Source organism: Lampris incognitus, chromosome 6 (genome assembly GCF_029633865.1).
Source record: "Lampris incognitus isolate fLamInc1 chromosome 6, fLamInc1.hap2, whole genome shotgun sequence".
Taxonomy (NCBI): Eukaryota; Metazoa; Chordata; class Actinopteri; order Lampriformes; family Lampridae; genus Lampris; species Lampris incognitus.
Genome location: NC_079216.1, coordinates 17420185 through 17707036, shown reverse-complemented (window position 1 = coordinate 17707036; position 286852 = coordinate 17420185). Strand labels below are relative to the sequence as shown.

The 286852-nt window shown below is 46.3% G+C and overlaps 1 protein-coding gene and 58 non-coding genes across 59 annotated transcripts; 13 read left to right on the top strand and 46 right to left on the bottom strand.

Moving 5' to 3' along the window:
- Positions 1-7326: 7326 nt before the first annotated feature.
- trnaa-agc (transfer RNA alanine (anticodon AGC)) lies at positions 7327-7399 on the bottom strand. The gene has a single exon. It is a non-coding gene; the product is annotated as a tRNA-Ala (tRNA).
- Positions 7400-114478: 107079 nt separating this feature from the next.
- LOC130114469 (uncharacterized protein K02A2.6-like) lies at positions 114479-125164 on the top strand. The gene is given in 5 exon segments (XM_056282349.1): positions 114479-114759; positions 115034-115247; positions 115804-117099; positions 117274-118093; positions 125127-125164. Coding segments are annotated over 5 exon segments (2649 nt in total).
- Positions 125165-127963: 2799 nt separating this feature from the next.
- Positions 127964-128036, top strand: trnak-uuu (transfer RNA lysine (anticodon UUU)). Its single transcript has one exon. It is a non-coding gene; the product is annotated as a tRNA-Lys (tRNA).
- Positions 128037-128461: 425 nt separating this feature from the next.
- trnam-cau (transfer RNA methionine (anticodon CAU)) lies at positions 128462-128534 on the top strand. Its single transcript has one exon. It is a non-coding gene; the product is annotated as a tRNA-Met (tRNA).
- Positions 128535-133672: 5138 nt separating this feature from the next.
- Positions 133673-133745, top strand: trnak-uuu (transfer RNA lysine (anticodon UUU)). The gene has a single exon. It is a non-coding gene; the product is annotated as a tRNA-Lys (tRNA).
- A 1304-nt stretch (positions 133746-135049) lies between these two features.
- On the top strand, positions 135050-135122 carry trnai-uau (transfer RNA isoleucine (anticodon UAU)). The gene has a single exon. It is a non-coding gene; the product is annotated as a tRNA-Ile (tRNA).
- Positions 135123-135595: 473 nt separating this feature from the next.
- On the bottom strand, positions 135596-135668 carry trnaa-agc (transfer RNA alanine (anticodon AGC)). The gene has a single exon. It is a non-coding gene; the product is annotated as a tRNA-Ala (tRNA).
- Positions 135669-137416: 1748 nt separating this feature from the next.
- On the top strand, positions 137417-137489 carry trnak-uuu (transfer RNA lysine (anticodon UUU)). Its single transcript has one exon. It is a non-coding gene; the product is annotated as a tRNA-Lys (tRNA).
- Positions 137490-137914: 425 nt separating this feature from the next.
- Positions 137915-137987, top strand: trnam-cau (transfer RNA methionine (anticodon CAU)). Its single transcript has one exon. It is a non-coding gene; the product is annotated as a tRNA-Met (tRNA).
- Positions 137988-154756: 16769 nt separating this feature from the next.
- Positions 154757-154829, top strand: trnak-uuu (transfer RNA lysine (anticodon UUU)). The gene has a single exon. It is a non-coding gene; the product is annotated as a tRNA-Lys (tRNA).
- Positions 154830-155255: 426 nt separating this feature from the next.
- Positions 155256-155328, top strand: trnam-cau (transfer RNA methionine (anticodon CAU)). Its single transcript has one exon. It is a non-coding gene; the product is annotated as a tRNA-Met (tRNA).
- Positions 155329-167043: 11715 nt separating this feature from the next.
- trnaa-agc (transfer RNA alanine (anticodon AGC)) lies at positions 167044-167116 on the bottom strand. Its single transcript has one exon. It is a non-coding gene; the product is annotated as a tRNA-Ala (tRNA).
- A 9353-nt stretch (positions 167117-176469) lies between these two features.
- trnam-cau (transfer RNA methionine (anticodon CAU)) lies at positions 176470-176542 on the bottom strand. The gene has a single exon. It is a non-coding gene; the product is annotated as a tRNA-Met (tRNA).
- A 2314-nt stretch (positions 176543-178856) lies between these two features.
- On the top strand, positions 178857-178929 carry trnaa-agc (transfer RNA alanine (anticodon AGC)). Its single transcript has one exon. It is a non-coding gene; the product is annotated as a tRNA-Ala (tRNA).
- Positions 178930-179902: 973 nt separating this feature from the next.
- Positions 179903-179975, bottom strand: trnak-uuu (transfer RNA lysine (anticodon UUU)). Its single transcript has one exon. It is a non-coding gene; the product is annotated as a tRNA-Lys (tRNA).
- Positions 179976-182239: 2264 nt separating this feature from the next.
- Positions 182240-182312, top strand: trnaa-agc (transfer RNA alanine (anticodon AGC)). Its single transcript has one exon. It is a non-coding gene; the product is annotated as a tRNA-Ala (tRNA).
- Positions 182313-182785: 473 nt separating this feature from the next.
- On the bottom strand, positions 182786-182858 carry trnam-cau (transfer RNA methionine (anticodon CAU)). The gene has a single exon. It is a non-coding gene; the product is annotated as a tRNA-Met (tRNA).
- A 425-nt stretch (positions 182859-183283) lies between these two features.
- trnak-uuu (transfer RNA lysine (anticodon UUU)) lies at positions 183284-183356 on the bottom strand. The gene has a single exon. It is a non-coding gene; the product is annotated as a tRNA-Lys (tRNA).
- A 1756-nt stretch (positions 183357-185112) lies between these two features.
- trnaa-agc (transfer RNA alanine (anticodon AGC)) lies at positions 185113-185185 on the top strand. Its single transcript has one exon. It is a non-coding gene; the product is annotated as a tRNA-Ala (tRNA).
- A 473-nt stretch (positions 185186-185658) lies between these two features.
- On the bottom strand, positions 185659-185731 carry trnam-cau (transfer RNA methionine (anticodon CAU)). The gene has a single exon. It is a non-coding gene; the product is annotated as a tRNA-Met (tRNA).
- A 425-nt stretch (positions 185732-186156) lies between these two features.
- trnak-uuu (transfer RNA lysine (anticodon UUU)) lies at positions 186157-186229 on the bottom strand. Its single transcript has one exon. It is a non-coding gene; the product is annotated as a tRNA-Lys (tRNA).
- Positions 186230-187663: 1434 nt separating this feature from the next.
- On the top strand, positions 187664-187736 carry trnaa-agc (transfer RNA alanine (anticodon AGC)). Its single transcript has one exon. It is a non-coding gene; the product is annotated as a tRNA-Ala (tRNA).
- An 8272-nt stretch (positions 187737-196008) lies between these two features.
- Positions 196009-196081, bottom strand: trnam-cau (transfer RNA methionine (anticodon CAU)). The gene has a single exon. It is a non-coding gene; the product is annotated as a tRNA-Met (tRNA).
- Positions 196082-196506: 425 nt separating this feature from the next.
- trnak-uuu (transfer RNA lysine (anticodon UUU)) lies at positions 196507-196579 on the bottom strand. Its single transcript has one exon. It is a non-coding gene; the product is annotated as a tRNA-Lys (tRNA).
- Positions 196580-198607: 2028 nt separating this feature from the next.
- trnam-cau (transfer RNA methionine (anticodon CAU)) lies at positions 198608-198680 on the bottom strand. The gene has a single exon. It is a non-coding gene; the product is annotated as a tRNA-Met (tRNA).
- A 425-nt stretch (positions 198681-199105) lies between these two features.
- Positions 199106-199178, bottom strand: trnak-uuu (transfer RNA lysine (anticodon UUU)). The gene has a single exon. It is a non-coding gene; the product is annotated as a tRNA-Lys (tRNA).
- A 2021-nt stretch (positions 199179-201199) lies between these two features.
- trnam-cau (transfer RNA methionine (anticodon CAU)) lies at positions 201200-201272 on the bottom strand. The gene has a single exon. It is a non-coding gene; the product is annotated as a tRNA-Met (tRNA).
- A 425-nt stretch (positions 201273-201697) lies between these two features.
- On the bottom strand, positions 201698-201770 carry trnak-uuu (transfer RNA lysine (anticodon UUU)). Its single transcript has one exon. It is a non-coding gene; the product is annotated as a tRNA-Lys (tRNA).
- A 2022-nt stretch (positions 201771-203792) lies between these two features.
- On the bottom strand, positions 203793-203865 carry trnam-cau (transfer RNA methionine (anticodon CAU)). The gene has a single exon. It is a non-coding gene; the product is annotated as a tRNA-Met (tRNA).
- A 425-nt stretch (positions 203866-204290) lies between these two features.
- trnak-uuu (transfer RNA lysine (anticodon UUU)) lies at positions 204291-204363 on the bottom strand. The gene has a single exon. It is a non-coding gene; the product is annotated as a tRNA-Lys (tRNA).
- A 2021-nt stretch (positions 204364-206384) lies between these two features.
- trnam-cau (transfer RNA methionine (anticodon CAU)) lies at positions 206385-206457 on the bottom strand. Its single transcript has one exon. It is a non-coding gene; the product is annotated as a tRNA-Met (tRNA).
- Positions 206458-206882: 425 nt separating this feature from the next.
- Positions 206883-206955, bottom strand: trnak-uuu (transfer RNA lysine (anticodon UUU)). Its single transcript has one exon. It is a non-coding gene; the product is annotated as a tRNA-Lys (tRNA).
- Positions 206956-208976: 2021 nt separating this feature from the next.
- On the bottom strand, positions 208977-209049 carry trnam-cau (transfer RNA methionine (anticodon CAU)). Its single transcript has one exon. It is a non-coding gene; the product is annotated as a tRNA-Met (tRNA).
- A 425-nt stretch (positions 209050-209474) lies between these two features.
- On the bottom strand, positions 209475-209547 carry trnak-uuu (transfer RNA lysine (anticodon UUU)). Its single transcript has one exon. It is a non-coding gene; the product is annotated as a tRNA-Lys (tRNA).
- A 2021-nt stretch (positions 209548-211568) lies between these two features.
- On the bottom strand, positions 211569-211641 carry trnam-cau (transfer RNA methionine (anticodon CAU)). The gene has a single exon. It is a non-coding gene; the product is annotated as a tRNA-Met (tRNA).
- A 425-nt stretch (positions 211642-212066) lies between these two features.
- On the bottom strand, positions 212067-212139 carry trnak-uuu (transfer RNA lysine (anticodon UUU)). The gene has a single exon. It is a non-coding gene; the product is annotated as a tRNA-Lys (tRNA).
- A 2020-nt stretch (positions 212140-214159) lies between these two features.
- Positions 214160-214232, bottom strand: trnam-cau (transfer RNA methionine (anticodon CAU)). The gene has a single exon. It is a non-coding gene; the product is annotated as a tRNA-Met (tRNA).
- A 425-nt stretch (positions 214233-214657) lies between these two features.
- trnak-uuu (transfer RNA lysine (anticodon UUU)) lies at positions 214658-214730 on the bottom strand. The gene has a single exon. It is a non-coding gene; the product is annotated as a tRNA-Lys (tRNA).
- Positions 214731-216751: 2021 nt separating this feature from the next.
- trnam-cau (transfer RNA methionine (anticodon CAU)) lies at positions 216752-216824 on the bottom strand. Its single transcript has one exon. It is a non-coding gene; the product is annotated as a tRNA-Met (tRNA).
- Positions 216825-217247: 423 nt separating this feature from the next.
- On the bottom strand, positions 217248-217320 carry trnak-uuu (transfer RNA lysine (anticodon UUU)). The gene has a single exon. It is a non-coding gene; the product is annotated as a tRNA-Lys (tRNA).
- Positions 217321-219348: 2028 nt separating this feature from the next.
- On the bottom strand, positions 219349-219421 carry trnam-cau (transfer RNA methionine (anticodon CAU)). Its single transcript has one exon. It is a non-coding gene; the product is annotated as a tRNA-Met (tRNA).
- A 425-nt stretch (positions 219422-219846) lies between these two features.
- Positions 219847-219919, bottom strand: trnak-uuu (transfer RNA lysine (anticodon UUU)). Its single transcript has one exon. It is a non-coding gene; the product is annotated as a tRNA-Lys (tRNA).
- Positions 219920-221947: 2028 nt separating this feature from the next.
- On the bottom strand, positions 221948-222020 carry trnam-cau (transfer RNA methionine (anticodon CAU)). Its single transcript has one exon. It is a non-coding gene; the product is annotated as a tRNA-Met (tRNA).
- A 425-nt stretch (positions 222021-222445) lies between these two features.
- trnak-uuu (transfer RNA lysine (anticodon UUU)) lies at positions 222446-222518 on the bottom strand. Its single transcript has one exon. It is a non-coding gene; the product is annotated as a tRNA-Lys (tRNA).
- Positions 222519-224539: 2021 nt separating this feature from the next.
- trnam-cau (transfer RNA methionine (anticodon CAU)) lies at positions 224540-224612 on the bottom strand. Its single transcript has one exon. It is a non-coding gene; the product is annotated as a tRNA-Met (tRNA).
- A 425-nt stretch (positions 224613-225037) lies between these two features.
- trnak-uuu (transfer RNA lysine (anticodon UUU)) lies at positions 225038-225110 on the bottom strand. Its single transcript has one exon. It is a non-coding gene; the product is annotated as a tRNA-Lys (tRNA).
- A 2028-nt stretch (positions 225111-227138) lies between these two features.
- Positions 227139-227211, bottom strand: trnam-cau (transfer RNA methionine (anticodon CAU)). The gene has a single exon. It is a non-coding gene; the product is annotated as a tRNA-Met (tRNA).
- Positions 227212-227634: 423 nt separating this feature from the next.
- Positions 227635-227707, bottom strand: trnak-uuu (transfer RNA lysine (anticodon UUU)). Its single transcript has one exon. It is a non-coding gene; the product is annotated as a tRNA-Lys (tRNA).
- Positions 227708-237412: 9705 nt separating this feature from the next.
- Positions 237413-237485, bottom strand: trnam-cau (transfer RNA methionine (anticodon CAU)). Its single transcript has one exon. It is a non-coding gene; the product is annotated as a tRNA-Met (tRNA).
- Positions 237486-237910: 425 nt separating this feature from the next.
- trnak-uuu (transfer RNA lysine (anticodon UUU)) lies at positions 237911-237983 on the bottom strand. The gene has a single exon. It is a non-coding gene; the product is annotated as a tRNA-Lys (tRNA).
- A 2016-nt stretch (positions 237984-239999) lies between these two features.
- Positions 240000-240072, bottom strand: trnam-cau (transfer RNA methionine (anticodon CAU)). Its single transcript has one exon. It is a non-coding gene; the product is annotated as a tRNA-Met (tRNA).
- Positions 240073-240497: 425 nt separating this feature from the next.
- On the bottom strand, positions 240498-240570 carry trnak-uuu (transfer RNA lysine (anticodon UUU)). The gene has a single exon. It is a non-coding gene; the product is annotated as a tRNA-Lys (tRNA).
- Positions 240571-242598: 2028 nt separating this feature from the next.
- Positions 242599-242671, bottom strand: trnam-cau (transfer RNA methionine (anticodon CAU)). Its single transcript has one exon. It is a non-coding gene; the product is annotated as a tRNA-Met (tRNA).
- Positions 242672-243096: 425 nt separating this feature from the next.
- On the bottom strand, positions 243097-243169 carry trnak-uuu (transfer RNA lysine (anticodon UUU)). The gene has a single exon. It is a non-coding gene; the product is annotated as a tRNA-Lys (tRNA).
- A 2030-nt stretch (positions 243170-245199) lies between these two features.
- On the bottom strand, positions 245200-245272 carry trnam-cau (transfer RNA methionine (anticodon CAU)). The gene has a single exon. It is a non-coding gene; the product is annotated as a tRNA-Met (tRNA).
- A 425-nt stretch (positions 245273-245697) lies between these two features.
- On the bottom strand, positions 245698-245770 carry trnak-uuu (transfer RNA lysine (anticodon UUU)). Its single transcript has one exon. It is a non-coding gene; the product is annotated as a tRNA-Lys (tRNA).
- A 1161-nt stretch (positions 245771-246931) lies between these two features.
- trnam-cau (transfer RNA methionine (anticodon CAU)) lies at positions 246932-247004 on the bottom strand. The gene has a single exon. It is a non-coding gene; the product is annotated as a tRNA-Met (tRNA).
- A 1441-nt stretch (positions 247005-248445) lies between these two features.
- trnam-cau (transfer RNA methionine (anticodon CAU)) lies at positions 248446-248518 on the bottom strand. Its single transcript has one exon. It is a non-coding gene; the product is annotated as a tRNA-Met (tRNA).
- A 424-nt stretch (positions 248519-248942) lies between these two features.
- trnak-uuu (transfer RNA lysine (anticodon UUU)) lies at positions 248943-249015 on the bottom strand. The gene has a single exon. It is a non-coding gene; the product is annotated as a tRNA-Lys (tRNA).
- Positions 249016-286852: the final 37837 nt, after the last annotated feature.

Here is a 286852-nt window from a genome sequence, read left to right as displayed (position 1 = left end):
TCTATCATCTTTTTTTCCAGGCTACTATGTTTTGCCCTTATTGTGGACAAGGTCTGGGAACAATTCACATGTTCTGTGGCTCTGATGTGCAATTTTTGGCAGAGGCAGACAACAGTAAGTGGACTCATATCCAGTTTGTTAATAACATTGATGTAGTTCACACCACGTCCTTATGTAAAATGCATTATATTTGACTTTTAACAGCTTGTGTTGTGTAATAAAGTTACAGTGCTTGGTGATATAGTTAACCAAATCTTGAGGTGATCAGCTGTGTGTCATTGAGATGCAGATAGTGAGTTTCACTGCCATAGGGTAGAAAATTAGCATTTATGCAGGTTCTGATGTTAAAGGACCTCCACCGTCCGTCAGAGGAAAAGTGTTATAATTCTAATAAAATTAAATCTCTGTCTTTATCTCACTTTATGTTTGGCAGGGTCAGCATCAGATAGCCCCACAAAAGAGGATCTAATACAAAGATATTTTAATCACAGCTACAGCAATGCAGAAATTTTGGATTTTTTGGCTTCAAAACACAATGTTCATATGAGCCTTTGCTCCCTGAAGAGGAAGCTGAAAAGTTTGTCTTTATCCAGGCAAAAAGACTACTCTCCTCTTGCCACCGTTCGTGCTGCCATACAGGAAGAGTTAAAGGGTCCGGGTCAACACTATGGCTACCGTTCAATGTGGCAGACACTGCGCCTAAAGTACTCTCTGACTGTTAAGAGGGATGATGTTATGGCCCTGATGAGAGAACTTGATCCACAAGGAATTCAACTTCGTGCTAGCAAAAAATTTGTAAAAAGAGTTTACAGTTCTGATGGATCAAACCATGTCTGGCACGTGGATGGATATGATAAGTTAAAGCCGTACGGTTTTGGAATAAGTGGCTGCATAGATGGATACTCTCGAAAAGTACTGTGGTTGAGATGTGGAGCAAGCAACAATGACCCAGTGATCATTGCCCAGAATTAACTGAACTGTCTGTCAGAATGTGGAATCATTCCAATGCAACTACGCACTGACTGTGGTACTGAAAATGGCACAATGGCGGCAATTCATTGTACCTTAAGATCATCTCACACTGACAACTATGCCGGGGCTGCCAGTCATTTGTATGGCTCTTCAACAGCAAATCAAAGGATTGAAAGCTGGTGGTCATATTTTCACAAACAGAGGTGTCATTATTATATGTATTTTTTGCTTTACAAGCTAGAAACACATTTTTCAAATGGACTTTAAAACAGACAATAGAACATTGTGATCCTTGCATGTTTATTGCTTTTTGATGAACAACAAATTATATTTATCATTAAATTCTAACATTTTAGATTGAATCACAATCCAAAAACATAACATGAAATGCATCACCCTAATTCCAGTTTGTGTCTTCAGGTCGCAATTTTGGATGGACCTTCTGAATGATCTGAGAGAGAGAAATCTCTTCAATAATAGTCATGAGCACACATGCCTCCTGTGATTTGTGTTTATGGATGTGCTACAAAGTGACCTTGATGAATGCAGAGAAAAGTGGGACACTCATACAATCAGACCTGTTAAACAGTCTCGTTGTCCATCTGGTAAACCAGAGGTCATGTACAACCTACCTCACAGGTTAGTTCTCAGTGTTTAACTTTTTATCTTCCCTGAAATAACAGTATAAAACATAACAACAATGAACATCATCAAAAGATGTGAAAAATTCTTGCACTAACATAATACTAGAAAAGGTAATAGTCTTAGTCTCAGCTCGGTAGTCCAAGCAACACATAACACTAAGACTATGAATATATTTTCACTCCCAGGTTTGGTGGAACTGACTGGGTTTCCAGTTTCACTGGAGGAACTGCGGCCATTTGAGAGTGAGGCTACACACTGTCCATGTGGAGATCGCCATCTCCAGTCACACTTTGAGGATCTACAGAGACAAAGTGGTCTAATGCAGCCAATGACTTGGGAGACCTGTGTGGAACTCTATATCACATTGAAGAACATGGCTGATTTGTAGCAGAACTGAAAATACAGGTAATAACTGTTGAACTTTAGACACTAAAGGTCAACCTAACAGTTTGTTATACAATAATAAAAAAAATTAGTACAGTCCAAAACCAGGTGAGTTTTGTATTCCAAAGTCCATGTCTTTTCGAAACTCTTCATAAGTCATTGACAGTGGAATTTCCATTGTGTTTGCTCAGGTTCTGCTGTATGGGAAGCGAGACACCCTTTGAAACACCAGCTTTGGTCTTGGGTTAATCCCAGATGGGGGTAGGGAACTGAGTCCTGTGGCGAACATCAGGATGTCAGAGAGGGAAAGTCCTGTTTGTTTATCTGAAAAAGAAATGTTATAAAAATGTGTTTTATTAAACCTGTCATTCATAAAAGATGGGAGAAATGGGAACAATTGTATGAAATGCTACTGTAATAAACCTTCTGTATCGAGGAGATAGTCTCTCCAGAATGCTAGTACTCTGGTTTCCTCTTGGCGTCTTGTGGTGCCTTGTTCACTGAGTTGAACCTCGAAAAGGTCATCCAGTGTTGTGGATGTCAGCTGTTCCACACTTGAGCACATAAATGCCTTGAATATGGATGCATGCTGCTCCAAAGCATGAATCACATTAAGTGCTGAAAGCCCATCCTTGAACCTACAAAATATTCACAGAGAAAAAAAAACTCTAAAATGCTTAGAACAATAGCAGTATCAGAGAAGACTGGTAACATTTAAGAGGTATTTCAACAGTTTGGCAAATTGGCCTATTGCTATAATCCCTATAGTCATATGAGTAGGTACCTTCTACTATCTGTGCCTGTTATGGCAATAGGCCAGTTTGCCAAAATGTTGAATTATCGCTTTAACATGTATGCACTTACCACAGTCAGAGAGATCACTTTCCACAGATGGCAAGTTCACATGGACAACACTGTCATCTTCACTTGAAGACTGTCCAGTACAACCTTTGAAAAAATGCATTTAGACAAAAATTACTATAATGTTTTGAGTAATTGGCAGAATTTATCTTCCACAGCACAGATAAGATAAGATATAGATAGATATAATATAAGTGGAAAGAAATCAAACCATGAATGAAATATGAAATGGAACACCTACAACTGGTTTCAAAATCCTCTGCAGTGCAAATGTATGGTGTTATCTTCTGGTAGGCCTTCCCTATTGCCTCCTTGTACTTCCTGGCAGTGAAAGGGTCATCTGTTCCTGGGATCTTTATCACTTGTCTGTCATCAGGGTACAACAAAACATGGACAACATCCTGCATGTCCTGGTTAAAATCCATTTGTTTTTTAACAGCAGCAGCCAATAGCTGCTCTGATGACCAGTGAGGCTGAATGTCAGGAGAGAGTGACTTCCCTCTTACAGGTTTTAGGGAGTCACCTGTCAACCTCATAACTCCAACATAAATCTGCAAAATAACAAATAACATAGTAAATAAAATGGAAATTGATACAACATGACAAATCGATATGATAGGTCACTTGACAAGGTGTGGGTCTACACTGACAGCTAAATCTATGCAACAACCTATGTAATGTAAACAACAGTTCATACCTTCACTGGTTTCTGTTTCTTTTCGCACTGAGAGGCCTGACGTTTCTTTGAAAAGAAAGACTTTCTCTCCCTTTCTTTAACTGCCCTAAACTTAAAAAATGTCTCTATGCTTGAGTTTCCCTCTGGGAAAAAAAAACACACAGGAATTACATATTGATGCAATGCTCTTATTCAGTTTACATTTAATTATGTTCCTATAAAATTACTTTCTGCAGGACATTTTAGTACACCTTAAATGCCAGTTACTGAACCTGGGTAGTGATAGAGAGAAGTGATTTTGTATATACAAGAACACGATCTGAACCTTTCAAGCCCCCTTCTAATCATTTCATGTTACAAAATCATGAATCTGTTTACCTGCACTGGTGCTAGGTTGTGCAACATCAACTTGTGTACGAGTGGCAGGTGTCTCCTCATTGACATGCTTTAAAAAAGTTATGTTTTTGCCACATGCACAGCAAAAGGCAAGGAAAGCTGTAAGTGCAGATCCACAGAATGGACAGTACATCTGCAAAAGGAAAAAAAGGACAGGGTTTAGGTATGGAAGACCGTGATAAGAGGGCTTTTTAATGTACTATTATAACGGGTGCTTTATATCAATCTCTAATCATCATCTTATCTTATTAAGCAGGCTAATCTACGTGCAAATATGTGTGATGTTCAGTATTAGGGGAATACACCTTTAAGGACACAGGGAATTATGGGGTAGTAAACAGAGCAGCCACGGGAGCGGGAAGGTAGACGAGAGTCAGTCGGATTACGTGCACGTTATGCATGGAGCGAAATAAACATGCCGAAGTTCCACGGCTAATTCAGAAACGGTGTTATCATCTGTGAGAGTGAAAGTAGGTCATTACAATATACAGCCTTGTATCGTCTGGTGTAAAATACAATAAAAAAAACGTCACGTAATGTGCAGCGTTGTACAGTGATGTAAACATAGTATATGAAAATAATCAAATAAAAGTCACATTACTGTTCCCGCTGAATGTTGAAACAGTCAGCTGTTCCAGAGACGGCTGTTCTGTCTCTCTCCATCCCGTGTGTCTTTCCATTGAGCTGTTACGCTGAGAGCGCCCCCTGCAGGTTTGGAGCGTTACGAAGCGTTTTTCTTTTGAAGATCGTTTCTTGGTTTGTATCGTTTTGTGCTTTGCATCGTTTCTCTATTTGCAGCGCGTTTGATGGTGCTGCATTTGTCTTTGTTTTTTGCAGCACGTTTTTTCATTTGCACCACGTTCCTCTTTTTGTACCTCGTTTAGACTTGTGTTTGAGTTTGTGAATTTGCATCGTTTCTGTACCTGAAGCTGTTTTCCTTAACTGAGACGCATTAGGCCGTTGCAGTGCGTTTGGCCCTTGTCGGCCACCGTACGTTAGTGTAGTCAAAGAGAAAAGTTGTTCGTCTATGCTTTTTTTCAACTTTCACACTGGTAACCCCGACGTTTGTCTGCCGGACGTTTCCAGAGAAAGCTCTTCATGAACATGACGGCTAGTGCAGTTTCTCTCAAGCTGCCGGAAATCTGGGAGTCGCCAACCTTGCCCCCCCCCCGACAGACGCGTTGCTGGAAATCACTGCGGATGCCACAAAATACTGTAACGTGATTGGATAAGTAGACACGTTGGTCCCTTTAGTCGGACCCTTTAGTCGACTGGTTAACGTTGTCGCTTGCGGAGTGGGAGACGTGGGTTCGCGACCCGGGTGTGGCGGTTCCCGGACTGCCCCCCGAATTCGCTACATTGGTGTCAGAAGTGGGATGGTGAGACCGTGAGATCATCGGAGCTGATATGCTGAAGCGTGGGGACGCGCTTCCCGGGTAACGTGCATGGATAAGTAGACACGTTAGTCCTTAACTAACTGGTCGGACCCTTTAGTCGACTGGTTAACGTTGTCGCTTGCGGAGCGGGAGATACGGGTTCGCGTCCCGGTTGTGGCGGTTCCCGGACTGCCCCCCGAATTCGCTAATACAATCATGTGGTGTCGCCCCTCGGGAGTTCAGGCTCACCTGTCGAAAACTTGAGCTTTCTGACGCTGAGCGGGCCAGCCTGCTTTCCTCTCTACAAGGCCTTGGCGACAGTAAGCAGTCTGAACTCATGAACAGGACGTACAACAGGGAGAGCACAAGCCCGACTTCCTCTTTGTCCAACTGTTTCTGCGACAGCTGTCTTCTCAGGTACAGGCTGCTTTGGCCATCACTGATTGCCGTGCTCTGGCCAAGGAGGCTGATAAAATTTTCCTGAATGGTCAACAGCACTGTGCAGCCGCGCTTTTTCCTGCCCAAGCATTTTCACCACTGCTGAGAGACACAACAGTCACCGCCCCAGCAGCACATCAACGGTGTTGGAACCGTGGCCTGTGTTTTTACCATGTGACGTTTGGACCCAAGGCCAAGTGGTGCCGATCTCCATGCAGTTTTCAGCATGGTGGGAAACGCAGGTGTGTCGGCTTAACTGGCGGCCAGTTTTACACTGTTTTACATTGTACAAAATGACTTTAAGTGCCAGTAAAGCAACTGGCAGCCAGCCTCACGGTCTCCCCAACTGTGGGGAAGCCTGGCCTGAGTGGCTAAAATGTAGGAAGCAGACTCAGAACCGTTTCCATTTAACCAGCGTGATTTATTTACAGGGTATAGCTACATGTGAAACAACAACAAATATTGATCCCACTGCCTCTTGCATGCTAAAGGAGCGATCTACCACTTGAGCTAATTCCCCTAGCTCAAAACTGAAGAACCTCACACAGTAAGATGTATTTCACCAGATAGTTGTGTGGAAGAGAGCCTAAACTAGTGTTTGGCATGCCTTGGCAATAAGCCTTCATTAAAATAGCATACTCACCAAATGAAGCAGAGGTTAGCTTAGCTCTTTACTGTTTACTGCTAACTTAACTGTGTTCAAATGTCTGTTTCTAGCTGTGCTCTCCACTTAGGATAGGAGTGCTCACCTGCCCCAGCTGCCGGCTGTATGGTCTGGCAAGCATCCATTTTATGCTTCAGAAAAATCCTAATCAACTGGAGTGCAGCTGCTCATGAGTTTATTTATAAAAGTATGCACAGGTGCCAGTGTCCTGATGAACTGCTGTTCAAGCAACTCCAATCAATATGGAGGTGCTGCTGTCCTGATGAACTGCTACTCGAGTAACTCCAATTGAATGTGGTGCACACAGAGGAGCAGCAGAAACAACGTGACTTGATTGTCTCGTGAAGTCTGCTGAAAAAGACACCTTTCATACGAGACTTGCCCATCACACCCTTAATGTGAGATATGATATGAGTGCATTCCCCCCCCCACTGCTACAACAGTTGGGAAATTCCTGGCTTTAAGCTGCATTAATAAAATGGCGCTTGGAGAGGTTGGTTAATTAGCACACAGTTTTTCACTTGTTGAGAGGCTGTACATGAATATCTGGCCCTAGCCTCGGTGGCACAGTAGGCAGCGCGTCAGTCTCATAATCTGAAGGTTGTGAGTTCATCCCTCACAGAGGGTACAAGGTTTTGATATTCCCTGTAGATTTGTGTCATGAACTCTTATCTTCAGATTGCCAATCAAGCCAAATGTTCAAACCCCTTTGTCGTTGTTTATTTCAGTGTTGTAGAAATACAATAACTATGCTTGCTTAACATATAGCTATGTGACACCCTTCTAGAAAATACCAACTGGATCGGCAGCACTATGTAGTAGTTAAGTCTCACAGTTAAAGTGAAGATAATTGCTATGCCTTAAGAGGCCTTTCTAAACGGATTGCAGACAATACTCTGGCTAGAATTCCTGGCTGGAGAATGCGGGCATCGATCCCGCTGCCTCTCGCATGCTAAGCGAGCGCTCTACCACTTGAGCTAATTCCCCTAGCTCGCAACTTAAGAACCTCACACGGTATTTCAACAGACAGTTGTGTGGTAGAGAGCCTAAACTCGTGTTTGGTATGCCTTGGCTTTAAGCTTTCATTAAATAGCATACTCACCAAGTGAAGCAGAGGTTAGCTTAGCTCTTTACCGTTTACTGCTAACTTATGTAAGTGTGTTCAATTGTCTTTTTCTAGCTGTGCTCTCCACTTAGGTATGTTGCCTCTCTTAGAGAGACTTGTCCACACGTCAGCAAGAGGGGTTTCATTCCATTAGGTTAGAAGCGATTGGCACTCGAGATACCTTACAGACTCGGCCTCATAGTCATCTCATTAGCGTCTGCGACAGTGCTAGCAATAGCTTTGCCACATCAGCAAATGAAGCTTGGTTTATCTCGGTCTCGCAGGATAGGAGTGCTCACCTGCACCAGCTGCCGGCTGTGTGGTCTGGTTTGCAGTCACCCCTCCTCAGTGCACAGTGTTTTTCTGGTTTGCATGTCCTCTCAGCCACCACTAAGCAAACACGTTAGTAATTGACAATTCTATCATCTGCTACGTTTAACCTAGCTTGGCCTACTAATGTTTGCTTTTACCTGGGGCAAGATCTACGGACGCTGAAGGTAATCTTAGGGTGCTGGCATCACATAGGCAGAAGCAATAGATCGAGGCGCAAACCCAGAGATCAGAAACTGCAGCGTTTTTTTTTCCATGTCAGCACCAATGATGATAATGTAGCCGGGTGGTAAATCTGTTAAATATGTTAAATGATTTTCCACTTAAATTTAGTATAGTTTAACTGTTAATATATGTAATTGTTACACTGTCAAGCCATGTAAAATGTCATTTGATGTAGTTAAATTGTGAAGCAGATTGTGAGTGTATTTTTATAGTTTTGGTTGTCATTGCATGTTTTGACCAGTAAGTGGCAGTGTTGCGGACTTTTATTGTAACTCCGTGCAAGTCATCCAAGTGCATCTTGGGTATTCTTTCTTTTTTTCTTGTGTGGAGCACCTGAAGATTGCGGTGTGACGGTGCTCTGACTCCGCAACGCTACTGGAGTTGATGTTCGGTGATTTTGGGCGCGAGCCGTCGACCACTGTTCGCCATTGCAGGCATGACAAGGTAACTGACAGAGTGAGAAGTTGCGCGATCTTCAGGAAGTTCCACATAACTTTGTTAAACCCTGTTTAACATACATAGTCCACTGCCGTATTTTGCACCGTATGTTGTATGTTGTATTTATTTTCCTTTTAAAATCTTTTCTGTTAAACTTGCCACATCTGTGAACATTTATGAGCTGTTTGCTCGAAAGACACAGGAATTTATGCACTCAGTAAAACGATCTGCATTCGACGGTTCAAACAATAAAATTAAAGCTACAAGAACCCCGGAAGTAATTGTGTCCTGTGTGGTATCTAATTCCACGGGCTACAATAAGATGAAACAATCTTATGTTACAAAGAAAAACACAGCCAAAACGTATTATCTTGCCAGAGAGATGAGTCAACATGGATTCATTGTATCTTTGAGGGATAACGATGACTCCTATGATAGGTTACTTATTCTGAACTTCTTGCTTGCTCCGTTTTATACTGAGAAAGGATTCTTGGTTTTAGATAAATGGTTTTCTTTCTGGGATCCAGAGTGGAAATCTATGGGGTGTCTTGATTGGGGTGAATGGTGAGATTTATCTATGTCTCTTTTTTGGTTTTCTGAATTTGTTTGTGCAAGTTCCCTGTTGAGGTGTTTTTCTTCAGCGGATTATACTTTGCGTACTTAAAAATAAACAGACTTGTTTTCAGCAACGATGGTGAATTTATTTTCTTTCTTCACAATGCATTTGCATTCACTTTTATACAGAGCTCACATTAGATGTGACCACCGCGCATTTTTTGAATCTCATGAACACACTGTACAAGTGCACACGCCAGACTGCGTGATTACATCACCGCTGAACCTACGGTGGCTCATAAGGTACAAAAAGTACAATATACAAAACACCCGTAAGGGAAATTCGCACCACAGAGTACAGTTTTTATACATTTCAACACCCCCACTCGAATTTGGCTTACTGGGGTTCACCTGGAAATAAACAACAAAAATAAGGTCCCTTCTTTGCCTTAATAATGTAAACAAAAACACCGTGCTCTGTGCACTAACCGCAGTCTAAGTGCCAATTATGTCCTGACTAAACTTTCTCAGTTTCAGCTTGGTTGTTGGTTTAGTCATCAGATCTGCCACCATCAGTTCTGTAGGGCAGTACTCCAAAATCACTCTACCACTGTTCACAATTTCTCTAATGAAGTGGTATTTAATATCGATATTGTAACCTATTTTTCTGGACTTGCCTGTTAGTGATTTTAAGTTCCTGTTATAAGCTGTTGCCACAGTATATGCCTTGAGCTCTTATTTTGAAGGCGGAGGAGAGAGCGGAAGTGCTGTACGCAGCGTTGTTGCTGTGGGGTTCGGTTGGGGGAAGAATCCAAATAAAGTGGTCCTCGTATTTCCACATGTTGCTCCTCAATTATCTCAGAAGACAGCAGCAAGATGAGTGAAGTCTTCGTGCACACACCACGCCGGGTTTCCGACACGACGAAGCTCCGCCGTTGCTAGCTGAGGCTAACTGAGAAGCTAACTGACTCTCCGAACCTTTCTTTTCGGTAATTTAAACGTCTTTCTTTTGCGGGACGTTGGCACAAGCATCCCACCGCTGCCACCAATGTAACCGAGGGTTTGTAGATGTCGCCTATACTGTATGTATGAAACTATAAAATAACAAATACGGAGGTTCCACTTTAACACGAGGACCACTTTATTTGGATTCTTCCCCCAACCGAACGCCACAGCAACAGCACTGCGTACAGCACTTCCGCTCTCTCTTCGGCCTTCAAAATAAGAGCTCAAGGCATATACTGTGGCAACAGCTTATAACAGGAACTTAAAATCACTAACAAGCAAGTCCAGAAAAATAGGTTACAATATGTTTACACCTTTGTCGATGTACTGGGTTTTTAGCGATTGCTATAGTGCCCTGATTGTCTTCGTAGATTTTGATCTGACCATATTTGTAGTTGTCCAGGTTCTCTAGTAACTGCTCCAAATAAAGGCACTCCTGCATTCCAAACCTCTCCAAAATTTTGTTGGCATATCTCGTTTGAGACATTTTGACTTGCCCTTCTGTCTGGGTGAACTCTATGCCTAAGAAATGCTTTAATTTACCCAGATCCTTCATTTCAAACCTCTCTGTGAGCATTTTCTTTACATTTTGCAATATGGCCTCATTGCTAGCTGCTATAATGAGGTCATCAACCCAGATCAGTAAGATCACTTTGTCATTTTGGCTCACTTTTGAATACACACAGTGATCTGCGGGATTTTGTTTGAAACAGTTGTCACATAGACAAGCATGTAACAGTGCATCCCAGTTTCTACCAGATTGCTTAAGACCATAAAGTGACTTGTTAAGTTTGCATACAAGTGTTTCACCTGAGGTCGACTTTTTCACAAACCCTTCCGGCTGCTCTATATACAATTCACAATCAATCGGCGCGTGTAAATACGCTGTTTTTACATCCATTTGGTGCAAAATTAAACTTTCTCGTGCAGCCTTCTGCATAATGACCCTTACACTGGACATATCAGCAGTTGGTGAGAATGTTTCATCGTAATCAGTCCCTTGTTTTTGACTGTAGCCTTTAGCTACGTACCTCGCTTTGTATTTTTCAGAACCATCACAGTCCCGTTTCAAAGCAAAAACCCCTTTTCCCCCCACTGCACTTTTACCTGGGGGCAATGCTGTGAGGCTATAAGTTTCATTTGCTTCAAGTGATTTCATTTCCTTCCTCATTGCGTTTTTCCATTGTTTGGATTTTGTGGACGCAATGGCATCCTGGTATGACTGAGGGGTATCGCATACCGCTCTGTAACAAGAGTCAATGCAAATGTTCAAACTTTCCTCAGAGTCCTCCATTTCGAATTCCTGGAAATGAGCAGGTTTTCTCCTGTCTCTAGGTGGGTACCTTTTGTTAACAGTTTCATCAACAGTCTGTTCAGTTAACGATTCAGTACCACCACAATTCATTTCAATTACATTTCCATTTACAACATTGACATCGCGGTCACCAGTTGTAACCTCTGGTACCCCTACTGGTACCAGCACACTGTAGTCAACTCCTGTGTGTGACTCTGATGTCTGAGTTCCCTTCTCTCTATCTGCTTTGTTTGAGAATTAGTCTGTGTTTTTGGACCTTTTCCCTTTCAGGGTAATAGACCAGGTAGGCTGGACTATTTTTGTCGTAGCCGATGAAAATTCCCTGTTCACATCGGGACTTAAATTTTCCCTTTTCCTGTTTGGAAAACACACAGATCCAAACTTTTGTGGCTTTGATACATTTGGTACTTTTCCTGTGAACATTTCATATGGTGTTTTCTTAGTTCTCCTATTGTAACACCTGTTTCTTATGTATGCTGCCGTCTGCATAGCATAATTCCATAAGTAATTTGGCAAACCACTTTCAATAAGTAGGCAACTTGTTAGGGTTTGTGGAAGACCCCAACCGCACGACACCAGACAGAGATGGGGTTAGCCGAAAACTGGCGTACTTTATTCCAATCCTTACGCGTACAAATAGTCAAACACAGGGAGGCAATGAGTGACAAGAAAAACGGAAAGTCCAAGGGGAAAAACTCGCGGGTAATCCAAAAACGGGAACACGGCAGGATACTAAATAGGATACTAAAACATAAACCAAGGGCTGGGGTGAGTTCGGAGAGAAAAGGGCCGTGAGGGAAGAGTAGCCATTAGTGCGAGGAAGGTTACAACACGAACTGACAACGGGCGCGTGGGAGGCCACCAAACTTAAGCCCAGCCCTGACCGCTAAGCCCGGCCCTGACGAGCTGATAGGCTGCCGGCGCGGGGTGGGCGGGCCACGGCGCGGGGTGGGCGAGCCGTAACAGTACCCCCCCCCCCTCCACGGGAGCCACCAGGCGACTTGCCCGGCTTGTCGGGATGGGAATGATGGAACTCAGTGAGCAGCCCAGGGTCCAGGATGAGCTGGCGGGAGACCCAGCTACGTTCCTCCGGACCATAGCCCTCCCAGTCCACCAAATATTGGAACCCCCGACCTCGGCGCCGGACGTCCAGCAGCCGGCGGACCTTCCACTTGGGGTGCCCATCCATGATCTCAGGGGGAGGCGGAGCCGGGGCCGGAGGCATCAGAGGACTGTGGGAGACAGGCTTAACCCGAGACACACGAAACACGGGATGGGTCTTCAAGGAAGCCGGAAGCTTCAGACTCACCGCCGCGGGGCTGAGAACCTTCCTGATCTCAAAGGGCCCGACAAACCGGGGGTTCAGCTTCTTCGCGGTGGACTGAAGCGGGAGATCCTTCGAGGACAGCCACACCCTTTGGCCTGGTTGGTACGTAGGCGCTTGGGACCGGCGTTGGCTCCCTGACTGGCGCGTTCAGCTGCCCGGAGCAGAGCAGCTCTGGTCACCTCCCAGATGCGACGACACCAGTTCAGATGGGCCTGCACGGAGGGAACCGCCACTTCCGACTCCTGCACAGCAAAGAGAGGCGGCTGGTAGCCCAGGGACACCTCAAACGGTGAGAGGCCGGTGGCAGAGCTGACCAGGGAGTTGATGGCATACTCGACCCAGGGGAGGAACCGGCTCCAGGAGCTGGGCTTCTTGGCGGCCACGCACCGGAGGGCAGACTCCACGCTCTGGTTCATCCTCTCCGTCTGCCCGTTAGTCTGTGGGTGATAGCCAGAGGAGAGACTAACAGAGGTACCCAACCCCTTACAAAAGGCCCGTGTAACCCAGTCACACAATGGGTTATTAATATCTGGTTAGATGTGATCCAGTTATCCCAGCAAAGGGTTAATATTGTGTTTTGATTGATTTGTGTAGAGCTATGCTTTCTAGCCAATGAGAAGCGTCTGCCTATCTGGAAGTCCCGCCTCCACTGCAGTAAGCTGCTGTGTGCGCGAGATTGTTGGAACGCTCCACAAAAAACACACACGCGATCTCTCGAGCTAAAAGTGAGAGGAAAAAAAGTGAACGAAAGAATTCGTCATTGTCCGTCAGCGGGGAGACAATCGTCCTGTCTTCTCGTGTCTTTTGAATGATTGCTTGTTCCTGACGAGGAACTGGCGAGCCACCGCTCGGAACCAAGAAAAAAGAAGAATCTAGCCCCACAAATCTCCCACACGCCTGGTGTGGTAGGACTCTGAAAAACACACACTTTTATTTTTATTGTCTTTATTGAACTAAAAGCGCTTACTGTATTAGGACCCGGGTCATTGAGGGATTATTGTATATTTCATTGTATAATTGTATGTGTACCTTTGAGTGTTGCAACTACAACACTAAATACTTCTACTTACCATTTTATCCTGGTTGTCCGGCTCCTATCATTTCTCAGTCCAGTTAATCACGACTCCTACGAACCTAGTAAAGACGTGTACTTACCCTATGGTTACTACTACTACTACTTACCTTAGATGGTTATTAATCATCCTTGCAGGTTATTCCTTATCCAAGTGGGTTACACGGTAAAAATTTGGCGAGCCAGCCAGGAGTTGTGTGTACTGTACTGTGAAATATATGAGCCGCAGACATGGAAATCGTTGCAACTGAAAATATCAAAGTGCCTAACTCTCTCATCGTCAGTGGGTTGTCTAACACTGTGGTAGATGAGGAAGTTTTTGACTATCTTAAGACAGTAGGGTCAATCTCTAGGATAGTTAAGATCAGAGATGCAGAGTCTGAGTTTAATGACCATGTGATAGTTGAATTCGTATCCGGCGCTGCAATAGAGGAACTTGCTCTTTTCTTGCCAGATACCAGATCATGTTCCGCTGATCCCAAGGTTGAGTTTCGTATCCAAGCCCTGTCTAGTGTTTACAGTAGCCAGATAGATACCACAGCGACTGATACGTTTCTGACACAGCTTAAGGGTGTAGCCAAACTGAGTGGGAAACCGGTTGCTGAGGTTTTGCGAAAGGAGTTGGCTAAGATTTCTGAATCCATTGGTATTGAGGGTATTAGTGGTAACACTGCGCCAGCTGATGAACCAGCTTCGATCGTTTCGCCTAGCAAACAGATGAGTGACATTCAGCACAGCTTCACCCCAGCTTCGGTAGAAGTAAACCTGACCTCCGGTGAAACACCGTTTCATGTGGATTTTGCAACCACAGCTTCTCCTAGTAATAAGGGGAGAACAAACCCGTTTCACTTACCTCCTGATCAGTTGAGCACGCCTGACGTTCAGCGCGTAGTAGTGGAGCACATCGTAAAGAGCGGGGAAAGCGGTTCCCAATTTCATTCCACGTTCAAACTGAGATCCTTCTCCGGGAAGTCACCTCTCCCTAACCTCGAGCTTGACTATGAAACCTGGCGTAGCAGTGTAGAATTCCACTTGTCAGATCCTAATGTATCTGACGTTCAGCTAGCAAGAAAAATTGTTGACAGTCTGCTACCGCCAGCCTCCAATGTGGTCAAACCATTAGGTCCACGAGACTCCCCAAGAGCTTACCTGGATTTACTTGACTCCGCTTATGCGACCGTCGAAGATGGAGATGAGCTGTTTGCGAAGTTTCTCACCACTCAACAAAACGCCGGAGAGAAACCTTCCAACTACCTACACAGGCTCCAGACATCCTTGAACACTGTCGCGAAGAAGAAGGCAATTGCCGCAAGTGACGCAGATGCACAGCTTCTCAAACAATTCTGCAGAGGGTGCTGGAACAACCACCTGATCTCAACACTCCAGCTAGAGCAGAAAAAACTGATACCGCCCACCTTCGCAGAGCTGTTGCTCTTATTGCATACTGAGGAGGACAAGCAAGCCGCCAAGTCCACTCGTATGAAGCAGCATCTGGGGCTCACAAAGACCAAAGCTCAGTCTAACGTGCAAGCTGCATGTTCCCCTGTGGATGATGAGTATCAAGATCCTTCCCTTGCTGATGGAAGTTCGTCGGACATGGATGAAATCAAGAAGCAGCTCGCTGTCCTACAAACCCAGCTTGCCAACCTAACCACTTCCAAGGGAGGCAACAAAAAGAAAAACAAGAAATCCAAGCCAAAACAAGAGAAGTCTGAGAAGCAGTCACCAACACCGCATACTCAAGCAGTAGCCAAAAAGCCAAGACCGTGGTACTGTTTCCAATGTGGCGAAGACGGTCACATTGCTACTGGATGCAGCAATGTTGCAAACCCGACACTGGTCACAGCAAAAAAGAGAGAGCTCAAAGAAAAGCGACAGGCTTGGGAAACAAAATATGGAACAGAGGGTTCTTCTTTAAACGAGAAGTGTGTTCTGTTGAGGGACAAACAGAAACTCAAAGTCAAACGAACTGTCCCGAATCCAATAAAAAGAGCAAAGCAAGCCTTAACTCACATAGTGTAGGCCAGAAAGTGAAACTCCCCCAAAATCTGGTTGGTGATGTATGCACAGCCAATGTCATTGTGTCTGGTATAGAGTGTAACTGTTTATTAGATACAGGTTCTCAGGTTACCACGATATCACAGTCATTTTACGAGAAACATCTTTCAGAGCAACCTATTAATCCTGTGAACCATATTCTTGAGGTAGAGGGGGCAAATGGTGAGCTTATCCCATATGTGGGCTATGTAGAGATCAGTGTTAAGTTTCCTAAAGAGTTTATCGACACAGAACCAGAAGTACAAACATTAGCTTTGGTTGTACCCGGCATCCGCTTTAACATTGATATGCCCTTACTCATAGGAACAAACACACTTGACACCCTTTATGAGCAATATTGCCACCACAAGAACCTCACCACATCTCTCTCTGGGTACTGTCAGGTCCTCAAAACACTTCAGTTGAGACAGAAGCAGACCACTACTGGTCGACTTGGTTTAGTAAAGCTTAAGGGTCTTACACCAGAAGTACTCCCAGCTGGTCAGAAGGTTATTTTAGAGGGTTTTGTCTGCTGTAAAGCAACGAGTAACGACAGCTGGGCTTTACTAGAGCAGCCATCTATTTCATCTCTGCCAGGTGGGGTATTTGCAGACAGCTGTCTAGTCACTCTGCCGACTAAGTATCCTTACAAACTCCCTGTACTGCTAAGGAACGAAACTGACCATGACATTAGTCTGCCAACAAACTGTGTTATTGCAGAGTTAAATGTACCAGAGCAGCTTATGAAAAATACTGATGGTCAAGCTGCCACAGCCAAGTGTTCTAGTCAGCAGTCTAGTACAAACTTGTCATTTGATTTTGGTGCTTCTCCACTTCCAGAAGAATGGAAGACTAGGGTGACTCAGAAGCTGAACACTTTCTCTGATGTCTTTGCCCATCATGACCTAGACTTTGGTCATGCAACGAAAGTAAAGCATCACATCAAACTTCAAGATGAAACACCGTTCAAACAACGGGCACGCCCGTTACACCCGCAAGACTACGAAGCCGTTCGAAAGCATCTCCAAACCCTCTTCGATGCAGGTGTCATCAGAGAATCCGAGTCTCCATTTTCATCGCCCATCGTTGTAATCAAAAAGAAAAATGGTGATGTAAGATTGTGTGTGGACTACAGAAAACTCATTACCCAAACGATCAAGGACAACTACCCACTTCCCAATCTAGAGGAGTCATTTTCTGCACTCCATGGATCCCAGTGGTTTTCAGTTATGGATCTCAAGTCTGGTTATTATCAGATAGAAATGGAGGAGAGCGACAAAGCGAAAACGGCCTTCATCTGCCCATTAGGTTTTTGGGAATGGAATCGCATACCGCAAGGTATCACGAACGCACCGAGCACTTTCCAGCGCTTAATGGAAAAGTGCATGGGAGACATCAACTTAAAAGAAGTGCTGGTTTTCCTGGATGACCTTATCGTGTTTTCCAACACCTTGGAAGAGCATGAGGAAAGGCTTTCACATGTTCTCACACGTCTCCGAGAGCATGGTCTCAAGTTGTCTCCAGAGAAGTGTAGTTTCTACCAAACTTCAGTTAAGTATCTGGGACACATAGTGTCAAGAGAAGGAGTTGAGACAGATCCAGCCAAAGTTCAAGCATTAAAGACCTGGCCAAGACCCCAAACCTTGAAAGACCTCAAGTCTTTCCTTGGTTTCTCTGGTTATTATCGTAGGTTTGTGCAGAACTACTCAAGAATCGTGAAGCCTCTCACCAATCTCACCGCTGGCTATCCACCATCTCGAAAAGGATTCAGGGCAACACCGAGTGATGGCTACTACAATCCCAAGGAGCCGTTTGCTGAGCGCTGGACGACCGCCTGTCAGCAAGCCTTTGAACTTATCATCGATAAGCTAACTTCACCTCCTTTTCTGGGATTTGCCAACCCAAAGTTACCTTACATTCTTCATACGGATGCCAGTACTACGGGTTTTGGAGCAGCGTTGTACCAAGAACAAGATGGACAAAGTCGCGTCATCGCCTATGCAAGTCGAGGATTGTCCCGTAGTGAAGCTCGATACCGCGCTCACAAGTTGAAGTTTTTAGCTTTAAAATGGGCCGTAACAGAAAAATGCCAAGACTACTTATACGGAAACACTTTCACAACCGTGACCGACAACAATCTATTGAGATATGTCTTGACAACCGCAAAACTGGATGCCGCCAGCTATCGGTGGTTAGCTGCCCTTTCTACATTCAGTTTTGACATCAAGTACCGAGCTGGTAAACAAAACCAGGATGCAGACGGTCTTTCAAGACGACCCCATGGTGCCCTAGCAAATGACAGCGTCTCACAGGAGGAAGATGCTAGGATCCATCATTTCGCTTCTCATCACCTCATACCACCAGAAGACAGTCCTTTTACTACGGACGTAGTTAAAGCTACCTGTCAAAAGCACACTGTAAGTCAAGTGTCTGAGAAACTCCCTTCTTTCTGCTATGTCGAGTCTATAGCCATACATCCCGGGGCTATCCCTGCTGTATTTGAGGAAGAGGAGTATCAAGAAGGTCTCATCACCGTCCCAAAGTATAGTTATGAAGATCTAGTCAACTTCCAGAGAACAGATCCTGTCATCAGTCGAGTCATTAACCTGTTAGAGTCAGGAGAAAAGCCAGATGCCAGTCTCAAGGCCGAGTCATATGAGCTAAGCTTAATGCTCAAGGAGTGGAGCTGTCTAGAACTAACCGACCGCCTGTTGTACACGAAACGTCAATGTGACAGTCGAGCAGTGTGTCAGTTAGTCCTTCCCCAAGAACTGAGACAGCCCGTTCTTCAAACTCTTCATAATAACATGGGGCATATGGGGATAGAACGCACCCTTGAGCTGGTCAGATCGAGGTTCTATTGGCCAAAGATGGCCGCAGACGTAGAAAACAAGGTGAAAACCTGTGGAAGATGTGTACGCCGAAAGAAGCAACCAGAGAAAGCAGCTCCTTTGGTTAACATCCAGACCAGCAGACCGATGGAATTGGTCTGTATGGACTTCTTGTCTCTCGAGCCAGATAGCCATAACACAAAAGATATTCTAGAACTGGGCCTCGTCCAGCGCAAAGGCCTCCATGGGCTTCTCCAGCGTCTCTAGCAGGATGTTAGCCTGGGCAGCAAACTCTGAGTCCAGGAAACACTCATCAGCCCCCGAGTCGAGGAGTGCACCCACCGTGAGCCGCTGGTCAGCCCGGGCCAGGGTAACGCTAACTAGATGGTTCTGTGGGGCAGAACGGCGGGAACAGGAAAGGCAGCTTGCTAGGATCTCCCGGGGCCCCAGTGAGCCTAGTCTTTTGGCCAAGTGGGGTAGCCACTGATCAGATGTCCCTTCTGGCCACAGTAGAGGCATTGACCCGCCTTGAACCGGGCCTCCCGTTCGGCCGGACTAAGGCGCGTGCGCCCCAGCTGCATAGGTTCCTCCCCCGTCGTGGTCTGGGGCGTGGGGGGAGAAACGGCCACAGGGAAAGTGGGGCGAGCAGGAGTAGGGGTCCTGTTAGGAGTGCTGGACAACTGGGGAATGGACGGGGATCCACGCAGGGCTCGCTTGCGCCTCCTCTCCCGGAGGCGTCCGTCGATGCGGATGGCGAGCTTGATCAGGTCCTCGAGGGAGGTGGGCTCCTCCCGGGTGGCTAGCTGGTCCTTGACAGCCTCGCTGAGACCTCTCCGGAAGGTGACCCGAAGTGACCGGTCGTTCCAGCCGCTCTCAGCTGCGGCCAGCCTGAACTCCACCGAGTAGTCTGTGACACTGCCACTGCCCTGCTGGATACTGCTCAGCCGCGCACCAAGGTCCTGGCCACCGACTGGATGGTGGAAAACCTTCCGTAGTTCCGCCTCAAAGGCCTCGTAGGTGAGGCAGAAACTGGCCTTCATGGACCAGGAAGCAGTGGCCCACTGAGCTGCTCGGCCTGTGAGCAGGTTGGTCACGTAAGCGACGTGAACATGCTGGGTTGGTGCAGGAAGACCAGCTCACACTGCATGATGAACGTGGCACAGGTCTCAAAGTCACCATCAAATGGTCGTGGGCTGGAGAGGCAGGGCTCCCGGGGAACTGGGTTGAGCCCAACAGGGTTAACCGGGGCAGCGGGCCCAGGGGGCGGGTTACCCACCACTCCAGGAGCAGGCAGGCCCGGCGGCTGGATGGTGAGATGGTTTGCAACTGCCGCAGGATCTCTGCTTGGTGGCTCGCCAACGCCGCCTGCTGGCTCGTTAGGTTACCCACACAGGCCTGGAGGGGCTGGACCCGAGTCTGAAGATCTCTCACCGCGGCGGAGGCCGCCTCTAGCTGCTTGGTGTGGGAGTTAGTCAGTTGGATCTGTCCGATTAGAGCCGCTCGAAGCGGACTGGTCGGTACGCGTCATCATGGTCAGTTCGTACTGTTAGGGTTTGTGGAAGACCCCAAGCGCACGACACCAGACAGAGATGGGGTTTGCCGAAAACTGGCGTACTTTATTCCTTACGCGTACAAATAGTCAAACACAGGGAGACAATGAGCGACAGGAAAAACGGAAAGTCCAAGGGGAAAAACTCGCGGGTAATCCAAAAACGGGAACACGGCAGGATACTAAATAGGATACTAGAAATAAACCAAGGGCTGGGGTGAGTTCGGAGAGAAAAGGACCGTGAGGGAAGATTGGCGTTACTGCGAGGAGGTTACAACACGAACTGACAACGGGCGGGAGGCCACCAAACTTAAACCCAGCTCTGACGGCTAAACCCGGCCCTGACGAGCTGATTGGCTGCCGGCGCGGGGGTGGGCGGGCCACGGCGCGGGCTGGGCGAGCCGTAACACAACTGCTCATATCACCGAGGGTTCTCCACCCTCGCTCCTCTGTGCCGTTCTGGTGAGGGGAGTACGGCGCGGATGTTTCGTGCCTGATCTTATTTTTGGTCATTAACCCTCTGAAGTCCTTACTGGTAAATTCAGTACCATTGTCTGACCGAATACATTTGATTTCACCGTAATCAGCCAGAAACCGTTCTGTAGCTTGCACAGTGTCACATTTTGACTTCAGAAAGTACACCATCATTGTACCAGAATAATCATCAGTAAAAGATTGGGCATATTTAAATCCTTCAATGCTTGGTGTTTGCACTGGGCCTGTTAGGTCAGTATGAACCAATTCTAATGGCTTTTTAGCTCTAGTGTCGGGTTCCCGATTTCTTGTCTGCACAAATTTTCCTTTTATGCACACTTCACACACCTGTTTTGGCCCTGCAGTACCACCCTTTATCTCCATACCTTTTACCACACTTTGCAATTTTTGCACATCGTCATGATTATAATGACCCAATATCGCATGCCATGTTTGTACATCATAACATGCTTTACAATGGTCTGCGTTTTCATCAAAGGTAGGTAAGTAGTACAGGTTACCATGTTCATATATGTTGAAAGTGTTACCGTTTTTGTGACCATGTAGCTGTCCACCTTTCCGAGTGTGATCGTCGCTCCTCCATTTGTAGCCCTGGCGACAGAAAAGATGTCAGAGGGGTAAGACGGCATGTACAGAGCGTCTCGCAGCTGCGCTCTGTGTCGTTTCCCCTCGCTGCCTCGTAGGTAGATCAACGCCGTTCCTCTGCGTTGGGCCATCCCGCTGCATTTTGTTCCATCAGCTAACTCGACCGAATGGCTGCCCGGCTTGAATGAGCTGTCGAAGCTGATGAACTTCTTTATGTCGTTAATAATGTGCGACGTTGCGCCGCCGTCCACCATGATGCCTTTCATCTTCACCTTGTTCGGGGGCTTCCGTTGAGGGATGTCGTTTCTCTCCTCTTTGCGATGCTTTGCTTTAAAGACGTGGTCCTGGTCGTCGACCTCCTCATCCTCGTCGAACACTTTTCAGGCATCGTCTTGTCCTTTTCTTCTGCACATGGACTCGGCGTGGTTGCCCCTCTTGCAGTAATTGCGCCACACTTTTGCTTTGCAGCCCTTCGCTTTGTGTCCTTTTCTTCCGCACCTGTGACATGTGACGCTCGCTGTTCCTTCCCTTTTGTTATTCCCTGCACTTTTGGTAGAAGGTCGGCCTTGTCGTGTCGCCGTCTTCATCACGTTGTCCGTGCTGCCAGCTGCGCTCCTTCTTTCAGCCTCTAAGTAGTTTCTCAGCCTTCTCTTGAAACCTGTGAAGGTTACGCTGTCTTCATTCTGCGTGACATGAACTACAAGCCGCTTGAAAAAGTCAGGGAGCCCTTCTAGGATCCTGGCTATGCACAGTCCCTCACTCATGGCTTCTCCCGCGTCCCTTAAAGCTGAAATAGCGTCCTCTGCCCTTATAAGGTAATCGGTGACCGTTTCGTTGTTACCCATGCGGAGTCTCGACAGCGTAGCATACAAGCTAATTATCCGCGGCTTGCTTCCACCTGAATAATGTTCTTTTAATATTTTTAAGGCTTTTCTGCCATCATCTGGCGCATCATGGCGGATCAGGGAAAGGCTTTTATCATCTATGCATCTCACTAATTCAGCATAGCAATCCTCATTCCTTTTTAAATCTTCCGCTAACTTAACAGCGTCTCCCTCTGCGCCAGGCTCATGCAAGATAGTGTCTTTTAATTTTAACGAATGCAAATGACTAAGGAATCTTATTTCCCAAATGTCATACTTATCTTCCTTTCCATCGAAGATGAGTTGCGATGACATGCTTTGAGATGCTCCGTTAGCCATCTTGCTAGCGTGTCGTCTCCACCGTTACTCACCGCCGGTAGCCCGCTTGCTGCGTGCCCTTATTAGCCGAACTTCTTCCTGCTAAGCTAGGTGCCGTACTGTATGGCTATTAGCTGAACTTTTCCCGCTAATATAGCCACCGTGCTATTTTGCTAACCCGTTAACTTTTTCCGAAATAAACGTTAGCCTTTTAGCACCGTCCATTCATTTAAGCTACGCGGTAAACTTCTTCCGAATTTTGTCTGCTTACTTGAAATCCCTGGGCCCATAACCTGTTGAGGTGTTTTTCTTCAGCGGATTATACTTTGCATACTTACAAATAAACAGACTTGTTTTCAGCAACGATGGTTAATTTATTTTCTTTCTTCGCAATGCATTTGCATTCACTTTTATACAGAGCTCACATTAGATGTGACCACCAAGCTTTTTTTTAAAAATCTCATGCACACACTGTACAAGTGCACACGCCAGACTGCGTGATTACATCACCGCTGACACTACGGTGGTTCATAAAGTACAAACAGTACAATATACAAAACACCCGCAAGGGAAATTCGCACCACAGAGTACACAGTTTATATACATGTCAACACCGTCTCCCCGTTGAACCTTGAAGCGTCGGATCTGTACACGGAATATAAAATGTGGAAACAATCGCACACAATTTCTGAAATAGCCAGCGGATCTGTGGATGCAGAGGGTGCAGCAGGGAGAGCTACACTATTGCATTGTAACGGTGCACCCACTCTCATCATAGCCCTTTTCCAGCAACAGGGAATGGGTTCGGTGCCGGTTCACAAACACTTTTTTGAACGGTTCAGAGCATTTCGGCCAAAAATAAATGGTTGCGAACCCGAATAGTTCGTTCCGAACCGGCACCAATAAAATAGGTTTTTGGTGTTTTTTTAGCGCGAGCCGTGACGACATCAATGGGCGCGTGACATTCCAGAGGAAGAAGGTAGGAGATAGCCTGACGGTAGATAATGAAGAAGAGAAGAAGAGAGGAGATAGCCTAACGGTAGATAATGAGGAACAGAAGAAGAGAGGAGATAGCCTAACGGTAGATAATGGCGAAATCGGCAGATAACAAGGGTGCGCAGTGGTCAGCTGAGGAAACGGTGTTTTGCTGTTATCTGGGCATCTCCGAGTTTCGGGAAAAACTAGAGAGTAGCGCGAGAAAGAGTAAAGCTGTACGGCGAATTAGTAGAAGAGATGGCCAAGAACGGTTCACTCGAACGCAAGAACAAATTATCAACAAGTAAAAAAAAAAAACTTAAGGACTACCGAGACAATAAAAAAAGAGTTGTCCAAAAGTGGAGCTGGGCGACGTAATAATATGATGCCATATTATGACGTCCTCGACGGCGTGATGGGTCACAGACCAGCAAACCAGATGAATGGGGTGTTATGTCTGCACACATCGACAGTGCTGCATTTGATTTGGTGCTGTTCTATTGTGCTGGGATTGATTGGTGATGCCTGCGGGCTCTGGGTTGTTTGATCGGGTCTGCCTGTGATGCTGTGTCAGGCTAAATAAAGAATGCAACGTAGCGGTTGTGTCGAGCGACAGCGCTGTGTCCTGACGTGATTTCTAAATACAATATTGGCGACGAGGATGGCTGATATCTCTCTCCCACCACCTGCCCCCTCCCTGGCATTACCTGGCGAGCCTCCGGTACCATGGACTCGCTGGCTACATAGTTTTGAAAATTACATCATCGCCTCAGGGCTCGACGACGTGAGCCAGGCTAGGAAGACGGCTCTTTTGCTACACTGCTTGGGAGCAGAGGGTCATCGTGTGCTCGGGACTCTGGGGAACGTCACAAACTTTGACGAAGCTGTGGGACTTATGAGCACCCATTTCGCTGCTCCACAGAGTGCCCTCCTTCGGCGATTTATATTCCGTCAGCGACACCAACTGTCTGGTGAGTCTGTGCGGCAGTACGTAGCTAATTTGCGAGGGCTAGCTAGCTCATGCAAGTTTGGCGCGCTTCAGGACGAGATGGTTCGCGACCAGCTAATCGAACACACCAACAAGGCAAAGGTGCGTGAGACTCTCCTGCTGGAAAAAGACGATCTGCTGCTGTCCAGAGCAATTACCATCGCACTACAGGTTGAGGGAGCAGCTGAGTGTGCTGCTATGCTAAATACACAGCAAGTGGCCACCTCCAGTCAAGCTGCCAACGACTCCTCCCTCTACTCACGGCTGCCCCTCGGGACGCAACCCAGCCAGACCGAGGCGGGCGCCGACTCCACTGGGGACGTCTTGCAACTGCAACGACGGCGTTCTCGGCCCCGCCCTCAACAATCCTGTGGTAACTGTGGGTCTCGGTCTCATGTTTCAAGGGCTCAGAACTGCCCTGCCCGCGGCCAGACATGCCGTAGCTGCGGTAGCAAAATCACTTTGCCAACGTCTGTCGATCTTCCCCGGCTGGGTCAGAGGGCCACACCCCCCAGTCTTCAACGTCATTCACAAGGTGAGCTCTGGGCCAGTGTCATTCAAATCATTCACAGTCAACATTAATGATGTGTGCATCCCCCTGCTGTTGGACACCGGTGCAGGTGTGTCTCTCCTGAATGTTGATACCTACAGTCAATTTTTCGGTTCACTGCCACTGTCCGCACCCTCAGCTGTCCTCTGTGGGTATGGTGACTCCAAAATCGATCTGGTTGGCTCTCTCCAAGTGACTGTCCGCTATGGAACCAAGCTGGTGCCCAATGCAGTTTTTCGTGTGGCACGCCGTGGGGCCAACCTGATGGGCCTGGACCTGTTCTCCGCTCTGGGGTTCTCCCTCTTAGACACAAGGGGGGCAGCAATCCTGACTGTTGCCACACCTTGGCAGCAGAAGTGGCCATCGCTGTTTATGGGGCTGGGCTGCCTCTCCGCCTTCGCCCATCAACCTCTCCTCAACCCTGCTGTGAAATCTGTCATCCAACCACTGTGCCGCATCCCGTTGGCTCTCCGTGATGGGGTCTCCGCCGAGCTGAAACAACTGCTGGAAGCTGGCATCATTGTACCGGTGGACGCGTCACCTTGGGTCTCAAACCTCGTGGTGGCTAAGAAGAAGTCGGGGGGCCTGCGTGTCTGCGTCGATCTACGTGCAGTAAATAAGGCAGTGGTCCCTGATAAGTATCCACTGCCCACCTCAGAAGAACTCACTGCTCAGTTCTATGGCTCTGAGGTGTTCTCCAAGCTCGACCTCAGACAGGGGTAGTTACAGGTGCCCCTCCACCCCAGCAGCCGAAACCTCACAGCCTTTGTGACACATGCAGGAGTGTTTCGCTACCCCAGGATGCATTTCGGTCTCAGCTCCGCCCCTAGCTGCTTCCAGAAAATCATAGTCTCCCTGCTGGCTGGCATACTAGGCGTGGCCATTTATCTGGACGATATAGTGGTACACGGGCCCACCAGTGAAATCCACGACAAGCGCCTCAACATGGTCTTCGCAGCCCTGTCCAAGCACAAGCTAACTCTCAATGCTGAGAAATGTGTCCTCTCTGTGCCAGCCATCGAGTTTGTGGGGTTCCGGCTGTCAGCGAGCGGTGTAACTCCACTACAATCCAACGTGGACGCCATTCAGGCCATCCCTGAGCCCAGCTCGGCCGCCCAGGTCGCCTCCTTCCTGGGTATGACAAGTTACTACCTGAGGTTTCTTCCCCAGTAATCTGCGACCACAGCCCCCCTGTGCCAGCTGCTGCGTAAGGACGAGCCATGGGTGTGGTCAAAGGCATGCAGTGACGCTGTGCGTGATCTCAAGACTCAACTGACTTCACCACCAGTGTTGGCTCACTTCGACATCTCCAGCTCCACCTTTGTGACCTGTGACGGATCAGCCACAGCGATAGGGGCTGTGCTGTCTCAAACCCAGAACGGTGTGGAGAAGCCCATCGCCTTCGCCTCCCGTGCCCTCAACCTGACCGAGCAGCGGTACTCCGTGGGTGAGCGTGAGGCGTTAGCCTGTATCTGGGCTTGTGAAAGGTGGCACCTCTACCTCTATGGCTGTTCCTTCACCCTCAGGACAGATCACCAGGCCCTGACAGCGCTGCTGTCCACATCTGTGACAGGCCACAAACCCCTGAGGTTGCACCGCTGGTCTGACCGCCTCCGCCAGTACAACTTCAGCCTGCAGTTCACCCCAGGCAGAGACAATGTTGTCGCCGACCTGCTCTCTCGCTCTGTCTCCACCCCAGCTCCACAGACGGACACTGACTGTGTGGAAAAGGACATTGTCCAAATGCTACACACACCCCTTCAGGCCACTGTCTCTCTGCAGAAGCTGAGGGCAGCGTCCGAACAGGACCCTGTCCTCTCCCAGCTCCGCACCTACATCCAGAACGGCTGGCCTCACAAGGTCCCAGAGGAGCTGGCTGCGTTCGCCCGAGTCAGACAGGAGCTCTCCTGCTGGAACGACACCTGCGTGGCACGTGGGTTTTGCACAGTGGTCCCAGCTGCTCTCCGTGCACGTGTTTTGAATATGGCGCATGAAGGCCACCTGGGCATTGTGAAACTGAAACAGCGCTGCCGAGACCTGGTGTGGTGGCCGGGGATAGACAGAGATATTGAGGCTCTGGTGAAGGACTGTTCTGCCTGCCTTGTGAGTGGCAAGACTGGCCACCAGGCTCCCCCACCCCTGCAACCTCTCGCCTGGCCCTCTCAGCCCTGGGAACACCTGCAGTTGGACATTTGTGGTGAGATCCATGGAGTTCTCCACCACCAACGATTCATGGTGGTCGCCTACGATCTACACTCAAAATGGCCTGAACTCACCACTTCCGGCACTGTGACCTCACAGATCATCATCGACTTCCTGGACTCTCTTTTCTCTCGCTGGGGCCTCCCAAAGACCATCACCACTGACAACGGCCCTCAGCTGGTCTCTGCTGAGTTCACTGCTTATCTCGAAAGCAAGGGCATCCGTCATATACGCACTGCGTACTACCACCCCCAGGCCAATGGCGGCGTTGAACGTTTTCACCAGTCACTGAAGAACGGCCTCAGAGCACACATGGCCCAAGGGTGCTCTTTCACGCAGACCATCCGTCACACTCTGCTGCACTATCGGGCCATACAGCACTCGACCACAGGCGTCTCCCCAGCCTCTCTCATGCTAGGCCGGGAACTGTGCATGCCTCTTGACAGGCTCCGCCCCTCCACACCCCAGGCACCTCCCTCTGGGGTCAAAGCCTCAGTCACTTGTCAGCAGACGCGGATGAAGCAACGGTTTGACCAGTCAAAACGAACCAGGGTGCCAGACATCAATGTGTCAGACTGGGTCAGGGTCCGCAGGCCCCACAAGGACAATAAAATGGCTTCATACTGGTCCTCTCCTCTCCAAGTCACCCGTCAGCTGAGCCCAGCCACTTACCTCCTCAGCGATGGCACTCGGTGGCACTCCAGTTGTCTACGGAAGGTGTCAGCTCCGCCACGCACAGCTGGTGACACAACCTTAGCCATTCCCTCAGCATAGCGAGATGCCCCGGGGCTTCATGCAGCTCCTACACGGGCCCCAGACATTCCTGGGCCTCAGCTTCCCCTGCCTTCTCCCTCCCCACCTCGGCCTGCCCAGCCTCAGGCCGCCCCGCGACCTGTTCGCACACGTTTACGCCCTGGCCACCTAGAGGACTTTGTGTCAACCTTTCATGTTTGAAATCCTGCCGGGGGGGGGGGGAATGTTATGTCTGCACACATCGACAGTGCTGCATTTGATTTGGTGCTGTTCTATTGTTCTGGGATCGATTGGTGATGCCTGCGGGCTCTGGGTTGTTTGATCGGGTCTGCCTGTGATGCTGTGTCAGGCTAAATAAAGAATGCAACGTAGCGGTTGTGTCGAGCGACAGCGCTGTGTCCTGACGTGATTTCTAAATACAATATGGGGCGCTGAATTCAGCCGCATTAGCAACAGCGGAGTCCACGGAACCTCGTCCGTCCACGCCGGAATCTGATGGTCGGTTTACTGCATTAATATTATAGTCTTACAGTTTGTCTTTTAAATACGTAATGCAAAGTTCATATTGGGACACACGGAAAGGCAGACAGGAAGACAAGTGGACAGTCTACTCTCAATTCACTTTTATAGCCTAATAAGCCTATAATTAAAACCAAGCAAATGCTGGGGATATGCTATTGACTTTATTGTCAACTTTACGCATGCCTACATTTCCAAGCTGTTTTACATACATTCTCCTCATGTCTGACGTGCAAGTAACTATCACGTTTTTGTGATTTTATATTGCCTTTAGAATTGTCCTTCAGCGAAGACACCCACGCCGATACTGAGCCCTCTGCCAGTAGGCCAACACCTAATAGGCGTACCAGGGCTGCTTCTGATGATGGAGAAATTCCAGAAGAACACGAGGAGCAACCAAAGACAAGAGAGAGTATGTTTGTTGGGTAGGACATCCTGGTTTTAACACACAATTATTTCTGTATTGATTACAAGTTGTCTTTAAAACCAATGCTGTTACTTCAGTCAGGAAAGAAGAAGAAACAGGCATTAAGGATATCCTTGAATATATGGAGAGAGCAGATGACAGGGCTGAGGAGAGAGAGGAGAGGAAGATGCAAGCCTCTAGGTCCACTTAAACCAGGTTGTCAGGTGATACGTTTATAAACCTCTATTACATACTTTATGTCTTCAGTGTTCAGTTTCTGTTTTAAAGAAATTCTCGTTTTTAAAGAAACTGTTTGACAGCAAAATGTCATTTTTTTCATAGAAAACTTTAATACAGACTGTTTATACGACATTGTGTACAGTCAGTGCCACTGAACTCTCAACTGTGCAACACTGCACTATAACTACATATATACAAATGCATTTGCTGAATGCAGTTAAAAATAAAAAATGAAAATATGCAAAGCAAAGCAATACAAGTAGAAATAACTAAATAAAAACAATTGCGTGTCTGCTACAAAAAAAAATGCATTGGAACAGCTGTTTTTATAGCATGTGTGTGCAGGAGAGTGTACAGTACAATTCTGGACAGTCCATCAGTCAGAGTTGAAGTACTCTATCAATGCAGCTCTCACATCAGTTCCTTCCTGCTGTTCATCTTCTTGCAACGTGCGAACAGGAGGCTCCATGTTCACATGGCTCACTGGACCGTGTCCAATGTACTGATCCCCATGCTCTTCACAAATATTGTGCAACACACAACAGGTCAGAACCATCTTCTTCGTAAGATCCAATTGGCAGTCATTCCTCTTTAGAAGACACCTTCATCTACCTTTGAGTCTCCCGAAGGTAGCCTCCACAATAGCCCTTGCACTGGCTTAATCTGGCATTGTACATCAGCTGCCGTGGGGTCAGTCTGCCTGTATCTGAAAAAGGCTTTGTCAGCCAAGATTTTAATGGGTATGCAGGGTCTCCAATTAAGTAGTGTCCTACTTCATGACCACAGATATTGATAGTGTGTTGGCTAAAAAACTGTCCATCCATTGCCATTTCCCACAAACGTGACTGTTGCAGCACTCGTGAATCATGCACACTCCCGGGATAACTGACACACATGTCCCAGAACAGACCGTTTCCATCAACAACAGTCTGTAGTATGAAGAAATGCCATCCTTTTCTATTGTGATAGTCGCGCGGGTACAGTTCTGGTGCTATTATGGGTATGTGGCTGCCGTCTATTGCTCCAAAACATTGCGGTGCTCTCCATCTGTTGTTGAAAAACGTTGTCATCTCCATCAACTTCCTAGCATCAGGGGTCTTGATGTGCTCAGGAAGCAGTATTTTTATTACAGCATCACAGAAGTCCTGCACACAATTGCAAACAGTCGCAATACCAACGCCAAAAATGTGACTCACGCTCCGGTATTCAATGTTTGTGGCCAGTCTCCACAGGGCTATGGCAATCCGTTTATTCACTGGTATGCACAGACTGTAGTTGGTCTTTTCCTTTTGCAGAATGGAGCCAAGAAGTTGACATAGGTAATTAAAGGACGCCCGTGACACACGAAAGTTGCTCACGAACTGCTCGTTGTTGAAGCCAGGTACAACAGTGTTCCACCATAGCTGCGCGCGCGGATGTGTCCACACAACAGCCGTCCGTCTTCTCGGGGCGTTTACCAAAGCCTGTTGTTTCAGTAGGCTATCTTATAAAGAATGACACACACACGAGTTGCTCAGTGCAGCCAAGTATATTCAAAGTGATGTAACATGTTCCTGAGCGCGGGTCATGTGTATCTAAGGTAAACTAGTGGATAGCCGATGGCATCGATCTATCTAGACCCGTAACATCCTCCTTTTCCAAGTATAAACACATACACATGAAGTTAGTGCAAAATAAAATTACTTTCATATACGAACAACCAATAACAGTGCAACAGCAGTAAATCTCTTCATATCCCATACCAGTGTAATAACCACAGTAGCGTATGATAACATTTCTCCTCTTTTCCCCCTCTCTCCCACATAGCAACCATCAACATTATTCAGATTACATAGTGAGTTTCAGTGGAGGTTTAGACAGCCGTCCAACCCTTGTGTAAGTGTGTCCATCCGAACGCGGAGCGCCAACAGGAGTAGATGGCGCCTTGGGCATGGACCTGATGGGGCTCGGCTCGAACACAGCCCGAGGGGTCTCAATGACAGTTTCTGTAGCTGGATCCCCGTCCGGTGTGTGTGCCGCAGCGGGTTCAACAGGATCGTGCGCGGCTCGTGCAGCTGGCTCAGCCACTCTGAGATCGATCCTGTTACGACGGTACAGGGAGCCATCAATGTTCACAAGATAAGACCTCGGCGCAACCCTGCGGAGACAAGTTCCGACTCTCCAGCGGCCAGTGTTATCACCTGGCAGGGGCTTCATCCGTACGACTTCCCCAATTTCAAGTGCCGGCAATTCACGGGCAGATCTGTCATAGAAGGATTTGGCGAGTTGCTTCCTGTGGCGCAGCTTTTCAGTGACGCCCACGACAACAGCTGGTTCCAGGAGCTTGCTTGCCGCCGGGATGGACGTCTTCAACCGGCGGGACATGAGGCGTTGTGCTGGGCTGCTGCCCATGTTTTCCGTAGGTGTATTCCTCCAGTGAAGCACGGCTTTCCAGGGGTCTTCACCATCATGCGCGGCCTTACGCAGAAGATTTTTTACAATCTTCACGGCCGACTCGGCCTTGCCATTCGCTTTTGGGGTGTCTGGGAGAGGAGGTCACGTGCTCAAATTCCCACTCAGAAGCGAACCGTGTGAACTGAGCTGTGAACTGAGGGCCGTTGTCTGTAATAACCTTCTCTGGCTGACCATGTCGGGCGAACTGTGCCTTACATCGCTTGATGACTGTCTCTGCAGACATGTCGGGTAGAAGCTCAATCTCCCAAAAATCGGAATAGTGGTCGACTATTAGGAGATAGTCTTTCTGTCTGAAGCTGAATAGGTCCATGTGTAGCACACTTGATAAGAATGACACTTACAAGGGCTGGTGTTTTTGTTGTTTTACTCCATCTGTCAAATAGACATTACAGAGGACACGTTTTCAGAGCATGGCTAACTATACGAACGGCAACACTCATCTCCAATTTATACACAATAAGAGCACCAAATATATTCTTCCATAAATTCACATTAGTCTAGCCTACCGCTAGCAAAGCTAAACAGTATATAACGTTACGGAACATGGGGGGATCAAAATAGCAACACACATAGGCCTACCTTCATATTTACACAGTGTGGAGACACTAAACATAGTAAAGGGAGACTAATCACACATACAGACAATGTCAAAGCCAAGCTACAGAACAATGGGTTCAGACCGCGGGAGCTATGGCTATGCTAACGTTAGCAACTCGCTAGCAATCTAGCTAACGTTAGCCAGTGATATGACGTTATCAAAATAAATATGAAAGTCCCTTCGTGGGTATTTCTAATAGGCATCCATATCCCACCTACACATCATATTTAATCACCATCCTAATTCTATATGTCTAACTAGCCTGCTTACCTGTCAAATAGACATTACAGAGGACACGTTTTCAGAGCATGGCTAACTATACGAACGGCAACACTCATCTGACGACTCTACCCGAATGCCCCAGAGTGCACCGCGGGAGCCAGCACTACGTCACACAGGCTAGAAGCAATTAACCTGCAGTGCCCTCCTGTGGCGAGAACCGGCTATCACAACAACACAGCAGACAATTCTCTTTACTAGTAGTGAGTGGTCAATGAAGGTAAGTATATAAAATAAAAAATAGATGGGGGGCTACTAAATCCCAAGTACCCCACACATGCTCAAGACCTGCCATGGCCTGGTTGGTACTTCGTGAGAGAGCATGGTCTCCTTTTGCTGATTGTGGGCGTACACATTGCAGGTCGAGCAGCTGCTTACAAAGTCCTTTATCTCTGACTGCATGTTGGGCCAGTACAATGTCTCTTGAGCGTGTCGGTAGCATGCATCACCCCCTATGTGACTTGAATGTATGCGCGTCAACATTTCTGGGCGGAGTGACTTTGGGATGATGACTTTTTGCCCCCGGAACAGAACTCCGTTCTGCACACTGATTTCATCCCTGAAGGGCCAGTACTCCCTAGCGATGAGGGGCGCTTCCTCCTTTACATCTGGCCAGCCCACGAGAACAGTGTTCTTCAGTGCCTGTAAGCATTCATCTCTGTCGGTGTGTCGTCTGATCTGTTCCAGCCGCTGGTTAGTCACATTCAGGTACTCTGCCTGGTTCACGTGCTGTATGTCTTCCTGCTCTTGTTGCAGAGAGCAGATAGCGTGTCGCTGATATGCAGTCCCTCTGCCGGAGCATCCAGCCGTAGCTCTGCTGAGCGTGTCGCTTATGAACATCTCTGGGCCTGGTTTGTAGCTTACCCTCAGGTCGTAGTTCTGCAGAGTCATGAGCATGCTCTGGAGTCTCTTGGGCGCATTGAGAAGTGGCTTGCTGAAAATAGAGATCAGAGGCTTATGGTCCGTCTCTGCTGTGATTGGGTCGCGGCCATATAGGTAATGGTGAAACCTCTGGCAGGCGAAGACGATACTGAGACACTCCTTCTCAATTTGTGCATATTTTTTTTCGGTGGGGGTAAGAGCCCTCGAGGCAAATGCGATGGGCTGACCTTCCTGCATGAGACAACAACCGAGACCGCTCTGGCTGGCGTCGCTCTGGATTGCGATTGGCTTAGTTACATCATAGTAGCGCAGGACGGGCATGGCTGTCGCCAGCGCCTTAAGCTCATGAACCGCCGCCTCGTGCTTAGGCAGCCAGTGCCAGGGTGTGTCCTTGTCCAACAGGCGTCGCAACGGCTCGCAGACAGTAGATAGATGAGGCATGAACTTGGCTAAATAGTTAGCGAAGCCAATGAGACGCTGCACGCCCTTGGCATCTGTTGGGTTCGGCATGTCAATAATGGCTCTCACCTTCTCTGGATCGGGCTTCAGTCCAGCAGATGAGAGAATGTGGCCATGAAACTGCACCTCAGCCACCTTGAACTGCAACTTCTTCAGGCCGAGGCGAAGCTTGACCTCGCGGCAGCGTTCCATCAACGCCGCAAGCTTGACGTCGTGGTCGTCCCCAGCCTCCTTGTCTGTGTCCCCGCAGCCGACGACCAGGATATCGTCTGCAATGGGCTCAACGCCCTTCAGACCGGCGAGGAGCTCGTGCTGCTTGCGCTGATATACCTCGGGCGCCACCGATACTCCAAATGGTAGCTTGAGCCACCGCTTCCTCCCCCAGGGGGTCCAGAACGTGGTCATGAGGCTACTCTCATAGTCCAGTTTGCATTGCAGGAATGCATCCCGAGCGTCCACTAACGTGAAGACTCTGGCCTTGGGCAATTTATACAAAATGTCCTCCAAGGTAGGCATGATGTAGTGAGAGCGCTTTAGGGCTTTGTTCAATGGTTTAGGGTCAATGCATATTCTCAGCTTCTCCGGTTTTTTAACAATCACCATGTTGCTGATCCAATCTGTAGGATCTGTGACAGGCGCAAGGTGGCCGTCAGCCTCGTACTTGTCCAGCTGGGCTTTGACTGCTGCTTTCATTGCGATTGGGACATTGGAGGGGCACTCTGTACTGCAGCAACACTAGGATCAAGGTCAAAATGGACCTCCCCAGGCACGGATTCCACAGGGGAGTTGAACACGTCACTGTATCTGTTGATAAGCTGTTCTTTTGTTAGGGCTCCTGGTTGTGTGTGTTCCATTTTGAGCACATCCTCTGGAATTGTGAAATGCATGAGCCCTAAGCGTTCACAGGTGGAGCCTGACAGAAGAGGATGTTGGCTGGTCCTCACTATTTCGAATGAGAGCTTGTGTGTTTGGCCTCTCACAGTACAGTCAGTCTCAAAGGTGCCCATAGAGCTCAGTGTTTACCCCGAATACAGCTTCAGTCTGGTGTCACTCGGGCGGAGAGGTGTGTTTGGGGCCAGCCTTTTCTTGTCTTGAAAGCCCATTACATTGCAGGTGGCTCCAGAGTCCAGCTGACATTGTTGTGGCTTGTCGTGGAGTTTCAGAGTCACAAACCACTTCTTTCCTTTGGTGTGCACTGCGCCGATTGACTCAAACATGTACAGATCATCTGCATCATTACTATGCTCTGGGGGTTCTTCTGTGTATTCCACACAGTTTACCTTGCCCTCAGCATGCCCCTTTTTGCTCTTTAAGCACACTTTAGAAAAGTGATTAAGTGTCCCACATGACCTACATTGTTTCCCGAAGGCCGGGCAATGCTCTCTGCCCCTTGAATGCGAGCTGCCACAATATTTGCAATTGCCTGCATCTCCTGCTGTTCTGGGTGGATTGCTCTGTTTCCATTGGTTTTGTCTGGGTTGCCTAGCAACGGCATGCACTGCCTCCGGCTGCGGTGTTGTTGCAAACTCCATTGCTCTCATACGGATGTCAGTTTGCTCTGCTGCGCGACACATGTCAATAGCTGTGACCATGTTCAAATCCTTCTCTCTCAACAGCCTGCGCCTAACGGCCTCGCTTGCAACTCCCAGGACTATCTTATCACGGATCATTTCATCTTTCAACTGTCCATACTCACAGGTTGCTGCCCTCTCTCTCAGTCTCGTCACAAAGGTATCAAACGATTCTCCTTCCTCCTGCTTGCAACTCCCGAAAATGTACCTCTCGTATATTGTGTTTTTTGCTGGCTTGAAGTATTTCCCCAACTCTCTCAGTATGGCGTCAGGATCCCCTTGATCATCTTCTGAGAGGTTCAGATTGTGGCGGTAAATATGCCTGCATTCACTTCCCATCACACTTCTTAGAGTAGCCGCTTGTATTTTCTTGTCCTTGCCAAGTATGCCCGTGACGAGGACGTAGTCTTCATATTCGGCCCGAAAAATGTCCCAATTGACACTCCAATCGCCTGTGAAGCTCATCGGGGACGGTGGTGGAATATTCACGTTAGCTGCCATTGTATGTGATGCTATCGGCGCCGGTAATGCTAGCGTTAGCTCCTCTGTGACAACGTCTTCAGCAGAAGTACTTTGCTCTGAATCGGAATCCTCCGACATGTGACCTACTCAGGCCTACAAACTTAAACATGCGAGCTAGTAAAATAAGAAATAAGTTCTCCGACTTCTGACACCATGTTTCAGTAGGCTATCTTATAAAGAATGACACACACACGAGTTGCTCAGTGCAGCCAAGTATCTTCAAAGTGATGTAACATGTTCCTGAGCGCGGGTCATGTGTCTCTAAGGTAAACTAGTGGATAGCCGATGGCATCGATCTATCTAGACCCGTAACACCTGTAAAGTTGAAATGTAGATTAACGTCACATTTCACTTAACATGCTTTGTTATATACGGTACATATGACACATTAAAACCAATTTGCTGACTAGTTTTCCTTATACTCGCGTGTAGGCTAATGTTCACGTTAGTTTCCTAGTTGGCCTACTACTGCAAATAGATATTACATACCATTCGTCTTGCACGTAAGAATCTTCTATGTCTTCTCATAATCAGTAGAAAGTCCATGTTTTTTTTCTTTTGGAGGAAAGTAAATATTTGAATCAACACAACAAAAGTTTGCAAGTATTCGATGCGCTCCATCTTGCTAGCTGGTGGGTTTCAGTGGGATGTAGCTAATGTTTATATCCGGTGTGCAACGCACAAAGTCCCCCGTTAATGACGTACAACGATTCCGCTAAAAACTGTTCGAAGCGCGGGCCCGTTCGCCACACAACACCAAAGTTCTCAGAATCCTGAACGGAACCGGTGCCTGAAACAGAGCTACTTTGGTCGAAAAGGAGCGGATCTTTGCTAATCTTCCGGGAGTAAAAGGTACGTTTTCTCAGACAGTAGCTTCTCTGGGCACATATTTCACGCCACGGAGAAATGTGGTTTTGGAAAGACACGAGTTTAGCCAGAGAGCTCAGTACCCTGAGGAATCTATTGATGCATTTGTTGATGCTTTGAGAGAACTGACAATAAGAATGAATGATCAAATGATTAAGACGGTAATAGACACAGGAAGTGGAAGAAACCTCATAAGAGAACATCTACATAAGAAAGTGTTTTTGCACAAAACTGAACTGAAACAGAGTAAGAAGAGTTTCTATCCTTATGACCAGAAGACTCTACTAAAGTGCCTAGGTTACTTAAAAGCACAACTGGCATGGCAAGACAGTGTCATAACATAAAAGGTTTACGTTATTAAAGGAAACGTCGAAACACTGATGGGCAGAAAATCATGCTTTGCATTAAAGCAATTGACCCCTGGAGGAAATGTAAATATAAATGCAGTCGACCAGACAGATAGATTCAGTCAATTACCACAAGAATATGAGTCACCTTTTAAAGGACTAGGACAGATGAGAAAGTCTCACCTGTAGCTCAGGGTTTGAGGAGAGTCCCTTATCCAATGATAGAAGCTGTAAACCAAAAACTAGACAAAATCTTTGAGGATGGTATGATCGAATAGGTGAATGAAGGATCTGAATGGATTTGTAATATTCTACTTACACCAAAAAAGACACAAGAGAAGTCACACTATGTGTAGCTCTCCGGGAAGTAAATAAAGCTGTAATCTGAGAGAGACATCCAGTACCAACTTTGGACAGTATACTGCAAGCCGTGCAAGGAGCAAAATATTTGCTAAACTAGATGCAAGAAAAGGATTCTGGCAAGTAGAGTTAGCCCCAGAGTCAAGATACCTGACTACTTTCATCACACACAGAGGGTGCTACTGTTTCAGGAAGGTTCCCTTTGGACTGTCAAGTGCACCTGAGGCCCATCAGAAGGCTATGGACTCAATGCTATGCTAAAAATGAGAAAGTACTGGAAAAAAGACCACGACAAGTATTGCAGAAATGCAAAGACAGAGGTCTAACCCTGAATAGAGACAAATGTGTTTTTGGGTTACAACAGATTGAGATGTTAGAAAGTGTGATTTCAGCTGAAGGAATAAAGCCAGACCCCCCCAAAATAGAGGCTGTTTGTAATGCCCCGAGACCTGATAATGTGCAGCAACTGCGCTTCTTCTTAGGCACATGTGGCTTTCTGATGAAATTCATTCTCAACTATGCAAACATATCAGTACCACTCAGGAGTCTAACACGGAAAGGACAAGAGTGGAAGTGGGTGTCAGAGACCGAAAAGTCATTCAATAAAATGAAAAGAGCGCTTGTAAGTGAACCATGCCCAGCGTACTACAAAATCAATGCATCAACTGTAGTCATAAGTGACACAAGCCCAGTAGGACTTGGAGCAGTCTTGCTATAGGAACAAACAGATGGACAGAATAAACCAATCACTTAAGCAAGCTGCTCACTGACTCCTACCGAAAGACGCTATTCCCAGATAGAGTGAGAAGCTCTAGGATGTGTATGGGCAGTCCAACACTTCAGAACATACTTATGGGGAGGCAAGTTTACACTCCAAACGGACCACAAACCTCTCATATACATGTTCAACCCCAAGAATTCAACACTTTTACCACCCAGAATTCAAAGACTGGGATTAAGATTACAACTATATGACTACAAAATAGAACACATTGTGGGAAAGTCTAATGTAGCAGACTCCCTGTCAAGACCCTTACTAGAAACTGAAGAAAATGGGTATGTTGAACCATATGTGGACAAAGTGCTTTCTGTAACTATGTATGATTTGCAAGCTATGACACTTGAGGACATTAAACACGCAATGACAGAGGATCAAACGCTAAAACAGCTGACAACAATAGTGGAAGCAAGAAAATGGCTGAACCCAATTCCAGAAGAACTACAGCCATACGACAGATGCTCAGGTGAGTTGTCGACATATGATGGATTGATACTAAGAGGACACAGGATTGTGTTACCGAAACAGAAAATGAAACAAGCGCTGAAAATCGCACACGAGACCCACCAGGGAGTGGTCCGCACAAAACAGTGTCTGAAGAGCAAATTTTATTGGCCCAATTTGGACTTAGATGTTGAAAGACTGATCAGAAACTGCTCCGCTTGTGTGCTCAACCAACCACTGCATGACGATCAACCTCTTCGACCACTTGAACTGCCACCCAGGCCCTGGATTAAGTCAGGCGTTGACCTAGTGGGTCCTATATAGAGAACAACTACATATTGACTCTAACTGACTATTATACTTCATACCCAGAGGCAATTGTCATAAATAACATATCTTCAGCCACAGTCATTCAGGAGATGACGAAAATATTTGCTCAGTTTAGATATCCTTTAGAGGTTGTCACAGACAATGGCAAACAGTTTTTTTGGACTGCTATTTGAATCTTTCCTTATAATGTGTGGAATCAAGCACATACGCGCATCACCGTATTATCCAAAATCAAATGGTAAAATAGAACGGTTTCACAGATATCTGAAGAATGCCTTTAGAGCAGATAACAGTGAAGGAAAGAAATGGAGAGAGGAACTCCCAAAGGTTCTCCTAGCATATCGCTAAACAAGACACATAGCATCAGGAGAAACATCAGCCAAGCTCATGTTTGGATGAGACATTCGTACGAAGTTACCAAACCTGGTGGAAGAAGAGGAAAAGACAAAGGACATGCAAAAACACCAACGAGAATACACAGACAAAATGAAAGTCTATGCTGACAAGACAAACAGAGCAAAGGAGCACAACTTCAAAGTTGGGGACTTGGTGTACCTTGCCAGTACAGATAATGGTAAACTGGATTCTAATTTCAGAGACATTCGTTATGTACTCCTGAAAAACCCCTCAGACTATTCCTTTGAACTCATAAATACCGAAGATGGATCCAGGATCACAAGGAATGTTAAACATCTTCACCACACTCTTGTGGTAATGGACCTTGATGCTGCTGTGACAGCAGAAGCACGTGGAGACATTGGAGTTCCAGCAGATGCACGTGAGGATGCCAGAGTTTTGGACATGCAGGACGTTCTGGGCGCTCCAGCAGAGTGCCCACAGGAAGCTGTATCGGTGCCCGATAATCAAAGTGTTACCAGGAGTGGCAGAATTATCAACAAGGCAGCCCGGTACAGAGACACTTAATAGAGATACATAGGAGAAAGAAACCGAATCTGTTTAAGTTAGCTTTAAAAAAAAAAGGGTTTTATTGAATATTGATATTTTAGATTAATTTGGAACATGTTTGAAACATGTTGGTTTAGGAATATAGAAATTAGTTTAACAGAAATTATCAAATATGTCTATATTTATGTTTGAGAATGAAGAAAAAAACCAAACCAATACATTTCCTTTATGATTAGTTTTATTATATGATGTTAAAGTGAGGACTACTGTAACTCTAATGAACGGAAAGATGTTGTACATTTCGTACACCTCGGAGTCGGCGTAGGGGCTGCTCATGAAACAGACCTCGGACGCGGCGTGGCAGCCGCTTGTGGAGCAGAACTCGGAGGCGGCATGGCGGCTGCTCGTGGACCAGATCTCAGAGGTGGAGTGGCAGCCGCTCGGAAAACAGACTTGGAGGCGGCGTCGCGGCCGCTCAGCAAACAGACCTCGGCGGCGGGGCAGCTGCTCGGGAAACAGACCTTGGAGGCGGAGTGGCAGCCGTGCGGGAAACAGAGCTCGCAGGCAATGGGACGGCCGCTGGGCAAACAGAACTCGGAGGCGGCGTGACGGCCCTGGCGTAAACAGACTCCAGAGGTGGCAGGACGGCCGCTTGGGAAACAGATCTTTGACGCGGCATGACGTCCGCTGGGGAAACAGCCACGGGGCAAACAGAATTCGTAGGCGGCGGGATGGCCACGGGGGAAACAGAACTTGGAGGCGGCGGGACGGAACGGGAGAAACAGAACTCGGAGGCAGCAGGATGGCTACGGGGCAAACAGACCTCGGCATGACAGCTGCTTGGGAAACAGACCTCGGAGGCAGCGTAATGGCCACTTGAGAAACAGAACTTGGGAGGCGTCGGGACGGCCGCTCAGGAAACAGAACTTGGAGGTGGCGGGACAGCCATGGGGCAAACAGAACTCAGAGGCCGAGGGACGGCCGTATGGGAAACAGAACTCGGAGCTGGCTTGGCGGCGGCTGGGGAAACCGACCTCGAAGGAGGCGTGGCGGCCGCTCGGAAAACAGACCTCGGAGGCGGCGTCGCGGCCGCTCAACAAACAGACCTCGGCAGCGGCGGGGCAGCTGCTCGGGAAACAGACCTCGGAGGCGGCGTCGCGGCCGCTCAGCAAACAGACCTCGGCGGCGGCGTCGCGGCCGCTCAGCAAACAGACCTCGGCGGCGGCAGGGCAGCCACTTGGGAAACAGACCTCTGAGGCGATGTGTCAGCCACTCAAGAAACAGACCCCAGAAGCGGCGAGACAGCCAAGGGGCAAATAGACCTCGGAGGTGGCGGAACGGCCACAAGGAAAACAAAACTCGGAGGTGTGGGAAATCAGAACTCGTAGGAGGTGGGGCGGCCGCTCGGGAAACAGAACTCGGAGGTGGTGTTGCGGCCACTCGGGAAACAGAACTCGGAGTCGGCATGGCGGCCCACTCGGGGAAACAGAACTTGGAGGTGGCATGACGGCCGCTGCGCAAACAGACTTCGGAGGCGGATGCACGGCCGCTGGGCAAACAGACTCCGGAGGCGGCGGGATGGCCACTGGGCAAGAATTCGAAGGCGGCGTGGTGGCTGCTCAGGAAACAGACCTCGGAGGCGGCGTGGCAACCTCTCGTGGAGCAGACCTCGGAGGCAGTGGGGCAGCTGCTTGGGAAACAGACCTCGGAGGCGGCGGGATAGCCACTCGGGAAACAGACCTTGGAGGCAGCGGGATGGCCACTTGGGAGACAGAACTTGGGAGGCGGTGGGACTGCCGCTCAGGAAAATGAACTCTGGGGTGGCGGGACAGCCGCTCGGGAAACAGACCTCGGAGGGGTTGGGGGAACCACTCGGGAAACAGACTTCTGAGGCAGCGTGACAGCTGCTCAAGAAACAGACCCCAGAAGCGTCGGTACAGCCAATCGGCAAACAGACCTCAGAGGTGGCGGGACGGCCATGAGGAAAACAAAAGTCGGAGGCGGCGAGACGGCCATGGGTCAAACAGAACTCAGAGGCGGTTGAACGGCCACTTGGGAAATCAGAACTCATAGGTGACGGGACGGCCTCTCGGGAAAACAGAATTCGGAGGCAGTGGGACGGCTGCTCGGGAAACAGAACTCGGAGGCGGCGTTGTGGTCGCCCGGGAAACAGAACCCAGAGGCAGCGTAACGGCCACTGGGCAAACAGGCTTCGGAGGCAGCGGCACGGCCGCTGGGCAAACAGACTCGAGGGGCGGCGGGACGGCCGCTGGGCAAGAATTTGGAGGCATCGTGGTGACTGTTCATGACAGAGACCTCGGAGGCGGCTTGGCAACTTCTCATGGAGCAGACCTCGGAGGCGGCGTGGCAGCCGCCCGGGAAACAGACGTCGGATACTTTGGGGCAGCCGCTCAGGAAACAGACCTGGAGGCGGCAGGGCAGCCGCCCAAGGAGCAGTCCTGGCAGCCGCCTGTGGAACAGGCTTCAGGGGTACCCTGGCAGCCGCTGGGAAGCTGAGATTCGGGGACGCTGGGCAGCTGAGACTAAGGGATGCCGGGCAGCTGAGGCTTGGGGATGCTGGGCAGCTGAGCCCAACAGGTCAACTGAGGTGGCCGGCGACTGGTTGTCGGATTGGACATCGGGAAAACAGAACTTGGAGGCGGCGGGCCAGCCACTGGGCAAATGGATTCCGGAGGCGGCAAGACGGCCATGGGGCAAAAAAAAACTCGGGGGCGGCGGGACGGCCGCGGGGCAAACAGAACTCAGAGGCAGCAGGATGGCTACTGGACAAAAAGACTCCGGAGGCGGCGGGATGGCCACTGGGCAAACAGAACTCAGAGGCGGTGGGACGGCTGCAGGGCAAACAGAACTCAAAGGCGGCAGGACAGCTGCAGGGCAAACAGAACTTGGAGGCAGCGGGACGGCCGCTCAGCAAAAAGGACTAGGTGCCGGCGTGCCCGTAGCTCAGAAAACAGAACTCGGAGGCGGCGTGGCGGCAGCTCAGGAAAGAGAACTGCATGCTGTCCCCACCAATACACTGTCTCCACCCACTGGCACTCCCCCTGCATTATCTGTCAGCCTATCAGTTGCTCATTCTGCCACACTCGTGGCTTTGTCTGTTTCATTACCCCAGTATATATTCTAGTCAGTTGACCCTTGTTTGCCAGATCGTAGTTTGTGCCAACTGCCTGCTTCGTATCCCGCCTGATTGGAAGTATTGCCTTTTTTTCTGGATTTTGACCTGGACTGTACTTTGCCCTGCCAGTAATATCAGTAAAGCCACTCTTTTGCCTAACCCCTGCCTCTGCTCAGCTATTCTGCATGTGGGTCGCCTCTGATCTGTGACACTAATCTTCATCTGTGCTGGAACAGCAGCCGCACAGAGCCTTCATCACCCTGTCAAAGAAGCGTCTGACATGGCCCTTGATGACAACCTCTGAAAATCATAAAAACAATGTTGGTCAGCATTGTGATTCAGGTAAACACAAGGAGACTGTAATCCTTTACATATCTTACTGACCAGGCTGGATGTCTCTTGCTCTCGTGACCTCCTCCTCATCTTCATCAGCGGAGGCTGTTGCTCCCTTGCCTTCGTCTGTGACGTTTTTGGCGTCACATGATGAATGTGGTACAACCTTTCCCTCAGAGGAGGTTGAAGAGTCAACACTGCAAAGTCCAAAATTCTTGTCATCCTACTGTTTATTAACTACAACACATCCTATTGTTAATATAAGAGGGTTCTCTGACATTACTAGACACTTTTTTGATCTCTTTAATGGACACACATATCTATAATATGCATTGTTTCTTCCATCTTCGTGATAAATGAAAGCATCCACCCACATCTACCCACAGATACAAGGAGCACTGTAACACACTTACTGGGAGTTGTTGGGGAAGTTGTCCTGAGAGCAGTCCATGCTGACAAATGGGTGTTGCAGAACCTGACTGGGTGTTATTCTCAGGCTCGCATCCATTTCCAACATTTGCTTCACCAAGTCCACAAAATGTTCTATCTCAGTGCCTGTTGTGACAGAAGGCCTTTTCCACTGAAGTTTATGTTGAATGCGCTGCAAGTTCATTAGGCAACAAGAGTCAAGAATATTTCAAATCACTCTTCTGGGTAAAAAACGACACTGGTTATACATAATGAGAAATACATGAGGTTCTTCAGATTGATTTTAACACATCCTTGGAAAATGTCCTTATGTTAAGATCCTAAATGTTGAATGTTCAAAAGAGATCACTTACATCCTTAAGCTCATCAAGGGAGTTCAGGCTGAACTGTCTGGCCTTAGACACATCACCCATCTCCTTTGCATACTCCTCTGGAGTCTACAGAGAGATAATTTTCTACATATTATATCTTTCCTAACTATAGTAAAGCAGGCAGACCAACAGACAGTTTGACTGACACACAGGCAGATAGCATGCTAGGTGTGAGACCAGCTCCATCAGTGTAGAAAGGTAAGTGATGGTACCTTGAATCTCCATGCTTGCTGGGAGGAGGGGGGGGTTTTCACAAAAAACCATAAGGATCTTGTTCCAGCGTTTAGGAGCCTGTCAGGTGGCTGCCCCTGTGTCTCCACCATGTATCTTATCTATACACGAAACACAACAATGCATTTGGAACACACTAGCACACTATAACAGTTGTCAAGAAGAACACAACAGATGATATTAAAAAAATATATATATTGGACACCCATTGCAAACAAAAAGATTATTTCTCTACAATGTATGAAATGCAACATGAACAACTGATGCTAATCTGGCAGTTTATCATATATCATCTTTAAATAAGACAAGTGATATCTCTGACTTGATGCCATTGCCACTTTCTTCAAAATATATCTGAATCTTCAGTAAAAACAAGTATAAACATTTCTACTTAGGAGTTTTGTTTGTTATAAACACACAATATATAGATTAAATGTCTTTTTAGAAATGGACTTATTGCATTGTTTAACTGAGATACTGACCATGTCATACCCGTTTCCCCCAGGATACAGTAGCTCCCCAAGGGCCAGTTCCACAGCCATACAACCGAGAGACCAGATGTCAGTGCACTCATCATAGAGGACGCCAAGCAGCACCTCTGTAGAGCTGAGAGTAGAGAAACAGGAGAACATTACAGCACATCAGTACATCAGTCATGAAAACTAAAACCACACCTCCCTTCCTCATGTTGTCTGTCACTCACCAGTACCCCAGGGTACCACCACACTTGTCCACATCCACCTCTGTCACATGGCGGGAAAGACCAAAATCTATGAGTTTCACGTTCAGCGGCTCTTGTAAATGGTCTACCAACATTACATTATCAGTCTTGATATCATTATGAATGACTCCAATGCCTTTCAAATAGTGACACGCTGTGGCCAGCTGAAAAGATATGCAGAATTCACATTCAGTTCATGAGTCAGATATGTTATATGTGACATTTGTATTCCGTTTTTAGCCATTTGTATGCATAATGTTGAACGCGATTCATTATTGAATCTTAAAAAACAGATTAGAAACAGTGAAGTGAAATTTCATTTGAATAATGAAATGCAAAACTCTTCTTCTAAAAAGAAAATTTTGATTTTTTCAAGTTTTCCCTTCTGGATGAAAACCAAAGTTTAGCGGTCCTACAATGCTCCGTCTGTATCAATATGTTAGCAGAACAGCTAACCTGATGCAGGATGTTACTAATCTCCTTCATGGGCAAAGGTTTATATTTTCTCTTCCTCATGAGGTCCTCAAGACTCATGTCCAGCAGTTCAAATTCTAGACAAGCGAAGCTCAGGTGGAGGAAACAGCCACCCCATCTCGCGATGTTACATTTCTCCGCATCCAAAGACCTGAGTCTTGTTAACATGGCCACCTGAGGAATACAGTACAGGTCGAAGAGAGATTCTTACAGTTGTAAATCCAGATTAAAAACAGGGCTTGTACTTTTAAAACAAATTCTGTTTCACCTCTTGCTTTTCTGGAGCGGTTGAGCGCGGGTTCTTCTTCATCATTTTCACAGCCACAATTTCGTCTGTGTCTGTCTTTAAACACTTGACAACCATTCCGTAGGCGCCTTCTCCCAGGAAGTCCTGTACCAGATAATTTGAGGAACTGCCACACAGCACATCACCTCTTGCTATCTGAGAGGGGTCTGATGGAAGAATGCTGGTGAGCTGCCCACCAGATGAGTACTGCATCGGTGAACTCATCTGGAAAAGAAAAAAATGGATATGGACATGTTTCACCTTACATCATAAAAACACAACGTACACAGCACCCGTATGAACACAACTTTAACTTCATATGCAGGGCTAAGATTTTCTACACTTTGTTGAGCCCCCCCTTTTTGGACACGGCACTTTTATTGATTTCTGAGATTAGCTTGTTATGTCTCCTCACTCTTGTGTTGTTTTTTTTTTTATTGCAGCCCCTCACATGTCAGTGGAATTTTAAAATCCTGTTATGATTTATGTGTGGTAAAGGACACAAAATATGTCCGTCCATCTGATCCCCCTTCCACTGCTGTTCACACTGGTTCTAAGATGAATGATAGGGAACTAATGTTAGGGTTAGATAAAAAAAGGTTCTCTCTTTTCTATATAATTCATAAGAATATCATTTAGCATATCAAATAAATACCATGTGTCACTTGATGTCCCTTGATATCTGATAGTTTCTTAATACAACAAAAAGCAGGCTCAATTAAAAGGCACATTTCAAACATGTTAAAATGCCTAATGTCCACTTGAGGGTTCAGTTAGGCTCGGTGACATCATCGCGTTATGACACGTGAGTTCTGAGCGTTCCAAGTTCCAAACTCCTCATTGCTACTGAAAGCTGACCGGTAGAGGGAGCTCCTCATCCAGACGGCAGAGAGGGTTTAGGTTTTACAACAGCAAATGCAGCTACAAGCCATAATAACAGTAGTCATAACGTCATACAATTGTAAAGAAAATTTGTGAGTTGTTTTGTCAGGCGATTGATGAGATTGATTAATTTCTGTGTTTTCATACCATGTATTAAGGTACAGATACACTCGTGTAGCGTTCAAATACCTTTTTGTGAAGGACTAGTGTAACGTCTATTTAGCACTGACTCCAAAAACAATGCAGGTTGCGCTCTTCAGATCTCTAACGCTGCTCCTTAAAACGCGATTTTGCTCTCTCACAGTCTTGAAGCATAATGAGGGCGAGCGCCGAGCGTCCGCCTTTTATACACTGCCACGCCCAAGCAGTTAAAGAGACAGTACACATATTTTTCCAACCTCTATGTCTGTCATTCGATTTTCTTGTTTTCTCGACAACCACTCATCCAAACAACTACACACTACATGATTTATTTATTTTTTTAATTTCTCAGGCCTCAGCTATGTGTTGTCTGTGACAGCCACAAGCCACCGACAATGACGGTTCGTTTAATTCTGCCACAGCCATCAGTGAATCCATCTTCACCTCCTCCATAACAGCGTGTTTGGGTCAGTCACCTCACGGGACAGAACAAGACTATGGAGCATTAGCTGGTTAGTTGAAATGTAGTATATATCGGCGTTTGAGTTTGTTTTGTTTTTTAAATTTCTGCGTTGGAGACTATTTCTCATGGCAAAAGGAGGACGCCCCCTCAATGACTTGGTGTAATTCACACACTGAGTGTTGTCCGGGACTCCGGGAGATACTCTGTGTAGGCAGTGGACGGTATAAAAGGATGGCCAGGATTAACATGAATACTCTAGCCTGGAAAAGATGATTGTTCTTGTTAGCAAACTCTGCTAAAAATTTAAATTTCCCGTTTCACAACCAGTGACACCCAATCTACCAGTGAACCCCTGAGATTCGGGAAAAAAGGACTTTAGTACTGGCAAACCACTTTCACATTTTCTGGAGTTGTCCCTCTGTGGCTCCATTTTGGAGAAACGTCCACGGTGTCCTGGAGAGTTTTTAAGATGAAGATCAATTTAAAACCATATACCTTGGTGATCTGGAAGAGCTCCACTGTGCAGAGTGATAAATACTTGTGGCTTGCAAGAAGGTCTTGACCAAAAAATGGTTTAGGAAAGACACACCAACCATAAATGGGTGGAATGACTTAGTGTTCAAGATATTCACAATGGAGAGAACTACATTTAAACTAAGAACTCAAATTGAAATCTTAAATGAGAACTGGTCAAAATGGCTTACCCATGTGTCAACTATAAGAGCTGGTTTTATACAGGTGTGAATATGTTTATACAGCTTTGTGCAGATATGTGTGTGTGTGTGTGTGTGTGTGTGTGTGTGTATATACATATATATATATATACACACACACACACACACACATATATAATTATACACACACACACACACACATATATATATATAAAATCCTGTTAGTCAAGTACATTCTCTGAGACAGTACAAGCCTGTTTCATGCTATAAGCAATCATCGGCTGGGTTCTTTTTTTCTTTTTTGCTCATTTGTTGAGCACTATCCCTACCGTTGAGCGTTTCTTTTAACAAAGTTATATATATATATATATATATATATATATATATATATATATATATATATATATATATATATATATATATATATATATATCCATCCATCATCTGAACTGCTTGTCCTACTCTTGGGGTCATGGGGATGCTGGAACCTATTCCAGCAGTCATTGGGCGGCAGGCGGGGAGACACCCTGGACAGGCCGCCAGGCCACCACAGGGCCAACACACACACACACACACACACACACACACACACACACACACACACACACACACACACACACACACACACACACACACACACACACACACACACACACACATTCATTCCTAGGGACAATTTAGCACAGCCAGTTCACCTGACTAACGTCTTTGGACTGTGGGAGGAAAGCGGAGCCCCCAGAGGAAACCCAAGGGGAGAACATGCAAACGCCACACAGAGGACAACCCGGGATGACCCACCAAGGTTGGACTACCCCGGGGCTCAAACTCAGGACCTTCTTGCTGTGAGGTGACTGCGCTAACCACTGCGCCACCATGATATATATATATATATATATATATATATATATATATATATATATATATATATATAAAACTTTGTTAAAAGAAATGCTCAACGGTAGGGAAAGTGCTCAACAAATAAGCAAAATAATCGAATTTACTTGACTCACTGGACTTTATATAGCCATCTATCCATCCATCCATCCATCCATCCATCCATCCATCCATCCATCCATCATCTTAACCGCTTATCCTGCTCTCAGGGATACTGGAGCCTATTCCAGCAGTCATTGGACAGCAGGCGGGGAGACACCCTGGAAAGGCCGCCAGGCCACCACAGGGCCAACACACACACACACACACACACACACACACACACACACACACACACACACACACACACACACGAACATTCATTCCTAGGGACAATTTAGTACGGCCAATTCACCTGACCTACATGTCTTTGGACTGTGGGAGGAAACCAGAGCCCCCGGACAACATCCACGCAGACAAGGGGAGAACATGCAAACCCCACACAGAGGACGACCTGGGATGACCCACCAAGGTTGGACTACCCTGGGGCTCGAACCCAGGACCTTCTTGCTGTGAGGTGACCATGCTAACCACCGTGCCACCTGATTGTATATATATATATGTGTGTGTGTGTGTGTGTGTGTGTGTGTGTGTGTGTGTGTGTGTGTGTGTGTGTGTGTGTGTAAATCGGTACCAGTCGGCTTCTTCTCCACTCCTCAGGCATCCTCTCACTTTCCAAGATTGTGTTAAACAATCTAGTTAAAAATTCCACTGCCATCTCTCCTAAACATCTCCATGCCTCCACAGGTATGTCATCAGGACCAACTGCCTTTCCACTCTTCATCCTCTTCATAGCTGCCCTCACTTCCCCCTTGTTAATCCATGGAACTTCCTGATTCCCTATCCCTACATCATCCAACCTTCACTCTCTCTCATTTTCTTCATTTATCAACCCCTCAAAGTATTCCTTCCACCTTCTTAGCTCACTCTCCTCGCTTGTCAGCACATTTCCATCTCTATCCTTGATCGCCCTAACTTGCTGCACATCCTTTGCAGCTTGGTCCCTCTGTCTAGCCAATCGGTACAAGTCCTTTTCTCTTTCCTTAGTGTCTAAGCTGTCATACAACTCACCATACGCCTTTTCCTTTGCCTTTACCACCTCTCTCTTTGCTTTACGCTGCATCTCCTTGTACTCCTGTCTACTTTCTTCATCTCTCTTACTATCCCACTTCTTCTTTGCCCACCTCTTCCTCTGTATACTTTGCTGTACTTCCTCATTCCACCACCAAGTCTCCTTGTCTTCCTTCCTCTGTCCTGATGACACACCAAGTACCTTCCTAGCTGTCTCCCTCACTATTTCTGCAGTGGTTGCCCAGCCATCTGGCAACTCTTCACTACCACCCAGTGCCTGTCTTAACTCCTGTCTGAACTCCACACAACAGTCTTCCTTCTTCAACTTCCACCATTTGATCTTCAGCTGTGTCTTCACTCGCTTCCTCTTCTTGGTCTCCAAAGTCATCCTACAGACCACCATCCGATGCTGCCTAGCTACATTCTCCCCTGTCACCACCTTGCAATCTCCAATCCCTTTTAGATGGCACCTTCTACATAAGATATAGTCCACCTGTGTGCACTTTCCTCCACTCTTGTATGTCACCCTGTGTTCCTCCCTCTTCTTGAAATATGTATTCACCACATCCATTTCCATCCTTTTCACAAAATCGACCACCATCTGTCCTTCCATATTTCTCTTCTTGACTCCATACCTTCCCATCACCTCCTCATCACCTCTGTTCCCTTCACCAACATGTCCATTGAAGTCCGCTCCAATCACCACTCTCTCCTCCTTGGGTACCCTCTCCACCACATTGTCCAACTCACTCCAGAATTCTTCTTTTTCGTCCATCTCACACCCAACTTGAAGGGCACATGCGCTGATAACATTCAGCAATACAGCTTCAATTTCCAGCTTCATACTAATCACTCTGTCTGACACTCTCTTCACCTCCAGCACGCTCTTGACATACTCTTCCTTCAGAATTACCCCTACCCCATTTCTCCTCCCATTCGCACCATGGTAGAGAGTTTGAACCCACCTCCGATACTCCTGGCCTTACTCCCCTTCCACCTGGTCTCTTGCACACACAGTATGCCTACCTTTCTTCTTTCCATCATGTCAGCCAGCTCTCTCCCTTTACCCATCATAGTGCCAACATTCAAAGTTCCAACTCCCATCTCCACACGCCTACCCTTCCTCCTCTCTAGCTGCCTCTGGACATGCCTTCCCCCTCTCCTTCTCCTTCGCCCAACAGTAGTATAGTTTCCACCGGCACCCTGCTGGTTAACAGTACCGGTGACGGTCGTTGGTTACCCGGGCCTCGACCGATCCTGTATGGAAATCTTATTTATGATCCGCATATTTGATTTGGCAAAGATTTTATGCCGGATGCCCTTCCTGACGCAACCCTCCCCATTTTCCGGGCTTGGGACCGGCACTAAGAATGCACTGGCTTGTGCATCCTCAGTGGCTGGGTTAAACAAATAAATAAATAAACAGATAAATAAATAAATAACATATTTCAGTGGTTCATTGTGATTTTGCTAGTTAAATCATTAATGGTTGACAATGCCACAGATCTGACGTTCATCCGCGGTTCATGACATGTTCCATTCAATTTAGGCAACATTAAAAAGAAAAATACTTATTTCTGTGCAGACACTGTATTACGCTAAATAAGGTGACATAAACACACCTGCATTCCTTAAAAATAAAACTTAGGACAAGGAATTGCTTTGGTTTTAAGTGCTTCTTACAGCTAAAATGTAATTCATTAAGTAGAGTTGTGAAATATGTGTTCCAGTTGCTCTACCCATGGACGGATTAGTGCACGGGCAGACGGGGCCCGGGCCCCAGGGCCCTGCCCTTCTGGGGGCCCCCAAGATTAGCGAAATTACATCCTCTGAAATCCGCCCAATGATTACCCCTTCTATAAATAATCATTACAAGAGGTAATGTCGATTACCAGAGTTTATATGTAGCCCGTGGAATTAGATACCACACAGGACACAATTACTTCCGGGGTTCTTGTAGCTTTAATTTTATTGTTTGAACCTTCGAATGCAGATCGTTTTACTGAGTGCATAAATTCCTGTGTCTTTCGAGCAAACAGCTCATAAATGTTCACAGATGTGGCAAGTTTAACAGAAAAGATTTTAAAAGGAAAATAAATACAACATACAACATACGGTGCAAAATACGGCAGTGGACTATGTATGTTAAACAGGGTTTAACAAAGACACGTGGAACTTCCTGAAGATCGCGCAACTTCTCACTCTGTCAGTTACCTTTAAACAGAATTAAAATGCATATAAAACCTTTACATCCCAAATACAATGGCATGGTGTGGCTTTATTCACGCCAACATTACCTTGTCATGCCTGCAATGGCGAACAGTGGTCGACGGCTCGCGCCCAAAATCACCGAACATCAACTCCAGTAGCATCTAAATCAAACCATCTTGTCAAATTACCGACATACAATATTGTTTGGAATAATGTTACAGGTATATTTCACAAGATATTTACCCTTACTTACTACGGAGTCAGAGCACCGTCACACCGCAATCTTCAGGTGCTCCACACAAGAAAAAAAGAAAGAATACCCAAGATGCACTTGGATAACTTGCACGGAATTACAATAAAAGTCCGCAACACTGCCACTTACTGGTCAAAACATGCAGTGACAACCAAAACTATAAAAATACACTCACAATCTGCTTCACAATTTAACTACATCAAATGACATTTTACATGGCTTGACAGTGTAACAATTACATATATTAACAGTTAAACTATACTAAATTTAAGTGGAAAATCATTTAAAATATTTAACAGATTTACCACCTGGCTACATATATAAGACATGATTTCACTAGAATTCTCAATCACGGTGGCAAAATATTTTTTTTCCAGTTGTATGCCAAAAATATTCCTGTATTATTTCAAATATGGATTCATTAGCACCAATGTACAATTAAATGTTATAGGGTACACATACAAACAAAAACAAAAATCATTAAAAAATTAAAATAAATTGCATCATGGGCCAATAGATTTGCTCTTGAAGATCATGATTCACGCTCAAGTACGTAGCTACGTCAGCGTCAACGGTGTTTCTAAACAGTTTCTAAACTGATGACTCGAGCGAACCTGCAGCATCACTGGAAAAAAGCCAGAAGTTCAGAGTCGAAACTTTTAATGTTATCACTGATCGATTACTGACTTGTCTGGATCACCGACTGCAGGCCTATATGCAGGTGAACAATCTTTTTGGGGTGTTGTTCGAAAAGAACCCTGCTGATTTGAGTGACGCTCGCAAGCGAGCCATGGAATTGGCTGCTGCTTGTCCAAATGACTTGGAAAAAGATTTGGCCGACGAACTTTTACAGTTCGTTTTTTTTGTGAAAGATGAGCCTGGTCAACAATCCCCCACACAACTGCTGCAGATGTTGATCAAACATGGGCTCAACTCGACCTTCCCAAACGTTTTTATCGCACTGAAACTGTTCCTGACTTTACCCGTCACGAATTGTGAAGGTGAAAGATCCTTTTCGCGATGAGCACGTATAAAAAACCAACTAAGATCAAAAGTGGGCCAAAAGAGGCTGAAAGCATTGTCAGTTATGGCTATTGTTACCGGCCTAGACCTAGGGGAATCTGGGCGGTAGCAAGGATCCACAGACAGTGGGTACTGTGGACCGGTGAGGTGAGCTGGGTGGATAAACTGTGGATCATAGAAGAGAAACGCATGAGTCCATGTTCACTCCAGCTCGAACCAGTTTATTCTGCTTAACATAAAACATTCAGTTCGTTTTAATAAATCATTTCCATGTATTTTACTGTAGCACTCGCTATACAGTACCAAGCAAACAATCACATCTCAAATAATAAACAATAACCCTCTTTGGCAATTTCGATAATATCCAAACGTCAACATTATAATATCAGTGACAAATAATACATCCATTTACAATGCACAATTTAATAAACATACAATTGAATAAACATACTGAAGAACACTATCTTTACTATAGAAACTTTCATGACTACTGAACTCTCCTGCCGTAATCTGCACCCGCTCCCCTTTCTCTCTCTCTCTCCCTCTCTGCACGGCTCCATGCGCGCGCGCACGCTGCCACGGTGCACGTGCACATCTCACTCCCAGAGCGCGAGATATACAATCTCAATGGGAATCGCGGGAGCTAAACATTTCTCAAAATGTACACTTATCACATAGTACTACCCTTAACTTAGTAACACATTCCTACAAACTTGCATCTCGCTATGTCTCCTGACATTATTATGAGATTGCCTTTCACGTTTCACGACTTCGTTGCTAGCGACGAACCTAGACTGGCTAACCACCATCATAGAGTTCGTCACATCCAAATCAACACATAAATCAATTCCCAAAACATTGGACACTACCAGCACTTGCTATCACCTATCTAGTTAACTTTTTCATGAACCAACCAAGTGCTTAATGTATTGGTGCAGTGTACCTGTGGATCATAGAAGGGAAACGCATGAGTCCATGTTCACTCCAGCTCGAACCAGTTTATTCTGGGCTGGTTAGGAAGCTGGGAGTAGCTTGACTCCGGGGATCCACAGATGCGCTACAGCGCCCTCTACTGGCTTGGTGGAGAAACACCCTTACTGCATTGCAATCACGTATCTAAGTTAGATACATGCATGACCAAATTACACATTGAATTGCCAATTGAAAAATACATTTCCATATGAATAAAGAGGCCAAAACAACTTCTATATTTTTTAAGGTAAAGAGTAAATAACAAATAGCAAATCACTAACATCAAGCAGCAGCACGGTGGCACGGTCACCTCACAGAAAGAACATCCTGGGTTCAAGATCCAGGGTAGTCCAACCTTGGTGGGTCATCCCGGGTCTTCCTCTATGTGGAGTTTGCATGTTCTCCCTGTGTCTGCGTGGGCTTCCTCTTGAAGCTCCAGTTTCCCCCCACAGCCCAAAGACATGAAGGTCAGGTGAATCAGCCATACTAAAATTGTCCCGATAAATGAATGTGTGTGTGTGTGTGTGTGTGTGTGTGTGTGTGTGTGTGTGTGTGTGTGTGTGTGTGTGGGCCCTGTGATGGCCTAGCGGCCTGTCCAGGGTGTCTCCTCGCCTGCCGCCCAATGACTGCTGGAATAGGCTCCAGCATCCCCGCGACCCTGAGAGCAGGATAAGCAGTTCAGATAATGGATGGATGAGTGGATAATATCAAGCAACACACCATTAAAACACATTATTTCATTCACAATGGAGCGCCACTCAAACTAATTGTGTCATGTAGTACTGATTAGATGTAAAACAAAAAACTTTTAAAATTACTTTCTATGGTGACAAATGTCAAACCTTTAAAATCAAATAACAAACCACATCAAACCAATTAAACATTTCATTCATCTGGGTTGCCCACTAACCAAATAAACCAATTATGTAGCCTCTTATAATGGAACTAGGCTACACTGGTTTTTATTCTTACTGGCTTTTTTTAGAGACTCTCAAACTCTTGGTAGTTCTTCAAGTAGAAGGGTCCTGCACCCTCTAGTCTGGTCTTGCACAGAATGAATTGTTTCTCAGCAAAAGTTAATGGGGGGTAAACAATAACTGAATAAGTAAATAAAGATTGTTTTAACATTGGCTCAATTCACCCCCAAACCCAACCCATCTTACTCTAAAGTACAATGTCACTTAAGAATTAAGCTGTGTCGCCTCACCTCGAGGGTGGCAAATCTATCAACCACTTTTTGGTGACTGACTCTCTCAAGCACCTCCTTCTCAACTGACATCACAGCCAAGTGCTGGAGTCTACTTTGCCCCATGGTCCTCCTGAGCCAGGTATGGAGCCGATGCAAGGCACTAAAAGCCCTTTCACAGCTGCAGCTACTAACTGGTATAGCTTGTTTGCAGTCACGTGATTCTGATGACGCGCCGGATTCAGATGGAGGGCAGGAAGTGAAAAGCAGAACGGACGAGATGGAGGAAAGCCCGAACTGTGCTAGTTTAGACGATATTATGAGAGAAAGGTATAAACAGTAAGATATGTTGGACATGATGCTTTGCACTAGAGACATTGACTAGATACGACACAAGTTGAATGTGGAGGGATATTTGAGTTTACATGAGGGACGACCCTTCACTCTACCTCTAAAGGAAAGTAAAAAAAAAAACAAAGCTTAAGTTACTGGGTTTTTTTTGTTATTTGTTATTGCTTGGTTCACCCAGCAGTTTTTATGTTGTTGTTAAACACAGATCTAGCCTTTATTTCGTTAAACGCAAGGGGTCTGGAAGACAATGCTTAGTGAAAAGCTATTTTCTTATTTTGTAAAGGGCAAAAGGCCCACTGCACTTTTCTACAAGAGACTCACTCATGTGATGCTGCTGCCCCCTGCTGGTCAAACCAGTGGGGAAAGAAAATACTGTTCAGTCATGGCTCTAACCGTGCTGGAGCTGTAGCCATATGTTTCAACCGATGTCCTGGGAAGGTAGTCACGTTCAAAGCTGATGTGGACAGACATTGGCTGGCTGTTGTGTTGAATGGGAAAGGTACATTTTGTATTTTGACTAATGTTTATGGATAATACAATAGTAACCAAAATAAGCTGTTGTTATCGCGGGTGACAGATATTATTTCTGAATATAAGGACCGTTGTCATACAGAAATTATTTTGACGGGTGGGGATTTTAATTTGACGCCCGCTGAATTGCAAGAGAGATGCCCCTCTACATATAATATTAACCAATATAATACTACAATTCTTGATTTCACTAATACCAATTCGCTAATAGATGTTTGGAGGGACAGATACCCAGATGTTAGTCAATTTTCATGGATTAAACCCAATGGTAGCTGTAAATCCAGAATAGATCTTTGGTTAGCTGCACCTGAAATTATGAAGTATGTATCTGATGTGTCAATCTCTAGCGCTCCTTTAACAGATCACTGTCTAATACATCTTGTCTTGAACCCAGGCGTTAGGACAAAGCATAAAAAAAGATTATTGGAAGTTTAATGCCGACCTGTTAAAAGATGAGGATTACACTAAAGCTGTTAAAGATTTAATGCTGAAGATTAAGAATAATATGACTATAAACAGCTATAGTAGTAGATGGGAGTATTTTGAATTTAAATTTAGGGAGCTTTCAATACAATTCAGTAAAGCTAAATGTAGGCAACAAAGAGAGTATGAGGTTAAATTACTACAGGATGTTAGCGAATGCTGCAATAGGACATTGGTATCTGATGAGGAGAATAAACAGATTTATAAGCTTACAGTCCAAGTTCGATGAGCTATATCGCCAAAGAGCGCAAGGTGCCTATGTAAGATCCCGAGCAAAATGGAGGAAGGGGAAAAGAGCACTTCCTACTTTAGTGGGCTAGGAACGAAGAGACAAGAGAGGAAGACAGTTAATGTATTAATGATTAATTATGTTGAATGCACAGATCCTAGTCATACGTATATCTGAAGAAGTTTATAGATTCTGTACTGTGTTATATTCTCCCTCCTATTGTAAGAGTGATTCGTTTGCGTTTATGAAGAGTATTAGACAGCGTATCCCAAGATAGACATAGCCTTTAAAGAGATTTGTGACTCTGATATCAGTATGGAAGAACTGGATAGTGCTGTTAAGAGAATATCATTAGGGAAAGCCCCGGGACAAGATGGTCTGTCCTCAAATTCTTACAAATTTGTTTGGGAAGATTTGAGAGAATTGTTATTTGATGCTATAAGTGAATCTATAGAGAATGGTATTTTAATGACTACAATGAAACAAGGGTTGATAACTCTTATACCTAAACCTGGTAAAGACAAAAGATATATTGATAATTTACATCCTGTGACACTATTGAATGTAGATTACAAGCTGTTTACTCACGTAATTGCTGACAGGATGAAGCAATTACATAATGGATGTAATTGCCTCATTCAATTACGTGATGGACGTAATTGCTTCATTCATTATGGACACACAATCGTATGACACAGATAATAAGTGACACTCAATCGGGTTTTCTTAGAAACAGGTCTATACATAATAACATAAGGCTGGTCTTAGATTTATTAGATTGTAGACATTTGATTGAAGACGAGGGTTTTATTTTGTTTTTGGATTTTTACAAGGCCTTTAATATGGTCGAACACTCACTCATGCTTAAAACATTAGAATATTTTGGATTTGGTAATAAATTTGTAAGGGTAATTGAAATGTTATGATATCAATAGTTTGGTATCTCTCCCACATGGAACATCTAGTAGGTTAAGAATAAAAAGAGGAATTCATCAAGGTTGTCCGAGCTCTCCATCACTCTTTAATCTTGTGGTTGAGTTGTTAGCTGTCTTTATGAAACGCTCTAGTCTAGCAATAGGGACTCACTGATCTAATCTGGTTCGACTAAGGAACGTATTACAAAAAAGTATCACTTTTTTTGGGAACAACGTATACACTATTTGCTCAAAACCTGTATGTAATTGTCTCTTTGAATAAATTGAAATTAGAGCTCTGTTAAAAGAAAAGTAGGAAAAGTTCAAACAAAAGTCTACTCGGGTGGTGTATTTCTGAAAATGAAAGTGGAGATCTCCAAAAAAACGTATCTGTCCTTATCTGTCTATTGTACCTCCTCAACTGAAGAAGCAGAAGTTGATTGGCAGCTCGAACGGCCGATCACGTCCTCCACGTACTGTCCACTGGCTCGTTGCGACTAAACTCCCCAGCTTGCTGCTCTCCCTCCCAGTTAGAAAGGAATCGTGCACCAAAAAAAAAAAAAAAACAACCTGCATACCGCAGGGAATAATCAGTAAAATGCAACTCAAAAAAGCCCCAGATCTGGTATATTTAACTCTATATACAATATTTTACATTCCCAAAGCATAGAATTAGGAAATAAATCGACAGCCAAAAGAAAAGAATTGGGCCACTGAAAACACACATGGGCTACAAAATGTAGCCAATTACGTCTGTGTGGCTAACCAGCACTTGTTACGGGTCTAGATAGATCGATGCCATCTGCTATCCACTAGTTTACCTTAGATACACATGACCCGCGCTCAGGAACATGTGACAACACTTTGATTATACTTGGCTGCACTGAGCAACTCGTGTGTGTGTCATTCTTTATAAGATAGCCTACTGAAACATGGTGCCAGAAGTCGGAGAACTTATTTCTTATTTTAATAGCTCGCATGTTTAAGTTTGTAGGCCTGAGTAGGTCACATGTCGGAGGATTCCGATTCAGAGCAAAGTACTTCTGCTGAAGACGTTGTCACAGAGGAGCTAACGCTAGCATTACCGGCGCCGATAGCATCACATACAATGGCAGCTAACGTGAATATTTCACCAACGTCCCCGATGAGCTTCACAGGCGATTGGAGTGTCAATTGGGACATTTTTCGGGCCGAATATGAAGACTACGTCCTCGTCACGGGCATACTTGGCAAGGACAAGAAAATACAAGCGGCTACTCTAAGGAGTGTGATGGGAAGTGAATGCAGGCATATTTACCGCCACAATCTGAACCTCTCAGAAGATGATCAAGGGGATCCTGACGCCATACTGAGAGAGTTGGGGAAATACTTCAAGCCAGCAAAAAACACAATATACAAGAGATACATTTTCGGGAGTTGCAAGCAGGAGGAAGGAGAATCGTTTGATACCTTTGTGACGAGACTGAGAGAGAGGGCAGCAACCTGTGAGTATGGACAGTTGAAAGATGAAATGATCCGTGATAAGATAGTCCTGGGAGTTGCAAGCGAGGCCGTTAGGCGCAGGCTGTTGAGAGAGAAGGATTTGAACATGGTCACAGCTATTGACATGTGTCACGCAGCAGAGCAAACTGACATCCGTATGAGAGCAATGGAGTTTGCAACAACACCGCAGCCGGAGGCAGTGCATGCCGTTGCTAGGCAACCCAGACAAAACCAATGGAAACAGAGCAATCCACCCAGAACAGCAGGAGATGCAGGCAATTGCAAATATTGTGGCAGCTCGCATTCAAGGGGCAGAGAGCATTGCCCGGCCTTCGGGAAACAATGTAGGTCATGTGGGACACTTAATCACTTTTCTAAAGTGTGCTTAAAGAGCAAAAAGGGGCATGCTGAGGGCAAGGTAAACTGTGTGGAATACACAGAAGAACCCCCAGAGCATAGTAATGATGCGGATGATCTGTACATGTTTGAGTCAATCGGCGCAGTGCACACCAAAGGAAAGAAGTGGTTTGTGATTCTGAAACTCCACGACAAGCCACAACAATGTCAGCTGGACTCTGGAGCCACCTGCAATGTAATGGGCTTTCAAGACAAGAAAAGGCTGGCCCCAAACACACCTCTCCGCCCGAGTGACACCAGACTGAAGCTGTATTCGGGGGAAACACTGAGCTCTATGGGCACCTTTGAGACTGACTGTACTGTGAGAGGCCAAACACACAAGCTCTCATTCGAAATAGTGAGGACCAGCCAACATCCTCTTCTGTCAGGCTCCACCTGTGAACGCTTAGGGCTCATGCATTTCACAATTCCAGAGGATGTGCTCAAAATGGAACACACACAACCAGGAGCCCTAACTAAAGAACAGCTTATCAACAGATACAGTGACGTGTTCAACTCCCCTGTGGAATCCGTGCCTGGGGAGGTCCATTTTGACCTTGACAGATCCTACAGATTGGATCAGCAACATGGTGATTGTTAAAAAACCGGAGAAGCTGAGAATATGCATTGACCCTAAACCATTGAACAAAGCCCTAAAGCGCTCTCACTACATCATGCCTACCTTGGAGGACATTTTGTATAAATTGCCCAAGGCCAGAGTCTTCACGTTAGTGGACACTCGGGATGCATTCCTGCAATGCAAACTGGACTATGAGAGTAGCCTCAAGACCACGTTCTGGACCCCCTGGGGGAGGAAGCGGTGGCTCAAGTTACCATTTGGAGTATCGGTGGCGCCCGAGGTATATCAGCGCAAGCAGCACGAGCTCCTCGCCGGTCTGAAGGGCATTGAGCCCATTGCAGACGATATCCTGGTCGTCGGCTGCGGAGACACAGACAAGGAGGCTGGGGACGACCACGACGTCAAGCTTGCAGCGTTGATGGAACGCTGCCGCGAGGTCAAGCTTCGCCTCGGCCTGAAGAAGTTGCAGTTCAAGGTGGCTGAGGTGCAGTTTCATGGCCACATTCTCTCATCTGCTGGACTGAAGCCCGATCCAGAGAAGGTGAGAGCCATTATTGACATGCCGAACCCAACAGATGCCAAGGGCGTGCAGCATCTCATTGGCTTCGCTAACTATTTAGCCAAGTTCATGCCTCATCTATCTACTGTCTGCGAGCCGTTTCGACGCCTGTTGGACAAGAACACAGCCTGAGGGGTCTCAATGACAGTTTCTGTAGCTGGATCCCCGTCCGGTGTGTGTGCCGCAGCGGGTTCAACAGGATCGTGCGCGGCTCGTGCAGCTGGCTCAGCCACTCTGAGATCGATCCTGTTACGACGGTACAGGGAGCCAGCTATCCACTAGTTTACCTTAGATACACATGACCCGCGCTCAGGAACATGTGACAACACTTTGATTATACTTGGCTGCACTGAGCAACTCGTGCGTGTGTCATTCTTTATAAGATAGCCTACTGAAACAGCACTAACCACGGCCAAATCACAAGCTATTATCACATCATCACTTTAAAGGAAATAGTAGGCTACATAACATATCTGAAAATCCTCCGATTGTTTTTTTATGAAATACTTTAGGTTCTCTATCAACCACAAAAATACTACAGTGCATAATTCAAAAGACAGCCAACTTGGCTGAGCTAGCATATGGTTAGCTAACCTCTGTAGAATCTCACCAGAGAATCTGGGTAAAAGAACAAGTAATCTTCAAGCAACCTTCAATATTTGAAAATAGTGGTAATGAACTTCAATTGGGAATGTGTAGGTTTCCAACATAAAGTGTCAGCTAATGTATTTCTTTTTTTCCAATTTCTGAGTTGCTATGTCGTCCTCGTTATATCATCTGGTGGACGTAGCATAGTTTTTTTTCCTTTTAAAAAACTACTAGCGCCCTCTACTGGGGACTGTGGAACACGTTAAACTATAAATTAATCCTTTCCAGGGCAGCTAAAATTATGGGGGTTATATCCTCCCCTCCTGAATCATAATGCATCCTTGCATATGGTAAACTACTCACTAGACAATTACTGAGGACATTGGTTCTAACTGACTTATATAAGGAGTAGTTTCAAAGTCAAGGGCTTGGATGAATGCTTGGTCTAAACCATTTAAAATAGACTGCATGACTAAGACTAGGGGGTTTCCTAAAGTAGGGTAAGTCAACTTCTTAGGGGCTGTTCTGTGTGTGGAGGATCTCCTGAATTCCATTTCATCATCTTGGACAGAGTCATCACCTTCTGGGGCTTGAAGCCTTTTGTCATCCTTTGATTCCTCTTCTCCTTCAGATTCAAGATCCTTTACAGTTTCTTCTACAAACTGATCATCTTGACTTGTATCCGGAGGTTCGTCTCGGATATCCTCAGCGTCCACATTCTAATCCAGAGGTAAGTATTGTACTTGATTTCTTTCCAGGATATCATCCACCTGAACTTCTCGGGACTGGAATACCGCAGCATCAGGATTAAGTGCGGACACTTCCTATATTGGTTCAGCTCCTTCTCCTTCTTGGGGAAATCCAACCTCCAATTGGACTTCCTCTTCTGCTTGCTCTTCTAGATCAGCAGATCGTCCCCCGAACTGAACTCCTCTGGCTCCTCTTCGTATGTCTGACCATTCTCTATTTCAATAACGACTGTATCCCTCAAAGTCTGGGATTGGGGAAAATAATAATCAACATCATCATCGTTATCGATCATCTGCTCATATTCAGGAGTACCATCATCCACTTCAGCAGCTGGGTTATGCTGGGAGATATATTTGCGAGGCTTCCGCTGATGGAGTTCCTCTCTTTCAGCAGTGGATGCTAGGAATCTGCAAGGCAAGAGCAAGTCTCGGTGCAACACCCGCTCAGGCCCTTCTGTGTTCTTTGGCACCACAACATAAACTGGGCAGTCCTTGATCTGCTTCACAACAGTGTAGATGGTTTGACTCCAGCGGTCAGCAATTTTACGCTTCCTGTGAACTTCGACGTTCCTCACTAGGACATGGTCTCCAGTTTCCAAGGCAGATTCTCTGACTTTGTTGTCAAACCTTGATTTATTCTGATGAGCATTATTTGCACTACATTCTGTAGCAAGCTTGTAACTTTCTTGCAGGGTTTCTCTAATTTTTTTCACAAGGTCCGCGTGAGACATTTTGCTGTTTCCTTCAGGGTTCAACCCAAAGGCGAGATCAAGTGGCAGGCTTGGTTGTCTCCCAAACATCAACTGGTATGGGGAGAATCCGGTTGTGTCGTTTTTGGTGCAATTATATGCATGAACCAAGGGCTGCATGAAATCCCTCCACCTCACCTTGTCTTCCTCCTCAAGTGTTCCCAACATCTCAAAAAGGGTCCTGTTAAATCTCTCCACGGGATTCCAACGTGGATGATACGGAGTTGTCCTTGTCTTCTTGATTCCAAGCAGGGAGCACAGTTCTTTGATTAGAGTGGACTCAAAGTCACGTCCTTGATCGCTGTGCAAGCACTCTGGAAATCCATAATGAACGAAGAACGTTTTTTGGTTTGATCTTCCTTCTAACATATTTAAGAATTTTGGTGGTATAGCTTTTTTGTTAAGATGTGACTTTGAGATTTCTAAACTACCCATTAAGTTGTCTGCATTTCATCAGCAAGTCCTTCGTTATTGGAAGCTAGTATACAAACATAACTTTATCCCGCACAATATGCCAATTTGGAAAAATAGATGCATCTTAATTAAAAGAAAATCTTTTTTTATAAAGATTGGATGGAGAAGGGTATCTGGTCGATTCAAGATTTAATGGACGATAATTGAAATCTCCTACGATATGATGTTTTCATTCAAAAATATGATATGATTTGTACTAATAGACAATATAATAATGTAATGAAAGCAATCACACAGGCATTGATCCTTTTAATCAAAGGCGTGTTGATGTATTCTACTGTTATAACAAAGATTTCCCCATTAGTTATCGCCGGATTATTTTTTTAGATATAAAATGCAGTAATAGATTTTAAGAACTAGCTTTACTAGAGTCTGTTTTCCCTCGCCCTTGAAGAGGGAAAGAAGCTCTATAATCAAGCTAAGGACCAGATATCTTTCTTTTCCCACCCAAAGCAAAAGAAGTGCATTTCAAGACAATTAATGACATCTACCCATGTAATGATTTCCTGCATCATAGATTCATTTTGATTCGAACAGTTGTGGTTTCTGTGGATCAGACACTGAAACAGCAGAACACCAGTTCTTTGACTGCGAGGTCACGAGTACCTTTTGGGACGCAATCCAAACTTGCATAGCAAATAATAATCTAATTATGCTGCAGTTAAGATATGAAAATATAAAACTTTGTCTTTTAATTGGGGACAGAAACACTGATTTTATGTACAATAACCTAATTATCTTAGCTAAGTTCTTTATACACAAATGTCGCTTCTTGAAAACAAAACCCCTGTTTAATGGATTTGTTAATGACATGAAAATATAGAAGAGATGTGCGAGACGGTAGATAATGGCAAAATCGGCAGATAACAAGGGTGCGCAGTGGTCAGCTGAGGAAACGGTGTTTGGCTGTTATCTGGGCATCTCCCGAGTTTCAGGAAAAACTAGAGAGTAGCGCGAGAAAGAGTAAAGCTGTACGGCGAATTAGTAGAAGAGATGGCCAAGAATGGTTCACTCGAACGCAAGAACAAATTATCAACAAGTTAAAAAAAAAACTTAAGAAGGACTACCGAGACGATAAAAAAGGAGTTGTCCAAAAGTGGAGCTGGACGACGTAATAATATCATGCCATATTATGACGTCCTCGACGGCGTGATGGGTCACAGACCAGCAAACCAGATGAATGGGGCGCTGAATTCAGCCGCATTAGCAACAGCGGAGTCCACGGAACCTCGTCCGTCCACGCCGGAATCTGATGGTCGGTTGACTGCATTAATATTATAGTCTTACATTTTGTCTTTTATGCAAAGTTCATATTGGGTGTTGAATTAACGTTAGCCATCCTACAGCGAATTAATTGTCTTGCCAAGACATAAACATCAAGTGTGCCATTCAGGCGGAAAATGACACACACCCACATCGTGTTCTTGCGTTCGAACAAGAGAAGAAGAATATTCATTTGACACATGCGCAGATCTACACTCACCGGCCACTTTATTAGGCACACCTGTCCAACTGCTCGTTAACGCAAATTTCTAATCAGCCAATCACATGGCAGCAACTCAACGCATTTAGGCATGTAGACATGGTCAAGACGATCTGCTGCAGTTCAAACCGAGCATCAGAATGGGGAAGAAAGGTGATTTAAGTGACTTTGAACGTGGCATGGTTGTTGGTGCCAGACGGGCTGGTCTGAGCATTTCAGAAACTGCTGATCTACTGGGATTTTCACGCACAACCATCTCTAGGGTTTACAGAGAATGGTCCGAAAAAGAGAAAATATCCAGTGAGCGGCAGTTCTGCGGGCGAAAATGCCTTGTTGATGCCAGAGGAGAATGGCCAGACTGGTTCGAGCTGATAGAAAGGCAACAGTAACTCAAATAACCACTCATTACAACCGAGGTATGCAGAAGAGCATCTCTGAACGCACAACACGTCGAACCTTGAGGCAGATGGGCTACAGCAGCAGAAGACCACACCGGGTGCCACTCCTGTCAGCTAAGAACAGGAAACTGAGGCTACAATTCGCACAGGCTCACCAAAATTGGACAATAGAAGATTGGAAAAACGTTGCCTGGTCTGATGAGTCTCGATTTCTGCTGCGACATTCGGATGGTAGGGTCAGAATTTGGCGTCAACAACATGAAAGCATGGATCCATCCTGTCTTGTATCAACGGTTCAGGCTGGTGGTGGTGGTGTAATGGTGTGGGGGATATTTTCTTGGCACACTTTGGGCCCCTTAGTACCAATTGAGCATCGTGTCAACGCCACAGCCTACCTGAGTATTGTTGCTGACCATGTCCATCCCTTTATGACCACAGTGTTCCCATCTTCTGATGGCTACTTCCAGCAGGATAACGTGCCATGTCATAAAGCTCGAATCATCTCAGACTGGTTTCTTGAACATGACAATGAGTTCACTGTACTCAAATGGCCTCCACAGTCACCAGATCTCAATCCAATAGAGCACCTTTGGGATGTGGTGGACCGGGAGATTCGCATCATGGATGTGCAGCCGACAAATCTGCAGCAACTGCGTGATGCTATCATGTCAATATGGACCAAACTCTCTGAGGAATGTTTCAAGTACGTTGTTGAATCTATGCCACGAAGGATTAAGGCAGTTGTGAAGGCAAAAGGGGGTCCAACCCGGTACTAGCAAGGTGTACCTAATAAAGTGGCCAGTGAGTGTATATATACAATACGGGTCCTCACAGGATCAAACAGCTGGTCATTGACAATGCGTGGATGAGACTGCATTAGATCACATGTTCAACACCCCCACTCAGGCTCATCTTCACAGCAGTGTCAAAATAACAAAAAACAAAAACAAAATAATGTCACCCATGTTCCCATACACCAGTAGAATGTTTTTCATAGACACAATTGTCTGCTGCGTTCTGTTCAAAACCATTTTCTACCAGGTGATCATGAAATAGCTTATTCCAATTACATCCAGATTGCTTTAGACCATACAACGATTTGTTGAGTTTACATACTAAATGTTCATTAGTTTTAGACTTTACTTCAAATCCCTCAGGTTGCTCGATGTAAACCTCACAATCTATTGGAGCGTGTAAATAAGCTGTTTTGACATCCATTTGGTGGAGCACAAGGTCATCCTGTGCGGCTTTCTGCATGAGAATGTGGGGTACTTGGGATTTAGTAGCCCCCCATCTATTTTCTATTTCATATACTTACCTTCATTGACCACTCACTACTAGTAAAGAGGAGAATTGTCTGCTGTGTTGTTGTGATATCCGGTTCTCGCCACAGGAGGGCACTGCAGGTTAATTTCTTCTAGCCTGTGTGACGTAGTGCTGGCTCCCGCGGTGCACTCTGGGGCATTCGGGTAGAGTCGTCAGATGAGTGTTGCCGTTCATATAGTTAGCCATGCTCTGAAAACGTGTCCTCTGTAATGTCTATTTGACAGGTAAGCAGACTAGTTAGACATATGGAACTAGGATGGTGATTAAATATGATGTGTAGGTGGGATATGGATGCCTATTAGAAATACCCACGAAGGGACTTTCATATTTATTTTGATAACGTCATATCACTGGCTAACGTTAGCTAGATTGCTAGCGAGTTGCTAACGTTAGCATAGCCATAGCTCCCGCGGTCTGAACCCATTGTTCTGTAGCTTGGCTTTGACATTGTCTGTATGTGTGATTAGTCTCCCTTTACTATGTTTAGTGTCTCCACACTGTGTAAATATGAAGGTAGGCCTATGTGTGTTGCTATTTTGATCCCCCCATGTTCCGTAACGTTATATACTGTTTAGCTTTGCTAGCGGTAGGCTAGACTAATGTGAATTTATGGAAGAATATATTTGGTGCTCTTATTGTGTATAAATTGGAGATGGGTGTTGCCGTTCGTATAGTTAGCCATGCTCTGAAAACGTGTCCTCTGTAATGTCTATTTGACAGATGGAGTAAAACAACAAAAACACCAGCCCTTGTAAGTGTCATTCTTATCAAGTGTGCTACAAATATTGGTGCCGAAACCCGGGATCAGCGCCATTGCCACCATTGTCAGGAGAAGAAGTGGGGAGCGGAGTGAGAACACGTGACCAACAATGGAACTGGAGCTTGAGCAACTGCAAGACAGGCTGAGTGAGACCCTCCTGCAGTTAGGGCTGGACCAGTTAAAAGAGGTGTGTGTTATTGCTAAAGTCCCCACTGAAAACCAGACAAAGAGGCATGTGCTGATCAGACTTATTAGTGAAACTGTGGATGAAGCAATTGAGAAGGAGGATGAAGAGGTAGCACGTCAGTTTCTGTCCAGACTAGTGGACCTCTCTAGTGAAATGAAGCAGAGAGGGGCGGAGTCACATACTGGTGCAGGTGCAGACAGTACTAACAAGGATGCTGCTGAATTGGCAAGCTTACATGAACAATATCAGGCCTTACAGTCCAGCTTTACTGCATCCACAAAAGCGCTTGAGGAAGAGATATCACGCCTCAGTGAGAAACTAAGTCTTAAAGAACCCAGTAGACCTTGTCAACCTTCAAACCCAATCCCGTCAGTAATCCAACCCCCTGAAGTGACCATACGCAGAGACTTTAAGATAAATGGCCAAATAGGAGAACGGGGGCAGATAGACAAGTTGTCTTATATAAATCTTACGCATCAGATTGATATGGGGGTGAGAAAAGGCCACAGCGAGTTGGAGCTAATAGAGGCTGTAATCCGAGCCATCAGCCCTGGGCTGACTCTCCGTGACTTGTTAGAGATCAAAACCGAACTCACCCTCCCTCAGCTGAGGACCATTCTGAAAGGCCATTTCAAAGAGGATAGCTCTGTGGACCTATATCACCGACTAATCAACATCACACAGGACAGTCAGGAGTCACCACAGAACTTCCTGTTCCGAGCCATAGCATGTAAAGAGAGACTCTTAGCAGCAGCGAGAGAGCCTGGCTCTGATGAACAATACAGCCCTGAACTGATACAGAAGAAGTTCCTAAGAGCTGTGGGAACTGGGCTAGTGAATGACCAGGTAAAATATCAGCTCAAGAGCTATCTCGATGATCAAGCAACTACTGATGATGTTCTCATTGTTAAGATGATAGAGGCCGCAAGTTTCGAGTCAGAGAGACAGCGGAAATTCAAGAAGAGCTCCCACAGTAAGGAAACCAGAGTGCGGGAAGTGCGAGCTGAGGCACATCAGTATCTAGGAGCGGAAGCTGCAGTGGTCGGGGGTCAGGAGTCGTCGCCATCAACATCCGCGAGTGTGAAAGCCCTTAAGACACAGGCAGGGAACCAAAAGGAGTCTGCGTTCTACGAGATAATCCAACAGCTGAAAGGAGAAATGGAACAGATGAGAAAAGCCATGAACCACTCCTCTGGCCAAAGACCTTCTCGTCAGCAGCAGCCTGTGAGGAAGCGCGGATGCAAAGCCTGTCAAGACAGTGAAAGGGGTGACCAGTGCAACCACTGTTTCAAATGCGGACAGAGTGGCCATCTTTCAAGAGGGTGTAGAGCTCAGAGGCCTGAAAAATCGGAGCAGGTAGACACATCTAGCTGTACTGTCACCAGCAAGCTCATCGACGACAGTATTCAGCTACTAGAAGCCAGAGTGTCTGTCCGACAGCGAGACGAGGCAGGGCGGGAACAGCAAGCACCCACAGTGAGTCATATCTCCTCAAAACGCCAGTCACAGCTGCTGAACCTAATTGGAAAGAAATACATGATAAACTGTTACATTGATGGTGTAGCCACACAGGCATTGTGTGATACCGGGTCGCAGGTCTGCCTAATCAGTGAAGAATGGAGGAGAAAACATCTCCCACACACCAAGGTGAGAAGCACAGAAGAGATCCTTGGCCCTGGCACCCTGACTGGTAAAGTAGCAAACCAGACAACCATTCCTTTCTCTGGATGGGTGGAAGTGACTGTCCAGTTAGCACCGAATAGCACCACTCAGACCCCACCAATGGAACTCACTGTGCCAATACTAGTAACCACACACCAGGGCACCGCAGAAGAACCGATCATCGGTTACAATGTAATTGAACACCTGTTAGAGTCTGGAGCTGGACAGCCATCAAGTGTAATCACAAAGGCACAAAGCATTGCGTTCGCGGTTGACTACAAGAAGGCCGAAGTCCTCGTGAAGCTGATAAAGAGCCGAGATGATATGGAAGGTGAGGGGATGGTTAAAGTGGGCCGAGAAAGCATGACTATTCCGGCGGGCCAGACAAAGACTGTTAAGTGTGGTGTTAGAGCAGGGCCCCTCCAAGCAGACCAGAACGTCCTCTTTGAGCCTAATGTGAACCCAAAGTGGCCAGAGGGCCTGAAGGTGGATGAAAACATTGTATGTTTACAGAAGGGAACCTGGTCACGCATCGCTGTCCCAGTGACTAACGTCACAGCTCATGACATCACACTGCCGCCACGGACTCCCCTGGGGCAGACCCAAAGAACTAGAGCCATCTACCCTGCCGCCGTGAAGCCGTTGGATGTGGATGGGACTAGTACAGTGAACCCAGTCATCCCAGGGACCTCCACAACAGGTACAGAACGAAGACCTGTGATTAGAGACACAACAAAGCTGAAAGGGCCAGGTGATGTCAAGACGGAACACCAGGAGGAAGATCTATGGGACCCGCCTGTCCCTCTGAACCACCTGACACCTGAACAACAACTGCAGGTGAGAGAGCTACTGCGGGAGGAGAGTAGTGTGTTCGCACGCGATGACCATGATGTGGGGACTATTCCATCACTCCAGCTCAAGATCCGCCTGAGTGACACCACACCGGTGAAGCGGACATACACATCAGTCCCAAAGCCTCTTCATGAAGAAGTGAAGGAATACCTCGAGGATTTACTGAACAGAGGCTGGATAACTAAGTCAAAATCACCCTACTCAAGCCCAATCGTGTGTGTGCGGAAAAAGGATGGGAGCCTCCGCCTCTGCTGTGACTACCGTGAGTTGAACAAGAGGTCCATCCCAGACCGCCATCCAATACCACGCATCCAGGATATGCTCGACAGCCTGAAGGGGAGAGCCTGGTTTTCTGTCTTGGATCAGGGGAAGGCATATCACCAGGGGTTTCTTGAGGAGTCCAGCCGCCCACTGACTGCATTCATCACCCCGTGGGGATTATATGAATGGGTGAGAATTCCCTTCGGACTGTCCTCAGCACCAGCAGAGTTCCAGAGGTCCATGGAGGAATGTTTGATTGGGCTGAGGGACGACATTTGTCAGCCGTATTTAGATGACAACCTGGTCCACTCAACCACATTCGACGAACACCTCCAGCACCTGAGAAGAGTACTGCACCGCTACAGAAGCCATGGAATCAAGCTGACGGCAAGAAAATGTGAACTCTTCAAAAACCAAGTAAGGTTCCTGGGAAGGCTTGTGACCAAGGATGGATACACAATGGACCCCGCTGATGTGGCCCCGGTCCAGGCACTGAAGGAGAGAGAACCTACGACCATCGGAGAGCTCAGGAAGATGCTGGGATTCATCTCGTATTACCGGCCCTACATACCTAACTTCTCCCGAATCGCAAGGCCTCTCTATGACCTCCTCACCCCAGAGAAGACAGCAGCGGGGAAGCTCAAACAAAAGAGAAAGGACAAGGGGAGGAAGGGCTCCCGAGACCATCTGCCCTCCTCTCACCCAGTTAAGTGGACAGCTGAACACCAACAGGTCCTCTGTCAGTTGATTGAATTCCTCATCCAGCCACCAGTGTTGGGCTACCCAGACTTTGAACAGCCCTTTATCCTTCACTGCGACGCGTCACGAGAGGGCCTCGGGGCAGTATTGTATCAAAGACAGTCACAGGGTGGGCTGGCAGTCATCGCGTACGGGTCGAGGACACTGACAACTCCTGAGAAGAACTACCATCTCCACTCAGGGAAGTTGGAGTTCCTCGCGATGAAATGGGCCATATGTGAGAGATTTAGAGATCACCTCTACCACGCTCCATCATTCACTGTCTACACAGACAATAATCCCCTCACCTATGTGCTCACGACAGCCAAACTGAATGCGACCACCCACAGGTGGGTAGCAGAGTTAGCCGATTTCCAGTTCTCTATCAAGTACCGGCCTGGACGAGCCAATGGGGACGCAGATGGCCTCTCACGCATGCCGATGGAGCAGTACATGCAGACCTGTTCACAAGAAGTACACCCCGAGGTCATGAACAGTGTGACCCAGGCGCTGTCAGTACAGCTGGAGAGAGCTGAGCCTTGGATGTGTCCGGTAACCATAGCCACAGCACTAGCCGAGTTTGAGAAGGAACATACATCACCTGTGGCAGAGATACCCAGTCAGACGGTGAGAGACGCCCAGAGGGAGGATGCTGTCATTGGTGAGGTACTGAAGTACATAACCTCCAATCAGTGGCCTCGGGGAAAAACACAGTGTGCGAGCAGGGGTGTTGCGACACTCATGAGAGAGAAGCATCGGCTGTGCCTTGATGATGATGGCATCCTGCGCCGGAAAACAGCTACCCGAACTCAGCTAGTCCTGCCGAAAAAGTTCCATGAGCTGGTGTATAAAGAACTGCACAGAGACCTGGGCCATCTAGGCGTGGAGAGGGTGTTGCACCTGTTGAGGGACCGTTTCTATTGGCCTCACATGCAGAAAGATGTGGAACATTACATCACACAGGTGTGTAGCTGCCTGAAGACCAAGCGCCCCAACAAACCAACCAGAGCCCCTCTCACCAACATCGTGACCACACACCCATTTGAGATGGTCTCCATTGACTTCTTACACTTAGAGAGGTGTAAGGGAGGGTACGAGTATATACTGGTGGTTATGGACCACTTTACCCGTTTCGTTCAAGCCTATGCATGCAGAAACAAAGCTGCCAAGACCGCCGCAGAGAAGGTATTCGGGGACTTTGTGCTGAGATTTGGTTTCCCGGCGACGCTGCACCATGACCAAGGGAAGGAGTTTGACAATAAGCTCTTCGCCAAGCTGCAGGAGTACAGTGGAGTCAGGGGTTCTCACACAACACCGTATCACCCGCAAGGAAATGGTCAGGTCGAGCGTTTCAACAGAACGGTTCTGGCGATGCTGAGAAACCTGCCAGCGGTTGCGAAAACGGATTGGAAAGCGTCACTCCCAAAGGTGATACATGCATACAACTGCACCCGAAATGAAGCGACCGGATTTGCACCTTACTATCTGTTGTTCGGCAGAAATCCAAGACTTCCCATTGACCTGATGTTTGGCCTTAGAGCAAAGGACCAGGCACTATCCCATCAAGAATATGCAGAGAAGTGGAAGGCCCGCATGAATGACGCCTATCGCCTAGCATCAGAGACAGCACGGAAGGAGGGGGCCAGAAACAAAACACTATACGACAAAAAGGCCCACGGGACAGAGCTGTATCCCGGATGCAGGGTTCTCATCCGCAACCTGAACGAGAAAGGAGGACCGGGGAAATTAAGACCATTCTGGGAGGACCAGGTGCATGTAGTAACACATAGGAAGCACGCCGACAGCCCTGTGTATGAGCTGAAGCCGGAGAATGGAAAAGGACGAACCAGAATCATGCATAGGAACCTTCTTCTGCCATGCGACTTCCTGCCGGTGGAACCAAGAGAAGAGGACTTACCTGTGAAACCTAGACGGGAGAGAAAGAAGACAGACAGACAAATGCAGTGGAACCAGGAACAGGACAGTGACTCAGATGATGAGGATAACTGGAGATGCATCGTGGGACGACCAACAGTCAGAGCCAGTGAGCGGATCCAGAGTCAGCTGAGCCCAGACGCCTTGGAGTTCTATCCGGAGGAAAGAGACGGTCAAGAGGAAGAGGATTTTGCGGAGCAGCCTGCAACAATAGAGGACAATGGGACAGTGTCAGAGAATGGCGAGACATCTGGAGCTGAAGAAGAGGATGAGCCCGATGACGACAAGAGCCCGGAAGATGCCTTGCAGCCTCCACCAGAAGATGCCTTGCAGCCTCCTCCAGGGGAAGCTGTGCAGCCTGCCAGAGAAAAAGCATATCCTTTGAGAAATAGAAAACCTACACCAGTGTTTACTTATCACAGACTAGGGCAGCCTAGTGTGTCTGGTAGATAAGCAAATCAGACAAGTCAGTATAAATAAATAAATGAAAAAAAATTTTTTTTTTTAAAAAACCAAAAAAAAAAAAAAACTTTTGACATGTTACAATTGTTATAGCTATGTGATTTTAGTTGTCCTGTGATCACCAGACATAGAGTTACTGTAGCATTGGTGTTTTAGAACACACCTGTTACCACCAGGGATATTACTATTACAAAGTTATTTGCTTTTAGTCAGATACTATAGCTCCCCGGCCTCAAGACGGATGAAGCAGTGGATTCAAGTGCACATTATTTACTGCAAGCATATACCATTAATAGGATATGTGTGTTACATGTTATGACTGATTACAGTACAGTATCCAGATTGACTCCTGCTTAGTAATAACCTATCTTTTCAATGAAAAGTTATGCAATGTGGACTGGTAGATTTGTTATGTCGGGACGCCATTATCTTTTTGAGGGGAGAGTGTGGGGTACTTGGGATTTAGTAGCCCCCCATCTATTTTCTATTTCATATACTTACCTTCATTGACCACTCACTACTAGTACAGAGGAGAATTGTCTGCTGTGTTGTTGTGATAGCCGGTTCTCGCCACAGGAGGGCACTGCATGTTAATTGCTTCTAGCCTGTGTGACGTAGTGCTGGCTCCCGCGGTGCACTCTGGGGCATTCGGGTAGAGTCGTCAGATGAGTGTTGCCGTTCGTATAGTTAGCCATGCTCTGAAAACGTGTCCTCTGTAATGTCTATTTGACAGGTAAGCAGACTAGTTAGACATATGGAATTAGGATGGTGATTAAATATGATGTGTAGGTGGGATATGGATGCCTATTAGAAATACCCACGAAGGGACTTTCATATTTATTTTGATAACGTCATATCACTGGCTAACGTTAGCTAGATTGCTAGCGAGTTGCTAACGTTAGCATAGCCATAGCTCCCGCGGTCTGAACCCATTGTTCTGTAGCTTGGCTTTGACATTGTCTGTATGTGTGATTAGTCTCCCTTTACTATGTTTAGTGTCTCCACACTGTGTAAATATGAAGGTAGGCCTATGTGTGTTGCTATTTTGATCCCCCCATGTTCCGTAACGTTATATACTGTTTAGCTTTGCTAGCGGTAGGCTAAACTAATGTGAATTTATGGAAGAATATATTTGGTGCTCTTATTGAGTATAAATTGGAGATGAGTGTTGCCGTTCGTATAGTTAGCCATGCTCTGAAAACGTGTCCTCTGTAATGTCTATTTGACAGATGGAGTAAAACAACAAAAACACCAGCCCTTGTAAGTGTCATTCTTATCAAGTGTGCTACAAGAATCCTCACTGAGGTCATGCTAGCGGTCGGAGAGAAGGTCTCCTTGTATTCTATACCTTCTACCTGGCTGTACCCCTTTGCTACATATCTAGCTTTGAAAGTCTCAGGTTGGTCAGGGCTTTCTTTGACAGCAAAAACCCAGTGCCCCCCCCCCCCCACTGCTCCTTTTCCCTTTGGCAGTGGACACAGGGTGAAGGTGTCATTCTCCTTTTTGAGGTGAATTCGTCCTCCATTGCTTTGACCCACTTCTGAGATCTTTCAGAGCTAATAGCCTCTGTATATGTTTTGGGTACATCATAGACAGCTCTATAGAAATAATCCACCTCCTGTTCATCTTCAATATGTTCAGTCTTGCACTGATAGTCCCTAAGATATGCTGGTGGTCTTCTACTTCTGTCTGGGTAGCGGCATGTGCCCCCACTATCACCTTGAACCCTAGGTGATGTGCCACTTTCACCCCTTGCCTCTGTAGGCGCTGTCTGACTAGCCTGGGGCTGTTCACCCATCCTAGTTGGTGCTCCATTCAGCTCAGTGTCATCATAACAATCATCATCAGAATAGTCATGTGGACCTGTCTGGATCTGGCTGCCCTTCAATATGGGCTTGACTTGTCTGTGCTTTGACACTCTCCCTGTCTCTGGGAAGTACACGTTGTATGCAGGGCTATATTTGTCATACCCTGTGAAAAGGCCCTTTTCACACCTTGGATCAAGTTTCTTTTTGTCTTGCTTATAAGCATAACACTCAGTACCAAATACCATCATGTGAGCAATATTGGGAGTTTTACCTGTGAAAGCACTATATGGAGTTTGCCCAAGTCGCTTGCAATAGCATCTGTTGCGTATCTGTGCAGCCGTTTGCACTGCAAACCTCCATAGCTTTTTTGGTAATTTACTCTCAATAAGCATGCACCGGCCCATGTCAAATAATGTTCTCCAATTTCTCTCTGCTGTGCCGTTTTGATGCGGCGAATAAGGAGCACTAGTCTGATGACTGATCCTGTTCTCCCTAAGAAGGTCTTGGAACTCTCTCCCAGTGAATTCTGTACCATTGTCAGAGCGTATAGTCTTGACTTTCCCGTATGGGGCAGTATCAGCTAGGAATTTCTCTGTGGCTCTGGATGTGTCGCTTTTTGTCTTAAGGAAATAGGTCCAAGTCATACCACTATAGTCATCTGTGAAGGCTACTGTGTATCTATACCCGTCTCTGTCGGTTGGGTCCATAGTCCACACAGGTCAGTGTGAACTAGTTCTAGTATCTCTGTAGCTTTGCTATCAGCCTGTCTGTTCCTCATCTCAACAGTTTTGCCCTCTATACATATGTCACAGTTGAGAGTGGACTTATCACACTTTCCCTTGATTTTCATGCCATCAACCACATTCTCCAATCGGGAGACATCATCAAAGTTACAGTGTCCAAGTATTCTGTGCCACGTTTGAATATCATGACACACCTTGACCTTGTCATTGTTTTCATCAGTAACCGTGGGCAGATAATACAGTTTACCACATACCTCAATGTTAAACCTTGTAGCATCATTGACACCCATCCAGTTATCACCATCTTTGAAATGCGATTCTGCCCCGTTGCCTGTAGCTGCCCTCACAGAGAAAATATCTTGTGGAAAGGTTGGTATATACAAAGCATTTTTCAGTAGTGCTGTCACCTTGTGACCCTTACTGTCTACAAGTGAGATTTCTGCTTCTCCTCTGGCATTGGCAACCCCAGTAACTTTAGTACCATCAGCTAGGTCAATCACATGGTTCTCAGGTCTGAAAGCTTTATCGATAGTCTTAAACTTCTTAAAGTCACTTATCATGTGCGATGTCGCACCACAGTCGACCATTAAGCCTTTAGTGTTAACCGTCCTCTTCACTGGACTACCGCTACCGATCAGCTTAAAACAATACGACCTGTTATCGCTGCAGTCCCCATCGTCTGCGTCTCGTCTTCGCCCATGCTGGTCTGCGGCTCTTCGTTGTGGCTTTTCTCCCATCGCCCGCGACATGGAGTCCCGCTGTCTTCCCCGGCGTGGCGTGTCACTCCTGCGGTCTCGTCTCCTCTCGTCAGGTAGGTTGTTGTTGGGACACGTCCTGGAAATGTGTCCTATACGGTGGCATCTCCAGCATTCAACGTTGGTCGAATCTGGTCCTCTGTCCTCCGGTCCTCCGGTCCTCTGCCTCGTCCCCGTGGCTGGTAGCTGGCTGTCCCCGCGGCTCGCATCACGTTGTCCTCGGTCAGGTCACTCGGCTTGAATCTTTCGGTGTCCTCGAAGTTCCTCAGCTTTGCCTTGAAGTCGCTGAACGTCAGATTCTCGCCCGTCTGAGTAATATGGACCACAAACGGTTTAAATAAGTCCAGCAGGCCTTTCACTACCATCGCAACTTTCAACCCGTCACTGATATTCTCGTCGGCCTCGCCAACCAAGCGAGTCTTGTCTCAGCGCGAGCAACATATTCTGTGACAGTCTCGTTGCTTTGCACGTGGAGGGCCGCGAGCTCGCAGTATAAACTTACTACACGCGGCTTTCCTTTGCCTGCGTAATGCCCCCGTAGTATCGTCAACGCCTTGCGTCCGTCTCCTGCCGCCTCTCTCATAACAAGCGACAAACTCTTGTTGTTTAAAACGTGCAGCAGTTCCGCGTGTGCCTGTGCGTTCTTCGCAACGTCGGCTGCTCGTACAGCGTCGGCGTCCTCATCTCCGCCAACCTGCGGCTCGGCTTGGATTGTTGCCGAAAGCTCGCGCAGTTCCAAATGTGCGAGGAATCTCGTTTCCCACAGTTCGTACGACCTTTCATCGCCGTCAAAATCGTTGGCTAGCCATAGCGCTGGGCCCATAACCTGTTGAATTAACGTTAGCCATCCTACAGCGAATTAATTGTCTTGCCAAGACATAAACATAAAGTGTGCCATTCAGGCGGAAAATGACACACACCCACACCGTGCTCTTGCGTTCGAACAAGAGAAGAAGAATATTTATTTGATACATGCGCAGATCTATATATACAATACGGGTCCTCCAGGCACGTAGCCAGGTAGGTGGTTTTCGTGTCTGAACCCCCCCCCCCGAAACCCCATGGCCCGTCTGAAATGGCACCAATAATTATTTAGTTATCGTTTTGATTATTTGTCACCGCCCCTCTAGCCTACTCATACACTGCATCTATCGTGACTGACAGGCGTTAAACCTGTCAGTTAATTTGTTTCCAAACATGATGTATCTTATTGGTCTGTTTTGTTTTCACACGCTTTTGATTGGCTCAGGGGTCTGATGAGTCAGCTAAGCAACCTGCCACTGGTTATGCTAGCTAAATGGTCGATCTATAGTTTGCTTTTCAAAAGCAATGGAGCCGCCGAAAGCTACCTGTAAATCAGGCAAGAGCAGTAAAGTTAATATTCGTAAAATCAGTGATTTTTTTGTTTCAACGTGTCCCGACTCAAAAAAGAAAAAAAAGAACATTACAGATGATCTGGTCACTAACGTTACCGATTTCCCGGAGCAAGTGTTAGCAGACCCACTGCCCTCCTCCTCGGAAACGGAGCCAGAGTTAGCAGACCCGCCGTCCTCTACCTCGGAAACGTTTTCACACGACTTTGTGGATTATATTGGTGGGAAAATATCAGACGAACAGAGAAGAGAAATATACTCACTGGACTGGACGGCCAAGATCGGACAAACATTCCCTACAAAACTAGGAGGTAAACTACATTTCCAACGCCATTGGATTGACCAGTTTAGCTGGCTAGTATACTCAACAAGGTCCGGCGGTTGTTTTTGTAAGCACTGTGTTGCGTTTGCAGTCGAGCATGTGGGCAAGGGAGGGCACAGAAAAGCTGGCAAGCTAATTAATGTCCACTTCTCAGACTGGAAACATGCTTTAGAGACGTTCAAAGACCATGCACAAAAGGCATATCACAAGGATGCATGTTTGAAAGCGGACAATTTCCGAATGGTTCTCAACAATAAAATGGATGCAATTTCACTGAGGTTAGATTCTGAGAGAAAAAAGCGAGTCCAAGAAAACAGAGAAAAACTCAAAAGCATCATTGCAACGTTGATTTTTTGCGGTCGCCAAGAACTCGCCCTGAGAGGTGGTATTGATTCAGGACCAGTGACACTGAATGAGCCAACTCACAATGACGGAAATTTCAGGGCTTTACTCAGGTTTAGGGCTACATCTGGCGACACAGTACTGTTGCAACACTTGAGTAAATGTGCAGCAAACGCTAGCTACTGCAGTCCTGATGTACAAAATGAAATAATCAGCATAATTGGAGATGTGATAACAAACAAACTGGTGCAGAAAGTAAACTCCGCGCAGTGTTTCGCTGTGTTGGCAGATGAAATGAAAGATGTTTCAGGGCGGGAGCAGCTTTCTGTCTGTGTCAGATACGTGAACCAGCATGACAGCCAATATAGCATCAGAGAGGATTTGTTGTCCTTTGTTGATATCGAGAAGTTAACCGGGGAGGCAATCGCCAATTCAATCGAAAGTCAGTTGACAAATGCAGGCGTTGATTTACAGTTTTTACGTGGCCAGGGATACGACGGCGCATCTGCCATGAGTGGCCGTTTAAATGGTGCCCAAGCTAAAATCAAAGAGAAGCACAAGCAAGCAGTTTATGTGCACTGTGCCAGCCACAGTTTGAATTTGGTCCTACAGTGCTGCACTGTACAAATGGTGCGAAATTGCTTTGGAATTGTCTCGGAAATCTGCACTTTTTTCCATGATTCGGCTTTGCGGTCTGCATGCAGTCTGCGACACGAGACGGAACGTCTTTTACCCGACTGCAAGAAAACGCGACTGACGAAGTTGTGTGAAACGAGATGGGTCGAACGCCACGACGCAATATTTACATTCAACGAGCTTTTAGACCCTGTGCGATCCAGCCTGCAGAAAATCAGTGAAACCTTCACAGGAGACACATCTGTCAAAGCCACTCAGCTCTTTAATTCAATTGACAATGCAGAATTAATGCTGTCCATGAATGTGAGTGAGACGATGCTTGCAAAAGCCTACCACCTGTCCACCTTCCTTCAGAAGGAAAATTGTGACTTGGTGAGTTGCGTTTCAGCTGCTGATGCTGTTATTAAGCAGGTAGATGAGATGAGGGCTAACTCTGAGATGGAGTTCAGGCAGATTTTCCAAAAGACCTCTTCCCAAGCAGCCAAGTATGGGGTTGAATTTCGACCACGAAGAGGCATGGACTGCAATGAGGATCCATTGAAGGCCTGTGAAAATCACTACCGGCAAAGCTTTTCATAGTCATGCTTGACTTTTATTCATCACAGATGAAGGAACGCTTCAGCAAACACAGAAATGTGATGATCTCCAACCTCTGCTCCTTACTGCCATCTCAGGTCAGCATGCTGAACGACAGCTCAGCTCAAGCGCTCTCCAACCTGTATCCTGATGAAGTGTCACCGCATCTGGAAGTTGTAAAGTCAGAAATTGACACCTGGCGGGATAAATGGAAAGATGCAACTTATGTTCCACAAAATGCCATTGAGGCATTAAATGCCTGTAACAGTGAGTTGTTTCCAAGCATCTTCAAGCTTCTCCGCGTTTTGACCACGCTTCCTGTCACCAGTGCCCATGTCGAGAGAAGTTTTTCCCGTCTGGGGAGGATCAAGGACAAAATGCGCAGTACAATGACGGAAAGGCGGCTTAATGGACTGACATTGGTCTCGGAGCACAGAGACATTGTGGTGACGCCGGAAGAGGTACTGGACATCTTTTGCAGACAAAAAAGACGATTGGACCTGATTTTATAAGGTAAGACCCACTTTTATTTATCAATGCATTGATGATTATCTATGGGCCATTAATACGTTGACATTTACCGTACGGTTGGGTATTAGGCTATAGTATACAGTGTGGGAATTTTATTTACCGGTAGCTTTCGGCAGTGTTGCCTGACCCCCCCCCCCCCAAAATATGTTTCTGGCTACGGGCCTGGGGTCCTCACAGGATCAAACAGCTGGTCATTGACAATGCGTGGATGAGACTGCATTAGATCACATGTTCAACATTGGGACACACGGAAAGGCAGGCAGGAAGACAAGTGGACAGTCTACTCGCAATCCACTTTTATAGCTTAATAATTAAAACCAAGCAAATGCTGGGGATATGCTATTGACTTTACTGTCAACTTTACGCATGCCTACATTTCCAAGCTGTTTTACATACATTCTCCTCATGTCTGACATGCAAGTAACCATCATGTTTTTGTGATTTTATATTGCCTTTAGAATTGTCCTTCAGCGAAGACACCCACGCCGATACTGAGCCCTCTGCCAGTAGGCCAACACCTAATAGGCGTATCAGGGCTGCTTCTGATGATGGAGAAATTCCAGAAGAACACGAGGAGCAACCAAAGACAAGAGAGAGTATGTTTGTTGGGTAGCACATCCTGGTTTTAACACACAATTATTTCTGTATTGATTACAAGTTGTCTTTACAACCAATGCTGTTACTTCACTCAGGAAAGAAGAAGAAACAAGCATTAAGGATGTCCTTGAATATATGGAGAGAGCAGATGACAGGGCTGAGGAGAGAGAGGAGAGGAAGATGCAGGCCTCTAACAATGCTATGCTTGGGCTGGTTGAGAGGATGGTGTCTGCAATCGAGGCAGTCAGCAGCAATCAGAAATAGTATCATAGTAGACCTACTTCAACCAGGTTGTCAGGTTGTAATTTTTTGGTTTCAAGTTTGTAAACCTGACTGTTGTTGTTTTTTTATACGTAGCCTATGTCTTCATTGTTCATAGGTCCACTTAAACCAGGTTGTCAGGTGGTACGTTTATAAACCTCTATTACATACTTTGTCTTCAGTGTTCAGTTTCTGTTTTAAAGAAATTATTGTTTTAAAGAAACTGCTTGAAAGCAAAATGTCATTGTTTTCATAGAAAACTTTAATAAAGACTGTTTATACGACACTGTGTCCAGTCAGTGCCACTGAACTCTCAACTGTGCAACACTGCACTATAACTACATATATACAAATGCATTTGCACAATGCAGTTAAAAATAAAAAATGAAAATATGCAAAGCAAAGCAAAACAAGTAGAAATAACTAAATTAAAACAATTGCGTGTCTGCTACAAGAAAAAATGCATTGGAACAGCTGTTTTTATAGCATGTGTGTGCAGGAGAGTGTACAGTACAATTCTGGACAGTCCATCAGTCAGAGTTGAAGTACTCTATCAATGCAGCTCTCACATCAGCTCCTTCCTGCTGTTCACCTTCTTGCAACAGGCGAACAGGAGGCTCCATGTTCACATGGCTCACTGGACCGTGTTAAATGTACTAATCCCCATGCTCTTCACAAATATTGTGCAACACACAACAGGTCAGAACCATCTTCTTTGTAAGGTCCAATTGGCAGTCATTCCTCTTTAGAAGACACCTTCATCTACCTTTGAGTCTCCCGAAGGTAGTCTGCACGATAGCCCTTGCACTGGTTTAATCTGGCATTGTACCTCAGCTGCCGTGGGGTCAGTCTGCCTGTATCTGAAAAAGGCTTCGTCAGCCAAGTTTTTAATGGGTATGCAGGGTCTCCAATTAAGTAGTGTCCTACTTCATGACCACAGATATTGATAGTGTGTTGGCTAAAAAACTGTCCATCCATTGCCATTTCCCACAAACGTGACTGTTGCAGCACTCGTGAATCATTCACACTCCCGGGATAACTGACAAACACATCCCAGAACAGACCGTTCCCATCAACAACAGTCTGTAGTATGAAGGAATGCCATCCTTTTCTATTGTGGTAGTCGCGCGGGTACAGTTCTGGTGCTATTATGGGTATGTGGCTGCCGTCTATTGCTCCAAAACATTGCGGTGCTCTCCATCTGTTGTTGAAAAACATTGCCATCTCCATCAACTTCCTAGCATCAGGGGTCTTCATGTGCTCAGGAAGTAGCATTTTTATTATAGCATCACAGAAGTCCTGCACACAATTGCAAACAGTTGCAATACCAATGCCAAAAATGTGACTCACGCTCCGGTATTCATTGTTTGTGGCCAGTCTCCACAGGGCTATGGCAATCCGTTTATTCACTGGTATGCAGAGACTGTAGTTGGTCTTTTCCTTTTGCAGAATGGGGCCAAGACGTTGACATAGGTAATTAAAGGACGCCCGTGACACACGAAAGTTGCTCGTGAACTGCTCGTTGTTGAAGCCAGGTACAACAGTGTTCCACCATAGCTGCGCACGCGGATGTGTCCACACAACAGCCGTCCGTCTTCTCGGGGCGTTTACCAAAGCCTGTAAAGTTGAAATGGAGGTTAACGTCACATTTCACTTAACATGCTTTGTTATATACGGTACATATGACACATTAAAACCAACTTGCTGACTAGTTTTCCTTATACCCGCGTGTAGGCTAATGTTCACGTTAGTTTCCTAGTTGGCCTACTACTGCAAATAAATATTACATACCATTCATCTTGCACGTAAGAATCTTCTATGTCTTCTCATAATCAGTAGAAAGTCCATGTTTTTTTTTCTTTTGAAGGAAAGTAAATATTTGAATCAACACAACAAAAGTTTGCAAGTATTCGATGCGCTCCATCTTGCTAGCTGGTGGGTTTCAGTGGGATGTAGCTAATGTTTATATCCGGTGTGCAACGCACAAAGTCCCCCGTTAGTGACGTACAACGATTCCGCTAAAAACTGTTCGAAGCGCGGGCCCGTTCGCCACACAACACCAAGGTTCTCAGAATCCTGAACGGAACCAGTGACTGAACCACAGCTACTTTGGTCGAAAAGGAGCGGATCTTTGCTAATCTTCCAGGAGTAAAAGGTACGTTTTCTCAGACAGTAGCTTCTCTGGACACATATTTCACGCCACGGAGAAATGTGGTTTTGGAAAGACACAAGTTTAGCCAGAGAGCTCAGTACCCTGAGGAATCTATTGATGCATTTGTTGATGCTTTGAGAGAACTAAAAATAAGAATGAATGATCAAATGATTAAGACGGTAATAGACACAGGAAGTGGAAGAAACCTCATAGGAGAACATCTATATAAGAAAGTGTTTTTGCACAAAACTGAACTGAAACAGAGTAAGAAGAGTTTCTATCCTTATGACCAGAAGACTCCACTAAAGTGCCTAGTGTAATGATCTGTGCCCTCTGGCTATGTTAACTTATAACATTAATAAAGCAAGGACGACTTCTCTCGTGCTGGGTGTTTATTCACCGACCGGATTCCCACTGACGTTGTTACGTACATCACGTGACTTTGTTGTGGCGCTACGGAAAGCCGTAAGGGACATTAGCAAATCAAATATTACTAGCAAATATTACATCTCCCTTTTTCTGAAAAGTGCTGCTTTCTCTGCAGAGATACAGACCACGTTGAGCATGTTTATAAGCGAATACAATCTTAATAAGAAAGAATATGAAAGTGGAACTCTTATATAACTGGACTGCAACAAAGTAGTGTAAAACATTTCCTTCACTGTCTAAATGTGACACCGTAATAACATTTCATCTTTTTTTTTTCATTTCATTACTGGTAACTGCAAACAGCAGGTAGGTACACAAGGTAAGTGAACGCTGTAAATATTTCTTTTCAAAACATAGCAGGTATAGTACAGGTTGGTGTAAAATTCTCTTTTTTAACATTCATAAGTCAAGGATTTGTCTTGGTTTGATCGTGCGACCTGACCTCGTGGTGTAACCAGGCTGTGTGTCTGGTTGTCGCTGATTGTTCGTGTCTGGAGGTTCAGCATGCTCTTGCTGATGGGCTTGTGTGTTGTTGTTAGCGCTGGTAACAGTCTGCTGTGAAGTGTGTGTGTGTGTAGTGTGAGTGTTCACTCTGCTTTGTCGCAGGTGTTGACGGTTGCGTTGGTAGATCTGACCTTCTTTGGTTTGGATGTGGTAGCTCCTGTCTGTGTTCGCTGGTCTTTCCACAGTTGCAGGTCTCCAGGATCCATCCTCCTGCCGGAAGCGGATTGGTGTGCCTGCGGGCAGGTGGGGCAGAGGTTTGGCTGTTCGGTTGTAGTATGCCTGCTGGCGCTGTTGACATACCTCTCTCCTTTTGTGAACATCCTCCTGACTGGCGATCTGTGGCTGCAGGTGTTTTGCTGTTGATGGGAGAATGGACCGCAGCCTCCGACTCATCAGTAGCTGTGCCGGTGATTTCAGGTTGTCCACCGGTGTGTTGCGATACTCCAGTAAGCTCATGTAGGGGTCTTTGTTCTCAGCTTTGGCTTTGTCCAGGATGCGTTTGGCCGTCTGGACAGTCTTCTCGGAGAGGCCGTTGCTCTGTGGGTAGTGGGGGCTTGTGGTGGTGTGTGAGAAACCCCATGTCTGTGAGAAGTTGCGGAACTCACCAGAGCTGTAGCATGGACCGTTGTCGCTGATGATAGTCTCGGGAATTCCGTGTCGAGCCATTGCTGCTTTCAGCTTCATGATGACGGCAGATGAGGTGCAGCTGTAAAGTCTCTCTAGCTCGAAGAATCTGGAGTAGTAGTCCACAGTGACTATGAAGTCCTGTGAGTTCCATGTGAATAGGTCTGTGCCTATGACTTGCCACGGCCGCTCAGGTATGGCGTGTGACCTCATTGGTTCCTTTGCATTTGCGCTGCGCCGTTCTTGGCATATGCTGCAGTCTGCTACCGCATCCTCGATCTGTTTCCCCATGCCAGGCCAGAACAGTAAGTCTCTTGCTCGGCATTTGCTTTTTTCCACGCCAAGGTGGCCGGCATGGATGCGCTGTATCATGTCCTTGCGAAGCTTTTGGGGGACAATGATTCTCTCACCTTTGAACAGGATACCGTCCATTTCTGAGATTTCTGCTCTGTGGTTCCAGTATTCCTGGATGCTGGGCGGGCACTTTTTCTTTGTGTCTGGCCAGCCAGTGAGTGTGGCTCGTCTGAGTGCGGTGAGCTGTGGATCTTGCGCTGTTTCCTGCTTGATTTCTGTGAGTCTTGTGTCGCTCACAGGGATGTTGCTGAGGACTGTGTGCACTTGGGCCTCCATCCCTTCCTGTAGGTCACTGTCGTGGTGTTCTATTGACTTGCGTGACAGTGTGTCGGCCACCGGTATGTCCTTACCGGGGCGGTGGATGATTTGGATGTCGTATTTTTGGAGCGCCAGGATCATCCGTTGCAGCCGGGGTGGTGCTGCTGCCAGTGGCTTTTTTAGTATTGCCTCCAGAGGCTTGTGGTCTGACTCCACAATCACTTTTCGTCCGTACATGTACTCGTGGAACCTCTTGCAGCCGAAGACCACAGCGTAGAGCTCCTTCTCTATCTGTGCGTAGTTTTCTTCAGTGCTGTTGAGTGACTTGGACGCATAGGCAATTGGTTTGCCATCTTGGAGCATGACAGCCCCAAGGCCACTTTTGGATGCATCCACTTGGAGTCGCAGCTCTTTCTGCGGGTCGAAATATGAGAGTACTGGACCTGGGTGCTGTGTAATGAGATTCTTCATCTCTTGGAACGCCTTGTCGTGGACTGCATCCCACACAAACTCACTGTCCTGTTTCAGAAGCTGTCTGAGGGGTGAGTTTATCTGTGAGAGGTGTGGAGCAAATCTGGCGAGGTAGTTGATCATGCCGAGGACTGTCTCCAGCTCTGCTTTGTTCTGTGGGGGTTGCATGTCCTTGACCGCCTTCACCTTGTGTGGGTCTGGTTTGATGCCTTCGTGTGAGAGCGTGTGGCCGAAGTAGCTTACCTCGGACACGCATATGTGACACTTGTCGGGGTTGAGCCGCACCCCTCGCTCCCTTGTGCGCTTCAGCATCGCTCTGAGACGCTGGTCATGTTCCTCTTTAGTCTTGCCGAACACTAGTATGTCGTCCACTATGGCCGTCACACCGTCCAATCCTTCATATGTTTCATCCACGCGTCTCTGGAACTCGTCTTGAGCGGACACGATTCCGAATGGCAGTCTGAGGAAACGATACCTGCCAAACACTGTGTTAAATGTCGTCAACATTGAGGATTCAGTGCTCAGTTTGATGGCCCAATAGCCTGACCGCGCATCTAACACGCTAAAGTACTCAGCTCCAGCGAGCTTTGTGGTGGCGTCCTCCAGCGTGGGGAGGGGGTAGTGAGGTCGTTGTATCACTTTGTTAAGAGCTCTGGGGTCTAAACACACTCTAAGTTTGCCTGTCTTTGGCTTCTCAACAATGACGAGTGCGTTCACCCATTCTGTGGGTTCTGTTACCTTACAGATTATGCCGCCTTTCTCCATGCTGTCAAGCTCGTCCCTCAGTTTGCTGCGTAGGGCGATGGGGATTCTGCGTGGCGGGCAGACGACCGGCGTTGCATCTGGTGTGACGCGGAAGGTGCACTCACCTGGGAACTCTCCTATTCCCTGGAAAACATCTGCATACTCATCCATTATGCTCTGTGATGTGACATTGTTTTCCTCGCTCACAGCCATCACTATTTTTACCAAGTTTAGGTCACGGCATGTTTTCATTGCCATGACTGGTGGGGCGTTTGTGTCAATGACGTAAAAGTCCAGCATCATTGCATTGTCTCTGTACTTACATTTGAGTTTGCATGTGCCTTTCACGCTCAGCGCGCCTCCTCCATATTCAGTGAGTCTGTGTATTGCTGGTTTCAGTGTCACATTTTTGAACAGCGCCTGGAACAGGTTGGTGGGAATAGTATTGGCCTGTGCCCCAGTGTCTAGTTTAAACTTTACCTTCTGTGGAGGTGTGCCAATTCCAACCTCTACGTAAGCCTGCTCGTTGCTTTTTCCGTTGTTCTCTATTGAGATGCAGTCTATGTACAGCTCTGTCTGTTCTCCCACAGCGGTGCTCTCCACTGTAATGTTGTCGAAGTACAGTTCTTCCTGCTCTCTGTCAGTGGTGTACTCTTCTGGGTTCTCTCCGACGGCATGTACTGTGCCGCGGTAGTACTTTGTCTGTCCCTGGGAGCTAGACTTGCATACTTTAGCAAAATGATTGAGCTTCTTGCATTTAATGCATTGTTTACCCTTAGCTGGGCAAGTGGCTTTAGCGCCGTGTAGCCCTCCACAATAGCTACACGCCCTAGCGGCGGTGCTAACGTTACCCTCCCTTTGTCTGAAGTTAGCGTTAGCTGCTTTGGGTGCGTTCGGTTTGTAAGTCTTTCTGCCTATTGCGTGCACCGTTTCATGTGTGCTGCCCTGGCCCATAGACTTTAGCTGTTGCTTTGCTAGCTCGTGTGAGCGGGCTACATCTATGGCCTTTTCTAGCGTTAGCTCAGCTCCCTGGCTAAGTAGCTTTTCTCTCACTCTGGGTGAGTTGGTGGCAAACACGATGCGGTCCCTGACCATCTCGTCGGCATTTGGGTAGCCACAGTCTTTGACTAGGAGCTTTAGCTCAGTTATAAATTGTTCGAAGGATTCACTCTCTCCCTGCATCTTTTCATGAAATTTATATCTGGCATAAATCGGGTTTGCTTTGGGGGTGATGTACTCAGTGTACTTATCGTAGTACGTTTCTAGCTTCTTGGCTTGTTCTCCGCTGAGTGTCCAAGTGTTGTGCACATCGCGCCCTTTTTCCCCTATCCAGAGCAGGAGGTAGCTGCATTTCTCCTCTTCATTCTTCCCGCGCAGGGGGCCCGTGAACATTAGCTCCGTTGTTTGTCGAAATCGTCTCCATGCTTCAGGTAAGTTCGCCGATTCCCAGTCCATCCGTGGAGCTGGAACGCCGTACGAATCCATATTGGGTATTTAAACTCCGCTACTCTGACACCATGTAATGTTCTGTGCCCTCTGGCTATGTTAACTTATAACATTAATAAAGCAAGGACGACTTCTCTCGTGCTGGGTGTTTATTCACCGACCGGATTCCCACTGACGTTGTTACGTACATCACGTGACTTTGTTGTGGCGCTACGGAAAGCCGTAAGGGACATTAGCAAATCAAATATTACTAGCAAATATTACACCTAGGTTACTTAAAAGCACAACTGGCATGGCAAGACAGTGTCATAACATAAAATGTGTATGTTATTAAAGGAAACGTCGAAACACTGATGGGCAGAAAATCATGCTTTGCATTAAAGCTATTGACCCCTGGAGGAAATGTAAATATAAATGCAGTCGACCAGACAGATAGATTCAGTCAATTACCACAAGAATATGAGTCACCCTTTAAAGGACAAGGACAGATCAGGGTTTGAGGAGAGTCCCTTATCCAATGATAGAAGCTGTAAACCAAGAACTAGACAAAATGCTTGAGGATGGTATGATCGAAGAGGTGAATGGAGGATCTGAATGGATTTGTAATATTCTACTTACACCAAAAAAGACACAAGAGAAGTCACACTATGTGTAGCTCCCCGGGAAGTAAATAAAGCTGTAATCCGATAGAGACATCCAGTACCAACGTTGGACAGTATACTGCAAGCCATGCAAGGAGCAAAAATATTTGCTAAACTAGATGCAAGAAAAGGATTCTGGCAAGCAGAGTTAGCCTCAGAGTCAAGATACCTGACTACTTTCATCCCACACACAGGGTGCTACTGTTTCAGGAAGGTTCCCTTTGGACTGTCAAGTGCACCTGAGGCCCATCAGAAGGCTATGGACTCAACGCTATGCTGAAAATTAGAAAGTACTGGAAAAGAGACCGCGACAAGTATTGCAGAAATGCAAAGACAGAGGTCTAACCCTGAATAGAGACAAATGTGTTTTTGGGTTACAACAGATTGAGATGTTAGAAAGTGTGATTTCAGCTGAAGGAATAAAACCAGACCCCCCAAAAATAGAGGCTGTTTATAATGCCCCGAGACCTGATAATGTGCAGCAACTGCGCTTCTTCTTAGGCACATGTGGATTTCTGATGAAATTCATTCTCAACTATGCAAACATATCAGAACCACTCAGGAGCCTAACACGGAAAGGACAAGAGTGGAAGTGGGTGTCAGAGACAGAAAAGTCATTCAATAAAATGAAAAGAGCGCTTGTAAGTGAACCATGCCTAGCGTACTACAAAATCAATGCATCAACTGTAGTCATAAGTGACACAAGCCCAGTAGGACTTGGAGCAGTCTTGCTATAGGAACAAACAGATGGACAGAATAAACCAATCACTTAAGCAAGCTGCTCACTGACTCCTACCGAAAGACGCTATTCCCAGATAGAGCGAGAAGCTCTAGGATGTGTATGGGCAGTCCAACACTTGAGAACATACTTATGGGGAGGCAAGTTTACACTCCAAACGGACCACAAACCTCTCATATACATGTTCAACCCCGAGAAGGCAACACTTTTACCACCCAGAATTCAAAGACTGGGATTAAGATTACAACCATATGTCTACAAAATAGAACACATTGTGGGAAAGTCTAATGTAGCAGACTCCCTGTCAAGACCTTTACTAGAAACTGAAGAAAATGGGTATGTTGAACCATATGTGGACAAAGTGCTTTCTGTAACTATGTATGATTTGCAAGCTATGACACTTGAGGACATTAAACACGCAATGACAGAGGGTCAAACATTAAAACAGCTGACAACAATAGTGGAAACAGGAAAATGGCTGAACCCAATTCCAGAAGAACTACAGCCATACGATAGATGCTCAGGTGAGTTGTCGACATATGATGGATTGATACTAAGAGGACACAGGATTGTGTTACCGAAACAGAAAATGAAACAAGCACTGAAAATCGCACACGAGACCCACCAGGGTGTGGTCCGCACAAAACAGTATCTGAAGAGGAAATTTTATTGGCCCAATATGGATTTAGATGTTGAAAGACTGATCAGAAACTGCTCCACTTGTGTGCTCAACCAACCACTGCATGACGATCAACCTCTTCAACCACTTGAACTGCCACTCAGACCCTGGATTAAGTCAGGCGTTGACCTAGTGGGTCCTATACAGAGAACAACTACATATTGACTCTAACTGACTATTATACTTCATACCCAGAGGCAATTGTCATAAATAACATATCTTCAGCCACAGTCATTCAGGAGATGATGAAAATATTTGCTCAATTTAGATATCCTTTAGAGGTTGTCACAGACAATGACAAACAGTTTTTTGGACTGCTATTTGAATCTTTCCTTATAATGTGTGGAATCAAGTACATACGCGCATCACCGTGTTATCCAAAATCAAATGGTAAAATAGAACGGTTTCACAGATATCTGAAGAAGGCCTTTAGAGCAGATAACAGTGAAGGAAAGAAATGGAGAGAGGAACTCCCAAAGATTCTCCTAGCATATCGCTAAACAAGACACATGGCATCAGGAGAAACATAAGCCAAGCTCATGTTTGGGTGAGACATTCGTACAGAGTTACCAAACCTGGTGGAAGAAGAGGAAAAGACAAAGGACATTCAAAAACACCACCAAGAATACACAGACAAAATGAAAGTCTATGCTGACAAGACAGAGCAAAGGAGCACAACTTCAAAGTTGGGGACTTGGTGTACCTTGCCAGTACAGATAATGGTAAACTGGATTCTAATTTCAAAGACATTCGTTATGTAATCCTGAAAAAACCCTCAGACTATTCCTTTGAACTCATAAACACCGAAGATGGATCCAGGACCACAAGGAATGTTAAACATCTTCACCACACTCCTGTGGTAATGGACCTTGATGCTGCTGTGACAGCAGAAGCACGTGGAGACATTGGAGTTCCAGCAGAAGCATGTGAGGATGCCAGAGTTTTGGACATGCAGCACGTTCTGAGCGCTCCAGCAGAGTGCCCACAGGAAGCTGTATCGGTGCCCGATAATCAAAGTGTTACCAGAAGTGGCAGAATTATCAAGAAGGCAGCCCGGTACAGAGACACTTAATAGACATACATAGGAGAAAGAAACCGAATCTGTTTAAGTTAGCTTTAAAAAAAAAGGGTTTTATTGAATATTGATATTTTAGATTAATTTGGAACATGTTTGAAACATGTTGGTTTAGGAATATAGAATTTAGTTTAACAGAAATGATCAAATATGTCTACATTTATGTTTGAGAATGAAGAAAAAAAACAAACCAAGACATTTCATTTATCATTAGTTTTATTATATTGATGTTAAAGTAAGAACCACTGTAACTCTAAGGAACAGAAAGATGTTGTACATTTCGTACACCTCGGAATCGGCGTAGGGGCTGCTCGGGAAACAGACCTCGGAGGCGGCGTGGCAGCCGCTCATGGAGCAGAACTCGGAGGCGGCATGGCGGCTGCTCGTGGACCAGGTCTCAGAGGTGGAGTGGCAGCCGCTTGGGAAGCAGACCTCTGAGGCGCCGTGGCAGCTGCTCGGGAAACAGACCTCGGAGGCGGCGAGGCGGCGAGGCGGCCGATCAAGAAACAGACCCCGGAAGAGGCGGGGCAAACAGACTCCGGGGGCGGCGGGACGGCCGCTGGGCAAGAATTCGGAGGCGTCGTGGTGGCTGCTCATGACAGAGACCTCGGAGGCGGCTTGGCAACTTCTCGTGGAGCAGACCTCGGAGGCAGCATGGCAGCCGCTCGGGAAATAGACCTCGGAGGTGACATGACAGCTGCTTGGGAAGCAGACCCCCGAGGCGGCGTGGCAGCCGCCCGGGAAACAGACGTCAGAGACGTTGGGGCAGCCGCTCAGGAAACAGATCTCGGAGGCGGCAGGGCAGCCGCCCGGGGAGCAGTCCCGTCAGCTGCCCGTGGAACAGGCTTCAGGGGCACCCCGGCAGCCGCTGGGAAGCTGAGGCTCGGGGATGCTGGGCAGCTGAGCCCAACAGGTCAGCTGAGGTGGCCGGCGACTGGTAGTCGGATTGGACATCGGGAAAACAGAACTTGGAGGCGGCGGGACGGCCGCTCGGGAAACAGACCTCGGAGGCGGTGGGCCAGCCACTGGGCAAACGGATTCCGGAGGCAGCATGACGGCCATGGGGCAAAAAAACTCGGGGGCAGCAGGATGGCTACTGGACATAAACTCCGGAGGCGGTGGGATGGCCACTGGGCAAACAGAACTCGGAGGCAGTGGGATGGCCACAGCGCAAACAGAACTCGGAGGCAGCAGGACAGCTGCAGGGCAAACAGAACTTGGAGGCAGCGGGACGGCCGCTCAGGAAATAGAACTCGGAGGTGGCAAGACGGCTGCTCAGGAAAAAGGACTCGGTGCCGGCGTGCCGGTCGCTCAGAAAACAGAACTCGGAGGCGACGTGGCGGCCGCTCGGGAAAGAGAACTGCCAGCTGTCCCCACCAGTACACTGTCTCCACCCACTGGCAATCCCCCTGCATTATCTGTCAGCCTATCAGTTGCTCATTCTGCCACACTCGTGGCTTTGTCTGTTTCCTTACCCCAGTATATATTCTAGTCAGTTGGCCCTTGTTTGCCAGATCGTAGTTTATGCCAACTGCCTGCTTCGTATCCCGCCTGATTGTAAGTATTGCCTTTTTTTCTGGATTTTGACCTGAACTGTACTTTGCCCTGCCAGTAATATCAGTAAAGCCACTCTTTTGCCTAACTCCTGCCTCTGCTCAGCTATTCTGCGTGTGGGTCGCCTCTGATCTGTGACACTAATCTTCATCTGTGCTGGAACAGCAGCAGCACAGAGCCTTCATCACCCTGTCAAAGAAGCGTCTGACACGGCCCTTGACGACAACCTCTGAAAATCATAAAAACAATGTTGGTCAGTATTGTGCTTCAGCTAAACACAAGGAGACTCTAATCCTTTACATATCTTACTGACCAGGCTGGATGTCTCTTGCTCCTGTGACCTCCTCCTCATCTTTATCAGCGGAGGCTGTTGCTCCCTTGCCTTCGTCTGGATGGATGTCTCTTGCTCCTGTGACCTCCTCCTCATCTTTATCAGCGGAGGCTGTTGCTCCCTTGCCTTCGTCTGTGACGTTTTTGGCATCACATGATGAATGTGGTACAACCTTTCCCTCAGAGTAGGTTGAAGAGTCAACACTGCAAAGTCCAAAATGCTTGTCATCCTACTGTTTATTAACTACAACACATCCTATTGTTAATATAAGAGGGTTATCTGGCATTACTAGACACTTTTTTGATATCTTTAATGGACACACATATCTATAATGTGCATTGTTTCTTCCATCTTCTTGATAAATGAAAGCATCCACCCACATCTACCCACAGATACAAGGAGCACTGTAACACACTTACTGGGAGTTGTGGGAGAAGTTGTCCTGAGAGCAGTCCATGTGGATGAATGGGTGTTGCAGAACCTGACTGGGTGTTATTCTCAGGCTCGCATCCATTTCCAACATTTGCTTCACCAAGTCCACAAAATGTTCTATCTCAGTGCCTGTTGTGACAGAAGGCCTTTTCCACTGAAGTTCATGTTGAATGAGCTGCAAGTTCATTAGGCAACAAGAGTCAAGAATATTTCAAATCACTCTTCTGGGTAAAAAATGACACTGGTTATACATAATGAGAAGTACATGAGGTTCTTCAGATTTTAACACATACTTGGAAAATGTCCTTATGTTCAGATCCTAAATGTTGAAAGTTCAAAAGAGATCACTTACATCCTTAAGCTCATCAAGGGAGTTCAGGCTGAACTCTCTGGCCTTAGACACATCACCCGTCTCCTTTGCATACTCCTCTGGAGTCTACAGAGAGATAATTTTCTACATATTAAATCTTTCCTAACTATAGTAAAGCAGGCAGACCAACAGACAGTGTGACTGACACACAGGCAGATAGCATGCTAGGTGTGAGACCAGCTCCATCAGTGTAGAAAGGTAAGTGATGGTACCTTGAATCTCCACGCTTGCTGGGAGGAGGGGGGGTTTTTCACAAAAAACCATAAGGATCTTGTTCCAGCGTTTAGGAGCCTGTCAGGTGGCTGCCCCTGTGTCTCCACCATGTATCTTATCTATACACGAAACACAACATTGCATTTGGAACACATTAGCACACTATAACAGTTGTCAAGAACAACACAACATATTATTGAAAAAAAATTTAAAAAAATGGACACCCATTGCAAACAAAAAGATTATTTCTGTACAATGTATGAAATGCAACATGAACAACTGATGCTAATCTGGCAGTTTATCATATATCATCTTTAAATAAGACAAGTGATATCTCTGACTTGATACCATTGCCACTTTCTTCAAAATATATCTGAATCTTCAGTAAAAACAAGTATAAACATTTCTACTTAGGAGTTTTGTTTGTTATAAACACACAATATATAGATTAAATGTCTTTTTAAAAATGGACTTATTGCATTGTTTAACTGAGGCACTGACCATGTCATATCCGTTTCCCCCAGGATACAGTAGCTCCCCAAGGGCCAGTTCCACAGCCATACAACCGAGAGACCAGATGTCAGTGCACTCATCATAGAAGACGCCAAGCAGCATCTCTGGAGAGCTGAGAGTAGAGAAACAGGAGAACATTACAGCACATCAGTACATCAGTCATGAAAACTAAAACCACACCTCCCTTCCTCATGTTGTCTGTCACTCACCAGTACCCCAGGGTACCACCACACTTGTCCACATCCACCTCTGTCACATGGCGGGAAAGACCAAAATCTATGAGTTTCACGTCCAGCGGCTCTTGTAAATGGTCTACCAGCATCACATTATCAGTCTTGATATCACTATGAATGACTCCAATGCCTTTCAAATAGTGACACGCTGTGGCCAGCTGAAAAGATATGCAGAATTCAAATTCAGTTCATGAGTCAGATATGTTATATGTGACATTTGTATTCCGTTTTTAGCCATTTGTATGCATAATGTTGAACGCGATTCATTATTGAATCTTAAAAAACAGATTAGAAACAGTGAAGTGAAATTTCATTTGAATAATGAAATGGAAAACTCTTCTAAAATTTTTTTTTTGATTTTTTCAAGTTTTCCCTTCTGGATGAAAACCAAAGTTTAGCGGTCCTACAATGCTCCGTCTGTATCAATATGTTAGCAGAACAGCTGACCTGATGCAGGATGTTACTAATCTCCTTCATGGGCAAAGGTTTATATTTTCTCTTCCTCATGAGGTCCTCAAGACTCATGTCCAGCAGTTCAAATTCTAGACAAGCAAAGCTGAGGTGGAGGAAACGGCCACCCCATCTCGCGATGTTACATTTCTCCGCATCCAAACACCTGAGTCTTGTTAACATGGCCACCTGAGGAATACAGTACAGGTCGAAGAGGGATTCTTACAGTTGTAAATCCAGATTAAAAACAGGGCTTGTACTTTTAAAACAAATTCTGTTTCACCTCTCGCTTTTCTGCAGCGGTTGAACGCGGATTCTTCTTCATCATTTTCACAGCCACAATTTCGTCTGTGTCTGTCTTTAAACACTTGACAACCATTCCGTAGGCGCCTTCTCCCAGGAAGTCCTGTACCAGATAATTTGAGGACCTGCCACACAGCACATCACCTCTTGCTATCTGAGAGGGGTCTGATGGAAGAATGCTGGAGGGCTGCCCACCAGATGAGTACTGCATCGGTGAACTCATCTGGAAAAGAAAAAAATGGATATGGACATGTTACACCTTACATCATAAAAACACAACGTACACAGCACCCGTATGAACACAACTTTAACTTCATATGCAGGGCTAAGATTTTCTACACTTTGTTGAGCGCCCCCTTTTTGGACACGGCACTTTTATTGATTTCTGAGATTAGCTTGTTATGTCTCCTCACTCTTGTGTTGTTGTTTTTTTTTATCGCAGCCCCTCACATGTCAGTGGAATTTTAAAATCCTGTTATGATTTATGTTTGGTAAAGGACACAAAATATATCCGTCCATCTGATCCCCCTTCCGCTGCTGTTCACACTGGTTCTAAAATGAATGATAGGGAACTAATGATAGGGTTAGATAAAAAAAGGTTCTCTCTTTTCTATATAATTCATAAGAATATCATTTAGCATATCAAATAAATACCATGTGTCACTTGAGGTCCCTTGATATCTGATAGTTTCTTAATCCAACAAAAAGCACGCTCAATTAAAATGTACATTTCAAACACGTTAAAATGCCTAATGTCCACTTGAGGGTTCAGTTAGGCTCGGTGACGTCATTGCGTTATGACACGTGAGTTCTGAGCGTTCCAAGTTCCAAACTCCTCATTGCTACTGAATGCTGACCGGTAGAGGGAGCTCCTCAGCCAGACGGCAGAGAGGGTTTAGGTTTTACAACAGCAAATGCAACTACAAGTCGTAATAACAGTAGTCATAACGTCATACAATTGTAAAGAAAATTTGTGAGTTGTTTTGTCAGGCGATTGATGAGATTGATTAATTTCTGTGTTTTGATACTATGTATTAAGGTACATTTACATTTTTAGTAAACGCACACATACATATACACTCGTGTAGCGTCCAAATACCTTTTTGTGAAGGACTAGTGTAACGTCTATTTAACACTGACTCCAAAAACAATGCAGGTTGCGCTCTTCAGATCTCTAACGCTGCTCTTCAAAACGCGATGTTGCTCTCTCGAAGTCTTGAAGCATAATGAGGGCGAGCGCCGAGCGTCCGCCTTTTATACACTGCCACGCCCAAGCAGTTAAAGAGACAGTACACATATTTTTTCCAGCCTCTATGTCTGTCATTCGATTTTCTTGTTTTCTCGACAACCACTCATCCAAAACAACTACACACTACGTTATTATTATTATTATTATTTTCATTTCACAGGCCTCAGCTATGTGTTGTCTGTGACAGCCACAAGCCACAGACAATGACGGTTCGTTTAATTCTGCCACAGCCATCAGTGAATCCATCTTCACCTCCTCCATAACAGCGTGTTTGGGTCAGTCACCTCACGGGACAGAACAAGACTATGGAGCATTAGCTGGTTAGTTGAAATGTAGTATATATCGGCGTTTGAGTTTGTTTTGTTTTTTTATTTCTGCGTTGGAGACTATTTCTCATGGCAAAAAGAGGACGCCCCTCAATGACTTGGTGTAATTCACACACTGAGTGTTGTCCGGGACTCCGGGAGATACTCTGTGTAGGCAGTGGACGGTATAAAAGGATGGCCAGGATTAACATGAATACTCTAGCCTGGAAAAGATGATTGTTCTTGTTAGCAAACTCTGCTAAAAATTAAATTTCCCGTTTCACAACCAGTGACACCCAATCTACCAGTGAACCCCTGAGATTTGGAAAAGAACTTTCGTACTGGCAACCCACTTTCACATTTTCTGGAGTTGTCCCTCTGTGGCTCCATTTTGGAGAAACGTCCACGGTGTCCTGGAGAGTTTATAAGATGAAGATCAATTTAAAACCATATACCTTGGTGATCTGGAAGAGCTCCACTGTGCAGAGTGATAAATACTTGTGGCTTGCAAGAAGGTCTTGACCAAAAAACGGTTTAGGAAAGACACACCAACCATAAATGAGTGGAATGACTTAGTGTACAAGATATTCACAATGGAGAGAACTACATTTAAACTAAGAACTCAAATTGAAATCTTCGATGAGAACATGGCTTACCCATGTGTCAACTATAAGAGCTGGTTTTATACAGGTGTGAATATGTTTATACAGCTTTGTGCAGATGTGTATGTGTGTGTGTGTGTGTGTATATATATATATATACACACACACACATATATATACATATATACACACACACACACACACACACACACACACACACACACACACACACACACATATATATATAAAATCCAGTTAGTCAAGTACATTCTCTGAGACAGTACAAGCCTGTTTCATGCTATAAACAATCATCAGTTGGGTTCTTTTTTTTTTTGCTCATTTGTTGAGCACTATCCCTACCGTTGAGTGTCGATGCTGGAACCTATTCCAGCAGTCATTGGGCGGCAGGCAGGGAGACACCCTGGACAGGCCACCAGGCCACCACAGGGCCAACACACACACATACACACACACACACACACACACACACACACACACACACACACACACACACACACACACACACACACACACACACACACACATTCATTCATTCCTAGGGACAATTTAGCACAGCCAGTTCACCTGACTTAAGACTTTGGACTGTGGGAGGAAAGCGGAGCCCCCAGAGGAAACCCACGGGGAGAACATGCAAACGCCACACAGAGGACAACCCGGGATGACCCATCAAGGTTGGACTACCCCGGGGCTCAAACTCAGGACCTTCTTGCTGTGAGGTGACTGCGCTAACCACTGCGCCACCATGATATATATATTTATATATATATATATATATATGTAAAACTTTTTTAAAAGAAATGCTCAATGGTAGGGAAAGTGCTCAACAAATAAGAAGCAAAATAATCGAATTTACTTGACTCACTGGACTTTATATAGCCATCTATCCATCCATCCATTATCTTAACCGCTTATCCTGCTCTCAGGGATACTGGAGCCTATTCCAGCAGTCATTGGACAGCAGGCAGGAAGACACCCTGGAAAGGCCGCCAGGCCACCACAGGCCCCCCCCCCCACACACACACACACACACATACACTCACGAACATTCATTCCTAGGGACAATTTAGTACGGCCAATTCACCTGACCTACATGTCTTTGGACTGTGGGACCCCAAGTATTTAAACTCAAATGCCTTTGTCACCTCCACTCCTTGCATCCTGACCATTCCACTGTCCTCTCTCTCATTCACGCATAAGTATTCCATCTTGCTCTTACTGACTTTTATTCCTCTTCTCTCCAGTGCATACCTCCACCTCTCCAGGCTCTCCTCAACCTGCACCCTACTCTCGCTACAGATCACAATGTCATCCGTGAACATCATCGTCCATGGAGACTCCTGCCTGATCTTGTCCGTCAACCTGTCCATCACCATTGCAAACAAGAAAGGGCTCAGAGCCGATCCTTGATGTAATCCCACCTCCACCTTGAACCCATCTGTCATTCCAACTACACACCTCACCATTGTCACACTTCCTTCATACATATCCTGCACCACTCCTACATACTTCTCTGCAACTCCTGATTTCCTCATACAATACCACACCTGCTCTCTCGGCACCCTGTCGTATGCTTTCTCTAAATCTACAAAGACACAATGCAACTCTTTCTGGCCTTCTCTATACTTCTCAATCAACATTCTCAAAGCAAACATGGCATCTGTGGTGCTCTTTCGTGGCATGAAACCATACTGTTACTCGCTAATCGTCACTTCTCCTCTTAACCTAGCTTCTATTACTCTTTCCCATATCTTCATGCTGTGGCTGATCAACTTTATACCTCTGTAGTTGTTACAGTTCTGCACATCGCCCTTGTTCTTGAAAATCGGTACCAGTATGCTTCTTCTCCACTCCTCAGGCATCCTCTCGCTTTCCAAGATTGTGTTAAACAATCTAGTTAAAAACTCCACTGCCATCTCTCCTAAACATCTCCATGCCTCCACAGGTATGTCATCAGGACCAACTGCCTTTCCACTCTTCATCCTCTTCATAGCTGCCCTCACTTCCTCCTTGTTAATCCATGGAACTTCCTGATTCACTATCCCTACATCATCCAACCTTCTCTCTCTCTCATTTTCTTCATTCATCAGCCCCTCAAAGTATTCCTTCCATCTTCTTAGCACACTCTCCTCGCTTGTCAGCACATTTCCATCTCTATCCTTGATCGCCCTAACTTGCTGCACATCCTTTGCAGCTCGGTCCCTCTGTCTAGCCAATTGGTACGAGTCTTTTTCTCCTTCCTTAGTGTCTAACCTGTCATACAACTCACCATACGCCTTTTCCTTTTCCTTTGCCACCTGTCTCTCTTTGCTTTACGGTGCATCTCCTTGTACTCCTGTCTACTTTCTTCATCTCTCTTACTATCCCACTTCTTCTTTGCCAACCTCTTCCTCTGTATACTTTGCTGTACTTCCTCATTCCACCACCAAGTCTCCTTGTCTTCCTTATTCTGTCCTGATGACACACCAAGTACCTTCCTAGCTGTCTCCCTCACTATTTCTGCAGTGGTTGCCCAGCCATCTGGCAACTCTTCACTACCACCCAGTGCCTGTCTTAACTCCTGCCTGAACTCCACACAACAGTCTTCCTTCTTCAACTTCCACCATTTGATCTTCAGCTGTGTCTTCACTCGCTTCCTCTTCTTGGTCTCCAAGTCATCCTACAGACCACCATCCGATGCTGCCTAGCTACGTTCTCCCCTGTCACCACCTTGCAGTCTCCAATCCCTTTTAGATGGCGCCTTCTACATAAGATATAGTCCACCTGTGTGCACTTTCCTCCACTCTTGTACGTCACCCTGTGTTCCTCCCTCTTCTTGAAATATGTATTCACCACAGCCATTTCCATCCTTTTCGCAAAATCGACCACCATCTTTCCTTCCACATTTCTCTTCTTGACTCCATACCTTCCCATCACCTCCTCATCACCTCTGTTCCCTTCACCAACATGTCCATTGAAGTCCACTCCAATCACCACTCTCTCCTCCTTGGATACCCTCTCCACCACATTGTCCAACTCACTCCAGAATTCTTCTTTTTCGTCCATCTCACACCCAACTTGAGGGGCATATGCACTGATAACATTCAGCAATGCACCTTCAATTTCCAGCTTCATACTCATCACTCTGTCTGACACTCTCTTCACCTCCAGCATGCTCTTGACATACTCTTCCTTCAGAATTACCCCTACCCCATTTCTCCTCCCATTCGCACCATGGTAGAAGAGTTTGAACCCACCTCCGATACTCCTGGCCTTACTCCCCTTCCACCTGGTCTCTTGCACACACAGTATGCCTACCTTTCTTCTTTCCATCATGTCAGCCAGCTCTCTCCCTTTACCCGTCATAGTGCCAACATTCAAAGTTCCAACTCTCACCTCCACACGCCTACCCTTCCTCCTCTCTAGCTGCCTCTGGACATGCCTTCCCCCTCTCCTTCTCCTTCGCCCAACGGTAGCATAGTTTCCACCGGCACCCTGCTGGTTAACAGTACCGGTGACGGTCGTTGGTAACCCGGGCCTCGACTGATCCGGTATGGAAATCTTATTTATGATCCGCATATTTGATTTGGCAAAGATTTTACGCCGGATGCCCTTCCTGACGCAACCCTCCCCATTTGTCCGGGCTTGGGACCGGCACTAAGAATGCACTGGCTTGTGCATCTTCAGTGGTTGGGTTAAGCAAATAAATAAATAAACAGATAAATAAATAAATAACATATTTCAGTGGTTCATTGTGATTTTGCTAGTTAAATCATTAATGGTTGACAACGCCACAGATCTGACGTTCATCCGCGGTTCATGACATTTTCCATTCAATTTAGGCAACATTAAAAAGAAAAATACACATTTCTGTGCAGACACTGTATTACGCTAAATAAGGTGACATAAACACACCTGCATTCCTTAAAAATAAAACTTAGGGCAAGGAATTGCTTTGGTTTTAAGTGCTTCTTACAGCTAAAATGTAATTCATTAAGTAGAGTTGTGAAATATGTGTTCCAGTTGCTCTACCGTTGAATTGGAAACACTAAGTGCTTCACTAAGAGGAACGCTGTGGATGGGCAGCCTGGCAAGGTCCTCTGGGGTAAGCTCATGGGGTAACTGGACTTCAGGGATTTGGACTCCACCCATGTGTACCAGCTCTGGGCCATCCATGCTTGCACCATAAAGTTCATCAACCTAAATGATGTCAGAATTAATTATTCTATATTACCCTACACAATGTAATGCATACAGTTGTTTCCTCTTAACAAAGTCATTGGAGCCATGTAGCCATCATGATACTTGAGGACCACTTCACTAGTATCATCAGCCTATCCGACCTCCAGAATACAACCACTACATCTTTCGGTGTAATGCCAGCTGTTCCTCCCCGTACCATGGTCCTAGTTTGGAGTCATCTTTATAGTGTAAGCCTACTTACTTGCTGGGGATCAGCAGCAGCATCTCTGTTCCACAGCCACAGCTGGTAGGATCATTGGTTATTTTCGGTTCTCAGCCTGTGGAAATTCCAGGCTTCTTGGAAGCTGCTGAGGTGACTGAATCAATGACAGAAAACTCAGCAGACAGCATAGACACGGATTTCATTGTCTGGAACTAAGATCCATGATGCTTCCATGTCCTGGAAGAGGGTGTGGAATAGGTCAAGGAATTGTGTGTATACATCTCACCATAGACGCTAAATTCTACACAAAAAAAGGAACTTTTAAGAAGGAATTTAACAAACCACGTGACTGGTAAAACCTTTCATGTACCACTAGAGAATTCATTCTTAAAGTACCTGAATGTATCAAGAACATGAACACTAACTATTAATATTACAGTTTCCATATTTTTCCCCATGTGTAATCTGTGTATGGCTTCAGTGGTGAAAATTTCCATAGAGGGATGAATAAAGTATGTCTGCTGTACATTCACCACAGAGCTGGGTTGACGGGTATACAGTTAAATGAACCATTTACCTCTGGTTGTGCACACTCTTCCCGGTTGTATGGGAATTGCGGTTTTCTCCCTGGGTTTGCACCATTAAGTGTGCCACCTCAATGTTTTCACCTCCCTTATTGGATCTCACACGAGATAGCAAAATGAATTGCCATTTGAATAGACATCAAAATACTATGGCAATATGAAATGCAATTGGGTGAATTTAATTTTTAACCAAAATAATTCAAACTGAATTGAGGATTGCATTGCTACTTTGCATATTGTATTGTCAATTTCAAAATGCATTTTCAAATTGCATGACCAAATTACACATTGAATTGCCAATTGAAAAATACATTTCCATATGAATAAAGAGGCCAAAACAACTTCTATATTTTTTAAGGTAAAGAGTCAATAACAAATAGCAAATCACTAACATCAAGCAGCAGCACGGTGGCACGGTCACCTCACAGCAAGAACGTCCTGGGTTCGAGACCCAGGTTAGTCCAACCTTGGTGGGTCATCCCGGGTCTTCCTCTGTGTGGAGTTTGCATGTTCTCCCCGTGTCTGCGTGGGCTTCCTCTGGGGGCTCCAGTTTCCCCCCACAGCCCAAAGACATGAAGGTCAGGTGAATCAGCCATACTAAAATTGTCCCGATAAATGAATTGGCGTGTGTGTGTGTGTGTGTGTGTGTGTGTGTGTGTGTGTGTGTGTGTGTGTGTGTGTGTGTGTGTGTGTGTGCGTGCGTGCGTGCGTGCGTGCGTGCGTGTGTGCGTGTGTGTGTGTGTGTGGGCCCGGCGGCCTGTCCAGGGTGTCTCCTTGCCCGCCGCCCAATGACTGCTGGAATAGGCTCCAGCATCCCCACGACCCTGAGAGCAGGATAAGCGGTTCAAATAATGGATGGATGAGTGGACATTATCAAGCAACACACCATTAAAACACATTATTTCATTCACAATGGAGCGCCACTCAAATTAATTGTCATGTAGTATTGACTTGATGTAAAACAAAAAACTTTTAAAATTACTTTCTATGGTGACAAATGCCAAACCTTTAAAATCAAATAACAAACCACATCAAACCTATTAAACATTTCATTCATCTGGGTTGCCCAACACCATATAAACCAATTATGTAGCCTCTTATAATGGAAGTAGGCTAAACTGGTTTTTATTCTTACTGGCTTTTTGTAGAGACTCTCAAACTCTTGGTAGTTCTTCAAGTAGAAGGGTCCTGCACCCTCTAGTCTGGTCTTGCACAGAATGAATTGTTTCTCAGCATCCTCCATGTTGTCCCTCACAGGCAGGACATGTGTGTTGTCTGGGCCTCTGCTCAGAAATGTCATCACGTAGGGTTCTCCATCAGGGGGGTGGACACACCCTGCAAATGAATACATTTACTGTGGCACTCTTGTCACTGTACTGTGACTTTTTCAAATATTATTCCTTACTTTTTTACCTTTAACAGATAGCGACAGTGAAGAAGCAGACTGAAAATGGGCAAGGAGAGCAATATATGACATGCAACGAAGGTCACCGGCTGGAATCCAACCGGCGACACTTGTGACCACGTGGTCCCACTGTACTGTGGCTTTTATTGGTTCAGTATAGCAGATGTACTATCAGGAAGTCAACATTTATTTAGCATTGAAAGAGTCTGTTAGAGTCTCATACTTTGGTATCTGGCATCTGGGAAAGCTTCCACCTGGCCAGTCCTGCCTACACAACATTCAAATGGCTCAGCATTTCCCTATGGAGGGATAATGGTGGTCTGTGTGTGTATGTGTTTGTTTGTCTACATCTGGGTTTGTTTGTTTTTTTTACCAGAATTTTTATCCTACAAAGGTTAAGGCCATGACCCTTGTGCTCCTGTCTAGGAATTTAAAGGTGTTAAGTGTAAGTGTTGCTGAACGGTACTGAAACAAAGCAAGAGACTTGGCTTACAGTCGTAACCCTACGGCAAACTACGATACCAAACCATATCTACTGAGGCCGTTCGAAAATGGCAGATGTTACTTGGTGTGGTGTTGCAGTAGTTAGGGGCCAGTCATCCATGCATTGCACGTGTTTCCTCCCACCATCAAAAAGACATGCATGTTAGGGTTAAAACCCCTGTCTGTGTCCCCGACCAAGGCACTAGGAAAGAGAACTGGAGTTGGTCCCCGGGAGCTGCACTGTGGCTGCTCACTGCATCTTTTTCTGTGTTTCTAGAATCAGACCTTTAGGGGGGCTCAGCCCCTTACGAGAATGGCATGCATACAGTGCCTTGCAAAAGTGTTCAGTCACCCACGTGCCCCAATCCCAAAAGTGAAGAACAGATTTATACTCTGTTGCTTCAGTCTTCGAGTGGCAGTGATACAGTTCAAGCCATGTTTAGAATATTATGAAGAGTCTGTGCTGAGACTTGGAGAATGCGATCTATACAAGTACAAGCAACTTGATAGAGCTCAAACTGACTTGCCAATGTGCAGACAACTACGTGTGTGTTACTGTAATTAAGAATTGTCAGTTTGTTCAGCTACTCTCTGCGGACCATTTTAGACCTGCTAATAAAAGCATTTCCTCTTAAACATCAATTATTCAATTGTGCGACTACAAAGACAACAACAAATGTGAGCAAACTTACTTTAATGTTGAGCCACAAAACCATCACTTGGTTTACAAAGGTAGAAAAATATTGACTAAATTAAAAAAGTTTAAAGTCACTTTCTTGATGAACTACCAGCATCAAAATAAAAGATAATGGGGGGGGGGGGTAAACAATAACTGAATAAATAAATAAAGATTGTTTTAACATTGCCTCAATTCACCCCCAAACCCAACCCATCTTACCCTAAAGTACAATGTCACTTAAGAATTAAGCTGTGTCGCCTCACCTCGAGGGTGGCAAATCTATCAACCACTTTTTGGTGACTGACTCTCTCAAGCACCTCCTTCTCGACTGACATCACAGCCAGGTGCTGGAGTCTACTTTGCCCCATGGTCCTCCTGAGCCAGGTATGGAGCCGATGCAAGGCACTAAAAGACCTTTCACAGCTGCAGCTACTAACTGGTATAGCTTGTTTGCAGTCACGTGATTCTGATGACGCGCCAGATTCAGATGGAGGGCAGGAAGTGAAAAGCAGAACGGACGAGATGGAGGAAAGCCCGAACTGTGCTAGTTTAGACGATATTATAAGAGAAAGGTATAAACAGTAAGATATGTTGGACATGATGCTTTGCACTAGAGACATTGACTAGATACGACACAAGTTGAATGTGGGGGGAAATTTGAGTTTACATGAGGGACGACCCTTCACTCTACCTCTAAAGGAAAGTTACAAAAAAAAAAGAAAAAAAAGCTTAGGTTTAAGTTACTGTTTTTTTTATTTTTATTATTGCTTGGTTCACCCAGCAGTTTTTATGTTGTTGTTAAACACAGATCTAGCCTTTATTTCGTTAAACGCAAGGGGTCTGGAAGACAATGCTTAGTGAAAAGCTATTTTCTTATCTTGTAAAGGGCAAAAGGCCCACTGCACTTGTAGCATTCCAGCCGGACTTTATTCAGACGATGCACTCCAATGACGACTGATGGGTCCATGGTGCGGTATCAGACCATTTATTGCAGCAGTTTACTAGTCACACCGTAGACACACTATAGAACCACCTTAAGAGCTGTTCGCCTTCCAGCTAGGTGCTAAATAAATGATGATGATCAATGAATTATAAGTTGTGAATTCGTTCTGTGCATAGCGAACATGACCATCGTGTTCAACTTTCAGTTTTGTTCTGCCGTTTTCTCGCAGCGGCGCACAGCATCATGGGAGACCAGAGTTTTTCAAATAAAGGTAACATAACAAAAGGAAGTGTAATTCGCTGTTAATATCAATCAGGACTGTACTTTAGGCACCAAATACAAATCAATAATGAGCACCATACAAATCAATAATAATAAAAAATATTATGACAAAATTATATGGGTCATTTACACTCCCACCAAATCATTTCTCAACTCAAAATGACCATAAACCATAAGTATCGTGGGAAAGGAGGGTCAAGTATTTTAAAACAAAATGAAAAACGCATCTCAAGAGATGCAAGGCATGTGTTAGTTAGTCACTAACTAGTCACTATCTAGTAACAAGACCAGTTTTTGAACTGGCCGTTCAAGCACTGTCTGCTTGGTGAGCTGTTCACCTTTTTTGCCTAGGGTTCTATCCCCTAGACAGATCTTCACCCTCCTAACCAGTCCATCTCTATCTACTACAGTCTCTAAAACTCTACCCAACCTCCATTCATTTCTAGGCAGATCATCTTCTTTCAGCACATTGCTGGTTTTCACTGAGACGACTGCAGCTGTTAGCTCTAGTCTTGGGGTTGTGGTGACCTTCGTGAGAGCAACTCGTTATTTTTGCCATGACTAGGGCGCAGTGAACGTCTCCTTCTTCATTTCTGAGTCTCAGATATGAACACTGTCCGTAGCCAGTCGTGCTTGTATCGGAGAAGTGGTGTAACTCCTGTCTGGTGACCCACCCAAAGTTTGCAGGTGCATAGGTCCGGGGAATGTCTATCTTCTCCATGTTGGTAAGGTCATTTTTCCATCTCTCCCACCGTGGGTGAAGTTCATCAGTCAGAGGATCATCCCAACCCGTTCCATGTCTGCACATTTCCTGCAATACTCCCTTTCCGATGAGCAAGAATGGGGCGACAAATCCTAGGGGGTCATACAAGGAGGCAACCGTAGACAGTATACCTCGGCGTGTTGCAGGTTGATCCTTGAGATTGACGTTGAACTTCAAGCAGTCTGACTCGATGTGCCATTGGATCCCCAACGCTCTTTCTGAAGGTAGGTCATCCAAGGTAAGGTTAAGATCTTTGATTTCTGATGCACGTTCAGATGACGGTATGCTTTCTATTAAAGCTCTGTCGTTGGACACAAATTTGTGGAGTCTAAGGCCACCCAGGGCACAAAGTTCTCTGGCTTCTCGAGCGAGCTGAATAGCCTTCTCTGTACTGTCCATACTTGCGACACCGTCATCGACATAAAAGTCTCTCAGAATGAACTGTGAACCTAGGGGGTATAGGTCTCTGTTCTCAGTAGCCAGGTACTTCAAGCCGTAGTTTGCGCAACCAGGCGATGAGGCAGCACCGAAGATATGCACCCTCATTCTCTACTCTTGAGGTTGCATGCTGAGATCTCCTTTCTTCCACCACAAGAAGCGCAGGTAATCCTGATCCGTCTCGCTCACGTGGAATTGGTGAAACATCTTTTCTATGTCGCACATCAACGCAGTAGAATGCAGTCGGAAGCGAAGGAGAACACCATTGAGATTGTTCATCAAGTCGGGTCCGGTGAGCAGATGATCGTTTAGACTGGTTCCCTTGTATTTGGCAGAGCAGTCGAATACCATGCACAGTTTGTCTGGCTTCTTGGCATGGTAGACACCATGATGAGGTATGTACCATTTTTCTCCTTCCTTCCCATCATCATGTACTTCCTCTGCGTCACCCTTTTCTATGACATCCTCCATGGACTTGATGTACTGTTCTTTGTATCTTTCATCCTTTGACAGCTTCCTCTTCAGATGGCTGAGACGAACGATGGCAAGCTGTTTGTTGTCAGGTAGGTTGGGTCTCTCCTTAAAAGGTAAGGGCATTTCGTAGTGACCTTGACTGTCCTTCTGGATGCCGTTTTTGAGTTTGTCCAGGAACAAGATATCTTCCTGGGGCACCGTCTTTTCATCCTCCTTGGCATCTTTGAAGTCAGACTCCAGAATGCGAATAGCATCTGCAGGGGTGACTGGCGGGAGCTCCTTCACAGCTACCCGGAAACACTGTCTCGCCACGCTTGGAGTGTCGAGGCACGGTGAAGAGCAACCCACGATGCTCCATCCAAGGTCGGTTCGGATTGCGTAAGGCTCTTCATTTCCTCCTGCTATTACGTCTCTTGGTGCCATTGCCCTCGCACAGTTGTATCCTATTAAAAGACCAATATCACAATCTTGCAGCGGTGGAATCTCGTCTATGACTGCGGAGAGATGATTGCATTGTCTGGCTGTTTCACTTGTAGGAATGTGGGCGCGGTTCACCGGTATACCGTCCTTAGCGTAGGCAGGAGGAAGGTCGATGTGGAGGGAAGATCTGTAACCGCGCACACGAAGCCCCGAGACTCGTTGGCTTTTCATGATAGTGTCACGTCCTATCATTGTCGTTAACTTCAGTTTCACTGGACAGGACTCTGCCTTTAGAGCGCTGCTCACTTCTTGGTCGACGAATGTGGTGTCACTCTGTGTATCCAGCAGGGCGTAGACAAGTTTTTCTGTTCCTGAGTTGTTCTTGGACGACACCCATACGGGCACAATCATCGATGTGTTGGTAGACTGTCCAGTCGTGACGGCATGTGACACTGCAGTCGCAGCAGCTTCTGATTCATTAGCGTTGCTTGGGGGAGTGTTTTCCCGAGCTGCAGATGGTTCCCTTTTCATGTGGTTGTCATTGTGAAGACAGGTGGGGTGTTTGCCTTTGCAGGTGTTGCAGGTATGTCTATGTCGACAGTCCTTCGCGCTATGGCCGGGTTTGGTGCAGCCATAGCAGAGCTTGTTCTCTTTCACGAATTCTCTTCTCTCCTCCAGAGTCTTGGCGATGAACTTGGGACATGCATGTAGCCCGTGTTGACTGTCTTGGCAGAACGCACAGGGGGGGGGTTTCTTTCCGCTGGCTGGCTTTTGCTTGTCACTGTCCGTTTCAGTTTGCGTACTCAGAACACTCGCCTTCTTCCTCTTAGGGTCCCTGTTATTCGGTTTCGCTGTGCTAGACTTGGAGTTGCGTAAGGCATAAGGTGAGGTGATCGGATTGCATGCGATCGCTGCCTCCTTTGCCATGAAGGTGGTGAAGTCCTTGAAGCTGGGGAATTCTTGATTCCTGTCCAAGGCTTCCGTAGCCTTCCTGTTCCATCGAGATGCTGCCCAGTCTGGCAGTTTGTGGACCAGCTTCATGTTCTCTTCACAGTCGTTCAATATTTCGAGGCTCTTCACATGAGACAATGCGTCTTGGCAGGCGTTCAAGAAGTCGGAAAGTCTCTAAGTCCCTCTGCATCCCTTGGTTGGATTTTTGGCCACTTTGTGAGCCTGTCTCCGAAGGCTCTCTGTATGACGAAGGCCTGTCCGTATCGGTGATTCAGTTTGCTCCATGCGTCCTTGTAAGACTCGCCGTCGTTTCTGTAGAAGGTCCCTTCCAGTGTCTTACGAGCTGGGCCGCCTACATATTTCCTCAAGTAGTAAAGCTTGTCTGCTGAGGAGATGGCCTTTGAGTCAATGAGTGACATGAATGAAGTTCTCCACTCAATGAACTGAATGGGGTCGCCATTAAATACCGATGGCTCTGGCACTGGAAGTCTATTCAGGGCTATACTATCTTGGAGGGCCCGGGCGAGGGACGACACGTTTACGTCAGGTGATGATGCTGTTATATTGACGGTTTGGTTGCTGGTAGCTGGGGAGCCGTGAAGATTTCTTTAGATAGACAGATAGACAGATTTCTTTAGATTTATTTAGAGTGGACACTGCCGCCCTGTGATGTTCCCTGGTTATAGACTTGAAGTCTGGCCTATGCAGCCCTTAAGTCCTTTTCTGCCTGTAGACGTTCAAGAGCGCGTTTTTCCACTTCAAGCTGCCACCTTTGTTGCTCCTCTAGCGTCCTTCGTTGCTCCTCTAGTGTCCTTTGTTGCTCCTCCAAACGTTGTATCTTCTCCCTTTGCTTATCTTCTTCAAGCAACCCTTCGAACTCCGCTTCCTTTGCTGCAAGCTCTGCTGCCGCGTCCACACGTTTGACTGTTAAAGTGCTGCCTTCGTGGCTGTGGACTGACTTTGACACTCTTGAGACAGTGGATCCATAGATTGAGCGTGCATAGCCGCCCTTGAGTAGCTCCTTGAGACGTCGTTGTGCTTGTTCTGCATCAAAATCTAAATCGATGTCTACAATCCTCTCGTAAGCGATTTTCTTAATCTCTGTTGTAGCTGCCTCACATGCATCAACACGGCTTTTCATTTCGGCTGAGGGTGTGAAGTGACCTCGTATGTCATTATAGGTGTTCAACACAGCCTCTTTATCCTTCTCCAAAGTATCAAGCAGAGATGCCAGCTCAGTTTCCTTGAGGTCTTTCTTTAGCCGCTCTCTTAACTCACGAGCTCGACTCTTCCATTTTTCGTACACTGAGAGGAGCTTTCTCTCCTTCTTCCTCACCTCCTCTTGTTGCAGTTCAAGCATTTTAGGAGTCGAGTTCTTCACTCGAGTCGAGCATCGGAGGCTATCCCCATTTTGTTCTTCAAGTTGACTTTGGAGGCTACTTAGTGTTTCTTCCTTAGTTTGAATTTCCTTCTCTAAGTGTTCTATCTCGGTAGTCTCTAGCGTTTCGTTGAGAGCCTCTTGTAGCTTACTAATTTTAAGCTGTAGTCTATTTATCTGATTCTCTAGCTCTGACTGTGGGGCAGGATTCTCTGTTACGGTCATATTCAATTCTGCCATGATAAATGTGATGTAATGAATTGTTTGCCTTTACTATAGCCCATAGACTACCCGAAGAGAGGAGCAGACAACCTGGTATAGCTACAGACTGCTTAGAGGACTAGAGCCTATTACTGTAGGCTGACTGTTATATTACTGACTGCAAGGTTATAATATCAATCTCTCCTCTGAATACAACATTCAGTTACCATTCAAACTGTATAAATCATGCATTAAACATTTTCCCCCTTTTTTACAGTCAACAGGAAGGATGATCAGTAAATGGATAGTAATAATAATAACAGTCAATAAACAAAGTCACTTGATCCACTTGTTACTTTGTGTGAACTTATTTGTTCTATAAAGTCCCATCAGCTTCACATTGAGAAACATCAAATTCAATAAATGTCCATTGTTGTTGATGTATTTTTCTTCTTAAACCTTTTCTTCTCAAACCATATGTTTATCAATGTTCTCAGTGAAGATGAATTGTTCCTTATCAATCAATGAAATGTTCCATATCTTTAGAGTCTGACCGTCACACCAAACCTTCAAGCCAGCTGCCTGATGACCGTAAAGTCTCTTTGTCTAGAAGACCCATAGAATGGCGCCGAGTTGCTCGACGAAGTGTCCGTTGTCAGCAACACCAGACGTAGTAGCAACTTGGCCCCGTGATTCGTCGTCGTAGACCTCTCGGTGCAGCGTGGCGGCAGGGTTGATGAAGAGGCTAGCTCTTACTGTAGCATTCCAGCCGGACTTTATTCAGACGATGCACTCCAATGACGACTGATGGGTCCATGGTGCGGTATCAGACCATTTATTGCAGCAGTTTACTAGTCACACCGTAGACACACTATAGAACCACCTTAAGAGCTGTTCGCCTTCCAGCTAGGTGCTAAATAAATGATGATGATAAATGAATTATAAGTTGTGAATTCGTTCTGTGCATAGCGAAGATGACCATCGTGTTCAACTTTCAGTTTTGTTCTGCCGTTTTCTCGCAGCGGCGCACAGCATCATGGGAGACCAGAGTTTTTCAAATAAAGGTCACATAACAAAAGGAAGTGTAATTCGCTGTTAATATCAATCAGGACTGTACTTTAGGCACCACATACAAATCAATAATGAGCACCATACAAATCAATAATAATAAAAAATATTATGACAAAATTATATAGGTCATTTACAGCACTTTTCTACAAGAGACTCACTCATGTGACGCTGATGCCCCCTGCTGGTCAAACCAGTGGGGAGAGAAAATACTGTTCAGTCATGGCTCTAACCGTGCTGGAGGTGTAGCCATTTGTTTCAACCGATGTCCTGGGAAGGTAGTCACGTTCAAAGCTGATGTGGACGGACATTGGCTGGCTGTTGTGTTGAATGGGAAAGGTAAATTTTGTATTTTGACTAATGATTATGGATACAACAATAGTAACCAAAATAAGCTGTTGTTATCGAGGGTGACAGATATTATTTCTGAATATAAGGACCATTGTCATACAGAACTTATTTTGACGGGTAGGGATTTTAATTTGACGCCCGATGAATTGCAAGATAGATGCCCATTTACATATAATATTAACCAATATAATACTACTGTAAACTAGTAATAAGACACGTTAGTCCCTAGTTAACGGGTCTGACCCTTTAGCCGAGCGGTTAGTGATGTTGCCTTGTGGTGCAGTACACCCCGTATCGAATCCCGCACCGGGCAAGAAAATAACATTGGTGGCAAAGGTGGGATCCGGAAGTGTGCAGATCCTCAGAAGTCTCTTCGCAGCGCGGGAATAACAAAGCGCGAGGGCGCGCTTCCGGGGAGGGTGACGACTGTAAACTACTAATAACGCAGGTTAGTCCCTAGCTAACGGGTCTGACCCTTTAGCCGAGCGGTTAGTGATGTCGCCTTGTGGTGCAGTACACTCGTTTCGAATCCCGCACCGGGCAAGAAAGTAATCGGTTACACTACCATTCTTGATTTCACTAATTCCAGTTCGCTAATAGATGTTTGGAGGGACAGATACCCAGATGTTAGTCAACTTTCATGGATTAAACCCAATGGTAGATGTAAATCCAGAATAGATCTTTGGTTAGCTGCACGTGAAATTATGAAGTTTGTATCTGATGTGTCAATCTCTAGCGCTCCTTTAACAGATCACTGTCTAATACATCTTGTCTTGAACCCAGGAGTTAGGACGAAGCATAAAAAAATATTATGGGGGTTATGTATGGATGAGGCTATTCTACCAGTGACCACTAGGTGGCACCTGTATTCTATATTGCTGTTGTCTGGGTTGTAACCAACAGAAGAAGAGTTCCTAGTAAAGCATGGAAATGAACAGCTGTGTGTGCGTTGTGGTCCCTGCATCGTGTGTGAAATTGTTTACACCATAGTTATTAGCCAGCTACATAATATAAATTGGCGACGAGATGTGGAGTAGAAACTTTTAGGCACCAAAGTAGCCGTGAAAAGGGAAGTTTTCTACTTGTTTGGACGAAGTCATCCACGCAGTTGTAGCTAATGCTAGCATGGCGCTAGCCAACTGACTAAACTTGCTAGCTGATGAGCAGTTGTAGCGGAGAAGAAAGGGAAAAGAAACCAGAAGGACGCATCATGGCGGGAATTATTGGCGGTATGGAACCATTTGAGGAATCCGGTGAACAATGGGCAACGTATATTGAGCGTTTTGAGAATTATATCCTGGCTAATGAGATCAGGGATGCTAAGAAGGTGCCGTTTCTATTGAGTGTGATAGGGCCAAAGACCTACGGATTATTGCGCAGTCTGATTGCTCCAGATAAGCCTGGGGAGAAGACGTATGATGACATTGTAAAGGTGTTGAAAGGTCATTTCGCCCCCAAACCGATAGTGATAGCAGAGGAATCAGGAGGACGGTGAGTCGGTGGCTCAGTATGTTGCTGTGCTTAAAGTACTTTCCGAGCATTGTGATTTTGGTGGCTACTTAGAGGATGCACTACGGGACAGGTTTGTTTGTGGACTGAAAAGTGAAACGGTTCAGAAGCGCCTGTTGACCGAGGAAAATTTGACCTTTCAGAAAGCGGTCACTTATGCAGTTTCAGCAGAAACAGTGGCGCGTGACGCACAACAGTTGAGCGGCTCGTTAAAGGTAAATGTCGTTCTCTCTCAAACATCCCATGCCAAATGCAGGCGGTGTGGAAAGACAAATCATAGTGATGATGACTGTTGGTATAAAGATAGAGACTGCCATCAATGCGGCAGGAAAGGCCACATTGGTCGCATGTGTAAAAGTAAACCCAAGAATGACTATGGCAGAGAGAGGAAATACAGAGAAGGGAAACCGGAGTTTAAAGGCAAAAGCAACGCATCCAAACACAGCGGGAGAGATAAGAAGAAGAAGAAAGTGCATTGTGTGGAGGCCAGTGACAATGAAAGTACAAGTGAAGGGACTAAATCTGACACTGATAACGAATTGCCATGTTATGCACTGTCTCGTAAGGGTAAATATTCACGTATATCTGTGTTACCTGAAATAAATGGTAAGAAAATGGAAATGGAATTAGACACAGGGGCTGCTGTATCTTTAATTTCATGGGAACAGTATAAAAGTACAATGAAAAAGGTGCCATTGCAGCCTACTGATGTAGTCCTTAGGACGTATACAGGTGAACCTTTGTTACCAGAAGGGGTTATTAATGTGAAAGTATACCTGAATAAGCAAACAGCTGAGTTACCATTGTATGTTGTAAGAGTGAATGCAGCTCCACTATTTGGTAGAGAGTGGCTGAGAGCTATTAAGCTTAACTGGAAAGACTTAAAAACTGTATGGTGTACAACTTGAAAAGAAAGACAGTGTAGATGCTGTACTAAAGCAGCATTCTGCTGTGTTCTCAGATGGGTTGGGTTCAATGAAAGACATTAAGGCGAGAGTGACTCTTAAACCTGATAGCATACCCAAATTCTGCCCACCACGGAATGTGCCCTATGCTCTGAGATCCAAAGTAGAGGCTGAACTGACCCGCCTCACTGACCTTGGCGTGATCTCACCAGTAGAGCATAGTGACTGGGCCACACCCGTAGTTCCTGTCAACAAGAAGGATGGCACGGTGAGACTTTGTGGTGATTTCAAAGTCACCCTCAACCAAGCACTCTGTGTGGACAAGTATCCTATTCCACGCATTGAGGATCTCTTTGCATCGCTAGCTGGAGGTCAACGCTTCAGTAAACTGGACTTGTCAAACGCATACCTAAAGATGGAAGTAGTGGAGGAGTCGAGGAAGCTACTGACTATTTCCACACAAAAAGGACTTTTCTGCTACAACCGCTTGCCCTTCGGTATTGCGTCGGCACCAGCGTTGTTCCAGAAGGCTATGGATCAAGTGCTCGTTGGATTGCCATTCACGCACTGTTATCTCGATGATATTCTGGTTAGTGGGCCAGATGAAGAGACCCACCTGAAAGCCCTGGACGACGTTCTCACGAGACTGGAGGAGTATGGTCTCCATGTCAAAAAGGATAAGTGCATGTTTTTCCAGGAGTCAGTAGAGTATCTAGGTCATATCATCGATGCTGCCGGGCTCCACAAGTCGCCAGAGAAGGAACGCGCTGTTGTGGAGGCACCGGCACCCACCAACGTTAGCCAACTACGCTCGCTCCTCGGAATGATAAACTACTATGGACGTTTCATCCCGGACCTGGCAACCATCCTGCAACCACTGAACGCACTGCTGCACAAAGGGAAGAAATGGCAGTGGACTACAGCTTGTGAGGCAGCGTTCTGAAAAGTGAAAGAGCTCATGGTATCTCAGAAGGTGCTAACCAACTACAACCCTGAGCTGCCCCTCCGTCTAGCCTGTGACGCTTCACCCTATGGGGTAGGGGCTGTACTCTCTCACGTCATGCTTGATGGTGTAGAGAAACCTATCGCTTATGTGTCAAGAACACTCAGGAAAGCAGAGCAGAACTATGCCCAGATTGAGCGAGAGGCGCTGGGGATAGTCTTTGGCATACGTAAGTTTCACCAGTATCTCTATGGTAACAAGTTCACTCTACTCACAGACCATCACCCGCTGACCTCCATTCTCAGTCCAGTGAGGAGTACGCCGTCGATGGCCGCAGCCCGCATGCAGCGCTGGGCGCTCCTCTTGTCAGCGCATGATTACACTATAGAGTATCTTAAGGCTTCAGCACATACTAATGCAGATGGACTGTCAAGGTTGCCACTTCCGGACACTCACGATGACAAGATAGACACCGTAGATGTGTTTTACATGTCACAGTTAGACACACTACCAATCAGTACCACTGATATCCGAAACAACACTAGATCTGGCCCTACACTGTCTCGCGTACTAGAGATGGTCACTACTGGACATTTTCCAAACACAAAAAACACAGATACTGAACTGTCTGTTTTCCTGACTCGTCAAAATGACCTCACAATCCAACAGGGATGCCTCATGTGGGGCACACGAGTGGTAGTGCCACCCAAGCTACGGCCCCGGGTGCTCAACGAGCTACATACAGCACACCCAGTTGTAGTGAGGATGAAAAGCTTGGCACGGTCGTATGTCTGGTGGCCAGGTATTGACTCTCAGATCGAGCTCCAGGCCAAATCCTGCCACTCATGCCAGCGTAGTCAGAGAGAACCGAGTCTTGCCCCTCTACATCCATGGATGTGGCCTTCCAGTCCTTGGGAAAGGATTCACGTGGACTTTGCTGGTCTATTTGAAGGACACATGTATCTTGTGGTAGTAGATGCTCATTCTAAATGGCCCGAGGTGCAAATCATGGATAACACCACAGCAAGCAAGACCATCACAGTACTGAGGGGCCTTTTCAGTCGCCACGGCCTTCCTCACATTCTCGTAAGCGACAATGGACCCCAGTTCCGTTCTGAGGAATTCGCCACATTCCTGAAAGCCAATGGAGTCAAGCACATTCGCTCAGTGCCGTATCACCCTGCTACGAACGGCCTGGCCGAGCGCTTTGTACAGACTTTCAAACACGCCCTCAAATCCTCCAGGGGCGCCGCACCAGTGCAACAGCGGCTCGACACATTCCTGTTGACGTATCGCAACAACCCGCACGCCACGACAAAGGAGCCGCCGGCTATGCTGTTCACAAGGCGCATGCTACGCACGCGACTGGACTTTCTCAAACCCAGTGTGGCTGGGGTTGTTCATCGCTCTCAAGACTCACAGCAGCAATGCCATCAACAACACTCCAAGGCCAGACACTTTGCAGTCGGTGAGTCTGTCCTTGTTCGTGATTACCGGAAGGGGGAGGAAAAGTGGACACAAGGAGTTATAATGACTCAAACGGGACCAGTGTCATACGAGGTCAAGGTGGGAGCACAGGGAGTGTGGAAACACCATGTGGATCAGATGTTGACTCGAACAGAGCAAGCACATGCGGACGCTGCCAGCTCTGCAGTCCACCTTCCTACCAGCTTCCCTATGTCACCTCAACGTATTGCTGGTGGTACTACACATCACCTCGGTACCCCTGCATCTCACACTGATGAGAACACTAATCCAGTTCCAGTGGCTATCGAGCCCACGGAGACACCTCACTCCAGTGAACCAGCTGGTGCTGGACCTACTAAGATAGCGGAGACTGTTAGACACTCGCGCTATCCGGTGAGACATACTAAACCACCTGCATGTTACTCTGCTGAGTAAACACATTGATAATGTGGTAAAGAGACTGAGACTTTTGAGTATAAAAATATTGGGAAACAAATACGGGGTCTGAATGTATACCGGAAAATAACATTGTTTTGAATGTACTTTTGGGAAGTAACATTACGCCTTTGTCACTTAATCTTTGTTCCGGGAAGTGATTTTTGCATTGTTGATGTACAACATATTTTAGTTGGGAGGAGATGTTACGTATGGATGAGGCTATTCTACCAGTGACCACTAGGTGGCACCTGTATTCTATATTGCTGTTGTCTGGGTTGTAACCAACAGAAGAAGAGTTCCTAGTAAAGCATGGAAATGAACAGCCGTGTGTGCGTTGTGGTCCCTGCATCGTGTGTGAAATTGTTTACACCATAGTGTTATTAGCCAGCTACATAATAATTGGAAATTTAATGCCGACCTGTTAAAAGATGAGGATTACACTGAAACTGTTAAAGATTTAATGCTGAAGATTAAGAATAATATGACTATAAACAGCTATAGTAGTAGATGGGAGTATTTTAAATTTAAAGTTAGGGCGCTTTCAATACAATTCAGTAAAGCTAAATGGAGGCAACAAAGAGAGTATGCGGTTAAATTACTACAGGATGTTAGCGAATGCTGCAATAGGACATTGGTATCTGATGAGGAGAATAAACAGATTTATAAGCGTACAGTCCAAGTTCGATGAGCTATATCGCCAAAGAGCGCAAGGTGCCTATGTAAGATCCCGAGCAAAATGGAGGAAGGGGAAAAGAGCACTTCCTACTTTAGTGGGGTAGGAAGGAAGAGACAAGAGAGGAAGACAGTTAATGTATTAATGATTAATTATGTTGAATGCACAGATCCTAGACATACATATATATGAAGAAGTTTATAGATTCTGTACTGTGTTATATTCTCCCTCCTATTGTAAGAGTGATTCGTTTGCGTTTATGAAGAGTATTAAACAGCATATCCCCAAGATAGACATAGCCTTTAAAGAGATTTGTGACTCTGATATCAGTATGGAAGAACTGGATAGTGCTGTTAAGAGAATATAATTAGGGAAAGCCCCGGGACAAGATGGTCTGTCCTCAAATTCTTACAAATTTGTTTGGGAAGATTTGAGAGAATTGTTATTTGATGCTATAAGTGAATCTATAGAGAATGGTATTTTAATGACTACAATGAAACAAGAGTTGATAACTCTTATACCTAAACCTGGTAAACACAAAAGATATATTGATAATTTACATCCTGTGACACTACTGAATGTAGATTACAAGCTGTTTACTCACATAATTGCTGACAGAATGAAGCAATTACGTAATGGATGTAATTGCTTCATTCAATTACGTGATGGACGTAATTGCTTCATTCATTATGGACACTCAATCGTATGACACAGATAATAAGTGATACTCAATCGGGTTTTCTTAGAAACAGGTCTATACATAATAACATAAGGCTGGTATTAGATTTATTAGATTGTAGACATTTGATTGAAGACGAGGGTTTTATTTTGTTTTTGGATTTTTACAAGGCCTTTAATATGGTCGAACACTCACTCAAGCTTAAAACATTAGAATATTTTGGATTTGGTAATAAATTTGTATGGGTAATTGAAATGTTATGATATCAATAGTTTGGTATCTCTCCCACATGGAACATCTAGTAGGTTAAGCATAAAAAGAGGAATTCATCAAGGTTGTCCCAGCTCTCCATTACTCTTTAAACTTGTGGTTGAGTTGTTAGCTATCCTTATGTGGTTTAGTTGTTAACTGTCTTTATGAAACGCTCTAGTCTAGCAATAGTGACTCACTGATCGAATCTGGTTCGACTAAGGAGGAGTTAAGAGGAAAAAATATCACAGACAACGGATTACAAAAATGAGCGTAGTCGGCATTTATTTACATTAATGTTGAAAGTATCACTTTTTTTGGGAACAACGTATGCACTATTTGCTCAAAACCTGTATGTAATTGTCTCTTTGAATAAATTGAAATTAGAGCTCTGTTAAAAGAAAAGTAGGAAAAGTTCAAACAAAAGTCTACTCGGGTGGTGTATTTCTGAAAATGAAAGTGGAGATCTCCAAAAAAAACTTATCTGTCCTTATCTGTCTATTGTACCTCCTCAACTGAAGAAGCAGAAGTTGATTGGCAGCTCGAACGGCCGATCACGTCCTCCACGTACTGTCCACTGGCTCTGGCTCGTTGCGACTCAACTCCCCAGCTTGCTGCTCCCCCTCCCAGTTAGAAAGGAATCGTGCACCAAAAAAAAAAAAACAAACAACCTGCATACCGCTGGGAATAATCAGTAAAATTCAATTCAAAAAAGCACCAGATCTGGTATATTTAACTCTATATACAATCTTTTACATTCCCAAAGCATAGAATTAGGAAATAAATCGACAGCCAAAAGAAAAGAACTGGGCTACTGAAAACACACATGGGCTACAAAATGTAGCCAATTACGTCTGTGTGGCTAACCAGCACTAACCACGGCAAAATCACAAGCTATTATCACATCATCACTTTAAAGGAAATAGTAGGCTACATAATATATCTGAAAATCCTCCGATTGTTTTTTTTTTATGAAATACTTTAGGTTCTCTGTCAACCACGAAAATACTACAGTGCATAATTCAAAAGACAGCCAACTTGGCTGAGCTAGCATATGGTTAGCTAACCTCTGTAGAATCTCACCAGAGAATCTGGGTAAACGAACAAGTAATCTTCAAGCAACCTTCAATATTCGAAAATGGTGGTAATGAACTTCAATTGGGAATGTGTAGGTTTCCACCATAAAGTGTCAGCTAATGTATTTCTCTTTTTCTTTTTTTGTCAAATTCTATGAGTTGCTATTTCGTCCTCGTTATTTCGTCTGCAGCTTATACAGTTGCCGTCGTTATATCACCTGGTGGACGTGGCATACTTTTTTCCCCTTTTAAAAAAACTACTAGCGCCCTCTATTGGGAACTGTGGAACACGTTAAACTAGACATTAGGGCAGCTTAAGTTATGGGGGTTAAACGTATATATTTTTTTTTTTTAAAAAGCCCGGACATAGAGCCCTTAAATGTTATGGGAAGTGCATTGGTAATAAGTCAATTAGCAGACGACACTATTTTGTTTCTTAAGAACAGTGCAAAGATTCTTACAGCACTAAATGTTATAACCTTTATCTCAAAGGCTTCTGGTTTACATTTAAATGTGAAAAAATGTGAATTGCTGGCCATTCAGCATCACCCTTTGATTATTATGCATGATATACCAGTTAAAAATGAGGGTAAATATTTAGGGATTATAATTTCCAAGGATCTAAAGGCTAGGGAAAAGTCCAATTTACAGAATAATATACAAAAGAACCGAAATATTCTAAATAGTTGGCTACAAAGGGATTTATTAATTTTTGGACGTGTTTTACTCGCTAAGATGGAGGGTTTATCAAGACTGACGTATCTTGCCTATGCTTTAGCAAGCGTTTACCAAACACAGCAACTCAGTGGACAAGAACATTAAGTTCACAAGGGAAGATGTAAAGAACAACAGTTTGCCCTTCTTGGACTGTGACGTCCACATTGGGGAAGAGAGGAGCCTCCACATTGGGGTTTACAGGAAACTTACACACAAAGGCCAATATCTACTTTTCGACTCACACCACCCTCTGGAACACAAACTGAGCGTCATCCGAACTCTGCAACACAGAGCTGATAATGTGCCCAGCAGCACGCAGGCCCAACGGAAAGAACACAAACACCTGAGGGAAGCTCTAAAAACCTGCGGCTACCCCAGTTGGACCTTTGTGAAAACTGCAACACGGTCCAGAAAGACCAACTGGGTGAGCGACGAGGAGAAAAGGAACAGAAGGAAGAGCACAGTCATCCCGTATGTTTCTGGGGTCTCCGAGAAACTCAGGAGAATTTTCAACAAACACCGCCATACTTCAAACCCAGCTTCACACTCCGACAAAGACCGATTCATCCCAAATTCCGTGTACCACAAACCCGAAAAAGCAATCTGGTGTACAATGCAATGAGGATTGCACTGACCTATACATAGGAGAAACCAAACAACCACTACACAAACGGATGGCCCAACACAGAAGGTCAAACTCCTCAGGACAAGACTCAGCAGTCTATCTACACCTAAAGGAGAAGACACACTCCTTTGAGGACAGCAACGTACACATTTTGGACAGGGAAGATAGATGGTTTGAAAGAGGGGTGAAGGAAGTCATCTATGCGAAACTGGAAAAACCATCCCTCAACAGAGGAGGAGGTCTGCGACACCACCTATCTCCCACTTACAATGCCGTCCTTTCATCTCTACCCAGGAGACTCAAGAAGCCCAGCCTCCAAGAACAACAGTCGGTCACTAACGGCTCCAACGACTCTCATGACCACTGAATAATGAAGTCGAAACTAACACCCCCAACGACCGTCGCTGCTAAACAAATGCAAATCAATAGCTCCGATAACGACGGGCGCGGCCAAACATTGGTACACAAAAGAGCCCCTCATATCTTTGGCTCTGTTAGCGACGGGCGTTGGTAAACATCGGATCACAAAGAGCAATGGACATCTATAGCTCTGACAACGACTCCAAAGAGGATACATTCTGAGTCTCATCACCAGCCAGTCAGACTAGCTTAGTCTAGTCAGAAAGGCACGAACTGAGGAAGTCTCTTGGATGAGAGGCGAAACGTCTTCACGGATATATACCATGTCCAGTTGCACTTGATTCAACTCCTTTGGATAACCATGACCTGGATGAATGAGAACATTCACAGGCATCTTGCCTATTCTCTAGGTTTCCCTGACAAGCCCATCAAATCAATTAATCAAGATATTTACAACTTCACTTGGAAAAATAAACATCATTTCTTAAGAAAATGAGATATTGTTAAGTCTATTGAAGAAGGCAGTCTAAATGCAATTGACTTTGATCCAATGAATGGTACCATCAAGCTGAAATGATTGGTTACAAATTTTTGTTAAAAATCTTGAACGTTTTTTGGTTTGATCTTCCTTCTAAAATATTTAAGAATTTTGGTGGCATAGCTTTTTTGTTAAGATGTGACTTTGAGATTTCTAAACTACCCATTAAGTTGTCTGCATTTCATCAGCAAGTCCTTCGTTATTGGAAGCTAGTATACAAACATAACTTTATCCCGCACAATATGCCAATTTGGAACAATAGATGCATCTTAATTAAAAGAAAATCTTTTTTATAAAGATTGGATGGAGAAGGGTATCTGGTCGATTCAAGATTTAATGGAAGATAATGGAAATCTGCAACGATATGACGTTTTCATTCAAAAATATGATATGATTTGTACTAATAGACAATATAATAATGTAATGAAAGCAATCACACAGGCATTGATCCTTTTAATCAAAGGCGTGTTGATGTATTCTACTGTTATAACAAAGATTTCCCCATTAGTTATAGCCGGCTTAGTTTTTTTAGATATAAAATGTAGTAATAGATTTTAAGAACTAGCTTTACTAGAGTCTGTTTTCCCTCGCCCTTGAAGAGGGAAAGAAGCTCTATAATCAAGCTAAGGACAATATATCTTTCTTTTCCTACCCCACCCAAAGCAAAAGAAGTGCATTTCAAGACAATTAATGATATCTACCCATGTAATTATTTCCTGCATCATAGATTCATTTTGATTCGAACAGTTGTGGTTTCTGTGGATCAGACACTGAAACAGCAGAACACCTGTTCTTTGACTGCGAGGTCACGAGTACCTTTTGGGACGCAATCCAAACTTGCATAGCAAATAATAATCTAATTATGCTGCAGTTAAGATATGAAAATATAAAACTTTGTCTTTTAATTGGGGACAGAAACACTGATTTTATGTACAATAACCTAATTATCTTAGCTAAGTTCTTTATACACAAATGTCGCTTCTTGAAAACAAAACCCCTGTTTAATGGATTTGTTAATGACATGAAAATATAGAAGAGATGTGCAAAATTGATAAAATCATGAAAAGCCCAATGTCTTTCTGAGAATCTTGGCACTTTAATTCCTGATTGACCACTTTGTGCTTTTTTAATCTACTTTTTGTGTTGGCTGATTAATTTTATTATTTTTATTCATAACTTCCTTTGTATGCTTTTTGTATTTGCTCAGTGTTTGTATTTGCAGCTGTTATTTTGAAAGTTGTGAAATGCCTTTTTGACTATTGAATAAAAAATATGTTGTTGTGGAGCCTAAGAGCACGGAGAATAAACCCATCATTTAATTACAAAATACTGAACTCTCGCTAGTCATTCTTATAATAAACAAAAGCTAGTTTATTAGTGTAATATATGATGTGGTGGAAGCCATGTCTAGTCAGTCAACGACGTTTTTTATTCTGTGGTCTCAATACAAACACAGTAACACCACAGCAAAGTTACAGTGCCACCTAGCAGTCACACTGAGTAATGCACTTCTTATTCAAATACACTACATCTCCTTTTCTCAAGTTTTTTTTTCTTCTCTACTCAGTCCAGATAACGCCTTGGCACTCTAACTGGCCTTCCACAGCGCGTTGTTCTCACAGGACTGTTCCAGCAGTTGTCTCAAACGATGATCATGCTGCTCTATGCTCTCTCCCCAGACCAGGATGTCATCTATTACATTGACTACACCCTCTAGCCCTTCTAGATGTCTGGCTATGCACCTCTGGAACACGTCAGGTGCTGACGATATACCAGATGGAAGTCTTTTAAACCTGTATCTCCCAAATGGTGTGTTGAATGTACACAGGTGAGAGCTTTCTTCGTCCAGTTGGATTTGCCAAAATCCGTGGTTAGCATCTACAACTGAAAAGAATCTGGCATTTGGCATTTCAGCTACCATTTCTTCTATTGTGCGCAGCGGATAATGTTCTCTTTTGATGGCTGTATTCAGGTCCTTTGGGTCGATGCAGATCCGAACTTTGTTAGGTTTTGTTACAGTCACCATACTATTCACCCAATCTGTAGGCTCTGTCTGTTTGGTTATCACACCCAAGTTTTCCATTCTTTTCAGCTCTGTTTCAATTTTCTCTTTTAGGGCAACAGGCACTTTCCTGGGAGCATGAACTACTGGAGTGACATCTGGATTTGTCTCAGTGTGATATACTCCCGGTATGCCACCTAATCCAGTGAATAAATCCTCATATTCACTTAGAATGTCACTCTCTGTTTTAAGCGCATGCAGTCTTTTGACAAGCCCCATTTCTTCACATGCCTCTCCTCCTAGAATTGCAGGTACATTGTTCTTTATGACCTCAAACTCCACATCATACTTTTTATCTTTGTACTGACATGTCAACATGATTTTGCCTTTAGCTGGAATGTGGTGGCCTGCATAAGCAACAAGCTTGGAGTGAGATTCGCTCACCTTTTTATCCAATCTCAATTTTCTGGGGTCTTTCATGGAAATGACGCTGCAATCAGCTCCAGTATCCAGCCTGACTTTCAAAACTTTCTTGTTGACAATCAGATCTTCATGCCATTTTTCTTTCTTTGCATCCACCGCATTGATTTGTGAAACTGAGTGGTCTTGTTTTTCTGCTTGGATTGAGCCAATAAAGAATTGTTGATCATCTGCCTCTGCCTTGTTTATATGCTGCACCTTATGGTTGTTTGTGTGCTTGCGTGAGTTGCACATTTTTGCGTAATGATTTTTCCCGTGGCAGGCTTTACACACTTGTCCATAGGCAGGACACTTATTTGGCTCATGCCTGTAGCCGCATCTTGTGCAGTTTCCTTGATTTCTCATCTTTACCCTCTGTGCTGTGGCACCACTGTCTTTCTGTTTGTCAAGTTGTTTTTTCTTGGTGACTTTATTAACAGGAATTTCAACCTCCTCATGTAGACTTTTTAGCTGACTCCGACTCAACTCACTGGCTCTGCAAATGTCTATTGCTTTGTTTAGCGTGAGGTCCGGTTCTCTCAGTAGTCGTCCTCTCACTTGGTCATCCGTGACTCCACACACGATTCTATCTCGTATCAGAGAGTCGGTAAGGTAGTCAAACTCGCAGTCTTTCGCTTTATTCTTTAAATCAGTCACATATGCATCAACAGATTCTGATTTTCCTTGCACTCGAGTGAAAAACAGGTGCCTCAAATATGTCATATTTTTCCTTGACTCACAATGTTGGCGGAATAGCTCTTTCAATATATCATAGTCATCTACGTCTTCATCGAAGTCAAGCGTGTTATATACCTTCATTGTTTCGTCTCCGGCCACATGTAGGAACGTGGCTATTTTCACTGCATCGGACTTTTCGTCAATTCCGCTGGCGACAAGGAACAGTTCGAATCTCTGGATCCAGACTCTCCAATTTTCTGCTAGATTTCCTTCTAGACTTAATGAGGTCGGAGGTTTCATCTGCTCCATTTTCTTCCTTTCTTTGGTTTCTTCAAGTTTTATTCTGACACCATGTAATATATGATGTGGTGGAAGCCATATCTAGTCAGTCTGTGGTCTCAATACAAACACAGTAACACAACAGCAAAGTTACAGTGCCGCCTAGCAGTCACACTGAGTAATGCACTTCTTATTCAAATACACTACAATTAGTTTATTACAGATGACACAACACTGGCGACGAGGATAAAAGCAGAGAATTGCAACGACGTCAAAGCAAGACGTATGAAACGAATTTGAATAGGAGACCACGAGTCGTTGGCATCGGGAATCGGGACCATGGCAGCCTCTGGTGTTCGGCTATCTCTGCCTCCTCCGTTGAACTTTGAAGCATCGCATCTATACACGGAATATACAATGTGGAAACAATCGTACACAATTTCTGAAATAGACAGCGGATCTGTGGATGCAGAGGATGCAACAGGGAGAGCTACACTATTGCATTGTAACGGTGCGCCCACTCTCTTCATATAAAAGAATACTCACCAAATGAAGCAGATGTTAGCTTAGCTCTTTACTGTTGATTGCTAACTTATGTAAGTGTGTTCAAGTGTGTTAACGATGACCGCTATGACCGGTTCCATATGCTGAATTTCTGTTTTGCTCCGTTTAATACTGTAGCGAATTCGAGGGACAACGCAACCACAGGAACTGCCGCGGCCGGGAGCCGACCCCGTGTCGCCCGCACCGCAGGAGACATCGCTGACCGCTCCACTAAACGGTCAGACCCGCTAGCCAGCGGCCAGCGTGTCTTCTTATCCATGCACGTTACACTACCCCCCTCCTTCGGGAAGCGCAAGTTCCCAATTTGAAACTTGCCGAAACATTCAAATTAAATAAACAAAAAAAAATCACATTGAGTTTTTCCTCGTCTGAATCGAGGGTCAAAGAAAAGGGGCATTGTACATTGCACAAAATGTAACTGTGACTTTAAAGCTCTCTGGGATTAGATTATAATATAGGGTTATACAGATACAATTGACATGTGTAACACTTTGGCAAGCATGACTTTCTTTGGCGCTTAAGAGAGAAGGAAGGGCCTGAGTAGCTCAGACGGGAGAGCATCAGACTTTTAATCTGAGGGTCCAGGTTTCAAGTCCCTGTTCAGGCGTCTGGTTCACGCTTCAGAAAAATTCTCGTCACCTGAAGTGCATCTGCTCAAGAGTTATTTATAAAAGTATGCACAGGTGCTAGTGTCCTGAAGAACTACTACTCAAACAACTCCAATCAATTATGGAGGTGCTGGTGTCCCGATGAACCGCTACTCAAGCGACTGCAGTTGAATGTGGTGCACATAGAGGAGCAGCGGAAACAAAGTGACTTGGTTGTCTCGTGAAGTCTGCTGAAAAAGGGACCCACAGATTTTATCAACCTTAATGTGAGACTTAATATGAGTGCATGTTATTTTTCACAATTTACAGCAGTCGGGAAATTCCTGGCTTTTAGCTGCTTTAACAAGATGGCGCTTGGAGACGTTGTTTAATTAGCACACAGTTTTTCACTTGTTGCGAGACTGTACCTCAATTTTGGGCCCCAGCCTCGTTGGCGCAGTAGGCAGCGCGTCAGTCTCATAATCTGAAGGTCGTGAGTTCAACCCTCACACGGGGCACAAAATTTGGTATCTCGCTGTAGATTTGTGTCATAAACTCTTATCTTCAGATTGCCGATCAAGCCAAATCTCCAAATCCCTTCATCGTTGTTCATTTCAGTGTTGTAGAAATACACTACCGATGCTTGCCTGATACCTTTACTTCTTCCTGCGTCACCATACTACAACTCTCTAAAATCAGAGCAAAGCTGCACTGCATAGATAAACTGGATTGGCAGCCCTATACGGAACATACGTCTCACAGGTGCATGTCAGAGTACTGATGTCGCCAAATATGGAAACGCAATCATCACAGTTCATTTCAGTGTTGTAGAAATACAGTATGCTTGCTTAACATATAGCTATGTGACTATCGTATTTAGAAATCACGTCAGGACACAGCGCTGTCGCTCGACCCAACCGCTACGCTGCATTCTTTATTTAGACTGACACAGCATCACAGGCAGACCCGATCAAACAACCCAGAGCCCGCAGGCATCACCAATCGATCCCAGGACAATAGAACAGCACCAAATCAAATGCAGCACTGTCGATGTGTGCAGAAATAACATCCCCCCCCCCCCGGCAGGATTTCAAACATGAAAGGTTGACACAAAGTCCTCTAGGTGGCCAGGGCGTAAACGTGTGCGAACAGGTCGCGGGGCGGCCTGAGGCTGGGCAGGCCGAGGTGGGGAGGGAGAAGGCAGGGGAAGCTGAGGCCCAGGAATGTCTGTGGCCCGTGTAGGAGCTGCATGAAGCCCTGGGGCGTCTCGCCATGCTGAGGGAATGGCTATGGTTGTGTCACCAGCTGTGCGTGGCGGAGCCGACACCTTCCGTAGACGACTGGAGTGCCCCCGAGTGCCATCGCTGAGGAGGTAGGTGGCTGGTCCCAGCTGACGGGTGACTTTGAGAGGAGAGGACCATTATGAAGCCATTTTATTGTCCCTGTGGGGCCTGCGGACCCTGATCCAGTCTGACACATTGATGTCTGGCACCCTGGTTCGTTTTGACTGGTCAAACCGTTGCTTCATCCGCGTCTGCTGACGAGTGACTGAGGCTCTGACCCCAGAGGAAGGCGCCTGGGGTGTGGAGGGGCGGAGCCTGTCAAGGGGCATGCACAGTTCCCGGCCTAGCATGAGAGAGGCTGGGGAGACGCCTGTGGTCGAGTGCTGTGTGGCCCGATAGTGCAGCAGAGTGTGACGGATGGCCTGCGTGAAAGAGCACCCTTGGGCCATGTGTGCTCTGAGGCCATTCTTCAGTGACTGGTGAAAACGTTCAACGCCGCCATTGGCCTGGGGGTGGTAGTACGCAGTACGTATATGACGGATGCCCTTGCTTTTGAGATAAGCAGTGAACTCAGCAGAGACCAGCTGAGGGCCGTTGTCAGTAGTGATGGTCTTTGGGAGGCCCCAGCGAGAGAAAAGAGAGTCCAGGAAGTCGATGGTGATCTGTGAGGTCACAGTGCCGGAAGTGGTGAGTTCAGGCCATTTTGAGTGTAGATCGTAGGTGACCACCATGAAGTGTTGGTGGTGGGGAACTCCATGGATCTCACCACAAATGTCCAACTGCAGGTGTTCCCAGGGCTGAGAGCGCCAGGCGAGAGGTTGCAGGGGTGGGGGAGCCTGGTGGCCAGTCTTGCCACTCACAAGGCAGGCAGAACAGTCCTTCACCAGAGCCTCAATATCTCTGTCTATCCCCGGCCACCACACCAGGTCTCGGCAGCGCTGTTTCAGTTTCACAATGCCCAGGTGGCCTTCATGCGCCATATTCAAAACACGCGCATAGAGAGCAGCTGGGACCACTGTGCAAAACCCACGTGCCACGCAGGTGTCGTTCCAGCAGGGGAGCTCCTGTCTGACTCGGGCGAACGCAGCCAGCTCCTCTGGGACCTTGTGACGCCAGCCGTTCTGGATGTAGGTGCGGAGCTGGGAGAGGACAGGGTACTGTTTGGAGGCTGCCCTCGGCTTCTGCAGAGAGACAGTGGCCTGAAGGGGTGTGTGTAGCATTTGGACAATGTCCTTTTCCACACAGTCAGTGTCAGTCTGTGGAGCTGGGGTGGAGACAGAGCGAGAGAGCAGGTCGGCGACAACACTGTCTCTGCCTGGGGTGAACTGCAGGCTGAAGTTGTACTGGCGGAGGTGGTCAGACCAGCGGTGCAGCCTCAGGGGTTTGTGGCCTGTCCCAGATGTGGACAGCAGCACTGTCAGGGCCTGGTGATCTGTCCTGAGGGTGAAGGAGCGGCCATAGAGGTAGAGGTGCCACCTTTCACAAGCCCAGATACAGGCTAATGCCTCACGCTCACCCACGGAGTACCACTGCTCGGTCAGGTTGAGGGCATGGGAAGCGAAGGCGATGGGCTTATCCATACCGTTCTGGGTTTGAGACAGCACAGCCCCTATCGCTGTGGCTGACGCGTCACAGGTCACAAAGGTGGAGCTGGAGATGTCGAAGTGAGCCAACACTGGTGATGAAGTCAGCTGAGTCTTGAGATCACGCACAGCGTCACTTCATGCCTTTGACCACACCCATGGCTCGTCCTTACGCAGCAGCTGGCGCAGGGGGGCTGTGGTCGCAGAATACTGGGGAAGAAACATCAGGTAGTAACTCGTCATACCCAGGAAGGAGGTGACCTGGGCGGCAGAGCTGGGCTCAGGGATGGCCTGAATGGCATCCACGTTGGATTGTAGTGGAGTTACACTGCTCGCTGACAGCCGGAACCCCACGAACTCCATGGCTGGCACAGAGAGGACACATTTCTCAGCATTAAGAATTAGCTTGTGCTTGGACAGGGCTGCGAAGACCATGTTGAGGCGCTTGTCGTGGATTTCACTGGTGGGCCCGTGTACCACTATATCGTCCAGATAAATGGCCACGCCCAGTATGCCAGCCAGCACGGAGACCATGATTTTCTGGAAGCAGCTAGGGGCGGAGCTGAGACCGAAAGGCATCCTGGTGTAGCGAAACACTCCTGCATGTGTCACAAAGGCTGTGAGGTTTCGGCTGCTGGGGTGGAGGGGCACCTGTAAGTACCCCTGTCTGAGGTCGAGCTTGGAGAACACCTCAGAGCCATAGAACTGAGCAGTGAGTTCTTCTGAGGTGGGCAGTGGATACTTATCAGGGACCACTGCCTTATTTACTGCACATAGATTGACGCAGACACGCAGGCCCCCCGACTTCTTCTTAGCCACCACGAGGTTTGAGACCCAAGGTGACGCGTCCACCGGTTCAATGATGCCAGCTTCCAGCAGTTGTTGCAGCTCGGCGGAGACCCCATCACGGAGAGCCAACGGGATGCGGCGCAGTGGTTGGATGACAGATTTCACAGCAGGGTTGAGGAGAGGTTGATGGGTGAAGGTGGAGAGGCAGCCCAGCCCCATAAACAGCGATGGCCACTTCTGCTGCCAAGGTGTGGCAACAGTCAGGATTTCTGCCCCCCTTGTGTCTAAGAGGGAGAACCCCAGAGCTGAGAACAGGTCCAGGCCCATCAGGTTGGCCCCACGGCGTGCCACATGAAAAACTGCATTGGGCACCAGCTTGGTTCCATAGCGGACAGTCACTTGGAGAGAGCCAACCAGATCGATTTTGGAGTCACCATACCCACAGAGGACAGCTGAGGGTGCGGACAGTGGCAGTGAACCGAAAAATTGACTGTAGGTATTAACATTCAGGAGAGACACACCTGCACCGGTGTCCAACAGCAGGGGGATGCACACATCATTAATGTTGACTGTGCATGATTTGAATGACACTGGCCCAGAGATCACCTTGTGAATGACGGCAGTTGAAGACTGGGGGGTGTGGCCCTCTGACCCAGCCAGGCAAGATCGACAGACGTTGGCAAAGTGATTTTGCTTACCGCAGCTACGGCATGTCTGGCCACGGGCAGGGCAGTTCTGAGCCCTTGAAACATGAGACCGAGATCCACAGTTACCACAGGACTGTTGAGGGCCGGGCCGAGAACGCCGTCGTTGCAGTTGCAAGACGTCCCCAGTGGAGTCGGCGCCCGCCTCGCTCTGGCTGGGTTGCGTCCCGAGGGGCAGCCGTGAGTAGAGGGAGGAGTCGTTGGCAGCTTGACTGGAGGTGGCCACTTGCTGTGTATTCAGCATAGCAGCACACTCAGCTGCTCCCTCAACCTGTAGTGCGATGGTAATTGCTCTGGACAGCAGCAGATCGTCTTTTTCCAGCAGGAGAGTCTCACGCACCTTTGCGTTGTTGGTGTGTTCGATTAGCTGGTCGCGAACCATCTCGTCCTGAAGCGCGCCACCTTGCATGAGCTAGCTAGCCCTCGCAAATTAGCTACATACTGCTGCACAGACTCACCAGGCAGTTGGTGTCGCTGACGTAATATAAATCGCCGAAGGAGGGCACTCTGTGAAGCAGCGAAATGGGTGCTCATAAGTCCCACAGCTTCGTCAAAGTTTGTGACGTTCCCCAGAGTCCCGAGCACACGATGGCCCTCTGCTCCCAAGCAGTGTAGCAACAGAGCCGTCTTCCTAGCCTGGCTCACGTCGTCGAGCCCTGAGGCGATGATGTAATTTTCAAAACTATGTAGCCAGCGAGTCCATGGTACCGGAGGCTCGCCAGGTAATGCCAAGAAGGGGGCAGGTGGTGGGAGAGAGATATCAGCCATCCTCGTCGCCAATATTGTATTTAGAAATCACGTCAAGACACAGCGCTGTGTGTCGCTCGACACAACCTCTACGTTGAATTCTTTATTTAGACTGACACAGCATCACAGGCAGACCAGATCAAACAACGCAGAGCCCACAGGCATCACCAATCGATCCCAGCACAGTAGAACAGCACCAAATCAAATGCAGCACTGTCGATGTGTGCAGACATAACATGGGGGTGTCTTGATAGGGGTGAATGGTGAGGTTTATCTGTGTCCCTTTTTTGTTTCCTGAATCTGTATGTGCAAGTTCCCAATTTGAAACTTGCCGAAACATTCAAATTAAATGAAAAAAAAAAATCACATTGAGTTTTTCCTCGTCTGAATCGAGGGTCAAAGAAAAGGGGCATTGTACGTTGCACAAAATGTAACTGTGACTTTAAAGCCACCTGGGACTAGATTATAATGTAGGGTTATACAGATAAAATTGACATGAGAAACACTTGGGCAAGCATGACTTTCTTTGGCGCTTAAGAGGGAAGGAAGGGCCTGAGTAGCTCAGACGGAAGAGCATCAGACTTTTAATCTGAGGGTCCAGGGTTCAAGTCCCTGTTCAGGCGTCTGGTTCACGCTTCAGAAAAATTCTCGTCACCTGAAGTGCTGCTGCTCAAGAGTTATTTATAAAAGTATGCACAGGTACTAGTGTCCTGAAGAACTACTACTTAAATAACTCAAATCAATTATGGAGGTGCTGGTGTCCCGATGAACCGCTACTCAAGCGACTGCAGTTGAATGTGGTGCACATAGGGGAGCAGCGGAAACAAAGTGACTTGGTTGTCTCGTGAAGTCTGCTGAAAAAGGGACCCACAGACTTTCTCAACCTTAATGTGAGACTTAATATGAGTGCATGTTATTTTTCACAACTTACAGCAGTCGGGAAATTCCTGGCTTTTAGCTGCTTTAACAAGATGGCGCTTGGAGACGTTGTTTATGTAGCCGGGTGGTAAATCTGTTAAATATGTTAAATGATTTTCCACTTAAATTTAGTATAGTTTAACTGTTAATATATGTAATTGTTACACTGTCAAGCCATGTAAAATGTCATTTGATGTATTTAAATTGTGAGGCAGATCGTGAGTGTATTTTTATAGTTTTGGTTGTCATTGCATGTTTTGACCAGTAAGTGGCAGTGGCGGACTTTTATTGTAACTCCGTGCAAGTTATCCAAGTGCATCTTGGGTATTCTTTCTTTTTTTCTTGTGTGGAGCGCCTGAAGATTGCGGTGTGACGAGGCTCTGACTCCGTAGTAAGTAAGGGTAAATATCTTGTGAAATATACCTGTAACATTATTCCAAACAATATTGTATGTCGGTAATTTGACAAGATGGTTTGATTTAGACGCTACTGGAGTTGATGTTCGGTGATTTTGGGCGCGAGCCGTCGACCGCTGTTCGCCATTGCAGGCATGACAAGGTAATGTTGGCGTGAATAAAGCCACGCCATGCCATTGTATTTGGGATGTAAAGGTTTTATATGCATTTTAATTCTGTTTAAAGGTAACTGACAGAGTGAGAAGTTGCGCGATCTTCAGGAAGTTCCACATGTCTTTGTTAAACCCTGTTTAACGTACATAGTCCACTGCCGTATTTTGCACCGTATTTTGTATTTATTATTTCCCTTTTTTTAAAATCTTTTCTATTAAACTTGCCACATCTGTGAACATTTATGAGCTGTTTGCTCGAAAGACACAGGAATGTATGCACTCAGTAAAACGATCTGCATTCGAAGGTTCAAACAATAAAATTAAAGCTACAAGAACCCCGGAAGTAATTGTGTCCTGTGTGGTATCTAATTCCACGGGCTACATTTAATTAGCACACAGTTTTTCACTTATTGTGAGACTGTACCTCAATATTGGGCCCCAGCCTCGTTGGCGCAGTAGGCAGCGCGTCAGTCTTATAATCTGAAGGTCGTGAGTTCAACCCTCACACGGGGCACAAAATTTGGTATTTCGCTGTAGATTTGTGTCATAAACTCTTATCTTCAGATTGCCCATCAAGCCAAATCTCCAAATGCCTTTATCGTCGTTCATTTCAGTGTTGTAGAAATACACTACCGATGCTTGCCTGATACCTTTACTTCTTCCTGCGTCACCATGCTACAACTCTCTAAAATCAGAGCAAAGCTGCACTGCATAGATAAACTGGATTGGCAGCCCTATACGGAACATACGTCTCACAGGTGCATTTCAGAGTACTGATGTCGCCAAATAAGGAAACGCAATCATCACAGTTCATTTCAGTGTTGTAGAAATACAGTATGCTTGCTTAACATATAGCTATGTGACACCCTTCTAGAAAACACCAACTGGATTGGCAGCCGTTTCTACTAGTTAAGTCTCACAGATAAATTGATAATAACTGCAAATGCCTTCCAAAAAGAATACAGACAATGCTCAACAATTCCTGGCTGGAGAATGCGGGCATCGATCCCGCTGCCTCTCGCATGCTAAGCGAGCGCTCTACCACTTGAGCTAACTCCCCTAGCTCGCAAATTAAGAACCTCGCACCGTAAAGTGTATTTCACCAGAAGGTTGTGTGGAAGAGAGTCTAAACTAGTGTTTGGCATGCCTTGGCAATAAGCTTTCCTTGAAATAGCATACTCATCAAATGAAGCAGAAGTTAGCTTAGCTCGTTACCGTTTACTGCTAACTTATGTAAGTGTGCTCAAATGTCTTTTTCTAGCTGTGCTCTCCACTTAGGTATGTTGCCTCTCTTGGAGAGGCTTGTCCACACGTCAGCAAGAGGGGTTTCATTCCATTAAGTTAGAGGCGATTGGAATTCGAGATACCTTACAGCCTCGGCTTCATAGTCATCTCGTTGGCATCTGCGACAGTGCTAGCAATAGCTTGGCCACATCCGAAAATGAAGCTTGGTTTATCTCGGTCTCGCAGGATAGGAGTGCTCACCTGCACCAGCTGCCGGCTGTGTGGCCTGGTTTGAGTCACCCCTCCTCAGTGCACAGTTTGTTTTTCTGGTTTGCATGTCCTCTCAGGCAACACTAAACAAAACACGGTAGTAATAGGCGATTCTATTACCTACTACATCAAACCTAGCATGGCCTACTGATGTTTGCTTTTACCTGGGGCCAGAGATACGGACGCTGTACGTAATCTTCGGCTGCTGGCGTCAAATAGGAATAAGCAGTAGATCGCGGCACAACACCCACAGATCAGAAACTACAGCGTTTTGTGTTTGTTTTGTTTTTTTCATGTGAGCACCAATGATGATAAGATGAAACAATCTTAGGTCACAAAAAAAACATAGCCAAAACGTATTATCTTGCCAGAAAGATGAGTCCACATGGAGTCATTATATCTGCTCGCCTATCTTTGAGGAATAACGATGACTGCTATGACCGGTTACATATGCTGAATTTCTGTTTTGCTCCGTTTAATACTGTAGCGAATTCGAGGGACAACGCAATCACAGGAACTGCCGCGGCCGGGAACCGATCCCGTGTCGCCCGCACCGCAGGAGACATCGCTGACCGGCCCACTAAACGGTCAGACCCGCCAGCCAGCGTGTCTTCTTATCCATGCACGTTACACTACCCCCGTCCTTCGGGAAGCGCGTCCCCGCGCTTAAGCATATCAGCTCCTTCACGCCTCAGGGCGCATACGCTTCCGATGGCCTTACGATCGCCCCATCCCACTTCTGACACCCACGTAGCGAATTCGGGGGACAACGCAACCACAGGAACTGCTGCGGCCGGGAAGCGAACCCGTATCGCCCGCACCGCAGGAGACATCGCTAACCGCTCGACTAAAGGGTCAGACACGCCAGCTAGCGGCCAGCGTGTCTTCTTATCCATGCACGTTACATATGCTGAACTTCTGTTTTGCTCCGTTTAATACTAAGCAAGGATTCTTGATTTTAGATATATGGTTTTCTTTCTGGGATCCACAGTGGAAATCTACGGGGGTGTCTTGATGGGGGTGAATGGTGAGATTTATCTGTGTCCCTTTTTTGTTTCCTGAATCTGTATGTGCAAGTTCCCAATTTGAAACTTGCCGAAACATTTAAATTAAATGAACAAAAAAAATCACATTAAGTTTTTCCTCGTCTGAATCGAGGGTCAAAGAAAAGGGGCATTGTAAATTGCACAAAATGTAACTGTGACTTTAAAGCCATCTGGGACTAGATTATAATGTAGGGTTATACAGATAAAATTGACATGAGAAACACTTGGGCAAGCATGACTTTCTTTGGCGCTTAAGACGGAAGGAAGGGCCTGAGTAGCTCAGACGGAAGAGCATCAGACTTTTAATCTGAGGGTCCAGGGTTCAAGTCCCTGTTCAGGCGTCTGGTTCACGCTTCAGAAAAATTCTCGTCACGTGAAGTGCTGCTGCTCAAGAGTTATTTATAAAAGTATGCACAGGTGCTAGTGTCCTGAAGAACTGCTACTCAAACAACTCCAATCAATTATGGAGGTGCTGGTGTCCCGATGAACCGCTACTCAAGCGACTGCAGTTGAATGTGGTGCACATAGGGGAGCAGCGGAAACAAAGTGACTTGGTTGTCTCGTGAAGTCTGCTGAAAAAGGGACCCACAGACTTTCTCAACCTTAATGTGAGACTTAATATGAGTGCATGTTATTTTTCACAACTTACAGCAGTCGGGAAATTCCTGGCTTTTAGTTGCATTAACAAGATGGCGCTTGGAGACGTTGTTTAATTAGCACACAGTTTTTCACTTGTTATGAGTCTGTACCTCAACATTAGGCCCCAGCCTCGTTGGCGCAGTAGGCAGCGCGTCAGTCTCATAATCTGAAGGTCGTGAGTTCAACCCTCACACGGGGCACAAAATTTGGTATCTCGCTGTAGATTTGTGTCATAAACTCTTATCTTCAGATTGCCCATCAAGCCAAATCTCCAAATGCCTTTATCGTCGTTCATTTCAGTGCTGTAGAAATACACTACCGATGCTTGCCTGATACCTTTACTTCTTCCTGCGTCACCATGCTACAACTCTCTAAAATCAGAGCAAAGCTGCACTGCATAGATAAACTGGATTGGCAGCCCTATACGGAACATACGTCTCACAGGTGCATTTCATTGTACTGATGTCACCAAATATGGAAACGCAATCATCACAGTTCATTTCAGTGTTGTAGAAATACAGTATGCTTGCTTAACATATAGCTATGTGACACCCTTCTAGAAAACACCAACTGGATTGGCAGCCGTTTCTAGTAGTTAAGTCTCACAGTTAAATTGATAATAACTGCAAACGCCTTCCAAAAAGAATACAGACAACACTCAACAATTCCTGGCTGGAGAATGCGGGCATCAATCCCGCTGCCTCTCGCATGCTAAGCGAGCGCTCTACCACTTGAGCTAATTCCCCTAGCTCGCAAATTAAGAACCACGCACGGTAAAGTGTATTTCACCAGAAGGTTGTGTGGAAGAGAGTCTAAACTAGTGTTTGGCATGCCTTGGCAATAAGCTTTCCTTGAAATAGCATACTCATCAAATGAAGCAGAAGTTAGCTTAGCTCGTTACCGTTTACTGCTAACTTATGTAAGTGTGCTCAAATGTCTTTTTCTAGCTGTGCTCTCCGCTTAGGTATGTTGCCTCTCTTAGAGAGGCTTGTCCACACGTCAGCAAGAGGGGTTTCATTCCATTAAGTTAGAGGCGATTGGCATTTGAGATACCTTACAGCCTCGGCTTCATAGTCATCTCGTTGGCATCTGCGACAGTGCTAGCAATAGCTTGGCCACATCCGAAAATGAAGCTTGGTTTATCTCGGTCTCGCAGGATAGGAGTGCTCACCTGCACCAGCTGCCGGCTGTGTGGCCTGGTTTGAGTCACCCCTCCTCAGTGCACAGTTTTTTTTTTTCTGGTTTGCATGTCCTCTCAGGCAACACTAAACAAAACACGCTAGTAATAGGCGATTCTATTACCTACTACATCAAAACTAGCATGGCCTACTGATGTTTGCCTTTACCTGGGGCCAGAGCTACGGACGCTGAACGTAATCTTCGGCTGCTGGCATCAAATAGGCATAAGCAGTAGATCGCGGCACAACACCCACAGATCAGAAACTACAGCGTTTTGTGTTTGTTTGTTTTTTTTTTCATGTGAGCACCAATGATGATAAGATGAAACAATCTTAGGTCACAAAGAAAAACATAGCTAAAACGTATTATCTTGCCAGAAATATGAGTCCACATGGATTCATTATATCTGCTCCCCTATCTTTGAGGAATAACGATGACTCCTATGATCGGTTTCATATGCTGAACTTCTGTTTTGTTCCGTTTAATACTAAGCAAGGATTCTTGATTTTAGATATATGGTTTTCTTTCTGGGATCCACAATGGAAATCTATTGGGGTGTCTTGATGGGGGTGAATGGTGAGATTTATCTGTGTCCCTTTTTTTGTTTCCTGAATCTGTATGTGCAAGTTCCCAATTTGAAACTTGCCGAAACATTCAAATTAAATGAACAAAAAAAATCACACTGAGTTTTTCCTCGTCTGAATCGAGGGTCAAAGTAAAGGGGCATTGTACATTGCACAAAATGTAACTGTGACTTTAAAGCCATCTGGGACTAGATTATAATTTAGGGTTATACAGATAAAATTGACACGAGAAACACTTGGGCAAGCATGAATTTCTTGGGCGCTTAAGAGGGAATGTCACAGCCTCTCGCCCTTGACATCAAAGCGATCGCCCTTGACACCTGCTGACCCCCCCCCTTCACCCCGGTACACCAGCTGGTCGCGCCCTCTCTCCCTTGACATCAAAGCAATCAGCCTCACGAGCTCGTCTCGCCCTCTCTCCCTTGACATCAAAGCAATCAGCCTCTCGCCCTTGACATCAAAGCGATCGGCCTTGACACCTGCTGACCCCCCCCCCTTCACCCCGGTACACCAGCTGGCCATCAAAGCAATCGCCCCTCTCCCTTGACATCAAAGCGATCGCCATCACCCTTAAAAAGCCTCCACTGTGGACCAGTCTTCGCTGGAACGTCGCCATTCATGGACTTCTACCTGCCTGTCTACCTGCCACCGAGCCAACTGCTGCTCTACCCCTGAGATCGGTCACTTCAATAAAGACTTGATTTCCTCCCTTACCTGGTTGTCCCGTCTGCTTTTGGGTTCTTTCCTGATACGTGACAGTACGTTCCAGCCACTATGGACCCAGCAGACCATTCCATCACAGACCTGGCCACGGTCTGACAGGCTGTAGCCAAACAGGAATCGGTCCTCGGCCAGCACAGCCAGTTGCTACAGGGGATGGCTGACGCCCTCCGTGGGCTCAGCTCAACGATCTCCGGTATCCAGACCCAACTTAGTGCCTCCGCTAGCCCGGGATCCGCCCCTCCAGCTCCGCCACCCGCAGCGCCATCAACTTCGGCTAAGGAACCATGGGTTGCCCCGCCCGATAAGTATGATGGAGATTTTGGACTTTGTCGCCCTTTTTTGATGCAGTGTGAGATTGTGTTTAACCAGCAGCCCCAGTCATATTCCACGGATGGAGCCAAAGTCGCTTACATCATGGGTCTTCTCCGGGGTAGCGCTCTGGATTGGGCTACTGCGGTGTGGGAAATGCCGGCCTCCACTTCCTCATCCTACGCTGAGTTCACCACTGCTTTTCGCCAGGTTTTTGATCATCCCGTGCGGGGAAAGGATTCTTCAAAAAGACTGATCTCTCTCCGCCAGGGTTCCCGCAGCGTCGCCGACTACTCAGTTGAGTTCCGTACGCTATCAGCGGAGAGCGGATGGAACAACGAGTCCCTCCAGGCCGGGTTTTCCAACGGTCTAAGCGAATCCATAAAGGACGAATTGGTTTCCTACCCCGAGCCTGGAGGGCTGGAGGAATTGGTTAACCTGGCCATTCGTGTGGACAACCGTCTCCGGGAGCGGAGGAGAGAGAGGACGCGCCGCTTTCCTGGTCACTACAACTTTCCACGGGCCACACCTCCAAGCTCTGGGGGCCGAGCTCGCTCGACTGAGGCTGACGTCCTCCGAGAAAGCCCGAGGCGTGACTCTCCCCCGGGCTTCGGAGCCGATGCAGCTCGGCCGCTTCCGGCTCAACCCGGAGGAGCGTCAACGCCGCATCACCGAGAACAGCTGCTTGTATTGTGGTCAGCCTGATCACTTTCTCGCCTCCTGCCCTCACCGTTCCGTCAAACTAGCAGGCTCACGAGGGAGGGGGAGGATCCTCGTGAGCCCATCTGTCTGCCCTCTGTCTCCTCGTCCACGTACCCAGTTGCAAGCTACCATCGGTTTTAAAGGTCAGTCCACTAAACTTTTGGCTTTAATTGACTCTGGAGCTGATGAAAGCTTTTTGGATTCAAGTGTTGTGAAGCAGCTAGGTCTTGCCACTGTGAGTCTGGACCAGCCTCTTGAAGCTAATGCCCTGGATGGACGTCTCCTGGCCCAGATAACCTCTAAGACCGCGCCTGTGCGCCTCCTGTTGTCGGGAAACCATCAAGAGGAGTTAAGTTTTTTTGTTATCAATTCTCCATTTGTTCCCATTATACTTGGCCATCACTGGCTGGTTAAGCATAGTCCCCATATTGATTGGTCATCGGCCAGAATTTCAAGTTGGAGTCCCGTCTGTCATGCCATATGCCTCCAGTCTGCTCTGCCTCAGTCTGTCCGTCAGGTGTCAAGCCCTGGCTCCAGGAATGCCAAGCCCGATGCTCTGTCTCGTGTGGAGCCCAAGCTCCAACCTGACACCATCGTTTCCTCTACCTGTGTGGTTGCGGCTGCGGCTGTCACCTGGAACATTGAAAGGGAGGTCATGGCAGCACAACAGACTCAGCCTGACCCAGGTAACGGTCCCCCTGGGCGCTTGTTTGTTCCAGATGCTGTTAAATCTAGTGTGTTGCAGTGGGCTCACTCTTCCAAACTTACCTGCCATCCTGGAGTAACCCGTACCCTAGCCTTCCTCCGTAGGCGGTTCTGGTGGCCTTCCATGACGGAGGATACTGGGTCTTTTGTCTCTGCCTGTCCTGTTTGTGCCCAGAATAAGCCCTCCACTCGGGCCAGTGCCGGTCTGCTGCGCCCCCTGCCTGTTCCACACCGCCCCTGGTCGCATCTGTCCTTGGATTTCGTCTCTGGTCTGCCGCCTCCGACGGTAACACCGTTGTACTGACTGTTGTTGATCGCTTCAGTAAATTTGTTCACTTTTTGCCCTTGTCTAAACTGCCTTCGGCCCGAGAGACTGCGGATCTGCTGGTCAGGGAGGTTTTCCGGGTCCACGGTCTTCCCCGTGATATAGTGTCTGACCGTGGCCCCCAGTTCACTTCTGCTGTCTGGAAGGCTTTCTGTTCTGCCATCGGTGCCACCGTCGGCCTGTCATCGGGGTTCCATCCTCAGACCAACGGCCAGGCCGAGACGGCCAACCAGGCATTGGAGACTGTTCTCCGCTGTCTGGTGTCTGCCAACCCATCCTCTTGGTCCTCACAACTTCCCTGGGTAGAATATGCCCATAACACCCTGCCATCGTCTGCTACTGGGTTGTCCCCTTTTCAATGCCTTTACGGCTATCAGCCTCCCCTTTTTCCTTCTCAAGAGGTAGACATTCCGGTTCCGTCTGTCCAGGCCCATGTCCGTCGGTGCCGTCGGACCTGGCGGCGAGCCCGTGCTGCACTGCTCAGGACCTCCGGCCGTTACCAGCGCTTGGCGGATCGTCATCGCACCCCTGCTCTAGACTACTCCCCCGGTGACCAGGTATGGCTCTCTACCAAGGATCTACCCTTGAAATCGGACGCTAAAAAACTGTCCCCCAGGTATATTGGTCTCTTTCCCATTGTCAAAGTCATTAACCCCTCTGTGGTCCGTCTGAAGCTGCCCTGCACTCTCCGGGTTCACCCTTCCTTCCATGTGTCCTGCCTCAAACCTGTCTCTACCAGCCCTCTAGTTCCTCCGGCCCCCCCGCCCCCACCTCCTCGTATGATCAACGATCATCCGGCTTACACCGTTCGCCGTCTCCTGGACTCTCGTCGCCGCGGTCGCGGCCTGCAGTATCTCGTGGACTGGGAGGGATATGGCCCGGAGGAGAGGTGTTGGGTCCCGCGTCGCCTGGTCCTGGACGCGAACCTCATCCGTGACTTCCACAGGACGCACCCTGACGGGTCTGGTAGGTCGCCCGGTGGCGCCCCTCGGAGGGGGGGTACTGTCACAGCCTCTCGCCCTTGACATCAAAGAGATCGCCCTTGACACCTGCTGACCCCCCCCCTTCACCCCGGTACACCAGCTGGTCGCGCCCTCTCTCCCTTGACATCAAAGCAATCAGCCTCTCGAGCTGGTCGCGCCCTCTCTCCCTTGACATCAAAGCAATCAGCCTCTCGCCCTTGACATCAAAGCGATCGCCCTTGACACCTGCTGACCCCCCCCCTTTCACCCCGGTACACCAGCTGGCCATCAAAGCAATCGCCGCTCTTCCTTGACATCAAAGCGATCGCTATCACTCTTAAATAGCCTCCACTGTGGACCAGTCTTCGCTGGAACGTCGCCATTCATGCACTTCTGCCTGCCTGTCTACCTGCCGCCGAGCCAACTCCTGCTCTACCCCTGAGATCGGTCAATTCAATAAAGACTTGATTTCCTCCCTTACCTGGATGTCCCGTCTGCTTTTGGGTTCTTTCCTGATACGTGACAGGGAAGGAAGGGCCTGAGTAGCTCAGACGGAAGAGCATCAAACTTTTAATCTGAGGGTCTAGGGTTTAAGTCCCTGTTCAGGCGTCTGTTTCGCTCTTCAGAAAAATCCTCATCAGCTGAAGTGCTGCTGCTCAAGAGTTTATTTATAAAAGTATGCACAGGTGCTAGTGTCCTGATGAACTGCTACTCAAACAACTCCAATCAATTATGGAGGTGCTGGTGTCCTGATGAACCGCTACTCAAGCGACTGCAGTTGAATGTGGTGCACATAGAGGAGCAGCGGAAACAGTGACTTGATTGTCTCGCGAAGTCTGCTGAAAAAGGGACCCACAGACTTTCTCAACCTTAATGTGAGACTTAATATGAGTGCATGTTATTTTTCACAATTTACAGCAGTTGGGAAATTCCTGGCTTTTAGCTGCTTTAACAAGATGGCGCTTGGAGACGTTGTTTAATTAGCACACAGTTTTTCACTTGTTGTGAGACTGTACCTAATTATTGGGCGCTAGCCTCGTTGGCGCAGTAGGCAGTGCGTCACTCTCATAATTTGAAAGTCGTGAGTTCAACTCTCACACGGGGCACAAAATTTAGGTATTTCGCTGTAGATTTGTGTCATGAACTCTTATCTTCAGATTGCCGATCAAGCCAAATCTCTAAATACCTTTATCGTTGTTCATGTCAGTCTTGTAGAAATACACTAACGATGCTATCCTGATACCTTTACTTCTTCCTGCGTCACCATGCTACAACTCTCTAAAATCAGAGCAAAGCTGCACTGGATAGATAAACTGGATTGGCAGCCCTATACGGAACATACGTCTCACAGGTGCATTTCAGAGTACTGATGTCGCCAAATATGGAAACGCAATCATCACAGTTCATTTCAATGTTGTAGAAATATAGTATGCCTGCTTAACATATAGCAATGTGACACCCTTTTAGAAAACACCAACTGGATTAGCAGCCGCATATAGTAGTTAAGTCTCACAGTTAAATTGATGATAACTGCAAACGCCTTAGGAGGCTTTCCAAACAGAATACAGACAATACTCAGCAATTGCTGGCTGGAGAATGCAGGCATCGATCCCGCTACCTCTCGCATGATAAGCGAGCGCTCTACCACTTGAGCTAATTCCCCTAGCTTACAATTTAAGAACCTCACATGGTAAGGTGTATTTCACCAGAAGGTTGTGTGGAAGAGAGTCTAAACTAGTGTTTGGCATGCCTTGGCAATAAGCTTTCATTGAAATAGCGTACTCATTAAATGAAGCAGAAGTTAGCTTAGCTCGTTACCGTTTACTGCTAACTTATGTAAGTGTAAGGTAGTAATGTAAATCCGCCACAGGGTGGCACTGTTACGCTGTATGTTCCCCTGGGAATGCCGCAAATGGCGATGTTTGTCCCTTTTGCAACACCGTACCCCTAGTTCTTGTGCCGGGCAAAAGGCTACGTTGATCAAATGTTTTTTTGTTTCTTCTGCCGGAAGGGGAGCAGTGTTACTGGCGGTCTGCATTATCATAAAAATATTGATTTATATCGCACATATTGTCTAACTGTTTATTCTGTGGTGTTAATAGACAAGTTTGCTTATAACCTAGTTAAAGTTTGATGTCGAACATTGTATTTGGCAAGAGAAATGTGACAAAAAAGTGTTGGCTAGCCTGTTGAGCATTAGCATGGCATATAACGCAGGATGCAGTATTATTTGAGCAGATTATCCATGGTTTTTTTGTTTAATTTTATGGGTAATAAGTGCCTTATTTAATTTATAATGGATGACATTTGCTTTGGATTTGCCGTAAGGTAGCATTTTGATATGAGATGTGTTTATTTGCACATTTGAACTTTTTATTTTAATTTTATTGAGAAAGAAAAATGTTTTTTTGTTTCTTCTGCCGGAAGCTGTGAGTATGATGAGGCCAGCGGCCAGCTGATTGATGAGAGGTGAAGTGTAAGCGAGTGCCAATAAAGTGTCCAGGTCTCAGCCACGATCACAAGCCTCCGCCTCCTTCCTTTTCCACGCAAACATCATACTACAACAAACACAACGCAGAGTCCCAGGGCGTGTAGGGAGACGACGGCCGAACGCAAAGTGCGGGTTACATCATGGTGCCGTGACCCGGATCGTGGTGCTTCGAGATCCAAGGAGATACAGAGACTCGCGTCCTCACCTTTGCTGCTGCATTGAACTGCGTTACCTTCAGTGACTGGACAGTTTGGTGGACTGAACTACTGTCATCGGCACTGCAGCATTGGCAAGATACTCACCTCTTCAAATATCCTTTAAAGACTGTTGAAAGCTTGCTATATCCATTTGAGGACTTTTTATGATATTTCGATAAACTTAACTGTTATTTGAGTTGTGTAAAAGTGTGCTATGTGAGATCCTGCTATAGGAACACTGTGTTTAACATTATGCTGATATATATATCATTCATAATTTTTTGGTTTTGGTTAAGGGTTGTGTATTGACCATCTGATTTTGACTCAAGTTTAATGTGAGTTTTGAGTTGATAGGGATTATTGTTTTTTGATATATTTACTGGAAAAAAGGGGAGATTTTGTATACACAGCTAAACTTATTCTGTGAACACAGTGAATCATTAATAGTCATCTGTTTTGACACCAGCAGTTACACCAGTCATAGTGATTTAGAAAAAAATATATCAAAATGTTCAGTGACTATGCAGATTATCAGTCAAAGCAAGAAGGTGCCTCTGCTGCCACACCGGGTTCCCAACTGCCCCCGATGCCCACAGCCAGCCACAACTGTGACACTCCAGCCCAGACACAACCCCACCTTTCAAGCAGGGGCGTAACAACCACCAGTGCTGCAAATCAACAGCAATCAGTGAGGCCAAAGCTTAACAACTACTTCACTAGCCCCACCACCACCCAACAGCTGATCCTCCCTCAAGACCACCACAGCAGTCAGCAGCCCCCATACCCAGGACTAAGTGCACCACTCACTCCACCACCCCCAATACTGTCACCTTACCCTATTCACTACTCCACTCCAGCTCATGCACCCACCTTGCCAGCCTCTAGAGCTCCAATGCAAGCACCCTCACTATGTTTTGACAGCAGCCCAGCTGCCAAACCAATCCACCGAAACAGCAGGCCAGACTACAGCCTGCCCAGTGCATCCCTTCCAGCTGTACAGATATTAGTGGAACCTAATCCCCCGGCCCAAGCCAGTGTGAACCAGCACACACACCCTTTGCCCATTCACAGCCTCTCGTGCCCCACCTCCACGGAAATGCAAACTGGACAGCGGCCGACCATGACTCACCCAGACACCCCTCCTTACCAAAGCCCTGCTGCCGAGCCTAAACCCCAGGTCTACACTGGTCCTGCATATAATCCCCCTGTGCCCCAGGCCCTCATGCCAAGCTTTCAAATGCCACCAATGATGAACATTATGGGCTACCCCTCTTCTACTGGCCAGACCCTTCAAAGTTTGCAACATGGATCAATCCCCCAGCTGCATATGTCACAGCCTGCTGCCCTCTACCCCCAAGAGGTGACCACCCCACTAGCAGTGCAACATGTAGCCCCTAACCACACAGCCCCTGCCTCAGACCCTCGAGCTGTCATGTACCACAACACCCTCCCACAACACCCTCCACCACACCCATCCACCACCCCGCACATGCACCCACATCCGTATGAGCCCCCAATGAATGCTGCCGTCAAAGCCGCAGCCAACACAACCATTCCACCAGCTGCATATGGTGGGTTCATGCAAATTCATCAGGTAAAAAATGTCCAAATCTTCACTGGCAATCCAGACAGCAAAATACTTGTAGAAGACTGGGTTCGTGATATGCAGTACCTTCGGGAGGCAATCGAGCTCCCCACACACCTCCGCTTTTCGACTGTTGTGCAACACCAGAGCGGTGAGGCCAGGAAGCTAGTCCTGAACCTACCCCCCCGCGACCAGACTCCAGAGAAGGCGTATGAGGAGCTCAGGGCTGAATACAGCGACACACAAGGCTCACTTGATCCACTAGCCGACTTCTATGAGCGCAGCCAGAGGTCCGGAGAGTCTGCCTGCTCTTATGCTATTGCTCTGGAGGCAACACTGAGAGCAGTAGAGGAAAGTCAGAGAGGGGGCAGGCAATTTCCTGATCGTGATAGTAAACTCACTCGACAGTTTCTAAGAGGGCTTATGGATGAGATGGTGTATGCAAGGATCGCACCAATGAAGCCCAGGCTTTTGAGTTTCCGGGAGCTGCAAGCAGAGTTTAGAAACCTTGCAAAAGAGACTCAGAAGTTCCAGTCACAACACAAGACAAAGAAAGCGCTCGCCCAGGTGCAGGTCACATCAGAATGTGATACCAATATGAGGTCAGAAAGGTCAAAACACACTTCAGAGTGGACAGAGCTTAAAGATATGGTCAAGAAATTAGCTCTTAGCCAAGAAGAACAGATGACCAAGTTGGCTCACCTTGAGTTGAGAATTGCTGCACCTACCCCTGCACCAGCCCCTGCACCCCCACTAAGGCCCCAACCATCTCCCAGAACAGTTACTCAGGGCTCCAGTGTTGTTTGCTACCAGTGTGGGAAGCAAGGGCATATAGCCCGAGTATGTCGAGCGGTGCTCCCAGATCCCAGTCCGCCCTGGACTCACCGACCCCAGCCTGCGACCTCCGCAGAGAGCACCACGCCCCACTCAATGCAGCATTTAAACGCCTAGGGCCTGTGGTAACTGGGGCAACCATGGGCAAGCAGCATGACCCCCCACTGCAGGTGAGCGATACTGATGATGGAGTAGAGGACATTCCTATTGTGGGTCCCAGGAATGAGGGTGAGGTGGAAGTCAATGGATTAAAGGGCAGGGCTCTTATCGATTCCGGCTCTCAGGTAACCAGTATTACTCACGGTTACTGGTGCAACCACCCTGACCTCCATGGACAGAAACTACGGCCCTCTAAAATACCCATAGCAGGTGCAGCAGGTCAGGATGTGCCTTACTCTGGTGTCCTGCGCATTAAGTTGATAGTGCTGGGGAAAGAGTTCCAGAGTGTGCCGGCTTTTGTTGTCCCTGACTCCGAGTATCGCTCCTCTGTCCCACTGCTTGTGGGAACTAATGTCGTCCGTGCCGCCAGGAGGCACCTCCAAGCAACCTATGGGGAGCAATATCTTCAGCGGGTGAAGGAAAGCCATCCAGAGTGGTACACAGCTTTACTGGAAACTGGCGACACTGAATATACAGGAGCAGATGACATGGTGGGCCCTGCTGTGTACACTGGCCGTAAAATACGCATCCCGGGAGGGAAAGAGATGGACTTAATGTGCAAAATCAAAGCTGGCCCACAAAGAAAGACATACACAGTGCTAATTGAAGGCCACGCCTCCATTCGGCTTCCTCAGGACCTTATGGTCGCCAAAGTTCTTGCAGATGTGAAGAAAGGCTGTGCTCCTGTCAGAGTGATGAACCTGTCCCAACAAACTGTCACAATCAAACCACACACACAGCTGGCCAGCGCCTTCCTGGTGGACAGTGTTGTGGATTTTTCAGCCACGGAACAGGGTTGTCATCAAAATGAGGAGAACAAAGAGACATACCGGTGTCTGAACCAAGTTGTGAGCAGTGGTGGGGATGGACATAAGTGAAGCAGCAGTGGAGAATGAGCACCAGCGCGCCCTCCTAAAAGAGCTTGTGGAGAGGAATATGGGGGTGTTCTCACAGCACTCAATGGACTACGGCCACACAAAAACAGTGCAGCACGAAATCCCCCTGGTCGACTCAAAGCCCTTTCGACTCCCGTACCGCAAGATTCCCCCTTCACAGTGGCAGGATGTGAGGAAGTTGCTGACAGAAATGGAAACAGCAGGGGTTATCAGGCCTAGTAAGAGTCCATATGCTTCGCCAGTAGTGATTGTTACCAAGAAAGATGGATCACTAAGATTATGCATCGATTACCGAAGGCTTAACGCCTGCAGCACAAGAGATGCATTTCCACTGCCCAGAATAGAGGAGGCCCTGGAGGCTCTGGGTCAAGCAAAGTATTTCTCAACACTTGATCTCACATCTGGATACTGGCAGGTAGAGGTGGCGGAGCAGGACAAACACAAAACAGCATTCAGTACTCCCATGGGGCTGTTTGAAGCCAACAGAATGCCTTTCGGCCTTCAAAACGCTCCGTCCACCTTCCAGAGACTCATGACCTGCTGCTTTGGCGATCTGAACTTCACCCATCTCCTGATCTACCTTGATGATCTGATCATATTCTTTAAAACCTTTGATGAGCATCTGGAGAGGCTGCAGCTGGTGTTCGATCGACTGAAGGAGCATGGCTTGAAGTTGAAGCCTTCCAAATGTCAGCTTGTGAGAAAGGAGGTGCACTACTTGGGTCACCTGGTGTCTGCGGAGGGCATCAGGACAGACCCAGAGAAGATCAGAGAGTCAAGGACTGGGCGAGGCCCACGAATCGTAAAGAGGTGCTTCAGTTCCTGGGATTCACCGGATATTACAGGCGGTTTGTGTGCAGTTACTCCTCCTTAGCCACGCCCCTGTACCGCCTTACCGCTGGTGACCCTAGAAAGAAACGGAGAGGGGGGAAGAAGAGGTTAGTGCCTGACCCGCCCTTTGTCTGGACTGATGAGGGTGGCGAGGCTTTTCAGTCACTGGGAGAAAGATTGACAACTGCTCCAGTGTTAGGCTATCCAGACTACAGCCTACCCTTTCTGCTCCAGACTGACGCCTCGGGGGAGGGGCTTGGTGCTGTATTAGCCCAAGTTCAGGACGGAGTCGAGAGAGTCATAGCTTATGGCAGTAGAGGCTTGAGCCCAGCAGAGACGAGGTATCCTGCACACAAACTAGAGTTCCTCGCTCTGAAATGGGCAGTGACCGACAAGTTCTATGACCATCTATATGGGCGCAAGTTCTCAGTCCAGACAGACAATAACCCCCTCAAGTATGTCATGTCGTCTGCAAAATTGGATGCTACAGGTCAGCGGTGGGTGTCTCGGCTGTCAGCATTTGATTTTGATGTGCAGTATCAAAGGGGACAGAATAATGCGAACGCTGATGCCCTCTCCCGGCTGTCTAACCAGGAGGTCACCCAAGTCCTGCAAACCTGCCCTCAGCTTGTATCAGCCGAAGTACAAAGGTGTGTAGAGGAACAATCTCCCCAACAACTGGAAAGCTCCGCTTCAGAGGGACCTGAGCATCAAGAACCTCTGTCACACACGCTCGGTGAATCCTATCAAGATGTGGGAATGGACTCTCTACCTGCATTGACAAAACAGGAGATTCGTGCAGGGCAAAAAGAGGATGCTGTAATCGGTCCCGTTTTGCACTTTAAAAGTGTGAACCAAAAACCGAGCCGCAGCGAGAGGATTGGTGGTGGCAGGCAGGTTTGCCTTCTCTTAAAAGAGTGGCGGAGGTTATTAGTAAGGGATGGAATAATGTATCGTCAGGTCCAAGACTATCAAAGGAGAGTAGTAAAGCAGCTGGTACTACCAGAGAAATTTCACACATCCGTCAAGACTGCACTTCATGATGACTCAGGGCATTTAGGGTTTGAGAGAACGCTGCAGATGATAAGGGAGAGATTTTACTGGCCTAAGATGTTCCAGGAAATCAAGGCTTGGTGTGAGCAGTGTGAAAGGTGCTGCCTCAGAAAGACTCCAACTGCAGGCCTCAGGGCTCCCCTGGTCAGTATTCACAGCAGCGCTCCTATGGAACTTGTGTGTGTAGACTTTCTGACTCTGGAGAAATCAAAGGGAGGCATAGAAAATGTGCTTATTGTCACTGACCACTTCTCCCGGTACGCCCAGGCCTATCCCACTAAAGACCAAAAAGCCTGTACAGTGGCGAAGGTACTGTGGAAGAACTTTTTCTGTCGGTTTGGATTCCCAGCAAAACTACATGCAGACCAGGGGCGTAATTTTGAAAGTGCTGTGGTGAAAGAGCTGTGTAAGTGTACTGGTGTCACTAAGACACACACAACCCCCTATCACCCCCAGGGTAACGGCACCACCGAAAGGTTCAACCGGACTCTCATGGACATGCTGGGGACACTAGAGCCTCACCTGAAACCCCACTGGCATGAGTATGTGGATGCAATGACACATGCGTATAACTGCACCAAACATGACTCTACCGGGTACACACCGTATTACCTAATGTTTGGTAGACATCCACGACTCCCAGTCGACCTGATTTTTGGGTTTTCTACCACCAAAGAGCCATGTGAGTATAGTGAATATGTCCAGACCCTGCATGACTGTCTGTCGGAAGCTTATACTCAGGCTAACCAGGCCTCACGACATGCAAAAGAGCAGCAGAAAAGGTACTATGATCAAAAGGCAAAGAGTCAAGGTTTCAGCCCAGGGGACAGAGTCTTGGTCAAAATATGTCATGTGGAGGGACGGCAGAAACTGAGAGACAGATGGGAGTCACACCCATACATTGTGGTGAAGAAAATACCCAGTATACCTGTGTATGTGGTCCGAACAGAGGATGGTGAAAAAGAGAGAGTGGTTCACTGCAACCTTCTTACACAGTGTATGTTTCTTCTGGTGGAGCGGGCTGGTGCAGCAACAAGTGCAGGAGTTGAGTCTGACATGGGGGACTGGGAAGTGGATGGCATGGAGGTAATGGGGGAGGAAGCCGAAAAAGTGAGTCAAGGGGGGGAAGGGGACATAAATGTCAGTGACACCAATGTACTTGATGGCCCCAGCCTGAGGAGGAACCCACAGAGAACTCGACGTCCCCCAAAGAAACTGTCTTACGAGTCACAGGTGGTGAGATCAAAAGAGGAACAGCAGAAGATAGAGAGGGGCTGGACATTGTGGCAGAGGGCCATAGCAGAGAGAGTAGCAGGGTACGTATAATCCACGGAAGAAAAAAAAAGTTTTATTAATGGTTTATTTACTTTGATTGCATTTACACATCTACATTTAATATGCAACTCCTGGTATTAATACGTCACTTTCAGTGTGATCTGTTTTAATGTTTAAGCTGATAAGTTTTATTTGTTTTGTTTTGTTTGGTCTGATGGCTGGGACGCCATCAATTAAAGAAGGGGTAGATGTAAGGTAGTAATGTAAATCCGCCACAGGGTGGCACTGTTACGCTGTATGTTCCCCTGGGAATGCCGCAAATGGCGATGTTTGTCCCTTTTGCAACACCGTACCCCTAGTTCTTGTGCCGGGCAAAAGGCTACGTTGATCAAATGTTTTTTTGTTTCTTCTGCCGGAAGGGGAGCAGTGTTACTGGCGGTCTGCATTATCATAAAAATATTGATTTATATCGCACATATTGTCTAACTGTTTATTCTGTGGTGTTAATAGACAAGTTTGCTTATAACCTAGTTAAAGTTTGATGTCGAACATTGTATTTGGCAAGAGAAATGTGACAAAAAAGTGTTGGCTAGCCTGTTGAGCATTAGCATGGCATATAACGCAGGATGCAGTATTATTTGAGCAGATTATCCATGGTTTTTTTGTTTAATTTTATGGGTAATAAGTGCCTTATTTAATTTATAATGGATGACATTTGCTTTGGATTTGCCGTAAGGTAGCATTTTGATATGAGATGTGTTTATTTGCACATTTGAACTTTTTATTTTAATTTTATTGAGAAAGAAAAATGTTTTTTTGTTTCTTCTGCCGGAAGCTGTGAGTATGATGAGGCCAGCGGCCAGCTGATTGATGAGAGGTGAAGTGTAAGCGAGTGCCAATAAAGTGTCCAGGTCTCAGCCACGATCACAAGCCTCCGCCTCCTTCCTTTTCCACGCAAACATCATACTACAACAAACACAACGCAGAGTCCCAGGGCGTGTAGGGAGACGACGGCCGAACGCAAAGTGCGGGTTACATAAGTGTGTTCAAATGTCTTTTTCTAGCTGTGCTCTCCATTTAGGTATGTTGCCTCTCTTAGAGAGGCTTGTCCACACGTCAACAAGAGGGGTTTCATTCCATTAAGTTAGAGGCGATTGGCATTTGAGATACCTTACAGCCTCGGCTTCATAGTCATCTCATTGGCATCGGCGACAGTGCTAGCAATAGCTTGGCCACATCCGCAAATGAAGCTTGGTTTATCTCGGTCTCGCAGGATAGGAGTGCTCACCTGCACCAGCTGCCGGCTGTGTGGCCTGGTTTGAGTCACCCCTCCTCAGTGCACAGTTCGTTTTTCTGGTTTGCATGTCCTCTCAGGCAACACTAAACAAAACACGCTAGTAATAGGCGATTCTATTACCTACTACATCAAAACTAGCATGACCTACTGATGTTTGCTTTTACCTGGGGCCAGAGCTACGGACGCTGAAGGCAATCTTCGTCTGCTGGCATCACATTGGCATAAGCAGCAGATAGAGGCACAACACCGTCAGATCAGAAACTACAGCGTTTTGTGTTTGGTTTTTTTTTCATGTGAGCACCAACGATGATAAGATGAAACAATCTTAGGTCACAAAGAAAAACATAGCCAAAACGTATTATCTTGCCAGAAAGATGAGTCCACATGGATTCATTATATCTGCTCCCCTATCTTTGAGGAATAACGATGACTGCTATCACCGGTTACATATGCTGAATTTCTGTTTTGCTCCGTTTAATACTAAGCAAGGATTCTTGATTTTAGATATATGGTTTTCTTTCTGGGATCCACAATGGAAATCTATGGGGGTGTCTTGATGGGGGTGAATGGTGAGATTTATCTGTGTCTCTTTTTTGTTTCCTGAATCTGTATGTGCAAGTTCCCAATTTGAAACTTGCCGAAACATTCAAATTAAATGAACAAAAGAAAAAAAATTCACATTGACTTTTTCCTCGTCTGAATCGAGGGTCAAAGAAAAGGGGCATTGTACATTGCAGAAAATGTAACTGTGACTTTAAAGCCCTCTGGGACTAGATTATAATTTAGGGTTATACAGATAAAATTGACATGAGAAACACTTGGGCAAGCATGACTTTCTTGGGCGCTTAAGACAGAAGGAAGGTCCTGAGTAGCTCAGACGGAAGAGCATCAGACTTTTAATCTGAGGGACCAGGGTTCAAGTCCCTGTTCAGGCGTCTGTTTCGCGCTTCAGAAAAAACCTCATCACCTGAAGTGCTGCTGCTCAAGAGTTTATTTGTAAAAGTATGCACAGGTGCTAGTGTCCTGAAGAACTGCTACTCAAACAACTCCAATCAATTATGGAGGTGCTGGTGTCCCGATGAACCGCTACTCAAGCGACTGCAGTTGAATGTGGTGCACATAGAGGAGCAGCGGAAACAAAGTGACTTGGTTGTCTCGCGAAGTCTGCTGAAAAAGGGACCCACAGACTTTCTCAACCTTAATGTGAGACTTAATATGAGTGCATGTTATTTTTCACAATTTACAGCGGTTGGGAAATTCCTGGCTTTTAGCTGATTTAACAAGATGGCGCTTGGAGACGTTGTTTAATTAGCACACAGTTTTTCACTTGTTGTGAGACTGTACCTAATCATAGGGCCCTAGCCTCGTTGGCGCAGTAGGCAGCGCGTCAGTCTCATAATCTGAAGGTCGTGAGTTCAACCCTCACACGGGGCACAAAGTTTTGATATTTCACTGTAGATTTGTGTCATGAACTCTTATCTTCAGATTGCCGATCAAGCCAAATCTCCAAATCCCTTCATCGTTGTTCATTTCAGTGTTGTAGAAATACACTAACGATGCTGTTATGTCTGCACACATCGACAGTGCTGCATTTGATTTGGTGCTGTTCTATTGTGCTGGGATCGATTGGTGATGCCTGCGGGTGTTGCAAGTGTAGGTGCATATAAATAACAGACAGAGTCGGGCTGTGTCGCTTAGTAACATGTATTCACCGGCTGTGCCCATAACGCAACTGAGGCATGTTACACAGGGCAAGTATACATCAATCAGTGCCCCCAGGGGGAGCTGTTGGCTGCATAACATTACCCTACAACATCTCCCTTCCTTTCGTAGAATACAATACCAAATAATATAATGGATAGTATTAGCCATTAGAACATTAGTGCTCATATCCCAATATTAAATAGTGCAATGGAAATAGTGCATCAAGAAGGAACAGCAAGTCAATATCAACCAAAACCTCTGCAGAACAATAACGACAAAATGGTAGCATCAGAACATCCACAAGACTACTGAATAAGAACATTAGAAGTGAACATCAGTTTTTGTTTCGTTTTTTTTTTTTTATGTCCACTGTCCAGTGTGTGTGTGTGAGCGTGTGTGTGTCAATCTCAGTACAGTGTATGACCTAGAGGTCAAGTCTTTCTGGAGGCTTAATCTGCCTCCCGCTCCGGGAGAAGGCCCGGCCCTGTAACTCACGGCATGGTGTGGTCACAGCCTGTGGGGGAGATGGCGGCGACCTCGGGGCTGACGACCTTGGAGACATTACAGGGCTGCTGACGACTTCCTCCATGCTGCCCCCGCCCACATGGCCCCCTTCAGCTGCACACGCGCCCACAGGCTGCTCCGGTGGCCATTCTGTGTGGGCTGACGGCTGTGGAGGGGCAACCTCTGCTGGTCGGAGATCAACCCTGTTGCGACGGTACGTGGTTCCCTCCACGTTGACGAGATAGGACCACGGTCCCACCTGCTGCAGGCATACTCCTCTCCTCCATCGGCCTGTCCTGTCACCCGGGATTGGTTTCATCCTGACAGGCTGGCCGACGTTTAGCTCTGGCAGATCCCTCGCAGTTCTGTCATATGTCAACTTCGCTGCCTGATGCTTCACCCTCAGCTTGTCTGTGACCCCAGTGATGATCTGAGGTGCTAGTAGCTTTTCGGCCACAGGGAGAAGAGTTCTCAGCCTCCGTGACATCAGCCGTTGTGCTGGGCTGCAGCGCATGTCCTCAGTGGGCGTGTTTCTCCAGTGTAGAAAAGCCTTCCAGGGGTCTTCGTCGGCCCGGTCTGCTTTTCTGCATAGGCCTTTCACAATCTTCCCTGCAGCCTCTGCTTTGCCGTTAGCTTTTGGGTGTCTCGGGGAGGACATGACATGTTCGAAGCCCCACTCCCTCGCAAACGCCCGAAACTCTCCACAATCAAACTGACCTCCGCAGTCGGAAATGACCCGGTCAGGGATACCGTACCGTGCAAACTGCGCCTTGCACCTTCGGATGGTAATTTCTGCCGACAGGTCTGGGAGTAGATCAATCTCCCAGAAGTCTGAATAGTGATCCACCATGAGCAGGAAGTCCTGCCTTGCGTAGCTGAACAAGTCCATGCTCACCAGCTGCCAGGGACGTGTGGGTAGCGGGTGTGACATCATAGTCTCTTTTTGTTGCTCGTGTGCATACTCGTTACACACTGAGCACTGCTGCACATAGTCTTTGATTTCCCCCTGCATATTTGGCCAGTAGAGAGTATCCCGGGCCTGTCTATAACAAGCCTCACCCCCCACGTGGTTGTAGTGCATCCGTTTCAGCATCTCAGGACGCATAGCTTTTGGAATGATGACACGCTGGCTCCTAAAAAACACACCGTTCTGTGCGCTTATTTCATCTCTGATGGCACAGTATTCTCTGATGGCTATGGGGCTCTCCTCTTTGTGTTCTGGCCATCCCTCCAGCACGACCGACTTGAGTGTTTGAAGACACACATCCTCCTCTGTGTGTTTTCGAATCTGTGCGAGGCGTTGGCTGGTGACGCTTAGATTGTCTGCCTGCTGCATGGCTGCCGTGTCGTACTGCACCTGTTGCATGCTGCAGACCATTTCACGTCTGTACTGAGTGTCCGTTCTCTGTGGCGGGGTGGTGGCTCTGCTGAGCGTGTCACTGATGTACATTTCAGGGCCTGGCTTGTACATCACCGTGAGGCAGTAGTTCTGAAGTGTGAGGAGCATGCTTTGAAGGCGCTTTGGTGCACTGAGAAGGGGCTTAGTGAAGATTGACACCAGCGGGCGGTGGTCGGTCTCTGCAGTCACATCACCCCTCCCATATACAGTGCTGCTTGAAAGTATGTGAACCCCTTGAGCAGTTTAGATTTTTCTGTTGTTTTACCATGATTTTCTTATTCTATCATCACCAGTTTTTATGTATGAAATGTCAGATATATGTGCATCAGTTGCATGTACTTGTTTAGTGGGACTTGTTTAAGTAGCCCAAAAACTACATGAAACATGGAATTAGTGTATGTGCAAAAGTAAGTGAACCCCCAGCTGCATTGGTTAAGTCAAGCAGGTAACAGACTCGGGTGAAACACATTTGGGTGCTCAATTAATCATTTAAGCAGACCAATGAAATGAGACATCCTTGGGAAAGGGTTTGGCCTGCACTAATTAAAAGAGAGAGGAAACCAACCAAACCACTGTGGTCCCATACAAATCAACAATGCCGAGAGCAAAGGAGATATCTGAGGACATGAAGAAGAGGGTAGTGATAGCCCATCAGTCTGGGGAGGGATATAAGACCATCTCCAAAAGATTCCAGCTCCATCCATCCACTGTAAGACAAATAATTTACAAATGGAGGGCCTTCAACATGACAGCAACTCTGCCTAGAAGTGGACGCCCATCAAAACTATCACCCAGAAGCACCAGAAAAATAATAAATCAGGTAAAGGCCAACCCACACATCACCTCTAGAGAGTTGCAGACCTCTCTGGTAGCATCTGGGACAAATGTGCATGCATATACAATCAGACGAAAATTGAATAGCCATGACATTCATGGGAGGGTTGCTAGAAGGAAGCCTCTGCTCTCAAAAAAGAACAAAGCTGCCCATTTCAACTTTGCCAGAGAGCACTTGGACAAACCAGAGACCTTCTGGAAGTCCATTCTCTGAACGGCCGAGTCCAAAATAGAATTATTTGGTCACAATCAAAACCAACATGTTTGGAGAAAAGCCAACACTGCATAAGAAGAAAAGAACCTCCTCCCAACAATGAAGCATGGTGGTGGAAATGTGAAGGTCTGGGGCTGCTTTTCTGCTTCTGGACCTGGACGACTCCATATTATCCAAGGAACCATGAATTCTCCGGCATATCAACAAATTCTTGACCAGAATCTCCTGCCATCAGTCAGGGAGTTGAAGCTGGGACGAAAATGGATTGTGCAACAAGACAATGACCCAAAGCATTCCAGCAAAACTACAAAGGAATGGCTTCAGAGAAAGAGGATTCGTACTCTGGATAGGCCCAGTCAAAATCCGGGTCTTAATCCAGTTGAAATGTTGTGGTGAGCCCTGAAGAAGTTGGTACATACCAGATGTCCCTCCAACCTCTCTCAACTGGCTGAGTTCTGCAAGGAGGAGTGGGCAAAAATCCCCATAAGCAGATGCGAGAGACTGGTTAGTGGTTACAGAAGACGTTTGGTTGAAGTAATGGCTGCAAAAGGAGGAACCACAAGCTACTAATACAAGGGTTCACATACTTTTGCACATGTTAAATTTTCAGTTTTTGTGAAATAAACCACCTTTTTTGAATTAAATAATGAAAATATATCTCTTTTTGTGTGTGTGTCCATTATTTGCAAGGTGTGCTTTACAAATTGGGATTTGGATGTATGTGTAATAAGCTTATTTTAATGTTTTTTACAAAAACAGTGACCATGTCTAGAGGGTTCACAAACTTTCAAGCAGCACTGTAGGTAGTAGTGGAAGCGTTGACAAGCGAATACGATGCTCAGGCACTCCTTCTCAATCTGTGCATAGTTTTGCTCCATCTGGTTCAGCGCGCGGGAGGCAAACGCGACCGGCTGTCCCCCCTGAAGCAGGCAGCAGCCCAAACCGGTCTGACTGGAGTCGCTCTGTATGGTGACTGGCTTGCTGACATCATAGTAACGTGGTACTGGCATCGCCGTGACCAGCGTCTTGATTTCTTTCATAGCAGCATCATGTTTGGGCAACCAGTGCCACAGCACACCTTTGTCCAGCAACCTTCTCAGCGGTTCACACACCTCTGACAAGCGGGGCATGAACCTCGATAAATAGTTAACGAAGCGGACACACCGCTGAACGCCTTTTGCATCCGTGGGGTTTGGCATGTCCAGGACTGCCCTGACCTTCTCAGGATCAGCTTTGAGGCCCTCCACCGAGAGTATGTGGCCATGGAAGCGGGCCTCCCTCACACGAAACTGTAGCTTTTTTATGCTCAGCCTCAGCTTCACTTCCCTGCATCTGTCCATCAGAGCAATGAGGTTTGCGTCGTGGTTGCGAACGGCCTCCTCCTCCGTGTCTCCACAGCCGACTATGAGGATGTCATCGGCTATGGGCTCAATTCCTTTCAAACCGGCCAGCAGCTAATGTTGTTTCCTCTGGTACAGCTCTGGTGCGACTGACACGCCAAAAGGGAGCTTCAGCCATCGCTTTCTACCCCACGGCGTCCAGAACGTTGTCATCAAGCTGCTCTCCTCATCAAGGCGACACTGCAAGAATGCGTCGCGCGCATCCACCAGGGTGAAGATACGTGCCTTAGGCAGCTTGTACAGCACGTCATCTAAAGTGGGCATGAGGTAATGGGACCTTTTCAGGGCTCGGTTAAGTGGCTTGGGGTCGATGCAAAGCCTCAATTTGTCTGGCTTCTTCACTACGACCAGATTGCTAATCCAGTCGGTGGGCTGAGTGACTGTGGTTAAGTGTCCATCCTTTTCATATTGGTCCAGCTGCGCCTTAACAGCTGCCTTGAGGGCCACCGGGACATTTCTTGGTGCGCACTGGACAGGGGCCACAGTGCTATCCAACTCGAAGTGAACATCACCCGGCAGTGACTCGACTGGGCTGGTGAACACGTCATTGTAAGTGTTAATGAGACAGCCTTTGGTTGGCTCACCTGTCTTGCAGTGCTCCACAATATTCAGCTCTTCGGGAATGGTGAAGCGTATCAAGCCAAGTCTCTCGCATGTCTCCCCTGAAAGCAAGGGCTTCTGGCTGGTGCGCACGACCTCAAAGTCCAGTCTGTGCGTCTTGCCCCTGATGACACACTGTGTGCTGTACACGCCCATTGAGCTCATCCACTCACTGTTGTAGAGTCTCAGCCTGGTGAGACTTTTCTGAAGAGGCACTCTAGGCGCCAGTCTCATCTTGTCTTTCAAGCTCATTACGTTCCAGGTGGCTCCAGAGTCAAGCTGGTACCTCTGGACCCCTCTGTGCAGTGGCAGGTTTACAAACCACTTTTTCCTTTGAGTGTTCACAGCCCCCATGCTCTCAGCCGTGTACACATCCCTCTCATCGCGGTCGCTGTCCTCCGGGTCCCCTATCGGCGGGTCATCAACAGCGTTCAACTGACGTGCTTGCTGGCCTCTTTTCATGCATACTTTGGCAAAGTGATTAGCAGTGCCACACAAGCGACATGACTTTCCAAATGCGGGGCACAGGTCTCGCCTCCGCCTGTGCGGTGTGCCACGGTACTTGCATTCACCTGTGCCTCTCTGTGGCTGTGCAAGATGTGTTGGTGGGCTCGGATGGCCAGCTGGTAGGTCTCCGTCCTGGTCGCTGTCCATGTGCTACATTGATGCTCTCCGCAGTCACAGAGCTGCTAAGTGACATGGATTTTAACTTATTGTCCAACACCTCCGCTGCACGGCAAATGTCAATAGCTCCCTCCAACTTAAGCTCCTTTTCTCTTAGCATGCGTCGTCTGGCGCCCTCATCAGTTGTTCCAAGAACAAGCCTGTCCCTTATAAGCTCGTCTCTTATAGCTCCATATTCACATGTGGCAGCCTTTTCTCTCAGTCTCGTGACAAAAGCATCCACAGGTTCTCCTTCCTCTTGTTTAAGGTTGCCAAAAACATACCTCTCAAAGATGACGTTTTTGGTAGGTGTGAAGTATTCCCCCAGTTTGTCGAGTATCGCTCCGGCGTCTTTCTGCTCTTCCGCTGTGAGTCCCAGGTTGTGCACGTAAACATGGAGGCATTCCTTCCCCATTAGCCTCCGGAGCGTCGCTGCCTGCACCGGCTTCTCTGCCTTGTCGATCCCGGTCGCAAGCAAATAATCCTCAAACTCTGATAGAAAGGTATCTGTTATGTATGCACACATCGACAGTGCTGCATTTGATTTGGTGCTGTTCTATTGTGCTGGGATCGATTGGTGATGCCTGCGGGCTCTGGGTTGTTTGATCGGGTCTGCCTTTGATGCTGTGTCAGTCTAAATAAAGAATGCCACGGAGAGGTTGTGTCGAGCGACAGCGCTGTGTCCTGACGTGATTTCTAAATACAATATTGGCGACGAGGATGGCTGATATCTCTCTCCCACCACCTGCCCCCTTCCTGGCATTACCTGGCGAGCCTCCGGTACCATGGACTCGCTGGCTACATAGTTTTGAAAATTACATCATCGCCTCAGGGCTCGACGACGTGAGCCAGGCTAGGAACACGGCTCTGTTGCTTCACTGCTTGGGAGCAGAGGGTCATCGTGTGCTCGGGACTCTGGGGAACGTCACAAGCTTTGCCGAAGCTGTGGGACTTATGAGCACCCATTTCGCTGCTCCACAGAGTGCCCTCCTTCGGCGATTTATATTCCGTCAGCGACACCAACTGCCTGGTGAGTCTGTGCGGCAGTACGTAGCTAATTTGCGAGGGCTAGCTAGCTCATGCAAGTTTGGCCCGCTTCAGGACGAGATGGTTCGCGACCAGCTAATCGAACACACCAACAACGCAAAGGTGCGTGACACTCTCCTGCTGGAAAAAGATGATCTGCTGCTGTCCAGAGCAATTACCATCGCACTACAGGTTGAGGGAGCAGCTGAGTGTGCTGCTATGCTAAATACACAGCAAGTGGCCACCTCCAGTCAAGCTGCCAACGACTCCTCCCTCTACTCACGGCTGCCCCTCGGGACGCAACCCAGCCAGAGCGAGGCGGGCGCCGACTCCACTGGGGACGTCTTGCAACTGCAACGACGGCGTTCTCGGCCCCGCCCTCAACAGTCCTGTGGTAACTGTGGGTCTCGGTCTCATGTTTCAAGGGCTCAGAACTGCCCTGCCCGTGGCCAGACATGCCGTAGCTGCGGTAAGCACAATCACTTTGCCAACGTCTGTCGATCTTCCCCGGCTGGGTCAGAGGGCCACACCCCCCAGTCTTCAACCGCCGTCATTCACAAGGTGAGCTCTGCGCCAGTGTCATTCAAATCATGCACAGTCAACATTAATGATGTGTGCATTCCCCTGCTGTTGGACACCGGTGCAAGTGTGTCTCTCCTGAATGTTGATACCTACAGTCAATTTTTCGGTTCACTGCCACTGTCCGCACCCTCAGCTGTCCTCTGTGGGTATGGTGACTCCAAAATCGATCTGGTTGGCTCTCTCCAACTGACTGTCCGCTATGGAACCAAGCTGGTGCCTAATGCAGTTTTTCATGTGGCACGCCGTGGGGCCAACCTGATGGGCCTGGACCTGTTCTCCGCTCTGGGGTTCTCCCTCTTAGACACAAGGGGGGCAGCAATCCTGACTGTCGCCACACCTTGGCAGCAGAAGTGGCCATCGCTGTTTATGGGGCTGGGCTGCCTCTCCGCCTTCACCCATCAACCTCTCCTCAACCCTGCTGTGAAATCTGTCATCCAACCACTGCGCCGCATCCCGTTGGCTCTCCGTGATGGGGTCTCCGCCGAGCTGCAACAACTGCTGGAAGCTGGCATCATTGAACCGGTGGACGCGTCACCTTGGGTCTCAAACCTCGTGGTGGCTAAGAAGAAGTCGGGGGGCCTGCGTGTCTGCGTCGATCTACGTGCAGTAAATAAGGCAGTGGTCCCTGATAAGTATCCACTGCCCACCTCAGAAGAACTCACTGCTCAGTTCTATGGCTCTGAGGTGTTCTCCAAGCTCGACCTCAGACAGGGGTACTTACAGGTGCCCCTCCACCCCAGCAGCCGAAACCTCACAGCCTTTGTGACACATGCAGGAGTGTTTCGCTACACCAGGATGCCTTTCGGTCTCAGCTCCGCCCCTAGCTGCTTCCAGAAAATCATGGTCTCCGTGCTGGCTGGCATACTGGGCGTGGCCATTTATCTGGACGATATAGTGGTACACGGGCCCACCAGTGAAATCCACGACAAGCGCCTTAACATGGTCTTCGCAGCCCTGTCCAAGCACAAGCTAACTCTCAATGCTGAGAAATATGTCCTCTCTGTGCCAGCCATCGACTTCGTGGGGTTCCGGCTGTCAGCGAGCGGTGTAACTCCACTACAATCCAACGTGGACGCCATTCAGGCCATCCCTGAGCCCAGCTCGGCCGCCCAGGTCGCCTCCTTCCTGGGTAGGACAAGTTACTACCTGAGGTTTCTTCCCCAGTACTCTGCGACCACAGCCCCCCTGCGCCAGCTGCTGCGTAAGGACGAGCCATGGGTGTGGTCAAAGGCATGCAGTGACGCTGTGCGTGATCTCAAGACTCAACTGACTTCACCACCAGTGTTGGCTCACTTCAACATCTCCAGCTCCACCTTTGTGACCTGTGACGCATCAGCCACAGCGATAGGGGCCGTGCTGTCTCAAACCCAGAACGGTGTGGAGAAGCCCATTGCCTTCGCCTCCCGTGCCCTCAACCTGACCGAGCAGCGGTACTCCGTGGGTGAGCGTGAGGCGTTAGCCTGTATCTGGGCTTGTGAAAGGTGGCACCTCTACCTCTATGGCCGCTCCTTCACCCTCAGGACAGATCACCAGGCCCTGACAGCGCTGCTGTCCACATCTGGGACAGGCCACAAACCCCTGAGGCTGCACCGCTGGTCTGACCGCCTCCGCCAGTACAACTTCAGCCTGCAGTTCACCCCAGGCAGAGACAATGTTGTCGCCGACCTGCTCTCTCGCTCTGTCTCCACCCCAGCTCCACAGACGGACACTGACTGTGTGGAAAAGGACATTGTCCAAATGCTACACACACCCCTCCAGGCCACTGTCTCTCTGCAGGAGCTGAGGGCAGCCTCCGAACAGGACCCTGTCCTCTCCCAGCTCCGCACCTACATCCAGAACGGCTGGCCTCACAAGGTCCCAGAGGAGCTGGCTGCGTTCGCCCGAGTCAGACAGGAGCTCTCCTGCTGGAACGACACCTGCGTGGCACGTGGGTTTTGCACAGTGGTCCCAGCTGCTCTCCGTGCACGTGTTTTGAATACGGCGCATGAAGGCCACCTGGGCATTGTGAAACTGAAACAGCGCTGCCGAGACCTGGTGTGGTGGCCGGGGATAGACAGAGATATTGAGGCTCTGGTGAAGGATTGTTCTGCCTGCCTTGTGAGTGGCAAGACTGGCCACCAGGCTCCCCCACCCCTGCAACCTCTCGCCTGGCCCTCTCAGCCCTGGGAACACCTGCAGTTGGACATTTGTGGTGAGATCCATGGAGTTCCCCACCACCAACGCTTCATGGTGGTCGCCTACGATCTACACTCAAAATGGCCTGAACTCACCACTTCCGGCACTGTGACCTCACAGATCATCATCGACTTCCTGGACTCTCTTTTCTCTCGCTGGGGCCTCCCAAAGGCCATCACCACTGACAACGGCCCTCAGCTGGTCTCTGCTGAGTTCACTGCTTATCTCGAAAGCAAGGGCATCCGTCATATACGCACTGCGTACTACCACCCCCAGGCCAATGGCGGCGTTGAACGTTTTCACCAGTCACTGAAGAACGGCCTCAGAGCACACATGGCCCAAGGGTGCTCTTTCACGCAGGCCATCCGTCACACTCTGCTACACTATCGGGCCACACAGCACTCGACCACAGGCGTCTCCCCAGCCTCTCTCATGCTAGGCCGGGAACTGTGCATGCCCCTTGACAGGCTCCGCCCCTCCACACCTCAGGCACCTCCCTCTGGGGTCAGAGCCTCAGTCACTCGTCAGCAGACGCGGATGAAGCAACGGTTTGACCAGTCAAAACGAACCAGGGTGCCAGACATCAATGTGTCAGACTGGGTCAGGGTCCGCAGGCCCCACAGGGACAATAAAATGGCTTCATACTGGTCATCTCCTCTCCAAGTCACCCGTCAGCTGGGCCCAGCCACTTACCTCCTCAGCGATGGCACTCGGTGGCACTCCAGTCGTCTACGGAAGGTGTCAGCTCCGCCACACACAGCTGGTGACACAACCATAGCCATTCCCTCAGCATGGCGAGACGCCCCGGGGCTTCATGCAGCTCCTACACGGGCCCCAGACATTTCTGGGCCTCAGCTCCCCCTGCCATCTCCCTCCCCACCTCGGCCTGCCCAGCCTCAGGCCGCCCCGCGACCTGTTCGCACACGTTTACGCCCTGGCCACCTAGAGGACTTTGTGTCAACCTTTCATGTTTGAAATCCTGCCGGGGGGGGGGGGGAATGTTATGTATGCACACATCGACAGTGCTGCATTTGATTTGGTGCTATTCTATTGTGCTGGGATCGATTGGTGATGCCTGCGGGCTCTGGGTTGTTTGATCGGGTCTGCCTTTGATGCTGTGTCAGTCTAAATAAAGAATGCCACGGAGAGGTTGTGTCGAGCGACAGCGCTGTGTCCTGACGTGATTTCTAAATACAATAGTATCCCAGTTGCTGTGAAGATCCCCAGTCATCTTCATGGGCTCCGGCGGCGGAATATTGGAAGCCATCGTCTTGGCTCGATGCTAATGCTAGCAGGCTAACTAAAACTTCTAGCTACGCTTAGTAGAAAAATAAACGCGCACTGTTCAAGCAACGGGCAACGTAAGACTCACGTTGGGTTCCAATACAGCTTCTGACACCATGTTGCAAGTGTAGGTGCATATAAATAACAGACAGAGTCGGGCTGTGTCGCTTAGTAACATGTATTCACCGACTGTGCCCATAACGCAACTGAGGCATGTTACACAGGGCAAGTATACATCAATCAGTGCCCCCAGGGGGAGCTGTTGGCTGCGTAACATTACCCTACAACAGCGGGCTCTACGTTGTTTGATCGGGTCTGCCTGTGATGCTGTGTCAGTCTAAATAAAGAATGCCACGGAGAGGTTGTGTCGAGCAACAGCGCTGTGTCCTGACGTGATTTCTAAATACAATAGATGCTATCCTGATACCTTTACTTCTTCCTGCGTCATCATGCTACAACTCTTTAAAATCAGAGCAAAGCTGCACTGGATAGATAAACTGGATTGGCAGCCCTATACGGAACATACGTCTCACAGGTGCATTTCAGAGTACTGACGTCACCAAATATGGAAACGCAATCATCACAGTTCATTTCAGTGTTGTAGAAATATAGTATGCCTGCTTAACATATGCCTATGTGACACCCTTCTAGAAAACACCAACTGGATTGGCAGCCGTTTCTACTAGTTAAGTCTCACAGTTAAATTGATAATAACTGCAAACGCCTTCCAAATAGAATACAGACAATGCTCAACAATTCCTGGCTGGAGAATGCGGGTATCGATCCCGCTGCCTCTCGCATGCTAAGCGAGCGCTCTACCACTTGAGCTAATTCCCCTAGCTCACAACTTAACAACCTCACACCGTAAAGTGTATTTCACCAGACAGTTGTGTGGAAGAGAGTCTAAACTAGTGTTTGGCATGCCTTGGCAATAAGCTTTCCTTGAAATAGCATACTCATCAAATGAAGCAGAAGTTAGCTTAGCTCGTTACCGTTTACTGCTAACTTACGTAAGTGTGCTCAAATGTCTTTTTCTAGCTGTGCTCTCCACTTAGGTATGTTGCCTCTCTTGGAGAGGCTTGCCACACGTCAGCAAGAGGGGTTTCATTCCATTAAGTTAGAGGCGATTGGCATTTGAGATACCTTACAGCCTCGGCTTCATAGTCATCTCATTGGCATCTGCGACAGTGCTAGCAATAGCTTGGCCACATCCGCAAATGAAGCTTGGTTTATCTCGGTCTCGCAGGATAGGAGTGCTCACCTGCACCAGCTGCCGGCTGTGTGGCCTGGGTTGAGTCACCCCTCCTCAGTGCACAGTTCGTTTTTCTGGTTTGCATGTCCTCTCAGGCAACACTAAACAAAACACGCTAGTAATAGGCGATTCTATTACCTGCTATATCAAAACTAGCATGGCCTACTGATGTTTGCTTTTACCTGGGGCCAGAGCTACGGACGCTGAACGTAATCTTCGGCTGCTGGCATCACATTGGCATAAGCAGTAGATCGAGGCACAACACCCTCAGATCAGAAACTACAGCGTTTTGTGTTTTTTTTTTTTCATATGAGCACCAATGGTGATAAGATGAAACAATCTTAGGTCACAAAGAAAAACATAGCCAAAACGTATTATCTTGCCAGAAAGATGAGTCCACATGGATTCGTTATATCTGCTCCCCTATCTTTGAGGAATAACGATGACTCCTATGATCGGTTACATATGCTGAACTTCTGTTTTGCTCCGTTTAATACTGAGCAAGTATTCTTGGTTTTAGATATATGGTTGTCTTTCTGGGCTCCACAGTGGAAATCTATGGGGGTGTCTTGATGGGGGTGAATGGTGAGATTTATCTGTGTCTCTTTTTTGGTTTTCTGAATCTGTATGTGCAAGTTCCCAATTTGAAACTTGCCGAAACATTCAAATTAAATGAACAAAAGAAAAAAAAATCACATTGACTTTTTCCTCGTCTGAGTCGAGGGTCAAAGAAAAGGGGCATTGTACATTGCACAAAATGTAACTGTGACTTTAAAGCCCTCTGGGACTAGATTATAATTTAGGGTTATACAGATAAAATTGACATGAGAAACACTTGGGCAAGCATGAATTTCTTTGGCGCTTAAGACAGAAGGAAGGGCCTGAATAGCTCAGACGTTTGTGTGTTTTTGTTTTTTTTTCATGTGAGCACCAATGATGATAAGATGAAACAATCTTAGATCACAAAGAAGTAGCTCAGACGGGAGAACATCAGACTTTTAATTTGAGGGTCCAGTGTTCAAGTCTCTGTTCAGGCGTCTGTTTCACGCTTCAAAAAAAATCTCGTCACCTGAAGTGCTGCTGCTCAAGAGTTATTTATAAAATAATGCACAGGTACTAGTGTCCTGATGAACTACTCAGGCCCTTCCTTCCGTCTTAAGCGCCCAAGAAATTCATGCTTGCCTGAGTGTTTCTCATGTCAATTTTATCTGTATAACCCTAAATTATAATCTAGTCCCAGATGGCTTTAAAGTCACAGTTACATTTTGTGCAATGTACAATGCCCCTTTTCAGACGAGGAAAAACTCAATGTGAATTTTTTTTTCTTTTTCATTTAATTTGAATTATTCAGCAAGTTTCAAATTGGGAACTTGCACATGCAGATTCAGAAAACCAAAAAAGAGACACATATAAATCTCACCATTCACCCCCATCAAGACACCCCCATGGATTTCCACTGTGGATCCCAGAAAGAAAACATATATCTAAAACCAAGAATCCTTGCTCAGTATTAAACGGAGCAAAACAGAAGTTCAGCATATGTAACCGATCATAGGAGTCATCGTTATCCCTCAAAGATAGGGGAGCAGATATAATGAATCCATGTGGACTCATCTTTCTGGCAAGATAACTAGTTTTGGCTGTTTTTCTTTGTGACCTAAGATTGTTTCATCTGATCATCATTGGTGCTCACATGAAAAAAAAAACAAACACAAAACTCCTGGTTCTGTAGAGAACCTGGGTTGTATGAGCTACGGAGTAGTGCTATATTTACATATTGCCCTCTGACCTTGCCTCTGGCGACGCTAGGCTCTGAAAATCACCGCTCATGCGACAGCATCCCCTAAGCCCCGCCCACAACTGCACTTGACATGCGTCACCACATCACTCGTCAGTTCGACCCACCAAAGCCTCCTTCAAGGGACCTCAGCAGGCGAGCAGGAAAATATAGCACTACTCCGTAGCTCATAGAACCCAGGTTCTCTACAGAACCAGGAGTTCTATTATCGCTACTCTGTAGTGCTATATTTACATATTGCCCCAACTACGGAGTAGCGGCGGACTAATGCCCCTCGCCTGCGCTGAGGACAATAAGGGGAACAACACCTCACACCCAGTACTCAAATCCCCCCCTTTGACCGGCTAGTATATCGTAGAGGGGAGGCTCGCATAAGGGGGCGGGAAAAAAAGAGAAAAGGGAACGTAACCGTTCGAACTTTCCGTATACATATACACATAGGCTATAGCCTATATATAATATATATATATTTTTTAATTAACTATGTACAAACGTTCGCGCTCCCGACGGGAGACACTTGCGTATGGCCGGAGCGCATTACGCATCAGTGCGCCTCGCTGTGCCAAGCACAGCACCGGTCACTGTCATAGCAGACTGGTCAGTTAAGTAATGATTAATGAACGAATGTGGCGAAGACCACATTGCCGTTGACATAATAGATTCCATCGCCACACCAGCATAGAGAGCCACCGAAGCGGCTGTGTCCCTCGTGGAGTGCGCTTTAAACCTGGGTACTTTTCTACCAGCCCCCACATAGGCTTGGGAGATCCCGGAGCAAATCCAATGAGAAAGCCTCTGGCTAGACAGCGCCTCTCCTTTCCTGCCCGTCGCCCCGTAGCAGACAAGGACCTGTTTAGTCTTTCTGAAAGGACCAGTGCGCTCCAGGTAAACCCGTAGCGCACGAACCGGGGAGAGGAGATGGAGCCTCCTCTCCTTCTCCGAAGAGGGAGAGGGATAAAAGGCCGACAACACCAATGGCACCCGCTGGTAACGCGCGGTGACATGCTTCGGACGAAACGACGGATTCGGGTAGACTATCACCTTTGAACTGTCCGCGGCAAATTCGATGACCTCCGTGGAGAGCGCACAGTTCGCTGACCCTACCCAAAGACACCAGGGCCAGCAGGAGCGCCACCTTGGCCGACAGCCACTTAACGTCAGCCGATTCCAAAGGCTCGAATGGCGCAGAACACAACGCCGACAGAACCAGGGATAAATCCCAAGTGGCCGTGCGGTCGTTCCGAACACCCTGCCTGTTCCTCACCCCCTTGAGGAAGGCCACCATACGGGGGTGAGAGAAGACAGTGTCGCCACCCAGCCTAGGCATAAAGGCTGAGATCGCTGCCAAGTACCCCTTGATCGATTCGTAGGCTAAATTGTCAGTCGATCTCTTGTATTCCAAGAACCCCGCAACGTGGGCCAAGGATGCAGACAGAGGTTCCACGCCCTCTCCCACGCACCACCTAGCAAAAACTCTCCACTTGGAGTCGTATTGCGCTGATGTGCTCGGAGCGCGCGCGGCTTTTATAGTGGCCACCGTGGCCTCATCAAAGCCCTCCTCTCTCAGCCTGGCCCTCTGAGAAGCCAGGCCGCCAGTTGGAACCCCGGTAGAAGGGGCTCCTGTTGGATAATCCCGTCTGCCTGCGTCAGAGCGTCCAGCCACATCGGGAGGAGGAACTGTGGCGCGCGCACCATGGAAACCATGTTCGGAAACCACGGCGCGCCTGGGTTGTTGGGAGCCACCAGGATCACCGACGCGCCCGTGCATCTGATCCGTTCCACCACCGCTGGTATCAGACCCAGAGGGGGAAAAGCATAGAGCAGCTCGCGTGGCCACGGCTCGATGCCCAGCGCATTCACTCCCATAGGCGGGTTGTCGCTCGGGCAGAGCGAATACCATCGTGCGCATTTGGCGTTCCGCGTGGACGCAAACAAGTCCACCTACGCCACTCCGAACCTCGCCCAGATCATCTCCACGATAAGAGGACTGAGGGACCAGTTGTCCCAGCTGGGCCCGCCGCGCGACATGATGTCCGCTGCCTCGTTCTGGCTGCCAGGCCCATGAACTGCCCGAATGGACTGCGCGTTCTGATGCACGCAACTCCACAGGTCGTAGGCTAACGCACGGCACGCAGCCGACCGCGTCCCGCCCTGCCTGTTGATATACGCCACCGTAGTGGTACTGTCCGACCTGACTAGAATGTGTCGATGTCGTAGGAGAGGAGCGAAATGACGCACCGCCAACAGCACTGCCTCCAGCTCCAGCGTGTTGATGTGCGCATTGTGACTCACGGGCCATACTCCTCTGATTGTGCCGTGGCCACAGATCGCACCCCAACCTCCCAGGGATGCGTCCGTGAATAGAATCACCTCCTCCGATCTGGGTCCGAGGGGAACCCCAACCCTGGATCTGCAGGCCTCTGCCCAGTGATCCAGGTCCAAGCTCACCCCCTCCGGGACCACTAACCTGTGCCGTTGGCGCAGCCGGCGGAACCGGCCCTCTCGAATGAGCCAACACTGGAGTCTCCTCATAAAAAGCAGACCCAGAGGCACCACCTGGTGAGCAGAGGACATGATGCCCAGGAGCCGACGCAGTTGACCTACTGTCACCGACCGGCCCGGGGCAAAACTGGCAAGAAGGTCCTCTAACCCCTGCCACCGCTCCTCCGAGACGGAAGCCAGCATCCTCCCTGAATCCAACGCTAATCCCAGATAGGTGGTTTCGCGTGACGGCCAGGGAACGCTCTTCTTCCAGTTTACCGTGAGACCCAGGTCTGACAGGTGCGAGACCAGGTGACTCGTGCGTTCCATAGCCAGCCGGTGATCTGGGGCTATCAGAAGCAGATCGTCCAAGTAGTAGGCTATAACGTAACCCTGGGCGAATAGCGGAGTGAGAGCCGCCTTGACGCACATCGAAAAGACCCGTGGGGCCAAACTGTAGCCGAACGGGAGGACTTTGTACTCGTAACACGTTCCCTGAAACGCAAACCTGAGATATTTCCAGTGGTGACCCACTATCGGGACATGGAAATATGCGTCCTTGAGGTCTACAGATGTGAACCAGGCTCCGCTCGATATCATGGCTAGGAGCTGGGGGACCGTCAGCATGTGGAATGATTCTTTGCGCACCCAAGTATTGAACCATTTCAGATCTAGAATCGGCCGCATGCCCCCCGATTTCTTGGGCACGAGGAAATATCTCGAATAAACCCCTATTTCCTCTGTGCCTCTCTCCACCACCTGTATCGCGTCTTTGGACAGCATCTCCAATATTTCCTGCCGCAACACCTCTGCTTCGGCAGGTGAATGGATCAGCGTCTGACGTATGTCCGTGTAAGGGGGAGGACCCTGCTCGAACCGAATCTCGTGCCCATGCCTGACCGTCCGGAGGATCCACTCTGGTACACCCGGCAGCGCCTGCCAGCGTGCGTAATGGGGAGACAGAGGGCGCGTGACGCGTTGTGTCTGGCTGTCGAAAAATAGGCTGTACCGCTGCCATTCCGGTCCAACCTCCGAGCTCTCCACGGGAGTGTTGAGAGGCTCCCACGGCGGACCGCGTCCCATATGGGGAGCGAATATGTGCAGGATTTTGCCCAACAGAAGGTGGGAGCGCGGAAAAATCAGCATCAGCATGCGCGCGCCCAGCGCCCTCTCCGACTGGCCACAGACAGCGAGTCATGCGCTCCGGTAACCCTGCTTTACGCACGGGAAAACCCAGCGCGTAACTCTGGACGCCTGTCCGATGGGATAAACTAATTTCATTCCCATCTGACAGCTCATGATTATCCGAGACAGGCATAGATACAGAGTTCAACAACCCATAACCTTGTGTACGGTTTGAAACAGAACTGATCTCAGCGGTATAATTCACATAGCCTACACCCTGTGAATCTAGTGAACCCGTTGCCATATCTGGAACATCTTCGTTTCTTCTGACTTGCTTGCAGAGTCCGGTGGCACGTGACACAACATTACTCACTACACCATGTGCGTGTGGAATGAAGTGGCATCGACATCACCAACATTATATGACAGACCACCCACCGTAGAATAATGTATAGAGGAGGAACACGAAGGATAAAATGCAGAACTGAAATCTTTATTCATCAACATGTTCCCCTCATTGCATGGTAAAACCTTGCCACCAGTGGCCATAACATTAATACCTGCAATGTTCGAACAGGGGGTGTGGGGGTCTGTCGCGCACCGTCAGCGGCGGCGCGGATCTCCCGAGCTGGCACCCCTGGTCTGGTGCTCGTACTTCCGCTTCACGTCAGGCTGAGGACCACCCGCGCCGCCTCCGCCAGCGTGGTGGGACTGACTGTGAGCCCCAGGGGCTGGCGCGGGGCCAGCCGACTGGCTCTTGTCGTAGTTCTTGCGGCGCTTCGGAGAGCCTTGAGCGCGTGTCGGAGGCTGCGCGGGACCCTTCTCTTTGAAGGTCTTAGCCAGCAGCTCCGCGTTGGCCAGGTCGTGACGGATCTTTTCCAGTGCTGGCTCATCCACACCGAAAAGGCCGTCCGTGTTGATGGGGAGCTTGCGGATCATCTTAACGACCCCGTCCTCCAAGCGACAGTCCTTCGTCCAGAACTCGCGCCTCAGCAGGACTGAGGAGGACAGAGCCGCACCCAGGTTCACCGCGGCATCACGGAGGAACGTGCCGATGATCTGAGAAGCCCTCCAAGCCTCGTCCAGGCGTGAGGCATCGGTGTCGTCATCCCCCTGGCTCTCACTGTCCACCGCCCGCGCCAGATGACCAGCTGTGGAGATGGCCGCTGCGGAGCGGAGGACACTGAACCAGATTTGGCGCGCGTGGTCATCCATGGACGCCATGTCTGGCGAGGGATGTTTGATCTTCATCGCCGCCTCCTTGCTCTCCGGCTCGCGTAGCTTACCAGGGTAGAGCCGGGGAAAAATAAATTTCACCACAGTGGGGGGCGGCATAGAAGCAGGAGACCAGCCGGCAACCGTCAGGTGGCTCTTGGTGTTCACTTTAACAGTGGAGCGCACCTTCTCTGGTTCCGGCCATGTGGCTTTGATGGACTCCATGATGGGGGGGAAGGGCGGAATGTGCTTCGGGTCTTTGCGCACCTCCACCGAGGCAGAGAACGCCTGATCCATTCCGGGCGTCACCGAGGCATGGACTGGGGCAACCCTTGTGGTCCCCGTCGAAGCCAAGGCCCTCTCAAGGAAAAAAGTGAAAAAGTCGTCGAACTTTGCCTCCTCCTCGGACCCTTCCTCAGCGACTTGGTAGGAGCAAGATCCGCCGTCTTGAGTAGCAGCCTGCGGAACCGCCGGCGGGCACATGTGGTCCTGGCTCCCAGGGAGCACAGCAGAAACCAACGAGCCCGGCCGGGGAGGGATCTCGAACACACCGGCACCAACCTGAGTGGAAAAGGCGTGTGAAACCCAGCTCGTCCGTCGACTGAGCGGCCATGAAGCGCACACCATGCATGGTGGCGCCTCTAGGCTAGCTGCAGTCTCCCGAACATGAGCCATGCTAGGATGGTCGCTGCAAAAAGGATGGAAATCACAAGCGTCTTTCTTCCTGTGCCAACAACTGTTAAAACTCGGCGAAAACAACATCGACGTCGACGTTAACACCAGCCATAGTGACGGAGAAAACCGCACTATTGCCAAAATAGAGAAAATAGCTAATCTAGCCAGCAATGAAGAAAAAACCCGCAACAGAGCTCAGCGCGACACGTCTTCCCTTGAAGGAGGCTCTAGTCGAACTGACGAGTGATGTGGTGACGCATGTCAAGTGCAGTTGTGGGCGGGGCTTAGGGGATGCTGTCGCATGAGCGGTGAATTTCAGAGCCTAGCGTCGCCAGAGGCGAGGTCAGAGGGCAATATGTAAATATAGCACTACGGAGTAGCGATAATAGAACGCTGTAGTTTCTGATCTGTGTGTGTTGTGCCTCTATCTACTGCTTATGCCTATGTGATGCCAGCAGCCGAAGATTGCCTTCAGCGTCCGTAGTTCTGGCCCCAGGTAAAAGCAAACATCAGTAGGCCATGCTAGTTTTGATGAAGCAGGTAATAGAATCGCCAATTACTAGCGTGTTTTGTTTAGTGTTGCCTGAGAGGACATGCAAACCAGAAAAACGAACTGAGGAGGGGTGACTCAGACCAGGCCACACAGCCGGCAGCTGGTGCAGGTGAGCACTCCTATCCTGCGAGACCGAGATAAACCAAGCTTCATTTTCGGATGTGGCCAAGCTATTGCTAGCACTGTCGCAGATGCCAACGAGATCACTATGAAGCCGAGGCTGTAAGGTATCTCAAATGCCAATAGCATCTAACTTAATGGAATGAAACCCCTCTTGCTGACATGTGGACAAGCCTCTCTAAGAGAGGCAACATACCTAAGTGGAGAGCACAGCTAGAAAAAGACATTTGAACACACTTACATAAGTTAGCAGTAAACGGTAACGAGCTAAGCTAACTTCTGCTTCATTTGATGAGTATGCTATTTCAATGAAAGCTTATTGCCAAGGCATGCCAAACACTAGTTTAGACTCTCTTCCACACAACTGTCTGGTGAAATACACCTTACCGTGCGAGGTTCTTAAGTTGTGAGCTAGGGGAATTAGCACAAGTGGTAGAGCGCTCGCTTAGCATGCGAGAGGCAGCGGGATCGATGCCCGCCTTCTCCAGCCAAAAATTGCTGAGTATTGTCTGTATTCTGCTTGGAAGGCCTCCTAAGGCATTAGCAGTTATCATCTATTTAACTGTGAGGCTCAACTACTATATACGGCTGCCAGTCCGGTTGGTGTTTTCTAGAAGGGTGTCACATAGCTATATGTTAAGCAGGCATACTATATTTCCACAACACTGAAATGAACTGTGATGATTGCGTTTCGATATTTGGTGACATCAGTACTCTGAAATGCACCTTTGAGACGTATGTTCCGTATAGGGCTGCCAATCCAGTTTATCTATGCAGTGCAGCTTTGCTCTGATTTTAGAGAGTTGTAGCAAGGTGACGCAGGAAGAAGTAAAGGTATCAGGCAAGCATCGGTAGTGTATTTCTACAACACTGAAATGAACGACGATAAAGGCATTTGGAGATTTGGCTTGATCGGCAATCTGAAGATAAGAGTTCATGACACAAATCTACTAAGAAATATCAAAACTTTGTGCCCCGTGTGAGGGTTGATCTCACGACCTTCAGATTATGAGACTGACGCGCTGCCTACTGCGCCAACGAGGCTAGGCCCCAATGATTAGGTACAGTCTTACAACAAGTGAAAACTGTGTGCTAATTAAACAACGTCTCCAAGCGCCATCTTGTTAAATCAGCTAAAAGCCAGGAATTTCCCAACTGCTGTAAGTTGGGAAAAATAACATGAACCCATATTAAGTCTCACATTAAGGTTGAGAAAGTCTGTGGGTCCCTTTTTCAGCAGACTTCAAGAGACAACCAAGCTACTTTGTTTCCGCTGCTCCTCTATGTGCACCACATTCAACTGCAGTCGCTTCAGTAGCGGTTCATCGGGACACCAGCACCTCCATAATTGATTGGAGTTGTTTGAGTAGTAGTTCTTAATGACAATAGCACGTGTGCATACTTTTATAAATAACTCTTGAGCAGCAGCACTTCAGGTGAGGAGATTTTTTCTGAAGCGTGAAACAGACGCCTGAACAGGGACTTGAACCCTGGACCCTCAGATTAAAAGTCTGATGCTTTTGTGGTTGCGTTGTCCCTCGAATTCGCTACAGTATTAAACGGAGCAAAACAGAAATTCAGCATATGTAACCGGTCATAGCAGTCATCGTTATTCCTCAAAGATAGGGGAGCAGATATAATGAATCCATGTGGGCTCATCTTTCTGGCAAGATAATACGTTTTGGCTATGTTTTTCTTTGTGACCTAAGATTGTTTCATCTTATCATCTTTGGCGCTCACATGAAAAAAAAACCAAACACAAAACGCTGTAGTTTCTGATCTGTGGGTGTTGTGCCTCGATCTACTGCTTATGCCTATGTGATGCCAGCAGCCGAAGATTACGTTCAGCGTCCGTAGCTCTGGCCCCAGGTAAAAGCAAACATCAGTAGGCCATGCTAGTTTTGATGTAGTAGGTAATAGAATCGCCTATTACTAGCGTGTTTTGCTTAGTGTTGCCTGAGAGGACATGCAAACCAGAAAAACAAACTGTGCACTGAGGAGGGGTGACTCAGACCAGGCCACACAGCCGGCAGCTGGTGCAGGTGAGCACTCCTGTCCTGCAAGACCGAGATAAACCAAGCTTCATTTTCGGATATGGCCAAGCTATTGCTAGCACTGTCGCAGATGCCAACGAGATGACTATGAAGCCGAGGCTGTAAGGTATGTCAAACGCCAATCGCCTCTAACTTAATGGAATGAAACCCCTCTTGCTGACGTGTGGACAAGCCTCTCCAAGAGAGGCAACATACCTAAGTGGAGAGCACAGCTAGAAAAAGACATTTGAGCACACTTACATAAGTTAGCAGTAAACGGTAACGAGCTAAGCTAACTTCTGCTTCATTTGATGAGTATGCTATTTCAATTGAAGTGTAGCCCGTGAAATTAGATACCACACAGGACACAATTACTTCCGGGGTTCTTGTAGCTTTAATTTTATTGTTTGAACCTTCGAATGCAGATCGTTTTACTGAGTGCATACATTCCTGTGTCTTTCGAGCAAACAGCTCATAAATGTTCACAGATGTGGCAAGTTTAACAGAAAAGATTTTAAAAGGAAAATAAATACAACATACAACATACGGTGCAAAATACGGCAGTGGACTATGTACGTTAAACAGGGTTTAACAAAGACATGTGGAACTTCCTGAAGATCGCGCAACTTCTCACTCTGTCAGTTACCTTTAAACAGAATTAAAATGCATATAAAACCTTTACATTTCCCTTACTACCCAAATACAATGGCATGGTGTGGCTTTATTCACGCCAACATTACCTTGTCATGCCTGCAATGGCGAACAGCGGTCGACGGCTCGCGCCCAAAATCACCGAACATCAACTCCAGTAGCGTCTAAATCAAACCATCTTGTCAAATTACCGACATACAATATTGTTTGGAATAATGTTACAGGTATATTTCACAAGATATTTACCCTTACTTACTACGGAGTCAGAGCACCGTCACACCGCAATCTTCAGGCGCTCCACACAAGAAAAAAAGAAAGAATACCCAAGATGCACTTGGATAACTTGCACGGAGTTACAATAAAAGTCCGCCACTGCCACTTACTGGTCAAAACATGCAATGACAACCAAAACTATAAAAATACACTCACAATCTGCTTCACAATTTAGATACATCAAATGACATTTTACATGGCTTGACAGTGTAACAATTACATATATTAACAGTTAAACTATACTAAATTTAAGTGGAAATTCATTTAACATATTTAACAGATTTACCTGCCGGCTACAAAAGCTTATGGCCAAGGCATGCCAAACACTAGTTTAGACTCTCTTCCACACAACCTTCTGGTGAAATACACTTTACCGTGCGAGGTTCTTAATTTGCGAGCTAGGGGAATTAGCTCAAGTGGTAGAGCGCTCGCTTAGCATGCGAGAGGCAGCGGGATCGATGCCCGCATTCTCCAGCCAGGAATTGTTGAGTATTGTCTGTATTCTGTTTGGAAGGCATTTGCAGTTATTATCAATTTAACTGTGAGACTTAACTACTATATACGACTGCTAATACAGTTGGTGTTTTCTAGAAGGGTGTCACATAGCTATATGTTAAGCAAGCATACTGTATTTCTACAACACTGAAATGAACTGTGATGATTGCGTTTCCATATTTGGCGACATCAGTACTCTCAAATGCACCTGTGAGACGTATGTTCCGTATAGGGCTGCCAATCCAGTTTATCTATGCAGTGCAGCTTTGCTCTGATTTTAGAGAGTTGTAGCATGGTGACGCAGGAAGAAGTAAAGGTATCAGGATAGCATCGTTAGTGTATTTCTACAACACTGAAATGAACAACGATAAAGGGATTTGGAGATTTGGCTTGATGGGCAATCTGAAGATAAGAGTTCATGACACAAATCTACAGCGAAATATCAAAACTTTGTGCCCCGTGTGAGAGTTGAACTTACGACTTTCAAATTATGAGACTGACGCGCTGCCTACTGCGCCAAAGAGGCTAGGTCTCGATGATTAGGTACAGTCTCACAACAAGTGAAAAACTGTGTGCTAATTAAACAACGTCTCCAAGCGCCATCCTGTTAAAGCAGCTAAAAGCCAGGAATTTCCCAACTGCTGTAAGTTGGGAAAAATAACATGCACTCATATTAAGTCTCACATTAAGGTTGAGAAAGTCTGTGGGTCCCTTTTTCAGCAGACTTCGCGAGACAATCAAGCGACTTTGTTTCCGCTGCTCCTCTATGTGCACCACATTCAACTGCAGTCGATTGAGTAGCGGTTCATCAGTACACCAGCACCTCCATAATTGATTGGAGTTGTTTGAGTAGCAGTTCATCAGGACACTAGCACCTGTGCATACTTTTACAAATAAACTCTTGAGCCGCAGCACTTCAGGTGATGAGTTTTTTTCTGAAGCGTGAACAAGACGCCTGAACAGGGACTTGAACCCTGGACCCTCAGATTAAAAGTCTGAAGCTCTTCCGTCTGAACTACTCAGGCCCTTCTTTCTGTCTTAAGCGCCCAAGAAATTCATGCTTGCCCAAGTGTTTCTCATGTCAATTTTATCTGTATAACCCTAAATTATAATCTAGTCCCAGAGGGCTTTAAAGTCACAGTTACATTTTGTGCAATGTATAATGCCCCTTTTCTTTGACCCTCGATTCAAACGAGGAAAAACTCAATGGGATTTTTTTTGTTCATTTAATTTGAATGTTTCGGCAAGTTTCAAATTGGGAACTTGCACATACAGATTCAGGAAACTAAAGAGGGACACAGCTAAATCTCACCATTCACCCCCATCAAGACACCCCCGTAGATTTCCACTGTGGATCCCAGAAAGAAAACCATATATCTAAAATCAAGAATCCTTGCTTAGTGTTAAACGGAGCAAAACAGAAGTTCAGCATATGTAACGAGCATGGATAAGAAGACACGCTGGCTGGCGGGTCTGACCGTTTAGAGGGGCGGTCAGCGATGTCTCCTGCGGTGCGGGCGACACGGGATCGGTTCCCGGCCGCGGCAATTCCTGTGGTTGCGTTGTCCCTCGAATTCGCTACAGTATTAAACGGAGCAAAACAGAAGTTCAGCATATGTAACCGATCATAGAAGTCATTCTTATTCCTCAAAGATAGGGTAGCAGATATAATGAATCCATGTGGACTCATCTTTCTGGCAAGATAATACGTTTTGGCTATGTTTTTCTTTGTGACCTAAGATTGTTTCATCTTATCATCGTTGGTGCTCACATGAAAAAAAACCAAACACAAAACGCTGTAGTTTCTGATCTGTGGGTGTTGTGCCTCTATCTGCTGCTTATGCCTATGTGATGCCAGCAGCCGAAGATTGCCTTCAGCGTCCGTAGCTCTGGCCCCAGGTAAAAGCAAACATCAGTAGGTCATGCTAGTTTTGATGTAGTAGGTAATAGAATCGCCTGTTACTAGCGTGTTTTGTTTAGTGTTGCCTGAGAGGACATGCAAACCAGAAAAAACACTGTGCACTGAGGAGGGGTGACTCAAACCAGGCCACACAGCCGGCAGCTGGTGCAGGTGAGCACTCCTATCCTGCGAGACCGAGATAAACCAAGCTTCATTTGCGGATGTGGCCAAGCTATTGCTAGCACTGTCGCCGATGCCAATGAGATGACTATGAAGCCGAGGCTGTAAGGTATCTCAAATGCCAATCGCCTCTAACTTAATGGAATGAAACCCCTCTTGCTGACATGTGGACAAGCCTCTCTAAGAGAGGCAACATACCTAAGTGGAGAGCACAGCTAGAAAAAGACATTTGAACACACTTATGTAACCCGCACTTTGCGTTCGGCCGTCGTCTCCCTACACGCCCTGAGACTCTGCGTTGTGTTTGTTGTAGTATGATGTTTGCGTGGAAAAGGAAGGAGGCGGAGGCTTGTGATCGTGGCTGAGACCTGGACACTTTATTGGCACTCGCTTACACTTCACCTCTCATCAATCAGCTGGCCGCTGGTCTCATCATACTCACAGCTTCCGGCAGAAGAAACAAAAAAACATTTTTCTTTCTCAATAAAATTAAAATAAAAAGTTCAAATGTGCAAATAAACACATCTCATATCAAAATGCTACCTTACGGCAAAACCAAAGCAAATGTCATCCATTATAAATTAAATAAGGCACTTATTACCCATAAAATTCAACAAAAAAAAACATGGATAATCTGCTCAAATAATACTGCATCCTGCGTTATATGCCATGCTAATGCTCAACAGGCTAGCCAACACTTTTTTGTCACATTTCTCTTGCCAAATACAATGTTCGACATCAAACTTTAACTAGGTTATAAGCAAACGTGTCTATTAACACCACAGAATAAACAGTTAGACAATATGTGCGATATAAATCAATATTTTTATGATAATGCAGACCGCCAGTAACACTGCTCACCTTCCGGCAGAAGAAACAAAAAAACATTTGATCAACGTAGCCTTTTGCCCGGCACAAGAACTAGGGGTACGGTGTTGCAAAAGGGACAAACATCGCCATTTGCGGCATTCCCAGGGGAACATACAGCGTAACAGTGCCACCCTGTGGCGGATAAACATTACTACCTTACACTTACATACGTTAGCTGTAAACGGTAACGAGCTAAGCTAACTCCTGCTTCATTTGATGACTACGCTATTTCAATGAAAGCTTATTGCCAAGGCATGCCAAACACTAGTTTAGACTCTCTTCCACACAACCTTCTGGTGAATTACTCTTTACCGTGCGAGGTTCTTAAGATGTGAGCTAGGGGAATTAGCTCAAGTGGTAGAGCGCTCGCTTAGCATGCGAGAGGCAGCGGGATCGATGCCCGCATTCTCCAGCCAGGCATTGTTGAGCATTGTCTGTATTCTGTTTGGAAGGCATTTGCAGTTATTATCAATTTAACTGTGAGACTTAACTAGTAGAAATGGCTGCCAATACAGTTGGTGTTTTCTAGAAGGGTGTCACATAGCTATATGTTAAGCAAGCATACTGTATTTCTACAACACTGAAATGAACTGTGATGATTGCGTTTCCATATTTGGCGACATCAGTACTCTGAAATGCACCTGTGAGACGTATGTTCCGTATAGGGCTGCCAATCCAGTTTATCTATGCAGTGCAGCTTTGCTCTGATTTTAGAGAGTTGTAGCATGGTGACGCAGGAAGAAGTAAAGGTATCAGGCAAGCATCGGTAGTGTATTTCTACAACACTGAAATGAACGACGATAAAGGCATTTGGAGATTTGGCTTGATGGGCAATCTGAAGATAAGAGTTTATGACACAAATCTACAGCGAAATACCAAATTGTGTGCCCCGTGTGAGGGTTGAACTCACGACCTTCAGATTATGAGACTGACGCGCTGCCTACTGCGCCAACGAGGCTGGGGCCCAATGTTGAGGTACAGTCTCGCAACAAGTGAAAAACTGTGTGCTAATTAAACAACGTCTCCAAGCGCCATCTTGTTAAAGCAGCTAAAAGCCAGGAATTTCCCGACTGCTGTAAGTTGGGAAAAATAACATGCACTCATATTAAGTCTCACGTTAAGGTTGAGAAAGTCTGTGGGTCCCTTTTTCAGCAGACTTCACGAGACAACCAAGTCACTTTGTTTCTGCTGCTCCTCTATGTGCACCACATTCAACTGCAGTCGCTTGAGTAGCGGTTCATCGGGACACCAGCACCTCCATAATTGATTGGAGTTATTTAAGTAGTAGTTCTTCAGGACACTAGCACCTGTGTATACTTTTATAAATAACTCTTGAGCAGCAGCACTTCAGGTGACGATAATTTTTCTGAAGCGTGAACCAGACACCTGAACAGGGACTTGAACCCTGGACCCTCAGATTAAAAGTCTGATGCTCTTCCGTCTGAGCTACTCAGGCCCTTCCTTCTGTTTTAAGCGCCAAAGAAAGTCATGCTTGCCCAAGTGTTTCTCATGTCAATTTTATCTGTATAACCCTACATTATAATCTAGTCCCAGATGGCTTTAAAGTCACAGTTACATTTTGTGCAATGTGTAATGCCCCTTTTCTTTGACCCTCGATTCAGACGAGGAAAAACTCAATGTGATTTTTTTTGTTCATTTAATTTGAATGTTTCGGCAAGTTTCAAATTGGGAACTTGCACATACAGATTCAGGAAACTAAAGAGGGAAACAGCTAAATCTCACCATTCACCCCCATCAAGACACCCCCATAGATTTCCACTGTGGATCCCAGAAAGAAAAACCATATATCTAAAATCAAGAATCCTTGCTTAGTATTAAACGGAGCAAAACAGAAGTTCAGCGTATGTAACGTGCATGGATAAGAAGACACGCTGGCCACTGGCTGGCGTGTCTGACCCTTTAATCGAGCGGTTAGCGATGTCTCCTGCGGTGCGGGCGATACGGGTTCGCTTCCCGGCCGCGGCAGTTCCTGTGGTTGCGTTGTCCTCCGAATTCGTTACATGTGTGTCAGAAGTGGGATGGGGCGCCCGTAAGGCCATCGGAAGCGTATGCGCCCTCAGGCGTGAAGGAGCTGATATGCTTAAGCGCGGGGACGCGCTTCCCGAAGGAGGGGGGTAGTGTAACGTGCATGGATAAGAAGACACGCTGGCCGCTGGCTGGCGGGGCTGACCGTTTAGTGGAGCGGTCAGCGATGTCTCCTGCGGTGCGGGCGACACGGAATCGGTACCCGGCAGCGGCAGTTCCTGTGGTTGCGTTGTCCCTCGAATTCGCTACAGTATTAAACGGAGCAAAACAGAAATTCAGCATATGTAACCGGTCATAGCAGTCATCGTTATTCCTCAAAGATAGGGGAGCAGATATAAAGAATACATGTGGACTCATCTTACTGGCAAGATAATACGTTTTGGCTATGTTTTTCTTTGTGACCTAAGATTGTTTCATCTTATCATCATTGGCGCTCACATGAAAAAAAAAAACAAACACATAACGCTGTAGTTTCTGATCTGTGGGTGTTGTGCCTCGATCTACTGCTTATGCCTATGTGATGCCAGCAGCCGAAGATTACGTTCAGCGTCCGTAGCTCTGGGCCCAGGTAAAAGCAAACATCAGTAGGCCATGCTAGGTTTGATGTAGTAGGTAATAGAATCGCCTATTACTAGCGTGTTTTGTTTAGTGTTGCCTGAGAGGACATGCAAACCAGAAAAACAAACTGTGCACTGAGGAAGGGTGACTCAGACCAGGCCACACAGCCGGCAGCTGGTGCAGGTGAGCACTCCTATCCTGCGAGACCGAAATAAACCAAGCTTCATTTTCGAATATGGCCAAGCTATTGCTAGCACTGTCGCCGATGCCAACGAGATGACTATGAAGCCGAGGCTGTAAAGTATCTCAAATGCCAATCGCCTCTAACTTAATGGAATGAAACCCCTCTTGGTGACGTGTGGACAAGCCTCTCTAAGAGAGGCAACATACCTAAGCGGAGAGCACAGCTAGAAAAAGGCATTTGAACACACTTACATAAGTTAGCAGTAAACGGTAACGAGCTAAGCTAACTTCTGCTTCATTTGATGAGTATGCTATTTCAATGAAAGCTTATTGCCAAGGCATGCCAAACACTAGTTTAGACTCTCTTCCACACAACCTTCTGGTGAATTACTCTTTACCGTGCGAGGTTCTTAAGGTGTGAGCTAGGGGACTTAGCTCAAGTGGTAGAGCGCTCGCTTAGCATGCGAGAGGCAGCGGGATCGATACCCGCATTCTCCAGCCAGGCATTGTTGAGCATTGTCTGTATTCTGTTTGGAAGGCATTTGCAGGTATTATCAATTTAACTGTGAGACTTAACTAGTAGAAATGGCTGCCAATACAGTTGGTGTTTTCTAGAAGGGTGTCACATAGCTATATGTTAAGCAAGCATACTGTATTTCTACAACACTGAAATGAACTGTGATGATTGCGTTTCCATATTTGGCGACATCAGTACTCTGAAATGCACCTGTGAGACGTATGTTCCGTATAGGGCTGCCAATCCAGTTTATCTATGCAGTGCAGCTTTGCACTGATTTTAGAGAGTTGTAGCATGGTGACGCAGGAAGAAGTAAAGGTATCAGGCAAGCATCGGTAGTGTATTTCTACAACACTGAAATGAACGACGATAAAGGCATTTGGAGATCTGGCTTGATGGGCAATCTGAAGATAAGAGTTTATGACACAAATCTACAGCGAAATACCAAATTGTGTGCCCCGTGTGAGGGTTGAACTCACGACCTTCAGATTATGAGACTGACGCGCTGCCTACTGCGCCAACGAGGCTGGGGCCCAATGTTGAGGTACAGTCTCGCAACAAGTGAAAAACTGTGTGCTAATTAAACAACGTCTCCAAGCGCCATCTTGTTAAAGCAGCTAAAAGCCAGGAATTTCCCGACTGCTGTAAGTTGGGAAAAATAACATGCACTCATATTAAGTCTCACGTTAAGGTTGAGAAAGTCTGTGGGTCCCTTTTTCAGCAGACTTCACGAGACAACCAAGTCACTTTGTTTCTGCTGCTCCCCTATGTGCACCACATTCAACTGCAGTCGCTTGAGTAGCGGTTCATCGGGACACCAGCACCTCCATAATTGATTGGAGTTATTTAAGTAGTAGTTCTTCAGGACACTAGCACCTGTGTATACTTTTATAAATAACTCTTGAGCAGCAGCACTTCAGGTGACGATAATTTTTCTGAAGCGTGAACCGGACGCCTGAACCGGGACTTGAACCCTGGACCCTCAGATTAAAAGTCTGATGCTCTTCCGTCTGAGCTACTCAGGCCCTTCCTTCTGTCTTAAGCGCCAAAGAAAGTCATGCTTGCCCAAGTGTTTCTCATGTCAATTTTATCTGTATAACCCTACATTATAATCTAGTCCCAGATGGCTTTAAAGTCACAGTTACATTTTGTGCAATGTGTAATGCCCCTTTTCTTTGACCCTCGATTCAGACGAGGAAAAACTCAATGTGATTTTTTTTGTTCATTTAATTTGAATGTTTCGGCAAGTTTCAAATTGGGAACTTGCACATACAGATTCAGGAAACTAAAGAGGGAAAAAGCTAAATCTCACCATTCACCCCCATCAAGACACCCCCATATATTTCCACTGTGGATCCCAGAAAGAAAACCATATATCTAAAATCAAGAATCCTTGCTTAGTGTTAAACGGAGCAAAACAGAAGTTCAGCATATGTAACGTGCATGGATAAGAAGACACGCTGGCTGGCGGGTCTGATCGTTTAGTGGGGCGGTCAGCGATGTCTCCTGCGGTGCGGGCGACCGGGATCGGTTCCCGGCCGCGGCAGTTCCTGTGGTTGCGTTGTCCCTCAAATTCGCTACAGTATTAAACGGAGCAAAACAGAGGTTCAGCATATGTAACCGATCATAGAAGTCATTCTTATTCCTCAAAGATAGGGGAGCAGATATAATGAATCCATGTGGACTCATCTTTCTGGCAAGATAATACGTTTTGGCTATGTTTTTCTTTGTGACCTAAGATTGTTTCATCTTATCATCGTTGGTGCTCACATGAAAAAAAAACCAAACACAAAACGCTGTAGTTTCTGATCTGTGGGTGTTGTGCCTCTATCTACTGCGTATGCCTATGTGATGCCAGCAGCCGAAGATTGCCTTCAGCGTCCGTAGCTCTGGCCCCAGGTAAAAGCAAACATCAGTAGGCCATGCTAGTTTTGATGAAGTAGGTAATAGAATCGCCTGTTGCTAGCGTGTTTTGTTTAGTGTTGCCTGAGAGGACATGCAAACCAGAAAAACAAACTGTGCACTGAGGAGGGGTGACTCAAACCAGGCCACACAGCCGGTGCAGGTGAGCACTCCTATCCTGCGAGACCGAGATAAACCAAGCTTCATTTGCGGATGTGGCCAAGCTATTGCTAGCAGTGTCGCAGATGCCAATGAGATGACTATGAAGCCGAGGCTGTAAGGTATCTCAAATGCCAATCGCCTCTAACTTAATGGAATGAAACCCCTGTTGCTGACATGTGGACAAGCCTCTCTAAGAGAGGCAACATACCTAAGCGGAGAGCACAGCTAGAAAAAGACATTTGAACGAGCTAAGCTAACTTCTGCTTCATTTGATGAGTATGCTATTTCAATGAAAGCTTATTGCCAAGGCATGCCAAACACTAGCTTAGACTCTCTTCCACACAACCTTCTGGTGAAATACACTTTACCGTGCGAGGTTCTTAAGGTGTGAGCTAGGGGAATTAGCTCAAGTGGTAGAGCGCTCGCTTAGCATGCGAGAGGCAGCGGGATCGATGCCCGCATTCTCCAGCCAGGAGTTGTTGAGTGTTGTCTGTATTCTGTTTGGAAGGCATTTGCAGTTATTATCGATTTATCTGTGAGACTTAACTACTAGAAACGGCTGCCAATCCAGTTGGTGTTTTCTAGAAGGGTGTCACATAGCTATATGTTAAGCAAGCATACTGTATTTCTACAACACTGAAATGAACTGTGATGATTGCGTTTCCATATTTGGCGACATCAGTACTCTGAAATGCACCTGTGAGACGTATGTTCCGTATAAGGCTACCAATCAAGTTTATCTATGCAGTGCAGCTTTGCTCTGATTTTAGAGAGTTGTAGCATGGTGACGCAGGAAGACGTAAAGGTATCAGGCAAGCATCGGTAGTGTATTTCTACAACACTGAAATGAACGACGATAAAGGCATTTGGAGATTTGGCTTGATGGGCAATCTGAATGTAGCCGGGTGGTAAATCTGTTAAATATGTTAAATGATTTTCCACTTAAATTTAGTATAGTTTAACTGTTAATATATGTAATTGTTACACTGTCAAGCCATGTAAAATGTCATTTGATGTATTTAAATTGTGAGGCAGATCGTGAGTGTATTTTTATAGTTTTGGTTGTCATTGCATGTTTTGACCAGTAAGTGGCAGTGGCGGACTTTTATTGTAACTCCGTGCAAGTTATCCAAGTGCATCTTGGGTATTCTTTCTTTTTTTCTTGTGTGGAGCGCCTGAAGATTGCGGTGTGACGAGGCTCTGACTCCGTAGTAAGTAAGGGTAAATATCTTGTGAAATATACCTGTAACATTATTCCAAACAATATTGTATGTCGGTAATTTGACAAGATGGTTTGATTTAGACGCTACTGGAGTTGATGTTCGGTGATTTTGGGCGCGAGCCGTCGACCGCTGTTCGCCATTGCAGGCATGGCAAGTTAATGTTGGCGTGAATAAAGCCACACCATGCCATTGTATTTGGGATGTAAAGGTTTTATATGCATTTTAATTCTGTTTAAAGGTAACTGACAGAGTGAGAAGTTGCGCGATCTTCAGGAAGTTCCACATGTCTTTGTTAAACCCTGTTTAACGTACATAGTCCACTGCCGTATTTTGCACCGTATTTTGTATTTATTATTTCCCTTTTTTTAAAATCTTTTCTGTTAAACTTGCCACATCTGTGAACATTTATGAGCTGTTTGCTCGAAAGACACAGGAATGTATGCACTCAGTAAAACGATCTGCATTCGAAGGTTCAAACAATAAAATTAAAGCTACAAGAACCCCGGAAGTAATTGTGTCCTGTGTGGTATCTAATTCCACGGGCTACATAATTTTGGTACCAGGAGTGGGGTGTAGCTAAAACATTTTTTTTAAAATTGGCAACAGAGTGGCTTATTTTCACTTAAAAAAAAAAAGAAAATACAGCAGTGATGAAGATTGCTGGTGACGTCCGTTGGTGTTGAGTCTGAAGCCATCCTGCTGTGGAGGTGGTGACCAGCGAGAGACGACGTGAGGGGCTCTACGAGGTTCTGGTGCTTCCTGTGTCACACGACTCAGCCGTACCAGCGCAGAGGACTCCAGCGCTAACTTCAGCTACAAAGACCAAGATTCAGCAAGGCTCCAAGTTAAAGACTGTCCTTGTAGTATCCTTGAACCAGGTTTTGAACTAAATATCCTCATTTATACTGGACTGAGTAAAGATTAATATATCATTATGTCTAGTGATTCTGGTGATGAAGGGAGTTCACGTAATGATAATGGCCACACCTCAGGTGGCATAACGGGTATAGGTGAAGGTGCTACAAAAGAAATGCAGACCACCATGCAAGAGCTTGCCAGACTGCGAGATGAGTTCACCAGGTTAAATGGTGAAGCAAGGGCTCAGAGAGCAAGTGATAACAGTGCACCCACACGTTCATACATCTACGTTCCAAGAGAACGCCAGATCCAAGCATTTAGTGGGGAGTGTGGTACAGACAGGAGATCTGTCGAAGAGTTTATTGAAGAGGTTGAAAGGGTTTTAAGATACAGAGAGCAAACAACAGAAGAACAATGTGACTATATACTATCTCTATTGCATGGCCCTGCATTGGAAGAGGTGCGACTATGCATGAGGGGTCAGTCAGTGGGGCCCAGTGATTTATACTCTTACCTGAGCAATGCATTTGGGGAAAAGCGCAGTTCCACACAGCTTTTGCAGACCTTTTACAACCGTAACCAAACTGATGGAGAAGACCTCCGTGACTACTCCCATGCACTATCCCAGATTTTGAGCTCTGTAGTGAAACAGTCCACAGATGTAATACCTAATGAGAAAACTGTGCTCAGAGACCGGTTTATTGAGGGTTTAACAGAAGCAGCACTCAGGCGTGAACTCAGGAAAATGGTTAGGGACAAACCAGAGAGCAGTCTTCTAGATGTGAGGAACGAGGCCCTCCTGTGGGAGATGGAGGACAGCAGGTCTCATCGTCCCAGGGTCATAAAGAGCAACCAAGTTACATCAGAGGTTCCGGAAACCCAGTGCTCTATTATTAAAACAAACAATGACCAAGGTACTGCATTAAATGATGTTTGGAGAGCAGTAGCCCATCAGGAAAAACAGCTAGCAGAGTTAGGCAAAACACTTGCTGATCTAGCCTTTGCTGTAGTTGAACTGAGTAAGCGCAGCACTCAACAGACATTCCTAGAGCCCAAGCCACGACCTAGACCCCAGCCAAAGTTCACACCAGATGGTCAGCCTATCTGTTTCAAGTGTAGAGGCATAGGTCACATTGCAAGAAAATGCTCACAGGCCAGAGGGGGTCAAGGGGACGCAACACCTAGTTCTTATGTAGTGCAGGAAAACTCGCACCCTCAGTTGTCATGAGCCACACAACTCGAGGGGAGGAAGCTGGCTCACCAAAAGAGACTCCAGACAGAAGCAGGATCTTAGAGCGTGCAGTCGGAGAATGTAAACTGTTGAGGTGAAACTACGAGGTGTTCCAGTGTCCTGCTTACTTGACACTGGTAGCCAGGTCAGTACAATTTCTGAGAGTTTTTTCAGGGAACACCTGTCAGTGAAAGGTGAAGACATTCACCCGGCATTTGAGTGGTTAAAGATCACTGCAGCTAATGGATTAGACATACCCTATATGGGCTATGTGGAGCTTGATGTAGAAGCCATGGGTCTGACTATCCCAGAGCGAGGTTTTCTGATAGTTAAAGATTCTGAACACTCTTCCTCTGTTCCAGGTCTAATAGGGATGAACATTGTCAAAAAATGCAGAGAGCTAGTACACACTGAGTTTGACACCACACTGCAGGAGAGGTTTGACTCAAACTGGAGAGAGGCTTTTAATCATCTTCATGCAATACATGCAACAGACAGACTCTCTTTCGCTAGGGTAGCTGGTAAGGATGTAGTCCATATACCTGCTTCATCTGCTGCTACAGTTATGGCTAGGGGACTCAGGACCGTGAGTGAGGATGGTTCTTTTTTGTTGCTGGAGTCTGTGGGTGTCCCCGTTCCTGGAGGTTTGGTTGTTGTGCCTACTTTGGTTTCATCGGGCAATCACATTTTTCCAGTCCGAGTCATGAACGTGTCTGATGAAGATATCTGGCTAGGGCCACGGACTAGGCTAGGGGTTTTGACTCAGGTAGACTGTGTGAAAAGTGATGAGCTTTGTGAGGTACAGTTCCAGAGAATCTCAGCAGACACTGAACAAGTGAGTATCAGTGAACACCCCGAAACACCGACAGATGTGCAGGAAATTCTTGGCAAGCTCAATTTTTGTGGTAGCCCAGAATAGCAAGCACAGCTGACTTTGTTACTGGAGAAGTACTCTTTTGTGTTTGCAACAGAAGATAAAGATCTAGGCCACACTGACAAAGTACAACATGAGATCCATCTGACAGATGACATACCTGTAACACAGCCATACAGACGAATCCCACCCACACAGTACAGTGAAGTCAGGGAACATATTGGCAAGCTGCTTAAAAAAGGGGTCATTCAAGAAAGCTCTAGTGCTTATGCTTCGCCCATAGTACTAGTGAGAAAGGCAGATGGTAGTCTGAGGCTATGTGTTGATTACAGGAAACTCAACTCAAAGACAAGACGTGATGCATTCCCGCTCCCGAGAATTGATGAGAGTTTTGATGCGCTGAGAGGGGCAAAGTTCTTTTCGACCATAGATCTGGCGAGCGGATACCACCAGATAGCTATGCATGAGAGAGATCGGACTAAGACTGCATTTACTACACCGTTTGGTCTGTATGAGTACGTGAGAATGCCTTTTGGTGTTTGTAACGGTCCAGCTACATTTCAGAGACTTATGCAAGTTACTATGAATGATCTCATTTTTCAGATACTCCTGGTCTACCTAGATGACATCTTGGTTTTTTCAGAGACATTTGAGCAGCATTTGGAGAGACTTGAGACTGTGTTTAAGAGACTGGCAGAGACGGGCCTTAAGGTGAAGTTGCAGAAGTGTGCTTTTCTACAACAGTCAGTAAAGTTTTTGGGTCATCAGGTGTCAGCAGAAGGTATAGGAACTGACCCCTCCAAGGTCTCTGCTGTTAAGAACTGGAAGGTCCCAACCACTGCCAAAGAGCTGCAGTCGTTCTTGGGTTTCTGTAGTTACTACAGGAGATTCATTCGAGGCTTCTCACAGATTGCCGGGCCACTGCATGACCTAGTCAACAAATGTTCAGGTGTGAAAAAAACAGGGAAAGTAGGTCACCAGTTTTGTAATATGTGGACACCAGAGTGTGACTCTTCCTTTGAGCAGTTAAAGGAAAAACTTACCTCTGCTCCCATTTTGGGTTTTGCCGATTTCACACAACCATTTGTAGTTGAGACAGATGCTAGTCAGCATGGATTAGGCGCTGTATTGTGTCAGCAGCAAGGTGACAACAGACGTGTCCTAGCATATGCTAGCCGCAGACTACGCCAGGCTGAGAAGAATGACCGAAATTATAGTAGCATGAAGTTGGAGTTGCTTGCCTTAAAATGGGCAGTTGCTGAAAAATTCAGGGGTTACTTGCTTGGTTCAAAGTGTGTTGTCCTGACTGATAACAATCCCCTCTGCCACCTCAAGACAGCCAAGTTAGGTGCTATAGAGCAGAGGTGGGTAGCGCAACTGTCTGTTTTTGATTTCGAGGTTAAGTACCGTCCTGGTTGCAGTAATGCCGCCGCAGATGCTCTCTCTAGGCAGGAGTTTGCAGGGGAGCCTGAAACAGACACTGACTCGGATTTTGACGGCTGTATCACTGTGTGTAACCTGATTGAGCGAGGAACAGTTCTGGATCCTGGTCTTGTCTCTAGAGGTCTGGAGTGTTACAAAGTGAGACAGATCCGTGCTGGGGAGTCGAGGTCTGGTGAGACAGGTACTAAACAGGGCAACACCCCCACACTGCCAGGTTATACCAGAGAGGAGCTGGTAGGTTTTCAGGCCGGTGACCCCACCCTAAAAGAGTTTAGGGCATTTTGGGATCGGGGGAGGAGGCCATGTCCCAGAGAGAGAGCAGCCCTGTCTAGTCAAGCGAAAAGATTGTTGAAACAATGGAGATGCATACAACAACGAGAAGGGTTGTTGTACAGGGTTATCACAGACCCACGTCATGGAGAAGTGTGGCAGTTACTCGTGCCTAGTTGTTTGAGGGACCAAGTTCTAGAAAATGTACATAACAACATGGGACATCAGGGCATAGAGCGCACTGTAAACTTGCTAAGAGGGAGGTGTTTTTGGGTAGGGCTATGCGAGGATGTGGAAAGCTGGGTTAAAAACTGCGAGCGGTGCATTTTGACCACGATGCCTCAGCCAAAAATCCATGCTCCAGTTCAGGCATTCCTGGCCTCCCGACCTCTAGAAGTGGTGGCTGTTGATTTTACAGTGTTGGAGGCAGCTTCAGATGGCCGTGAAAATGTCCTTGTTGTGACCGATGTGTTTACAAAGTTCACACAAGCGTATGCTACCCAAGACCAGAAGGCTGACACTACAGCTAAAGTTTTGCTCAGGGAGTGGTTCATGAAATATGGGGTCCCAGAGAGACTGCACTCAGACCAAGGTCGACATTTCGAGAGTGAAATTATAGCAGAGCTGTGCAAACTCTATGGGGTTAAAAAGACACGGACAACTCCCTACAGGCCACAGGGAAACGGTCAGTGTGAAAGATACAATCGCACACTCCATGACTTGTTAAGGACACTCCCACCAGAGAAAAAAAAGCGTTGGCCAGAGCATCTGTCTGAAGTAGTATATGCCTATAATGTCACTCCTCATTCCACCACAGGGTACTCGCCTTATTATTTGCTTTTCGGGGTACAGCCACATCTCCCAGTAGATGCTTTATTAGGGCGTGAGTGTGTGTCAGACAGGAAACAGGATTGGTTGTCTGTTCATCAGGAGAGACTCCGACAGGCACATGAGCGAGCCAGAGAGTACTCAGAGCAGAAGGCAGCTGAGAGGATCTCACTGCAAAATGAGAAGGTGTATTGTCCTCCTGTGGACATTGGTCAGTTGGTTTTCCTACGTCACAGACCCCCAGCTAGACATAAGATTCAGGACACATGGACCTCAACAGTCTACAAGGTAGTTGACATCCAGGGTACCACACACACTGTTGAACCTTTTGAGGGAGGTCCCATTAAAAGAGTTCATAGGTCAGAGTTGCGACCTTGTGCGAAACCAGTTCCCAAACCAAGAACTAGAACTAGGTTACAGACCACTACACAGCCTGTAGCTGAGGATGAGCCTGAGTCACCTGAGGCTGATTTTGTTATTGTTGAGGAAGTCATCCCTCGCCGGCTTGTGCCAGTACCTAACCTGCCTCTTGCAGCAGAAAGTGTTAGTTTACCTGTGACCGCACCCACAGATGAGAGTGACGGTGAAGGACCTGAGGAAGGTTATTAAGATATGAGAAATTGTGGCACAGAAACAGAATGTGTTAATGATGTGCATCCAGACGTTAGCGACAGTGACTTGCCCATTATTGAAAACAGGGACAGGCCCGCACTAACAGAGGATGCTGGTGGAGCAGGACGTAGAACCTATGCACCTAAACCTGCCATTAGGAAAAGCAAGCGGGAAATGGCTGGATCTCATTCAAACCCATTTCATCTGCCAAAGTCAGCCTGTAATGCAGTCTCAGTCAGCACAGACATGGTCTCTGAGGTTTTGACAAGCCTGGGTGCTGCTCTCTTTGAAAAGGCCTTGCAGGGAGTATTTGAGTCAGTTCATGTTTCGTAGTCACCGAGGACGTTGGCTATATTTGCAGGGGAGTATGTAGCCGGGTGGTAAATCTGTTAAATATGTTAAATGATTTTCCACTTAAATTTAGTATAGTTTAACTGTTAATATATGTAATTGTTACACTGTCAAGCCATGTAAAATGTCATTTGATGTATTTAAATTGTGAAGCAGATTGTGAGTGTATTTTTATAGTTTTGGTTGTCATTGCATGTTTTGACCAGTAAGTGGCAGTGGCGGACTTTTATTGTAACTCCGTGCAAGTTATCCAAGTGCATCTTGGGTATTCTTTCTTTTTTTCTTGTGTGGAGCGCCTGAAGATTGCGGTGTGACGAGGCTCTGACTCCGTAGTAAGTAAGGGTAAATATCTTGTGAAATATACCTGTAACATTATTCCAAACAATATTGTATGTCGGTAATTTGACAAGATGGTTTGATTTAGACGCTACTGGAGTTGATGTTCGGTGATTTTGGGCGCGAGCCGTCGACCGCTGTTCGCCGTTGCAGGCATGGCAAGGTAATGTTGGCGTGAATAAAGCCACACCATGCCATTGTATTTGGGATGTAAAGGTTTTATATGCATTTTAATTCTGTTTAAAGGTAACTGACAGAGTGAGAAGTTGCGCGATCTTCAGGAAGTTCCACATGTCTTTGTTAAACCCTGTTTAACGTACATAGTCCACTGCCGTATTTTGCACCGTATTTTGTATTTATTATTTCCCTTTTTTAAAAATCTTTTCTGTTAAACTTGCCACATCTGTGAACATTTATGAGCTGTTTGATTGCGTTTCCATATTTGGCGACATCAGTACTCTGAAATGCACCTGTGAGACGTATGTTCCGTATAGGGCTGCCAATCCAGTTTATCTATGCAGTGCAACTTTGCTCTGATTTTAGAGAGTTGTAGCATGGTGACGCAGGAAGAAGTAAAGGTATCAGGCAAGCATCGGTAGTGTATTTCTACAACACTGAAATGAACGACGATAAAGGCATTTGGAGATTTGGCTTGATGGGCAATCTGAAGATAAGAGTTTATGACACAAATCTACAGCGAAATACCAAATTTTGTGCCCCGTGTGAGGGTTGAACTCACGACCTTCAGATTATGAGACTGACGCGCTGCCTACTGCGCCAACGAGGCTGGGGCCCAATGTTGAGGTACAGTCTCGCAACAAGTGAAAAACTGTGTGCTAATTAAACAACGTCTCCAAGCGCCATCTTGTTAAAGCAGCTAAAAGCCAGGAATTTCCTGACTGCTGTAAGTTGGAAAAAATAACATGCACTCATATTAAGTCTCACATTAAGGTTGAGAAAGTCTGTGGGTCCCTTTTTCAGCAGACTTCACGAGACAACCAAGTCACTTTGTTTCCGCTGCTCCCCTATGTGCAGCACATTCAACTGCAGTCGCTTGAGTAGCGGTTCATCGGGACACCAGCACCTCCATAATTGATTGGAGTTATTTAAGTAGTAGTTCTTCAGGACACTAGCACCTGTGCACACTTTTATAAATAACTCTTGAGCAGCAGCACTTCAGGTGACGAGAATTTTTCTGAAGCGTGAACCAGACGCCTGAACAGGGACTTGAACCCTGGACCCTCAGATTAAAAGTCTGATGCTCTTCCGTCTGAGCTACTCAGGCCCTTCCTTCTCTCTTAAGCGCCAAAGAAAGTCATGCTTGCCCAAGTGTTTCTCATGTCAATTTTATCTGTATAACCCTACATTATAATCTAGTCCCAGATGGGTTTAAAGTCACAGTTACATTTTGTGCAATGTATAATGCCCCTTTTCTTTGACCCTCGATTCAGACGAGGAAAAACTCAATGTGATTTTTTTTGTTCATTTAATTTGAATGTTTCGGCAAGTTTCAAATTGGGAACTTGCACATACAGATTCAGGAAACTAAAGAGGGACACAGCTAAATCTCACCATTCACCCCCATCAAGACACCCCCATAGATTTCCACTGTGGATCCCAGAAAGAAAACCATATATCTAAAATCAAGAATCCTTGCTTAGTGTTAAACGGAGCAAAACAGAAGTTCAGCATATGTAACGTGCATGGATAAGCAGACACGCTGGCCGCTGGCTGGCGGGTCTGACCGTTTAGTGGAGCGGTCAGCGATGTCTCCTGCGGTGCGGGCGACACGGGATCGGTACCCGGCCGCGGCAGTTCCTGTGGTTGCGTTGTCCCTCGAATTCGCTACAGTATTAAACGGAGCAAAACAGAAGTTCAGCATATGTAACCGATCATAGAAGTCATTCTTATTCCTCAAAGATAGGGGAGCAGATATAATGAATCCATGTGGACTCATCTTTCTGGCAAGATAATACGTTTTGGCTCTGTTTTTCTTTGTGACCTAAGATTGTTTCATCTTATCATCATTGGCGCTCACATGAAAAAAAACAAACAAACACAAAACGCTGTAGTTTCTGATCTGTGGGTGTTGTGCCTCGATCTACTGCTTATGCCTATGTGATGCCAGCAGCCGAAGATTACGTTCAGCGTCCGTAGCTCTGGCCCCGGGTAAAAGCAAACATCAGTAGGCCATGCTAGTTTTGATGTAGTAGGTAATAGAATCGCCTATTACTAGCGTGTTTTGTTTAGTGTTGCCTGAGAGGACATGCAAACCAGAAAAACAAACTGTGCACTGAGGAGGGGTGACTCAAACCAGGCCACACAGCCGGCAACTGGTGCAGGTGAGCACTCCTATCCTGCGAGACCGAGATAAACCAAGCTTCATTTTCGGATATGGCCAAGCTATTGCTAGCACTGTCGCAGATGCCAACGAGATGACTATGAAGCCGAGGCTGTAAGGTATCTCAAATGCCAATCGCCTCTAACTTAATGGAATGAAACCCCTCTTGCTGACGTGTGGACAAGCCTCTCTAAGAGAGGCAACATACCTAAGCGGAGAGCACAGCTAGAAAAAGGCATTTGAACACACTTACATAAGTTAGCAGTAAACGGTAACGAGCTAAGCTAACTTCTGCTTCATTTGATGAGTATGCTATTTCAATGAAAGCTTATTGCCAAGGCATGCCAAACACTAGTTTAGACTCTCTTCCACACAACCTTCTGGTGAATTACACTTTACCGTGCGAGGTTCTTAAGGTGTGAGCTAGGGGACTTAGCTCAAGTGGTAGAGCGCTCGCTTAGCATGCGAGAGGCAGCGGGATCGATGCCCGCATTCTCAAGCCAGGAATTGTTGAGCATTGTCTGTATTCTGTTTGGAAGGCATTTGCAGTTATTATCAATTTAACTGTGAGACTTAACTAGTAGAAACGGCTGCCAATACAGTTGGTGTTTTCTAGAAGGGTGTCACATAGCTATATGTTAAGCAAGCATACTGTATTTCTACAACACTGAAATGAACTGTGATGATTGCGTTTCCATATTTGGCGACATCAGTACTCTGAAATGCACCTGTGAGACGTATGTTCCGTATAGGGCTGCCAATCCAGTTTATCTATGCAGTGCAACTTTGCTCTGATTTTAGAGAGTTGTAGCATGGTGACGCAGGAAGAAGTAAAGGTATCAGGCAAGCATCGGTAGTGTATTTCTACAACACTGAAATGAACGACGATAAAGGCATTTGGAGATTTGGCTTGATGGGCAATCTGAAGATAAGAGTTTATGACACAAATCTACAGCGAAATACCAAATTTTGTGCCCCGTGTGAGGGTTGAACTCACGACCTTCAGATTATGAGACTGACGCGCTGCCTACTGCGCCAACGAGGCTGGGGCCCAATGTTGAGGTACAGTCTCGAAACAAGTGAAAAACTGTGTGCTAATTAAACAACGTCTCCAAGCGCCATCTTGTTAAAGCAGCTAAAAGCCAGGAATTTCCTGACTGCTGTAAGTTGGGAAAAATAACATGCACTCATATTAAGTCTCACATTAAGGTTGAGAAAGTCTGTGGGTCCCTTTTTCAGCAGACTTCACGAGACAACCAAGTCACTTTGTTTCCGCTGCTCCCCTATGTGCAGCACATTCAACTGCAGTCGCTTGAGTAGCGGTTCATCGGGACACCAGCACCTCCATAATTGATTGGAGTTATTTAAGTAGTAGTTCTTCAGGACACTAGCACCTGTGCACACTTTTATAAATAACTCTTGAGCAGCAGCACTTCAGGTGACGAGAATTTTTCTGAAGCGTGAACCAGACGCCTGAACAGGGACTTGAACCCTGGACCCTCAGATTAAAAGTCTGATGCTCTTCCGTCTGAGCTACTCAGGCCCTTCCTTCTCTCTTAAGCGCCAAAGAAAGTCATGCTTGCCCAAGTGTTTCTCATGTCAATTTTATCTGTATAACCCTACATTATAATCTAGTCCCAGATGGGTTTAAAGTCACAGTTACATTTTGTGCAATGTATAATGCCCCTTTTCTTTGACCCTCGATTCAGACGAGGAAAAACTCAATGTGATTTTTTTTGTTCATTTAATTTGAATGTTTCGGCAAGTTTCAAATTGGGAACTTGCACATACAGATTCAGGAAACTAAAGAGGGACACAGCTAAATCTCACCATTCACCCCCATCAAGACACCCCCATAGATTTCCACTGTGGATCCCAGAAAGAAAACCATATATCTAAAATCAAGAATCCTTGCTTAGTGTTAAACGGAGCAAAACAGAAGTTCAGCATATGTAACGTGCATGGATAAGCAGACACGCTGGCTGGCGGGTCTGATCGTTTAGTGGGGCGGTCAGCGATGTCTCCTGCGGTGCGGGCGACACGGGATCGGTTCCCGGCCGCGGCAGTTCCTGTGGTTGCGTTGTCCCTCAAATTCGCTACAGTATTAAACGGAGCAAAACAGAAGTTCAGCATATGTAACCGATCATAGAAGTCATTCTTATTCCTCAAAGATAGGGGAGCAGAGATAATGAATCCATGTGGACTCATCTTTCTGGCAAGATAATACGTTTTGGCTCTGTTTTTCTTTGTGACCTAAGATTGTTTCATCTTATCATCATTGGCGCTCACATGAAAAAAAAAAAACAAACACAAAACGCTGTAGTTTCTGATCTGTGGGTGTTGTGCCTCGATCTACTGCTTATGCCTATGTGATGCCAGCAGCCGAAGATTACGTTCAGCGTCCGTAGCTCTGGCCCCAGGTAAAAGCAAACATCAGTAGGCCATGCTAGTTTTGATGTAGTAGGTAATAGAATCGCCTATTACTAGCGTGTTTTGTTTAGTGTTGCCTGAGAGGACATGCAAACCAGAAAAACAAACTGTGCACTGAGGAGGGGTGACTCAAACCAGGCCACACAGCCGGCAACTGGTGCAGGTGAGCACTCCTATCCTGCGAGACCGAGATAAACCAAGCTTCATTTTCGGATATGGCCAAGCTATTGCTAGCACTGTCGCAGATGCCAACGAGATGACTATGAAGCCGAGGCTGTAAGGTATCTCAAATGCCAATCGCCTCTAACTTAATGGAATGAAACCCCTCTTGCTGACGTGTGGACAAGCCTCTCTAAGAGAGGCAACATACCTAAGCGGAGAGCACAGCTAGAAAAAGGCATTTGAACACACTTACATAAGTTAGCAGTAAACGGTAACGAGCTAAGCTAACTTCTGCTTCATTTGATGAGTATGCTATTTCAATGAAAGCTTATTGCCAAGGCATGCCAAACACTAGTTTAGACTCTCTTCCACACAACCTTCTGGTGAATTACACTTTAGCGTGCGAGGTTCTTAAGGTGTGAGCTAGGGGACTTAGCTCAAGTGGTAGAGCGCTCGCTTAGCATGCGAGAGGCAGCGGGATCGATGCCCGCATTCTCCAGCCAGGAATTGTTGAGCATTGTCTGTATTCTGTTTGGAAGGCATTTGCAGTTATTATCAATTTAACTGTGAGACTTAACTAGTAGAAACGGCTGCCAATACAGTTGGTGTTTTCTAGAAGGGTGTCACATAGCTATATGTTAAGCAAGCATACTGTATTTCTACAACACTGAAATGAACTGTGATGATTGCGTTTCCATATTTGGCGACATCAGTACTCTGAAATGCACCTGTGAGACGTATGTTCCGTATAGGGCTGCCAATCCAGTTTATCTATGCAGTGCAACTTTGCTCTGATTTTAGAGAGTTGTAGCATGGTGACGCAGGAAGAAGTAAAGGTATCAGGCAAGCATCGGTAGTGTATTTCTACAACACTGAAATGAACGACGATAAAGGCATTTGGACATTTGGCTTGATGGGCAATCTGAAGATAAGAGTTTATGACACAAATCTACAGCGAAATACCAAATTTTGTGCCCCGTGTGAGGGTTGAACTCACGACCTTCAGATTATGAGACTGACGCGCTGCCTACTGCGCCAACGAGGCTGGGGCCCAATGTTGAGGTACAGTCTCGCAACAAGTGAAAAACTGTGTGCTAATTAAACAACGTCTCCAAGCGCCATCTTGTTAAAGCAGCTAAAAGCCAGGAATTTCCCGACTGCTGTAAGTTGGGAAAAATAACATGCACTCATATTAAGTCTCACATTAAGGTTGAGAAAGTCTGTGGGTCCCTTTTTCAGCAGACTTCACGAGACAACCAAGTCACTTTGTTTCCGCTGCTCCCCTATGTGCAGCACATTCAACTGCAGTCGCTTGAGTAGCGGTTCATCGGGACACCAGCACCTCCATAATTGATTGGAGTTATTTAAGTAGTAGTTCTTCAGGACACTAGCACCTGTGCACACTTTTATAAATAACTCTTGAGCAGCAGCACTTCAGGTGACGAGAATTTTTCTGAAGCGTGAACCAGACGCCTGAACAGGGACTTGAACCCTGGACCCTCAGATTAAAAGTCTGATGCTCTTCCGTCTGAGCTACTCAGGCCCTTCCTTCTCTCTTAAGCGCCAAAGAAAGTCATGCTTGCCCAAGTGTTTCTCATGTCAATTTTATCTGTATAACCCTACATTATAATCTAGTCCCAGATGGGTTTAAAGTCACAGTTACATTTTGTGCAATGTATAATGCCCCTTTTCTTTGACCCTCGATTCAGACGAGGAAAAACTCAATGTGATTTTTTTTGTTCATTTAATTTGAATGTTTCGGCAAGTTTCAAATTGGGAACTTGCACATACAGATTCAGGAAACTAAAGAGGGACACAGCTAAATCTCACCATTCACCCCCATCAAGACACCCCCACAGATTTCCACTGTGGATCCCAGAAAGAAAACCATATATCTAAAATCAAGAATCCTTGCTTAGTGTTAAACGGAGCAAAACAGAAGTTCAGCATATGTAACGTGCATGGATAAGCAGACACGCTGGCTGGCGGGTCTGATCGTTTAGTGGGGCGGTCAGCGATGTCTCCTGCGGTGCGGGCGACACGGGATCGGTTCCCGGCCGCGGCAGTTCCTGTGGTTGCGTTGTCCCTCAAATTCGCTACAGTATTAAACGGAGCAAAACAGAAGTTCAGCATATGTAACCGATCATAGAAGTCATTCTTATTCCTCAAAGATAGGGGAGCAGAGATAATGAATCCATGTGGACTCATCTTTCTGGCAAGATAATACGTTTTGGCTCTGTTTTTCTTTGTGACCTAAGATTGTTTCATCTTATCATCATTGGCGCTCACATGAAAAAAAAAAAAACAAACACAAAACGCTGTAGTTTCTGATCTGTGGGTGTTGTGCCTCGATCTACTGCTTATGCCTATGTGATGCCAGCAGCCGAAGATTACGTTCAGCGTCCGTAGCTCTGGCCCCAGGTAAAAGCAAACATCAGTAGGCCATGCTAGTTTTGATGTAGTAGGTAATAGAATCGCCTATTACTAGCGTGTTTTGTTTAGTGTTGCCTGAGAGGACATGCAAACCAGAAAAACAAACTGTGCACTGAGGAGGGGTGACTCAAACCAGGCCACACAGCCGGCAGCTGGTGCAGGTGAGCACTCCTATCCTGCGAGACCGAGATAAACCAAGCTTCATTTTCGGATATGGCCAAGCTATTGCTAGCACTGTCGCAGATGCCAACGAGATGACTATGAAGCCGAGGCTGTAAGGTATCTCAAATGCCAATCGCCTCTAACTTAATGGAATGAAACCCCTCTTGCTGACGTGTGGACAAGCCTCTCTAAGAGAGGCAACATACCTAAGCGGAGAGCACAGCTAGAAAAAGGCATTTGAACACACTTACATAAGTTAGCAGTAAACGGTAACGAGCTAAGCTAACTTCTGCTTCATTTGATGAGTATGCTATTTCAATGAAAGCTTATTGCCAAGGCATGCCAAACACTAGTTTAGACTCTCTTCCACACAACCTTCTGGTGAATTACACTTTAGCGTGCGAGGTTCTTAAGGTGTGAGCTAGGGGACTTAGCTCAAGTGGTAGAGCGCTCGCTTAGCATGCGAGAGGCAGCGGGATCGATGCCCGCATTCTCCAGCCAGGAATTGTTGAGCATTGTCTGTATTCTGTTTGGAAGGCATTTGCAGTTATTATCAATTTAACTGTGAGACTTAACTAGTAGAAACGGCTGCCAATACAGTTGGTGTTTTCTAGAAGGGTGTCACATAGCTATATGTTAAGCAAGCATACTGTATTTCTACAACACTGAAATGAACTGTGATGATTGCGTTTCCATATTTGGCGACATCAGTACTCTGAAATGCACCTGTGAGACGTATGTTCCGTATAGGGCTGCCAATCCAGTTTATCTATGCAGTGCAACTTTGCTCTGATTTTAGAGAGTTGTAGCATGGTGACGCAGGAAGAAGTAAAGGTATCAGGCAAGCATCGGTAGTGTATTTCTACAACACTGAAATGAACGACGATAAAGGCATTTGGACATTTGGCTTGATGGGCAATCTGAAGATAAGAGTTTATGACACAAATCTACAGCGAAATACCAAATTTTGTGCCCCGTGTGAGGGTTGAACTCACGACCTTCAGATTATGAGACTGACGCGCTGCCTACTGCGCCAACGAGGCTGGGGCCCAATGTTGAGGTACAGTCTCGCAACAAGTGAAAAACTGTGTGCTAATTAAACAACGTCTCCAAGCGCCATCTTGTTAAAGCAGCTAAAAGCCAGGAATTTCCCGACTGCTGTAAGTTGGGAAAAATAACATGCACTCATATTAAGTCTCACATTAAGGTTGAGAAAGTCTGTGGGTCCCTTTTTCAGCAGACTTCACGAGACAACCAAGTCACTTTGTTTCCGCTGCTCCCCTATGTGCAGCACATTCAACTGCAGTCGCTTGAGTAGCGGTTCATCGGGACACCAGCACCTCCATAATTGATTGGAGTTATTTAAGTAGTAGTTCTTCAGGACACTAGCACCTGTGCACACTTTTATAAATAACTCTTGAGCAGCAGCACTTCAGGTGACGAGAATTTTTCTGAAGCGTGAACCAGACGCCTGAACAGGGACTTGAACCCTGGACCCTCAGATTAAAAGTCTGATGCTCTTCCGTCTGAGCTACTCAGGCCCTTCCTTCTCTCTTAAGCGCCAAAGAAAGTCATGCTTGCCCAAGTGTTTCTCATGTCAATTTTATCTGTATAACCCTACATTATAATCTAGTCCCAGATGGGTTTAAAGTCACAGTTACATTTTGTGCAATGTATAATGCCCCTTTTCTTTGACCCTCGATTCAGACGAGGAAAAACTCAATGTGATTTTTTTTGTTCATTTAATTTGAATGTTTCGGCAAGTTTCAAATTGGGAACTTGCACATACAGATTCAGGAAACTAAAGAGGGACACAGCTAAATCTCACCATTCACCCCCATCAAGACACCCCCATAGATTTCCACTGTGGATCCCAGAAAGAAAACCATATATCTAAAATCAAGAATCCTTGCTTAGTGTTAAACGGAGCAAAACAGAAGTTCAGCATATGTAACGTGCATGGATAAGCAGACACGCTGGCTGGCGGGTCTGATCGTTTAGTGGGGCGGTCAGCGATGTCTCCTGCGGTGCGGGCGACACGGGATCGGTTCCCGGCCGCGGCAGTTCCTGTGGTTGCGTTGTCCCTCAAATTCGCTACAGTATTAAACGGAGCAAAACAGAAGTTCAGCATATGTAACCGATCATAGAAGTCATTCTTATTCCTCAAAGATAGGGGAGCAGAGATAATGAATCCATGTGGACTCATCTTTCTGGCAAGATAATACGTTTTGGCTCTGTTTTTCTTTGTGACCTAAGATTGTTTCATCTTATCATCATTGGCGCTCACATGAAAAAAAAAAAACAAACACAAAACGCTGTAGTTTCTGATCTGTGGGTGTTGTGCCTCGATCTACTGCTTATGCCTATGTGATGCCAGCAGCCGAAGATTACGTTCAGCGTCCGTAGCTCTGGCCCCAGGTAAAAGCAAACATCAGTAGGCCATGCTAGTTTTGATGTAGTAGGTAATAGAATCGCCTATTACTAGCGTGTTTTGTTTAGTGTTGCCTGAGAGGACATGCAAACCAGAAAAACAAACTGTGCACTGAGGAGGGGTGACTCAAACCAGGCCACACAGCCGGCAGCTGGTGCAGGTGAGCACTCCTATCCTGCGAGACCGAGATAAACCAAGCTTCATTTTCGGATATGGCCAAGCTATTGCTAGCACTGTCGCAGATGCCAACGAGATGACTATGAAGCCGAGGCTGTAAGGTATCTCAAATGCCAATCGCCTCTAACTTAATGGAATGAAACCCCTCTTGCTGACGTGTGGACAAGCCTCTCTAAGAGAGGCAACATACCTAAGCGGAGAGCACAGCTAGAAAAAGGCATTTGAACACACTTACATAAGTTAGCAGTAAACGGTAACGAGCTAAGCTAACTTCTGCTTCATTTGATGAGTATGCTATTTCAATGAAAGCTTATTGCCAAGGCATGCCAAACACTAGTTTAGACTCTCTTCCACACAACCTTCTGGTGAATTACACTTTAGCGTGCGAGGTTCTTAAGGTGTGAGCTAGGGGACTTAGCTCAAGTGGTAGAGCGCTCGCTTAGCATGCGAGAGGCAGCGGGATCGATGCCCGCATTCTCCAGCCAGGAATTGTTGAGCATTGTCTGTATTCTGTTTGGAAGGCATTTGCAGTTATTATCAATTTAACTGTGAGACTTAACTAGTAGAAACGGCTGCCAATACAGTTGGTGTTTTCTAGAAGGGTGTCACATAGCTATATGTTAAGCAAGCATACTGTATTTCTACAACACTGAAATGAACTGTGATGATTGCGTTTCCATATTTGGCGACATCAGTACTCTGAAATGCACCTGTGAGACGTATGTTCCGTATAGGGCTGCCAATCCAGTTTATCTATGCAGTGCAACTTTGCTCTGATTTTAGAGAGTTGTAGCATGGTGACGCAGGAAGAAGTAAAGGTATCAGGCAAGCATCGGTAGTGTATTTCTACAACACTGAAATGAACGACGATAAAGGCATTTGGACATTTGGCTTGATGGGCAATCTGAAGATAAGAGTTTATGACACAAATCTACAGCGAAATACCAAATTTTGTGCCCCGTGTGAGGGTTGAACTCACGACCTTCAGATTATGAGACTGACGCGCTGCCTACTGCGCCAACGAGGCTGGGGCCCAATGTTGAGGTACAGTCTCGCAACAAGTGAAAAACTGTGTGCTAATTAAACAACGTCTCCAAGCGCCATCTTGTTAAAGCAGCTAAAAGCCAGGAATTTCCCGACTGCTGTAAGTTGGGAAAAATAACATGCACTCATATTAAGTCTCACATTAAGGTTGAGAAAGTCTGTGGGTCCCTTTTTCAGCAGACTTCACGAGACAACCAAGTCACTTTGTTTCCGCTGCTCCCCTATGTGCAGCACATTCAACTGCAGTCGCTTGAGTAGCGGTTCATCGGGACACCAGCACCTCCATAATTGATTGGAGTTATTTAAGTAGTAGTTCTTCAGGACACTAGCACCTGTGCACACTTTTATAAATAACTCTTGAGCAGCAGCACTTCAGGTGACGAGAATTTTTCTGAAGCGTGAACCAGACGCCTGAACAGGGACTTGAACCCTGGACCCTCAGATTAAAAGTCTGATGCTCTTCCGTCTGAGCTACTCAGGCCCTTCCTTCTCTCTTAAGCGCCAAAGAAAGTCATGCTTGCCCAAGTGTTTCTCATGTCAATTTTATCTGTATAACCCTACATTATAATCTAGTCCCAGATGGGTTTAAAGTCACAGTTACATTTTGTGCAATGTATAATGCCCCTTTTCTTTGACCCTCGATTCAGACGAGGAAAAACTCAATGTGATTTTTTTTGTTCATTTAATTTGAATGTTTCGGCAAGTTTCAAATTGGGAACTTGCACATACAGATTCAGGAAACTAAAGAGGGACACAGCTAAATCTCACCATTCACCCCCATCAAGACACCCCCATAGATTTCCACTGTGGATCCCAGAAAGAAAACCATATATCTAAAATCAAGAATCCTTGCTTAGTGTTAAACGGAGCAAAACAGAAGTTCAGCATATGTAACGTGCATGGATAAGCAGACACGCTGGCTGGCGGGTCTGATCGTTTAGTGGGGCGGTCAGCGATGTCTCCTGCGGTGCGGGCGACACGGGATCGGTTCCCGGCCGCGGCAGTTCCTGTGGTTGCGTTGTCCCTCAAATTCGCTACAGTATTAAACGGAGCAAAACAGAAGTTCAGCATATGTAACCGATCATAGAAGTCATTCTTATTCCTCAAAGATAGGGGAGCAGAGATAATGAATCCATGTGGACTCATCTTTCTGGCAAGATAATACGTTTTGGCTCTGTTTTTCTTTGTGACCTAAGATTGTTTCATCTTATCATCGTTGGTGCTCACATGAAAAAAAACAAACAAACACAAAACGCTGTAGTTTCTGATCTGTGGGTGTTGTGCCTCGATCTACTGCTTATGCCTATGTGATGCCAGCAGCCGAAGATTACGTTCAGCGTCCGTAGCTCTGGCCCCAGGTAAAAGCAAACATCAGTAGGCCATGCTAGTTTTGATGTAGTAGGTAATAGAATCGCCTATTACTAGCGTGTTTTGTTTAGTGTTGCCTGAGAGGACATGCAAACCAGAAAAACAAACTGTGCACTGAGGAGGGGTGACTCAAACCAGGCCACACAGCCGGCAACTGGTGCAGGTGAGCACTCCTATCCTGCGAGACCGAGATAAACCAAGCTTCATTTTCGGATATGGCCAAGCTATTGCTAGCACTGTCGCAGATGCCAACGAGATGACTATGAAGCCGAGGCTGTAAGGTATCTCAAATGCCAATCGCCTCTAACTTAATGGAATGAAACCCCTCTTGCTGACGTGTGGACAAGCCTCTCTAAGAGAGGGAACATACCTAAGCGGAGAGCACAGCTAGAAAAAGGCATTTGAACACACTTACATAAGTTAGCAGTAAACGGTAACGAGCTAAGCTAACTTCTGCTTCATTTGATGAGTATGCTATTTCAATGAAAGCTTATTGCCAAGGCATGCCAAACACTAGTTTAGACTCTCTTCCACACAACCTTCTGGTGAATTACACTTTAGCGTGCGAGGTTCTTAAGGTGTGAGCTAGGGGACTTAGCTCAAGTGGTAGAGCGCTCGCTTAGCATGCGAGAGGCAGCGGGATCGATGCCCGCATTCTCCAGCCAGGAATTGTTGAGCATTGTCTGTATTCTGTTTGGAAGGCATTTGCAGTTATTATCAATTTAACTGTGAGACTTAACTAGTAGAAACGGCTGCCAATACAGTTGGTGTTTTCTAGAAGGGTGTCACATAGCTATATGTTAAGCAAGCATACTGTATTTCTACAACACTGAAATGAACTGTGATGATTGCGTTTCCATATTTGGCGACATCAGTACTCTGAAATGCACCTGTGAGACGTATGTTCCGTATAGGGCTGCCAATCCAGTTTATCTATGCAGTGCAACTTTGCTCTGATTTTAGAGAGTTGTAGCATGGTGACGCAGGAAGAAGTAAAGGTATCAGGCAAGCATCGGTAGTGTATTTCTACAACACTGAAATGAACGACGATAAAGGCATTTGGACATTTGGCTTGATGGGCAATCTGAAGATAAGAGTTTATGACACAAATCTACAGCGAAATACCAAATTTTGTGCCCCGTGTGAGGGTTGAACTCACGACCTTCAGATTATGAGACTGACGCGCTGCCTACTGCGCCAACGAGGCTGGGGCCCAATGTTGAGGTACAGTCTCGCAACAAGTGAAAAACTGTGTGCTAATTAAACAACGTCTCCAAGCGCCATCTTGTTAAAGCAGCTAAAAGCCAGGAATTTCCCGACTGCTGTAAGTTGGGAAAAATAACATGCACTCATATTAAGTCTCACATTAAGGTTGAGAAAGTCTGTGGGTCCCTTTTTCAGCAGACTTCACGAGACAACCAAGTCACTTTGTTTCCGCTGCTCCCCTATGTGCAGCACATTCAACTGCAGTCGCTTGAGTAGCGGTTCATCGGGACACCAGCACCTCCATAATTGATTGGAGTTATTTAAGTAGTAGTTCTTCAGGACACTAGCACCTGTGCACACTTTTATAAATAACTCTTGAGCAGCAGCACTTCAGGTGACGAGAATTTTTCTGAAGCGTGAACCAGACGCCTGAACAGGGACTTGAACCCTGGACCCTCAGATTAAAAGTCTGATGCTCTTCCGTCTGAGCTACTCAGGCCCTTCCTTCTCTCTTAAGCGCCAAAGAAAGTCATGCTTGCCCAAGTGTTTCTCATGTCAATTTTATCTGTATAACCCTACATTATAATCTAGTCCCAGATGGGTTTAAAGTCACAGTTACATTTTGTGCAATGTATAATGCCCCTTTTCTTTGACCCTCGATTCAGACGAGGAAAAACTCAATGTGATTTTTTTTGTTCATTTAATTTGAATGTTTCGGCAAGTTTCAAATTGGGAACTTGCACATACAGATTCAGGAAACTAAAGAGGGACACAGCTAAATCTCACCATTCACCCCCATCAAGACACCCCCATAGATTTCCACTGTGGATCCCAGAAAGAAAACCATATATCTAAAATCAAGAATCCTTGCTTAGTGTTAAACGGAGCAAAACAGAAGTTCAGCATATGTAACGTGCATGGATAAGCAGACACGCTGGCTGGCGGGTCTGATCGTTTAGTGGGGCGGTCAGCGATGTCTCCTGCGGTGCGGGCGACACGGGATCGGTTCCCGGCCGCGGCAGTTCCTGTGGTTGCGTTGTCCCTCAAATTCGCTACAGTATTAAACGGAGCAAAACAGAAGTTCAGCATATGTAACCGATCATAGAAGTCATTCTTATTCCTCAAAGATAGGGGAGCAGAGATAATGAATCCATGTGGACTCATCTTTCTGGCAAGATAATACGTTTTGGCTCTGTTTTTCTTTGTGACCTAAGATTGTTTCATCTTATCATCGTTGGTGCTCACATGAAAAAAAACAAACAAACACAAAACGCTGTAGTTTCTGATCTGTGGGTGTTGTGCCTCGATCTACTGCTTATGCCTATGTGATGCCAGCAGCCGAAGATTACGTTCAGCGTCCGTAGCTCTGGCCCCAGGTAAAAGCAAACATCAGTAGGCCATGCTAGTTTTGATGTAGTAGGTAATAGAATCGCCTATTACTAGCGTGTTTTGTTTAGTGTTGCCTGAGAGGACATGCAAACCAGAAAAACAAACTGTGCACTGAGGAGGGGTGACTCAAACCAGGCCACACAGCCGGCAACTGGTGCAGGTGAGCACTCCTATCCTGCGAGACCGAGATAAACCAAGCTTCATTTTCGGATATGGCCAAGCTATTGCTAGCACTGTCGCAGATGCCAACGAGATGACTATGAAGCCGAGGCTGTAAGGTATCTCAAATGCCAATCGCCTCTAACTTAATGGAATGAAACCCCTCTTGCTGACGTGTGGACAAGCCTCTCTAAGAGAGGGAACATACCTAAGCGGAGAGCACAGCTAGAAAAAGGCATTTGAACACACTTACATAAGTTAGCAGTAAACGGTAACGAGCTAAGCTAACTTCTGCTTCATTTGATGAGTATGCTATTTCAATGAAAGCTTATTGCCAAGGCATGCCAAACACTAGTTTAGACTCTCTTCCACACAACCTTCTGGTGAATTACACTTTACCGTGCGAGGTTCTTAAGGTGTGAGCTAGGGGACTTAGCTCAAGTGGTAGAGCGCTCGCTTAGCATGCGAGAGGCAGCGGGATCGATGCCCGCATTCTCCAGCCAGGAATTGTTGAGCATTGTCTGTATTCTGTTTGGAAGGCATTTGCAGTTATTATCAATTTAACTGTGAGACTTAACTAGTAGAAACGGCTGCCAATACAGTTGGTGTTTTCTAGAAGGGTGTCACATAGCTATATGTTAAGCAAGCATACTGTATTTCTACAACACTGAAATGAACTGTGATGATTGCGTTTCCATATTTGGCGACATCAGTACTCTGAAATGCACCTGTGAGACGTATGTTCCGCATAGGGCTGCCAATCCAGTTTATCTATGCAGTGCAACTTTGCTCTGATTTTAGAGAGTTGTAGCATGGTGACGCAGGAAGAAGTAAAGGTATCAGGCAAGCATCGGTAGTGTATTTCTACAACACTGAAATGAACGACGATAAAGGCATTTGGACATTTGGCTTGATGGGCAATCTGAAGATAAGAGTTTATGACACAAATCTACAGCGAAATACCAAATTGTGTGCCCCGTGTGAGGGTTGAACTCACGACCTTCAGATTATGAGACTGACGCGCTGCCTACTGCGCCAACGAGGCTGGGGCCCAATGTTGAGGTACAGTCTCGCAACAAGTGAAAAACTGTGTGCTAATTAAACAACGTCTCCAAGCGCCATCTTGTTAAAGCAGCTAAAAGCCAAGAATTTCCCGACTGCTGTAAGTTGGGAAAAATAACATGCACTCATATTAAGTCTCACATTAAGGTTGAGAAAGTCTGTGGGTCCCTTTTTCAGCAGACTTCACGAGACAACCAAGTCACTTTGTTTCCGCTGCTCCCCTATGTGCAGCACATTCAACTGCAGTCGCTTGAGTAGCGGTTCATCGGGACACCAGCACCTCCATAATTGATTGGAGTTATTTAAGTAGTAGTTCTTCAGGACACTAGCACCTGTGCACACTTTTATAAATAACTCTTGAGCAGCAGCACTTCAGGTGACGAGAATTTTTCTGAAGCGTGAACCAGACGCCTGAACAGGGACTTGAACCCTGGACCCTCAGATTAAAAGTCTGATGCTCTTCCGTCTGAGCTGCTCAGGCCCTTCCTTCTCTCTTAAGCGCCAAAGAAAGTCATGCTTGCCCAAGTGTTTCTCATGTCAATTTTATCTGTATAACCCTACATTATAATCTAGTCCCAGATGGGTTTAAAGTCACAGTTACATTTTGTGCAATGTATAATGCCCCTTTTCTTTGACCCTCGATTCAGACGAGGAAAAACTCAATGTGATTTTTTTTGTTCATTTAATTTGAATGTTTCGGCAAGTTTCAAATTGGGAACTTGCACATACAGATTCAGGAAACTAAAGAGGGACACAGCTAAATCTCACCATTCACCCCCATCAAGACACCCCCATAGATTTCCACTGTGGATCCCAGAAAGAAAACCATATATCTAAAATCAAGAATCCTTGCTTAGTGTTAAACGGAGCAAAACAGAAGTTCAGCATATGTAACGTGCATGGATAAGCAGACACGCTGGCTGGCGGGTCTGATCGTTTAGTGGGGCGGTCAGCGATGTCTCCTGCGGTGCGGGCGACACGGGATCGGTTCCCGGCCGCGGCAGTTCCTGTGGTTGCGTTGTCCCTCAAATTCGCTACAGTATTAAACGGAGCAAAACAGAAGTTCAGCATATGTAACCGATCATAGAAGTCATTCTTATTCCTCAAAGATAGGGGAGCAGAGATAATGAATCCATGTGGACTCATCTTTCTGGCAAGATAATACGTTTTGGCTATGTTTTTCTTTGTGACCTAAGATTGTTTCATCTTATCATCGTTGGTGCTCACATGAAAAAAAAACCAAACACAAAACGCTGTAGTTTCTGATCTGTGGGTGTTGTGCCTCGATCTACTGCTTATGCCTATGTGATGCCAGCAGCCGAAGATTACGTTCAGCGTCCGTAGCTCTGGCCCCGGGTAAAAGCAAACATCAGTAGGCCATGCTAGTTTTGATGTAGTAGGTAATAGAATCGCCTATTACTAGCGTGTTTTGTTTAGTGTTGCCTGAGAGGACATGCAAACCAGAAAAACAAACTGTGCACTGAGGAGGGGTGACTCAAACCACGCCACACAGCCGGCAGCTGGTGCAGGTGAGCACTCCTATCCTGCGAGACCGAGATAAACCAAGCTTCATTTTCGGATATGGCCAAGCTATTGCTAGCACTGTCGCAGATGCCAACGAGATGACTATGAAGCCGAGGCTGTAAGGTATCTCAAATGCCAATCGCCTCTAACTTAATGGAATGAAACCCCTCTTGCTGACGTGTGGACAAGCCTCTCTAAGAGAGGCAACATACCTAAGCGGAGAGCACAGCTAGAAAAAGGCATTTGAACACACTTTACATAAGTTAGCAGTAAACGGTAACGAGCTAAGCTAACTTCTGCTTCATTTGATGAGTATGCTATTTCAATGAAAGCTTATTGCCAAGGCATGCCAAACACTAGTTTAGACTCTCTTCCACACAACCTTCTGGTGAATTACACTTTACCGTGCGAGGTTCTTAAGGTGTGTGCTAGGGGACTTAGCTCAAGTGGTAGAGCGCTCGCTTAGCATGCGAGAGGCAGCGGGATCGATGCCCGCATTCTCCAGCCAGGAATTGTTGAGCATTGTCTGTATTCTGTTTGGAAGGCATTTGCAGTTATTATCAATTTAACTGTGAGACTTAACTAGTAGAAACGGCTGCCAATACAGTTGGTGTTTTCTAGAAGGGTGTCACATAGCTATATGTTAAGCAAGCATACTGTATTTCTACAACACTGAAATGAACTGTGATGATTGCGTTTCCATATTTGGCGACATCAGTACTCTGAAATGCACCTGTGAGACGTATGTTCCGTATAGGGCTGCCAATCCAGTTTATCTATGCAGTGCAACTTTGCTCTGATTTTAGAGAGTTGTAGCATGGTGACGCAGGAAGAAGTAAAGGTATCAGGCAAGCATCGGTAGTGTATTTCTACAACACTGAAATGAACGACGATAAAGGCATTTGGACATTTGGCTTGATGGGCAATCTGAAGATAAGAGTTTATGACACAAATCTACAGCGAAATACCAAATTTTGTGCCCCGTGTGAGGGTTGAACTCACGACCTTCAGATTATGAGACTGACGCGCTGCCTACTGCGCCAACGAGGCTGGGGCCCAATATTGAGGTACAGTCTCGCAACAAGTGAAAAACTGTGTGCTAATTAAACAACGTCTCCAAGCGCCATCTTGTTAAAGCAGCTAAAAGCCAGGAATTTCCCGACTGCTGTAAGTTGGGAAAAATAACATGCACTCATATTAAGTCTCACATTAAGGTTGAGAAAGTCTGTGGGTCCCTTTTTCAGCAGACTTCACGAGACAACCAAGTCACTTTGTTTCCGCTGCTCCCCTATGTGCAGCACATTCAACTGCAGTCGCTTGAGTAGCGGTTCATCGGGACACCAGCACCTCCATAATTGATTGGAGTTATTTAAGTAGTAGTTCTTCAGGACACTAGCACCTGTGCACACTTTTATAAATAACTCTTGAGCAGCAGCACTTCAGGTGACGAGAATTTTTCTGAAGCGTGAACCAGACGCCTGAACAGGGACTTGAACCCTGGACCCTCAGATTAAAAGTCTGATGCTCTTCCGTCTGAGCTACTCAGGCCCTTCCTTCTCTCTTAAGCGCCAAAGAAAGTCATGCTTGCCCAAGTGTTTCTCATGTCAATTTTATCTGTATAACCCTACATTATAATCTAGTCCCAGATGGGTTTAAAGTCACAGTTACATTTTGTGCAATGTATAATGCCCCTTTTCTTTGACCCTCGATTCAGACGAGGAAAAACTCAATGTGATTTTTTTTGTTCATTTAATTTGAATGTTTCGGCAAGTTTCAAATTGGGAACTTGCACATACAGATTCAGGAAACTAAAGAGGGACACAGCTAAATCTCACCATTCACCCCCATCAAGACACCCCCATAGATTTCCACTGTGGATCCCAGAAAGAAAACCATATATCTAAAATCAAGAATCCTTGCTTAGTGTTAAACGGAGCAAAACAGAAGTTCAGCATATGTAACGTGCATGGATAAGCAGACACGCTGGCTGGCGGGTCTGATCGTTTAGTGGGGCGGTCAGCGATGTCTCCTGCGGTGCGGGCGACACGGGATCGGTTCCCGGCCGCGGCAGTTCCTGTGGTTGCGTTGTCCCTCAAATTCGCTACAGTATTAAACGGAGCAAAACAGAAGTTCAGCATATGTAACCGATCATAGAAGTCATTCTTATTCCTCAAAGATAGGGGAGCAGAGATAATGAATCCATGTGGACTCATCTTTCTGGCAAGATAATACGTTTTGGCTCTGTTTTTCTTTGTGACCTAAGATTGTTTCATCTTATCATCATTGGCGCTCACATGAAAAAAAACAAACAAACACAAAACGCTGTAGTTTCTGATCTGTGGGTGTTGTGCCTCGATCTACTGCTTATGCCTATGTGATGCCAGCAGCCGAAGATTACGTTCAGCGTCCGTAGCTCTGGCCCCAGGTAAAAGCAAATATCAGTAGGCCATGCTAGTTTTGATGTAGTAGGTAATAGAATCGCCTATTACTAGCGTGTTTTGTTTAGTGTTGCCTGAGAGGACATGCAAACCAGAAAAACAAACTGTGCACTGAGGAGGGGTGACTCAAACCAGGCCACACAGCCGGCAGCTGGTGCAGGTGAGCACTCCTATCCTGCGAGACCGAGATAAACCAAGCTTCATTTTCGGATATGGCCAAGCTATTGCTAGCACTGTCGCAGATGCCAACGAGATGACTATGAAGCCGAGGCTGTAAGGTATCTCAAATGCCAATCGCCTCTAACTTAATGGAATGAAACCCCTCTTGCTGACGTGTGGACAAGCCTCTCTAAGGGAGGGAACATACCTAAGCGGAGAGCACAGCTAGAAAAAGGCATTTGAACACACTTACATAAGTTAGCAGTAAACGGTAACGAGCTAAGCTAACTTCTGCTTCATTTGATGAGTATGCTATTTCAATGAAAGCTTATTGCCAAGGCATGCCAAACACTAGTTTAGACTCTCTTCCACACAACCTTCTGGTGAATTACACTTTACCGTGCGAGGTTCTTAAGGTGTGAGCTAGGGGACTTAGCTCAAGTGGTAGAGCGCTCGCTTAGCATGCGAGAGGCAGCGGGATCGATGCCCGCATTCTCCAGCCAGGAATTGTTGAGCATTGTCTGTATTCTGTTTGGAAGGCATTTGCAGTTATTATCAATTTAACTGTGAGACTTAACTAGTAGAAACGGCTGCCAATACAGTTGGTGTTTTCTAGAAGGGTGTCACATAGCTATATGTTAAGCAAGCATACTGTATTTCTACAACACTGAAATGAACTGTGATGATTGCGTTTCCATATTTGGCGACATCAGTACTCTGAAATGCACCTGTGAGACGTATGTTCCGCATAGGGCTGCCAATCCAGTTTATCTATGCAGTGCAACTTTGCTCTGATTTTAGAGAGTTGTAGCATGGTGACGCAGGAAGAAGTAAAGGTATCAGGCAAGCATCGTTAGCGTATTTCTACAACACTGAAATGAACGACGATAAAGGCATTTGGAGATTTGGCTTGATGGGCAATCTGAAGATAAGAGTTTATGACACAAATCTACAGCGAAATACCAAATTTTGTGCCCCGTGTGAGGGTTGAACTCACGACCTTCAGATTATGAGACTGACGCGCTGCCTACTGCGCCAACGAGGCTGGGGCCCAATATTGAGGTACAGTCTCGCAACAAGTGAAAAACTGTGCTAAACAAACAACGTCTCCAAACGCCATCTTGTTAAAGGAGCTAAAAGCCAGGAATCTCCCGACTGCTGTAAGTTGGGAAAAATAACATGCACTCATATTAAGTCTCACATTAAGGTTGAGAAAGTCTGTGGGTCCCTTTTTCAGCAGACTTCACGAGACAACCAAGTCACTTTGTTTCCGCTGCTCCCCTATGTGCAGCACATTCAACTGCAGTCGCTTGAGTAGCGGTTCATCGGGACACCAGCACCTCCATAATTGATTGGAGTTATTTAAGTAGTAGTTCTTCAGGACACTAGCACCTGTGCACACTTTTATAAATAACTCTTGAGCAGCAGCACTTCAGGTGACGAGAATTTTTCTGAAGCGTGAACCACACGCCTGAACAGGGACTTGAACCCTGGACCCTCAGATTAAAAGTCTGATGCTCTTCCGTCTGAGCTACTCAGGCCCTTCCTTCTCTCTTAAGCGCCAAAGAAAGTCATGCTTGCCCAAGTGTTTCTCATGTCAATTTTATCTGTATAACCCTACATTATAATCTAGTCCCAGATGGGTTTAAAGTCACAGTTACATTTTGTGCAATGTATAATGCCCCTTTTCTTTGACCCTCGATTCAGACGAGGAAAAACTCAATGTGATTTTATTTGTTCATTTAATTTGAATGTTTCGGCAAGTTTCAAATTGGGAACTTGCACATACAGATTCAGGAAACTAAAGAGGGACACAGCTAAATCTCACCATTCACCCCCATCAAGACACCCCCATAGATTTCCACTGTGGATCCCAGAAAGAAAACCATATATCTAAAATCAAGAATCCTTGCTTAGTGTTAAACGGAGCAAAACAGAAGTTCAGCATATGTAACGTGCATGGATAAGCAGACACGCTGGCCGCTGGCTGGCGGGTCTGACCGTTTAGTGGAGCGGTCAGCGATGTCTCCTGCGGTGCGGGCGACACGGGATCGGTACCCGGCCGCGGCAGTTCCTGTGGTTGCGTTGTCCCTCGAATTCGCTACAGTATTAAACGGAGCAAAACAGAAGTTCAGCATATGTAACCGATCATAGAAGTCATTCTTATTCCTCAAAGATAGGGGAGCAGATATAATGAATCCATGTGGACTCATCTTTCTGGCAAGATAATACGTTTTGGCTCTGTTTTTCTTTGTGACCTAAGATTGTTTCATCTTATCATCATTGGCGCTCACATGAAAAAAAACAAACAAACACAAAACGCTGTAGTTTCTGATCTGTGGGTGTTGTGCCTCGATCTACTGCTTATGCCTATGTGATGCCAGCAGCCGAAGATTACGTTCAGCGTCCGTAGCTCTGGCCCCGGGTAAAAGCAAACATCAGTAGGCCATGCTAGTTTTGATGTAGTAGGTAATAGAATCGCCTATTACTAGCGTGTTTTGTTTAGTGTTGCCTGAGAGGACATGCAAACCAGAAAAACAAACTGTGCACTGAGGAGGGGTGACTCAAACCAGGCCACACAGCCGGCAACTGGTGCAGGTGAGCACTCCTATCCTGCGAGACCGAGATAAACCAAGCTTCATTTTCGGATATGGCCAAGCTATTGCTAGCACTGTCGCAGATGCCAACGAGATGACTATGAAGCCGAGGCTGTAAGGTATCTCAAATGCCAATCGCCTCTAACTTAATGGAATGAAACCCCTCTTGCTGACGTGTGGACAAGCCTCTCTAAGAGAGGCAACATACCTAAGCGGAGAGCACAGCTAGAAAAAGGCATTTGAACACACTTACATAAGTTAGCAGTAAACGGTAACGAGCTAAGCTAACTTCTGCTTCATTTGATGAGTATGCTATTTCAATGAAAGCTTATTGCCAAGGCATGCCAAACACTAGTTTAGACTCTCTTCCACACAACCTTCTGGTGAATTACACTTTACCGTGCGAGGTTCTTAAGGTGTGAGCTAGGGGACTTAGCTCAAGTGGTAGAGCGCTCGCTTAGCATGCGAGAGGCAGCGGGATCGATGCCCGCATTCTCAAGCCAGGAATTGTTGAGCATTGTCTGTATTCTGTTTGGAAGGCATTTGCAGTTATTATCAATTTAACTGTGAGACTTAACTAGTAGAAACGGCTGCCAATACAGTTGGTGTTTTCTAGAAGGGTGTCACATAGCTATATGTTAAGCAAGCATACTGTATTTCTACAACACTGAAATGAACTGTGATGATTGCGTTTCCATATTTGGCGACATCAGTACTCTGAAATGCACCTGTGAGACGTATGTTCCGCATAGGGCTGCCAATCCAGTTTATCTATGCAGTGCAACTTTGCTCTGATTTTAGAGAGTTGTAGCATGGTGACGCAGGAAGAAGTAAAGGTATCAGGCAAGCATCGTTAGCGTATTTCTACAACACTGAAATGAACGACGATAAAGGCATTTGGAGATTTGGCTTGATGGGCAATCTGAAGATAAGAGTTTATGACACAAATCTACAGCGAAATACCAAATTTTGTGCCCCGTGTGAGGGTTGAACTCACGACCTTCAGATTATGAGACTGACGCGCTGCCTACTGCGCCAACGAGGCTGGGGCCCAATGTTGAGGTACAGTCTCGCAACAAGTGAAAAACTGTGTGCTAATTAAACAACGTCTCCAAGCGCCATCTTGTTAAAGCAGCTAAAAGCCAGGAATTTCCCGACTGCTGTAAGTTGGGAAAAATAACATGCACTCATATTAAGTCTCACATTAAGGTTGAGAAAGTCTGTGGGTCCCTTTTTCAGCAGACTTCACGAGACAACCAAGTCACTTTGTTTCCGCTGCTCCCCTATGTGCAGCACATTCAACTGCAGTCGCTTGAGTAGCGGTTCATCGGGACACCAGCACCTCCATAATTGATTGGAGTTATTTAAGTAGTAGTTCTTCAGGACACTAGCACCTGTGCACACTTTTATAAATAACTCTTGAGCAGCAGCACTTCAGGTGACGAGAATTTTTCTGAGGCGTGAACCACACGCCTGAACAGGGACTTGAACCCTGGACCCTCAGATTAAAAGTCTGATGCTCTTCCGTCTGAGCTACTCAGGCCCTTCCTTCTCTCTTAAGCGCCAAAGAAAGTCATGCTTGCCCAAGTGTTTCTCATGTCAATTTTATCTGTATAACCCTACATTATAATCTAGTCCCAGATGGGTTTAAAGTCACAGTTACATTTTGTGCAATGTATAATGCCCCTTTTCTTTGACCCTCGATTCAGACGAGGAAAAACTCAATGTGATTTTTTTTGTTCATTTAATTTGAATGTTTCGGCAAGTTTCAAATTGGGAACTTGCACATACAGATTCAGGAAACTAAAGAGGGACACAGCTAAATCTCACCATTCACCCCCATCAAGACACCCCCATAGATTTCCACTGTGGATCCCAGAAAGAAAACCATATATCTAAAATCAAGAATCCTTGCTTAGTGTTAAACGGAGCAAAACAGAAGTTCAGCATATGTAACGTGCATGGATAAGCAGACACGCTGGCCGCTGGCGGACGGGTCTGACCGTTTAGTGGAGCGGTCAGCGATGTCTCCTGCGGTGCGGGCGACACGGGATCGGTACCCGGCCGCGGCAGTTCCTGTGGTTGCGTTGTCCCTCGAATTCGCTACAGTATTAAACGGAGCAAAACAGAAGTTCAGCATATGTAACCGATCATAGAAGTCATTCTTATTCCTCAAAGATAGGGGAGCAGATATAATGAATCCATGTGGACTCATCTTTCTGGCAAGATAATACGTTTTGGCTCTGTTTTTCTTTGTGACCTAAGATTGTTTCATCTTATCATCATTGGCGCTCACATGAAAAAAAACAAACAAACACAAAACGCTGTAGTTTCTGATCTGTGGGTGTTGTGCCTCGATCTACTGCTTATGCCTATGTGATGCCAGCAGCCGAAGATTACGTTCAGCGTCCGTAGCTCTGGCCCCGGGTAAAAGCAAACATCAGTAGGCCATGCTAGTTTTGATGTAGTAGGTAATAGAATCGCCTATTACTAGCGTGTTTTGTTTAGTGTTGCCTGAGAGGACATGCAAACCAGAAAAACAAACTGTGCACTGAGGAGGGGTGACTCAAACCAGGCCACACAGCCGGCAGCTGGTGCAGGTGAGCACTCCTATCCTGCGAGACCGAGATAAACCAAGCTTCATTTTCGGATATGGCCAAGCTATTGCTAGCACTGTCGCAGATGCCAACGAGATGACTATGAAGCCGAGGCTGTAAGGTATCTCAAATGCCAATCGCCTCTAACTTAATGGAATGAAACCCCTCTTGCTGACGTGTGGACAAGCCTCTCTAAGAGAGGGAACATACCTAAGCGGAGAGCACAGCTAGAAAAAGGCATTTGAACACACTTACATAAGTTAGCAGTAAACGGTAACGAGCTAAGCTAACTTCTGCTTCATTTGATGAGTATGCTATTTCAATGAAAGCTTATTGCCAAGGCATGCCAAACACTAGTTTAGACTCTCTTCCACACAACCTTCTGGTGAATTACACTTTAGCGTGCGAGGTTCTTAAGGTGTGAGCTAGGGGACTTAGCTCAAGTGGTAGAGCGCTCGCTTAGCATGCGAGAGGCAGCGGGATCGATGCCCGCATTCTCCAGCCAGGAATTGTTGAGCATTGTCTGTATTCTGTTTGGAAGGCATTTGCAGTTATTATCAATTTAACTGTGAGACTTAACTAGTAGAAACGGCTGCCAATACAGTTGGTGTTTTCTAGAAGGGTGTCACATAGCTATATGTTAAGCAAGCATACTGTATTTCTACAACACTGAAATGAACTGTGATGATTGCGTTTCCATATTTGGCGACATCAGTACTCTGAAATGCACCTGTGAGACGTATGTTCCGTATAGGGCTGCCAATCCAGTTTATCTATGCAGTGCAACTTTGCTCTGATTTTAGAGAGTTGTAGCATGGTGACGCAGGAAGAAGTAAAGGTATCAGGCAAGCATCGGTAGTGTATTTCTACAACACTGAAATGAACGACGATAAAGGCATTTGGACATTTGGCTTGATGGGCAATCTGAAGATAAGAGTTTATGACACAAATCTACAGCGAAATACCAAATTTTGTGCCCCGTGTGAGGGTTGAACTCACGACCTTCAGATTATGAGACTGACGCGCTGCCTACTGCGCCAACGAGGCTGGGGCCCAATGTTGAGGTACAGTCTCGCAACAAGTGAAAAACTGTGTGCTAATTAAACAACGTCTCCAAGCGCCATCTTGTTAAAGCAGCTAAAAGCCAGGAATTTCCCGACTGCTGTAAGTTGGGAAAAATAACATGCACTCATATTAAGTCTCACATTAAGGTTGAGAAAGTCTGTGGGTCCCTTTTTCAGCAGACTTCACGAGACAACCAAGTCACTTTGTTTCCGCTGCTCCCCTATGTGCAGCACATTCAACTGCAGTCGCTTGAGTAGCGGTTCATCGGGACACCAGCACCTCCATAATTGATTGGAGTTATTTAAGTAGTAGTTCTTCAGGACACTAGCACCTGTGCACACTTTTATAAATAACTCTTGAGCAGCAGCACTTCAGGTGACGAGAATTTTTCTGAGGCGTGAACCAGACGCCTGAACAGGGACTTGAACCCTGGACCCTCAGATTAAAAGTCTGATGCTCTTCCGTCTGAGCTACTCAGGCCCTTCCTTCTCTCTTAAGCGCCAAAGAAAGTCATGCTTGCCCAAGTGTTTCTCATGTCAATTTTATCTGTATAACCCTACATTATAATCTAGTCCCAGATGGGTTTAAAGTCACAGTTACATTTTGTGCAATGTATAATGCCCCTTTTCTTTGACCCTCGATTCAGACGAGGAAAAACTCAATGTGATTTTTTTTGTTCATTTAATTTGAATGTTTCGGCAAGTTTCAAATTGGGAACTTGCACATACAGATTCAGGAAACTAAAGAGGGACACAGCTAAATCTCACCATTCACCCCCATCAAGACACCCCCATAGATTTCCACTGTGGATCCCAGAAAGAAAACCATATATCTAAAATCAAGAATCCTTGCTTAGTGTTAAACGGAGCAAAACAGAAGTTCAGCATATGTAACGTGCATGGATAAGCAGACACGCTGGCTGGCGGGTCTGATCGTTTAGTGGGGCGGTCAGCGATGTCTCCTGCGGTGCGGGCGACACGGGATCGGTTCCCGGCCGCGGCAGTTCCTGTGGTTGCGTTGTCCCTCAAATTCGCTACAGTATTAAACGGAGCAAAACAGAAGTTCAGCATATGTAACCGATCATAGAAGTCATTCTTATTCCTCAAAGATAGGGGAGCAGAGATAATGAATCCATGTGGACTCATCTTTCTGGCAAGATAATACGTTTTGGCTATGTTTTTCTTTGTGACCTAAGATTGTTTCATCTTATCATCATTGGCGCTCACATGAAAAAAAACAAACAAACACAAAACGCTGTAGTTTCTGATCTGTGGGTGTTGTGCCTCGATCTACTGCTTATGCCTATGTGATGCCAGCAGCCGAAGATTACGTTCAGCGTCCGTAGCTCTGGCCCCGGGTAAAAGCAAACATCAGTAGGCCATGCTAGTTTTGATGTAGTAGGTAATAGAATCGCCTATTACTAGCGTGTTTTGTTTAGTGTTGCCTGAGAGGACATGCAAACCAGAAAAACAAACTGTGCACTGAGGAGGGGTGACTCAAACCAGGCCACACAGCCGGCAACTGGTGCAGGTGAGCACTCCTATCCTGCGAGACCGAGATAAACCAAGCTTCATTTTCGGATATGGCCAAGCTATTGCTAGCACTGTCGCAGATGCCAACGAGATGACTATGAAGCCGAGGCTGTAAGGTATCTCAAATGCCAATCGCCTCTAACTTAATGGAATGAAACCCCTCTTGCTGACGTGTGGACAAGCCTCTCTAAGAGAGGCAACATACCTAAGCGGAGAGCACAGCTAGAAAAAGGCATTTGAACACACTTACATAAGTTAGCAGTAAACGGTAACGAGCTAAGCTAACTTCTGCTTCATTTGATGAGTATGCTATTTCAATGAAAGCTTATTGCCAAGGCATGCCAAACACTAGTTTAGACTCTCTTCCACACAACCTTCTGGTGAATTACACTTTACCGTGCGAGGTTCTTAAGGTGTGAGCTAGGGGACTTAGCTCAAGTGGTAGAGCGCTCGCTTAGCATGCGAGAAGCAGCGGGATCGATGCCCGCATTCTCAAGCCAGGAATTGTTGAGCATTGTCTGTATTCTGTTTGGAAGGCATTTGCAGTTATTATCAATTTAACTGTGAGACTTAACTAGTAGAAACGGCTGCCAATACAGTTGGTGTTTTCTAGAAGGGTGTCACATAGCTATATGTTAAGCAAGCATACTGTATTTCTACAACACTGAAATGAACTGTGATGATTGCGTTTCCATATTTGGCGACATCAGTACTCTGAAATGCACCTGTGAGACGTATGTTCCGCATAGGGCTGCCAATCCAGTTTATCTATGCAGTGCAACTTTGCTCTGATTTTAGAGAGTTGTAGCATGGTGACGCAGGAAGAAGTAAAGGTATCAGGCAAGCATCGTTAGCGTATTTCTACAACACTGAAATGAACGACGATAAAGGCATTTGGAGATTTGGCTTGATGGGCAATCTGAAGATAAGAGTTTATGACACAAATCTACAGCGAAATACCAAATTTTGTGCCCCGTGTGAGGGTTGAACTCACGACCTTCAGATTATGAGACTGACGCGCTGCCTACTGCGCCAACGAGGCTGGGGCCCAATGTTGAGGTACAGTCTCGCAACAAGTGAAAAACTGTGTGCTAATTAAACAACGTCTCCAAGCGCCATCTTGTTAAAGCAGCTAAAAGCCAGGAATTTCCCGACTGCTGTAAGTTGGGAAAAATAACATGCACTCATATTAAGTCTCACATTAAGGTTGAGAAAGTCTGTGGGTCCCTTTTTCAGCAGACTTCACGAGACAACCAAGTCACTTTGTTTCCGCTGCTCCCCTATGTGCAGCACATTCAACTGCAGTCGCTTGAGTAGCGGTTCATCGGGACACCAGCACCTCCATAATTGATTGGAGTTATTTAAGTAGTAGTTCTTCAGGACACTAGCACCTGTGCACACTTTTATAAATAACTCTTGAGCAGCAGCACTTCAGGTGACGAGAATTTTTCTGAAGCGTGAACCAGACGCCTGAACAGGGACTTGAACCCTGGACCCTCAGATTAAAAGTCTGATGCTCTTCCGTCTGAGCTACTCAGGCCCTTCCTTCTCTCTTAAGCGCCAAAGAAAGTCATGCTTGCCCAAGTGTTTCTCATGTCAATTTTATCTGTATAACCCTACATTATAATCTAGTCCCAGATGGGTTTAAAGTCACAGTTACATTTTGTGCAATGTATAATGCCCCTTTTCTTTGACCCTCGATTCAGACGAGGAAAAACTCAATGTGATTTTTTTTGTTCATTTAATTTGAATGTTTCGGCAAGTTTCAAATTGGGAACTTGCACATACAGATTCAGGAAACTAAAGAGGGACACAGCTAAATCTCACCATTCACCCCCATCAAGACACCCCCATAGATTTCCACTGTGGATCCCAGAAAGAAAACCATATATCTAAAATCAAGAATCCTTGCTTAGTGTTAAACGGAGCAAAACAGAAGTTCAGCATATGTAACGTGCATGGATAAGCAGACACGCTGGCCGCTGGCGGACGGGTCTGACCGTTTAGTGGAGCGGTCAGCGATGTCTCCTGCGGTGCGGGCGACACGGGATCGGTTCCCGGCCGCGGCAGTTCCTGTGGTTGCGTTGTCCCTCGAATTCGCTACAGTATTAAACGGAGCAAAACAGAAGTTCAGCATATGTAACCGATCATAGAAGTCATTCTTATTCCTCAAAGATAGGGGAGCAGAGATAATGAATCCATGTGGACTCATCTTTCTGGCAAGATAATACGTTTTGGCTCTGTTTTTCTTTGTGACCTAAGATTGTTTCATCTTATCATCGTTGGTGCTCACATGAAAAAAAACAAACAAACACAAAACGCTGTAGTTTCTGATCTGTGGGTGTTGTGCCTCGATCTACTGCTTATGCCTATGTGATGCCAGCAGCCGAAGATTACGTTCAGCGTCCGTAGCTCTGGCCCCAGGTAAAAGCAAACATCAGTAGGCCATGCTAGTTTTGATGTAGTAGGTAATAGAATCGCCTATTACTAGCGTGTTTTGTTTAGTGTTGCCTGAGAGGACATGCAAACCAGAAAAACAAACTGTGCACTGAGGAGGGGTGACTCAAACCAGGCCACACAGCCGGCAACTGGTGCAGGTGAGCACTCCTATCCTGCGAGACCGAGATAAACCAAGCTTCATTTTCGGATATGGCCAAGCTATTGCTAGCACTGTCGCAGATGCCAACGAGATGACTATGAAGCCGAGGCTGTAAGGTATCTCAAATGCCAATCGCCTCTAACTTAATGGAATGAAACCCCTCTTGCTGACGTGTGGACAAGCCTCTCTAAGAGAGGCAACATACCTAAGCGGAGAGCACAGCTAGAAAAAGGCATTTGAACACACTTACATAAGTTAGCAGTAAACGGTAACGAGCTAAGCTAACTTCTGCTTCATTTGATGAGTATGCTATTTCAATGAAAGCTTATTGCCAAGGCATGCCAAACACTAGTTTAGACTCTCTTCCACACAACCTTCTGGTGAATTACACTTTACCGTGCGAGGTTCTTAAGGTGTGAGCTAGGGGACTTAGCTCAAGTGGTAGAGCGCTCGCTTAGCATGCGAGAGGCAGCGGGATCGATGCCCGCATTCTCCAGCCAGGAATTGTTGAGCATTGTCTGTATTCTGTTTGGAAGGCATTTGCAGTTATTATCAATTTAACTGTGAGACTTAACTAGTAGAAACGGCTGCCAATACAGTTGGTGTTTTCTAGAAGGGTGTCACATAGCTATATGTTAAGCAAGCATACTGTATTTCTACAACACTGAAATGAACTGTGATGATTGCGTTTCCATATTTGGCGACATCAGTACTCTGAAATGCACCTGTGAGACGTATGTTCCGCATAGGGCTGCCAATCCAGTTTATCTATGCAGTGCAACTTTGCTCTGATTTTAGAGAGTTGTAGCATGGTGACGCAGGAAGAAGTAAAGGTATCAGGCAAGCATCGTTAGCGTATTTCTACAACACTGAAATGAACGACGATAAAGGCATTTGGAGATTTGGCTTGATGGGCAATCTGAAGATAAGAGTTTATGACACAAATCTACAGCGAAATACCAAATTTTGTGCCCCGTGTGAGGGTTGAACTCACGACCTTCAGATTATGAGACTGACGCGCTGCCTACTGCGCCAACGAGGCTGGGGCCCAATATTGAGGTACAGTCTCGCAACAAGTGAAAAACTGTGCTAAACAAACAACGTCTCCAAACGCCATCTTGTTAAAGGAGCTAAAAGCCAGGAATCTCCCGACTGCTGTAAGTTGGGAAAAATAACATGCACTCATATTAAGTCTCACATTAAGGTTGAGAAAGTCTGTGGGTCCCTTTTTCAGCAGACTTCACGAGACAACCAAGTCACTTTGTTTCCGCTGCTCCCCTATGTGCAGCACATTCAACTGCAGTCGCTTGAGTAGCGGTTCATCGGGACACCAGCACCTCCATAATTGATTGGAGTTATTTAAGTAGTAGTTCTTCAGGACACTAGCACCTGTGCACACTTTTATAAATAACTCTTGAGCAGCAGCACTTCAGGTGACGAGAATTTTTCTGAAGCGTGAACCAGACGCCTGAACAGGGACTTGAACCCTGGACCCTCAGATTAAAAGTCTGATGCTCTTCCGTCTGAGCTACTCAGGCCCTTCCTTCTCTCTTAAGCGCCAAAGAAAGTCATGCTTGCCCAAGTGTTTCTCATGTCAATTTTATCTGTATAACCCTACATTATAATCTAGTCCCAGATGGGTTTAAAGTCACAGTTACATTTTGTGCAATGTATAATGCCCCTTTTCTTTGACCCTCGATTCAGACGAGGAAAAACTCAATGTGATTTTTTTTGTTCATTTAATTTGAATGTTTCGGCAAGTTTCAAATTGGGAACTTGCACATACAGATTCAGGAAACTAAAGAGGGACACAGCTAAATCTCACCATTCACCCCCATCAAGACACCCCCATAGATTTCCACTGTGGATCCCAGAAAGAAAACCATATATCTAAAATCAAGAATCCTTGCTTAGTGTTAAACGGAGCAAAACAGAAGTTCAGCATATGTAACGTGCATGGATAAGCAGACACGCTGGCTGGCGGGTCTGATCGTTTAGTGGGGCGGTCAGCGATGTCTCCTGCGGTGCGGGCGACACGGGATCGGTTCCCGGCCGCGGCAGTTCCTGTGGTTGCGTTGTCCCTCAAATTCGCTACAGTATTAAACGGAGCAAAACAGAAGTTCAGCATATGTAACCGATCATAGAAGTCATTCTTATTCCTCAAAGATAGGGGAGCAGAGATAATGAATCCATGTGGACTCATCTTTCTGGCAAGATAATACGTTTTGGCTCTGTTTTTCTTTGTGACCTAAAATTGTTTCATCTTATCATCATTGGCGCTCACATGAAAAAAAACAAACAAACACAAAACGCTGTAGTTTCTGATCTGTGGGTGTTGTGCCTCGATCTACTGCTTATGCCTATGTGATGCCAGCAGCCGAAGATTACGTTCAGCGTCCGTAGCTCTGGCCCCAGGTAAAAGCAAACATCAGTAGGCCATGCTAGTTTTGATGTAGTAGGTAATAGAATCGCCTATTACTAGCGTGTTTTGTTTAGTGTTGCCTGAGAGGACATGCAAACCAGAAAAACAAACTGTGCACTGAGGAGGGGTGACTCAAACCAGGCCACACAGCCGGCAACTGGTGCAGGTGAGCACTCCTATCCTGCGAGACCGAGATAAACCAAGCTTCATTTTCGGATATGGCCAAGCTATTGCTAGCACTGTCGCAGATGCCAACGAGATGACTATGAAGCCGAGGCTGTAAGGTATCTCAAATGCCAATCGCCTCTAACTTAATGGAATGAAACCCCTCTTGCTGACGTGTGGACAAGCCTCTCTAAGAGAGGGAACATACCTAAGCGGAGAGCACAGCTAGAAAAAGGCATTTGAACACACTTACATAAGTTAGCAGTAAACGGTAACGAGCTAAGCTAACTTCTGCTTCATTTGATGAGTATGCTATTTCAATGAAAGCTTATTGCCAAGGCATGCCAAACACTAGTTTAGACTCTCTTCCACACAACCTTCTGGTGAATTACACTTTACCGTGCGAGGTTCTTAAGGTGTGAGCCAGGGGACTTAGCTCAAGTGGTAGAGCGCTCGCTTAGCATGCGAGAGGCAGCGGGATCGATGCCCGCATTCTCCAGCCAGGAATTGTTGAGCATTGTCTGTATTCTGTTTGGAAGGCATTTGCAGTTATTATCAATTTAACTGTGAGACTTAACTAGTAGAAACGGCTGCCAATACAGTTGGTGTTTTCTAGAAGGGTGTCACATAGCTATATGTTAAGCAAGCATACTGTATTTCTACAACACTGAAATGAACTGTGATGATTGCGTTTCCATATTTGGCGACATCAGTACTCTGAAATGCACCTGTGAGACGTATGTTCCGTATAGGGCTGCCAATCCAGTTTATCTATGCAGTGCAACTTTGCTCTGATTTTAGAGAGTTGTAGCATGGTGACGCAGGAAGAAGTAAAGGTATCAGGCAAGCATCGGTAGTGTATTTCTACAACACTGAAATGAACGACGATAAAGGCATTTGGACATTTGGCTTGATGGGCAATCTGAATGTAGCCGGGTGGTAAATCTGTTAAATATGTTAAATGATTTTCCACTTAAATTTAGTATAGTTTAACTGTTAATATATGTAATTGTTACACTGTCAAGCCATGTAAAATGTCATTTGATGTATTTAAATTGTGAGGCAGATTGTGAGTGTATTTTTATAGTTTTGGTTGTCATTGCATGTTTTGACCAGTAAGTGGCAGTGGCGGACTTTTATTGTAACTCCGTGCAAGTTATCCAAGTGCATCTTGGGTATTCTTTCTTTTTTTCTTGTGTGGAGCGCCTGAAGATTGCGGTGTGACGAGGCTCTGACTCCGTAGTAAGTAAGGGTAAATATCTTGTGAAATATACCTGTAACATTATTCCAAACAATATTGTATGTCGGTAATTTGACAAGATGGTTTGATTTAGACGCTACTGGAGTTGATGTTCGGTGATTTTGGGCGCGAGCCGTCGACCGCTGTTCGCCATTGCAGGCATGACAAGGTAATGTTGGCGTGAATAAAGCCACACCATGCCATTGTATTTGGGATGTAAAGGTTTTATATGCATTTTAATTCTGTTTAAAGGTAACTGACAGAGTGAGAAGTTGCGCGATCTTCAGGAAGTTCCACATGTCTTTGTTAAACCCTGTTTAACGTACATAGTCCACTGCCGTATTTTGCACCGTATTTTGTATTTATTATTTCCCTTTTTAAAATCTTTTCTGTTAAACTTGCCACATCTGTGAACATTTATGAGCTGTTTGCTCGAAAGACACAGGAATGTATGCACTCAGTAAAACGATCTGCATTCGAAGGTTCAAACAATAAAATTAAAGCTACAAGAACCCCGGAAGTAATTGTGTCCTGTGTGGTATCTAATTCCACGGGCTACATAATTTTGGTACCAGGAGTGGGGCGTAGCTAAAACATTTTTTTTAAAATTGGCAACAGAGTGGCTTATTTTTACTTAAAAAAAAAAAAATACGGCAGTGGTGAAGATTGCTGGTGACGTCCGTTGGTGTTGAGTCTGAAGCCATCCTGCTGTGGAGGTGGTGACCAGCGAGAGACGACGTGAGGGCATCTAAGAGGTTCTGGTGCTTCCTGTTTCACACGACTCAGCCGTACCAGCGCAGAGGACTCCAGCGCTAACTTCAGCTACAAAGACCAAGATCCAGCAAGGCTCCAAGTTAAAGACTGTCCTTGTAGTATCCTTGAACCAGGTTTTGAACTAAATATCCTCATTTATACTGGACTGAGTAAAGATTAATATATCATTATGTCTAGTGATTCTGGTGATGAAGGGAGTTCACGTAATGATAATGGCCACACCTCAGGTGGCATAATGGGTATAGGTGAAGGTGCTACAAAAGAAATGCAGACCACCATGCAAGAGCTTGCCAGACTGCGAGATGAGCTCACCAGGTTAAATGGTGAAGCAAGGGCTCAGAGAGCAAGTGATAACAGTGCACCCACACGTTCATACATCTACGTTCCAAGAGAACGCCAGATCCAAGCATTTAGTGGGGAGTGTGGTACAGACAGGAGATCTGTCGAAGAGTTTATTGAAGAGGTTGAAAGGGTTTTAAGATACAGAGAGCAAACAACAGAGGAACAATGTGACTATATACTATCTCTATTGCATGGCCCTGCATTGGAAGAGGTGCGACTATGCATGAGGGGTCAGTCAGTGGGGCCCAGTGATTTATACTCTTACCTGAGCAATGCATTTGGGGAAAAGCGCAGTTCCACACAGCTTTTGCAGACCTTTTACAACCGTAACCAAACTGATGGAGAAGACCTCCGTGACTACTCCCATGCACTATCCCAGATTTTGAGCTCTGTAGTGAAACAGTCCACAGATGTAATACCTAATGAGAAAACTGTGCTCAGAGACCGGTTTATTGAGGGTTTAAGAGAAGCAGCACTCAGGCGTGAACTCAGGAAAATGGTTAGGGACAAACCAGAGAGCAGTCTTCTAGATGTGAGGAACGAGGCCCTCCTGTGGGAGATGGAGGACAGCAGGTCTCATCGTCCCAGGGTCATAAAGAGCAACCAAGTTACATTAGAGGTTCCGGAAACCCAGTGCTCTATTATTAAAACAAACAATGACCAAGGTATTGCATTAAATGATGTTCGGAGAGCAGTAGCCCATCAAGAAAAACAGCTAGCAGAGTTAGGCAAAACACTCGCTGATCTAGCCTTTGCTGTAGGTGAACTGAGTAAGCGCAGCACTCAACAGACATTCCTAGAGCCCAAGCCACGACCTAGACCCCAGCCAAAGTTCACACCAGATGGTCAGCCTATCTGTTTCAAGTGTAGAGGCATAGGTCACATTGCAAGAAAATGCTCACAGGCCAGAGGGGGTCAAGGGGACGCAACACCTAGTTCTTATGTAGTGCAGGAAAACTCGCACCCTCAGTTGTCATGAGCCACACAACTCGAGGGGAGGAAGCTGGCTCACCAAAAGAGACTCCAGACAGAAGCAGGATCTTAGAGCGTGCAGTCGGAGAATGTAAAACTGTTGAGGTGAAACTACGAGGTGTTACAGTGTCCTGCTTACTTGACACTGGTAGCCAGGTCAGTACAATTTCTGAGAGTTTTTTCAGGGAACACCTGTCAGTGAAAGGTGAAGACATTCACCCGGCATTTGAGTGGTTAAAGATCACTGCAGCTAATGGATTAGACATACCCTATATGGGCTATGTGGAGCTTGATGTAGAAGCCATGGGTCTGACTATCCCAGAGCGAGGTTTTCTGATAGTTAAAGATTCTGAACACTCTTCCTCTGTTCCAGGTCTAATAGGGATGAACATTGTCAAAAAATGCAGAGAGCTAGTACACACTGAGTTTGACACCACACTGCAGGAGAGGTTTGACTCAAACTGGAGAGAGGCTTTTAATCATCTTCATGCAGTACATGCAACAGACAGACTCTCTTTCGCTAGGGTAGCTGGTAAGGATGTAGTCCATGTACCTGCTTCATCTGCTGCTACAGTTATGGCCAGGGGACTCAGGACCGTGAGTGAGGATGGTTCTTTTTTGTTGCTGGAGTCTGTGGGTGTCCCCGTTCCTGGAGGTTTGGTTGTTGTGCCTACTTTGGTTTCATCGGGCAATCACATTTTTCCAGTCCGAGTCATGAACATGTCTGATGAAGATATCTGGCTAGGGCCACGGACTAGGCTAGGGGTTTTGACTCAGGTAGACTGTGTGAAAAGTGATGAGCTTTGTGAGGTACAGTTCCAGAGAATCTCAGCGGACACTGAACAAGTGAGTATCAGTGAACACCCCGAAACACCGACAGATGTGCAGGAAATTCTCGGCAAGCTCAATTTTTGTGGTAGCCCAGAACAGCAAGCACAGCTGACTTTGTTACTGGAGAAGTACTCTTTTGTGTTTGCAACAGAAGATGAAGATCTAGGCCACACTGACAAAGTACAACATGAGATCCATCTGACAGATGACATACCTGTAACACAGCCATACAGACGAATCCCACCCACACAGTACAGTGAAGTCAGGGAACATATTGGCAAGCTGCTTAAAAAAGGGGTCATTCAAGAAAGCTCTAGTGCTTATGCTTCGCCCATAGTACTAGTGAGAAAGGCAGATGGTAGTCTGAGGCTATGTGTTGATTACAGGAAACTCAACTCAAAGACAAGACGTGATGCATTCCCGCTCCCGAGAATTGATGAGAGTTTTGATGCGCTGAGAGGGGCAAAGTTCTTTTCGACCATAGATCTGGCGAGCGGATACCACCAGGTAGCTATGCATGAGAGGGATCGGACTAAGACTGCATTTACTACACCGTTTGGTCTGTATGAGTACGTGAGAATGCCTTTTGGTGTTTGTAACGGTCCAGCTACATTTCAGAGACTTATGCAAGTTACTATGAATGATCTCATTTTTCAGATACTCCTGGTCTACCTAGATGACATCTTGGTTTTTTCAGAGACATTTGAGCAGCATTTGGAGAGACTTGAGACTGTGTTTAAGAGACTGGCAGAGACGGGCCTTAAGGTGAAGTTGCAGAAGTGTGCTTTTCTACAACAGTCAGTAAAGTTTTTGGGTCATCAGGTGTCAGCAGAAGGTATAGGAACTGACCCCTCCAAGGTCTCTGCTGTTAAGAACTGGAAGGTCCCAACCACTGCCAAAGAGCTGCAGTCGTTCTTGGGTTTCTGTAGTTACTACAGGAGATTCATTCGAGGCTTCTCACAGATTGCCGGGCCACTGCATGACCTAGTCAACAAATGTTCAGGTGTGAAAAAAACAGGGAAAGTAGGTCACCAGTTTTGTAATATGTGGACACCAGAGTGTGACTCTTCCTTTGAGCAGTTAAAGGAAAAACTTACCTCTGCTCCCATTTTGGGTTTTGCCGATTTCACACAACCATTTGTAGTTGAGACAGATGCTAGTCAGCATGGATTAGGCGCTGTATTGTGTCAGCAGCAAGGTGACACCAGACGTGTCCTAGCATATGCTAGCCGCAGACTACGCCAGGCTGAGAAGAATGACCGAAATTATAGTAGCATGAAGTTGGAGTTGCTTGCCTTAAAATGGGCAGTTGCTGAAAAATTCAGGGGTTACTTGCTTGGTTCAAAGTTTGTTGTCCTGACTGATAACAATCCCCTCTGCCACCTCAAGACAGCCAAGTTAGGTGCTATAGAGCAGAGGTGGGTAGCGCAACTGTCTGTTTTTGATTTCGAGGTTAAGTACCGTCCTGGTTGCAGTAATGCCGCCGCAGATGCTCTCTCTAGGCAGGAGTTTGCAGGGGAGCCTGAAACAGACCCTGACTCGGATTTTGACGACTGTATCACTGTGTGTAACCTGATTGAGCGAGGAACAGTTCTGGATCCTGGTCTTGTCTCTAGAGGTCTGGAGTGTTACAAAGTGAGACAGATCCGTGCTGGGGAGTCGAGGTCTGGTGAGACAGGTACTAAACAGGGCAACACCCCCACACTGCCAGGTTATACCAGAGAGGAGCTGGTAGGTTTTCAGGCCGGTGACCCCACCCTAAAAGAGTTTAGGGCATTTTGGGATCGGGGGAGGAGGCCATGTCCCAGAGAGAGAGCAGCCCTGTCTAGTCAAGTGAAAAGATTGTTGAAACAATGGAGATGCATACAACAACGAGAAGGGTTGTTGTACAGGGTTATCACAGACCCACGTCATGGAGAAGTGTGGCAGTTACTTGTGCCTAGTTGTTTGAGGGACCAAGTTCTAGAAAATGTACATAACAACATGGGACATCAGGGCATAGAGCGCACTGTAAACTTGCTAAGAGGGAGGTGTTTTTGGGTAGGGCTATGCGAGGATGTTGAAAGCTGGGTTAAAAACTGCGAGCGGTGCATTTTGACCAAGATGCCTCAGCCAAAAATCCATGCTCCAGTTCAGGCATTCCTGGCCTCCCGACCTCTAGAAGTGGTGGCTGTTGATTTTACAGTGTTGGAGGCAGCTTCAGATGGCCGTGAAAATGTCCTTGTTGTGACCGATGTGTTTACAAAGTTCACACAAGCGTATGCTACCAAAGACCAGAAGGCTGACACTACAGCTAAAGTTTTGCTCAGGGAGTGGTTCATGAAATATGGGGTCCCAGAGAGACTGCACTCAGACCAAGGTCGAAATTTCGAGAGTGAAATTATAGCAGAGCTGTGCAAACTCTATGGGGTTAAAAAGACACGGACAACTCCCTACAGGCCACAGGGAAACGGTCAGTGTGAAAGATACAATCGCACACTCCATGACTTGTTAAGGACACTCCCACCAGAGAAAAAAAAGCGTTGGCCAGAGCATCTGTCTGAAGTAGTATATGCCTATAATGTCACTCCTCATTCCACCACAGGGTACTCGCCTTATTATTTGCTTTTCGGGGTACAGCCACATCTCCCAGTAGATGCTTTATTAGGGCGTGAGTGTGTGTCAGACAGGAAACAGGATTGGTTGTCTGTTCATCAGGAGAGACTCCGACAGGCACATGAGAGAGCCAGAGAGTACTCAGAGCAGAAGGCAGCTGAGAGGATCTCACTGCAAAATGAGAAGGTGTATTGTCCTCCTGTGGACATTGGTCAGTTGGTTTTCCTACGTCACAGACCCCCAGGTAGACATAAGATTCAGGACACATGGACCTCAACAGTCTACAAGGTAGTTGACATCCAGGGTACCACACACACTGTTGAACCTTTTGAGGGAGGTCCCATTAAAAGAGTTCATAGGTCAGAGTTGCGACCTTGTGCGAAACCAGTTCCCAAACCAAGAACTAGAACTAGGTTACAGACCACTACACAGCCTGTAGCTGAGGATGAGCCTGAGTCACCTGAGGCTGATTTTGTTATTGTTGAGGAAGTCATCCCTCGCCGGCTTGTGCAAGTACCTAACCTGCCTCTTGCAGCAGAAAGTGTTAGTTTACCTGTGACAGCACCCACAGATGAGAGTGACGGTGAAGGACCTGAGGAAGGTTATTCAGATATGAGAAATTGTGGCACAGAAACAGAATGTGTTAATGATGTGCATCCAAACGTTAGCGACAGTGACTTGCCCAATATTGAAAACAGGGACAGGCCCGCACTAACAGAGGATGCTGGTGGAGCAGGACGTAGAACCTATGCACCTAAACCTGCCATTAGGAAAAGCAAGCGGGAAATGGCTGGATCTCATTCAAACCCATTTCATCTGCCAAAGTCAGCCTGTAATGCAGTCTCAGTCAGCACAGACATGGTCTCTACGGTTTTGACAAGCTTGGGTGCTGCTCTCTTTGAAAAGGCCTTGCAGGGAGTATTTGAGTCAGTTCATGTTTCGTAGTCACCGAGGACGTTGACTATATTTGCAGGGGAGTATGTAGCCGGGTGGTAAATCTGTTAAATATGTTAAATGATTTTCCACTTAAATTTAGTATAGTTTAACTGTTAATATATGTAATTGTTACACTGTCAAGCCATGTAAAATGTCATTTGATGTATTTAAATTGTGAGGCAGATTGTGAGTGTATTTTTATAGTTTTGGTTGTCATTGCATGTTTTGACCAGTAAGTGGCAGTGGCGGACTTTTATTGTAACTCCGTGCAAGTTATCCAAGTGCATCTTGGGTATTCTTTCTTTTTTTCTTGTGTGGAGCGCCTGAAGATTGCGGTGTGACGAGGCTCTGACTCCGTAGTAAGTAAGGGTAAATATCTTGTGAAATATACCTGTAACATTATTCCAAACAATATTGTATGTCGGTAATTTGACAAGATGGTTTGATTTAGACGCTACTGGAGTTGATGTTCGGTGATTTTGGGCGCGAGCCGTCGACCGCTGTTCGCCATTGCAGGCATGACAAGGTAATGTTGGCGTGAATAAAGCCACACCATGCCATTGTATTTGGGATGTAAAGGTTTTATATGCATTTTAATTCTGTTTAAAGGTAACTGACAGAGTGAGAAGTTGCGCGATCTTCAGGAAGTTCCACATGTCTTTGTTAAACCCTGTTTAACGTACATAGTCCACTGCCGTATTTTGCACCGTATTTTGTATTTATTATTTCCCTTTTTAAAATCTTTTCTGTTAAACTTGCCACATCTGTGAACATTTATGAGCTGTTTGCTCGAAAGACACAGGAATGTATGCACTCAGTAAAACGATCTGCATTCGAAGGTTCAAACAATAAAATTAAAGCTACAAGAACCCCGGAAGTAATTGTGTCCTGTGTGGTATCTAATTCCACGGGCTACATAATGATAAGAGTTTATGACACAAATCTACAGCGAAATACCAAATTTTGTGCCCCGTGTGAGGGTTGAACTCACGACCTTCAGATTATGAGACTGACGCGCTGCCTACTGCGCCAACGAGGCTGGGGCCCAATGTTGAGGTACAGTCTCGCAACAAGTGAAAAACTGTGTGCTAATTAAACAACGTCTCCAAGCGCCATCTTGTTAAAGCAGCTAAAAGCCAGGAATTTCCCGACTGCTGTAAGTTGGGAAAAATAACATGCACTCATATTAAGTCTCACATTAAGGTTGAGAAAGTCTGTGGGTCCCTTTTTCAGCAGACTTCACGAGACAACCAAGTCACTTTGTTTCCGCTGCTCCCCTATGTGCAGCACATTCAACTGCAGTCGCTTGAGTAGCGGTTCATCGGGACACCAGCACCTCCATAATTGATTGGAGTTATTTAAGTAGTAGTTCTTCAGGACACTAGCACCTGTGCACACTTTTATAAATAACTCTTGAGCAGCAGCACTTCAGGTGACGAGAATTTTTCTGAAGCGTGAACCAGACGCCTGAACAGGGACTTGAACCCTGGACCCTCAGATTAAAAGTCTGATGCTCTTCCGTCTGAGCTACTCAGGCCCTTCCTTCTCTCTTAAGCGCCAAAGAAAGTCATGCTTGCCCAAGTGTTTCTCATGTCAATTTTATCTGTATAACCCTACATTATAATCTAGTCCCAGATGGGTTTAAAGTCACAGTTACATTTTGTGCAATGTATAATGCCCCTTTTCTTTGACCCTCGATTCAGACGAGGAAAAACTCAATGTGATTTTTTTTGTTCATTTAATTTGAATGTTTCGGCAAGTTTCAAATTGGGAACTTGCACATACAGATTCAGGAAACTAAAGAGGGACACAGCTAAATCTCACCATTCACCCCCATCAAGACACCCCCATAGATTTCCACTGTGGATCCCAGAAAGAAAACCATATATCTAAAATCAAGAATCCTTGCTTAGTGTTAAACGGAGCAAAACAGAAGTTCAGCATATGTAACGTGCATGGATAAGCAGACACGCTGGCTGGCGGGTCTGATCGTTTAGTGGGGCGGTCAGCGATGTCTCCTGCGGTGCGGGCGACACGGGATCGGTTCCCGGCCGCGGCAGTTCCTGTGGTTGCGTTGTCCCTCAAATTCGCTACAGTATTAAACGGAGCAAAACAGAAGTTCAGCATATGTAACCGATCATAGAAGTCATTCTTATTCCTCAAAGATAGGGGAGCAGAGATAATGAATCCATGTGGACTCATCTTTCTGGCAAGATAATACGTTTTGGCTATGTTTTTCTTTGTGACCTAAGATTGTTTCATCTTATCATCGTTGGTGCTCACATGAAAAAAAAACCAAACACAAAACGCTGTAGTTTCTGATCTGTGGGTGTTGTGCCTCGATCTACTGCTTATGCCTATGTGATGCCAGCAGCCGAAGATTACGTTCAGCGTCCGTAGCTCTGGCCCCGGGTAAAAGCAAACATCAGTAGGCCATGCTAGTTTTGATGTAGTAGGTAATAGAATCGCCTATTACTAGCGTGTTTTGTTTAGTGTTGCCTGAGAGGACATGCAAACCAGAAAAACAAACTGTGCACTGAGGAGGGGTGACTCAAACCACGCCACACAGCCGGCAGCTGGTGCAGGTGAGCACTCCTATCCTGCGAGACCGAGATAAACCAAGCTTCATTTTCGGATATGGCCAAGCTATTGCTAGCACTGTCGCAGATGCCAACGAGATGACTATGAAGCCGAGGCTGTAAGGTATCTCAAATGCCAATCGCCTCTAACTTAATGGAATGAAACCCCTCTTGCTGACGTGTGGACAAGCCTCTCTAAGAGAGGCAACATACCTAAGCGGAGAGCACAGCTAGAAAAAGGCATTTGAACACACTTACATAAGTTAGCAGTAAACGGTAATGAGCTAAGCTAACTTCTGCTTCATTTGATGAGTATGCTATTTCAATGAAAGCTTATTGCCAAGGCATGCCAAACACTAGTTTAGACTCTCTTCCACACAACCTTCTGGTGAATTACACTTTAGCGTGCGAGGTTCTTAAGGTGTGAGCTAGGGGACTTAGCTCAAGTGGTAGAGCGCTCGCTTAGCATGCGAGAGGCAGCGGGATCGATGCCCGCATTCTCCAGCCAGGAATTGTTGAGCATTGTCTGTATTCTGTTTGGAAGGCATTTGCAGTTATCAATTTAACTGTGAGACTTAACTAGTAGAAATGGCTGCCAATACAGTTGGTGTTTTCTAGAAGGGTGTCACATAGCTATATGTTAAGCAAGCATACTGTATTTCTACAACACTGAAATGAACTGTGATGATTGCGTTTCCATATTTGGCGACATCAGTACTTTGAAATGCACCTGTGAGACGTATGTTCCGTATAGGGCTGCCAATCCAGTTTATCTATGCAGTGCAGCTTTGCTCTGATTTTAGAGAGTTGTAGCATGGTGACGCAGGAAGAAGTAAAGGTATCAGGCAAGCATCGGTAGTATATTTCTACAACACTGAAATGAACGACGATAAAGGCATTTGGAGATTTGGCTTGATGGGCAATCTGAAGATAAGAGTTTATGACACAAATCTACAGCGAAATACCAAATTTTGTGCCCCGTGTGAGGGTTGAACTCACGACCTTCAGATTATGAGACTGACGCGCTGCCTACTGCGCCAACGAGGCTGGGGCCCAATGTTGAGGTACAGTCTCGCAACAAGTGAAAAACTGTGTGCTAATTAAACAACGTCTCCAAGCGCCATCTTGTTAAAGCAGCTAAAAGCCAGGAATTTCCCGACTGCTGTAAGTTGGGAAAAATAACATGCACTCATATTAAGTCTCACATTAAGGTTGAGAAAGTCTGTGGGTCCCTTTTTCAGCAGACTTCACGAGACAACCAAGTCACTTTGTTTCTGCTGCTCCTCTATATGCACCACATTCAACTGCAGTCGCTTGAGTAGCGGCTCATCGGGACACCAGCACCTCCATAATTGATTGGAGTTATTTAAGTAGTAGTTCTTCAGGACACTAGCACCTGTGCATACTTTTATAAATAACTCTTGAGCAGCAGCACTTCAGGTGACGAGAATTTTTCTGAAGCGTGAACCAGACGCCTGAACAGGGACTTGAACCCTGGACCCTCAGATTAAAAGTCTGATGCTCTTCCGTCTGAGCTACTCAGACCCTTCTTTCTGTCTTAAGCGCCAAAGAAAGTCATGCTTGCCCAAGTGTTTATCATGTCTATTTTATCTGTATAACCCTACATTATAATTTAGTCCCAGATGGGTTTAAAGTCACAGTTACATTTTGTGCAATGTACAATGCCCCTTTTCTTTGACCCTCGATTCAGATGAGGAAAAACTCAGTGTGATTTTTTTTTTTGTTCATTTAATTTGAATGTTTCGGCAAGTTTCAAATTGGGAACTTGCACATACAGATTCAGGAAACAAAAAAGGGACACAGATAAATCTCACCATTCACCCCCATCAAGACACCCCCGTAGATTTCCACTGTGGATCCCAGAAAGAAAACCATATATCTAAAATCAAGAATCCTTGCTTAGTATTAAACGGAGCAAAACAGAAGTCCAGCATATGTAACGTGCATGGATAAGAAGACACGCTGGCCACTGGCTGGCGGGTCTGACCGTTTAGTGGAGCGGTCAGCGATGTCTCCTGCGGTGCGGGCGACACGGGATCGGTACCCGGCCGCGGCAGTTCCTGTGGTTGCGTTGTCCCTCGAATTCGCTACAGTATTAAACGGAGCAAAACAGAAGTTCAGCATATTTAACCGATCATAGAAGTCATTCTTATTCCTCAAAGATAGGGGAGCAGATATAATGAATCCATGTGGACTCATCTTTCTGGCAAGATAATACGTTTTGGCTCTGTTTTTCTTTGTGACCTAAGATTGTTTCATCTTATCATCATTGGCGCTCACATGAAAAAAAACAAACAAACACAAAACGCTGTAGTTTCTGATCTGTGGGTGTTGTGCCTCGATCTACTGCTTATGCCTATGTGATGCCAGCAGCCGAAGATTACGTTCAGCGTCCGTAGCTCTGGCCCCGGGTAAAAGCAAACATCAGTAGGCCATGCTAGTTTTGATGTAGTAGGTAATAGAATCGCCTATTACTAGCGTGTTTTGTTTAGTGTTGCCTGAGAGGACATGCAAACCAGAAAAACAAACTGTGCACCGAGGAGGGGTGACTCAAACCAGGCCACACAGCCGGCAGCTGGTGCAGGTGAGCACTCCTATCCTGCGAGACCGAGATAAACCAAGCTTCATTTTCGGATATGGCCAAGCTATTGCTAGCACTGTCGCAGATGCCAACGAGATGACTATGAAGCCGAGGCTGTAAGGTATCTCAAATGCCAATCGCCTCTAACTTAATGGAATGAAACCCCTCTTGCTGACGTGTGGACAAGCCTCTCTAAGAGAGGCAACATACCTAAGCGGAGAGCACAGCTAGAAAAAGACATTTGAACACACTTACATAAGTTAGCAGTAAACGGTAACGAGCTAAGCTAACTTCTGCTTCATTTGATGAGTATGCTATTTCAATGAAAGCTTATTGCCAAGGCATGCCAAACACTAGTTTAGACTCTCTTCCACACAACCTTCTGGTGAATTACACTTTACCGTGCGAGGTTCTTAAGGTGTGAGCTAGGGGACTTAGCTCAAGTGGTAGAGCGCTCGCTTAGCATGCGAGAGGCAGCGGGATCGATGCCTGCATTCTCCAGCCTGGAATTGTTAAGCATTGTCTGTATTCTGTTTGGAAGGCATTTGCAGTTATCAATTTAACTGTGAGACTTAACTAGTAGAAACGGCTGCCAATACAGTTGGTGTTTTCTAGAAGGGTGTCACATAGCTATATGTTAAGCAAGCATACTGTATTTCTACAACACTGAAATGAACTGTGATGATTGCGTTTCCATATTTGGCGACATCAGTACTCTGAAATGCACCTGTGAGACGTATGTTCCGTATAGGGCTGCCAATCCAGTTTATCTATGCAGTGCAGCTTTGCTCTGATTTTAGAGAGTTGTAGCATGGTGACGCAGGAAGAAGTAAAGGTATCAGGCAAGCATCGGTAGTATATTTCTACAACACTGAAATGAACGACGATAAAGGCATTTGGAGATTTGGCTTGATGGGCAATCTGAAGATAAGAGTTTATGACACAAATCTACAGCGAAATACCAAATTTTGTGCCCCGTGTGAGGGTTGAACTCACGACCTTCAGATTATGAGACTGACGCGCTGCCTACTGCGCCAACGAGGCTGGGGCCCAATGTTGAGGTACAGTCTCGCAACAAGTGAAAAACTGTGTGCTAATTAAACAACGTCTCCAAGCGCCATCTTGTTAAAGCAGCTAAAAGCCAGGAATTTCCCGACTGCTGTAAGTTGGGAAAAATAACATGCACTCATATTAAGTCTCACATTAAGGTTGAGAAAGTCTGTGGGTCCCTTTTTCAGCAGACTTCACGAGACAACCAAGTCACTTTGTTTCTGCTGCTCCTCTATATGCACCACATTCAACTGCAGTCGCTTGAGTAGCGGCTCATCGGGACACCAGCACCTCCATAATTGATTGGAGTTATTTAAGTAGTAGTTCTTCAGGACACTAGCACCTGTGCATACTTTTATAAATAACTCTTGAGCAGCAGCACTTCAGGTGACGAGAATTTTTCTGAAGCGTGAACCAGACGCCTGAACAGGGACTTGAACCCTGGACCCTCAGATTAAAAGTCTGATGCTCTTCCGTCTGAGCTACTCAGACCCTTCTTTCTGTCTTAAGCGCCAAAGAAAGTCATGCTTGCCCAAGTGTTTATCATGTCTATTTTATCTGTATAACCCTACATTATAATTTAGTCCCAGATGGGTTTAAAGTCACAGTTACATTTTGTGCAATGTACAATGCCCCTTTTCTTTGACCCTCGATTCAGACGAGGAAAAACTCAGTGTGATTTTTTTTTTGTTCATTTAATTTGAATGTTTCGGCAAGTTTCAAATTGGGAACTTGCACATACAGATTCAGGAAACAAAAAAGGGACACAGATAAATCTCACCATTCACCCCCATCAAGACACCCCCGTAGATTTCCACTGTGGATCCCAGAAAGAAAACCATATATCTAAAATCAAGAATCCTTGCTTAGTATTAAACGGAGCAAAACAGAAGTCCAGCATATGTAACGTGCATGGATAAGAAGACACGCTGGCCGCTGGCTGGCGGGTCTGACCGTTTAGTGGAGCGGTCAGCGATGTCTCCTGCGGTGCGGGCGACACGGGATCGGTACCCGGCCGCGGCAGTTCCTGTGGTTGCGTTGTCCCTCGAATTCGCTACAGTATTAAACGGAGCAAAACAGAAGTTCAGCATATGTAACCGATCATAGAAGTCATTCTTATTCCTCAAAGATAGGGGAGCAGATATAATGAATCCATGTGGACTCATCTTTCTGGCAAGATAATACGTTTTGGCTCTGTTTTTCTTTGTGACCTAAGATTGTTTCATCTTATCATCATTGGCGCTCACATGAAAAAAAACAAACAAACACAAAACGCTGTAGTTTCTGATCTGTGGGTGTTGTGCCTCGATCTACTGCTTATGCCTATGTGATGCCAGCAGCCGAAGATTACGTTCAGCGTCCGTAGCTCTGGCCCCGGGTAAAAGCAAACATCAGTAGGCCATGCTAGTTTTGATGTAGTAGGTAATAGAATCGCCTATTACTAGCGTGTTTTGTTTAGTGTTGCCTGAGAGGACATGCAAACCAGAAAAACAAACTGTGCACTGAGGAGGGGTGACTCAAACCAGGCCACACAGCCGGCAGCTGGTGCAGGTGAGCACTCCTATCCTGCGAGACCGAGATAAACCAAGCTTCATTTTCGGATATGGCCAAGCTATTGCTAGCACTGTCGCAGATGCCAACGAGATGACTATGAAGCCGAGGCTGTAAGGTATCTCAAATGCCAATCGCCTCTAACTTAATGGAATGAAACCCCTCTTGCTGACGTGTGGACAAGCCTCTCTAAGAGAGGCAACATACCTAAGCGGAGAGCACAGCTAGAAAAAGACATTTGAACACACTTACATAAGTTAGCAGTAAACGGTAACGAGCTAAGCTAACTTCTGCTTCATTTGATGAGTATGCTATTTCAATGAAAGCTTATTGCCAAGGCATGCCAAACACTAGTTTAGACTCTCTTCCACACAACCTTCTGGTGAATTACACTTTACCGTGCGAGGTTCTTAAGGTGTGAGCTAGGGGACTTAGCTCAAGTGGTAGAGCGCTCGCTTAGCATGCGAGAGGCAGCGGGATCGATGCCCGCATTCTCCAGCCAGGAATTGTTGAGCATTGTCTGTATTCTGTTTGGAAGGCATTTGCAGTTATTATCAATTTAACTGTGAGACTTAACTAGTAGAAATGGCTGCCAATACAGTTGGTGTTTTCTAGAAGGGTGTCACATAGCTATATGTTAAGCAAGCATACTGTATTTCTACAACACTGAAATGAACTGTGATGATTGCGTTTCCATATTTGGCGACATCAGTACTCTGAAATGCACCTGTGAGACGTATGTTCCGTATAGCGCTGCCAATCCAGTTTATCTATGCAGTGCAGCTTTGCTCTGATTTTAGAGAGTTGTAGCATGGTGACGCAGGAAGAAGTAAAGGTATCAGGCAAGCATCGTTAGTGTATTTCTACAACACTGAAATGAACGACGATAAAGGCATTTGGAGATTTGGCTTGATGGGCAATCTGAAGATAAGAGTTTATGACACAAATCTACAGCGAAATACCAAATTTTGTGCCCCGTGTGAGGGTTAAACTCACGACCTTCAGATTATGAGACTGACGCGCTGCCTACTGCGCCAACGAGGCTGGGGCCCAATGTTGAGGTACAGTCTCGCAACAAGTGAAAAACTGTGTGCTAATTAAACAACGTCTCCAAGCGCCATCTTGTTAAAGCAGCTAAAAGCCAGGAATTTCCCGACTGCTGTAAGTTGGGAAAAATAACATGCACTCATATTAAGTCTCACATTAAGGTTGAGAAAGTCTGTGGGTCCCTTTTTCAGCAGACTTCACGAGACAACCAAGTCACTTTGTTTCTGCTGCTCCTCTATGTGCACCACATTCAACTGCAGTCGCTTGAGTAGCGGCTCATCGGGACACCAGCACCTCCATAATTGATTGGAGTTATTTAAGTAGTAGTTCTTCAGGACACTAGCACCTGTGCATACTTTTATAAATAACTCTTGAGCAGCAGCACTTCAGGTGACGAGAATTTTTCTGAAGCGTGAACCAGACGCCTGAACAGGGACTTGAACCCTGGACCCTCAGATTAAAAGTCTGATGCTCTTCCGCCTGAGCTACTCAGGCCCTTCCTTCTCTCTTAAGCGCCAAAGAAAGTCATGCTTGCCCAAGTGTTTCTCATGTCAATTTTATCTGTATAACCCTACATTATAATCTAGTCCCAGATGGGTTTAAAGTCACAGTTACATTTTGTGCAATGTATAATGCCCCTTTTCTTTGACCCTCGATTCAGACGAGGAAAAACTCAATGTGATTTTTTTTGTTCATTTAATTTGAATGTTTCGGCAAGTTTCAAATTGGGAACTTGCACATACAGATTCAGGAAACTAAAGAGGGACACAGCTAAATCTCACCATTCACCCCCATCAAGACACCCCCATAGATTTCCACTGTGGATCCCAGAAAGAAAACCATATATCTAAAATCAAGAATCTTTGCTTAGTGTTAAACGGAGCAAAACAGAAGTTCAGCATATGTAACGTGCATGGATAAGAGGACACGCGGGCCGCTGGCCGGCGTGTCTGACCCTTTAGTCGAGCGGTTAGCGATGTCTCCTGCGGTGCGGGCGATACGGGTTCGCTTCCCGGCCGCGGCAGTTCCTGTGGTTGCGTTGTCCTCCGAATTCGCTACATGGGTGTCAGAAGTGGGATGGGGCGACCGTAAGGCCATCGGAAGCGTATGCGCCCTGAGGCGTGAGGGAGCTGATATGCTTAAGCGCGGGGACGCGCTTCCCGAAGGAGGGGGGTAGTGTAACGTGCATGGATAAGAAGACACGCTGGCTGGCGGGTCTGACCGTTTAGTGGAGCAGTCAGCGATGTCTCGTGCGGGCGACACGGGATCGGTACCCGGCCGCGGCAGTTCCTGTGGTTGCGTTGTCCCTCGAATTCGCTACAGTATTAAACGGAGTTTTCTAGAAGGGTGTCACATAGCTATATGTTAATATGCGTTTCCATATTTGGTGACATCAGTACTCTGAAATGCACCTGTGAGACGCATGTTCCGTATAGGGCTGCCGATCCAGTTTATCTATGCAGTGCAGCTTTGCTCTGATTTTAGAGAGTTGTAGCATGGTGACGCAGGAAGAAGTAAAGGTATCAGGCAAGCATCGGTAGTGTATTTCTACAAAACTGAAATGAACGACGATAAAGGCATTTGGAGATTTGGCTTGATGGGCAATCTGATGATAAGAGTTTATGACACAAATCTACAGCGAAATACCAAATTTTGTGCCCCGTGTGAGGGTTGAACTCACGACCTTCAGATTATGAGACTGACGCGCTGCCTACTGCGCCAACGAGGCTGGGGCCCAATGTTGAGGTACAGTCTCGCAACAAGTGAAAAACTGTGTGCTAATTAAACAACGTCTCCAAGCGCCATCTTGTTAAAGCAGCTAAAAGCCAGGAATTTCCCGACTGCGGTAAATTGTGAAAAATAACATGCACTCATATTAAGTCTCACATTAAGGTTGAGAAACTATGTGGGTCCCTTTTTCAGCGGACTTCACGAGACAATCAAGTCACTTTGTTTCCGCTGCTCCTCTATGTGCACCACATTCAACTGCAGTCGCTTGAGTAGCGGTTCATCGGGACACCAGCACCTCCATAATTGATTGAAGTTGTTTGAGTAGTAGTTCTTCTGGACACTAGCACCTGTGCATACTTTTATAAATAACTCTTGAGCAGCAGCACTTCAGGTGACGATAATTTTTCTGAAGCGTGAACCAGACGCCTGAACAGGGACTTGAACCCTGGACCCTCAGATTAAAAGTCTGACGCTTTTGTGGTTGTGTTGTCCCTCGAATTCGCTACAGTATTAAACGGAGCAAAACAGAAATTCAGCATATGTAACCGGTCATAGCAGTCATCGTTATTCCTCAAAGATAGGGGAGCAGATATGATGAATCCATGTGGACTCATCTTTCTGGCAAGATAATACGTTTTGGCTATGTTTTTCTTTGTGACCTAAGATTGTTTCATCTTATCATCATTGGCGCTCACATGAAAAAAAACAAACAAACACATAACGCTGTAGTTTCTGATCTGTGGGTGTTGTGCCTCGATCTACTGCTTATGCCTATGTGATGCCAGCAGCCGAAGATTACGTTCAGCGTCCGTAGCTCTGGCCCCAGGTAAAAGCAAACATCAGTAGGCCATGCTAGTTTTGATGAAGTAGGTAATAGAATCGCCTATTACTAGCGTGTTTTGTTTAGTGTTGCCTGAGAGGACATGCAAACCAGAAAAACAAACTGTGCACTGAGGAGGGGTGACTCAAACCAGGCCACACAGCCGGCAGCTGGTGCAGGTGAGCACTCCTATCCTGCGAGACCGAGATAACTAGTAGACTTAACTAGTAGAAACGGCTGCCAATCCAGTTGGTGTTTTCTAGAAGGGTGTCACATAGCTATATGTTAAGCAAGCATACTGTATTTCTACAACACTGAAATGAACTGTGATGATTGCGTTTCCATATTTGGCGACATCAGTACTCTGAAATGCACCTGTGAGACGTATGTTCCGTATAGGGCTGCCAATCCAGTTTATCTATGCAGTGCAGCTTTGCTCTGATTTTAGAGAGTTGTAGCATGGTGACGCAGGAAGAAGTAAAGGTATCAGGCAAGCATCGGTAGTGTATTTCTACAAAACTGAAATGAACGACGATAAAGGCATTTGGAGATTTGGCTTGATGGGCAATCTGATGATAAGAGTTTATGACACAAATCTACAGCGAAATACCAAATTTTGTGCCCCGTGTGAGGGTTGAACTCACGACCTTCAGATTATGAGACTGACGCGCTGCCTACTGCGCCAACGAGGCTGGGACCCAATGTTGAGGTACAGTCTCGCAACAAGTGAAAAACTGTGTGCTAATTAAACAACGTCTCCAAGCGCCATCTTGTTAAAGCAGCTAAAAGCCAGGAATTTCCCAACTGCTGTAAATTGTGAAAAATAACATGCACTCATATTAAGTCTCACATTAAGGTTGAGAAAGTCTGTGGGTCCCTTTTTCAGCAAACTTCACGAGACAACCAAGTCACTTTGTTTCCGGTGCTCCTCCATGTGCACCACATTCAACTTCAGTCGCTTGAGTAGCGGTTCATCAGGACACCAGCACCTCCATAATTGATCGGAGTTGTTTGAGTAGTAGATCATCAGGACAATAGCACCTGTGCATACTTTTATAAATAACTCTTGAGCAGCAGCACTTAAGGTGATGAGAATTTCCTGAAGCGCGAAACCGACGCCTGAACAGGGACTTGAACCCTGGACCCTCAGATTAAAAGTCTGATGCTCTTCCGTCTGAGCTACTCAGGCCCTTCTTTCCGTCTTAAGCGCCCAAGAAATTCATGCTTACCCAAGTGTTTCGCGTGTCAATTTTATCTGTATAACCCTAAATTATAATCTAGTCCCAGATGGCTTTAAAGTCACAGTTACATTTTTTGCAATGTACAATGCCCCTTTTCTTTAACCCTCGATTCAGACGAGGAAAAACTTAATGTGATTTTTTTTTTCATTTAATTTGAATGTTTCGGCAAGTTTCAAATTGGGAACTTGCACATACAAATTCAGAAAACCAAAAAAGAGACACAGATAAATCTCACCATTCACCCCCATCAAGACACCCCCATAGATTTCCACTGTGGATCCCAGAGGGAAACCATATATCTAAAACCAAGAATCCTTGCTCAGTATTATACGGAGCAAAACAGAAGTTCAGCATATGTAACCAAGAATCCTTGCTCAGTATTAAACGGAGCAAAAAAGAAGTTCAGCATACACTACCGTTCAAAAGTTTGGGATCACCCAAACAATTTCGTGTTTTCCATGAAAAGTCACACTTATTCACCACCATATGTTGTGAAATGAATAGAAAATAGAGTCAAGACATTGACAAGGTTAGAAATAATGATTTTTATTTGAAATAAGATTTTTTTTACATCAAACTTTGCTTTCGTTAAAGAATCCTCCATTTGCAGCAATTACAGCATTGCAGACCTTTGGCATTCTAGCTGTTAATTTGTTGAGGTAATCTGGAGAAATTGCACCCCACGCTTCCAGAAGCAGCTCCCACAAGTTGGATTGGTTGGATGGGCACTTCTTTGAGCAGATTGAGTTTCTGGAGCATCACATTTGTGGGGTCAATTAAACGCTCAAAATGGCCAGAAAAAGAGAACTTTCATCTGAAACTCGACAGTCTATTCTTGTTCTTAGAAATGAAGGCTATTCCATGCGAGAAATTGCTAAGAAATTGAAGATTTCCTACACCGGTGTGTACTACTCCCTTCAGAGGACAGCACAAACAGGCTCTAACAGGTACTATTTAATGAAGATGCCAGTTGGGGACCTGTGAGGCGTCTGTTTCTCAAACTAGAGACTCTAATGTACTTATCTTCTTGCTCAGTTGTGCAACGCGGCCTCCCACTTCTTTTTCTACTCTGGTTAGAGCCTGTTTGTGCTGTCCTCTGAAGGGAGTAGTACACACCGGTGTAGGAAATCTTCAATTTCTTAGCAATTTCTCACATGGAATAGCCTTCATTTCTAAGAACAAGAATAGACTGTCGAGTTTCAGATGAAAGTTCTCTTTTTCTGGCCATTTTGAGCGTTTAATTGACCCCACAAATGTGATGCTCCAGAAACTCAATCTGCTCAAAGAAGTGCCCATCCAACCAATCCAACTTGTGGGAGCTGCTTCTGGAAGCGTGGGGTGCAATTTCTCCAGATTACCTCAACAAATTAACAGCTAGAATGCCAAAGGTCTGCAATGCTGTAATTGCTGCAAATGGAGGATTCTTTGACGAAAGCAAAGTTTGATGTAAAAAAAATCTTATTTCAAATACAAATCATTATTTCTAACCTTGTCAATGTCTTGACTCTATTTTCTATTCATTTCACAACATATGGTGGTGAATAAGTGTGACTTTTCATGGAAAACACAAAATTGTTTGGGTGATCCCAAACTTTTGAACGGTAGTGTATGTAACCGATCATAGGAGTCATCGTTATTCCTCAAAGATATGGGAGCAGATATAATGAATCCACGTTGACTCGTCTTTCTGGCAAGATAATACGTTTTGGCTATGTTTTTCCTTGTGACCTAAGATTGTTTCATCTTATCATCATTGGTGCTGACATGCAACAACAAAAACAAAACAAACAAACACTGTGGTTTCTGATCTATGGGTCTTGCACCTTCATCTACTGCTTCTGCGTATGTGATGCCAGCACCCTAAGATTGCCTTCGGAGTCGGTAACTCTGGCCCCAGGTAAAATCAAACATAGTAGGCCATGCTAGGTTTAACGTAGCAGGTAATAGATTCGCCTATTACTAGCGTGTTTTGTTAAGTGGTGGCTGAGAGGACATGCAGACCACAAAAACACGGTGCACTATGGAGAGGTGACTCAAACCAGGCCACACAGCAGCTGGTGCAGATGAGCAATCCTATCCTGCGACACCGAGATAAACCAAGCTTCATTTGCTGATGTAGCCAAGCTATTGCTAGCACTGTCGCATACGCCAATGAGATGACTATGAGGGCGAGGCTGTAAGGTATCTCGAGTCCCAATCGGATCTAACTTAATGGAATTAAGTTCCTATTGCTGACGTGTGGACAAATCTCTCTAAGAGAGGCAACGTACCTAAGTGGAGAGCACAGCTAGAAAAAGACATTTGAACACACTTACATAAATTAGCAATCAACAGTAAAGAGCTAAGCTAACCTCTGCTTCATTTGGTGAGTATTCTTTTATATATGAAGAGAGTGGGCGCACCGTTACAATGCAATAGTGTAGCTCTCCCTGCTGCATCCTCTGCATCCACAGATCCGCTGTCTATTTCAGAAATTGTGTACGATTGTTTCCACATTTTATATTCCGTCTACAGATGCGATGCTTCAAGGTTCAACGGGGGAGGCAGAGATAACCGAACACCAGAGGCTGCCATGATCCCGATTCCCGATGCCAACGACTCGTGGTCCCCTATTCAAATTCGTTTCATACGTCTTGCTTTGCCGTCGTTGCAATTCTCTGCTTTTATCCTCGTCGCCAGTGTTGCGTCATCTGTAATAAACTAATTGTAGTGTATTTGAATAAGAAGTGCATTACTCAGTGTGACTGCTAGGCGGCACTGTAACTTTGCTGTTGTGTTACTGTGTTTGTATTGAGACCACAGAATAAAAAACGTCGTTGACTGACTAGATATGGCTTCCACCACATCATATATTACATGGTGTCAGAATAAAACTTGAAGAAACCAAAGAAAGGAGTAAAATGGAGCAGATGAAACCTCCGACCTCATTAAGTCTAGAAGGAAATCTAGCGGAAAATTGCAGAGTCTGGATCCAGAGATTCGAACTGTTCCTTGTCGCCAGCGGAATTGACGAAAAGTCAGATGCGGTGAAAAGAGCCACGTTCCTACATGTGGCCGGAGACGAAGCAATTAAGGTATATAACACGCTTGACTTCGATGAAGATGTAGATGACTATGATATATTTAAAGAGCTATTCCGCCAACATTGTGAGCCAAGGAAAAATGTGACATATTTGAGGCACCTCTTCTTCACTCGAGTGCAAGGAAAATCAGAATCTGTTGATGCATATGTGACTGATTTAAAGAATAAAGCGAAAGACTGCGAGTTTGAGTACCTTACCGAATCACTGATACGAGATAGAATCGTGTGTGGAATCACGGATGACCAAGTGAGAGGACGACTACTGAGAGAACCGGACCTCACGCTAAACAAAGCAATAGACATTTGCAGAGCCAGTGAGTTGAGTCGGAGTCAGCTAAAAAGTCTACATGAGGAGGTTGAAATTCCTGTTAATAAAGTCACCAAGAAAAAACAACGTGACAAACAGAAAGACAGTGGTGCCACAGCACAGAGGGTAAAGATGAGAAATCAAGGAAACTGCACAAGATGCGGCTACAGGCATGAGCCAAATAAGTGTCCTGCCTATGGACAAGTGTGTAAAGCCTGCCACGGGAAAAATCATTACGCAAAAATGTGCAACTCACGCAAGCACACAAACAACCATAAGGTGCAGCATATAAACAAGGCAGAGGCAGATAATCAACAATTCTTTATTGGCTCAATCCAAGCAGAAAAACAAGACCACTCAGTCTCACAAATCAATGCGGTGGATGCAAAGAAAGAAAAATGGCATGAAGATCTGATTGTCAACAAGAAAGTTTTTAAAGTCAGGCTGGATACTGGAGCTGATTGCAACGTCATTTCCATGAAAGACCCCAGAAAATTGAGATTGGATAAAAAGGTGAGCGAATCTCACTCCAAGCTTGTTGCTTATGCAGGCCACCACATTCCAGCTAAAGGCAAAATCATGTTGACATGTCAGTACAAAGATAAAAAGTATGATGTGGAGTTTGAGGTCATAAAGAACAATGTACCTGCAATTCTAGGAGGAGAGGCATGTGAAGAAATGGGGCTTGTCAAAAGACTGCATGCGCTTAAAACAGAGAGTGACATTCTAAGTGAATATGAGGATTTATTCACTGGATTAGGTGGCATACCGGGAGTATACCACACTGAGACAAATCCAGATGTCACTCCAGTAGTTCATGCTCCCAGGAAAGTGCCTGTTTCCCTAAAAGACAAAATTGAAACAGAGCTGAAAAGAATGGAAAACTTGGGTGTGATAACCAAACAGACAGAGCCTACAGATTGGGTGAATAGTATGGTGACTGTAACAAAACCTAACAAAGTTCGGATCTGCATCGACCCAAAGGACCTGAATACAGCCATCAAAAGAGAACATTATCCGCTGCACACAATAGAAGAAGTGGTAGCTGAAATGCCAAATGCCAGATTCTTTTCAGTTGTAGATGCTAACCACGGATTTTGGCAAATCCAACTGGAAGAAGAAAGCTCTCACCTGTGTATATTCAACACACCATTTGGGAGATACAGGTTTAAAAGACTTCCATTTGGTATATCGTCAGCACCTGAAGTGTTCCAGAGGTGCATAGCCAGACATCTAGAAGGGCTAGAGGGTGTAGTCAATGTAATAGATGACATCCTGGTCTGGGGAGAGAGCATAGAGCAGCATGATCATCGTTTGAGACAACTGCTGGACCGTCTGAGAAGCATCAATCTGAAACTGAACAAAAGTAAATGTAAGATAAGGATGACAGAAATCAGTTACATTGGTCATGTGCTCAGTGAGAAAGGACTCAAGCCTGATCCTGAAAAGGTCAGAGCCATACAAAACATGCCTGCACCAGAGGACAAAGCTGCCCTCCAGAGGTTCACAGGGTTACTGCAATACCTCTCTAAATTCATCCCCAACATCTCAGACTTGAGTGCTTCTCTGAGGAAGTTGGAAGGAAATGTGGAATGGCATTGGGGATCAGAGCAACAATAGAGTTTTGAAAAACTAAAAGCTCTCGTCAGCCAAGCACCAGTACTCAAGTACTATGATGTCAGCCAGCCAGTTACCTTATCTGTTCATGCAAGCTCTGAGGGTCTGGGAGCAGTGCTACTTCAAGATGGGCAGCCAGTAGCATATTGCTCCAGGGCATTAACTGACTGTCAAAAACGATATGCACAAATCGAAAAAGAATTGCTTGCAATCGTGTTCGGCTGTGAAAAATTCCATCAGTATCTATATGGAAGACATGTCCATGTAGAAAGTGATCACAAGCCACTGGAAGTGATATTCAAAAAATCACTCCTCAGCGCGCCAGCCAGACTACAAAGAATGCTCATGAGACTACAAAAGTACAGTCTTGAGGTCAAGTACAAGCCAGGCAAGGAGATGCATATTGCTGATGCTCTAAGCAGAGTATTTCTAAAAGAGCACCAAGAGAAACTCCTTGATGAAGAGCTGGAAGTCAACTTTGTAAATCACCAACTCCTAGTATCAGAGGAAAAGTTGCAAGAGTTCAAAGAAGCAACAAAAGAGGATGCTGAGTTGATACTGGTTGCAAATGCAATTCAGAGAGGATGGCCAGATAAACAGAGACAGCTTCCAGACAAAATCAAACAGTATTGGACATTTAGGGAAGAGCTGTCATATGAAGATGGACTCATATTCAAGAACTCAAGGTTAGTAGTACCACACACATTGAGAAGTGAAATGCTCAGGAAAATCCACAAGTCACACATGGGCATGGTTAAGTGCAAGGAGCGAGCCCGTGATGTACTGTACTGGTCGGGCATGGCCAAACAGATAGAAGAAGTCGTGGATCGGTGTGCTGTATGTAACACACACAAGAACAATAATCCCAGAGAGCCACTTATGTCACATCCAGTGCCTGAGAGAGCATGGGCAAAGATAGGTGTGGATTTGTTTCACTTCAATGATGCAGAGTACTTACTGTGTGTGGATTACTTTTCAAAGTTTCCTGAGATCATCAAACTGAATGGAACCACAAGCAAACACGTCATCATTGGGTTGAAGTCTATATTTGCAAGGCATGGTGTGCCAGATGAGTTATTCTCCGACAATGCAGACAGCTAGTGAGCCAAGAGATGGTGGACTTCAGTGCTGAGTGGGGTTTCAAACACACCACCTCAAGTCCCAACTTCCCGCAGTCAAATGGGCAAGTTGAGAGGGCAGTTGAGACAATAAAACCCCTGAGAAAAGCACAGCACAGCGCTGGTGACCCGTACCTAGCACTGCTTGAATACAGGAACACACCACTGAGTGGGGTTGGCCTCTCACCTGCTCAGATGCTCATGGGAAGAAGGCTCAAATCAAAGTTACCTGTGACAAAGACATTGTTGCAGCCAGCTGTCTATAAAAATGCCAGGAGCAACCTCGTGTATAGACAACAAAGACAGAAACAATACTTTGACCACGGAACCAGGACACTGACCTCCAAGATGGGGAAAATGTGAGGATTAGACAAGGCAACAAGTGGGAACCAGCCACTGTGGTACAGAAACACACACAGCCGAGATCATACATTGTTAAAACCACAAGTGGAGTAATGTACAGGAGAAATCGCAGACACCTGCTCAAAACAAGAGAGACTTCATTCCCAGGGACACCTGATGACATCACACCAGAGCACTCATATCATGTGGAGCAAGACACTGCCAAGTGCTGATCCACCCAGCCCTACTCCAGACTGTTCCACTGTACCGCATAGTCCAAGAGTAGTGACTGACAATACTGTATCCACAAACAGTCCTGTGAGAACAACGCGCTGTGGAAGGCCTGTTAGAGCGCCAAGGCGTTATCTGGACTGAGTAGAGAAGAAAAAAAAAACTTGAGAAAAGGAGATGTAGTGTATTTGAATAAGTGCATTACTCAGTGTGACTGCTAGGCGGCACTGTAACTTTGCTGTTGTGTTACTGTGTTTGTATTGAGACCACAGAATAAAAAACGTCGTTGACTGACTAGACATGGCTTCCACCACATCATATATTACACTAATAAACTAGCTTTTGTTTATTATAAGAATGACTAGCGAGAGTTCAGTATTTTGTAATTAAATGATGGGTTTATTCTCTGTGCTCTTAGGCTCCACAACAACATATTTTTTATTCAATAATCAAAAAGGCATTTCACAACTTTCAAAATAACAGCTGCAAATACAAACACTGAGCAAATACAAAAATCATACAAAGGAAGTTATGAATAAAAATAATAAAATTAATCAGCCAACACAAAAAGTAGATTAAAAAAACACAAAGTGGTCAATCAGGAATTAAAGTGCCAAGATTCTCAGAAAGACATTGGGATTTTCTTGATTTTATCAATTTTGCACATCTCTTCTATATTTTCATGTCATTAACAAATCCATTAAACAGGGGTTTTGTTTTCAAGAAGCGACATTTGTGTATAAAGAACTTAGCTAAGATAATTAGGTTAGTGTACATAAAATAAGTGTTTCTGTCCCCAATTAAAAGACAAAGTTTTATATTTTCATATCTTAACTGCAGCATAATTAGATTATAATTTGCTATGCAAGTTTGGATTGCATCCCAAAAGGTACTCGTGACCTCGCAGTCAAAGAACTGGTGTTCTGCTGTTTCAGTGTCTGATCCACAGAAACCACAACTGTTCGAATCAAAATGAATCTATGATGCAGGAAATAATTACATGGGTAGATGTCATTAATTCTCTTGAAATGCACTTCTTTTGCTTTGGGTGGGGTAGGAAAAGAAAGATATCTTGTCCTTATCTTGATTATAGAGCTTCTTTCCCTCTTCAAGGGCGAGGGAAAACACACTCTAGTAAAGCTAGTTCTTAAAATCTATTACTGCATTTTATATCTAAAAAAACTAAGCCTGCTGAGTTCACTGCTTATCTCGAAAGCAAGGGCATCCGTCATATACGCACTGCGTACTACCTCCCCCAGGCCAATGGCGGCGTTGAACGTTTTCACCAGTCACTGAAGAACGGCCTCAGAGCACACATGGCCCAAGGGTGCTCTTTCACGCAGGCCATCCGTCACACTCTGCTGCACTATCGGGCCACACAGCACTCGACCACAGGCGCCTCCCAGCCTCTCTCATGCTAGGCCGGGAACTGTACATGCCCCTTGACAGGCTCCGCCCCTCCACACCCCAGGCACCTCCCTCTGGGGTCAGAGCCTCAGTCACTCGTCAGCAGACGCGGATGAAGCAACGGTTTGACCAGTCAAAACGAACCAGGGTGCCAGACATCAATGTGTCAGACTGGGTCAGGGTCCGCAGGCCCCACAGGGACAATAAAATGGCTTCATACTGGTCCTCTCCTCTCCAAGTCACCCGTCAGCTGGGCCCAGCCACTTACCTCTTCAGCGATGGCACTCGGTGGCACTCCAGTCGTCTACGGAAGGTGTCAGCTCCGCCACACACAGCTGGTGACACAACCTTAGCCATTCCCTCGGCATGGCGAGACGCCCCGGGGCTTCATGCAGCTCCTACATGGGCCCCAGACATTCCTGGGCCTCAGCTTCCCCTGCCTTCTCCCTCCCCACCTCGGCCTGCCCAGCCTCAGGCCGCCCCGCGACCTGTTCGCACATGTTTACGCCCTGGCCACCTAGAGGACTTTGTGTCAAACGTTCATGTTTTAAATCCTGCCGGGGGGGGGGGAATGTTATGTCTGCACACATCAACAGTGCTGCATTTGATTTGGTGCTGTTCTATTGTGCTGGGATCGATTGGTGATGCCTGCGGGCTCTGGGTTGTTTGATCGGGTCTGCCTGTGATGCTGTATCAGTCTAAATAAAGAACGCAACGTAGCGGTTGTGTCGAGCGACAGCGCTGTGTCCTGACGTGATTTCTAAATACAATAGTACCCAGCAATAACAAATAACAAAAAAAGTAACTTAAGCCTAAGCTTTTTTTCTTTTTTTTTTGTAACTTTACTTTAGAGGTAGAATGAAGGGTCGTCCCTCATGTAAACTCAAATATCCCCCCACATTCAACTTGTGTCGTAACTAGTCAATGTCTCTAGTGCAAAGCATCATGTCCAACATATCTTACTGTTTATACCTTTCTCTCATAATATCGTCTAAACTAGCACAGTTCGGGCTTTCCTCCATCTCGTCCATTCTGCTTTTCACTTCCTGCCCTCCATCTGAATCTGGCGCGTCATCAGAATCACGTGACTGCAAACAAGCTATACCAGTTAGTAGCTGCAGCTGTGAAAGGTCTTTTAGTGCCTTGCATCGGCTCCATACCTGGCTCAGGAGGACCATGGGGCAAAGTAGACTCCAGCACCTGGCTGTGATGTGAGCTGAAGTCCAACAATTTGGTGACCCCGACGTGATAAAGACGGAGAAGTGACGAATCGACCACAGAAGTAAAAGACAACGGATAACTGCAGTGTGATGGCAACAACAAGCGGCCGCTAAAAAACTAAGGTAAACAGACGCCTGTTTTATTGAAGTTCTGTTATTGGCTATACCAAATTGTGTGTTGTCATTATACGGCAAGTGTCCTAGTTAAAGTGGATGAATAAAGCATTGAAATACATTGTGCACGGGTTTAAAGTCCCAGGGATTAGAAGCCCTGAAAGCAGCAACAGTACTGAAAAGAAGACGTGCGGGTTTAAAGACCCATGGGTTAAGAAATCCCATAAAAGCAGCGCATGCACATGGGAAATACGGACGGGTTTAAAGACCCATGAGGTTAGAGTCCTCATAAAAGCAGCGCATGTCCGTATAAGGGGTTAGAGTCCCTGAGTGAGTAGGTTTAGAGACCCTTGGGAACAAAAAAAAACGGAGGTTCCCATAAAAGCAGCGCTCACTGGTTTATGATATGTGCCGTGTTTTAACGGCAAGTGTGAATGTTTGATATTTTGCATGAGTAAAAAGTGTGTTGTTTGATAAAACTGTGTATAAGGGTGGTAGAAACTCAGTAGTGTCTCAGACAGGAAGGAGGGAGTGTCTCAGTGAGAAAGAATCAGCAGTGGAAACCTAACTGGTGCCAACATAAACTGCCTGATAACACTCACTGATTGGGTCAGTTGCTCGGGACGTATGTGCCATACAAACTGACTGGCTACTGAACTCTTCTCTGATTGGGCTGGTTGCTCGGAACGCAAGTGTCATACAAACCAGCTGGCTACTGAGTGGGGATAGATAAAACATAATGGAAGGGGAATCTGACAGGGAGTGGGAAGAATACGGAGGTTGCCCTCCCAATGTTATATCGACCGTTAAGCAACAATGGGAAAGAACCAGGAGTCAAATTTTTGCAGGGCTCCCTAGGAACAAGCGAAACACCATGATTGGGGCATATGACAGTATATGGAAAGAATTACAAGCACAGGGTAAGGTCCCCAAAGAGGAGGAAAGGAAGAGATTGATATTATATCTAGGGAAGGCCGAAAAACAAGCTAAAAAGAAAGCAGATGAACACTGGAAGGCGGAAAAAGTTTCCATGTTAGTCAAAAGAAAATGGAAGGAAGATGGAGAGGAAAATGAGCAGAGAAGAGCCCACTTACACAACATGACCTTAGCTTGCATGGCAGTAGAAATGAATCAAAAACACTCAGAAATAATCAAAGAAAAAGATAAAGGAAATGAAAAAACAGAAGCATCAGCGCCAATATATCCCAAAATGCCCGGGATACAACCCCCTCCTTATCCCACACCGCAGATGCCACTCGTGCGTGTGGAAGAAGGAGTAATGAAAATTACAGCAATAGGAAAGGAGGAATACAGACAGATTAGGGAGATGTTAGAGGAAGTAGTAACAAGGGGAATATCAGAGGTGGAGGACCTGGTGAGGGAGGCAGAGCATAGGATGCAGGAAGCCAGAGAAGGGAATAGGAAAATACATGAGCAGATGAGCAGACAGGAAGAAATAAATCAGGCAAGAAGCTCACCCACGACAGTGTCAGAAACACCCTCCACCCTAAACGGGGGAGGAGCAGGACAGGGGAGGATACAGTCAGGGGGTTGAAACAATGGATGGGTTCAAGGAGAGACAGCTCAGAGAGATAAGAGAGGAAGTAATTAGGGCAGAAGGTCCCGAGGAGAGATTGGGGGCAGGTACAGAGGCAGGGGGTGTGAAGAGTAATGAGGGAGACAAAGACACATACCAGGTCACAATTACAGGGGCACTAACCAGGCACAACCAGACTCATATAGCGCCCCGTGCTGACCACAGGCATAGACACCAGCTTAGGGACAGAGAAAAGATACAACCACCCACTAGATATCATCAACTGCCACTGATATATAAAGGACCCCAAACGGGGGATGTGTATCAACCATTCTCATTCACAGACATGAATTGCATCCTGGATAAAATGCCCCCTCCCACTGAGGGAGGAGGGCCCTGGATGGAGAAATTTTGCCAACACACATTGGGATATAAATTAGCTATGGGAGATTGGAGAGCATTACTGGGAAAACAACTAGCTATGTGGGAAATACAGCAGATTGAGGCTGCGGCAGGCACTAGTTATCTACCAGATTCAGAACCATTTACCAGTGAAGCCACAGCTGTGGGAAGGGCAATGAGGGATAAATTCCCCATTCCTCCCGGAGCAATGCATTCACTGACCTTTTCCATGAAAGACGGAGAAGACATGTCAGCATTTTTAAGCAGATGCAAAGGCATATGGACAGACACTGCAGGAAGCCATCCAAGTTCAGGACAGTTACAGACCACATTGTTTAGAAAAGCTGTTATGGCTGGAATGACCAAAGCAGTACAAGATGCCATGGAGGGCAATCCAGACATCCCAGGCTGCTCTACTGAGCGATGGGAAAAACATTTGATTCATCATATGAAAAGACACAAGGCTATACAGGAGGAGGATAGACAGAGCACCGAGTCAGCCCAGGTGCAGCTCCTAAAGCTCCAATTGGATGAGGCAAGGAAAAAGGTAAATGATGCTAAAAAGACAAACCAAAAAGTAGCCAATCAGATGGTTCAACAGCCGCCACCACAAAACTACACCCCAAATTTGTACCCAGTGCCTGAATGGGTGTCTAGTTCCCCTTATCGGGGCAGGCCTGTCAGAGTAACAGGAGGTATGAGAGGAAGAGGTAGGGGTCGCGGAGGACCCAGAGGTATGCCATTTACATGCTTTGGATGTGGCCAGCTTGGACACTGGATCAGGGAGTGTCCCATGCTGTGGGGACCCAGGGGAGGTTAAGGTCCAGTCAGCAACAGGGGTGGTTATGTGCAGCCCCCGGTCCAAGGACAGCCTTCAGTTATGGTTCCACTTCATCAAGACCCTCATGCAACAACAGCTCCACCGCAGGGACAATATCCCCAGACCATGCAGGGTGGTCAGGGGGATGAGTACTGGAGGGGCCCGGGAACTCAAGGGCAGGTGGGGCTGGCAGAACCCTACTTGCAAATAAGGGTAATGGACATGGATCTGCATTTCCTAGTTGACACAGGTGCAAGGTTTTCCACTATCACGTGCGCCATGTCTCGGTCCAACATTTCATCCTCCAACGTCCAGCTAGTGGGGTTCTCGGCTAAACCAGAAAATCTGCCGTTGACGACACCTCTGACTACCACGGTGGCAGGACAGACTTTTTTGCATCAATATATTTCATCACCAGCATGCCCAGTCAATTTGATGGGACGGGATATGTTGGTGAGGTGCGGGGCATCAGTCATGTGTGGGCCAGAGGGACTGGTAGTGACTTTTCCCAATGGATATTCTGTGAACTGTTCTCTCTCAATGATCCAGTCCAGCTCTCAAATGTTGTTGTCAGCTGATGTTTCACCCACGGCTGAAGGACTCTGGGCAGATATATACTGGGGACTCCTAGAACTGGGAACCAAGCAAAGCAACGGCGTACAGACTCTGTATTATCAGTGGCGGCCGTGGGTCCAAATGCTACATCCCTACTCCCCTCCAATCGACCCCCTCCATGTTACTCTGTACTATGATAGGGACGGGGATGAAATTTATCAGCAAACTTTTTACAATGACATTGAAGGGACACAGTGGGAAGTATTGTCTAGTTGTATTTTAGTGGGGAATGAAGGTGTGGCAGCTGCTGTTGAATTGACACCAGAACAATTTAAGTGGTATGAGATGTCTGAAGAGGCGGTGCCCCATATCACCTTAGCAGTGCATGTTAAACACCAGGCTAGAGATCTTTGGCCGGTGTGCAAGCGTCTGATGGCACTGACAGACTGGGTTTGGACCCAACTCCCTGAAAAGGCTTACAGGATCATGCACAAGACGGCTGACAAAGTGCTGTTAGAACATAGACAAATAGAGAGATTTCATGGCAGAGAAAAGGCTGATCACTCTGACGCCGCAAGTATGATAGACACTCTCCCTGAGGCGTTATGGTCAGCAGGCCCAACTGATGTAGGACACTGCAAGAATGTTGATCCAATCTCTTTTGAATTGACAGATCACACTCCGATCTGGCAGAAACAGTACTCCCACAAACCTGAGGCAGAAGCAGGGATCACAGATACTATTGAGGGACTGTTGGCAGCGGGGGTGTTGGAGCCCTCAGCATCTGGCTGGAACACACCTATTTTACTAGTAGAGAAGCAAAATACAGGGATATATAGAATGGCTCACGACCTTAGACGGGTCAATAGTATTGTGTCAACTCCTACAGTCCCAGTACCAAATCCATATACTGCTATGTCTGCACTGTCCCCAGAACACAAATGGTTTTCCTGTATTGATCTGGCCAATGCATTTTTCTGCCTACCACTAGCTGACCATGTGAGAGACATCTTCTCGTTTACCTATAAAGGCCAACAGCTAAGATATACGAGGGTTCCCCAGGGTTTCATCTTGTCTCCTGGGCTGTTCAATCAGGTTCTGAAACAGCAGCTCACTGATCTCACCCTCTCAAAGGGGGTGGTGTTGATTCAGTATGTGGATGACATCCTTCTGGCAGCTCCAGATCATGTCTCCTGCCTAGCAGCCACCAAATCCCTATTAACTCAGCTGTATCACATTGGGTTCAAAGTTTCAAAAGCCAAGCTCCAGTGCTGCAGACAGATGGTCTCGTTCCTGGGGAGAATTATCTCTAGTAGAGGAACAGGTGTGTCCCCAGCCCATAGATCCTCAATTCTACACCATCCTAAACCAGTCACAGTGAAAGACATGCTCTCATTCCTGGGGTTGACAGGTTATAGCAGACAGTACATAGCATCATATGGGGAATTCACGCACCCCTTAAGGGCCACGGTCAATGAGCAGGGGATGAGAAATTTGTCAGCATGCTTACAAAGGACCACTGAAGCAGAGAATAACTTCATTTCCCTCAAACAGGCTCTCACAAACGCTGCTGATTTAGCACTGCCTGACTACAAAGAGCCATTCTATGTGGATGTTTCAGAAAAATCACATACAGTAAATGGTGTTCTTTTTCAGAAAAAAGGGGGAGGTAGGCAGGTGATGATGTATGCAAGTGTGACACTCGATCCAACAGAAAATAGACATCCACCATGCACAAGACATGCAGCAAGGGTAGCAAAAATTCTGCAAAAAGTAGCACACATAGTCATGGGACATGCTCTAACAGTCCTGACAACACACAGCATAGTGGCCTATGTGAACTCGGCAGCATTCACCATGACATCATTAAGACAGATAAGGTTGGAAAAAATCCGCAATGCACCACACATAACGTTCACACACAAGGGACTCAACATGGCAGATAACATGGAAGGTGAGCCACGTGTGAAGAAAGAGTACAGAAAGATGTTAAGGTCAGAGCAGATTTACGGGCAAAACCCTTAGCTGACCCAGAGGAAGTGCTGTTCACAGATGGCTGTTGCTACAGACATCCCACTGAGGGACTGAAGGCAGCATATGCAGTAGTAAGACAAACAGATGAAGGGTTTGAGGAGGTAGTGACAGGGAGAGTAATGGGAAAAGCAGCATTAGAATGGGCAGAAGGGAAAAAAGTAAACATCTACACAGACTCGGCATACGTGGTAGGAGCAATACAGGTGGAGCTCAGTCAGTGGATCAGAGCAGGATTTTTGACAGCAGCAAAAACCCCAATCAAACATGAGAAAGACATCAAGAGACTGGTAGAAGCCCTAATGAAACCAACAGAGGTAGCAGTAATAAAGTGCAGAGGTCACGACAAAACTGAAACAATGATAGCAAAAGGAAATCAGGAGGCAGACTCTGCAGCTAAAAGGGCAGCAGGTTACACAGCCCAATACATGATGATGCAGGTGGGAAAAACGGTGTATGATTTACTACCTGCCTACGATGTAAATATGTTAATAAAGGAACAACAGAAAGCCTCTCCTCAAGAGTTCACAGTTTGGAAAGAGAGAGGGGCAACGGAATCCAAAGGAGTGTGGAGGTCGCCGAACGGCCGACCTGTGTTACCCCCAGGGTGGACGGCTTCCGTGTAACAGGAGGCACACGGGCTGACACATTGTGGAAAGGCACAGATGCAGAGACATCTGACCCATTGGTGGCATCCATTTTTGCCCGCAATGATTGTGAACCATATCAGGGAATGTAAAATATGTACAGAATACAATATCAGGGCTACAGTGAAGCCACACGAGGGAAAATTTCCTTTGCCAAAAATGCCAGGTCAAGAAATCATAATTGATTACACTGACATGTTGGAAAGGGTAAATGGGTATAGGTACCTCTTGGTCACCGTGGATGCATACACTGGCTGGCCAGAAGCAGTACCTGCTAAAAAGGAAGATGCCAAAACGGTAATCAAATTCCTAATCAACCAATACATACCAACGCATGGGTTTCCAAAAAGAATCAGGTCAGATAATGGCACACATTTTAAGAACAAAGACCTGCAGGCAGTAGAAGCGGCCCTAGGACTGAAACATGCATTTGGAACAGTGTATCACCCCCAATCACAGGGAAAAGTGGAGAGAATGAATCAGTCCATTAAAGGAAAAATAGGAAAAGTGTGTGCTCAAACAAAAATGAGTTGGGTGGATGCCTTACCCCTAGCTCTAATGTCAATTAGGAGCTCAGTAAACTCCATCACAGGTTTCACTCCATATGAGTTGACAACAGGGCAGCAGTTCCCGGGACCAGGAGCTGGAATCCCAACCACAGAAAAGGAAAGAGATCCGCTGAAGTACAAACCTTACTATGACCAACTAACAGCTTTGGTGTCAGCTTTCTCAAAACAGGTTGCAGCAGCAGAGGGGAACCTAGAGGGACAGACACCGACCACCACAGACTGGGTTCTGCTGACGGTGATCAAGAGGAAGTGGTCGGAGCCAAGATGGACAGGGCCATACAAGGCGCTTGAGAGGACATCACACGCGGTCCGACTACAGGGCAAAGGAGACAGCTGGTACCACTGGAGCCAGTGTGCAGCAGCGGATTCACCCACTAGGACACGGGAACAGATAAGAAACACCACAGTTGACTCTGAATAAGTGTAAAGACACAAGCCACTATCTGTGGCGACAGTTATTATAGCTATCACTTTTGGATAAGATTTATAGTAACCGGCTTTGCACATACTCAGGCAAGCCACAATATACTCAAAATTGGAATGAAGAATTTTGCCAGTTGCGAAAAGAATGTTCTGATGTTGCTATAGAAGGTCAAAAGCTCTCCCAGAAAAGGTTTTTTCTAGGATACAAGGAACTGATAACCAGAACACAAGAAGGTTTTGCTTGCTAAGAATTTTTTTTTTTTGATATATATGTTAATTATGATGTTTGAGGGAACGAGAAAACCCCACAGAGCCAAATGGTGGCAGTGGGGAGTGAGCGGGATCATTTCTATAGTAATAGTTACTCCAGTATTGATGTGGGAATCAGCCATCAGAGACAGACACACAGATCAAAACCAACACCACAACAGAACAAAGAGGGAAGGCCAAGGCCAACCCGATTACTGCATTAAAACATATGGAGGTATAGACGTAAACTACACTCTGGGAACGAACGTGACATTTCAATTTGATTTATGCCATGTTATTAATTGTGGGAAACACCAGGAGATGTGGAGAAGATATGATTTATACCTGTGCGGAAGTCCAGAAACTCACTCCAGTTGTCTAAGGCAGGGGGATCCGCCTAAGAACTCCGGCATGGGCAGTTTGTGTGCCGGATGGGAACTGATTTGGCAGTATACTGGTCCATGGACCCCTATCAAAACCGCGATCAAAAATCCAGATACAGTTAATAAGATTAGTTTCATACGCGGCCAACTACGACATAGGTCGGGTGGGGTTAATCCCCTGTTGTTGACAATACACGACCTGTGGGATGATCCATTTATGACAGGCCAGAAAAAGGCATTCTATATAGTCCATGGGCCAGACGATATTTCGGTACACTCAAGGTGGCAAAACTTACTTATAATTTTTGAAAGGATCCATGTCTGTAGATGATATTTTGGTATGATAACCATTCCTGAGTGGCAGCTGTATCACAGTTATCAGCTCATGAAGTTAACCACCCGCTAAACTAAATTGCATTTTAGACGCTGGTGCATATCCTGGTTTAGCCTCATGGTCAGGACATTTTTCAATGTTCTATAATATTGTCTTTGGTATCATTTTAAAGGGGACCTTCTTAGCTTTCATTCAAGCCCTGTTGTGGATATTTCTCACAAATATAGAGGTCACTTGAGCTCTTCAACCCGTCAATAACACACATCTTTCTGCAATGTTCGCCAAAACTATATACTTTCTTTTAGCCCTGTGGCATCTAGGAATATCAGGGACACAAAACACAAAAACTGGAATACTCGCAGGACTGTAAAGATTCAGGAAATGTATAATATACCCATACTATTTCATTGTGTGAGGTGATTGTGAGCCTTAAATGAGAACTAGACCAAAGCCAGTTAGGTCACAAACTGGTCTCTATACATTTGTTTAAATACACAATCAAAATACATGATAAAAAGGAATACCATAGTGAGGTAATGAACTATTTTAATATTTTAAACAACATTGACATTTACATATACTTAGTCAATGATACATGTAATCCCATATCATTAGTGGGTATATGTAATGGTAATGGGTAGGGTAATGGGTATATGTGAATATGGTTACATTATTGTTATCAAGCTCTGGGTAACCAAGTCCAGAATCAACATCCTGTGCATCAATAGACTACTACCACAGTAATACCATCAGAATCATCACACTGTCATTCATCAAACTGCTCGTTTCTCTCATCATCTGACTCCCCAAGTTCAAAGTCCAGTTCTGGACCATCCTGCTGTTTTTGGTTACTGCAGGTCTGTAACCTGCACATGTCTGTGCATGGAAGTCCATTTGACAGGCACATGCAGCTTGGCATTTTGCATGAATGCACACACTTGCATGTTAGCATTTCCAAGACCACATCTGGTGCAGGTGGGGAGCGCATCCAGTAAATGGCCAGCTTGCCTTCATCGTCTGTCCATCCATACTCAGTAGGGCTTGGCACCACAGGGTTAGCCTGCAGACAGCACTTCCATATTGCTGCCTGATAGTTGGCTCGTTGAACATGCATAAAGAGACAGTCTCTACATGGTGGCAGCTGGCTGGACTCAACCTCTCCCCTTTTGGTGCAGAAGAGCTGGTAACGCAGTTTGTTCACCTCAGCAGTGCTGCTATTAGCAACATACATCTGACAGGTGAACTGCTCAATTTTCTGGAACAGCTCATCACTCACATTCCATGTCTGTCCCAGTTGACTAAAAGTCTCTTGGCAGGCAGTGTGCTTTCTCACTATCTTCAGGGCATTCAGCTTCCCTCGACCAGCGAATGCACTGACAGTGTCGCAGCCTGTGAAGGCATGTAAGCCAATTAGGCTGTCACAGATGCTGTCTCCAAGTGAACTTGCCAGTTTGGTGATGTCGACAAACCGTGTGCGGTTCGGAGTCCCACACTTCTGGTACATGGGACAGGTGATGTCCTTCTGGAAGCCAAGACAAAGCACCATGATATCAGTGTGCTCAGCTGTGATGATAACTGACTTTGAGCCCGCATTTGCTGCATGCAATGCATGCAGGAGCAGACGGGTGTCAGCTTCTTCATGTGTGGAGTGCAGTTCTGCTGCTTCCTCACACCCATCTTCTGTCAACTTGTAGCAGGTTTCCTCACAGGTCATGTACAACACCTTGCCATGCAGCATAGCTCTGTATCGTGGGAGTTTCCACTCTTCCACCAGAAACTTGATGAGACTGGTCTTGTTGGAGGAACTGCACAGAAATTTTCTCCACTGCTGGACGTGGTGTCCCCCTGCAAGATTCTTGTACTGGAGAGTGATGTCTCCACCCCGGTTCAGTCGTTCAGCATCTTTGATCGAAGTCTGGTGATAGACATCAAAAACAACATCAATCCTCCCACTCTGTGCTCCCTCATGGAGGACCTAGGTCAAGGCTGACTCTGCCACCTGTGCAAAGGTTTTGTTGTTGCCATTCATTTTTTGGACCAGGCTCATCCCATCAATGATGGAAGTAGATGGGATTGGGATGTCTTCTGCAGGAGATACATTCTTTTCAAGCTCTCTGGCAAGTGCAGCCTTGTTTGTTTTTCGTAAGGACCCATCAGCATTTGCCAGTGCCCATGGTAGTGGGCCCAATGGGTAGGCAAGGACATCCTTCAGATTCACCTTCCTGCTTTCAGCCACCAGGATCATGTGACTGAAAAGGTTTCTATCTGCCTTCAGAACCACATCCTGTGCTTTCTTTCCATGAGCTTGTTTTGTGCTGACATTGGAGAATGTTTTCAGACTTTGCTTGGTCATCTTGTCGTGGAATTTCACAGGTGGTGGGTCTGCATCTAACCTTGTTTGCTGGAATGCTTGGTAGGCCTCTTCTCCTTTCTCAAGAGCTCTCAAGAGATCTATGGTCACATCAGGTGGAGCCATGTTGCCAGTGGAGAGGCTAACCAAATCAATCTCATCAGGGGACATAGGATTGAGCCAGTTATTCTCCATAAGGTCCATGAGAGACTGGACATCTGCTTCATCTCTCTTGATCCTTGGACTCTGTAGATCTGGATGAGACCATTTGCACCTGCCTTGACCTGTCAGGTCTCTCAGCTGTCTGAGGTACATGCTTCTATACTCAGCTGTGAGATAATATTTGGTCACAGCTCCTGGCTTCAAGCTGAATCCCTTTGTCCCTCCAGCTGTTTGGGTGTCTTTGTTCACCGTTTCTTCTATAGCTTGGTCAACAGGGATTCGGCCAAAGGGATTGGTGGAGCCCAGTTGGACTGAGAAGCCTCCTTCCATGAATTCTGTGTACACATCTGGGTGTGTGATGGGCAGCTCAGACATCTGGGCGTAGTAGTAGGGGAGGTAGCGTGCATAATTCATCCTGTCATAAGCCAAGCACCATGGGATCATTGCTCGAATGCTAGCCAAGTGTAGCATCCAGTCTCCCTCTCTGGATGCTCGGATGAGCCCCAACAAGATTTCAACCATGTCCAAATAGGACATCCAGAAGTTCGAGAGGCTGCCGTTTCCACCTCTAAGGAACTCACGGTAGACTTCAAATAGATCCATGATGCGTGTACAAGAGCTGTTCTTGAGGACCTCCTTCAAAGCATGTTGTGAGACTTCTTTCCCAAGGCTGTCAATGGTCTTCAGTGTCTCATTCAGGTGAACCATGTCATTCCTGTGAGTTTCTTCCAACCAGGACAGGAAACCATTCAAGGCCAGTCGCATGAGAGCCTCATACAGGACCTTGTGTAGTCGCACTGCCCTGTTGTACTTGCGGCCATCCATAACACCAGCAATTGAGCCTTCTGCAATCATGCCAGACTCAATGCAGAGGTCTTTGAGTCCAGCATCTTTGAAACGCTTTCCTATTATTGCCAGCAGTGTGCAGATGGTGTGGAATACCCCAAGCCTAATGATGATATCATGGAACTTGTCATGGTGTTTCCATGTGATCTCGACAGCCTTCGCATACAGGGCTTGGTCAAAGACACAGACAATCTTCCTCAGGCCTAAGCACTGCATGATGCTCAGTGACTGGTTAAGCACCTCGTTGACAGTAGACATTTGTGTCGCTGGAGCATTGATGGTAGGCAGATAGCCTATATTGTCGGGGATGACCGTCATCTCTCCTCGAGTCAGGATGTTGAAGCCTGTCCAGCTGCTGACTGACTGTTCTTCTTGTTGTGACATGCGTGCTAGGACCCAAAGAAGGTTTTTCTCTCTGGCAAGCTTAGTATTGGCTGCAGTATCGGCATCTGACTTTTTGCTTTGTGGTGGCCCTACCCGTTGTCCAGCATTGTAAGTTGGTAACATTGGTGGGGGTCCATCAATGCTTCTCTTCTTTGTTTTGGGAACAGTGGGCATGGGTTGGACAGGAAGTGGGTTGACTGGCTTTGCTTGCACAGCAATCCCATTGACTCTGTGAGATGTTCCCTCACCACTGACAGTTTCTTCAAGACGGTCGATATTGTCCCAGGCTAAAGTTGTGAATATGCCAGGATGGATGTTAGCTGGAAGGGCAATGCCACTCCCTGATGATGAGAGTTTCTGGAGACACAGGGCAGTGTTGATCTCTTCCATCTGTGAATAGGACACACTGTGACCAAGTCGGTTGAGGATGTTTATCAACTCTACATTTCCTGTCAACGATTTGACACTGAATGGCAGAACAATGTGCTTGGAAGGCTTGGTATTTCCACATGTCACTGCATATACTATGTCATGGCCAAATGACTGCAGAAGGCACTGCACTCTCTGGGATGCATGATCAGGATCATTTGAGCCTGTGAGTAGAGAGTACAGGAAGATAATGAGCGACTCTGGAATGGTAGGACATTCTGCTTCTGGTTTGACTTCAGGCGGCCAGGTTTGGGGAACATCTTGACTTTTAATGTCTGCTCTCAATTTGATGGCTGCTTTGGCTATAACATCTTGTGCACTGACACTTTTCAGGGTCTGCAGCTCCCTTTTGAGAGACTGATTTTCTTTGGCAAGTTCCCTCATGGACAAGTTATCGGGATAGAGGAGGAATTTTCCTTTCTCATCAGGGAATATCTGCAAGGCTCCAGCAAACTCACTCTCCAGGTTTCGCCTTATGTGCTTCTTGGTTGATTCCTTGACTTGAGCAATGCCTTGGGAGTTCATTGAAGCTACCAGTCTAGAAGAGAGATCAGTCATTGTCATCACTTGAGGATTGCCAAAAAGCTCCATCCTGATGAAGAGGAACAGCTCATTGTATGCCTTATTCACAGCAGCTTCATACTGGGCTGAAGCATCATCATCTTCATTGCTGGCAACCTCTCCTTTGGAAACCTCTTCTTTGGTGTAAAGTCTATAGCATGACCTGTGGTAGTGCCCTTCAGCTGCTACAAGGTCTCTACTCACAATGGCAAGGATTCTGCTGTCCCTTTTCTTTGTGGCTGCACTCCTGATCTTTGCATCAGCTCGCAGTTCTCGACACTGCACCAGTACTTCTCTCGTATTCTGTCTCTTGGAATATTTGCTGTTTTTCTGACAAAATATGCACTCTGCATCATAAGTCCTAGATGTACTTGGAGCATGTCGAGCTACTCTCTTAGATTGCTTCTCTTCAGCAGAGACACAACTTTTCTTTTCTTTTGCAAGGAGGCCATCAAGAATTTGCTTCATAGTGAAGATACTGCGACACTTTCTGTGGTAGTAGATTGCTGGAATCTGTCCCTCAGGAATGTCTTTTGCCAGTTTCAAAACTGGTGCATGATTTGGTATCTGAGCTGCCCTGAGCAGAGTTCTCCATGAGTCGACACATTGTAGTGAAACCAGCTTATCTGTATCATCAGAACAGTGGATAATGCACTCCACCCGTGGGCGCTTTGGTATTGGGTAAAAACTTGCTTGTTCACCAGTGGCCATATTCAGTCAGTTTTCACCTGCCACATACAAACAAATACATGTAACTTGGGTATATGAACACTACTAAAACAAAGTTTACTTTGCTTCACCAGCGTCATATTACCATTATTTATCTTACATAGCCACAAATAGATACATTACCTAGTTGCTATGCAACAGCTGTATTTTGTCCACATGAGGCCGCTAAAATCAACACAAGATGAAAGTTCCTCGTAGCCACTTTAACTAATCATATTAACATATACATTAAAAGAACATGCTAACATTATGGGAAATTAGCTTACAATCTTCTCCAGAGTGAGACAAGAAGATAGATACCAGTTTCCTCTATATGTGTTTAGTAGAAAGCTATCTGGCTGCACGTTAGCCTAGCTTAGCACAATGAATGGAAGTACACAGTACTGGTTATCCTTGGTTGTTGGCCAACTAAGAACTGTCCCAGAGTTTAAGCTAGGCTAATCAGTACCAGGGGTGTTGAAATGCTATATTTGTAAAAATCTGGGCAAATACATAATCGTGAGAGGCACAGAAACAGGTTTCCTGAAAGAAAAATGAAATAGCTGCTCATTTGGAAAGGTTATCATGTATTATTTTACTTCTGTTAGTGTACCAAATAAAATGGCACCAGTGAAGTTGTGTCACCTTGGGTGATATCGATATCTGGTCTGACCCATGGACTAACTGGCTTTGGTCTAGTTAGTTTCTTAGTAATAATGCCCTTCTAATTTAAGGTTCACACTCACCTCACACAATGAAATAGTATGGGTATATTATACATTTCCTGAATCTTTACAGTCCTGTGAGTATTCCAGTTTTTGTGTTATGTGTTCCTGATATTCCTAGATGCCACAGGGCTAAAAGAAAGTATATAGTTTAGGCGAAAATTGCAGAAAGATGTGTGTTATTGACGGGTTGAAGAGCTCAAGTGACCTCTATATTTGTGAGAAATATCCACAACAGGGCTTGAATGAAAGCTAAGAAGGTCCCCTTTAAAATGATACCAAAGACAATATTATAGAACATTGAAAAATGTCCTGACCATGAGGCTAAGCCAGGATATGCACCAGCGTCTAAAATGCAATTTACTTTAGGGGGTGGTTAACTTCATGAGCTGATAACTGTGATACAGCTGCCACTCAGGAATGGTTATCATACCAAAATATCATCTACAGACATGGATCCTTTCAAAAATTATAAGTAAGTTTTGCCACCTTGAGTGTACCGAAATAGGAAATTTTGGGCTCTGGCCCATGGACTAATATGGTTGTGGGAGCATATCAACAAGGCACGGACACCATGGGCCTCGTTAAGGTGAATTTGTTAACACCTCCATCCCCCAAGAAAACAGACGCCTCGAATAGCACATTCGAAACTAAACCTAGACAGAACAAGGACGTAATCACCATAGATTACAATAAATTAACGAGAGGCGATATTGTCAAATTGGCTACTGGATATGGGGACAAAAACCTGTGGTTAGATTGGATGGCAGCTACTGCTGCCTCCATGAACATGAGTAATTGTATTGCATGTTCTTCAGCTAGGCCAACTCTTTTCACCGCCCTAGCACCTGTTTCCCGATACAGATCCTATAGGATTTCATTGCATGATGGCCCTAACTATGCAAGCCAACCCCCCTAACTGTACTACTCTCAGCTCTATTTTTCCCGTTAAAAACTCCACGGTGCCGCCGGCGTTCACCCTGAGAGCTAATAACTATACGTGTTTTTCTAGGAGCTCCAGCTCCGGTATGAAGATGGGACACATGCCTGACGGCTGGTGCAAATACACACTTGATGTCAACAGTTGGTCGGTCCCTAGCTCTATGGTGTGGGGAAGGGCTGACCTGTTTTGGTATTGCGGGGACAGGACTCTACATATCAGCCTGCCAGCAGACTGGTCTGGAACGTGTGCAATGGTCAGGTTGGTTCTACCCCTGTTTTTGCTAGGGCCACGCCAACAGGCAAATTTCACATATACCCGCCACAGGAGAAACACATTTGAGGTTGGGTATGGCTCTCCCACATACATAGATGCTATGGGAGTTCCAGATGAGTATAAGTTGGTAAATCAAGTGGCAGCAGGATTTGAGAACATCCCAATCATTAGTGCGCTATTTCCAGTCACTCCCAATAAGAATGTGGATAGAATTAATTATATCCATTATAACGTCCTGAGGCTCGCCAATAAAACCAGAGACGCTGTAGCAGGCTTATCTGAACAATTAGCTGCCACCTCGTTGATGACAGTTCAAAACAGAATGGCCCTCGACATGTTATTAGCTGAAAAAGGGGGTGTTTGCTCTATGTTTGACGATCAATGCTGCACGTTCATCCCCAACAACACTGCTCCAGATGGCTCGGTAACTAGAGCCCTAAAGGACTTAGGACCCTGTCGGAGGAGATGCATGACCACTCAGGTATAAACGACCCACTGGGAAGAATTTTTGAACAGTGGTTTGGGAGGTGGAAAGGTGTGATGGTGTCTGTGTTTCTGTCCCTGGTAGGCATGATGACTGCACTTGTGTTGTGTGGATGCTGTTGTATCCCCTGTATCAGATCTCTGTTTGAAAGGTTGATCGTCACTGCCATCGAAAAGAAGAGTCCCTCATCGATCTATCAGATGGCTCAAGTCGAGACGGAGACGGTGGCTCTGATGGAGGACGGAGGGTGTGAAAAACTGGGCAGTGACACAGAGGCTGAATGTGATGTTTGAATCCGATTGGTTGGTTGGTTTCATTTATATGAGACCAAAAAGGGGGACTTGTAGATAAATGTAATGGTGTGATGTTTAATAATGATGATTACAATGTATTAATTGGAATAAGGGATATAAGGATATATTAATCATTGGGAAAACATATGCATGAGGAACAGGGCTTGTTACAAGGACATGAGGGTCTATAGTGGCAGTGGAAAAGTACTGAGTATGTTAGCAGACAGAGGAATGCAGAGTAAATTGGGTGTGAGGGTCACTGACCTTAGATAAGGTTAGCGACTCTGAATAACAAAGGGAGCAATAAGGGTGTTGTGGTCAAGGGGGAGTAGAGACAAGATGTCTATCTCCATGGAAGGTGTGAGGGTCGCTGACCTTGCATAGGGTTGGCGACTCTGAATGGGAAGGGGAACAATGGAAGTGTTGTGGTCAAGGGGGGAGTGGAGACGAGATGTGTTGGGATTTGTGGTTTCAGAGATAGGAACAGGATTTTACGACGGCAGCTGCAACAAGGAGGTCACAGCAGATGGAGAAGATTACCTGGAGTCCGGATATCAGTGAGGCGGAAACGGAGTCAGATGAACGGACCAATCAGAAAGAAGACCACACATCCATATTCAGATGAACGGACCAATCAGAAAGAAGACCACACATCCATATTCAGTCAACACTTTGTATAGTATAAAGACTGGGTCAGGGAAAGGAGAGGCAGTCAGACTTCGTGAACTGACACAATCTGTTGTTTGTCAGGGATAGGAAGATCTAGACCCAGAGCTCTGTATGCTTTATCCATTTACTGCTAAATAAAACGGATGGTTTTGAGACCGAACATCTTCTCCTATTGCTTTATCAACAAACATGCAGGACTACGCTCTCACATAGATGAAGATGAGTTGGTAGAGTGAGCTGAAGTCCAACAGATGTCAGTCGAGAAGGAGGTGCTCGAGAGAGTCAGTTACCAAAAAGTGATTGATAGATTTGCCACCCTCGAGGTGAGGCGACACAGCTTAATTCTTAAGTGACATTGTACTTTAGGGTAAGATGGGTTGGGTTTTGGGGTGAATTGAGCCAATGTTAAAACAATCTTTATTTATTTATTCAGTTATTGTTTACCCCCCCATTATCTTTTATTTTGATGCTGGTAGTTCATCAAGAAAGTGACTTTAAACTTTTTTCATTTAGTCAATATTTTTCTACCTTTGTAAACCAAGTGATGGTTTTGTGGCTCAACATTAAAGTAAGTTTTCTCAGATTTGTTGTTGTCTTTGTAGTCGCACAATTGAATAATTGATGTATAAGAGGAAATGCTTTTATTAGGTCTAAAATGGTCCGCAGAGAGTAGCTGAACAAACTGACAACTCTTAATTACAGTAACACACACGTAGTTGTCTGCACATTGGCAAGTCAGTTTGAGCTCTATCAAGTTGCTTGTACTTGTATAGATCGCATTCTCCAAGTCTCAGCACAGACTCTTCATAATATTCTAAACATGGCTTGAACTGTATCACTGCCACTCGAAGACTGAAGCAACAGAGTATAAATCTGTTCTTCACTTTTGGGATTGGGGCATGTGGGTGACTGAACACTTTTGCAAGGCACTGTATGCATGTCATTCTCGTAAGGGGCTGAACCCCCTAAAGGTCTGATTCTAGAAACACAGAAAAAGATGCAGTGAGCAGCCACAGTGCAGCGCCCGGGGACCAACTCCAGTTCTCTTTCCTAGTGCCTTGGTCGGGGACACAGACAGGGGTTTTAACCCTAACATGCATGTCTTTTTGATGGTGGGAGGAAACACGTGCAATGCATGGATGACTGGCCCCTAACTACTGCAACACCACACCAAGTAACATCTGCCATTTTCGAACGGCCTCAGTAGATATGGTTTGGTATCATAGTTTGCTGTAGGGTTACGACTGTAAGCCAAGTCTCTTACTTTGTTTCAGTACCATTCAGCAACACTTACACTTAACACCTTTAAATTCCTAGACAGGAGCACAAGGGTCATGGCCTTAACCTTCGTAGGGTAGAAATTCTGGTAAAAAAAAACAAATAAATCCAGATGTAGACAAACAAACACAGACCACCATTATCTCTCCATAGGGAAATGCTGAGCCATTTGAATGTGGTGTAGGCAGGACTGGCCAGGTGGAAGCTTTTCCAGATGCCAGATACCAAAGTATGAGACTCTAACAGACTCTTTCAATGCTAAATAAATGTTGACTTCCTGATAGTACATCTGCTATACTGAACCAATAAAAGCCACAGTACAGTGGGGCCACGTGGTCACAACTGTCGCCGGTTGGATTCTAGCCGGTGACCTTCGTTGCATGTCATATACTGCTCTCCTTGCCCATTTTCAGTCTGCTTCTTCACTGTCGCTATCTGATAAAGGTAAAAAAGTAAGGAATAATATTTGAAAAAGTCACAGTACAGTGACAAGAGTGCCACAGTAAATGTATTCATTTGCAGGGTGTATCCACCCCCCTGATGGAGAACCCTACGTGATGACGTTTCTGAGCAGTGGCCTAGACAAAAAACACGTCCTGCCTGTGAGGGACAACATGGAGGATGCTGAGAAACAATTCATTCTGTGCAAGACCAGAGTAGAGTGTGCAGGACCCTTCTACTTGAAGAACTACCAAGAGTTTGAGAGTCTCTACAAAAAGCCAGTAAGAATAAAAACCAGTTTAGCCTACTTCCATTATAAGAGGCTACATAATTGGTTTATATGGTTCTTGGGCAACCCAGATGAATTAAATGTTTAATTGGTTTGATGTGGTTTGTTATTTGATTTTAAAGGTTTGGCATTTGTCACCATAGAAAGTAATTTTAAAAGTTTTTTGTTTTACATCAAGTCAATACTACATGACACAATTAGTTTGAGTGGCGCTCCATTGTGAATGAAATAATATGTTTTAATGGTGTGTTGCTTGATATTATCCACTCATCCATGTTATGCTCGTGCACTAGAACCCGACCCGTGTGGCGAAACCCAAGGCAGTCAGACACAGGATGACTTCAAAATCCAAAAAGGTGGTTTTATTGTGGGAGGGGAATGTATAGTGCGAAAAACGTTCTGTTAGTGGGATGTGTGAATAAACTATGTGTGGTGTCCCGTGGTTTGCGTGTATAACTATGTGTGAGTGTTCTTAGCCTATGTGTGGTGTGTTATGTAAATGACCAGGAGGTGTTGAAATAATGTGCGTGCACCTGGCAAGAAAGTCCAGTCCGTGATCCAAGAGGGGTTGTCCGAGGAAGTCCGGGTCCGAGATCCGGGAAGTCGAGTCCGAAAGGAGGGATCCAGGTAGAGGGACAAGGTGGGAGATCGCAGGAGAGGTCCGGGAAAAAACATGGAGGTCGCTGGGGACGAGGGAGACGCGGGGAGCCGTGGAAGTCGCGGAGGGAGAGTCTTGGGAGGAAGCAGAGACACGAAGATAAGACACTGGGGAATAAACAGAATGCAAGGAACGCTGGAGGGCTTGTCAGAGCTTTACCGCAGGATTCAGTACGTCGAAGCACGGAGTGGTATTCTGGGAGACTTCTTGTAGAGGGTTGCCTGATTGCCGCAGGTGTGCCTGATGGATGATGGCAAACACCTGGTGCACTGCAGCGCTCGTCTCCTCAGAGCGCGAGCAGAGCGCTCGGATGTTTCCGGCACGTCCGAGCTGGGGGAGTGGCTTGAACGTGCCGGGGAGGCAGCTCGGGGCGGTGTAACCACAACAGGACCCCCCTCCTTCGGGAGACACCGGGCGACCGTCCGATGGCGTGGGTCCGATAGAACTCCTCCAGCAGTGCGGGGTCGGCCAGGTAGGACCGGGGAACCCAGCTGCGGTCCTCGGGCCCATAGCCAACCCAGTCCACCAGGTACTGGTACCCACACCCCCGGCGGCGTACGGCGAGCAGCCGGTCGACATCCCAGACCATGTCACCACCGTCGAGGACCCTGGGGTGTGGAGGAGCTTGGACAGGGAGAGACAGGGGGCTGAAGGCTACCGGTTTGAGGTGCGAGACATGGAAGACGGGATGGATCTTGAGTGAGGTAGGGAGATGGAGACACACCGCCGAAGGGTTGACGATGCGGTCGATGGTGTAGGGACCGACGTAGCGGGGAGCCAGCTTCCGGTTGAGGGTAGGGAGAGGCAGGTCCTGGGCCAGGAGCCATACCCTCTGGCCAGGTCGATAAGCTGGGGCTGGCACTCTCCGCCGGTTGGCGCTGCACCGGGCCCGCTCTGTAGCTCGCAACATAGCGGCCCGGGCAGTCTTCCAAACGCGCCGACAACGGCGGAGATGGGCCCTTGTGGACGGGACCACCACCTCCAACTCCTGATGGGGGAACAGAGGGGGTTGATAGCCAAGGGAACACTCGAAGGGGGACAAACAGGTAGCCGAACTCTCCATGGAGTTGAGCGAGTACTCCACCCAGGGCAGGTACTTGCTCCAGGAGGCGGGGTTGCTGGTGGTAACGCAAAGCAAAGCCGCCTCCAGGGCTTGATTGGCCCGCTTTGCCTGCCCATTGGTCTGGGGGTGATACCCGGAGGAGAGGCTGACCGTGGCCCCAATCCCCTTACAGAAGGCCTGCCACACCTTAGAAGTGAACTGGGGACCACGGTCAGAGACAATGTCCAGGGGAATCCCATGGGGTCAGACAACGTGGGAGACGAGAAGGTCCGCCGTCTCGGCTGCTGAGAGGAGTTTGGTGAGGGCAACAAAGTGGACGGCCTTGGAAAACCGGTCGACAATGGTCAGAATGGTGTCATTGCCTTGGGACACGGCTCGAGGCCAGTTACAAAGTCCAAGGCAATGTGGGACCAAGGTCGGCCGGGGACAGGAAGGGGGCGCAGGAGACCTGCTGGAGGGCGATGGAGAGCCTTGCTGCGGGCGCAGGTGGTGCAGGCAGCCACGAACTCTCTGGTGTCTGCCTCCATGGTGGGCCACCAGAAACCCCTGCGGATGAAGGCCGCCATTCGGTGGACAGGCAAAACGGCTGGAGTGGCCCCACTCCAGCACCTGGGGCCGGACAGAGGGAGGCACAAATAGCTGGTTCCAGGGTCCATTGCCTGGGTCGGGCTGGGCGCGCTGGGCCCTTCTCACCACCGATTCGATGGCCCAGGTGACGACACCCACCACCCGGGCCGGGGGAAGGATGGTGTCTGGGGCGTCAGGGGACCCCTCGGGAAACAGATGGGAGAGGGCGTCTGCCCTGACGTTCTTGGTGCCCGGGCGGTAGGTGAGGGTGAAGTCGAACCGGCTGAAGAAGAGAGCCCAGCGCACCTGCCTGGGATTGAGCCTCTTAGCCGTCCGCACGTAGGTCAGGTTCTTGTGATCAGACCATACGATGAACGGCTGCCCTGCTCCCTCCCGCCAGTGTCTCCACTCCTCTAGGGCGGCGTGGACAGCCAGCAACTGCCTGTTGCCGATGTCTTAGTTCTTCTCCGCAGGACTGAAACGCTGGGAGAAGAAGGCGCACGGGTGGATCTTCTGGTCCTCCGATGGCTCCGATGCCCGTGTCCGATGCGTCCACCTCCACGATGAACTGCCTGGATGGGTCCGGGTGGGCGAGCACCGGAGCCGTTGTGAACAGCCTCTTCAGGGCCAAGAAGGTGGCCTCTGCCTCCGAGGTCCAGGAGAAGGGGCGGAGGGTGGCGGTGAGTGCAGTGAGGGGGGCGGCCACACGGCTGAACCCCCTGATGAAGCGCCGGTAGAAGTTTGCAAACCCCAGGAAGTGCTGGAGTTGCGTCCTGTTGGTGGGCCGTGCCCACTCCTCCACCGCTCGGGTCTTCCTGGGGTCGGTGCGGACGAGCCCCTTCTCCACGATGTGGCCAAGGAACTCCATGGAGGCGGAGTGGAACACGCACAGCTCCAGCAGCTGTTGGAGGACCAGGCGGACATGCTGGTGGTGTTCCTCCTCAGTCCTTGAGAACACGAGGATATCATCCAGGTACACCACCGCGAACGTGTTCAGCATGTCCTGGAGCACGTCGTTGACCAACGCCTGGAAGACGGCCGGGGCGTTGGTGAGGCCGAAGGGCATAACGAGGTACTCGAAATGCCCTAGGTGGGTGTTGAAGGCCGTCTTCCATTCATCCCCTTCCCGGATGCCCACCAGGTGGTATGCGCTGCGCAGGTCTAGCTTGGTGAACACCGTGGCGTGAGTGAGTGGCTCGAACGTGGAACTCATAAGGGGGAGTGGATATTTATTTTTCACCGTGATGTCATTTAACATTCGATAATCTATGCAAGGCCTCAGGCTGCCCTCTTTCTTTGCCACAAAAAAGAAGCCCGCTGCCACCGGGGAAGACGAGGGCCTTATGATTCCTGAGGCCAGGGACTCTGTGATATAATTGCGCATAGCCTCCTTCTCCGGGACGGAGAGGTTATACAACCGACCGGTGGGAAGGGCCGCCCCGGGAAAGAGATCTATGGCGCAGTCATAGGGACGGTGAGGGGGGAGGGAAAGTGCACTGTCCTTACTAAATACAGGGGCTAAATCGTGATAAATGGGAGGAACACCAGTGAGATCCGTGGGAGGAGGCACGGGTCTGAGGCCACTGGACGGGGAGTGGAAGGAGCGAAGGCAGTTGGCATGACACGCAACGCTCCAACCCAAAATCCGCCCAGTAGACCAAGAGATGTGGGGATCGTGCCATTCCAACCACGGTCTTCCTAACACCAGGGGCGCTGTGGGGGCGTGCAAAACCAAAAAACGCATAGTTTCCACGTGATTACCCGAAAGAGTGAGGGTGAGGGAAGCAGTGCTGTGTGTGATCTTACCAAGTGAACGACCATCCAGGGCTTGGGCTGTGAGGGGTGTGTCTAGGGGGACAAGTGGAATGCCGGCCTGCCGGGCCAGCGAGATGTCCATCAAACACTCGTCCGCCCCCGAATCCAGGAGTGCACCAATAGAGAGTGAGTCGTTACCCCAGGTGAGAGTGACCGGGAAAAGCTGGTTGTGCTCCTTGGGCTGGGGCTGAGGAAGGGTCGTCAGGCTCACTAGGACACCCCTCGCTAGTGAGCCAGGTCTTTTGGGCGAGTCGGGCAGGCCTTGATGTAGTGGCCCGACCTCCCGCAGTAGAGGCAGAGGTGGTCATGCATCCTCTGCTCCCTAACCTCCAGCGGGAGCCGTGATCGACCCAACTGCATGGGCTCCTCCTCCGGCCTGGATCCAGAAGCCACTCAGGGTTGCGAGGGGGAGTGTGAGGGTGGAGAGAGCCCACGGGACGCTGACCCAGTGAAGGCATCGGTAGAACGGACGGGGGTTGGTCTACGGGAGGGGCCAGTGCGCGGGGCGCGTTCCTGGCGCCGCTCCCGCAGCCGTTTGTCCATCACGAGGGCGAGGGTGACGAGCTCGTTGAAGGAGGCAGGGCGGTCCCGAACAATGAGATCTTTGATGGGTCATCCCATCCACTGTCTGCCGCGAGTATCCTCACCTCCAAGGAATAATCTGCCACCGACCTGGCTCCCTGCTGTATGGAATGGAGGCGGCTGGCAGCATCCTGCCCGTCAGCTGGGTGGTCGAACACCAGATTGAACTCGCAGCGGAAGGCACCATAGTCCGAGGCGAGCCGCTCGGTATGGCCAACCGCCACTATGGCCCAGCAGAGGGCTTTAACGGTGAGGAGGGACATAACAAGGGCTACCTTAGTCTCTCCTGTCCTATACCTGGCTGGCTGGTGTTTGAACAGGAGCTCACACTCAGAGCGCGAGCCGAGCGCTCGGATGTTTCCGGCACGTCCGAGCTGGGGGAGTGGCTTGAACGTGCCGGGGAGGCAGCTCGGGGCGGTGTAACCACAGCAATCCATCCATTATCTGAACCGCTTATCCTGCTCTCAGGGTCGCGGGGATGCTGGAGCCTATTCCAGTAGTCATTGGGCGGCGGGCGAGGAGACACCCTGGACAGGCCGCCAGGCCATCACAGGGCCCACACACACACACACACACACACACACACACACACACACACACACACATTCATACCTAGGGACAATTTTAGTATGGCTGATTCACCTGACCTTCATGTCTTTGGGCTGTGGGGGGGAAACTGGAGCTTCCAGAGGAAGCCCACGCAGACACGGGGAGAACATGCAAACTCCACACAGAGGAAGACCCGGGATGACCCACCAAGGTTGGACTACCCTGGGTCTCCAACCCAGGACGTTCTTGCTGTGAGGTGACCGTGCTAACCACCGTGCCGCTGCTTGATGTTAGTGGTTTGCTATTTGTTATTGACTCTTTACCTTAAAAAATATAGAAGTTGTTTTGGCCTCTTTATTCATATGGAAATGTATTTTTCAATTGGCAATTCAATGTGTAATTTGGTCATGCAATTTGAAAATGCATTTTGAAATTGACAATGAAATATGCAAAGTGGCAATGCAATCCTCAATTCAGTTTGAATTATTTTGGTTCAAAATTACATTCACCCAATTGCATTTCATATTGCCAGAGTATTTTGATGCCTATTCAAATGGCAATTCATTTTTCTATCTTGTGTGAGATCCGATAAGGCAGGTGAAAACATTGAGGTGGCACACTTAATGGTGCAAACCCAGGAAGAAAACCGCAATTCCCATACAACCGGGTGGAGTGTGCACAACCAGAGGTAAATGGTTCATTTAACTGTATACCCGTCAACCCAGCTAGTGGTACATTAAAGGTTTTACTATTCACGTGATTTGTTAAATTCCTTCTTAAAAGTTCCTTTTTTTGTGTAGAATTTAGCGTCTACACACAATTCCTTGACCTATTCCACACCCTCTTCCAGGACATGGAAGCATCATGGATCTTAGTTCCAGACAATTAAATCCGTATCTATGCTGTCCGCTGGGTTTTCTGTCATTGATTCAGTCACCTCGGCAGCTTCCAAGAAGCCTGGAATTTCCACAGGCTGAGAACCGAAAATAACCAATGATCCTACCAGCTGTGGCTGTGGAACAGAGATGCTGCTGCTGATCCCCAGCAAGTAAGTAGGCTTACTCTATAAAGATGACTCCAAACTAGGACCATGGTACAGGGAGGAACAGCTGGCATTACACCGAGAGATGTAGTGGTTGTATTCTGGAGGTCGGATAGGCTGATGATACTAGTGAAGTGGTCCTCAAGTATCATGATGGCTACATGGCTCCAATGACTTTGTTAAGAGGAAACAACTGTAAGCATTATATTGTGTAGGGTAATATAAAATAATTAATTCTGACATTATTTAGGTTGATGAACTTTATGGTGCAAACATGGATGGCCCAGAGCTGGTACACATGGGTGGAGTCCAAATCCCTGAAGTCCAGTTACCCCATGATCTTACCCCAGAGGACCTTGCCAGGCTGCCCAACCACAGCGTTCCTCTTAGTGAAGCACTTAGTGTTTACAATTCAACGGTAGAGCAACTGGAACACATATTTCACAACTCTACTTAATGAATTACATTTTAGCTGTAAGAAGCACTTAAAACCAAAGCAATTCCCTGTCCTAAGTTTTATTTTTAAGGAATGCAGGTGTGTTTATGTAACCTTATTTAGCGTAATACAGTGTCTGCACAGAAATGTATATTTTTCTTTTTAATGTTGCCTAAATTCAATGGAAAATGTCATGAACCACGGATGAACGTCAGATCTGTGGCATTGTCAACAATTAATGATTTAACTAGCAAAATCACAATGAACCACTGAAATATGTTATTTATTTATTTATGTTTATTTATTTATTTATTTGTTTATTTGTTTAACCCAGCCACTGAGGATGCACAAGCCAGTGCATTCTTAGTGCCGGTCCCAAGCCCGGACAAATGGGGAGGGTTGCATCAGGAAGGGCATCCAGCGTAAAATCTTTGCCAAATCAAATATGCGGATCATAAATAAGATTTCCATACCGGATCGGTCGAGGCCCGGGTAACCAACGACCATCACCGGTACTGTTAACCAGCAGGGTGCCGGTGGAAACTATACTACTGTTGGGCGAAGGAGAAGGAGAGGGGGAAGGCATGTCCAGAGGCAGCTAGAGAGGAGGAAGGGTGGGCGTGTGGAGGGGAGAGTTGGAACTTTGAATGTTGGCACTATGACGGGTAAAGGGAGAGAGCTGGCTGACATGATGGAAAGAAGAAAGGTAGGCATACTGTGTGTGCAATAGACCAGGTGGAAGGGGAGTAAGGCCAGGAGTATCTGAGGTGGGTTCAAACTCTCTACCATGGTGCGAATGGGAGGAGAAATGGGGTAGGGGTAATTCTGAAGGAAGAGTATGTCAAGAGCGTGCTGGAGGTGAAGAGAGTGTCAGACAGAGTGATTAGTATGAAGCTGAATACCAAATTGAAGGTGTATTGCTGAATGCTATCAGCGCATATGCCCCTCAAGTTAGGTGTGAGATGGATGAAAAAGAAGAATTCTGGAGTGAGTTGGACAATGTGGTGGAGAGGGTACCCAACGAGGAGAGAGTGGTGATTGGAGCGGACTTCAATGGACATGTTGGTGAAGGGAACAGAGGTGATGAGGAGGTGATGGGAAGGTATGGAGTCAAGGAGAGAAATATGGAAGGACAGATGGTGGTCGATTTTGCGAAAAGGATGGAAATGGCTGTGGTGAATACATATTTCAAGAAGAGGGCGGAACACAGGGTGACATACAAGAGTGGAGGAACGTGCACAGAGGTGGACTATATCTTATGTAGAAGGCGCAATCTAAAAGGGATTGGAGACTGCAAGGTGGTGACAGGGGAGAACGTAGCTAGGCAGCATCGGATGGTGGTCTGTAGGATGACTTTGGAGACCAAGAAGAGGAAGCGAGTGAAGACACAGCCGAAGATCAGATGGTGGAAGTTGAAGAAGGAAGACTGTTGTGTGGAGTTCAGGCAGGAGTTAAGACAGGCACAGGGTGGTAGTGAAGAGTTGCCAGATGGCTGGGCAACCACTGCAGAAATAGTGAGGGAGACAGCTAGGAAGGTACTTGGTGTTTCATCAGGACAGAGGAAGGAAGACAAGGAGACTTGGTGGTGGAATGAGGAAGTACAGCAAAGTATACAGAGGAAAAGGTTGGCAAAGAAGAAGTGGGATAGTCAGAGAGATGAAGAAAGTAGACAGGAGTACAAGGAGATGCAGCGTAAAGCAAAGAGAGAGGTGGCAAAGGCAAAGGAAAAGGCCTATGGTGAGTTGTATGACAGGTTAGACACTACTTAAGGAGAAAAGGACTTGTACCGATCGGCTAGACAGAGGGACCGAGCTGCAAAGGATGTGCAGCAAGTTAGGGCGATCAAGGAGCAGATCCAAAAGAGGAAACAGAGAGAGACACCGGCGAGGGAGAGGAGGAGGAGGAAGAGGAGATAGGGACAGGAGACAATCCTGGTGGCATAGAGACTGATGGCAAAGCAGAAGAGCCACAGTCAGCTGGATGCCAGGTGATGGAGGAGGAGAGCAAGGTCGAGGAGGATGAGGAGGAGGGAGGAGGAAGCAGCGGTGTGACTGCGGCCTTTGAGAGGATGGGAAGGAGGCTGACGAGAGACTCCACTCTGGCGCACGGGTCGCTGAAGAGTCAGGCTGTAACAGCATCGGGGGACAGGAGCCGCAGCAACCAGAGAGAGAGAAGCTCGGGCACCCTGGCGTCCTTGCCTCGCGGGCAGCTGAGGCCTCGCGGGCCTCTACAAGGGCAGGGGAGTGAGAGACGAAGGCTGAACTCCAAGGATTCGGGAATGGGAGGGAGTTACTAAGGGGAGAGAAGGGGGAACAAGTAGAAAGGGAAAGACCAAGAGGGGTAAATAACAATTGACTGAAAAGGGTGTGCATCATGTTTTTTGTCTGGGGATTATTTTTCTTTATCTTTACCACTCACCATGGTCAAAATAGCATCATTCAATGTACATGGACTACGTGACATAGACAAGTTCACCAAAGTCATAAAAATGTGTGATGCAGAAATAATCTGTCTTCAAGAAACCCACTGGGACACTGACTGTGAAACCAAGAGTAAGAAAAGATGGCCTGGATTTTACTTTTCAAGCCACGGAACTCCGCGGGCACGAGGAGTAAGCATCATGGTGACTAGCCAAATTGAGGCTGATGCGACTCTAATAGACAAAGACATTGGGGGGAGGTGGGTTAAAGTGGGCTTTGTTTTTGAGGACACTGCATACAAATTATTGAACATCTATGCGCGCAACCACGAGGGGGACAGGTCTTCTTTCTTTCAAGAACTGAATATTATAGCTAAAGACTGTGACATCATAGTTGGAGACTTCAATGTTAAGATGAGCAGGCTTGACAT